This window comes from Accipiter gentilis, chromosome 28, assembly GCF_929443795.1.
Source record: "Accipiter gentilis chromosome 28, bAccGen1.1, whole genome shotgun sequence".
Taxonomy (NCBI): Eukaryota; Metazoa; Chordata; class Aves; order Accipitriformes; family Accipitridae; genus Astur; species Astur gentilis.
The window spans coordinates 17,720,277-17,962,568 of NC_064907.1; the positions used below are offsets into that span (position 1 = coordinate 17,720,277).

The following is a 242,292-nucleotide window of genomic DNA, read 5'->3' on the forward strand; positions in this document are numbered from 1 at the left end:
CGCATCGACCCGATTGGGGAAACCAGTATTTTCTCCCCCATAGCTAGAAGGGAGGTGGAAAAGCTTCCCCCATCCCTTGGATATCACCCTTGGAGGTTAGAAAAATGTCACGGAGCCAGGAGAGATGATACGAGACAGACCGTGCAAGGTGGCGGCAGAAAAGACACCGACAAAAAAAAACCATCTTTACATTCAAAGTGGCATCAATTCATTTCACTATCACTCACTGACATTGCTTCTTTTCTGCTTCGCTGTTTCTTCTAATATTGTTAAAGGTAATCAAAGGAGCCCGAGGGACCAGCGATGCTGGGGCCAGGCTGGTTGGTGCTACACCAAAGCCCCGCTGCTCCCCAACTTGGTTAGCATCACGCCAGCACCTTGGGCTGTCCCCGTGGGTGGATATTTCTACGCAAAACCACCTGGGAATGGAGAGCCTCCGGCAGAGCAGGGAAGCCCAAAGGGGTGCAGGGAAGATGCACAGGTAGGTGCAAAAATTCTGCAGAGGAAAGAGGTTAAAGAGCTCAGGCTGCTTAGTTTATCAAAAGGATAAAGGAGGTTACTTGATTGCCATGAGTAAGTACCTTCCTGGGAGAGAATACAGGCTACTGGAGTATCTTTAATCTAGTGAAGAAAGACATAACAAGAGGCGGGAGTTGATCGTGTCTAGCTTCAGCTTCCCACTGGAAAAATAAGGCACATGGTTTAACAGCAAGGCTGATTAACCACTGGAGCGGACACCAGCAAAAACGATGAATTCTGTGGGGTTTAATGTCTTTAAATCCAGGCCAGGTCCCTCTCTGGGCAGGGGTCAGCTCAGCACCCACCTCTGCTTGCTGTGCAAGGGTAACCGGGTGAAATAGGAAGGTGTAGGACACATAAAGCAGCCAAAGCAGATTATTCCCGGATAATTTCATGGTCCCTTCTGAGGCTTGAACTCCAACACAACGCACAATACAAACTGCCCCTCCAACGCTCACCCAGGAGTCCTAAAAATCAGCTTCATTTTGCACCGTGGACGGCAGAGCTGAAGGATTCACCCCTCCTCCTTTGGGCTCCGCAGGTTTGCTCGTGTCCTGCCGACCGGGAGCATCCAGCTCAGGGCCGTGTTAATTTTTGTGATCTCCGGGACAAAGAGATACAACCCATCCAGAGTCACCAGGGCTCGCCTAGATCTCCCACATAAATCCACCTCGAAAAGTTTAACGCGTTCCTGTCGCCGTACTCACGTGTCGCAGCACTGGCAGCGCTCCCTCGTCTGTAGTGTGATGCTGCTGGGTGACTCGTGACACCTCGTGGGGTTGGTTTGGTCTCCGGGATTCTCAGCGTTTTGGTTTTGTCTGCTGGGCCGATGGGTTTGCTCGTCACACGCACAGTGAGACCTTGGTGGCTGTGGGGAAGCTGAAACCTGGATTTCCCCTTTTTGCAGCATAGGTTTACCATTCAAAACTGGGGGAAAAAAAATTAAAAAAGCCAAATCCAAGCAAACAAGACAGACAATTCAGAAAGGGAGCAGGTCCGCTACACCTGGTGTGCTCTTATTTGAGGAGGACTGGGTTGAGGAGGCCTGGTGGGCACCTCGAGAAGGTCCCATCCAGGAGCCGAGACCTGCTTTAACGGTGCTCCAGCCTGCATCCCAGCTGATGCAAGCTGCCAGCTCAACCTTTGCAGAACCACTCATCTACCAGGGGTCCCCAACCCTCTCAAATCCCTGCCTAATCCCTAATTAGCATCATTAGCACCCGGTAACGACCTGAACTGCTGTTCAGGGACAGGTGCCCAGGGGAAGGCAATCACGCACTAGTGCAACCACGCGATCGTACAAGTAATGCAATAGCGCAATCGTGCAATGGTACAGTAAGGTAATCGTGCAAAAGTGCAACAACGCAAAGGCTTCCCCATGCTCAGGCTTTTCAGGGTGCAAGGCAGCTAAAGCAGAAGCTATAAATTGTTCAGCTAAAGGACAAGGAAGTGCTGTAGGAGCCATTACCTTCTTAGAAGTCAAGCAGCACGGATTAGAATGGAAATTACTTGGGAGTCTTGGCGGGGCCAGGCAAGGATTGTTCAGGGCTCAGCAATTCTCTCCGCTTCATCACCGGGTCATTGATTTACTCGCTGCTTTTCCATTTATATGGTGCACGGGTGCCCAGGCAGCCAGCCGGGCAGGGAGTGGCACTGGCCCCTGGGAAATTAGCGGGGCAGGAAAGGTCCTGCGTGTTTGGAAAAGCAAATTAGCGGTAGAGATGGGAAACGGAGGTGGGAACGGGGATGGAAGGAGCCTGACCCTCCTGTGTTCCCTCTTGCCCAGGTGCTCCCGGGCCACAGCAAGCCAGGATCGGCTTTAAATGGTGCCTCTGCTCCATCTTTTCTGAGATGTTAAAATCCACACGCATCATCAGGCAGCCCACTCCTCAATCCCTGGCCCCGCGTCACGTCTCTCATCAAAGTCCCATTTTTAAAGAACAAATCGCAGGCACTGCTTCTGCTGTTGTTCCTTGATTTCTGAGCATGTAGGTGGACAAATTTTCCCAGATTTTCCCCGCACCACGGCGGGTGGTGCCAGGGAAGATAAAAGGATAAATATATATAAATATATATACACAAGAGCCTGTGAAGTCACTTGGCTCTGGGAGCTCAGGCCTTAAATGCACCGCGCTGAAACATTGCCAGGTTTGGTGCCAGACCCAGAGAACTGGCAGGGATGCTCCGACGGACCCGGTGTCAGCTCTGACGTTTGCAGAGCTGGTTAGAATTTTTAGCAATGAAAAGAGGCAACTGAGGAGAGTCACTAATGTTTCAGAAAAGCAGAAACGGAGCCAGATTCGGCGGGGGGGATCCCGGTATCGCGTGGGTGCCATGGGGCTCAGGAGGAGCAGAGGGGGACGGGGATGGGGCGTACATCTCCCTCCTCTCCCCATGCAACACCGGCATCCCCACGAGCCCTGCTCCACAGCTCGAGGGTGTCCTTAATGCAAGCAGCACCCAGCTGAGCCAAAATTCTTAGGCAAGGAGCTGCTCTGAGCACATCCATCCAGGCATGTGGCTTTCCAGGCATCTGGAAAAGAGAGCCTGGCTCTGAGCGTGTGTTTGGGAGCTGAGTGCTTGGAAAATCCCAAGCCCAAGGGGGAAGAGGAGGGATGTGACCCTCTGGCTACTGAGCAGCTCTCCTGTGCTCATGTCCCATCCCTGGAGGGGACACCCCGAGACCACGGCGGCTGTCCGGCATCCCGCATCCCCGGCAGCACTGGCTGAGGAGCAGGGGACACACGCCGAGCCCCTCGTCCCGCTCTGCAACCTCCTAAACACTCTGCCAAAACCAACATCTTTATTCCTAACCCCCTGCAATCTGTGTAGGGACAAGCAAGTCAGCCTAAGCTGTGCACCGAGCACACTTTTCGCTTTATATTACCCAAAGGAATGAACTGCTATTATGAAATCATTAAATTAATAACTTGGTAATATAGGCAGATATATAAAACAATCTGTTCCTAGAACAAAAGAAATTACTACGTTCCAAACATTCATAATTTAATTTAACAGTGAATTAAAGCGGCATACATAATTTCACCCTCAAAATGTCAATAGCATTATGTAAATAGAGCCTGGTGTGCTGGTGCTGACGGCGTGTGCCGGCAGTGCACACGCGCGGGAGAAGGTGCCCATACACAGGGGAACGTCCTTTAGCACCATCCGCCAATTGACAGGAATAGATTAGCCACTCGCCTTTTAATTAAGAATGTAATAAACATTCAAAGCACTCGGCAGGACAAAAAGAAAAAAAAAAAGGAGAGGAGAAGAGAGAGGCGGCTTGGTTTGTGCTCAAGCGGAAAGGGCAAACGAGGGACCGTGGTTTGGAGGTGGGATGCTCGCAGGGATGCGGATGCAGCCAGCCGGCGAGGATGCTGCGGCTCCCGACGGCTGCAGGGATGGGGACGGTGTCGCAGCCCTGATCCGGCACGTACCCGCTCACACCAGCATGGAGGTGCAATAAAACACTGCGACTCCCAGCCTGCGTCGAGCTGGCACGGCCCTTGGTATTTTTTGGCTGTGCCAACAGGGCTCTTCGGGGGGGAACCGAAGCCCTCGGTGCCACCGAGCCCCTCAGACCTCATTTCTGCACCTTTTCTATTCCTGGTCCAGAGGAAAGAAAAACCTGTAAACAAACACAGTATTTAAATTAGCCTGACTCCTATCTCACTTATTCTTTTTTAATTTTCTTTCCATTTGTGCTACCTAATATTTTTCCCTTTTGTTTGAAATTAATTTGCTATAATTTATGGGAGCGTATTTTGATTGCTTTTGATTGAGTTTAACAAGCAGAAAAAAAACCTCTGCTGCATTAGACATCAAAGCAAACAAATCCGTTTTCTAGCCCCGCTTGTGCATAATTAATAAATGCTGTCACTCCTCGTACAGTAAATATATCTATTATGTTACAATAAAATATGTGTTGTAGTGATTAATACACACAACCAAAATATGTTCTGGGTAAGCCCACAAAAAGTCTGGGAGTAGAAATCGCTTGTTTGCATAATATCTGGGATTCGGGGCAACTGTCAGGACGTCAGAAAATGGGAGAAGTTTTCCTTTGGAGAGGAAAGGCAAAGCAACGCACAGCTTCTGCTGCGATCTTAGCAGCTGAAATTACAGCTTTGACAGAAATTCCAGGTTATTCCTCTTAACTGCAATAACTATTAATATTTTTTTTTTTTTTTTTAAACTTTGTAAGTAGGGCAGGGCAGACTTTCAGGCTGAGTTCTGCTCTAACCACCCCCTCCTACGCTCAGCCACAGCCCCTATTAGGAGGCAGAAATCCTGGTGTGCAATCACCTTTTTCTAACAAAACCTCCTGTAACCCAGGCTGGGAGCTCATGCCGGGGAACGGATCGTAACCCAGCTTCTCCCAGGAAGAGGCATGGGCGTGGAGGGCGGGAAGGCTCAGGGATGCTCGGGAAGCTGCTCCTCTTAATTGCCCTAGTTAGAGGAGAAGCTGCCCTAAATGCCGGTTTTGGTCCATCACTCCTAAAAAGATTTGGGGGTTGGAGCCTTTGCCAGCAGTTAGCTGTCTTTTACCACCGGATTTTACGGGTGGAGGAAGCGGAAAATAGTAAAGATGTGGGGGAATAAATATGCTAAAACAAAGGCCACTCCTGGAAAAGAAAAAACGCTCTGGACAGTTGGTGCCACTTCTAAACACATTAAATATTTATGGACCCTTGCTCATTGCTTCAAATGAGCTGTAAATTGAATGGAGGTTATTTTCTAGGTAATTAAAAATGGAGAGAGAGATGGAGGGGACTGTTTATGGGAAGCCGTAAAACCACAACTACCGAGAGTATTACCGCTGCATCCCCCTCTGCTGCAGCCCAGTTGGCTGCAGCCCCTTCACGCCCAGGGCTGACCAAAGCCAACATACCCACATTTCAAACCCCCAAATATTATCTGCCCACCACCACCCTTCCCCATCCCACACGTAAAGCACGGTGAGACGAGCCGACAAACTGCTTGGGACCACTGCTGTGATTTTCCAAGTGATGCCGGAGCATCCAGAGATCAAAATGCCGGCTTCATCCCACCGTAGGGTCACAGGGCTGGATCCTCTCCGGGGCGCTGGGGCAGCAGCAGCCCATGCCACAGCAGCTAGGCATGGGCTCACCTCCTCACAAACTCCTTCTAATTCCAGGGTTCAGTAAAATCCAGCAGCCCAGAGATCGTTTTCAATAACAGCCCCCTTCCATCCCTACACAGAGTCATTAACATCCCGCTCCGCAGCAGGGCTCTAACTCAGCCTGTTATTAATGTCAGTTCCGCTGCAAACCTATTCCTGTGCAAATTAATCCTTCAGGGAACAGAAACCTCCGGGGCCGTGGATGTCTGTGTACAAGATGCCCTCCCTGCACCCCGGCCATCGCAAACGCTCCCCGGTTTGCAATCCCAGCTCAGCCCCTTTGCAGAAAGTCACCCCAAAAGGACCGGGGAGGGGGGAGCCAGGCTGCACCCACCCGTACGGCGAGGCAGAGCCCGCATGGCCGAGGAAGAGGAGCCGGAGACCACGGACCTGGCTGGCAGCTGCTGGAATTCAGCGCGACAGCCCTGGCTTCAGGTCGTGCTGGTCGAGAGCCTGACCTTCCTCGCCCCTGAGCAATTCTTCCTCCAGGTCACCCCTTTCCCAGCACCTTCCCTCTGCCCGACCAGCCTCCACACACACCCCAGCCCATCTGCTGCTGCATCTAGAGGACCTGCGGATAACTGCCGTTTTCCTTTTTTCTGCTGCTTTCTGCCCCGGTTTGGCCAGCGTTGCATTTTTTCCCATCGTTTTGCTCTGATGCAAGAATACCAAGTCGCAGCCTTTCCGTCCCTCCCGAGAAACCCCAGAGCACAGCAGAAACAAAACCAAGTCCCCGGGCTGAGCAGAAGCAGCTTCATGTCACGTCAGGGTTTGGATGTGATGCTGGGGGAGGTGGGACAGCGTCCGACCCCAAGGCAGGAGCAGGGGAAGGGGCTTAAAGAAGGGATAAGGACCAGATATCCCGATCCTATGACTTCTCTCCCACCAGGGAAAAACCTGGTGGCACTAACTGATCCTTCTCAGCATCTGCCCAGAGCTGCCCCGGTCGCTGCTGAGCCACCCACCGAGCTGCCATGCGTTTCAGTGCAAAGGCAGAAACTGGCGGCAGCAGATCCCGGCTTCCAGCCCCTCACAGCACACAGACCCCCTTGGGGTGCTGGTGGGACCCCAAAACCCTGCCGAAAGCAGGAGGGACCTTTCCAGGCTTCCCATCTGCACATGCAGAAGCAGGGCTTTCCCTCTTGCGCTTTGCATTTACTTCTTTCTCCAAGTAGTTCAGCAGATGGTAAATCCCTTTAAAACAATCCAAGCAATCCCTCTGAGGTCCTGACAATACAGCCTTGCCTTCCAAGAGTTTATTCACGGTTTTCAACCCAGTGTCTGCAGGACAGCGTGGTGGGCGAAGGGGAAGCCATGCATCTCTTTGTGTTTCAGTAGCAGGACAGTAATTTGGGAAGGCAATGGCTTCACTCCCGCTGTTGCAATGGGATTGCTTGGGATAAGTCACGGCTGTCGCGTCCTGCCAGCTCGGAGGCTGCAGATGCCCTGCCAGGGGTCGAGGACCCACGCGATGACTTTCTGCCTCTTATTAATGCGGGGAAACAGAGGGGAAGCGAGTGCAATTAGAATGAAGGAATGAAAGAAGGAATGGGGGAAGAAAGGAGGGAAGGAAAGGAGATTAACAAACAAACAAAAATCCCCAAATCCATCAGAGCGGAGGCTACAAAACAAATTAAAGTTGTTATGGCAACTGGTGTGTGTGGGCAGCAACACACGTCTCCGAATGCACAGAATTAAAACAAGCGTCATGTTCAGCAGCTAATTAAATACCGCCGGCCAAGCCCGCTGCCTTGCAGTGCTGCCGGGGCCAGCGCGATGCAGCTGGGCTCTGGCTCACCCTTGGGTGTGTGTGATGGTTTCCAGACACCCATCCTGCCGGGGTGAGCTCTGGGTTTGCTTCCTAAAAACCTCAGCCGGTGGTTGGGTTAGGTAGGGTGAGTAACTTGCACGCACCGACATCTCCCTTGGTACCCGCACGCTACCCCCGCGGTCCTCCCAGCATCATCCAGGCACTGGGAGGCTTTGGGAGCCACAGCAGACCTGGGTGGGAAATGCCAAAGCTTACCACCCCCTGTGCCTCCCCCTTCCCCATACACTCGATTTTCTCCAAAACTGACCGTGCAAGGTCACCGAAAGGACCCCGAGGCTGCAGAGCCCAGAGGAAACAGTAAAGCCCTTGTTCCTCCCGTACCCCTTCGGGGGGATCGGCCCCCTCGCCCGCACAACAAGTCAGGGGGGGAGGGGGGGGATGCTCTGCAAAATGCTGCCTTTATGCCGTGAGGTCTGGGAATGGGGATTTCTGGGGCTGGAGCACCCGGCCCCATTTATCAGCACCCGAGCAAAACAGGGCTGTCACCAAGACACCTTAACCAGTTCGCTGCCAGCCTGAGGGTTTTCCCTTCTTGGGAGCACTGGAAAGCGGAGCAGCCCGTGTTCCTCCAAAGAGAGGTGATGGGGAACACGGATGATGTTTTTAGGGGCAGCCACTTTTTGCTCCGGCAAGGTCCAAGAGTTTCACCATGCACATAAGGAGGGTTTGCAATTTGTGCTGCAACCACCTGTGACTTCCCAGCTCTCTACTTAATCCTCCTTGACATCCCAGTTGCTGCTGCTTCTATAATGAATATACAGACAGGGAATTAGAAGAGCCTGCGCTCAGTTTTATTTTACCCACTGAGTCTAATTAACGCATGCAAAGATGCGGCACTGGAGCAGGCATCGAGGAATAATTCACGAGGACGTGGCCGGGCAGGAGGGAGCCCGGCGGGTGCTGAGTAGCACGGCTGCCGCACACGCCTTGCCCTGGCTTTGGCCATAACAGCAAAACCTTGCAGCTACTTACTGCAGAGGCTTTAAACAGTTTTTCCAAATTTTACAGCCCTTTAAAATATACCAGCTAAACCCAATGCTCCTGAAGGAGCATGCCAGTTGTCCCACCTAACACCCGAGGTAACAGACCGTATATCACAGCTGTCGGAGAATTATTACAAGGGCATTTCATAATTTGCTTTATATAACCCTATGTAAAGCCCAGGAGCTTCTTCTCATATCCATGCATTTTCTCCCAAAGCCAAAGGTTAAACAAAAGAGCTTTGGCGGTTGTAATTTTTCCTGGTAGAAGGCGAGGGGTTTGTTCTTTCAACAGTCACCAGAAGGGCAGTTTTACTGGGGATTAAATCTGCTTTTCTCCCACGGAAGGTTTGGTCTGTCCTGCAAAGTTACTGATCTTGGGAGAGGAGATGAAGCATCGGAGAAGTTTCCTCTTAAATCTCAAGTGGCTGGAAAGCCTTGCATCCCTCCTGCACCCATTTTTACTCCCGTTACCTGCTTTTGCAGGACTCGGAGCTGCCCAGGCGCTGACACGTGCTGCCCTCCTGGCAGGGACCCCCAGATCACCAAGACCTTGCTGGTGCTCCCGTAAACCACTCCAGTGAACGTAAACCACTCTTCACGGAAAGTTACTAAAACCAATTTTCTAGAAAGTGCTTCCCCCCCCCGCCCAGTTTGATGGTACCTTAGATTTGTACATTCGTATTTTTGGTACAAATGGAAGCTATTTTTAAAAATGTCTCTGAAAACACTTTTACTTCTTTTTTTTTTTTTTTCTTAACGCTCCCACCGGTTGGCATTTCCTGCAAGGAGCACAGGGAGTTTTTCACTGCTTAAAAAGCCTGTCTGCAGAAAGCCGCCTCGAACAGACCTCGTGTCAGCGCTGAGCTCAATTTATGGCAGCGAGCGACAGAGCATAGGTGAGTGCCTGAGGGAGGAAAAGAAAAAAAACCCAGCAAGCCAGGATGCTGAAGGTGAAACCATTAGCAGGCACAAGTTTCCCATCCCCTCTGCCCCTGCCCTGTCCCCACGTGTCCGGGGCACAGAGCAATTGGCTGCTCCTTTGATGGCCGGGAGCAAAGAACTTGGAAATTTATGCACAACATTAAGTAAGATGCTTCGGTCTCCAACTAGGTTAAATTGCTTTCTATATTTAAATTGCCTGCTAGCTGGTCGGATGCGAGGCACAGCTGCGAAATGGAGACTTCCATCCAGTAAACAGAGGAGGAAATCCTAATGGATTAATCTGTTATAATTAGACAATTTGTGGCAACTTTGACACTGCTCTCGCGGGAAGGCTGGGTGGGAGAGTTGGAGGAGCCGTTGCAAAGGGCGATGCATCGGGTGCTGGGTGCCGGCCCTGGGTGAAATGCAGGACCAGCCTTCCCACACCGATGCTCACAGATGCAAACTCTTCATTTAAGCTCACCCTGCTCCCCTGAAGTTGCCAACAAGCCAGCACAAACACCGCATTTCACAGTACAGCGTTTCTTGTGCTGCTATTCAGAGCAAACCCTGCTTTGCCAGGGCAGCGTTGCCTGCGGGCAATAGCCATGATGTTTGCACCCTGGCTCTGCCAGGTTTACTAAGAAACAGAGAGCACTATTTTTCCACCCCCTACCAAGATGCAATGCACAGGAGTGTAAGTGCCAAGCTGTACCCTGTAACTCTAGAGCAAGAATTAAATACAATTTGTTCCCTGGCTCCTTTATCTAAGGAAGGGGAGGCTCTCTCTGGGAAAGCTTTAGCGGTTTTCTTCAATTATTGTTTTATGCAACATCAAAAAAAAAAATAGTGTTTTCAGCACTTTCTCATATCAAGGAAGTAATTGAGTCAAAATGAAGAAGAAATTATCTATGAAGTTAATTATCTAGCAGACATGTTTTACACTCAGTCATTTTTCACTACTACGCAGTAACTGAAAGCACAGGCATTTTTCTTTCCTGTAATTAATATACTTGGAAAATGTTGGAGAAAGTACCAGGGGTTAGGTTTTGGTTAGAGGAGCACGCGTTGGAGGCGGGTTATTAACTACCCGAGTGGAGACGGGACAAGAACTCCAGGAAAGCAGAGGGAGCCCAGCCGGGCTATTTTCAAGCCTGGCTTGGACAAGTCCCGCACCCGGACAGAGGGATGAGATCGCCCCAAACCTGGGCTTGGTTTGGGAACTGCCTGCCAGCAAACGGAGCGAGTCCGCCCAAGGGGCCAGCACCGGGACCTCTGCTCCGACCGGGAGTTTCCCCGTGCCAGGAAAAAGGAATCCCAGAGCTCTTGCCAGCCTGATGCGGACCAGCGCTTAAATTTGCACAAGCCAAAGCAGCGGTTTGCTTGCTGGCAGCCTCTGTGCACATGGTAACTGGTCTGTGCTTCCAGCAAGCAGAAGTGGCCGCTGCCACCAGTCCAGAGTTTCCAAGCATTTTCCCCGAGGCAGGACACGAGCAGCCTCCTCGACGCCTTCCCTCCCCGTGGCCAGTTTCCACAGAGGAGATTTTTTTCTGGCGCTGACGAAAGGACCCTTTCAGCCCCATCCCTATGCAGGAGATACCCAAGCACGGGCATGACCCTCACCTCCCAGCCCCGAGCCCACCAGCGCAGGGCAGCCCGTCACCAAGCCGCTGCTGCCCCGATGCAGTGAGTGAAGCAGAATAAGCTGCAACTCCACCCAGAGCAGAACATACCTTAAAGTCCCCTTTCTCCAGCTTCACCCACCCCTTGACAGCAAAAGCAGAAGAGAATCCCCAAGGCAGAGCCTTGTCACATCCCACGCTCCGTGCCAGGCACGGAGACCCTCGGTAAATACAGAGTGCATCTGTTCAAAGCAGGAAAGCAAACGCAAGCAAGGATGCTAGCAAGCTTTGAAGGGGAAAGGGGACCACATTGCTTTTCCAAAGCTCCTTTGCTCTTGCAAAGCTGCAGCCAGCAGCCCAAGGGAAGGGAGCACTCCCCTCTTTTTGGCTCCGGCGGGGCTGTCTGGGTACCAGCATGTCAAAGGGGCTGGGATGGTGCTTTGCTGTGGGAGCACGTGGCTACGCGTGAAATCTGCTTTAAAATAACAATCACGTTCCACTTCCATAAGGTCTCACAGCAGAGGCATGACACGTCGCTCCATCCACCGCTGGCTCGGAGCCACCAGCTCTGCTCCTGCTCTCTGCCCTGTAGCAGGCAGCCTGGGAGGCTGTCGCTGTGCTGGGGTCTTGCTGGGGATTTTGTTTCTGATCATAACGCGTGTTTGGAAATCATCTCTGCGCACAGAGGTTGCTGCATCCCTCGAGCAGCTCTGTGGTCTCCGGAGGAGCTCGTGCTGTACCTGCGTGACAGCAGGGTGATGGTGCAGGGACCTACCTGGGTGCCTACCTGCACCTCTTCACGCTGGAGCTGGGAGTTTCCTCACCATCCCTGCTGACATCCCTTTCCCAAAGAAGATTCAAAAGAGAAGAAAAGCTTTGAGCGAGCCGGGAAGATTGCCTACCTCCAGGGAGACAGAGTGGTGACCCCTGGCAGCAACACACAACTGGTACCTCCCCCTACATTTCTCCTTGATTTAATTCATTGTTCATTTACTGCGGTAATTATATTAGGAAAGTGTAACGCAGGACACGGGAATCCCTCAGAGGTTGCTAATTGTTGCTGGAACGAGGCCATTCGGGCGGCAATTGAGAGAAAGTCGGCCGATCCTACAGCCTGGTTCCCCACGAGCAAATGCTGCAGCTGAGACCACTTGGGGCAAAACCCCACGCCACTGCTGCAGCCCTGGGCTCGTTAGCCACCTCCTTAATTGCCTGGCGAGATTGGGGGATGTCACTGCAATAAACTTCCTCTTTTTTTGCATAGGGGACCTGATAGAGCTCACTCGTGCCGATAAGAAAATCACATGTTCATGTGTATACATAAAGCAGGACCACTCCATGTTTTCAAGTCAGCCCCGCGAGTTTTGGGGATTTCTTGGTCACCCCCTGAGCCCCTCCTCTCCTCGGGGACGGCGGCTGCAGCTGGCCTGGGCAAGTCCAAACTCCGTTTTGCCTCCCTGGTGTCCCTGGCCCTGGCAGCACTGGGAGGTGGCTCGTGGGGCAGAGCCCCCCTGTGCCACCCCCCAAAGCACCTCTCCAGCTGCTCGCCTGCATTGAAGCTGAGAGTCCTGGTTTTCCTGCTGTGTAGCATCCCGCTCCCCCAAATCCTTTAAAGCTCACAGCATCATCCGAGGCCCCAGGACCTGTGAGAGTCTCCAGAGCTTCACTTACAATATTAAAGATAAGAAAATAAATCAGTTCTGCTTTCCTCTCCTTGTTAGAGACCTCGCCAAGCCTCCTGCCAGCTTCCTTCTCTGGTGAGGTTATCCCAGATAATGGTGATGGGTGATTTGAGGAGAAGTTTGGTGCCTCACTGGAATTGTTCCTATTTAACAAAAGGGACCCATTTCCTACATCCTTCTCTTTCTTTTTCTCTCCCTGCTGGAACAGCATCAAGTGAACTTCTGGGCTTGAGGATCAAGAGGTTTCTAAACTCACGTGTCCCAGCTCCACGCACATCCCCATCCATGACCTGCAGCTCCGCTCATCGCCACGTGGTCGGCAAGAAGTTATTTTTATGCCTTTAGAATTAAACGCAACACAATGGGGGGAAAAAAAAAGTATTTCTTGTGAAGTGAAGCAGCTCGGGAAAGTTAATGAGGCAAAAGCATCTGCTCGTGGGAAACCTGGAGGTCAGGAGTGCCCCAAGGTGATAACTTACTTAACAGAGGATTATGAAGAGGGAGGAGGAAGGCAACACCTGCCCGACCATGGTGGCCTGGGTGCTCATTAAAGCCTAAAGGAGAACATCAAATTAATTATAGAGGGCAAAGGTGCCATCCCATCTATTTTTAATCATGTTGGAAGAGTCTTTCTGTGTTGCTGCAGCTGCCCTTGTTGTGAGAGACAGGCCAAAAGCCAACGGGTTCTACCACGGGGGACCAAATCCCAAACCAGCGTGCCAGAAAACTTGCTCTTAGAGAAATGGGCTGCCCTTAATGCCTTTTCTTTTGCCTTCTGTAAGTGGATCAGAGCAAAGGGAGAGCTGTGGAGATGGGCATGGGTGAGGGGTAGGGAAGGGGTTAGTGCACACCGGCTACTCATCGGATGCGTGGCTTAGGGTGTTCCCCAGGATTTGGGAAGCCGTGGCAGACAGCTCCTTGGAACATCTTGCTTGAGTATCTGCGTTAGCAGAGGAAAAAGAGAAGGAAAATCCCTTGTTTGCAGGCAGGCCTGGTCCCATGCACTTTACAGCCCTCGGGTAGGTGCAAGTCCCGGAGCCGCTGGACCCCACACTCAGCTGGGACATCTGGAAGCCACCAATTCCATATTGTTTCTCAGGGCCGTGCCCACAGATGGATTTTGCAGGCTGCTTTCTGTTCCTCTGGTCACGCTGAAGCTGCAACTAGCCAAAAACCACCAGAGCATCTCTCCTGCCCGCACGCCCCTGTCCGGCACACAGGACCCATCCCTACTGCAACAATTTGCATGGATGAGGGTTGCAGCGGTTTGGAGCAGGACTGTCCGTGCTGCTGTTTGCAATGCAGCCCCAGGAGAGTCTGCACAAGGTCTCCAAACATCCCTCTGGCATATGGGGGTCTTTCCAAATCCAGACAGATGAGCCTTGGCTTCTGCTGGGAGGGGTTGGAGACCCCCAGACCCTCAAGGCTCCATTTGTGTTGCTCCTCGAAAAGGACTTTTCCCAAAACAACACATGCAAATGAAATCCTCGTATACATCACGTAGCTTCTGCCAGCAGGAAAGGCAGCGATTTAGCACGCTGCATTAGCTCTGCCGCATCCTCCAGAACAATTTCCCACAGCCTCCTTCCACCGCTTCACAAGGAGATAGCGTCTCGTCCCCTTGCCCTCCTTCCAGGAAAAGCTTTGTGTTTGGAGAGAAAGACTTAGCAAGGCTTTGGGAGGATAACTTGCCAGGATTTTGCATCTCAGACTCGGCGTCCCCAGCCCCAGGATCAGCACTTCTACCTTAAAGAGCTTTGCTTTCAGCAGCTCGAGGTACAAGGCACCTGGATGAAGGCAGCTTGCTTATCAGCACGGCTAATGCCTTCATCCCGAACATATGAATATTCAGCAGCTCCAGCACAATCCCTGTGCCTAGGTTCCAGCCGGAGGGGGGAAGGTACAGCTGGGATCCAGGATGCTCCACGCACGGCAGCTCCCCATCCCTCCTGCAGCGGGCAGCTCCGGGCACTGCCCTGGTTCTCGCCCCGCCAGCATGGCCATGGGTACTCGGGGAGGGCACGGCACTGCCAAAACACCCGCGAGAGCGAAGGGGCAACTCTTAACTCAGGGTCATTCGAAGCTTTTTGCTTTCTGTTGATGCCTCCTTAGCTGGAAGACGTGAGGAGCTCCAGGGAGCGGGCTGGACATCTCCTGCGGATGGGGTGCAGGTACCCGGTGGGCATCAGGTACTGGATGGAGACATTCTTCCCTGACCTTTCCCGGCAAAGGAGTTCATATTCCTTTCAGAAACGCCTTGAGTGTTTCTAGCCTTCTCAGGGAAGAAGAAAACCAAACCACCACCAATAAGAGCGATTTGCAGTGTATTTCACAGCCCCTTTCCTAAAGAAACACGGTGCCGGTGCTCAGGGGGTCCATGTGCCTTTGCCACATCTTTGAACCCATGGCTGAAGCAGAAGGATGGCTGGGAGCACCCAGGTCAGGGCAGCCGGGATTTTGGCTCACCCCACACATGAGGGACCCCAAAGTTGGCTGGAGAGCCCCTTGAACGCCACCCTCCAGGCCCAGGTGCTTTTTGTCGGTGCCAAACTGCTCAGCACATCTGGTTCTCTAGTTCAGAGCTGTCGTTTTCCTGGCTGTTAGAGGAGAGAATATGGTAAAGAGCAGCCTGGGTTTGCAACGCGACTCCTGCGAGAGACGTGACATGTTTATTTTCCCCGCGCCAACTTCCACATCAAACGTGTTTTCTTTTTCCATGCTGCAAAAGGGAATATTCATCCCTCCCTCCCCTATCTACCAGTGCCCAACTCCCTGCAAACAGCCCAGCTGGTTCTTCAGCTCAGATTTTGGCATCCCCAGGTCCCCAAGATGCCCCTGACGTCCTGTTTTCCACAGGCAGAGCTGGATGGGGGTTGATGTTTCTGCTCCCTGGCACGAGCAGTAAAGTGGGAAAAAAAAAATAAAAAATTTAAGAAACTTGATGTTTTGTGTGACCCAAATCTCAGTGTTTCATTTCGGTTTTAAGTACTGTCAGGTTGCTTGGGGAAAAAAAAAAAAAAAAAAGACATTAAGGAAAGGGGATGGTATTTTCAAAAACAAACCCTGCCACACGGGAAGGTGTCAGCTCCTTTGAAATGTTTGCTTGTTTGCTTGTCTCCTGGAGCAAAACAGTCAGGGAATTGTTCGCGGCATTGCAAGATATTTAGACTGACCCAAATCCCTGCGTTTCTGCAGCTGAAGGGCTCCCGTTCCCCCCCGGGCTCGGGATGCTTGGCCGGACACAAACCCCGGCACAGGTGGATGCTCGGCGGAGCTCGGCTTTCGGTGCTGCTTCGTTCCTTGGTTGGTTGTTCTTGGTTTATTTTTTTTTTTTTCCATTATAGACATTATTAAAAAAAATAAACTTTACAATAATACATTTTTAAGTTGTTGTTGCCATTTGAGCATTTTTTCTAAAAATAAAGGAAAAAAGGAAATTAAAAAAGCCACACTGTAGATGTATATGGTTGTGTATATACATACATATATGTAGGTATAGGTGGACAGTATATACATACACTATATATGTATATATAAAAGAAAGAAAACAGAGAGGAACATACAGAGGTTTCCGACCACCGATGGGTCGGATCCCATCCCAACCCAAATTCGACTGGACAAAGATTAAAAAAAAAAAAAAAAAGAAAAAGAAAAAACTCCCCCTCGAAGTGACAGATTGAAAACATCAGGACAACCTCACAACGTTTGAACAGTAGTTTCTTTTCTCTTCCATTTTAAAACTCTCGCCGACCACGGGAAAGGAGAAAAAAAACCCAAAACCCCAATAACAATGTCAAAAGCTCGAGCGAGTCCCTTCGGAGGATGCAGAAGAGCCTCCCGACGGCATGTCCATCCTCCAGGCTGCTCTGATGCGGAAACCTTGCTGTCCCCGCGACCACCCCAGTGCACTCGGGCTGATGGGTCCTGCAAATAACCTTCACCAAAGCTCTGCTCGATGCTTATTTTCCCTCCCCAGCGCCGCTCATCTCTCTGGATCGCCTGTTGCAGGGCTCACGGTGGGGTTTCACCACGAGCCGTGGGCTCCTGCTTTAGAAAAGAAACCCAACGCACCATAAAATACAAAAAAAAAAAAAAAAAAAAAAAAAAAGGGAAAAAAATGAAAATAGGAAGAAAACCACCAAAATTTCCCAGCATGGTGAGGGTCCTCCTGCCGCCCAGCGCGCCGGGGCTCGGCATCCCCGGCGTTTGTGAGCGTTTCAGTCTCCAGCACGAAGCGATCCTTCCCTTCCCCATCGCCGCAGCAGGAACCGAGGCGAGAGCGAGCGTGCCGGCGGGCGCTGCCGGTGCGCGCTTCGTGCGCGCTTTCCGCAAGCGTCCCCGTCCCGCCGGCCGCTGCCTTCCTCGCCCCTCTATAACGCCAGCATCAGCAGGAGGATGGGCACAAGGGGCAGGATCCGGCCCGCCCGGTGTCGGCTGCCGCCTGCCTTCTGGTCCACGAACGTCTTCTGGTCTGGCATGATGTCCGTGGTCAGCTGGGTCTGCGGGAGAGGGGGAGAGCAGGGTTTCATCAGAGCCTTTTTGCGGGGAAAAGCATCCCATCTTGGAAAACACCTATTTTTGCCCTCCGGTCGGCCAAGCCAGCGATCCCCGGCACGGCGCTTGCCTGGCACATCTTTCCTAGGCCATTTGCAGTGGGAAAGAGCTCCCGGGCCCTGGGGATCCCCATCCCTCTGCTCCCCCCTGCCCCAAACGTACCTCTGAGTAGCACAGGCTCTGCTCTTTGGACTTGTTTAGCTTCGATCCATGCTCCTGGAGAGGAGAGAGGAGAAAGGAGAAAGGGTTAGGGCGGGTATGTGCACCCAGAGCTGCTCCTGCCCGGGGTCGCACCCCAAGGTTTTGGGGTCCCCACATTTCCCTGGGAGCTGCAGAGGCGGCCTGCAAGGGCACGGGGCGATGCCTGCAGCCCTGTGCACGGGGCATTGGAAATCGTGGCTCAGAGCGCATGGCTGGTGTTGAAGCCTGAAGAGCTTTATGAAAAGCAAGAAGAAATGGGCTCGTCCCTTCTCCCCGGGGCAGCTCAGGGTCTTTGCTGGGCTCCTGTCTGAAGCAGGAGAGAGCACAGATAACAGAAGGCTGCAAGTACTCATGCGGATTCATCCCAGCCCCAGGTTTGCTCCCTCTGTGTTCCCTGCTGCAAATATTCCTGCCGAGGACCCTGCCTACACCCCTGTGACACCCACTGGCCACAGTCCCCATCCCGCTCCTCTCCCGGCAGCGCCTTCCCACCCGAGGAGCAAAGCATGAAGCCTCCAGCCCAGCGCAATGCAAGAAAATATGTATTTTTCAGCTTTCCCAAACCCACATGGAATTCAAGCTGGTTTCACCCCGAATGAGCTGGGGGCAGGAGAAGTTGGGCCCAGGGCAGCCACATCAGCTCACCTTGCCTCCGGCACAGCACCGTGCCAGGCAGGGAATGATGCCCCAAGTGAGGGAAGAAGATGGGCAGGGCACAGATCCCTCCCTTCTCCATGGCAGACCCCCCCCAGAAGTGCCCAGACCCCAATTACCAGGGATGGCCAGATCCTGCCGGGCACCAACGCTGCATCCAGACCGTTCTGGATGGTCCGAGCAGGACTTTTTGCTGCCCATGGGCTACAGCTTCTCTCCAGGTTGATGAACCCACCGAGGGTCCAGACCAGTGCCCCCAGTTTGCAGCAGCGACGGGGCTTAGGTCCTACCTGGACAGAGGTGCAGGTGGTGATGATGCTCGTGTCGTACATGGTGTTGCTGTCATTGATGTCATCTGGCAAGGCAGGGCTCTTCTCCGTTTTCGGTGGCAGGGTGACGGGGGGCGAGGGGTTCTTGGGGGAGAGGTTCACGTCGGTGCCGTTGCCGAAGGCTTGGATGGCGTTTCCTGGGGGGGGGGGGCAGGAGATGTTTAAGGGGGGCTGCACCCCGGTGGTGATGGGACAGGGTGAGGAGGGGGACAGGGAAGCGCCTTACGGAGACAGGGGTTTTCCGTGAAGTCTCGGAGGAACTTCTCGCACTCCTCCTCCATGTTACCGCTGCCTTTGCAGGAGCACCAGGGCGAGATGGTGATGCTGGTGGTGCTGGCGTCGACGTAGTTGGGCGTCATGTCGAAGCCTGCTCCCGGGCGAGGAGAAGGAAGAGGGATGAGGGGGCTGCGGTAGGAAAGACCCTTCCCCAGCCCGACCCGCCGGCACTCACCGATGAGCCCTGCGTAGGAGCCCAGGCACGCCTGGTAGTTGTCCCCAGGGCAACTGGTCAGGGACTGGAAGGAGGCTTGGCAGTTGGTGTGGAAATCGGCCAGCCGGGACCTGGGTGAAAAAAGCAAGAGGGAGAGGGATGGGATTTCACCGCCGCTCCCGGCACAGAGCGACTCAGGAGCAAGAAACAACATTTTTTAAAAAATAGAGGTGAGAGAAGAGGATAAGTGGGATAGAGAGAGGAGATCGAAATGAGATCTAGACTCAGAAGGTGCAACTTCTTGTCTCGCCTCCAGTCACCCCAGCCTGCCGGAGGGTCACAGGCAAGGGAGGGGAGCCTGCCTGCGGGTGGGTACCCCACTGGGGACGAGCCCCCGAGTGTGGGACCCTCATTCCTCCATCCGTTACTGGTCTCCACCTCCCCGGCTCTTTCCAAGCGCTGCCCGACTGGCAGAGCACACCGTAAACTTCACAACCTCATTTGGCCACGCTGCTCCCGGCATCATTACACGACTGTAAAATTTCACTGCTTGTTTTTATCTTCCCCCTGAAATGTTAAAGCTTAGAGTGCAATTAAAATGCCTGAGGTTGGGGTTTACATTTTGCTTTCTTCTTTCGCAGCTGAGAAGGGAAAAAACAAGAGGAAGCCTCGCAGAGACGCCGGGGGCTGAGTTGCTCGTGCCCTGCCTGCCCTCCTGCCAGACTCGGCTCTGCGGGCAGGGCAGAGGCAGAAAGAACAGAGATGGGGAGAACCAGCAGGACCAGGAGGAATAACGAAGGGACAAGAGGAGCAGAGGAGCTGATTTCCACTCCTAACCCGATTACTGGCTTGGTTACCCCTTCTCATCTTCTCTCACTGCTCGGCAGAACGCTCAGAAAAAGCGCAAGGAGCGATGGAAGCACAGTTATTTCCACGTGTATCGGTAATCTGGCTCTGCTGACACCAACTCGCGCTTTCCATGCGATGCTCTGGGGATTTTTCTTGGGATGAATCGAATCACCGAGGTGGAAGGTTAAAGAAATGGGAAGGATGTGGGAGAAGATGGGCAGATGGACCAGGTGGACAGACGGATGGGCTGCAGTTTTCCAAATTGACTCAGTCATTAAATGAATAGACTCGAGGCTGAATTGTGGCCCACACTGGATCTCAATCACAGGGAGGAATCGCTGTGAAGCAGCCAGGCTGCTGACACTGTAGATGAGACCTTGCATTTCACAACAGAAAATCTCCTCGGCTCTTTTTTTCCGCACTTCATATAGAAAGAAGAGGGCATACATTATTTTCTTCAGCTTCCTTTTCCTTCCTTCTTAATTAAATGTCATCTTTGTCCAACCAGTGATTGAATCATCCAACAGTACCTGCCTAAAGCCATAAGAACTGATGAAAATAAAGGGTAGAAATTGTGTTATTTTTTTTTTAAATAGGAATGATTTGTTTTCAGGAGGTTTTTAATCAAATTAAATGGAGGAACAAATGAAGCAGTGATTGAATGAAGTAGAAGGGATCTGCAGCCGTACCTTACCTCCACCCAGCACTTTTCATCCCATCAGATCTCAAGCGCACCAAGGGAGCGGGGGCCAGGTACCACCGAAACGCAGCCAGCGCCGGGGAGGAGCAGAGATGTTGCTGGCGAGCCCGCAGCCAGACCACTGCAGTTTCATGGGCTACGTACTGGGGAAAGGACGTAAGAGGAAATAAAGCCCAGCTGCTCAGAGCTGGACCAGAGCACTGGATGCTCCATGTGGGAATGCAGTGGTTTCCTGGAGACTTTTGTTGTTTCCAGCCATCCCTGACTGGGGCTTTTTCCAGGTCACGGCGGTTCACAGCCACCGACGCAAGTATCTTCTGTGGGCCAGCTGAGCATTTTCTGGAGACTCCCTGGTCCTTTGGGGACCTCAGCATCACCCCGCAGCGAGCTCCCCGGCCGAGCCGGGGGTTTGGCGAGAGCCACCCGTGCACTTTGTACCTTCTTTTTGCTCTTCCTGCGGTTGGGCGTGCAGGTCGCACTCAGTTTTTGCCTGCCGACGGGCTGCCGGCAGCATGAACTGGATTATTTTCCCACTTACACCAGCTGCCTGACCCACTTACAGCCTCCCAACAGGCTGCAAATTTCCAGGGCAAGGTCAGCCTCTTCATCTGGGTTATTCAAGCACTCCTGACGAGAAGACAGGACTCCTGGGCAGGGCTGCGCTCTTCTACACGTCGGATGCTAATAAATAGCAATAACGCAACTGGCATCGCCTCAGGGAGAGATGCAACTGGGAGGTGTGCGGGGCGGCCGCTCCACGACATGGGGAAGGAGGACGGGCTTGGGCTAAAGCACTGATTTCAGGAAAAAAGGGGATTCTGCAACTCTCCTGCGGCATGTGTGTGACAAGGAGCCAACTTTCTCCCTCTCCTTCTTCCTGGAATCAAACCTCACCCATCCCAGGAGCACATTATTTTCACCAGACCCACGTTTATTTTCCTCCCTAGCGATTTAGCTCATGGGGAAAGAAAAACTCCCCACGACAGCAGTGCAGAGAGGGGGGCCAGGGGCTCCCATCCTGCACCCATTCCTGGGGCTGTTGCTCAGCTCTCAGCACACGGTCTCCCTTGCTGGAGCTGTGCATGAAGCCCAGCACAGGCAGAAAAGCTTTGCCAGGGAATATCTGCAGTGCTCAGCCCTCCTTGCAGCCAAAACCAGGCTTGGGTCAAGGGTTTTTGCTCCCCACTTGCAAAGTGGGAGCAGAAGGAAGAGCCCAGGGTGTTGCAGAGCAGAAAAAGCTCCAACTCTGCTCCTTTCACACAATCCCCATGGCGGGGAGGTATTTGGACTCCCTCCTCCTCTCCTCCGCGGGAGATAAATAAAGTTTCCGACAGCATTTCCCCTCTCCCCAAATTAGAGGCGAAGGCACGTCAATTCTCTTAAAGAACTGTGGCAAGTTCATCACCGAGCGCCACGGAAATTTGTCACGCTGCTCCCCGGGGCCCTGCTCCTGGCTTGTAGCATCCTCGAAGGCAAATGTTATTCTTTTCATAATACATGACAAGCCAGCTGGTAACCTTTCCAGAATATCCAAGCCAGATGTCACTCTTTCCGCTGTATACAATGAGTTTGCAGTCGCTGGATGAGACTCTAACTGCCAGGAATAAACCTTACTGGAGCTGGCCCATAGCTTCTCAGATTTCTGCTTTTAAGTGCCCGGGCAAAAAAAAGGAGAGGGAGCCAAGTCCATCTTAGCAGAAACAGGAGGAATTGGTGCCAAATTGCTGGCTGGCAGCTCGAGGCAGCAGGTGGGTCTGGCCAGTCTCTGCCTGCAAAGGCCAGACCTGGGCTGGGAAGAGCTGGGCTGGCAGCTGGGTCAGGGACGGGGAAGGAGGATGGTGGCACGGGGAGCTGCAGAGCCCAGCCTCGGCCAGCACGTTATTTTCCTGAAAGGCCTCCAAGTCGAAAAAATAAGGAGTGAAAAAGGGATTAACAAAAATTAATTATGTATATACACACATATATCGTATCCCAAACCTGCTCCGAGTGGTGGATTTCAAAGTTAGGGGGTTACAAGCTGTTTCTCTTTGATGCATCTAGAAAATACATTCGATTTCTTGGGGGGAAAGAGCAGGACGATGCCAAGGGGAGGCAGGTCCAGTGTTCCAGGGGCTTTAATACTTCTCTTCCTCCCTGCCCACCTCCAGACACCTCCCAAGGACCTGGGTCCCTACAGTGCACCCACACGTATATCCCTGGCGCATATATCCCCCATATAGGGGACTTTGTGCATTGCTCCAGGGACCATCCCATCATCTCCTGGCTGCTAACTCATCTCCTAGCCTTCTTATCGTGCAGGAATTCAGAAGCAGCTTGCCAGCGCCAGCAAGACACCCTCGCTCTGACATTAAAAGTTACCTACACAGCAGAGGATTTTTGATTGTTTTTTTTCCGCTTGTTGGTGCATTGCAATTTTTTAAGCAGAAAAATCCCCAGAGCAGATGCAAGGTAGCCTAATTGGGTGCTAATTGTTCCCATCACCGCATGCGTATGAGAAGTCCAAGCCCGGCGCTGGTAATAACTCACCACCCATCAAAGCGAACAGTATCAGGCTCTTGAATATTTCATGCAGAAAATGTCCGAGATGCGGAGATTACTCGAGACGTGTTTTTCACAGGCAATTTACAGGGACCAAGGAAAAATGGCTTTAATAGACACGAGCATCGAGAGGCGGCTTGGAAACGCGCCTCTCCCCCCCTGCAGAGCAGTGGATGTTCAAGAAGCTGCGACAACATGCAAAAACTCAGCAAGACATGAAAAACCCGCGGGCCCGCTGGGCATCCTCCTCCCAACATTCGCTCTGCCTGCTCGTCCTGCTGGAGATGAACGCTTTCAAAGCCAGGAGATGCTGAGATAAAAAAAAATTAGCCTCAAACACCAAGAACAGTGGCCAGGTAATTCAAAGAGCCCTGGGGACGGGGATCAGCTAAAGAAATGAGGGAAGCTGGAGCGAAACTCCACTTTTCTGGATGACCCTCTACCAAAGCTAGTAAACGGTTCACGGGGCGGGGAAAGATCAATGGAATTATTTGTTTTATCCAGGAAAAGTTATCTGCCACTTCTGGAGGCTGGAGTGACCTGTTCTGGTATGAGCCAGGAGGGTTTTATTCCTGCTTTTAGTGACAACCATATCTCTGCGGTAGCATAGCATCTCTCTGTAGGATGAGAACTGGTCCCCCATCTCAAAGCTACCCCTTGCCCTGGGAGATGCGGGCAGCAGGAAAGAGGCAAAACCAGAATGAACCAGAGAGAAGCAAAGGAGAAATCCCCAAATTAGAGTAAGCAGAGCTAAGGCAGCGAGAAGGGAAAAAAATGAGGACAAACAGACAACAGACCAACTGCTAAGTTCGGAGCCGTTAATTAAGAAGTTTAGTTATCCATATGTATTTTTAGGACATCACATTTTGATTCATCACAGATAAGAGCAGCTGAAAGACTTTTTTTTTTTTTATCCTCTTGCCTATGCTCAAACCCTATCATTACCCGGTAAAAGAAGGGAAGAATTAAACGCACGCATCATTTGATTTTAATTGAAGGACTGTTCTATTTCATTGAACTGCTAACTAAGCCGAACAGGAGATTGTGTTTACATAAGCAAACCCTGAGTCAGTATAGACTTGCTGTCACATTAAGTCAATACTTATGAAGGCTCTCTATTTAATTATTCAGTGCGAATTGACTTATTATTGTGTTAAGAGTGTGGTTAGCCTTGAGCAAGGTGGCCCCGAGCTGAGAGATCTCTTCCAGCTGCCTTTGCACACGGGTGCCCACAGGGTGCCAGGGGAAGGTACCCAGGGGATGCTGCCCCACCGGCCCCCTCCCTCTGTCGCCCCCCCCATACCAGGGAGCCAAAGCCACCAACCCTTGCAGATTTCCTAATTTAAGGTTGGATTTGGAGGCTTCCCCCGGCAGGTTATTGCAGCCCCGGTTGTCCAGCCCTGGTGCAGCCACCCACCCTGGGGTGCCATCAGCCGTGCCCTGTGCCCCTCCAGACACGAGCATTGCTCCTCTCTGCCAGCTCCCAGAGCCGCTGTTAAATGCAGGAGCATTTTTCCCTCCTCCTTCTTCTTCCCAGACAGCTATGTGGACAGCCGAGCCGTACTTCTGAGCCGCTCTCATTACATGGTGTAATGAGAAAGTTGAGCTGCCGCTCCGCTGTTTATCAAGGAAACATCCATTATAGATGGCATTTTGTCTGTGCTAAACAAAGGGCGTGAAGACGAGGACGTGGGTTTAGAAAAAAAGCGTTTTGTTCCCATGTTTGGTGTTTAATCAATACCAAGCCGGCCTGGATCCGTTCCTTCCCTCGCACACACCCTGAGCCAAGCCTCCCTCATGGGTCCTCGGGCGATGAAGCAAAGCTTCCCCTCCCCGGGGGATCGCTCCTGAATTAGGATCCCAACCCCAGCCAAAGAGAGATGGTTTCTGCCATGAAGAAATGCGCCTCACCAGTGCAGGCAGACACAGGGGTCCTGTGAGGAGCTGGGCAGGATCCGTCCCCCTCCCAGCCACAGATACACCGAAAATGGGGAGAAAACTCAGGCAAAGGAAACATCACCCTGCTTTTGGATGCTGAGGAGCTACAGCCGGTGGAGGCTGGGAAATTCTTCAGCACCAGCATCACTGAAGCATATAAGACCAGATTATTTGTGTTCCTGACTTGCTGATGCAAGATGAAAAATACAGCAAACTGCAGCTGCTGAAATCAGCTCTTTTCTCCCCTTTCCTTCCCTTTCCCCTTAGCTGAGGTTAGTGTTTTGCAAAAGGTTTTTATATTCTGGGAGCTAAAACCTGTCCATTGCAATCAGACACAAAGCTCAGGGAGTTTGTCGGGCTCCTCCGTTGTGCTGGGAAAAGCTTCCTGACATGAAAAGCTTCCCAAATTGCAGCGATCTGAGCCTGATTGCTCCTGCTCTCGCAGCCAGGAGCTGGGCGAAGGTGCTTGGGGCTGGGGCATCTCACCGAGGATTTTTAGCAGCCTCACAGGTCAAGGCCATTTGAATTGCTTCATCTAGAGCAAAGCCCAGGATTTCAGCCCAGAATAACCCAGATCCCGAGCCCCATTCTTGGGAAAGGAAGGGCACAGGTCGAACGCTCGCCCTGACCCGAGCCCACGCAGGGATGCACGGGAACTCGGGGGCCACATCCTGGCTCCTTTGTGCCCTCAGAAGGGCAGTGCAGAATGGAGGGGCTGCACAGCACCCTCCTCCTAACCACGGGGACCCCCAGGTGATCCAGACCCCGCTCCATGCCAGGATGCTGCCAGCTCGTTAAAATACCCCGGTCCAAAGCATTCTGAAAACAGCCACCTGCAGACCCGTTCTCAGTCGTGATGGAAGAGCTGGTGGCTTTTATCTCTCCAGCTTTGTGACCACTGATAGGACAAGGGCTGGTGGTCAATGACCATTTAACCACCAGCCCTGCGCAGTTGGAAAGCAGCAGCAGAAAGCCATGAAAACCTCCAGAATTACTGTTTTCCATGCCGGACCATTAATTTTCCCTGTCCTCCAACTCCTCTGCTTTTTTGGGGAAGGAAGCAATGCGATCTCAGGGGTGGGTTGTGTCCTGCAGGAGCAGCAGCCCATGCGAGGGGCAGCCCCCTGCACCCAGCTCAGCACCACCCGCGGCGAGATGGCAGCAGAAATCTCCCTGCAGTGTCCGATCCCGGTGGAGAGGGCTTTGCTCTTCATTAGGCGTTCAGCCAGGAGGCTTAATTACACTCACAGCCCGTGCGGGAGCATTATCTCATCTCCTGTCACCGCTGGGTTTCAGAGCAGCTTGCCGATCTGCTTCTGAGTTCAATGCCCTTGCCAGTCCCATGTGCAGATAAGGAGGACAAGCATCGGTCTGCGATGCCGGCCTGATAAAAACAGGTATCGAGGGGAAATCCCATGGCAGACCCCGGCTTTGGGCAGGGGCTCGGGACGACGGGACACGGAGGGGTTTCATGCCTGGTTGCTCCTGGGTGGAAGCTGGTGGGTGCAGATGCCGTGGGAAGGAGGACAAAGCCTGCGCACTCTATTTATACACACTCCCGGCACCTGGTGATGATCTTGGCAGAGGATGCCTGCCAATGCTTTGTTATTTATAAATGCAGAGGGCTTTGGAGAGGCAGGAGAGAGAGGAGAGCCCCCCCAGCACCAGGCAGCCCTGCAGACCACCCTGCACCTGCAAAATAAGCCCAGAGCTGCTCAGCAAAGGGGACGCCAAACAACCAACCCCATCCTGCTCGCACAGGGATGCAAACCTTGCCAGGCTTTTGCAGAAGAGAAGCACAAGCTGCTCCCCTGAAGCTGGACCAGCAGCATCTCCAGGGGGCCTGGAGTGATGCACTAGAGTCTGTTAATGCTTGGCATCGGGTGCAGCACTGTCTGCACAGCGGCTCCAAGCACAGAGCCTGCAGCAAGACCCTCTGCATCACTGCTGAATGAGATTCCCTTGCTCCAAGCCAAATCCACCCTAAGTATGTAGCACCTCTGCATCGGTCAAAACCCTCCAACAAAGCACAGACAGCAGCTGCCAGAGGAGCTTGCGTTACCCACGGGGTGGCTAGACAGCCTAGATTTCATTCAGCTCCTATGCTTGGGCTTTCCAGGCTCACTGGGTGCTCTCAGCCCAGAGCAGCTGGGAAACGCCAGGAACACACATGGAGGAGGTGAGGCTGTGGGAGAAGGGGTTCAGCTGGCAGGTTAAGTCCATGCCCAGCTCTAAACTGGGAAACTGGACCCACGGCAATGGGAGCTGCAACTCCCTGATCACCTTTGGGGCAGCGCCGGGGCGGACGGACTCACGGCCGCTGCGTAGTCAGGCAGGTAACGTCAAGCAGAGAGAGCAGCAGGCTCTCACGCAAGGCTCTTGCTAATGATGGTTTTCCTTGACCAGCTCTCCTCCGCGTCCCTTCCCCACAGGCCAGGAGAAGTGATGCCTTTGTGTGCATCAGGCACAGCATGCAGGGCCATTCCTTCATCCCTGGGGAAGACGTGCTGATGGAGATGGAGGGGGGAAAACAGCAGCAAGGACCGTAAAATGCAGCCTGCGTGTGTGCCCACTCCCAGGGAAAGCGCAGTGCACGCACAGCTCTGCCAGAGCCATCTCCATCCCAAAAGCCAGGGAGAAAAAAAGCCAGATCCTTTCTCACTTGCAAGGCAACATCAATAGAGAAAAATTCTTTTTTTTTTCCCCCTCAGCTCAGGTGCTGGGCACAGCTCACCCCAGGTAGATCACCGCTTTGAAACACTTTCGCAGCTGCAAACACAAGGAGCTGCTGGAGCGTGGCAGCATCTCTGAGCATCCATCCCCCTGTGTGGGCTCCCCACTGCAGGCTCTTATCCCCTCTTGCACGCCAGTGCCACAGCCCGGTTAATGCGACCGCTTTTAACGGGAGGTTTGGAGCAAACCTGCCTGCCTGAGCCTTGGGGAATTCTGCCAGAGCCCCCCCGGGGGAGAACTGCGGGAGGGGAGCGGATGGGATGGGACCTTCTCTTGCAAACCCAGATCCAAGGAGTGCATCCACGCACGGCCCCGCACCATCCCATCGCGGGGAGAAAACAGTTGAAGTTAAGGCAAAACTCTGCAAACCAATGCCCAAAGCTGGAAGCGTAAATAAATGCCGTATTTGGGTGCTTTGCAGAGCTAGAACCCCCAGCCGGGCAGGATCCATGCTGCTGCCAGAAAAATGCATTTCCAACTTGGAGCAAACAGCCAAAGCAGCTGCCACACACTTTCCCCTTTGCTGCTTCACCTCTTTCTGGTGGAATTTCATTTCATGCAGGAACAGGCTTATAATTAATGCTCGACAGCTCCGTGGCCTCTCCGGTCCCCCCCAACGCGCTGCTAATGCAGGTTATTCCCCTCTGTAAGCAGATGCATCCACAGCATTTAATGTCTGCGCAAGCATCAGGCCTGCTGACGGAGAGGTGCTACCATTAATTTGGCCGCGACTCAGCGCAGCCCTGGTATCTTTTATTCATAGACATTGGCTTATTGTATTACTTTTTGATAAAAAGCCACATTCCCACGTTTCAAACACATTCGCTTGCAGCCAGAGGAAGACCTGAAGCTGCGTTATTTATTTATTTCGCCAACAGGCTCTGGGAAACTCCATCACCTTGATGGCAAAAAGACCCTCCTCCTTGTAGGAAACATGTTCTTTATGAGGCTGATCCAGCCCCCAGAGGGTGACAGGAGGTTTTTTGCCATATGAATAATGAGTTTCATAACTGAACAAAAGCCTGATCTCCTGACTTTGCTCTGCCACGGGGAAAACAGCGGATTTCACCAGCCATGAAGTTTCGCCGGGGATGCTGAAAGCACGCCGAGGGATTTTGCTGCTTGCAAGGCACGGGTGCCCCCGCTGGCGTGGTGCCTTTTGCACATCCATCCCCTCCACAGCGTGGGGAGACGGAGCAGTCCCAGGTTGGGAACAGACCCAGCACGGTCCCCAGGGGCTCAGCTCCACCGTTAAGCTCCATCCCCACCGCTCCGGTCCTGTCCCACATCTCTACCCCACCTGAGCGCTGCTGGAGGGCATCGCCCCGCTGCAGCATCCCAGGTCAAGCACGGGGAAGGGCAGAGCTGTGGATTTTCACTGGGGGTTTCGGAGTAAATCAGAGCTCAGGGTGCAGTGGGGGGGCTCGGTTGGCAGCCCCCATGTTTGCAAACCACGCGCAGCCCCGCACAAACCCATGGGTTCACTCCACAACAAGAGGGGACCAAACGCGAGGCCATGCCTCAGCCTCTTCATGAGCAGCCAAAAACCATTAACCGCCCCATTTGACGCACAGAACACAGCTGTTACTGGAGGAGACCCGGCCAGCAAGTGCCACACGGCATTGGGAAAATGCAACAAATAGACTCGGAATAGGGTCGTGCAACAAGAAAGCACTGCAAACCCAGCCACAGCCCCATAAAAAAACTTCTGCTACAGTCTCCAGGTCCCCCTCCGGCACCAGGAAGGACTGGGAGAAGCCCACACAGGGCCTGGCGCAGTCCTTACCGGCAAAGGTGATCCGTCCGGCACGTGTTGCGCAGGTCGAGGCAGTTGGGCTTCTCCTTGTCCTCGTAAGAGCAGGAGGGGACGATGGTTTGCCGCCGGCGCTCGGCGCAAGCCTGGTCCTTGCAGGAGCAGAAGAGTAGGCGGTAGGTGTACTCGCTGGGGACGCGGTCGAAGAACTGGCGCAGAGCCTTGTGGCATTTTCTCCGGCTGCAGTGCTCGGTAGCCGAGATCTCCTTGCTGCAGGTGGAGATGTAGCCCGAGCGCAGGCGCTTGCAGTTGTCGTTCAGGTTGCAGGCTTTGGCCGCGTCGAGGCAGTGGTTGCTTTTGGAGTTGGTGGCGGGGTCCATTCCTGCTCGGAGAGCAAAAGGGAGAAGGGGTGAGCATAGTACCGAGGGATGGGGAGATGCTATGGGGAAGGCGGGGGGCGGGGGCTGGCATTGGTGTGACCCCTGGTATCTCTGGCACAGCCTGTCCCTGCCCGGCTGGCCGTGGGGAGGGGGCTGGATGCACCCCTGTGGTTCCCCCCTCTTCATCCCCATCCCCTCTGCGTGATTTGGAGGTCCTCCTCCAGCACAGAAAGGGTTAATGCCCACCGATTGCATCGGGGGCGACCTGGTCAGTCTTCAGTGCATAATTCATGCCATGAACTTCCAATATTTTTTTTTCTTGTCAATTATTCAAAGAATTATTACTAATTATTCAGCCTGCTCCAAAGCAGAATAATCTGCCAAGCTGCACGGGCCCCCCCCCTGGTTCCCGTATCTTCTCCTGGGGGTCCCCAAAACTGGGTCACCCCCAGCCAACCCCCCCAGGGCTGAGCACTGCCCAGGCAGGGACGATGAGGACAAAGCTGCCACCGGAGCTGGGCACCATCCGGATCCCGCATCCGCCCTGGGAATCCCAGCCGTCAGCAAATAAATGGGGAGAGGATGGATGAAGCCAAACCACCGTGCAGGAACAAATGCTGAATTTTCTTTTTTTTTTTTTTTTTCCTCCTTTTTGTCAAAATGATGGATCGCCCTCGGCAGCCCAGGTGCTATTTTAAAAGCCACCTGACTGCACCAGCCATCTCGTCCCTAATTTCCTCCCCTCTGCAGCCCAGCCAAGTCTGTGGATTCCTCCATTGTCTCCCGGCTTCTGCTGGCAAAGACGAACGACAGCATCGAGGAGGGTTTCCTAACAGACTTATTTGGAGGGCCCTGCTAATCAGCAAATGGCAAGCAGCTGCCTGGGCCAGCATGGCCCCCCCCCCGCCTCCCCCAGCTGCCCATGGGGCCACCTTGCAGGCGAGCAGCGTTTTGGGGTGTCGTTTGCAGCACGGGACTCGACTTTGTCTCATTTTCCCAGTCTTATCCAACTTGGTGGGAGCCTCCGAGCCCGGAACCACCAGCACGGCACTGCCTACGTTAAAGGGTCCCAATTAAAAGCCGAAGCTGGAAGATCCCGCCGGTACCATCCCATGCAAATCCAACCCACGTGGTCCCCATGACCCCCTTCACCCAGGGCCAGGACCCCCCCCCACTGGGCTGCAATGCCATGAGACCTCAGGGCCGGGGAGGGTAAAGCTGTTCGGAGAGAGCCCTCAAAATTCCAAATGTGTTATTCCAGTGACGAACACCCCCCATGGAGATCTACTGGGGATGGGGGAGCTCGGTAGGACATGCGTAAAGTGAATACTCCTTATGAGATGTGATTTATCAGCAGATCTGCCTTGAAAAATAGTGCAAGAGGCGAGCAGGTCGCCTGAGCTAAGAGAGACATTTGAGCTGACGGATGGTCGGAGCATGAACCGGCGCTGCGCTGAGGGGGGAATCCTCCTCCCTGCAAATGGGCCGTAAGCTTTGTTAGGAATAAAGCCATGAAAGGAGGGAAAGGAGGTGAAGACAAGTCCTTTGAGGCTTCACACCCTCCCTGTAGAGCCAAGCCCCAAGGACAGGATGGGGCAGGGATTGCCATTTTGCAGCTGGGTCGCTCCAGCTGAGGGCTGAGGATGGACACAACTCATGACACTGATGTCAGAGGAGCAGAAGGGGGAAAAGACGCTTGCAGAGGATGGCGAACACATGGCTCTCTCTTCTCCTTGCCCAGACCAGCTCTGGAATTTGAGGGGGATTCACCGAGCATGCACGCAAGTGTGCTGGCGGCCGCCCCAGCTCCAAGCCCTGCGAGCGGTTAACAGCCAGCGCGGCGGCTCTCCGGCACAGGCGTGGGATCTGTGCAAAGTGCTGGCTTATTGTCTAATCCTCTGGAGCATCGCTCCTGCCCTGCCTGAGACCTGTAGGGACCTGGATGCATTTTAATAGAGCCGATGCTTGAAAGTGCAGGGTTTCTGGGGAGCTCATTAATAAAGTACAAGCATGAAAATTTCATGAGGCGAGAAGGAAACGGGGGCCAAGGAGCCGGGGAGGGGACCGCACTGGGAGACCTCGTGCCACCAGCCGTCCCCTCAGCAGGCTCTGCCTGGCCTCTCGGTGCAGGATCGGGGCAGAGGAGGAGGAGGAGGAGGATGGCGATGGGGAAGACAGCGCTGCTGCAAGCCCACGCTATGCCGTGCAACGTGGGCCGCGTCCACCCACCTCGTGGGCGCTGCTTCCCCGGGGTTGGTGCCTACATGGGCAGAAACACAGCGTGGGGCTGGTTTCCTAACCGGAGCCCTTTTCCTTCTTCCCTGCAGGCTGTGGTTTCCGCAGGGCTGGCTCTGGCACCCCTTGGCACTGCCAAGCATCCTCACCACCATCCCGGGATGCTCTGCTCCGTGGGTGAAGGCCAGGAGCAAAAAAACCCTGTGTGTGGGGAGGGTTGCAGTGCTTGCTCGTGCTGCTCGCTCTCGATGCTCGCTCGCGGTGCCACCGGCCCCCTTCCCCGGTGCCGGCAGGCTGCCCGTCGAGGGCGCGAGCAATGAGAGCGCAGCAGCGCGCATGGCCGCCCTCCTCGCTTACACAGCCCCTTCTTTCTAGAAGGATAAAGTAATCCTTCCGCTATCCCCACAGGCAATTAGCAGCGCTCTGCCTCAGCCTTGTTATCGAGAAACAACACTAACAGCTCATTTGCTTCAATCGCTTGAGCTCCAGGTCCGGGCTGGGGGTCCCGGGGGGCAGCCGCTCGCCGCTCCCACCGCTCCAGCCCCATGCGAGGGGGACGGAGAAGGGGTGGAAGCATTGAGGCCACCCCCGATGGTCACAGCACATTCTGGAGCATAACAGCAGCCAATTCCCCCTCCTTTTCCCAGCCCCAAAATTGCCAGACAGGCTTCCTTCTCCTCTCGCTTTGCTTTTATGAATAAATCAACCCATGAGCGTTTAATCCCCCACTCCAGACACTTTGCTTTTCATACTTTCCAGCAGCTAAAATATTTCCTTGACGCTAATGTAATCCAAAAAGGCGTACGGGAGACGGGAGGGGGTGGCATCGTCATCCCGAACTGGTGCTAAGCTCCCCAGAGGGAGCCTGGCAAATTCGCTTCGGGAGCTAAAACCCAACGGGTGACGGCAGCGAGGGGATGCGGCGTCACGGCCCTCCTCCGAGGTGTCCCCAAGTGAGCCGGGGTGGCTGCGGACAGGGGGACATGGCATCTCTGCGGGGTCCCCGAGGTGCCACCACCCTCTGCCCATGCACACCCCATGAGGTCTGGGGACCCCCAAAACCCCAGGGGGGTGGGCAGCTTTGAGGGATAGGGTTAAGAGGAGAAAGAGCAAGCAGAAGCCAAGGCATTGCTGACCTAATTTGAAAAGGGGGGGGGGGGGAGGTAGCAGCAGAGAGGGTTGTCATGGAAATAGATAGTGAAAAAGTTCCTGAGGATGGTGGCGGAATTTGGGTTCCCGAAAGGAGGACGTGGAGGCAGAGAGATGCTCCGAGGGGCTCAGCATCCTTCTCCCAGCAGCATCCCATAGCTCGGGTCGAGACTGGCTGCCCCGGGGAGGGACAGCAAACAGGGTCCCCCCCCCTCAGCTTCTCCGAATATGGGGCATCCTGCCAGTCCCAAATCTTCCAGAAGACAAAACGCTTTCGATCGAGCGATGGTCGAGGATGGTCTGGTCCCCCCCGGAGCCCTGGGCTGTGCCTCCTCCTCCTCCCCTGTCTAATGCTGTGACACATCAGCGAGACAAACAAGGGGATTACGGGCTCTCCAGCCCACCTCAGCTATTTGATATAAGCCCACCATTGGAGGCAGGTGAGTTCGAAAGGTAAAAACCTAAATCACAGCCTGGGGGGAAATAGGAAGCCCAAGGAGGAGGCTGCTGCTGCCCGTGGCTCTGCCGTCACTGCCGGGCAGGGGCTCAAAGCAAGCCCCCACCTCGGCCGGGGCTCACCCGCTCCCAGCAATATCCGATCCCACCAGGAAGGTCTGAAACAGAGAGGATCTATCCCAAAGTCCATCAAACCCCGGCAGCACTCGGGTACCAGCTCCTACATCGCTCTCCTCCGTCAGGCTTCAGCATCCCGGTCAGCTGGGGGGGGGGTGGGCCATGTGTTGCACCCAACTGATGCTCAAGGCATCAGATCTGGAACGGTGGGAGAAGAGACGGGCAGGAGAGTGGCCATAGGAACTGCAGGAGCAAAGGACCAAACCATGGGGGAAGGAGTTGTAGGTTTTCCTTGCCAGGGAACTCAGTAGCAGGTCTATGTTCACAGGCAAGAGAAGATAAAACAGCGGAAGCATGTGGCTTTTATTACCTGAGAAAATTGAAGCAAGTCTGAATATATCAGAGAGACGAGAGGTGACCGGCTCGTAGGGGGAAGCTTCATAAAATTCTTCTCCTAGAGTGGGAGGGAAGAAAGAAAAGGGGGATAAAAAGCAAATTAAAAATCACAGCGAATAACCTCAGCCACCACCGAGGCTGTGGCCGGGCATGGGCACCCCACAGCGTGGCAATTGCAATTTGGGGAGAGAAAACCGAAAAGCATTTAAATCACTGCCCTGCAATGACAGGAAAAGCCCATTTTGGACCAGCTCAGCTTAATTCTTGCTGGCTGAGAGCTTGCAGCCGGGCGGGCAGGTCTGCGCCGCTGCCTGCAGCTGCCTGACGGCTGGGTCCTGCCGCAAGCTCAGTTCCTTGTGCAAGTCAGGTTTGGCAGCGGCTGCGTCCAAACTGACCTCAAGAGTTGAGGGAATTTGGATTTGAAAGGTCAATGTTTTGTGACTACGTCCGCAGAGTCTGGGCCAGCTGCGAGCTGAAAGTTTTAGGGTCTATTCTCAACACTGGATTATTTTATTGTTGTTGCAAAAAAACCCCATTTGCCTAAAAAAACACTGTGAAGATTGTTTTCCACTCCGCTCTGCCTCTGATGCACTTTGGGAAAACTGAAATATGGGGGGGGGGGGGGGGATACAGATCCGACTGGAGAGCCTCCTCATTTGAGCACCAGAGCATCCCCACCACTGATCCACCCACGCTGTGCTCCAGGGGCTCGTCCATCCCAATCCACACTTTCCGGAGGGAATCTGAGCACAGTCCTTCTGTCCCCAGGCTGGGAGCAAAGCCCCGCTCTCCCATCTTTGATTTCAGTGCAAACCCACGTGCTTTTGCTGCCTGCCCTTCGTGTAACTCCAGAAAAGGCTGATTTCAGGAGAGCCGGCCACGGCTCTCAAGAGAGGAAATGCTCTCTTCAAACCCCAGCAGCCACAGGAAAAAAAAATATATATATATATTTAAAAAAAAATCAATGGCTGGACTTTGAAAGCCCCAGTCAGAGGCTGACCAGCAGCCCGGAGCATCGATCTCCGCACTGCCTGGCAGCCTTTTCGGCAGGATCCCTGCCCACACCGGGTGCCCTCGCTGTGGGTGAGCCTGGGCTGCCCCGGGGACGGATCCCGGCAGCCTGGACCGCTCCAGCCCACGCGTGCTCTACCGAGTTATTATTAGCCCAAGGCAGCAGCATTTATCCCATGTAATTAAGGAGCCACTTGAAACCCTGTGCTGGAAAACAAGCTCATTAAGAGGCGGGGAGCGATGCAGGAAGGCTTGCTCCAAGCCCAGCGACTCCTCAGCGCCATTCCTTGAGAATTTGGGAGAGCAGAGCCGGGTGGCTGGCCAGGGAGACCCCGGTGGGATGCCAAGTTGGGCCATCTCCAGCGACTGTGGGTTTTCAGCCCATCACCCTGCGCCTGGCCTTGCCACCACCCTCAGGGTGGTGCAAAGCCCCCGCCGGGGCCAAGGGCAGCTCCTGCTGCCGCTGCTCACCACGGCGAAGGAAACATGCTCCGGGCAGCCTGCAAAGTCCTCCCGCTTCAGGCCATCCCCCTTCTCCTCGCCGGGTTTCCTAATGCTCCGATGACAAATAGCACCTTTATTAAAGTGCATTTAGGAAACACTGTAACCTCCCGGTATATTGCTTTGCCAATGCAATAAATAATTAAATACTAGCTGAATCCTGCTGCTTGCTAGGAAAATTACTGAGCATTAAAAGGGCAGTGGACTTTTCTTGAGCTCACTGAGATGCAATTAACCTCCAGGAATGAGGCTGGAGTAAAAGCAGTCCTCCTTAATGGCAGGGACAGGTTAGCTCCCGCAGCCAAGGGGCTGGGCAGGAGGCCACCAGGCACAGCATCTTTGCTAAAAGGCAGAAGATCAGGGTCTGCCTTGGGCTCCTCATTGCTTTTACACTCACTGGTTTACGCACGTTAAAGCTACGAGCTGCTGGATATCCCCAAAGCTTCCACCTCTCCTTAAGACTTGGTATAATCACTTCTCTTCCCACCTCCTCCTCCTCCTCCTCCAGGTACAGGTCCTGGAGTACCCATCAAGCAGTAAAGCATCCTTCATTCATGTTTGCAAAGCCCTCTGAAATTACTGAATGAAGGCTGCTAATGAGGGGTAGAGAACAATTAAGCAGTAATTCCTGCTCTGGGCTGGTTTTCGGGCTCACTAGTCCCTGCACTGACCCAGATTTGTAGGCAATTTCACCCGCGGGGGCTGCATGCTCGGGTACAGCTCCCCACATCCTCGCCGCTGCCACCAAAGCCCTCCCAGTACCACCACCACCTCCTCTGGCTTCAATCCCAGCTCAAGAGGGAGATCAGAGACTTGCACCCACTGCCAGGGATGGGGGTTCCTCCGCCGGCTCCATCAAACGAACCCCTTTTAGCTCAAGCCGCTAAAGGAGGTGGCTTTCAGCTGGAGTAATGAAACAGCAGAGGAACGGGCATTTTTACAGGCCCAAATCGTTGGTGGAAGCGGGGCCAAGCTGCCAACCCACTTGATGTTGCGGGTGGCCGAGGGTCCGTCTCCTCGCAAGGTGCCCCCGGCCAGGCGGGCACGTGCCCTTGCGAGGACTGCGCCGAAACTCAAGGGCCCTGGTACAGGCGGTTTTGCACAAGCTGCAGCTGGATTTAAGAGCTTCCACGTGCGGAGCCAGTCGTAAGCCCATTTAAGGGATCTATGCTGTTAAACTGATGCTGGCTCTGCTCCTCTCCGGTCTGGGGCCAGGCGAGCGCTGGCAGAGCTGAGCGGGGGTGGCAGGAGAGGGGACAGCCCACGGGACAGCAAAGCAAACCCTACCAGCAACCAGCCCCAGCCCCAGCTGAGCCCCTCACAGCCGGTTCCTTCCTCTGAGCCCAGTAAATTTGCAGCCCTGGACCAGCAGCCCCAGCCCTGGTGATGCCCCTGCAAGAAGGGCGAGGGGCAGGGGGTGAAGCCCGCTACCTTCCCCTGCCTTCAGGCAGTAGATAATCCTGCCTTCAATGAACAAACCAGCCCCAGGCTAGCAAAATCCAATTTCAATTACCTGCACTGCTCCAGCCTCTGATTTACTCCTTCACCAGGCTGCAATTACAGCAGGTTCTGGTGCATCGCCTCTCCGCAAGGTGAGACCCCAGCGAGCCCTCCCTGCTGCTCCCCAGCCCACAAACCCCACCGGAGCAAGGGCTAACGGGGGGGGGGGGGGGGCAAGGAGGCAGCAACAACCTCTGCACCCCAGGAGATGCCCACAACTGGTATTGAGGTGCAAAGTCATGCCCCAGCTTTGCTTCCCTCTGCACCCCGCGGGCACATCTCCTCCTTTGGGACAGGCAGGAGGGAGGGAGCCCGGCTGGAGAGGAGCCCTGCCCAGGCTTGCAGGTGCCCGGGCACAACAGCTCTGCCATGGTAGCGATTAGCTTTTGCTGCAAACACGGCCCCCAGCCTGTTTCTCCCTTGCCCCATGCCCGCGTTGGGCAGAGCAGCTCTCAGCAAGACCCCCATCAGCATCCTCTGAGAAAGGGGGGACCGTCTCCTCTGCCCGGGGTACCCGTGCAGCCCAGGGCACCGCTCAGCCCATTTTTATTAGAGCAGTGAGATGCCCTCAGAGCTTCCCAACCTCAAGGTAGGTCAGGACCACCTCTTCCTCCAGCACCCTCCACCCCATCGCCACCCCAACGGAGCCCTACGCCGTACCTTCGGTCAGCCCGAGGTGTATACTCCAGTAGATCTGAAGGCACTGAAGCTCCTTCTTCATCCCTCGCTTGCAGCGGCAGTCGTAGAGAGGGCTCTCCTGCAACACCTCCAGAGCCGCCTGGCATTCCTTGTTGGCCAGCATGGTGTTTCTGTCGCGGCCGGCCAGGCACTGCCGCAGCGTGCGGTACCGGGAGCTGCAGCTGGGCTCTGCCGCGCACAGCTCGTTGGCTCGCACGCAGTCCACCGGCACTCGCCAGCCATGGGGGTCCTGCCCCGGCGGGGACGGGGGGCCAGCCAGCGAGCGGAGGATCTCATCTGGGCGAGGGGCAGGGGAAGGAGAGATGAGGGCAGAGAGAGGTGAGGGAGGGCGACCAGGTGGGGTGAATCCCTTGCATCCCCCCCTCCTTGACCCCACACATCAGCCCGCGCCCCAGCCACGGCCCTCGACTGGTCCCCGGCATTAGAGCCACCTTCGGGCTGCTCCAGAGAGGGACAACGTCCTTCCATCATGCTTAAACCGAGCCTGGATATGTCCCCAACCATAACGCCATTAGGGCTTGTCAAAGATGGCAAAATTCAGACAGTGGCCTGAAAAAGCAAGCGGGATGTCACAGGGCACCCCGGCAGCGGTGACGTACCCCAAGGCGTGGGACGGGGAAGGTGGAGGGTTAACCCAACGCCTTGGCTCCCGGAGCCACGTGATGCCACGGGACTCTGTTTCTTATTAAAACCAAACAGGCAAATAAACAAACACAGCATGTTTCCAGCCCCAGTGCTTGGGGACACGAACCTCCATGCATGACCTCTCAAGAATTAAGGGAAGCAGAAAGCCCATCCAAATTCTCTGCGCCCGTTGCTGTTTTTGGTTTTTATTTTGCGGCTCATCATTTTCAGGCCCGCCACGGGATGTTCAGGGCATCTGACTCATGGGTTTTTGAGCGCTTGGGCTTGGCAGGGCTGCAGCTCGGCTGCAGATCAGTACAAACTCTTCCCCACCGGGGACAACACCCTGCGTGCCCCTGTGCTAGCCACCCCTCGGGGTGGCAACCGTCCAGCTTGCCTGGCTCCTGCCCGTGCACAGCCGCTGCCTGCTCCTTGGACCCTGCCTCGGCAAACCCTTCCCTTCCCACCCGCCACTCCCTCAGCTCTCACGCTATTTCTACCATTTTCTCATTTTCTTTTGCTTTTTGAAATAGATTCTTGCCAAGTCAACCCCAGGCAAGGCCACTGGCCCATCTCGTCACGGGCGGATGGGGAAGGAGGACAGGCTGTGTTGGCGTGGCTGGTCCCCCGATGCCCGCACCAGCCGAGCGATGGGGATGGGGTGGGCAGGACCCCCCCTGCCACTCCTGACCCTCCCATCTGCCACCTTGCAACCACGGGCAGGGAAAGCCCTGGAGCAGGCAACGATGGGCACGACGGGACCTGGAGGGCATCCTCAGCCACCCCGCAGGGTGATGGAGAGGGAGACCCCATTTCGTGCAATGCCTTCACCCACTGCTGCCCCTGCACCCTGGGGAGCAGCCTCCCCTTTCCCCTCACTGCCACATGCCAGGGACCCCATGGGGACAGCAAACCTCAGCCTCCAGCTCCCAGCCCCTTTCCAACCCTTGGCCGCTCGTCTGGGTACGGCAGGGGGACAGTGACACCTACAGGCATGTGACAAGGGCCACCCGTGTCCCCACCCACCCACCAGGACACGCAGGCAGCTGCAGGCAGGCAGGGCTTGTCCCCTGCCACCACTCTGGGGTGGACACGCGTCCCCTGCCTCCTGCGTGCCACCGGAGCAAGCGGCCACCGGAGCAGGCGGCCACGCACACCTCTGCCCACCTCGCCGAGACGGGATGGGACACGACGCTCCTCGGACCGTGGGGAGAGAGGAGGAGAGGGGATGCTCGGAGCTCGGACGGCTCTGCAGGAGGGATGGGGCAATGGCAGGGGTGAATGAGCAGGACGGGCAGCAGCCTCGGGTGGAAACATGTCCGCTGCCTGCGGTCAGGCCAAGGAACAGATCCTGTCCTCCTGGTCTTCAGCCGATGCCCCCGAACAAACACCGTTGGGTTCAGAGAGGTCTGGAATGTGTCCGGGTAAGGAGGAGCAGGTGCAGAGCCCTTACACCCCCGTTAGATCCAATTTTGGGTGACAGATGCCCCGTGGGAAGGCCTTCCTTGGCCCTTCAGGATTATATTCCACATGGGAGGCAGGCAGGATCCATGAGCGGTGAAGGCACACTCCTGACACACAGCCTGGACGGCTGGCAGAGAAACGGGCATCCCCAAATGCTCCTCAGGGCAGAAATGCCAGCTCTTCGCCATGAGGTGGATGGTGCTTTGAGTAGAAAGGGGCCAGCTCTGCACCTTTCCACACCGGGAAACCCCAGCCCAAGGCACCCAGTGCAGCAGCTGGGACAACCTGCTCCTGCCGCAGCCGTCAGTTCCAGGGCAATCGGCTCCCAGACATCGAGAGCCATCCCACAGCTCCACCGTGTGCCATTCCTCCTCCGCCGCCCTCGCCCAGCTCAGCTGCAGATCCATCTGGTGCTCGCCCCGAGCCCTCTGCCCTGAGCAAGCCCAGGTCTCAGCTCCGACTCCATCTTCTCCAGCCGATGCCATGAAGCCTCTTCCCAAAACACCATCCAAAACCTCTCCTCCGGCCACACTCCTGTCTCCTCGCTGGCTCCATGGGCCTCCCAGGCAGGGACTGGAGGTGCTGGCAGGCAGGCAGGGAGGGGACACAGCCTTGCCCTGATGCAAAAGGCGCTGGACCGCATGGAGCATCCTTTCAAGGGGGCCCAGCACCCTCAGCAGCGCACCCCCATGCTCAGACGGGCACTCGGGAAAGCCAACAGTAAATCCACCCGCCGGGAAGCCAGCAGGGATGCATGACGGCGAGCTGGCCCCGGCCTCCCGGCTTTTGCCACCTTGCTTCCATGGCCTTGCAGAGAACAGGGTGCTGCGTGCCCCCCCGGCAGCCCCGGGAGGGTGCCTGCAGCATCCCACACCGCATCCAAGCCGGGAGCACCAGCAGACCCCAGAGCACGGCACAAAGCCATCCCACCGGAGGAAGAAAGGCAGAAGCAGCGCTTCCCTGCAGTTCAGAGCCCACACAGGACAGCTCGGTCCCCCCAAATCAAGCAGCACGCTCAGCCCTGGCTGCTAGGTCGATGGTTTTTTTCCTGGGACCCTCCTCTCCTTCAGCTCACAGCACTGCCAAGCCAGGTAAAGCTCCGCAGACCCCCGCCGAGGCACGAGGTGGGGAGTTTGGATGGAGGGGCAGGCTGAGGGGTTTTTTTTTTCTACCCAAAAGAAATTGCCTCACAGATACACACTCGCCGAACTCGTATCAATAAAACATCTGCAGAGAATTTAAACCTAATCCTCATCAGTCTCTGGGGTGTCAGAGCACAGCAAGGATTTGCAAGCAGATGCACAAGCCTCCGACAGTCAGCCAGCAAACAACACGATGGCCCGCTTTCCTCTCGCTCCCGCAGCTTCCCCCAGCAGCATCAGGCTGCGCTGCCTCTTTTCTAGCTGTAATACATGTTTCCTTTTACTGGTCCTGCCAGAGACCTTTGGACACAGGCAGCTTAGAGGTAAATATTTATCCTCACAACTCGACTAAAAAAAAAAAATAATAAATTGCTCAAGAACATGCAGCCTCCCAGCCTGGCTGTTGTGGCAGCGATCGCTTTCTCCCAACCGAAGGGCTTTTTTGGCTCATCAGAAAGAAGAGCCTAGACGTGAAGAGCTGGGCTTCCACTCTCCCGGGCTCCTCACGGCGAGGCCACGCCATGGGAGGGTGCTTTGGAAAACAGCAGGATGGGGTCCCCTGGTCACCCCATCCCCAGTGCTCAATCTGGGGGTACGGCTTTCCTGCAATCACCGCTCAGAGTGTTGCAGCTCCTCTGGCTGGCGGGGGGACAGCCTCCCTGTCCAGCCTCACCCCCCCACACCACCACCCCCCCCCCCCATGAAACCTTTGGGGCACCTTTGGGGCACTCGGGAAAGGGGGCAGAGGGTCTTGCTTTCATGCAACCTCCCTTGTGAGGGCGAACGGACCACTGTTCAGGTGCCTTAGGTGGGGCATCCTGGAGGACCCCGTCCTCCTGAATCTCGCTCGTGAGATGTCCAGCAGCGAGTCAGACATGCGTACAAACAGCCAGCAGCCAGCTGGCCCCCCAAGCCAACGCTGGGGAGCCCTTCCTCCCCCCTGCCTGGATGTCTTCCCACTTGTGCCCCCCACCTTGCCCCCCAGAGCATCACTCCTTTCTCTCTGGCTCAGAAGACAGGGCTCATCCCCCCCTGCCCCAAAAGTCCCCGGCACGCTCTGCCGCTGGTAGGTCACAAGGAAGGACACCCCAAATTGGGGTTCAGCCCCCCCACACACCACTCAGGCCTATGTCCCACCCCACACACAAAGGCACTTGAGCCACCAGCTTCACCCCACCGGCACAGCACCCCTTCCCCTCGCCAGCCGGGGACTGTGCTGGGGAGCAGGGGAGAGGAAGAGCCTGGCACCCCCATTTCATCCAGGGAACAGAGCCCTCCTCTGGGATGCCGAGCACCCCGCGTACGGTGGTCCCTCTGCCTTCACCCCCCAGCCCCGCAGCGCGGGATGCTCTGGAGGGAGGTTTGTTCTGCCAACCTTCAAGTCTCCCTCAGCATCTCCCCATCCCTTCTCCCTGTCCTCGCAGGCAGGGTGACGCTTCTCCAGCCCAGGCGAGCTCGGCAGAGTTTTTCTGGGCGCTCGCTGCTGCGGCGTGCCGGGGATCACACACACTCAGGCACCCATGGAAATGCAGCGGGGTGTGGGTGCTGCCGTAACGGCATCTGGAGCACGACACGGCACACGACCGAGTCACGGTCCTGCGTGCACCCAGCCTCGCAGGAGGAAAAAAACGGACCTTTCTCATGGGCTTCCTTTTCACCCCAGCCCCACCACAATCTCTGACTTGCCCCCCCCCCCCCCCCCCTCCAGCTTTTCGGCTGCACCTTCCCTGTCTCTGTAGGAGGCTGCCCTAGAAATGCTAAGCTTTCTTCCTGGCAGAGCCAGAGCTCCTAAATAACTCACACATGATCTAAAGCACCACGCACGAATTGCAACAAGAGGGGACAGCAATTCCCCACGCACACGCACATGCAATTAGCTCAACTTTCCGAACCGATTCTCCATGCCGACTTCCAAGCAAGGAACGGCGGGGAGGGCGAAGCGGGGGGGGGGACGGAACACACAGGCAGCCACGGCAGCAGCGGCTGGAGGGCGCTGGGAGACACTGGTGGGGGGGGGTTAGATATCCTCCGAAATACAAAATCCACGTAGGGCTGACAAGGAGAGAGGGAGATGAAAGAGGAACAGGGGTTTTGGTGCCGCTGATCCTGCCCGTTCCCTCGGATCGCGATCGCGACCGTGCGGTGCCAGAGGCGGGGCTGCCCCGATGGGGCGCTTGGGTTTGTGTCCTGTGTCGCGACTGTGTGTGTGTCCCCTCCTCCTCGTTTGAAGTTTGATAGAGGATAGGAAAATAAAGTTGCCCTTAGTTCAAATCCTCGTCTCGCCTCTTCCCTCTCCTGCTGCAGCCCGAGAGCCGGGCAGTGCCCATCTCGGAGAAGCGCCGGTCCCTCTCCCCAGCCCCCGCAGCCCCTCGCCCAGGGGAAGGACATGTCCCCTCTGCCCCCCCCCCCCCCCCCGGCCTGCGGGCATCCACTCACCTACAAAGAGGACGATGCAGAAGGCGTTTGCCAAGATCATGTTAGTAAATCCACGCGTTCCTCCACGTGTGTATAAAAAAAAAAAAAAAATACAAAAAAAAAAAAAAAAAAAAAACAACAAAAAGATGGGAATAAAAAAAAAAATATCAAATTAATTCCCAAGGCGGTCGGGTAGATTCCCAATCCGGGCGAGGACGGTGGGCTGTAAAAGAGAAACGGGGGTGGGATGGGGAAGGGGAGGGGGGGGGGTGGGATGCTCTCCGCTCCGCCCGGCGCGGAGCCGGGTTTTCCTCAGCCGCTGCGCCGGGCAGCGCGGTTCTCCTCCTCCTCCTCCTCCCGCATCCCCGCCCGGGTTCCGCGGCTCCGGGGTTCACGGCGGGCACCGCGCTCCGCCCGGCTTCTCCCGGCGGTTTGTGCCGAGGCTTTGGCTGCCGGGGCCGGTGGTTTGGGGATGGGTGGGTGGTGGTGGTGGTGGGAGGGGGGGGGGGGGTGGTAGGGCAAGGGGTGGGGGGGGGGTGTAGGGGGTGGGGGGGGTGGGGAAGGGAGGGGGGGGTGGGCAGGGAGGGAGGCGCGGCTGCGCTCCGCCGAGCCCCGGTGGCGGAGAAGGGGCAGAGCCGGCGGTGCTGCCCGTCCCCTCCCCGCCTCTGTGTCCGTCCCCCCCCACACCCCCACCCCCCGTGTCCCCCCTCCCCACGTTTTTCCCGGCCTCTCCGCCCCTCCGTCGGGCCCGGGAGCCGCGGAGGGCAGCGCAGCCGCGGACGCCCTTCTACCGCCCTTCTGCCGGGGTGGGAGGGGGGGACACGGGGGTCTGTGTGTGTGCAGACCCCCCCTCGGTTCCCCATCCAGCCTTGCTTTCCTCCGTGGATGCACCTGAGAGCAACGGGGGGGACCCCCGCTGCTGCAGAGCCAAAGGCGAGACACCCACCCCCCCCACCCCTCCCCCCCCAGCTTTTCACCCCTGACCGCCTGGGAGCACCCCCGGGCCCCCCACTCTGCTCCAAGCATGGGGATGGGAGAGGGGGGACCCGTCGGGTCACAGGGACACAGGGACGTGGTGGGTGTCTCGTCCCCGGGTGGGTGAAATGCCACCGGGGGGAGGTAGGGGAGCCCACCCAAAAGGGGGACCTACCGGCTGCTCCGCGCTCCCCACTGCCGGGGTGTGTGGGAGGAATTGCACACGCACATGTGCACACACACGCATCCAGCCGGGAGAATTATTCATTCACGTCCAAGGCTCCGCAGACGGCTCCGCTTCCCAGGCAGCAGCACTTTTGCTCAGCCCTTCCCAGCACCCAGCCCCTCTGTCCCCCCACCCCAGGGCTGGGAACAGGGGGTCACCAGCTGCCCCAACCCCTCTACAACTCCCTGGCCCTTGAGATCGGGCAGGGTCCTCACTGCAGAGGCATGGTGCAGCTCTCCCAGCCTCCTCCTTCCTCCTCCTCCTCTTCCTCACAGCCTCTCACCCCTCTCTCTGTCCCTGACTTGGGGTCAGGACCCTACAACAGCCAACGATGGGGGGTCCTGGCCCGGGACCCATGAAGGTCATGAGCAGCACGGGCGAGGATGCTCCGCTTTGTTCGCCTCAGTGCAATAAAGGGCCTCGGGAGCAGGAGGGGAGCTGGGGGGAGCAGCCCCGTTTTGCTAAGCCCCGTAGGCAGCGTGTGCTCTGCACCGTGGGGTCGGGGGGGGCACGGCACTGAGCCTCCTCTTGTTCATATAGCCTTCTCTCTGGAGCAAGGGGCTTCGAGAAGCTGGCTGGCACATTGCCTTGGCAAACAGCACGTAGGATCACGCTGCTTTTTGAGTAAAGATTCAGACAGAAAGAAAAGGGGGGGGACGACGACAAACAACAGATCAGGGCAATAAGCGTTAGTGAGGCTTCCCATTTAACAACATCCTTGCCTGTCCTATTCTTTTCCTGCTCTTTGCTCTCCCTGGCTTGCCTTCTCTTTAAAAAAAAAAACAACAAAACACATAGTCTGACTTAGCAGGATGTTACTGTGCTTTCACAGAGCCTAAATGGAGACAGCAGTGAAAAGTAGTGTCCTTAGCTGCCCGGCATCGCTTTAATTTTGTCGGGTCTTGGAATGGCTCCTTGCACGGGGTGTTACACTTGTCTTCCTGCAGTAAGATTACCCAAAAGTGCCAGTCCCGACACAAAGAAGCCGCCGCTCCCCTCTCCCCTTTGTGCCTGGGCTTATCCCCCACCTGCGCCGGAGATGGGATCCCAGCAGCAGGAACAGCAACAGCAGCTCCAGCCCTTCTCTGGGCACCTCTGTCTCTTCCTCAGGAAGGCAAATACCTGCTTTAACACCCGCTTTAATGCCAACTGAGAGCCGAGCAGAGGGAAAGGATTTCCTCGGCCAGAAGAGGGATCTGCTCTCCTCTCTTCTCTCCGCTCTTCGGCCTCACCGCTGTCTCCTTCTCTTGCCTTCCCAGGCTCAAGGCTGGGCAGTGTCGGAGGGGAAGGATTCCTCAGTCCCCACCGAAGGTGACATCTGAGGACTTTTGTCCCCACAGCTGCTCCCAGGAGAGAGAGGCACAGCTTCAAACCCCCATTTTCTCTGCCTTTTGTTTCCTTAATGTGCCCAGAGGCCATCAGAGACCCTCAGGGCCCCCCTCCCCACCCCAGAGGCTGCTGCTGCTTTTAGCAGAGGCAGCTTTGGGCTTCCCAGCCCGCTTTGGCCCCGGGTGGTGCAGGAGCCCTACGGGACAGGTCTCCCCGCCTGCACCCATGGGTGATGTCCAGCCAACTCCATCCCAAACCCTCCAGGACTCTGCATGCGTTGTCCCTGTCCCCAGGCAGGGCAGAAGGGCTCTGGGAACACATTAAGACACCCAGCCACAGCTCATCCTCAGGCTGAGCACCCAGCCAGTGCTGGGGACCATGGGATCTAATGGGAAAGCACCCACGTCTAATTACCTGAGCTAAAGCAGCACATTTATTAGCACAGCCACGACGGCCACCCGACAGAGGGACCAGGCAGGGGCCACGAGCATCGCATCCCGCGGGGTTAATCCCAGCACTGCTCCCACAGAAGACATTGATTTTGGCGCATCCCCGCTCCAGCGTTATCAGGAGCAGCCAGCTACCTGGCCTTTCGTTTAGAATTTATTCCAGGGGGATTTATAGCCCTTGTCACCGGGAGCTCCTTAAATCAGGGGCTCGGCATGGGAAGCATCACGCAGACCAGCCTCCCCCCTCAGCCTGTGTTTTGGGGGCAGGGGAGGTTGGACTCTCCTTTAGGAGAAGAGGAGATGGGTGGGATGGCGGAGGCGGCTCTTCCACCGGCAGCTTTGTGGGGGCACACGCGGGGCTTTGCCTTCCACAGCACTGGCAGCACAAAGAGGGCTCTGTCTGGAGCGAAGCTGTGAGGCCATTGATGAGCTGCTGGTCTTGGTCGGAGGGAGAAGGGAGGCATGGAGGGAGGAGGATGGGAGACAGAGGTCTTTGGCACCAAGGGAAACCTGCAAGGGACCATCGTGCCAGGGAAGACGAGTGAGCACCAATACAACCCTGCAAATATTTATGCTTGGGGAAAAAAAAAAAAAAAACCACCACACAACAAAACCAACAACTTTATTATGCCACAGCGCTGGGCAAATTCAGACCCTTTGTGAAATGACAACGCTAATCGCCAAAGCCGATTACAGAAACACAGCGGCTGGGCTGGTGCCGGCTGCCTGCGCTGCTGCCAGTTGCTCTGGTGTTTTCTGCTGCCTTCAGCGGGGCCGGGCACCTTTGGAGTGAGGGGCGGTGGATGGCAGACACGGGTTGCTGCTCCTCTTCCCAAATAGTCTTCCACTTCCAGGGCATCCCACTGCCGACGGCTCGAGCATCCCCTCGGCAGCGGCGGGGAGGAGACCTCTCTGCGGGGCCGGGTACAGCTTTCCTCCAGCTGGGCTTTGTTTCTGCACAGAAATTGATAAATGCGAGCAGAGGATTTCTCCCCTCCTTCCGTTTAAGTCCCATTAATATGAGTTGGATTTGCTTACCCTCCTGACTTTAGACTTTAATTCTGCAAAGCGTTATCACATTAATGGGAGTCAAGGTTGTTAAAGTGATGGATTATGCTTTAACAGTGTAATCCATGGGGGGCAGGACCAGCCTCAAGAACTCTCCCCAACACTCCTTGTCTTCTCCTAGTCCTGACAGCTATAAGAAGAGCATGAGCACCTCCCCGGGCAGCGAGAGGGTGACACAGGGCCTGTGGCTTCGTGTGGACTTTCTGCCCTTGGCTGGTGCACAGGCAGGGCAGGAGTCAGGCAGGGGGATGCCTAGCCGAGGGGACGAGGACACATCCCTGCCTGGATGTCCCAGGTTCTCAGAGGGATGCTGTTCCCCCCTCCGCTGGTACCCCGGCTCTGCTCTCCAAGAGATGCTGTATTTCAGGCACCTGCAGCAATCTGGGTCCCACATGGGCTTTTTTTGCACATCTGAGACTTGCAGGGTCCCAGGAATGGCTGGAAGGCAGAACCTCGCTTCTGCTCCCAGTCCTCCTGCAGGCCAGGGGCAGAGCTGGACCAGCACATCATGTCCCCGAGCTGCAACTCAAGTTTGTGGAGCTTTGGGGCTGCAAGTTCCCAGGTGAGGGCTTTGCCTTCCCAGGCCATGCAGCAAACCGAATTCCCTGCAGCGCAGCACCAACCACCCACCCCAGAGCTGCCCGCGACCCCCAGCCCATGCTCAGCAGCTCCCGTCGCACTCGCTGGAGGGTTTTCTGCAGGGGCTGTGAGGGATGGGAGCCAGGACCTGCGCTGAAGTGTCCCATAACTCAGCCGTGCTGCGAGAAGTGCTAAGTTACGGCAGGGTGGGCTGCACAGGTACTGCTGGCACATAACTTCCCAGGTGCCGCAGGTGTGCTCCATTTGTTCAGCGCCTTTTACCTCCAAGGCTCCGGGATTTTGCGCATTTGTTTTCCCCTCCTTGCAGATGGGCATCTATTTTATATTCTTTTTTAATAAGAGGAGAAGAAACTCACGCAAGGGGCTGCCCGAGCCCCAGCTGTGGAGGGAGCAGGGCTGATTCACTGTGGGCACGTTTTCTGCAAGCACAGATAATTTGCTTGTGCAAAACCATGCACAGGGCACCCACGGGGAAAGGCTGCATTGCTCCTCGCTGTGCAAAATGTTCATCTGCAGCCGGCTGCACGCTTGCTGCTGCTGGGGAAGCCCTGCATCTCCATCCTCCTTCAAATGCCGCGTCTGACCGTGGTTTTCCACTTCAGGGTGCCCTCAGAGAGCCGATCGCCAGGAGCTGAATCCGCTGATGCCGTCGGGGCTCACCCTGGCACAGACAGTCACACTTTCGCTCCCTCCGGGTGTCTCCTTGGGGATCACATTTGCAGGACTGCTGACAGCAGCCAGCTCGTAGCCACCGGCTACGGGAGTCCTTACAACACCCCGACACTGATGGACCCCGACAGCTACACGCAAAGCAAAGGCTATTTTTTCCCTCGCTGCTGTTTTCCGAACTAATTCTCCCTCTTTAACCTCCGCTGGGGAAACCAGCCCCTTCCCCTGCCTGCTTTGCCATCGCCTGATGTCTCGGGGGTCACGGGGGAAAGAAGTAGTACCTGCAGAGGCATTGAATGAAAGGAGCCCAACCGATACCAATCACACTTTGACCCCTCTGAATAAAACACGGGGCTGGTTGCCGGGTCCTGAACCTGCCAGACCAGAGAACATCACCGGCCAGCTCGGCCAGCAGCTCCTCCTCTACCACGTCCTCGACTCGTTTTGTGGCTCTCACTAACGAGAGTGCCTTGGTGACAGCCGTCAGCCTTATCGATCCCGTTCCCAGCTCTGTCCTGCCAGAAAGAAAGTGATAGTTCAGGGAGGACATGATTCTCCCTGCTAATTGAATGCTCCGGCACGGGGCCCCATCCGGCACGCTGACGGCACCGATCAATGCCGCGAGCTGCCGTGCAGGCAGCGGATCTGCCTACGCTTCCCACGCCGAGCGCACGGGTAGCGGGAAGGTGCAGGTTCGGCTCTGCCGGGTATTTCCAAGCCCGGAGATGGGTTATCCCTAAAATGCAACCTCTGCATCGGGGAGGCTGGGATGGCAGCGTGTCTGGGGACAGGGGACAAGTCCCACTGGTGCCTGAGGGTGTCCCAGGGTTGGGGAGCTGGAAGGTGCCGTCAGTGATGCTGGATCATCACGCCCCATGGTCTGCTCAGGGGATGCTGCAGCCATTCCGCTCCTTTTGAAGAGTTTTTCGGAGTTTGCAGCAACCCAAATGGGGATGGGCAATTCAGCTGGTGGCACTTGGGGGGGGATGATCAGCCCAGCCAGCTCCGTTTGGGATGCGTGGAGCCGAGCTGTCAGGTTTCATGCTCACACACTCGTCATCCTCCACAGCCCCAAATTACAGCTGACATTTAAATAAAACCCCACGGCACCTGAGTAAGACGCCGAGCTGAAAGGGAAGCGGTTGGGGATTTTTTGTGGAGGAACATATTTGTTTTACTCTGCTCTCTCCTTAGTGTCTGAGCTGAGGCTCCCACATCGGAGCCCCACAGGGTGAATTTACTGGACACATCAGCCCAGGGACACTCTGGATTTTAGCCCTGGACCCTCCTGGGACAGAGTGACAGACCCCTCCATGTGCAAGCAGCTCTTCATTTCCATCAGACGAAGGGCACAGGGGATGGAGGCAAAGGCAAAGAGGAGAAAAGGGGCTTTTCAGTTGCTCTGGGAATGACGTAGGGAAAAGCAGGGTAATGAGGGCTGGTTCCAGTGTCACGCACTCAGCCCTAATCAGGCAATGAAGCAAATCGAGTTTCACTAAAAGCTCAGGAGCCCAGGCTGGGCAGCCCCCTCCTGTCCCCGCGCTCCCTGGTCAGGGGAATGAGATTTCCATCCACTCCCTGGACATTAAATGAGTAATTGCTGTGGTCTGCACTGGGGCAGGGAGCGCTGGCGTGGGTACAGCATCCTTGACTGACGCTTCCCATGCCTTCGCTGCTCAAGTGGATTAGCAGGACTGGGGCCCCTGTCAGGAAACAGCATTAAATTCCTATATATCAGCGCGCTCGCACTGCAGGCAGCAGAAATGTGCTCTGGAGGGGGTCCTGGCTGCAGGCAGGGCGAGGGGTCCCTCCAGCACGTGCCCATGCATCCTTGGGGGATGCAGGGAGCTGCTGCCGGGCTGGGCTCAGCCTCGATGCATGGCACAGATCCCTTTGCCTCCTCTGCCCAGCACCGTGCTGGCAGCCGGCACGCTGGCAGCCCATCCTCTTGGCCGAGGGGCAGGCGGGCAGATGGTCCCGCATCGACCCGGGCACGAAGGGTGAACTAAGCAGGCGGTTGGCACGGGCAGCGACGGTGATGCACGGCTAAACCCATCCTCCCGTGCTGCAAGCAGCATCCCAGGAGGTGTCACATCCCCCCAACGTCCCCCCTTCCCCCTGGGGGGACCCTCTCCGTGCATCGTCCTCCAAAGATGCCAAGGCTTCAAGGCAAGATAGGTAGGAAAGGGAAGGGAAGGGGGCATGGGGAGCACTGCTGGTTTCTGCCAGAGGAGGGTCCGGCACACAGCGGCTGGGCTGGAGATGGAGCCTGGAGCTCAGGGTTGGCCACCGAAAACCCGGGTGAAGCTGCTGAGAACCACAACCTGGCAGCGCCGAGGGCAGGGGAGCAGAGCGGCTGGGTCAGGGTGCTCTGTGCTGTGAGCCATCTGAAATTTTGGGAATGTCAGCTCTTCCCTGTCCTGTCTCCTGATTTCTGGGGACAGAATGGCTTTGCTGAAGTGTAAGCAATGCTCAGTGCATCTCTGCAGGCCTAATCCCAGATTCTGGTGTCATTTAACAGGGTATTCTTCAATCTCTGTCCCCAAACACACCCTTTTCTAAAGCAGCATTGCCTGCTCCTCCCTCCACTCAAGGTGAACCTCTGCAAGGTTCAGCTGGGAACTGGAAGCTTGAAGTAGCAGTTGGGTGGCTTTATGAACTGTTAGGATAATTTAAATCTTGGGAAAGAAGCAGAGGTGGGGACAAAAGCAACGAAAGGGATGGCAAGGAGAAAACCAGAGACACAGCACACGGGATGTCTCCCTTTGTCTGCGGTACGAGGGAGGGCAGGGGAGCTGAAATGGTTTGTTTGAGGTGGGGGGAAGAGGTAACAGAGGGAAAAATCAAAGCAGCAGGTGGAAAGGGCAATGAAATCTCAGCAAGCCCACTGCCATCACCGGATATTTCTAACTGCCGGCGCAGCGCAACTCTGCTGCGATTCCCGCGGCAGGAAAGGAGAAATTGCTCCAATAGGAAAGCCGTGGCGGTGGGAGGCACGGGGCTGTCGAGGAGCTGCTGCTGTCTTCTTCAGGAGCGGCTTTGCCTTCTGTCTGCCCTGAGCGGTGCAGAGGTTGTGGGATGCTCCCCTTGTCACAGGGATGCAATTAGGGTGGGATGCAGGGTCCTTTGCTGACGATGCGGGGGGACTGGGAGGGCTGGGAGAGGACAGGCTTTGCTGCAGGTGTGTGCCAGATGTTTCTGCATCCTCTGCAGAGTGGTCCCTGGATGCCAGGTAAGGATCCCCATCCCAAGCTGACACGGATGCTCGCTCCCCACCAGAGTCTGGCAGCCCTCCCACCTTCCCGGCAGCCTGGCACCACATGGCAAACGCTGTCTCGGCTGTCAGGCTGGGAAAGATGGTGAAGAAACCCCACATGCTTTGTAAAACAGGCCAGGGGATAGGTGAGAGAGCTCAGATCGGTGTCCCGGCTGCCGGACAGGCTGCGGCAGAAAGCGCAACCCCGGTGTTAGATGTCAGAGCATGCACAGGGGGCAGATCCCTGGGAAAGCATCGCAGGAGATGTCCAAAGCCATCCCCTACTCTGCTGTCATGACTTGCCCCTCGGGTCCCTGGCAATATCCCGAAGTCCCTTGATCATTTTTATTGTCTCTCTCTTCCACTCCAAGCCCTGCTTGCTGTGTCAGCAGGCGTATTTATAGCATCGCTCTCCTCCCAGACTGATGTCAGGAGCATCCTTTCCCGGGCTGATCACTACCTGTCACTCCAGGCTTTTTCATGCCAGCCGAGGCACTTGCAGCCACTTTTTCTCTGCAGCTAGCTTTTGCTCCTCGTGAGCAAGATGTGTCACATGCAAACACCTTCCAGATGTCTGCAGGCGGCTTTCGGGTGACAGGGAACCCCACGGGACATTGCCGAGGGGCTCTCCGTGCCCGGGGGGGGGGGGGGGTCTGTGGCAGGGGTAGGGGTGAGCATCCGTGCTCCCAAGGCAGCGACCCTGAGCACGGCTCCAGCCCTCCTCCTGCCTGGGATTTACTGCTTTCATTTTCCTCAGCATTGGAAGCTGAGCTTAATTACGGATATTTTTATGTGCATTAATAACATTTGCAGAGCTGCAAGCCAGGACAGCGGGGTGAAGGAAATGAGGACCTCTGCTCCGAGTGGGAGCTGGGGGGGCTGCGGGGGGAAGGCAGCTCTCCCAGCCCCACGCAGCGCTCTCTTTCCTTGAAATACTGTTAGTGCTGGATGCTGCCCAGGCCGGCGCAGGATGGGTTATGGCTTTCCAGATCCTGGAGGGGTGAGCAGCATTTAATGAAGGTGATCCCTTCCTAAACACAGGCGGGAGAGATGCGTGCTGGCCCCAGGGAGCACCGGGGGCTATGGCTGGTCCCAGCCATCCCCTTCCTTGGTGGGACAAATCCCTCATGTTGCTGGTCGGCTGCTGGGAGCTGCTTCTCCTGGTCCTCCGGGTTGCTCTCAAGGGTGTTTGCTGGGGAAAATAATCCCTGTGTAATCCCTGGGGAGATCCAGCACAGCAAGGGAGAGCTCGGCCGAGCGCAGAGGAGCTCCAGCTGCAGGCTCCCACCCTGGGGAAGAGCCCGAGGAGCCCATTCCCATCTCCATCCCAGCAGGGCACCCTGGCCCAGCATCATCAGAGGTACTGGGCATGGGATCCCTTTTGGAGAAAGCCCCAGAGAAATGTTTTCCTTTTAGCAGAGCAATGCCTTTGCACCCCGGAGCTCATGTGCGTGGGCACGGACGCACGCGGCGTTTGCAAATCAGACCGAGTACAGGTTTCACTGTCATTTACTCCTTGGTTCCTCCGAGGAACGTCAAGCAGGATAAGAGGGTGCAAAGAACAATGATAATACTCCAAATAATCAAAACCCTCTCTCAGAAGTAGATCCTGCCAGCTCAAAGCGAGCCTCCCTTGGGAAAGCTGTTTCAAGCATCATCAAAAAAAAAAAAAAAAAGCCTCTCTCTTCCAGGAACCCCCATACCTCTCTGCAAAGGAGAGCATGCATTTTTTATTTATAAGCCAAATAGTAATAACAAAATACTAATAAGCTGTGAAGGCAGGGAAACGCAGCCGCCTCCAGCTGAGTGTCGCTGTCTGCCCCGGCAGATGCGCAGAGGAAAACCTTCGTGCTCGGTGCGGGGAGCGCTGGGGAGGGGAGGCAGATGCAAACTTGATGTTGAAACCAGAGCTTATGAAAATCACGTCCAGCAGCACTGGCACTGGTGTGCGGAGGGCTCGGCTACCTCTCTGGAGTGGGCAGGATTAACCTGGGGGAATTTTTGGGGTTGCGCTCCAGCCTCCGGGATAATGGGGCGTAGCAGGATGCCTGGCTCTTCAGGGGCTTGTCCTCCACTCGTGGGGGCTGGGAGAGTGAAACAAATCCCCCTGCCCGATGCCTGAGCATGGCACTGAGGAGCAAAACTGCCTCCATCACCCATCGGGCCCGTGTGGTGGGTAGAGCTGGCACCTCTCTGCCAAGGCAGCAGGAGGATCAGTCTCCGGGATGGATGGAGGCGCTCGAATGGCCATGACAGCTCCCTGGATGTGCTGAATTTCAAGACATCTAATGTGCTGCTGCTGTTCCTTTGGGGCTTGCAGACCCCGCGGCGTGGGCACGGGAGCTGGCTGAGCATCCCCAGGTTCGGCCTTGCATCCCGACCTCTCCGCAGAGGGCTGTGGAAGCGTGTCCATGTGAATGCGCTGGAGGGAAGCTTTGAGCTCAGCCACCTCGGGATGGGGAGCGGGGAGCTCCTGCATCCTTTTCTGCCTTGGGAAGGGGCTGGGGTGGCGTGCAGGAGGGTTGAAAACAGGGAGAGAGGCTGAGGGTCCCCGGAGCCACGGAACCGGGTATTTCAGGAGCCAGACAAACTCTCACACGGAGTTTGCCGGGATCAAACCGGCTCAGCAAAATGCTGAGCTGCCCTTGCTCCTCGGGGAGGCACCGGCCACGCTCCCGCGATGGCATCTCCATCCTGCTGCCGGAGCCAGTGCCCAGGCACGGCCCCGCTGCCCGTGCCCCCCTCCCAGCCCCGTGGGGAGACAGGAGTGGGTTTGATTAGAAAAGCCAGAGGCGGCTTAATTGAGCTTCCCAAGGCTGCAGCAGGCACAAATTGGATGCGCCCAGCTCCAAAACCAGGCCGATCCCCAGCTCCTCCTGCGCATACTGAATCTTCATTTAGGCAGCCGCTCCTGCCAATTAACTCAGGGCCTGGCATTGATTGCCCTGCCAGGGCTCCCCCCGGAGCTGCCATGGCTGAAACAAGCCTGGAAGCGGATTTGGCTCCTCCGGCTCCAAGCCGCGTCAAGGGACTTCAGCTGGGGAGGGCCAGCAGCTCCCATCTCCCATCCTCGCCGTGCTTCAGCCTCTTCTCTCCCCTTGGCTTGCCCTTGGTCCTCCTCACGTGGGCATCTGACCCTTTCCTGCCCCAAAAAACATTGCAATGGGCCAGTTGGGAGCAACTCTCTTTGCAGCAGCGTCACCTCCCCTCCTTGCAGCCCAGCTCCTGCTCAGCTCCAGGTCTTTGGTGCCCAAAACCTCCTGTTTGGCCTGAAATTAAAGCATCAGCATCCTCCAGAGAGAGACCTATGGGTGCCTGCACCTCAGGCACTGGCTGGCACCTCGCTGGAGGGTGGCTCTTGCAGGATCCCACAACTCGGAGCCGGTGGGTGCCTGGGCAAAGCCTGCTGATTATCTGCAAAACAGGTCGTTACACAAACGAGCTCTGTGTTTAGTGGGTAGGTAATGGACTCTGGGAAAGGCTGCGCTGATGGGCTGGGAGCAGCGAGGCTCTCCTCCCATGTTGCTGCATTTCCAGGCTCTGTTTCTGGACAGATGCAAGGGTAGAGGCAAGCACCCATGCAGTTATGGGGAGCCAAAGGTGGTGGCCAAAAAGCTCTTTTTCCCCTGTGTAGACCCAGGGTCAGGCTAGTCCTGCCCTGCCAGCCCCTGCCACCGACCAGGGCACTCCAAATGCCAACCCAGCTGCCGCTTCATCCAGCCCAAAATCCCAAGCACCAGGAGGGGACGAGTCCTGGGATGCAGCATGCTGGGAACGGCTTGGTTTGCAGTGAGATAGGGATGAAGGACAGAGGGCTGTGATGGGACGGACAGACAGGGGACAGGCAGGCCGTAATGTTTGGCCACAGAAAGTCCTTGCCCTTTGGACTGAACACAGCAGCGGTGGGGACGGGTCCTGGGGCCGTCCCCAGTGTCCCTGAGCAAGGGCGGGCGCAGAGCCCCGCGGGTGAGCCGGCTGGGGAGAGAAGCAGCTGGAAACGTGGATCCAGTTGACTTGCTCTGGGTAATATCTCCTGATTATTTCACTGCAGCATGCTGAGGCTGCAGAGTAATCGAATTAGGCAAATATTATGGGGAACAAAATGGGCAGATAAGTAGCTTAAAGTGATCGAAATGACCTGAAGGTGGCCATGCAAATGGTCTGTATAATATCCTGTAATAACCCTGTCCAGGCAGCTCGGAGGAGGCTGAATTCCAGTAACAGGGCGTCTGACCAGGCTCAGATGCAGCGGCAGGCGAGGGCTGGTTGCTGCGGGTGGCAAAAACTCACGAGTCCTGCTCCCCTGGGGGGGGGTCAGCCCTGGACCCCCCTCCTCCCCGGCACCCAGGCAAGGGGGAGCTTCCACCCAGCTCTGGGAGATGCCTTGGGGTACATGTGGTTTTGCTGCTGGGGGACGATACGCCCCCCCACGCATGCAGCCGTCGTGGTTGCGCACACCAGTTCCACTCTACGGAGCCTCCCCAAGGATGCTAAAGAGGGTCAGGCTCAGCGAGAGACACCACATTCCCATCTCCAAACCAGCCTGATAAATGACTGGGACAGAGAGACTCAGACAGGGGCAGGAGGGATCGATACGGGACGGCGCATGCCGAGAGCTGCAAAGCCCCGAGACATCCCCAGGCAAAACGGCCACAGCCCCCCGGCGTACACACGGGGCACGCAGACGGGATGGGGGCAAAACTGGGCGCAAGAATTCAAAACACATCTCGGGATCAGGATAAAAGCTCTGCTTAATACCCCTCCCATCCCTTCGCACAGGTGGGGAAGCCGGGAGCAGTGAAAGGAGATGATAAAAATAGTTCTTTTCCTGGCGTCGAGCAATGAAAGAAGACGGACCTGTCAATCCGGCTGCTTCTCCCCGGGGAGGCTGACACCGCCGGCGCTGGCTGGGGAGCAGAGCCCACCCCGCTGGGATGCCGGACTGGCAGGCAGACAGAAAGGAGACTTTTTTTTCCCCTCCTTTGCTGGATGCATTGAAGGAGATCAAGAGAAAACTCCCCTCCACCACTGGAATTGAGAGGGGAGCAAAAAATAGTCCTGGCTGGAGACGTGCGTACAACAAAGTCTCCTGTCACCCATCCGCTCCGCTCACGGCAGGTAACGAGACGCTGCCGCCAGTGCCAGCCCTTGCCATGATCAATTAAACCGACAGCATCCGACGGCCCATAGTTCTTTGTATCCCTGGAGCACCCAGAAGGCGAGCGAGAAGCTGGCAGGTCTCCCAGGTGGGAGCCTGTAGCTTTGCCTGCATCCCAAGCCGGCAATGCCAACATCCCTTTCGAGCAAGGTGCGGTGCAGACGCCGCCGGGCCAGCAGCATCCCTCCATACCCCTGTTTTCGGGATGTCCCACATTCCCAGCACAGCCCAGAGTTTCCCGGACTGTGTCCCCTTGCTTGCTAGCCAGCTGGCTCCCCAATTACCCAGGAAAGACCCCAGCGTCTTTGCTGCTTGTGTCTGCACCGCACCAAGTGCGAGGAAGCCCTGATCTTTGCTCCGGGTTTCTGTGCAGAGCAATAATGATAATTCATCAGAAATAGCTTTCATGAAATCGAATCGGTTTGTGCTACTGGGTTTCTTTCCTGTTAGGTGAAACAAAACAAGATGTAAACCAAAAAAAACCACCCAAAACAGAGTGCCCCAATAGAAAAGGCAGAAATGATACATAATCCAATGTGCTTGGGGAAGCAGCTCTTGAAAGAGATTGACTTTGACAGCCTAATAAATGTCAGCTTCTGACGGGCCCCAGCTCCGAGATGAATCCTCCAAACTTTAATTGGAGACATGATGCTCCCATTACCCAGAACAGAAAATCCCACCTCCCTGCCTCGGATTTCTCCATTGATAAAATTATCTTTTTTTTATGCCTCTAATTGATTGTAGTGTTGTCCTTCCCCTGGAGAATTTCCTCTTGCATCCTGGCAGGGCTGGAGAGGAGCCTCAGAGATGGCTGGAAGGGCCCTTGCACTGCACAGGGAGGGGATAGGGGGGTACAGGGAGACCCCCCAGGACCCACAGCATCGTCCATGAGCCCATCTGCTTCCTCAGAGGAGGAGGAGGAGGAGGAGGAGGAGGAGGAGGAGGCAGGGATGGAAAGTGAACTGGGAGGGAGGGAGAGGGAAGGGCATCGCAAAAATTAGCTGATATCCATCTCCCTACCTGATTTTAATTATCCTGTCGGATTTAGCAGGCAGATTTCAGCGCCGCTCGCCGGCAGCTGACAGAGCCTCGGCGGCGCTGACAAGCAGAGATTAGCGGGGCTAAGCCAGGGACGAGGCTGGAGGCTCCCACCTCGCCTCCATCTCTGCCCACCGGCAGGTCCGGGGCACAAGGAAAAGGGGGTTTTCCTTCTGAAATGGAGCGGGAAGAGGAGTTGCTGCCACCCTGAGTGGCACAGGGTGCCCGTGGCCACCTCCAGCTCCCCTGGGGGCACAGCAGGCACTGGGACACAGCGATTCAATGCAGCCCCTCTTCCCTGCTGTCTCCTTCCCAAGCAATGCAAGAGAAATCCTGATCAGCCACCAACTGGCTGTGCCAGGCATTAGGAGGGGAAAAACGGCCAGTGTTACTACAGGCTAATGGTCCATATTCTGTTTACACTTTCCACTTTCCCATCTAATAGCTGCTCCTGGGCTCACTGTCATTTTTCTCTCCTTGCTGCTACCATGAGCAATTACTCCCCAGTATTTGCATTTAATGATAAAGCCAAGGCCGGGTGTTTTGAATAGATGTCACACGATCGGTGCATTAATAGCGACTCTGCTCCCTGTGTTGGGGTGAGAGGAGCAGCAGGGGAAAGAGGGGCACAGAGGAAGGGTGAGCAGGGATTTGGGGTGGCAGGACCAGCGTGGATGCCCACGGAGCGTGCGTGGGACCTTTGCATGCAGCTAAACCAGGGCCATGTCCCTCCCCAGTGCTACCGGCGTAGAGCAAGGCAAGGGGAGTATTTGGAGAAGCCAACCTGGGCCTTACCCCTCCCCTTACCAGCAAGACAGGGCTCATCATTAATGATTTATTCTTAATTAGGCTGTTCTGTCCATTGCAACCATGCTTTGGCATTTTCCGCACCAAGGCTTCTGGGAACAATAACCGTATTGGCAAGAGAATGAATTCCTCACCTATCGCTTAGGTAGCGTGGAAATAATTACATAGCAACTAGGTGAGCTCAGATTTCATGAAGCTCTTTTGTTCACCGGGTGCCTGATCCCAAGTGTTGCCGGTAACGGATACGGCAAACACGTGGCTACACACTCATGGCTACGCAGAGAGGGATTAAGGGGGGAATAGAGAGACACGAGCCCCACTCGAGGTTTTTGCACACCCCGAACGGCTCCTCTGCGGGAATTGGACAGGTTCAGCGTGACCTGAGACAGAGCCGCCAGCAAAACATCGCCCAGCACATGGGCTGGGAACACGGGGGAAGGGTTTAAACTCGAAAGGTTTGAAAATGGGGGAAAAAAGACCCACGAGAGAAACCCAATTTTAATTGCCTGCCACTCTCAGCTCACCAGCTAACGCCTGGCAAAAGGAGCAGCAGAGGCGTTTCCCAGCTGATGAGCAGCGGTTGTCTTCATTTACAAATCGCTCCTCTGATTAATTGCAGGGAGGCGACGCTGTTTCTGCTGGCATCGCTGATGAGCCCTTTGGGGACCAGGGTCACATTGAGAGCTCTGCTCCTGCCTGGGGAAGGGCTGGGGCCGTGCAGGGGGAATTCTGCAGCCGTGATGTGGGAGTGGGACCCCTCGAGCCCCACGCCTGACGCCGGGTCACCAAGCACAGCCGTGATCGTCCTGGTCCCTGCTGGGGTCCGGGACCCCCACGCCAATGTGATGGGGTGCACGGAGACCTGAAAGTGGCTTTTGACTTTACAAGCGGGGGACATGGGGAGGGAATGCCAATAGCCTCACAGGGACGGCTTGTCACTCCGGTGTTTTTGCACGGCAGAAAGGCCCTGCAATTAGGCATACGTTACCGCGTTCAGCTTAAATCCCACGTGCAAGCCACCAGAGCTGGGGGCCAGGTCCTGCTCCGTGTGAGCACCCAGCGACAGCACTTGATCCTGCTCTCAAAGCCTCTGTGCCTTCGCCCCAGCCCCCAGGACGCTGCATCTGCAAAGTGAGGATGAGCAGGAACGAAGAGAGCTGGGAAAAACCCTCCCTAAAACCCTCCCTTTACAGCAGAAGGGTGGGGAGGGAGCTTTGCATCGCGAGCAGCCCGGTCCCCATGACGGGGTGCAAAGGCAGAGGTGCCACAGGTCCCCACGCAGGGCGAACCGAGCCGGAGCCGTGCGGCAGAGCTCGGGAGCCACCGTGCTGCTGGAGGCAGCAGCTCTCCGATGAGCCACGCACAAAAAACCCACCCCACCACCGGCAAACGGCGAGCTCCTGCCTGGTTGAGGCCATTAATGAACCCACGGCTCTTTCTGAGAGTCCCCGTGCTCACCGCAAAGCCCTGGCCCAGCTCCAGCCACGGTAATTACATTCTGCCTCCCAAGATTTCCCCTGCCTGTGCAATTAGGACGGGCGAGAACATTAATGTGCAGCTCAGCGTGCCCTGTCCCCGGCCCCGCTGGGGGTTGTTTTCGGAGCAGGTTGTGTTTTGCTGCAGAAGCCCCTCCATCCACAGCTCTCCAGCAAACCTGGGACGCTCCGGGTTTTTTTCACCCCTCCCAGCCCTGTGACATGCCCCTGGAAGATGTTCCCCTGCCAGTATAACCAGTCTACCATCCCAGAGCACCCAGTGTACGGTGCCTGGTGCAGGAACAGGCTGTTCTAGAAGAAGAAAAACCTCCTTGCAAGGACCTGAGCCGGCGCAGGGGGATGCTCAGCGGTGCAGGGATTGGGGTGGGGGGGGCCCGGTGGCCTTCATCCCCCCTTGGCCGCCCCTCATCAGCATGCACCGGGGCTGAGCGGCGGAGCAGCTCCCGCCGGTGACAGGTTTATGCAAGATGAGTTATATAAGCCGTGCAGAACCGGAGTCAGCGGTAATGAGACGCTTGTGAAATCTTGCACCGATCTGTGTCAGTGCCCTAATCGCAGGCGACAGCTGGGCTCTGCGGCTGGTTGGAGATGATAATATTAATGTCAGGAAGCATCAAGCGGAGGATGCGCCTTTCAAAGGGGGGATTACACTCCTCGCGGAAGAAAAGGAAACAGTCCTAATCTTTGCTGTTGGATCCCGGGTGCTGGCGGGGGACCAGGGAAGCATCTCGGAGTGACCCGGGCTGGGCTGGCTCTTGGGTGTGCCGTGGAGGCATGCGGCAACATATGTGCACGTACGGGCACGGGGTATAGCCAGGCCTTTTGCAGTGTGAAAGCCCTTATCGTGGTCCAAGTCCCATCATCTGCTTCTCTTTCATCCCGCTCCCTGCATCCCATCTCCTGCTTTCCCTGCCCATCCCCTGCCTCTGCCATGGGCTGCAGCGGCCGCAGGGCACGGCATCGCTGCCCCAAGAGAGGAACGTTGGGCTGAGAAGCAAATCCAGGTGCAGAAGCGAAGCTCCCTTTGTAATTCAAGCAGCTTTTCACTGTCTCCGGGTGCGGCTGCCAATCCAGAATTTATTAGCATGCAATCTGCTCTCATCTGGGATGCCGGTGGAAGGGGAGCTGACAGGCAAGTGCAAACAAACAAACAAACTACAAAAGCAAAGGGCCGGGGATGCTGCGGATCCTGACGGCTGCGACGCACCCGGGTACTGCGGCTGGGTGGAGATGGGCCGAGGTGCTGGCCGCAAAGGCTGGGCTGGGAAAAAGCCCTTAAGCATCACATTTTTCCTAGTTATTCACCGTGAGCAGTCTCCACAGCTCACAAGCCTCAAAAAGGCTGGCGATGCCTTTATGGTCAGCAAAGTCTTTCTCCTGTCCTAGAACTCCTTGCACTTATGAGAGGATGGCTACAAAAACCTGGAGTCATTAATATATATCCCTGCTGTAGGTACATCAGCTCAGAGCCGCTTTTGGGCTGGGTGCGCCCAGTAACAGCGGCCAAATCCCAGCTCTGGGGAAAGAGCTACTACCCCCCAGCTGGGATCAATGAGCTGGGGAGGCAATAAAAGCTCGGGGGCTTTGCTGGGGCATGGCAAGGGGGGTTGCAGGGTTTTTTTTTTCCTTTTTGGTAAGGGAAAAACACTTCTCGCTCTTCTCTCAGGACTGAGCTGAAGCAGGAGCTCCGAGCACTGCGCTGTACTGGTAAAATGCTGCTTGCTAAGTGCCCAAAAGCGCTTGTTTTTAAGCTGTCCCTCCTCGGCAGCTTTGCACTTTGCTTTTTGCTGTTCAGTTTGCTCTCGAAAGCCTGGTGTTCCCAAGCCTAGCCCCTTGTGCAATGCACGCTCCCGTGTTTGATGCAGCAGAGCTGGGGAGCAGCGTGGGATTGCTGGGGCACGGCGGGCTGCAGAGAAGCGGTAACAGAGCAGCTGGGGGAAAAAACCTGAAGCAATAAGAGAGCAGGTCCCCCATGGGGGAGAATTAGGGATCAATAACCCAGGAGGCAGAGAGTGCAGCAACCTTGAAACTCGCTGATGAGAGCCAACTGGGGGAGCATTAGCCCAAAGGAGCAAAGGTCGTAAAGTGCAGGCGGAGGGGCCCGGAGCTGACAGCTAAGGGGGCTTTGGGGGACGGTAAAGCGATGACGGCTGCAATAATGCACCATAGGTTAAAGCATATGCTGGAGGGGCTGCAGGGTGAGCTGCGGGGGGAACACTGCACTTACCGGGGGGGGAAAGGCAATCAGGTCCTCGGTAATGGGTCTGAAAGGGGCAAAGGGGGGTGCTGGCATTCAGATGCCGTGCACCGTTTCAGCGCCAGGATGGCAGATGTCTGGTCCCTGACACCGCGGAGCCTGAGGATGAGGATGTCGGGGCAGGAGGCAGCATCTCGGCTGCCTCCGTGCTCATGCAGGACTGCATGGTGCAGAAAAGTCCTGGCGTAAAGGGGACCAGCGTTTCATGATCCGGTAACTCAGCTCCCTTTCCTGGGCACTCCTTCTCCCCCGTGGAGCAAGAGGGGCTCTGTCCATGGGTTGTTCAAAGCCTCAGTCGTGGTATTTCACATTTTGCCTTAGCACGATGCTGCTGGGGGAGAGAAGCGAAGGGGCAGCTGCTCTCTGTGCTGGTACAGCCGGAGCAGGGCAAGTCCAGGGCAGGATCAGGTCCTACATATCAACTGGCATCTGCAGCCAGGTGTGAGTTTAGGGGATGGGATAAAGATGTGGTCTCAGCAAGCAGCTGAAAAAACAGATTATATTGGCAGCAGCGCCGGGAGAGCTGGGCTTATTCAAAGCAGAAGGGAGTCTGGGTTGCTCGCGAGCGCAGAACTCGTGGAAAAGTGGATCTGTGACTCAGTGATTGACTTTTTAACTCAATTACTCTCGAGGCTGTTGCACAAGCTGAACACTACCGCAGCTCTCTCCTGAGCAGATCCGGTGCTGCTCAGCAAAGATAAAGCTGGCGCTGCCCTGCCTGGCTGCCGGGTTCTTCCATCTCCCCGGGATCCTGGCTATGGGGATATGCCCTGGGTGGCACCTTCCCTGGCACAGCTGTGTGCCAGGGCTGGGAAGAGGTTAGTGCTGAGCCCTGTGGGATGGGGGGAGAGTCCGAAAGGTCAGGCGAGCCGGCTGCACTCCATAAATCCCACCGTGCGCTGGCGGAGAGGACAGTTTTTCTTCATCTCCATTAGTACTTATGCATAAATACACGGTATCGATGGGGCCATGAATCAAGCTCCCCAGCTGGGTCAGCAGGAATGGGAGCTGCCATTAACTCTGCCTGGGCTCAGGGATCTTGGGGCCCCACACCTTGGGAATTTGGTGCATTGGATTTCCTTCCTGGGCTTAGCCCAGCTCTGCAACAGGGCAAGGAGCAGAACCCCAGACCCCTAAGCCTCTGCCCGCTCCGAGCATCCCCACTGCTTCCCGGGATGCCTCTCTGGAGGGCAGGGAGGGGATGGGGGGCAGGGGAACGCTGCCGGGGAAAGGGCTCTGCCGCCGCCATCTCTTAACCAGCTGCAGCAGCTTCTGCTATCTTTTAATGCACCAATATTTCTTTGAGATTGTACTCAGTTGCTTCTCGCCCCATTATCACTCAAATGTATATTTTATGTGACTGCAACAAAGGCAGGTCATACCCATTAGGTACCGAGGCGGAGCGGCTTCGCAGGCACGATCCCAAGGTGAGGGGCAGGAGGCTGCCCCATCCTGCCCCACGGATCTACCCCTCTCGCCTGTCGTCTCTCTCTAGGCACCAGCCCCACACGCTGCCTCCTCCCAAGCCCTCTTCTCCCTCCTGCTGCTTTATTCCTGTCCTTGCTCCTTCTTCTTCTCCCCGTTTGGAGCAGCCCCAAGGGGAAAAGCCCAGGTCTTGGCACTCTCCAGGCTGCAGCAGGCAGCCTGCGCATCTCCGGGGCTAACCCGGGGAAGGTGCAGGAGGGGTGCGAAGGGCGTAGTGGGTACGAGAGCTGGCTTTTGTCAGGTGAAGATCCTCCCTAGCAGAGCCCTTGCCCACCATTGCCCATGCAGAAAGCTCAGGCAGCTATGGCCACAGGTTTTAATTAAAATTAACTGTTGCCCGCAGCTCCTGGACACAATTACTCAGTCACCAGGTATCAGCTTTGCTGACGGGGAATGTAATTAAGACGTGAGTGTTTCTCCTTCCCTGGCTACCACCTCCACCCCAGCACAAAGCAACCCTGCTCCCCCTGATGCTCCTGCCCTCCCGGCACTGCCGTGTCCACAGGGACATGCAGCGATGGCACCCCTTCATTCCCGGGGCTCCTTATGGCACCCCTTCGTTCCCGTAAGGCTTTGGCCCACAGTACAAATCTCTCCTCCACCCCATGCTGGGAAGCATCGTGCAATCACAACACCGGTGTCAGCCCAACCCCTCATTAAGTGCCATGCCCCCACTCGAGTAATTACTCCTATTTATAACCGAGCGTTCGCAGCCTGCCCTCAATAAAACCCCCGGCTGCTCCACCTCCCGTGCTCCTGTCGCTGACACAGAGCAGCAGCTATTTTTACCCCTCTCCCCTGGAGATGCTTCGCTCTCAATTCCAGTTGCGGGATTTAAAGAAACTCTGCTGCTCCTGCCACCCTCTTCCCAGGGTCCCTGGGGGCCGAAGTAGCGACACTGGCATCATCCTGCCAGGGCAAAGTCTCGGCGGGTCCCCCACGGGTGGGGGACTGAGAGTCTGAGTGTCATCTCTCGGTACCCATCTTCAGGCAGGAGATGTTCCACGCTGGTGGATGTGGGATCGTGTTAATCCAGCGGGATGTCCGGAGCCCTCCGAGGACCTTGATCTATTGATCTCGCTCAAGGGTGGAGAAAAGCATCATGCAGGGGCACCCGTGGGAGCAGCTTTGCAAACCAGCTCTTCCCAAGGACCAGGGTCTTGCTGGAAGCTGAGGCCAGACAGACACAAAGGAGAAACCCCTTTGGGGAGGATCTGTGTCCAAACGAGTCCCCACTGCTGTGAACGGCCCCTCTTTCCCTGAATATCTGTTCCGGTCCGTGCTCTCCAGGGGCAGGGCACTGGGCTGAGCCCACCCGGGATCAGCGGAGTCAAGCAGCAGCTTCGTGCAAAGGCAACCCATGGCACCGGGTCCCGCTGCCCGGTAAAAATAGAAACCATTCTTTATTTTCACACCAGCTATTTTGGATGCGATTGCTGCGTTTCAAAGAGAAAACGCTGCTCTGGACTCTGCATTAACACCTATCAGTGTGATTTCCCATGGCAAGTTAAGGAAGCAAAGCAGCACTTAATGTGCTCCCGTGCTCTGCAGTCCTGGGTGCCAAAGTGCTCACAGATGGCTCAGGCCTTTGCAAACCCTCGAGCCGAGCTGGAAAATGCCTTCCCACCCGTCTCCACATGCAGGCCAGGCCTGGGATAGAAAGGAAAATGATTCATCTTCTACTCCAACTTAAATCCAGTAAGGCAGTCTGCTTGCAGGGAGCTGAGAGCAGGCAGGGAGAGCATCCTTTACAGCAGCCTTTAGCATCCCACCGGGCTGAGCAGCAGGAGCCGCTGCACCTCCGTCTGTCGGGACAGCAGGTCTCTTGCCAGCCTGGGAACCAAACCTTCCTTAATATACTTATATTAGTACACTTATCCACATATATCTTCTCTGGAGGAGCTTGCTGCCAGACCCACGGCCCTCCGGCATTGCCAGCATCCCTGCTCCCTTGCCCTGCGCGCGGGGACACCGGGAGGACGTTAGCTCAAGTGCTCAGGGGTTTTCTTTGATTATAAGCAATGATAGATGCTGCTCGTGACCCCGGGACGGGCTCCTGCTGCCGGCTCACCTCGTGTCGGACACGGCGGGCACCGCAGCACGGCCCCTGCCCTCCGTCCCCGCACACCTCCCGGCAAGGCGGCAGAGCCGTGCATTAATCATTCCCGCTGCACGTTGAGCCATCTGGATGGTATTGGCCCTTCTGCCACACCATGGAGGATTGTTAACACAAAGCATATGCTTTGTTTGAAATTAATAATAATTTTAGGCTCTCACCAGCTGCTGGTAATTGGCTCCCCTTTCGCAGAGATAACTGAGAGCAGCAGGGTGGAAATTCAGCCGCTTCCCGGCTCCTTTTCTAATGAGATGAGTCCCTGGGAAAGGTAGCTGTTCTGCAGGGGACAGCATGACACCGGACAGGTAATGCCTTTTAAAAACTGGCTACACGTGCCCCGTGCCACGGCGATGGCAACACACCGAGCACCGGGGCTGCTCGGGGACCCCGAGGTCCCCTCGGCAAACCCTTGCAGCAGCCGCAAAGGGAGCAGACCCGTTCTGGGCACCGACCCGGCTGGGGAAGGACAAGTTTTGGCAGCCTCATTTGCTGCTTAATTGTTGCCATCAGCAGCAGATTAGCGCGGAGGGTGTATTTTTACATTTTCTTGCTTAAGCATCAGTCTGGGCAGGTGGGTGTTGGGAGGCTGGTGGGGATATTTATATTGCAGCCCTGACAAAATGTGCATGTGGAGGAGCTCTGTAAAATATACAGAGCATTATTTTTGTTCAAACAGTGCGTATTAAGGCAAAGGGAACGTACTAAACACATCCGCTGCAGCAGAGACATATGGGAGCTGAGGGCTTTTAAAAATCTCCAGATTCAATCTAGGCTTTTAAATGCAACCTGCCCCATGACGGTTCTGCGGTTGCAGGGGAGTGAGCAGGCAGGGACACGGCAGCAGCCGGCAGGACTCTGAAATTAGGACTCTGACCGCATCCCCCCCTTTGCCATCATTAGGGTCCAGCCAATACCTTTAATGGGATTCCCGTAATGAAAGTGTAGGAGTAGCGTGCAATATCCAAAGAGCTAAAACGCTCTCCTGGGCTCCATGCAGCGCTGCTGTAATACAGCTTATTAGTATTTTAGCCTTCGTCAAATATTCAGCACTGGAAAATGACATGGAGGGATTTGGGGGCTCACGGCGGGTGTGGGAATCCTTCCCCTGCTCCCGTTACCCTCCGCAGCCCAGCGAGACCACCAGCACTGCACAGATCGCCGTCCCATAAGAAGAGCGATCCCTTGGACCAAAACCAGCAGCAAATTGCCTTTCCAGAAGGCAATTCCCTTTCCACGCCCTTGGCCACCAGCCCTCCACATCTTCTCCAGACCCAAGCAGCAAATTCAGCTGCTCCTTTGGTCCAGGCTTTGCATGCACGCTCTCGCCGGAGCGTCAGCCTCTCCAGTCTCATGGGGCATCACGCTGGCCTCAGCGCATTCCGGTGGGAGAGGCCAGCCGTGCCCTCCTGCATCCCTCCATCCCGCAGAAGGACGCTCCCCAAACCCTGCCTCCATCCAGGCACCCCTCGGTGCCATGTCCCGGGGGCATTTCGGTGCTGGGAGTGTTGCTAATGTTGTGATGTGCCCCTTCCAGCTGCAGCTACGGGATTTATTTTATATTTTTTTCCCATGGCAGCCATCATTATAAATATTGCCTGATGGGTGGGAAGGAGAGGGAGGACAAGTGACACTGCTACAGGGTGGCACCAGTTTGGGAATTTGCACCCAGTGCTAGCAGGGGGGCAGTGATGATCCCAGCTGCACGGGGGTGCAGGCCAGCCAAGGTCCCCGGGATCGACGGGGATGGGTCTGCGGGGGCCAAGCACATCGCCCCGCAGCCGAGCCGTGGCCAGCAGAGGCCACGGGATCAATGCGGAGTGAAGGAAATACGGCTGCGGACACGCGGCTTTTACAGCTTCCTTCCCCAAGAAAGGCTGGTTTTTATGGACTTCTGGTAATTGCCAATTAATTTTGCTGAAGCCAAGGGCAGGAAGGCAGGCCAGCTCTTTAAGGGCACCCACGCAGGGGTGGGCAAACCGAAAAACAACCTCCTTTTTCCCACCTATTTTCCTGTACAGACCTCAGCAGAGTCTGGACTGATGCAATCCCTGCAAAATCCTAGTGATGACCAGTCCTGCATTTCTGGAGCCACTGAAAAAGAAAGAAAAAGCAGGCTGGATAGAGTTAGCACTTGGCTGTAGCTCCAACCCGTGGCCACAGTCGCCACCTCCCTGCTCCTCATCCTGCACCTTGTCATCAGCTTCATTTATTCCCCATCCCGCGAAGGCAGCCGGGAGCCCCAGAACTCCAGAAACAAGACAGGCGAAGAGAATCCAGACCCTCCCAATTAGGCAATTTTTTCTGAATGAAGGGCCCTGCTCCGCCCTGTGCAGGGAACGTGATTGACATAAATCCGGGGGCTGATTAGGGGCTTGTCATTTAGCACCTATAATGCCTCCCTCCTAATAGTATTAGGGCCTCCTTGGCGAGACGTTAATGCAGTTTGCAGCTGCACCGTGGCGCCTGGGATTCGGCCGCCGAGCGGCGAGCGTGCTGCAAAATGAGCACATCTCTAATCCGAGGAGACAGTAATGAAAAAAGGAGCTGCCTTGACAAGGTGCACAGAGCAGCGGGGGAAAAATGGTCCTGGTATGGCCGGCCCCAGGAGCATCGTCTCCCGGCCACGGGCAGCATCCCCACCAGGGTTGCTCGACGAGCTTGCTCCTTTCTTATTTCCCCATCCTCTCCACCCCGGAGATGCCCGTACCCCTTTTTCCTTGCTCTGCCCCTCCAAGCCTTGCCAGCCCATCCTTCCCCTGGGATCCTCCCTGTTTTCTCCACAGGGGCTGCATCCCTGGTCCGTGCCCCTCGCCCCGGGATGCAGCTCTGCCTCCGCTCCTGGAGGGAAGCGTGGGAGAGGGACAGGGGCGTTTGCCGGAGTAACGACCCTTAAAGCTCTGAACAAATTTCTGTTTTGATTAGCCGTGCTCCTAAATGATTTATAATCAGCATAATACAATAATGACAATAACTCCCTAATCAGATTAAAGCGTTCTCCATTTGTCTGGGGCTTTGTGCTGTAATCTCTTCCTCCCCTCTCTGCAATCGATTTTGTTTTCTCAGCCCAGCTCCTCGCTGAGCCCCGCCGAGGGCTTTCCCAGCCTTTACATCCTCCTTACCTGGACTTGATATTCCGGGACAGGTCCCCTTTTTCCACCCTAAAACCCTGTCCATGCAGACGGGGCAGGCAGGGGATGCCGTGAGCAATTTACTCCGGCAGCAAAACCCGTGGCACTTCGCTCGGCCCATGCTCTGTGAAATTTCATTAGTGCCATTCCCAGCGACTCCCTCGTTAGCCTGACTGGCACGGTACAAATCTCGATAGACCCGTAGGATCTTTAAGTGAAGTTGGGAAGGTGTTTCCATTTCTTTGGTTAATGAAGAAAAATAGAGGTGGAGGCGGCTGGAAGGAGCGGGGATCGCAGTGGGGAGCCGGGCTGGAGGACGGCGAGGAGAGAGGACTGTGTTAACACTGATTAATAATAAATAACCACCATAATGAGCACTAATTAATAATAGCACACGCTTAAGCAATTGATTCCCAGTGAATGGCAGTGTGCCATCAGGAGTCCCCATCGCTCCAACTAACCAAGCCGGTGGTGCTGCTGGATGCTCCTGGCCATGTCCGGGCTGCCCGGGATCTGGAGATGGGAACCAGCCCGGTCATGGACAGGGATCATCCCTCACTGCTGTAGGAACAGACCAGGGAAAGGCTGGGGACGGTTGGCTAAGGATCATCTCCCATCCCTCAGCACACCCTCCTGCCTCCTAAACTTGTGCCCATGTTGTCGGCAGGTCCCGGGGCACAGCACCATCTGCCTCGCTCCGTGCTCTTCCTCGGTCTGATGTTGACTCGCTGGAAAAACCTATTAGAAACTTGTTTTTTCTTTTTTCTTTTTTTTCTTTCTGACCTATTTTAGGTGTTTCTGCACAGGGAGCATCCCTGTGCCCTGTGTGATCCCGGGCAGGGCAGGCAGCAGAGCCCACTGCTGCCTGCACGAGGGGAGCACGGCTGCTGGGGACCTGTTTGTTTCCTGGCCCCTTCAATCCAGCGCGTGATAGATTGATACAGAGCTTTAATCAGTGTAATATATAAAGCACTTAATTTGCCTTATTAAAAGTCTACACTTTGGATTTTCAGGATCCAGGAAATTAACTCAAGCACCTAAGCATTTATTTGATTGAAAGAGACTATAAATAATTCATGCCTTTTCTTTGCCTTTGGTGGCAGACCTGCTGGGGTGGTGGGGGACCGGCAGCAGCTCCCACGGTCCCTCCGTCGCGGTGACAGAGCTGGTGTGCGCCAGAGATGGCCTGTGTGGGGTGATGGGCACCGACGGAGCCCGGGGCGGACCGGGGAGACCGTTCTGTGCCGGGGAACCATCGGCCGATGGGCAATTTGGGCTGGTGCCTCTCACCGTGCCCAGCGGAGGGGCTGGATGTGCCCTAGCAAGGGCTGTGCAGGGCTGGAGGTGGCTGGGAGGAGGAGGAGGAGGAGGAGGAGGAGGAGCAGGCTGACCCAGAGTGAGTCAGGCTGTGTCAGGCTGCATACTGGTCTCCTTGTACTGGGAGGAGAGGAGCCAGCCACGAAAATCACCATGACAATAAAGCTGAGTATTTCATCTATAATTCAGAGGAGCTGGAAAGTGGTTTTATAAAAAAAAAAAAAAAAAAAAAATTAAAAATAAAACCACGGCTGAGACAGTAGAAATTTATGCCACTGTTCTTGCTGAGCGAGGATGTGGCATGACCTTCGGACAGGCACGATGCCCAGCCCTGGCCACAGCGCTGGCGGGGACTGAGAACAGGGACGTGGCGGGGCAGGGGGGGCTGGGGGCTGCGTGCTGCCACGGTGCCAACTCGGCGAGGGCTGAGCGGGCCAAGAGAATTCTGCAGGTGGGGTGTGTTTGCCGTAGGAGCTGTGCGTCGTCCGCTTGCCTTCGAGGCGTGGGGTGTGCATCGCCAGCCGGCCCTTGCAGCGCGGGCTGAGCATCCCGGGGCTGAGCATCATCCGGCTGCAGTCACCGTATGGGCTGTGCATCCCTGGGGATGTGCATCGCCAGCAGCATGGGCTCGGCATCCCGGCGCTGTGCATTATCCAGCTGCCCTCACGGTGTGGGCTGGGCATCCCTAGGGATGTGGGGACGGGCATCCCTAGGGCTGCGCATCCCTAGGGATGCTCGTGAGGGTTCCGCAGCCTGCAAAGCTGAGGTTCCCCTAGTTTGACCGGGTGAGGAGCAGGGAGGAATTTGGGGGTCTGTTCCTCAGGAGCAGGCTGCAAGGTGCTGGCCCTGAGGCTGCGGGATGATACGAGCGGATGGAGGCTGCGGGGGGACGGACACACGGACACGACCCCTGCCCGACCGCTGCCTGCCGTGCCCTGCCCGTCCGGCGGGTCCACAGTGCCCTCCAGCGGGCGCATCCCCGCTGCCGGTGCCGCAGCTGGCCAGATGTTTTGCCCCACCGCTCCGGAGGGATGCCCGGCATGGAGGGGAGAGCTTCGCTCCAGTCCTCCAGCCATGGGTGCGCTGAGCTGGGGGGGGGTCTCAGCTCTGCTAGGGGAAGGGACTGGGGGGGGAGATCCACGGGCCGCGGGATGGGGAGGGAGGGGTTTCTCCTCTCCTTCCCCATCCCACTCACTGCAGGTTCCTCTTCTTGGCAAATTTGAGGGCCACGTTGTCGTACTCGGTGTCCCCCAGCCACTCCTTGCCCTGCAGGAGGAAAGGTTGCCGGAGAGGGACGGGTCTTTTGGGCACGGCGTAGTCATCCTGCTGCGGGTTGTAGAAGGGGTACTCGTGCCCGGTGGGCTCCTCCGGGGCCGCCTGCAGCCTCCACGCCTCCCCCTTCACCTCCTCGGGCTCGTCGTAGACGATGTGGGTGGACAGACCCTCGGGCTCGTCATAGATGTGGTCGGGTTTGGCGACGGTGGGGAGCCGCAGGGGCTGCTTGCCCACTTGCCCCCCTGCCTCCCCAATGCTGTCGTAGAAAGGGTCGGGGACCTCCCCGGGGCGAAGGACCAGCTTGCCGAACTTGCGAGCCGCAAAGGTCTTGGCGATGGTGTCAAAAGGGATGGCATACTCGGATTCGGGGGTCTCCTTGGCCGGAGCATCCTGCCTCCGGTTCTTCTCCGGCACCGGGGGGTTCCCCCGACGGACGGAGTTGCAGGGCTCGGCGTAGGAGCAGTCGGCACCGCGGGAGGGCAGGAAGGTACCCAACGGCTCCCCGGCCCCAGAGCAGCTGCCGGGGGACATCGCCGGCTTGGCTTTTGGCACCTTCCCCTCCCAGGTGGGCTCCAGCGAGGAGGACTTGGTGCCGCCGAGCTCCTCGTGCCCCTGCGCCCAGCTGGGCATCTTGGCGTGGCCGAGCGGCCGGATGGCATTGTCCCCGGGGCCGCCCCGCCGCGGCTCCTCGGCCCCCCGGCACCGATGCCTGTTGATGGCCGATTCGATCGCCTGGAAGATCTCGTTGCCTTGCCTGGTCTCAAACTCAAAGTTGCCTTCTCCGGATGCGCAGCGCCGGCCGGCCTCGAAGGAGAAGGTCACCTAGGGAGGGACAGGATCAGGACCCCGTGCCGCAGCCCTCCGCCAGCCCACCCTTGCCGGATCCCGCTTACCTTATCCCGTCCGAAGCGTCTCAGGAAATGGTAGGGCCAGCTGTAGAGGATCTCCAAGGTCTGGAAATGCTGCAGCTCCAGTGCCTCCTCACCGGCTCGCAGGATGCACCGGCCCCAGAGCCGGCAGCGCTCGGAGGACTCGGTGGCCCTCACCATCACCTCGAACGCCTGCTCCAAGCCGGCTGGGGATGGAGGAAGGTGGTATTTGACACATGCAAGGAGCAGAGTTCCTCGTTACCAGAGCAAAGCTGCATCTTTCACCCCAGGGAGGTGCCATGGGGTTCGTGAGCCCCTGCAGCCGGGGCGGCGGGGAAGCGGCGTCCGGCTGATAAGGGCTTGAGGGCTCTGGCTGCGCAGGAGCAAGCTGATAGCGCAGCAAAACCCAGCCCTGCCAAACCACAGAGCAGGAAGGAGTTATTTCAGGGGAAGACTTTCCACCACACCTCCTGCACGTAGCCGCGGCGGGGGCTGCTCTCTGGCGCAAAACTGGCCAAGGTGCCTTGGGAAAGGGGGGATGCTGAGGTGCTGCAGGACATGCATTGCTTCTTGTGCAAGCCAACCCAATCCCGCTGCACCTTCCCCACTTCTCGGAGCCTACCTTTGCCTCGGGAGCTGTAGAGGGAGTTTTCCTCCATGGAAAACTCGCTGTCGGTGCCCAGCGAGCTCTGCTGACCATCCTTGCCTGCTGCCTGCTCCTCCCTGCTCCTCTGCCCGGGAAAGAGCAGCGGGTGAGCGAGGGCAGCGCACAGCATCCCCCCAGCCTGCCCCATCCCAGTAGACCCCTGGAATTCCCCGGCAGGGATCCCGCTGTCCCCCTTGCCCCTGTAATCCATGTCCAGCGCATACCGGGAAGGCCAGCTCGCAGAGCTTCTGGATCCAGTCGGCCGCCTCGGTGCCGTCAGCAGCCAGGAGGTACCGCTTGTCGGTGGTCTCCAGCAGGAAAGGGACCGTCTCCTTGGGGCAGCCGGCATCGCCGCTCGCCTCCGCCACATGCACGCAGTCGCTCAGCTTGACCAGCCGCTTGCTGCCCTCGCCTTTCCGCAGCTTCTCGGCGGCCGGCGGTGCCGAGCCCTCGAAGAGCTCCAGGCGGGCGGTGGAACAGGAGCTTTCCCGGTATAAGACACCCCAGAACTTCCTCCATTTCTGCCGTGGGGAGAAGCAGTGAGAGGAGTGAATGGCCAGTATCGGCCAGCTCTGCTTTCACCCTTCCAGGAGTTTTCATCCCCTCGGGACCATGCCCAGGGCAGGACATCGGTGCAAACCCCTCCAGGGTCCGGGCAGGGTCTCGCACCCTCGCCCGGGCAGGCTGGCCAAAGCTGGGGAGTGAGATAAACTGGGCAGCGTGGGGAAAAGCATCCCTGACAGACAGTCGGCAGCCTGCGGCCAAGCATTCCCAGCCGGCAAAGGCACTGGCAGCACCCCAGCCTCAGCCGGCACTGGGATCCATCCCGACGCCCGTCCCTACCCTGCGGCACCCAAAAGCTGTGCCAGTGGCCCCCCATTGCTGAAGGATTTTCAGCTCCTCGTTTGCTCCGTCTTCCCGGAAAACACCAACTTTTAAACGATTCCCAACTCGCCCTCTGAGAAGGGAGCAGTTCACGGCACACCGTGCGTGGGAGGCACACCGGCTCCTGCAGCGGGGAAGCGGCAGGAGAGGAAGTCTTGCACCAAAATCAGAGCATCCTCCGCGGCGGCTCCCTGCGCCGGCGACCTGCCGAGCCCGGCAGGCTTTGCCGAAACGTGGGGGTGGCCTCTGCTCCATCCTCCGCCATCGTGGGCACCGCGCTCGGCGGCAGCTGCCTTGCCGTGGGAAGGCGATGCCCTGCCCGCTGCCCTTCCTTGCTCTGCCCTGCCTCGCACCCGCTCTGTCTCCGGCATTTGGAGCGAGACTGGGCTCCGTCTGCTGCCCGAGCGCGGTGCCGGATTCGCCCCGGGTGGCTCCTTCCCCTTCTTGCACAAGAGCGGTGTGGGTGGGAGCCATTGCTAAACCCTGGCCTTTATCAGTTGCTGAAGCAACGAGGCTCTGGGGGTTGCATCAGTTTATGCCACGGTTCTGGCCCATTTTGCAGAGCCTCTGCCCCGGGGCGGGGGTCCCGCTGGTGGGGGGGGGTTCTCTTTCCAATGTATCCCCAGCACCTTCCAACCCCCTGCCCTTCCCTACCAGCCCGACGTGCTGGCGGGGAGCCGGAGGATGGTTGGGGAGCCAACAGGTAGGAGCATCTCATTCCCTTCGGATGCAACCCCCCCGTTACCCCCATGTCCAGCCCAGCTGAGCCCCCCCCCCACCGGGGACCGAGCAGCCCCCCCCCCCAACCCTCTCACTTTCCCGAAGGTCTGCTGCAGCTGGAGGTAGAGCACACCCTGCTTCACCACCGCCTCCTCCATCTTCCAGCCACCAGCATCCTCCCGTGTTGCTCCTCCACCACCGTCCCCCGCCTTGCCCCGCAGATCCGGGGGGGTCCCGTCCCGGCTACACACCCCTGCCCCACCGCAGCGCTGCCGTCACACCGGGTCGTGTCGTCTCAGCATGTGACGTGCGGTCGAGTTCTTCTGTTTCCTACGCTCAACCCGACGCGGGCTTCGGCTTCCTGCGTCTGTGAACTTACCATAAAGGGCAGCTGGCGGCACAAACCCGGCAGAGCCGGCCGCACGCCCACCCTGACCCATGACGCCGGCTACCGCACGCCCGCAGCATCGCCAGATGCCGGGCAGCCCTGCCGCAGGCAGCCTCTAGCCGTGCCTCAGTTTCCCCATCTGTGAAATGGGTCTAGAAGCAGCTCTGAGGGCTGTCCCCTTGGGTTAATGACACCCCCCCCCCCCCCAAGCTCTGCCGAGACATCCCAGCCCAAACCAGTGCTCCCAGTAAAGGCGTTGCAACCCCCAGCCGCAAAACTGGCCGTGATGCTGGGAAGGTGGTTGAGGGGGTGAGCTGGGGAAGGCGACGGCACGATGCGGAGGAGGGAGGAAGAGGTTTGAGGCTGCAGGCAGCGCCGGGGCATTGTGTGGTGCCCAGACACACGGGGATGGGGATGGGGACGGGGGTGGCAGGGGCTGGACGGGGAGCTGGGCTGGTGGAGCACCGCAGGGTGCGGCCGGAGGGGGACCCGGAGCACCCCAGTCTTCGGTGCATGGGCACCTCACAGCGCCGGGCACCCACGGGCACCTCAAGCTTCATCCTCAGGCCAGGCCAGGCCCCCACACCCGCAGCCCCCCCAAAAAAAACCAGGGCTGTCCCCCTGCGAAGGAGCACCCAAGGGTGCTGGGGCTGGGTGACCAGTGGGGAACTGGGTGACCAGTGGGGAGCTGGGCTGACAGTGCTGGGGCTCAGCCGCCACCATGCAGCCCTGGCTGCCGCCTCGGCACCGGGCCAGGGCTGGAGGAGGCATGAGGCTGGGGTAACTGGGAGCACTGGTGCAGGAGCTGGGGTAACTGGGAGCACTGGTGCAGGGGCCGCTGGGGCACTGGTGCTGGGCTGGGGTAACTGGAGGGCATTGGTGCAAGGAACTGGGTGCAGGGATGTGGTTGCGGGACACTGGGTGCACTGGTGCGGGGTACTGGGAGCACTGGAAGCACCAGGAGCACTGGTCCAGGGGCTGGGGTAACTGGGAGGACTGGGGCAGGGGCTGCTGGGCCACCAGGCTTGTCTCTGGCTGGGCTAACTGGGAGCACTGGAGCAGGGAACTGGGGACACGGCTGCAGGACACTGGGAATGCTGTCGCCAGGCACTGGGTGCACTGCTGCTGGATACTGGGGGCACTGGGGGCACTGGTGCAGGGGCTGCTGGGGCACCAGGCTTGTCTCTGGCTGGGCGAACTGGGAGCACTGGAGCAGGGAACTGGGGACACGGCTGCAGGACACTGGGAATGCTGTCGCCGGGCTCTGGGTGCACTGGTGCTGGGTACACTGGGGGCGCTGGGAGCACTGGTGCAAGGGCTGCTGGGCTTCCAGGTTTGTCCCTGGCTGGGCGAACTGGGAGTACTGGAGCAGGGAACCGGGGACACGGCTGCAAGACACTGGGAACGCTGGTTCGAGACGCTGAGGGCCCTGAAAACAGGGAGAAAGCAGCGTCCCGCCGGCCCCGCGGCCCCTTTAAGAGCCATGTCAACAAAACCCGCCCCTCCCTCCTCTGCGTCGCTGCCGTCATGACGTCACCTGCGCCGCAGCGAGCGCGCCAGCGCCGCGCAGCGGGGCGGGGCAGGAGGAGGTGGGGAGGAGAGAGGTGGGGGCCGGGGCGGGGCCGGTGGGTCGGCGCATGCGCGGCGGGGGCCGTCGCGCGTGCGCGCGGGCGGCGCGGGGTTGGTTGGGGGGGGGGGGCGGGCGCGTGCCGGGCCCGGCGGAGGCGGAGGGAGCGGAGCATGAATGGAGCAAAATGGCGGATCATGTGCAGGTGAGGGGGGGGGGGGGGGGGGACGACGACAACACGACCGTCCGTAGGGCCGGGCGGGACGAACCTGTCCTCTCCTTCCCGGCCGGCCGGCTCTGCCGCGGGGTCGGACCTCGGCGGGGCCGTGGGTAGGCCCGGCCGGGCGCTGTGAGGCCAGGCCCGGCGAGGCGAGGCGGGGGTGGCAGCGGGCCCGCAGGCCCCGCGGTGGAGGTGCCGCCGCAGTGGCTCCCCGTTCTTCTCCCGCCCTGCGGTAGCGCGGCCCCGGTCCTCCGCCTCTTGTAGGCTGGGTGGCGGGGTGTGTATGGGGGGGGGGGGACGACGGGGACGCGGGCACTGGCATGGCGGGCGCGGGGGCGAGCGGCCTCGCTGGGCCGGCGGCGCGGCCTCCCCGGGCGGTGTTTGCCCGGCGAGCCCCGGACGGTTCCAGGCTTTGACATGTGTCACCGGCGAGGCCCGACCCGGGGCGGAGGGCCGCCGGGAGGGCGACTTCAACCGCGGGGAGGGCGGCTGCAGCCCGCCGGTGTTTACCGGCCTGAGCGGCCTTCGCCTCCTCCCGCCGCCGCTGTGGAGTTTTCTAGCAAGGCTGGTAGCAAACGTTTGGGGAAAGGAAACTCGGATCCCCCTCCCCGCCTTGGAAAGGAGCAGCCGGCTGGGCTCCGGCACCCACCCCCGCTGCCACAGCCCCCTCTGTACACACACACACACACACACCCCGCCATTCCCGGTGTCTTTGCGGGAGTCTGGCCCCTTGCAGCCGCCGTCCTTCTTCCCGGCTGTGGGATTCGCATCCTTGCTTTTCCCAGCCGTGTTTGTTTTATTTTCCAGCTGCGACGGAGTCTTGGCGTTTAGGTAAACTGTTTTGATTGGCGTTAAAAACAAAACCCTGCGTGGATAAGCGCGTGGTTGTCGTGGATGGGAGCCGGGAGGCAAATCAAAGGTGACAGTGGCTTTAACCGAGTCAGGCTTGCGTGGTGGGATGGAAAAGCCTCTGAAGAGTCAGTCCTGCCACTGACAGAAAAAGTAAAAATAGATGCAGCTGGGGGAAACGGTGAGGGTTTGTTGTTTTGGGGGTTTTTTTGCATAATATTTTAGTTGAACTTGCGCAGGATTTGCATGGTGTCCAAAAGACTGGCTAAACTGTAATGACACTGGTAGTTACATATTATCTATGCAACTTTTAAATAAATATATTCTTCACATGATACCCTTGTGAACCACAAGGGTGAGCAGTTTATTAACTCAGAATAGAGCCGTGCAGCTCTCAGGTTGTCTGGCAAGGTTGCTGGCAAATGTCTCTTGGGTAATCTCAGGGGAGGAGAGGAATTACTGCATTATTAAACAATTCTCAGGCTCTAAATTTACTGAAGAAACTCTGAATTCGTTTGCTGTGAGTCAAGCCCTACCTTTAAAACTTTGCGGGCGAGCCTGCCATTTGACACTGATGGCAGGTGAAACAGCTGCTCTTGTTGCTTTAAAATTGTGCTTCGTACCCTGCTTTTCTTTGTTAAATATTGAATTGAGCAAAGGGAAGTTTGAGCCGTAAGAAGAGGGTTGCAATTGCTGTGTTCAACTTGGTTAGTTAAAGTTTAACATCAGAGGCTTGGAAGATGTTCCACTTGGAGGAAAACTGATTTGCAAATACGGTTAAGGCACCTGCAGCTTGGTGCAGTTCCTGTACAGGACAAATATAGCTAACAAAATTGTTATGTGCTGCAACTGGATGGGGTTTGCTTGCTTTTTATTGTCTCTCTTTTCTCTCTGCTCCAGGTAAAGGCATTAAGCAGGAGCTCTGAGGAGCTTTCCCTCAGAAAGGAGAGCAAGAGGTTCCCTTCAAGACTGATTGTGGATTGTGGAGGAAGTAGTGTTTTTTATTAATAGATTAAATTTTTGGTGAGAGGTCTTGCCATAGCCCGAAACGTCAATCTTTCGGACATAAGATTTGAGCTAAGTTGCGGAGGCTCCCCTATCAGATGTCATGTTCCTTTAACAGAAAGGTTATTGAGTTATCCAGCATCGCCGGGAAATGTTGACTATCAGTGTGAATAATTGAGAGTTGTTTTTATGGCATATGCTGTGGGAGTTGGTCCTGTTTTAATGGGAACAGGGATTTGCAAATAAATACTGGCTGTCAAAAGCTATGCAGAGTTTAGCAGGTAGCGAGGTCTTGCTGCTGCTTCATGAGAGCTTTGGCTTGGGTGTTACCTGTTCACAGTGGAACTTCCTGGAGTTGTACCTGGTGTGCTAATAGGTGATTATTTATAGACTGCCTCTGCGCTGAAGTTATTTACTTTACAATATGGAGCAGCAGTAAGGATAAAGACAAACTTTTAAGGCCATAATGAAACAGAATCTTGTGTTCTCATCTTTAAAAAACAGACATGCAAATGGTGAACGAGCCCACCAGTTTTGTTGGTGGGAATCATGTAGTCAAAGCTGTCTGTGGTGCTTTCCTGTTGAACAGCTCTTCAAGAGGGGGACTGTTCAGCATCTGGAAACAAAGGATGCAGTGATACTGATACAGGAGCAGAGAGAATCAGATGATTTTGTGTAGCTGAAAAGAAGTCCTACGGTCTTAAAGCAAATTGCTGTCCACCAACTTTCTCACTTCTCAAAAAGTTCATATGACCTTGTTTTGAATTAATATTTCTGTCTGTTCCAAGTCTTGTAAGCATCACTTAAACTTGCCCGCAGTAGAGACAGAGGAAACCAGTGAGGATGTCATTGCCATTAGCTTTGTGGGCAAATACAAATACACTTCCCCCTATTTTTCCCCTTCTTGAAAACAGATTTATGTCATCTTTGTTTTTCTTCCACTTTCCTGGCCCCTTAGATGTTTCTCATGGTGCTGCCCTAAAATGGGATGCACTTTCTGAATGTGAATGTTCCTGCAGGAGAACATTTGTTGCAGGATGATGATGATGAATTCTGTGACTTCATGTATTGAATGTCTCATTTGTCTTGAATTTAAAAAATTCATTGCACTGATTAAAAGTTGTTGTCACTTCTGCGCTCTGTTCTCAGTAGCTTGACTCCAAGTTGAAATGAAAGATATTTGGGCCAGTGAGAGGTAACAAGACAGTTGCTGAGGTGTGGCTACTTGTAATAGAAAAATACGAAATCTGGCATCTAAAAAGGAAAATTTATCCCATTTTTTGCTTCCACTATCAGTTTTTAGGTTCAGGACTGGGTGTTTCAAATCCCAGAGACTGTTTTCCATCTTTTTAACTGTTAAATGAACTGACAGTGCTATGCTCCAAGCTGGAAAACTTGCGTCTTTGGAGCAGTTGAGTGTGCAGGTTCTGCTGGGGCCTCCAGATGCATTGGGTGGGCTGCAGACAGAAGTGACTTATTTCATCTTGATACCGTTGTGGAGGAAGCTCAATGGAAAAAAAACCCCAACATATAAAAGTGTGTTTGGGTAGGCAGTCTGGTGTCACGGCCACCACGTGTTTGTAATTCACAGAAATGGGTCGCACCGTGTGAGGAAGGACATGGGGATTTTCTCACTGGTGTTGGAGGCTCCTTTGTGCTGTACTTGTATCCCGAGGGGGACACAACTTGTTTTTTCAAGACTGTTTCCTAGGGCAATTCCTTCTCCATCCCTAATAGGACCCCAATTTTTTTTTTCTTGTGTGTTTCTGTATTCTAAAGGACGTTGTTTTGGCTCAAACACAAAATCTAATTTGGCTCTAGAAATCTATAACATTCAGCTTGCTCCAGAGGAAACCCTGGAGACTAAGATGCGTGTTTCCCATTTGATATCTCGGTAACCTTGCACCTGCTTGGTAAAAGAGTCACGATGTAGCCTGCTGCCCAACTACAAATTGCTTAGAATACTTTTTCATTTGTTCAAGCTTTTACCTTCCGTGTGTCATTGGACTCGCTGAAAGCTCTTATTAAGGAATTGTGTTTATCTCAGAATAGCCCAAGGGAATGCTCTGGACCTGGGGAGGTGGAAACACTGGTTTGACTAAAAATAGAGCTGGCAGCATTTCTTTTGTAAATTAAGCTTTTTCTTTTTCAGTTATGCGCTTTTTAACTATGCTGTTTGGATGCTCAGCACCAAAGTTGCAGAATACCAGTGGAAGGTGTTGAGAGTTGGATTTCAGCTGAAAGGTGGAGGTATACAGTTGCAGTTCAGTATCTCAAGATCTCTGTGGCCAGGCTTTGATAAACTTGATAAAAGTGGACACTCCTTTTCAGCTCTGGGGACTCCATGGCCAGCAGTTTATTCCTGGTCCCCCAGCCAACATCTGGAGCGTACTTTGGAGGTCCCTTAGGTAGCAGGTAAGGTGTCCAATACATAGGTCCTGGCAGCAGCCCCAGCCCGCTGTGCCTCTCCTACAGATGATGGTGTTTTGAAGCAGCCTAGATGGGAGAGGAGAACACCGTGGCTTCGTTGTGGGTTTTCACGCTCATTAGCAGACTGCCGAGAGGCGGGCTCAGCGTGAAATCCTGGCCTCATGGAAGCCTGTGGGAGATTTTGTCACTGAATTCAGTGGGCTGGAGCTACTCTGTATTTAAGTTATAATTCTATCCATGATAGTTCACCTGAAGATCTCAAAACTTATGTAGCACAAAGGGGGAAGGCAGAGCTCCGTTTGGCATGAGCTGGGTGCCTGCTATGACAGTAAAAGAAGGGCGGAGAGGAGTGGAGCAGCCAGGTTGGGGCTGTGAGCATGCTGTCAGATGGCTGGTCTCTCCCTGCTTTAGCGACTGAGCTATGTTCCCTCGGGTAGTCAACACTAATACAATTAAGGAGGATTTGTTCATTTTAATGATTTTAAGAGAACACTGAATGCTCTGTAGCTCAAGAACTTTATTACTGTTAATAATGTCTCATTGCCCTTGGTTTTGGGCAGTGCAGTTGTGTTTTATGAGTCTATAGGGCTCCGGCTTACTAAAGCAATGTTCAAGAAGCTACATTTTTACTATGTAAAATTGCCAGCAAAAGTGTAACTTTTGTCTTCGTGCTTCTAAGCTGTGGTTTCAAAAAGGCATTTATGAATAGTTTGTGATGCTTTTCTGGTGATACCGTTGTGTGGCTTAGCTGCAAGAATCTACTTTTTTTTACAAGAGTAACCAGTGCTGTCTGTGTCTGAGGTCACTCTCATTCTTCCCAATGTAATTATGCTTGTGCGTCTTTGGCCTTTTGTGCGATTGCAATGCTGGTACCACCTGGCCCCTGTGACGCTCTCTGCGCATCTTCAGCTTTGATTTGCAAGAAGGGTTTTGTTATTTCTTTGCTCATCTAACTTTGGCACAGTTGGCTTTTTCTCAATAGTGGGTTCGCAGTAGTGGAAAAGACCACGGTAAAAATTGTTTAGTTTTCCAGTCAAGCCTGGTTGGTGTAAATGTAAGAGTCAAACACACTGAGGTGTTAACATGATAAGGTGTTGCTCGCAGCCTCCCTATCTCTGATAGCCTTAAGTCAGAGCCCACTGATTGGGCAGTTAGTGGGCGGTAGGTCCTTTCTGCTTGTTTTGGGTTTTCCCTGTTCTTGATTGTGCAAGGAATATAGGACTTAGACCTACTCTAGGGGGAAGAGTTTTAATTAAATGCTTCTTACACCTTAAAAGTCAGGCCAGACCGTAAGGATCTGTCACTGAATTGATGGTTGGTGTGGCCTCATGCATGCAGTTGTTGACGACAGTGGTGCTCTTGTTGGTTATTTTTAGTATGTGTTAGTTATTACAAACTAATAAAAGGTACTGTTGGAGGATAGTTGCTAAACCACCCAGAAAATACCTCAGCAGAAGCTTGACATTTTTGCTTTTGTTTCTCATTAAGGACAAAATGTGAAGTTTATTCATGGTCCCTGCTAACTCCGGTAATTGTTTGCCAGGGGGAAGCTCGTTGCCTTGGTGTGGTCAGGGTAGAACATCAGCTTTACGCTCTGGTGCTTGACATCTGACTGGTAGCACACTTTGAATATTGGGTGATGCAAGATCTCCATTATAAATGTGCTTTGGTGGTCTGATCCTTCTCTTCCCTCTCCCCTTGCCTGTTGTCCTGCTCTGGAAATCACACGTAATTCTCCAGGCTGAAAAATATGCTGCACTTCAGAAAAATAACATGCCACAGTTGAGTACTGTGAACAAGAAGTATTTTTTTAGCAGGTCTTTGACAATTTAAACTATTTTTGGGTGCAATTGGCCAGTGATTGCACTGTGTAATGTGTTCTCCTGTTGTTTATAGCTGCTCTGAGCTGCGTCTTCTGCAATTTTGCCCATGCTGCAGGTGGGCAGAGGAGAGCGCCATGCCAGGACGTCCCAGCATGCCATGTCGTGTATCACGCTGCAGTACCTGGAGCAGGAGCGCTGGTTAAACATCACGCTGTGTGCTCACGGGGCTGTCTGGCTTACCAGGACTTACCTGGTACGAGTCTTGCATGTAAATCAACACCTAGCTTGAGACCAAAAAAGTTATGTTTTAGCACTAGAAGAGAAAAACATGTTTCATCTTTTAACTGACTGCCTTCTCCCCTCTTCCCTTATTTGAGATCATTCAAACTGCATATATAGTGTAAGGGCACTTCCTTCTGCTTGCAGCATTTTGGTAGTTTAAAGTGTAATTGTGGGTTTCTAGCTGAACTTTTTAAATTGAAGTTTACAGTTCTCCTTTTAACGTATTGTTCAGTATTGTATAATTTATTAGTAACACAAGAACAAGAAAATCAAACAAGAAGGTATTTACAAGAATCAGACAGGCAAATTGTGTCCTTACCTGCCTGTTTCAGCTGAGTACTTTGCTAGCTTGAATAGTATCTTAATTTGATTTGTTGTAATGGGGAACTTCTGGTTACTGGATGAATTCTGTAAAAGGAGATTTTTTTTTTCTTCTTTTTTTCCAAATGGGAATAGGGATGCTTTGAAGATTTCTTTCCCACATTGGCAGGTCAGAAAGCAAATCTATCGTGTATGTATCCATATAGCCAGGAGGCAGGAAGTGAAGGCAGGGTCAGTAGCAATTGCTTTCTTTTCTTTTATTTAGTTTGTATTGTTTTTATTTCATGCCTGGTTGGCACAGGGCCCATACTTGGATTGTGTTGACTGATCAGCACCATCACTGTTGCTGCTTTCCTTATGCTCGTGGCACGCAAGCGCGAGGTGACTTGGTATTTTGGCACCCTCACGGCCATTGGGCAGCCATGGAGAAATCTGGACTGTCTGGCACTAATAATTGCCTTTTTCCTCCTAACTGTAGGATTTAAAATAACGTGGGGTTAGGGATATTAAAATGATGTATACAGCACAAAGGTTGTGAAGCATTTAGTGGATGTTTCTGTGCTGCTCATTAACATCCTATCTCTGCTTATAGCTGAAATAGGCTCTGGCCTTGTAACTTGGCAGTGGAGAAGAGGCTTTAACCTGCTGTCATACGGGTTTGTTTGCAGCTCTGGAGTCATGTCTCTCGAGATGGGAGAATATATTGGGAGGGAGAGAGCAATCCTCAGCTATTTAACTTGAACTGAATCTGATGGGGCTGAGGAGTCAGATCCACAAAAGCAGGTGATCTAGAAATCTGAATGTTTTAACACCTTTTGGCCTTTGTGGTCTCAGCAGTGAGGACTCCTGCTATTGCAAGGAAAGGGTCAGAATTCCTGTCCCAGCTGACATACTATTTTCTGCAGCTCATGCAAGCCTTCTTGCTCCAGTCTTGTCTACTTAATGTCAAACAAATCTGATCACTGTTTAGGTAAGATCATCAGAAAGATTTTTTCTTAGTTGAGAAATGTATCATTCAGTCGCTTTACCTTGTGGCAGGATTACCAGCAGACTGTGTGTTTTCTTGTGTTGTAAGATCAGTTTATAAAAGAAATAGCCTCCATTTTTCTGCTAAATAGCTGCACTTCAGGATCATCTTTAAGTCCTTTCCATCCTTTTTATCTATTGCCAGTAAAATGAGCTCTGCATCCGTATACCCTGTGGACTCACAACTCTAGATCTACAAAGGATTTGTGTCTGTCCTGCAGTGGCATTTTCTGTAATGTATGGTTCTTGAATGCACCTTTTAGGTGGCTTATTCCACAGCCCATCATTCTGACTTAATTATTCTGTTTCCTATATTCCCATTGGACAGGGGTGTTATTGCTGTATCATCTAAGTGTTTTGGTTGAATTCCTGTTTGAAAACTCTGCCCTTGTTCAGAGTGTTTGTGAACACTGATTACAGGAGTTACAGTCCAAGGACGTGGTACTGGAAAATACTAATTCCGTTGTTTCTCTTCTAGCACTTGATAATGTCTGTAGCTGACACTAGTTTAACCAGTTGAGGGTGATTTGCAGTGCTTGGGTTATTTTGCTGTTTCTGGATGGTGAGTTTGAGCAGTCCTGTAGGAGCTTTAGTATTTCATATGATCGGAGGTGCCTCCAGAGTTTTCAGAGTATTTGGAAGGCTTCTGTTTTCTCCTGAACCATCATCTCGGAGCACAGCTTTCTGTCTGAAACAAATTCACATGCTGTATGCCTGGTGCAGACCCGTTGGTGTGGGGGGCTTGGTCTTGAGTTGTTGGGATTTTTTGGTAGTTGATTCCCATTTGGGTAAAACGCTTAGTGTTCACAGTGCCTTGATGTGTGGTATTGATTGTTGCACCTGAAGGTGGCTTGTTCTGCAAAGCGAGTACCCTGAAAGTTGTCTGTTACTGCTATTAGATAGGACGAGACCCAGAAATCTGAAAGCCAGCTTGCTTCACTGCAGCTTGCCCAGTAGTGCAGTTGCCTTAGTTTTTCTCCCTAGGCCCTGATATCTGCCATGAGAGTCCTTGCCTTCTGTTCCATGTCCTGAATGTGGTAGGATGAGGCAATGCTGAAGACTTTTTTTTCCTCTTCTTAAAGAAATGCAAAGCAAGCAGGGGGATCTGTGACCTCAAAAGCAATTTTCAGTTCATTCAGATCATTTTGTAAATGAGCTGTTCTTCCTAGAGTTCAAAGGAAAAAAATATTACTCAGCTAGAACTGTCAGAAGAGTAGAAGGTGTGTTACTGGTTTTTCTGTGGTGCTCCAAAGTGGCACCCTGCAGGGGTTATCCTGCTATCTAAACAAATAAAAAATAATCCCCCACATTGCTTATGGTACCATTTAGAGAAAAGGGTTGTTCCATAGTTGCAGCTCCTGCTCACATCAGTGCTTTGAATCTCTCTGAACCTTGCAGACCTGCACAGGCAAGGAACTGTGGTGCCTCTTGCCGGATTTTTCTGATTTTGAGGCACAAAACATAGGCTTTCTGTATCCTTCCAAAATAACCATCTAAGGTGTCAGAGGTGTCTTTCAGACTAAATACACAAAATCCAATTCTGTTTGTTCTCTAAAACTGTATTCACACCTAGAGGTATCTGGGTTGTACTGTTACTCCTAATAATAGGAAAAACATTTTTGTCTGCTGAGGGAAATGCAGCGACCTTGGTACCTGCCTCGACTATGTGACCACATTACTGAAATGGGGAATGCTGATTTGCATGGCAAGACTCCTTTATAATACATTGTTCTATAGTTGTTATCAACAGGTAGAAGGAATTTTGAGAGGTTTAGCTCATTCAAATGGTTGCAGCTTTCTCATCTCCATGTATCCAGCACTGTGATGGTTCTGTGTGTGTGTTGTGCTTGCTGTTTCCTAATTTCCTGGTTGCTGCTCATTAGGAAATGGTCAACCTCCGCCAAATGAAAAGCTCTCAGATGCACAAGGAATGTTCAGCTCTCAAAAAGAGAGGTTAGAAGTGTGCGATTGCTGAAGCAGTGTATTAGCTGTGGCATATAAATAAAAGGGTAAAGAAAAACAGGAGTGACTCATTCTCCTGTTGTTGTAGCAAAGGTGTTGGTGCTGTTCCAACCTTTCCTTTTTTTTATTCTCAAAAGTGGAGGAGCACCTGCTTGCTGCAGTTACCAGGCCAGTTGTGCTGCTGTCCTTGCCTAGGGCCCTGCTGAGTCGTTCCACTGGGAGAGAGGCCTTTCTTGGGGTAGAATTCAGTAATTCAGCCATTCCTAGGTATTAAATTGCCAGGGATCTCTCATTACTACTTCAGCAGCATCAGTGGGGATTGAACTCAGGAATGGTTGTCTTAAGTTTAGTAGAAATCTGTCATGGTATAGAGGCAATTTCTTCAAAATGGGACATGATTTATTGTTCCAGAAATTAGCTAACTTTCAAAGATTTAATTTTTTTTAATAAGACAAGTGGATTTTTTTCAACTTCACCTTTCCTCAAGTACGTTTGGCAGATTTCCCGTACAAGAAAAATTTGCCATAGTTTGCAGCCATGTGCATCTTCCTAGCCTGTCCACTTTTTCCTCCATTGATGGTCTTATCCCTGTTGACTCCAGAAGCTGGTGCCTTGGGCCATTGTATCTCTGTTGTTGTTTTACTTTTCCTGTTTGTTCTGTAACAAACCTTCTCTTCTAACTGAATTATGCATTCAGGTGAGTCACACTGCACAATCACATGTAGTGTTTGGAGAAGATAATAGATATGTGACCATTTTTCCATAGGAGTCAGACCTTCCAATTAGCAGTTTGAGTTGTGCATGATATCAGACTTGGTACTGCATGAAAAATGTGCAAACCCAGAACACGGTCAAGGTGAAATAAACACTTCCAGCTGGCCAGCACTGAAAGCAGGGATGATACGCATTTTCACTGCATCTGTTTCATTGTTTAAAAAAAATAAATCTGATGCATTGACAAACCTCTTTTTAATTTATTTCGTGGCTGTTGGTATATGCACACGGATTCTGCTAGCATCTGGAAGTCCTGACAACGCAGAAATGTAGAGGTTTGTCTTGGAGATTTTAGCCCTCGATCTGTTCTCGGTGCCACTGGCCTCCCTCTGAGGTACAGTTAGCTCCAGGACTGCTCACTTAGGACATGCCCTGTGTTAGAAAGCCAAACATTACCTTATCTTTTCTCTCATGTCTTAGCAGATAGCTAAACAAATGGCTGTCCTTATAGAGCTAAGCCTTGATAAAATTATGCACTAGTATTTGTTTGCACCCAACTAGAATATTGAAGAGTTTCTCAACAGTTTCACCACCCACTAAGGGTATCATGTTCCTCTTCTTTAAGCTCCTTGGGATGGAAACTGCTCTGTGTAACATACAAGGTTATATGTTGTCAGTGCTAAGTTATGGGAAGTGTTAAGTGTTAATTTGAAGTGTTTCTGTGGGGTGGTGTGCGGAGTTGCTCTAAAGTGTTGTGCAGTAAAATGACAGGGCTGAATCCTGAAGGCAGCCCTGTTCCATCTGCGCTTGAGCACCGTTCATATTGGAGAAAGAAATGAGAGCTCTTTATTGATTCCCCGAGAGATTCAGGGAGATGCCTGAAAATACTACCACAATAAATAATTTTGAGATGTGCTGGAAGGGTGTAGGTAGGTTTGCTTTCTCTGTTATTAGTAGGGTAAATGGAAATGGGCAATTTGTTGTTCAGATTCTCTTAACAAATGAGGGTGATGAGCCATGAGGCCTTGATTTTTACAGCTCTGAGTACTCACGAAGTGCATCATCCTGGTCCTTGGCAGTTAATAGTTGCATCGCTCAGCTTAAAAGCTTTTTTATTTTTGCTTGAAATACCTGACATTCATCAAGTGACCTGAGGCGTTCTCTGAGCCTTACTCACTTAAAACACCAGGGCCCTTTGACTGCTGCAATGCATCTTCATTGCACGGTTGCATTTGTTAAAACACAGTGTTTTGGAGCCCTGACTGCATGCTGCATCTTCTTCCTCCCTGTTTTGCTGTAAAGTCGGCAAGCAATTGAGGAAAGCTAGCTAATGTCTACAGCTTTGAAGAGCAGAAGCTGACACGGACTGTGCAGCTCATGCCCAGTGACAGCATAGGACTGAACGCGAAGATTCGGGCGCTGCGTTAAAGAAGCGTGCACTGCATCTCGTGTTACTTGCTTTAATGCCGCGTGTGCTAGGGGTGTGCGTGTTTACTGGCAAATACAGAAATCGATGTTCCTTAGACATATGATGTTCAGGGGAAAGGAAAAATGGATCATGGTCTCTTCCTACCACCGTGACGCCACATCCTGGAGGTACACAGGTAACTACTTCTGGGGCCTGTTGCATGCTTACAGCCAGCAGGGACATAAACATCTCATTGCCTGCCCTGCAGTTGCCCGGCACTTGCAAAGCCTGGCTTTGGTTATAACATATGGGGGAATCAGTTGGGGGATGTTAAAATGGATGAATGTGCTTGGGACAAAAATAACTGTATTAAACATGTTGCAGGATCTCTGGCTCGGGGAGTCAGTAACCATAAGGCAGGAAGAAGGAATGTCTTGGAAACAATGTGTGCCTGGAGGACTTACAGCAATGCACATCCTTCAGGATAAGAACCACCAGGCAGCAGAAAAGTTTGGACTGATCTTGTTAAGCCAAATACTCCATTTTAGATGTCTGAATCTGTGGGGTTATTGCTTGGCTGCTTCCCCGAAGCGATCGGGGCTGGCTGTGTATGCTCCTACTTACTTTCTGGCTCTGCCATCTTGAGTGCGCCGAGCACAGCGTGTGTTTCCTCAATTTTCTGAAATGGGAACTGTCAGCGTGGCAAAGTCAAACTCTGTTGAACTAAACCTGCCTAGAGCTTATTGCAGCCCTTGGATGTAAAGAGCGTTGCTTAAGCAACCGTGTAATACAAGATCAATTCCACAGCCATCCCCTGGGGACTCCTTTTAGGTAGCTGTTACTTTCCTTGTAGTATTTATCATTTTAAAGATGATCACACATTGTTTATCTTCACCATGGGGAAAACACTGAACAGTGACGAGTTTTATTTGTAGCTTGTAGTATAAATTAGATTGATAGGTTGGGGGGGGGTTTCCACATTTTGAGCTTCACAGCTACTCTCAGTGGACAAGCATCTGAGGCCAAGATTGTACAAAGGCAGTGCCATATATGGAGGAAAACTCACTTTTCCATGTTTGATATTATTAAAAAATAAGCTATAACATGATGCAAACTTCATATGAGGCTGATGGATTGGCAATTCCTGCTCAGGACTATGCAGCCTGCGGTGGAGAGAGCTTTACTCCATGCCGGGCTCTGGTAGAAAGGAGTCTCCCAACTCTCTGTAGGTTGTCGGTCTGTAGCAAAACTTCCCTTGGAGCTTGCTGCTCTTGAGGGGGAAGGGGAGTGGAAGTTTTGCTAATCATTTGTCGAGTTTGCTGGTTTCTGATAAATATTTACCTTCCCTTGTTGAAAAACACTTCTACTGCATACGAAACAATGGTGTTGGGAGTCAATTGTAGGATGTGTTGCATTATCCTCCAGTGCTTTGTAGTGTAGGAACTTCAGTTTGGGGAGATGGATCAAACATATGATATTGGTTTGGGGTTTTTTTTCCTGGGGACACAAACTTAATTCAACTTCTGTTTGCAAAAAAAAAATTGTCTAAGGCTTGTAGACAGTGACATAATAAGATGTCGTGCCTGGAAGCTGGATTTAGAAGAACACTGAGATGCAGATTTCCATTAATAGGCATTAATTGCCACACTTTATTGGAGGAAAAAGTGTAGGCATTGTTTGGGTCTTGGCTTCAAAGGAGAAAAAAATGTGTGCACACAGGAGAAAAAGTGAAGTGATCGTCATCTATGCCATGCTTGGAGTCAAGAGGTGGTTATGTGACAAATTCAGTGGCAGTTTAGGCTTTTCGGTATGCATTTAAGACACATCCTCCAAGCTGGGAGATAGCCAGTGTTTCGGGTTGTCATTTAGCCTTTGCAGTGCAATGTATGAGAGAAATTGGACCGGGGGGGGGGGGAGGTGTTGTTACTGCATAAAATACTTCGGGTGTACAAGTATGTGTTAATAGAATATGGTATGTGCAACTGTAGAAAAATCCTGGGATTTCAGTGCCGTTGTGTGAGGAGCAGATAAGAGCGATTCGGAAGGCTGGGAGCCAGTGCAGGCGGAGGTGTTTGACACTTGGGGCCGTATCCTGTGACTCAGCAGTTCTCCTAAAATGCCATCCCAGCCGCTGGGGTGCCCCCCTGGATGCAAAGTCCCCATCGGCTCCCCTGCTACCCTGAGCCCTCGTCAATGTCTCCTTGCCTTCCCTAGGTGCAAAGGATGGGTTTCTTCTTTTTACAAAGAGTTTCTGGAGCTGTTCATTCTCAAAGGAGCCATGAACACAAGTTTTGGTTAGTTGTAATTGTCTTATTTTCCTTCTCGACTCACTGGATGCATACCTTTCCATCCTGTAAGGCAGCCCATGCGTGCAGCACTAGTGGGATGCCAGAATGTCTCCCTGTTTCAACTACTCTGCTGTCTCATGCTTTAGTCCTTATCTAGAATATACAGAGGGCTTGCCCTCCATAATCGTTATACTAAATGGTATTTTATCTTGGTTAAAAGAGTAGGTATTGCCCGGTGTTTGTAGTGAAATTATCTGCACCTACTTGCTACCCCTAATGCCTGAACATCTCTGACTGTTGAAGCTGGGTGCTGGAGTAAGGCTAGCCTGATCTCTACCCCGTCAGCAGAGAGGAGGGGAGCTCTGTTGCCCTCATGGCAATATTAAAATGTGCTGAAAACTTAACGTTGCAAACCTGGAATGCAGTGTCAGGGCAGCTTAACTGCTCTGCCTGTCCGTATGAGAGATAATCGAGTTAGGGCACAAGAGGAGAAAAGAAATCTGTTGGTGAGACAACCCTAAAAATTATTCCTAAAGGTTTTTCATCAGAGAAATTTATTTGGTTGGATTACAGCTTATCATGAATGTTGTTTTCAGATATTTGAGCACATTAAATTAAATAATAAAATGACCATTTCATAATGGGTGAAAACTCCCAAGTTGGGACATCAGCTTTCCCTTTGAGGTGCCTTCGTGGGCTTTGCTGCTGTGCCCCAAAATACTCTCCATCCTGCAACCCACTCTGCAGCTGCGTATCTGGGTATACCGTGAGGAGGTATTATTGAGTGAACTTCAACTTGAGAATTGTCTGGTCAGGGACACTTGGGACAGCTGACACTGCACAGTAAGAGACAAGGTATTAAAAATATGTTTAAAACCTAGTGCAGACACTTGGCTTAATCTAACATGAATAGAGTGCACGTTTATTCCCTTTGATTTGCTGGATTCACACTCCTGGATAATTTGGACCAGCTTTTCCATGTGTGTGATTTATTTTTTTTTCCACAGGAAAACTGTGCTTTAATGACCACAGTGTCATTAATGGGGCATTTAACGGTGATCTTGTGTGCTGTATCTCTTGGGCAGCAGACGGGCTATTTGGTTGGCCTGATTGGCTTTTTGGAGTTGTCTTGTTTGAGTCCCAGAGGTCGTGTGTTTCCTCTGGCTCCGAGGGAGTTAACTGTAATCTGCAAGAAGGCTGGCACGGATCACACGCTGTGCACAAACAAGGGTGTTTGTCATGGTGAGTGTCGCACAAAAGCAGCCATGGTTATTGCCACCATGTGACTCACAAAAAGTCGCAGGGAATTGGCGTTTCTCAGAGGTGTGAAGAAAGCTGACTGTAGGGAAACCCCATTCCTGAGCTTCTTGAAGAATTAATGCATGGTGATGTAAAACTTGTAAAAAACAAGTACCTTTTTTTCCAAAATGGTAAACTACAATTATTTGTAGTGCAGTCAGCATTCTGGATCAGCGTTCAGTGCTTTGGTATGGGACCATGGACTGCAATGCATCGCTGTCCCACCAGCGTGGTGGAGCCAGGCTGAGCCGCTTCCTAAGGATTCGGTCCATCGTACACATGTGGACTGAGTGGTCGTGGTAGCTTTTCAAATTGATAAATGGTCGCAGGGATTTTGGAGGTTTGGGGGAAATGGTATTTTGTCCTTGGGCTGAAGATGATACACATAAACAGGCACCTTTCTGTATGTAGACTCTGCCAACTGATTTTAAGTAACTGAAAGTGGATTTGTTATAAGAAACGACAGGTGCTGACCAATGCTTAACTGGAGTCAGTATGGTTTATAATAGTTTATGGTTAATAATGGTTTATATTAATGTTAGATTTTTGAGGATTTTCTGTGCAGAGCTTAAGTCTTTGGATTTTGCTTTTCTCAAAACCAAAACTGTATGTTGAACGGCTGTCTGGCATTTGGCAAAGTTCTGTAATTACTCTGAAGTAATGAAGCTGTCAGGGCAACATTTCCCATGAAGTTACTATTTGGAAAAAAAAAATCAGAGCTCTGGAGTATGGTACAAGGTAAGATAATTTTTGCAGAGGGTACCCCTCTGTGTTTCTTCTAACAGTATTTTATCTGCTGATCATCTCAGCAACAGAGCATCAGAACCTTCTGTGTGCTTTTGGTGTGGAATTGCTGCGCTTGTGTATAAGAAAGCTTTCAGCTGTGTGCTGATGTGGTGCATGAATCTGTCGGCTGACCCTGTCGGTAACTCAGCTTTTGCATAACAATCTGTCCTCCAAAAATAAATTAGGTGACTGATGCTATCCTCTTTTTTACAAATGCACAAAAGCACAAAAGTTATGGTATGCTTGTAATGATTTACCTCTGGAAACTTAGAATGTAGCCCTAAAGCAGTTGAAAATACCTGCTTATTAATCTAGCAGTAAGAACCTGAGGGAGTATTTATATCCATCTGTGAAGCCACTTTTTAACTAGGACACCTAAGATTTCACTGGGGGAAACCATCTGCCTGGATCACAGTTTATGGCAAATATTTTCCAGTTGTTTGAGCACACAGAATCTGCCCGGTAGTTTTATTTCCCTTCAAACACGTTCACAGAGACACCGCTCAAAGGCATCCATCCTATTCTTCATTTTCTCTGTTCTCCTTTAGGTATTTTTAGCATGTGTAGTGTGGAAGATTTAATGTGAGATCCTTCCAGCATCCTGGGATGCTGAAGTCTGTTATGGTGCCCTGCAAAGGGAATATAAACTAAGTTTGTGAGGATTTGACACTGTGTGACATAAAAGCTAGACGTGAAGATGTTTTTTTGCCATTTCAAATGGGTGGGTTAGGATTATCGCCATTACAGCACAAGGTGTGTGAGGTTTTCCAAGACCTCATCAGCCACATGGTACAGTGCATTCAGGCTGGGTCAGCGCTGACCGTGGGAGTGGGTGCCTGAGTTTGGGTAAAAATTGGTGAAAGTGGGAAGACAATATGGTACTTTGTCAGGTGTAAGAGGTAGCTGTGAAATTTCTCTACAGGTAGTTTGGTAGGTTAAATGCATTTAGTTGATGGAAGAACAAACTACAAGTTGGAGCGTTTTCCTTCCTTTGCACAAACAGTAAAATTATCTATGTGTGTGTGTATACGTATATATAACCTGGGTAAAACTGCTGCATAAGTGAACTGTTAAACGTCTTGTTACTAATTGATTTGTTTTCCTGTATTCCAGAGCCTAGCCCAGCTAGAGAACCTGTGCAAGCAGCTGTATGAGACCACAGACACTGCGACACGGCTCCAGGCAGAGAAAGCCTTGGTTGAGTTCACCAACAGTCCAGACTGCCTGAGCAAGTGCCAGCTTCTTCTAGAAAGAGGGAGTGTATGTAAAACAATATAATTTTCCAAAATGTATGTTGGTATTTTGGGCATTGATAAGGGAAATAGCCCCAAGGTCTGGTATGCAGTCTTTATATTCCATATCCAGTATGATCTCACGTATCTCAATTTGTGGGCAGCCTGTGCCAAAAAAATCATTGGCTCTGATGGCTAATTATGCTGCTGCAGGGGTTACTACAAAGGGTTGTCAATTCTAATGTCTTGTGGGCCTCGCTGCATTCTTCACAGACTACCACCCTGACATGTCAAGCTTTAAGTTGAAAACATTATTATGGCAGTGGTATTTCATAGACTGTGGGAACCACTGCCTTCTCTATAGGCTTTGGGGAGAAAATGGTGTGTGCATAGAGGTTCATAGGGGATAAAACCAGCAGTGTTTCTTCTGGAATGTTTCCTTGGAAAATTGCCCCTGCTATAGTGTTGTCTTAATAATCCAGCAGTTTAAAACAGGGAAAATTAGATCATGTGCTTTAGAATTAGTGTTACAGAAAGGATGTAAAATACGCCAGCAGTAAGTCTTGCCTGACTTTTTTAGCATTCTTTTTAAGTGGCCATTTGGTTTTTACTTTCTATCAGCACAAATAATGTTTAAAATGGCTTTGCCACATGATCTTAGAAGATTTGACTTGTGGCAGAATGTGCATCCAGCTTTCGTATCTATCAGATTGGAGCCTTGTTCACAAAAATAGGAAACATTAGACAGGCTGTTTGTTGTAAAGAGTAACTCCTCCAGGAGGAGGAGGAGGTGGTGGTGAAGGGAGGGGGAGGAGAGTGACACTTAACAGGCTTAGCAAACTTACACAAAGCAAATTATTTAACTTTTTGTTAAATTTGAAGTCCAGTGAATTCAAAACAAACTGATTTGAAGCTCTTCTGATGGGAACTAGTAACTGGTTTACCTGAGGACAAATAATTATTTTTTTTTTAAAGGAAAGTTCCTAAAGCCTAGTTTCATTCGCTGTGTGTGATCCATTGCCTCTCTGACTCTTGCCAGAGGGTTTTTTGTTCAGTCCGGGATCTGACGCACTTTGTACCTGACTGTCCTTGGGAATGTTGGAATGAATAGGTTTCCTGCATCTTGGATACTAGGCTTTCTACAGTGCTATATGTTACAGAAATTAGCATGCAAAATGCTTGTCATCTCCCTGGCTGTAATTTATGGAATCGGGTGCAGCCAGGGGTTTTAGGTGGTTGAATGCCATAATTTGTGTCCCTGAATTAGATTACAGTTCAGTAGTCTGTGTGCTGTTCTGTAAGAAATAAATTTTAACCTGTATTTAGTAATCAAGCAGAAGTTCTAAGTACTTCTTAATGGATCGTAATGTACTCCTATAGCTCAGAGGACTAATTGTCTTCTTCAGGCATGGCGTTTAAGGTAACTTCATGCAGTTTGACTATGTTTGCAGTTTATTCCTGCCTTCAGTGGCAGTTCCATTGTCTTCCGCTCTTTAAAAGCTTTTCCTTTCTTTCTTAAACACTTTCTTCAAGTATTTGGTTTACTTTAGTGTCTATAAAAACATAGCGTAAATGCTATGTAGAGTATTTAGACTTACCAATTAAATTAATGCTTTAAACTTGAATTTCCAGAGAGCAATTACCTTAAAATCCAGCATTGCTGCTTGATCTTCTGAAGTGTGCAGTAAACTTCTGTTTGTGGTTTGTTGTGTTTTTTTGTTTTGTTTTTACAGTCGTCCTACTCCCAGTTATTGGCAGCTACATGCCTTACAAAACTCGTGTCACGCACAAACAACCCTTTACCATTGGAACAACGAATAGATATTCGTAAGTACAAGACTTAATTTTTTCTAACCAAACTAACGTGAATGCTTGTTGTATGGACTTTCATCCACAGGTGGGAGGTTTTCTGCAAGCTACTGTGCTTTACAGTTTGGGCATCCTAAGGTATAGGATGCCCAAAAGGCAAAGAAATGTTTCTCTTAGCTGGCATTTTCACCTATATCATTAGCTAACAGAGTTCAAGGCTAAATGTACAGAATTTTTCCAGATGGAAGGGAATGACAACTCGGTGGGCTTCTGAATAAACCAGTTGCATTTTATAAATTTCTTTTGGAGTATAAAATACACATGGTGCTTGCCTCTTCTGAGGATGTGGTTTCAAAACTGAAAATCCTTTATGGGTCTCTGAAATAGTGTTTAGAGTATTTCTTAAGGGAACAATCAGTCTGTCACAGTGCTTTTTCCTGGAGAATGGCTGATACTTCCTTTCCTTCGAGGAAGGAGTCTGAATGCCATTAAGATTGCTTTCTTTTCTACAAGTGATGTGGTAGATGATCATCCCCGAGGAAAGGTCTTGAAATATTTTCAGCTTTTCTGGCTATTTACATGTGCTTACAGAGGATTGGACTTAAATCTGATAATACAAAAAAAGTTAGGCTTGTGGGGAGGAACTCTCACCTGTCTCTAACCTCTTCCTAGATCTGTTCCACAGCTTTAGTACGTTAAAGGCACAAGTAAAAGGTCAACATTTGTATCTAAACCACTACTGTGCTGCTTTTTTTTTTTTTAACAGCTTTTGGAAAGATGCTTTTTTCCTATCAGTGTTTCCATCTCAGTTCCATCTGCCAAGTTTTTGTCTACAGATACCCCTCTTCTGTGTGTTTCAGGGAACTATGTGCTCAACTACCTTGCCACTAGGCCAAAGTTGGCAACGTTTGTCACACAAGCACTAATCCAGTTATATGCCAGGATCACAAAGTTGGGCTGGTTTGACTGTCAGAAGGATGAATATGTCTTCAGGAACGTGATCACAGATGTCACAAGGTTTTTACAGGTCAGATTTTTTGTAAGATGAATACACACCTTGTGGGATTTGAAAGTCCATGCATTTTCAGTTATTGTTTTGCACCTTGGTATCCTCTATCCAGTCTTTCACCTGTGAATAGTGACTGCCAAGGCTAAGCAGCTGCCAACTGGTAGGACAGGTCAGTTTTTATAATTAAAAGTTTGGTGGTGCAGGGATTTACCTCTGGAAACTGCCACCATTTGTATTCAGTGGTGAGACACATCTTTAGCATTCCAGTTGCACAATTCTTCTTTCAAGCTCTGAAGCTTAAATACACCATGCCAATTAGTGCAAAATGGTAAACATGGGCTTATTGTCTATGAGGGAAATATGTGCCATGCTTGACTTGCTTTCATTCACTGCAAGGGTGATATATCCATGGAAGTCAGGTTTGATATTTTGTGAAGTTATCATAGCAAAATGTACCTTAAAACTAGTGTGTTACACAAACGTTATTGTTAACCATTTTCTTTAGAAGTCCTGACTGTTGTTTCATAAATGTACATGCTGTCACCACAGTACAGGTTTCATTTCCAACCCAAAAGACTGTTTAGTAGAAAGGTTGCATTATTATCAACAGCTGTTACCAAACTGAAACTTCCTCCCAGAGAGATCAGTAAATCCTGTAACACTATGAATACTGATTTATTTGCTCTGAAATTTGTCACAAAATCAAGAGTTGGAGGAAGACAGTAGAAGAAATCAAAATGACCAGAAGCTCTTCCCAGTGTGGAAGAGGAGATGTAATGTGTACAGGGCTTTTAATGCTGGAGTGGTAGAGTGTGGGCATTCAGAAAACAGGCTAACTACTATTATTTTAGGCATTTACTGGTATCTGCAGTGAAGTAAGGTCTAGAAGGTGTTAAGTAATTTAAAGATTATGTTCCTTTCTGGGCTGGTAACTATGTCCCAAATAGTTTGCAGGTGCTCCTAGCTGAAATTATCGGAGCTAGAGTCCTTACTCTCCTGGCTTGTGACATAGGGAATGTGTGCTTTTTAATCAGGAACCTAATTAAATGGTGTGAATATCTACTTGCTGTGTTCAGTTTGAGACGGTCTGTTCCCATTTGCTCAAGTTACCTGTTCTGGCTGTTAAAGTGTACAGGAGGCTGCGCTTTTTTAAAGACATGGTTCAGCAAGGTTTTCCAGTGGCTTCTGTCTAGAGATTATCATGTAAATATTGAGACTGTCATCAAGAGATGGCTCCAGTAAAGAAGTGGCCAAGGTCCCAAGCCTGTATATGCTTGAATTCCTCTATTGCAGATGAGTTCATTCTTTGAAGCTGGAGATCAGGGCAATCTGTGCAGAAGGTGCAAAGCAAGGTGGAGCTAGGAAAGGGAAGTTACGGAACAGAAACTGGGGCAAAGGAACAATACAGGTTATTTCTCTTAAAGTATTTGATAAATGGATTACCATTTCTAGTGAAGAGGTATCTGTAACAGACTTAGTTCACAATTGGCCCCTTGTTGGCAGTCTCAAGTGCAGCCAGAGGCTGAACAGGCTGTGAAGAATGGACTCCCTTCATTGGGAGATAGGCCGTCCTTCTTGGCAGGACGGTTGTGGGGCGGGTGTGTGGAGAAACTTGGTCAGCTGCTACTCATGTTGTTCAAGGTCTGTAGTTTAAAAAGGGGAGGGGGGGAATGTTTATTTCCCAGAGTTTTCATCCGGCAACTTTAATACTCATCCTAGTATTGCAGAAATTTCTGCACATTTTACCACAGCCTCTGTTAGAATTAAACAAACTGATTAAAAAAAATTAATTCTAAATAAATCTTTTCAGAGTTAGGGCATAACACAAAGATGTTGATTAAACTATTAAATAAAAGGTGCCTACTTTTATCAGCTCATGTTACTGAACTCTTTAGAACCCTTTGCATTGCTAACAACAAGTACTTTAAAAACACGTTTTAATTTCTCTGCTTGGTATTGCTCATGGGCTTTTTTGCCAATCACAATACTACAAAGATAATGCATTTCTAGGCAAACATGTCAGAAGTCTTCAAGCAGAAAGGTCTTTGGATGATGGTGAAGCTTACTGAAAGCATCCTGGCACTGCTAACTGTGTTCCTTGTCCCGCTTTCCTTCCTCAGGATAGTGTAGAGCACTGCATCATAGGAGTGACAATCCTGTCCCAACTAACTAATGAAATTAATCAAGTAAGTGCTACAGCCTTCCTCAGTGAAGTAAGTGTCCAATTTTCTCATTCATATTGTTGTGTCCTGCTGTGTGTCTGTGCATTTTTTGGGGGTTTTTGTTTGGGGTTTTTTTTTTGGTGGGGAAGGGATGTTGTGTGGTTGGTGTTTTGGTTTTTTGTTTGGTTTTGGTTTGGGTTTTTCTATTATTATTTTTACGCAGTCACTTACTGTTGTGGTAAGATGCTGAAACCTCCTGTCCTGAGGAATTGTTTTGTTTCACTGGCATCTTTCATCTTCTCTCATATTTGGATGTAATCTTTTGAGATGAAAAAGGAAAATACAGTGCTAAGCAACTAGCCAAGCCTACCTAGTGAGGACAAAGCCCCGAGCATGAGGACATCCCTAGAACCTTCTGTTGTTGGTCCCTGTGCATTGTTTCAGCTTACAGCATTCTTGTGCCAAGGAGCGACTGGAGCATGCCCTCCTCCGTATTGACCAGGGAGATGAAACAAAGAGGATTTGTCAAATTGTGCAGACTTTTAAGGTGTCCTTTTCATTCACTATTAAATGTCATAGCGTTCTCAGCAGGTAGTTGTCAAATTCTGCTGGTTTATTGGGGCTGAGTGCTGAGTCCCTTGCACAGCTCTGGCCCTGGGTGACTGGCTGAAGAATGACTGGGCACGCCAAGTCTGTGGTGCTCTGGCATGGCACCCAGTTATGCCAGCTGCAGCAAGTCTTTCCAGGTTAGTTAGTTCAGTGGTTTGTAGAGCCCTCTAATGTTATGCCACATCTCAGTATTTATGTTGAAAGCTGGAACAAGTGGCTTTACATGGTGCTATCAAAGCTGACATCGTTTTCCTAATCAGTCAGGTAGACTTTGCTGTAGCACCATTGATGGCTACCACAGTCCTAAGACGGCGTGAGGGTTGCCATGTGTATAAATGTCTCTAATTTTGCAGAGAGTACCAGTAACTAAGTATTTGATTTTTAATATCTTACTAAGGAAACTAACCTTTCATTTTGCTGGTTATTGAGTAATCCAGGCATTGGAACGGATAGGTCCTTGAGTGGGATTTGAAGGATGATTACAAATTGTTTTCAGAAGTGGAAATGGAGGAGAAGATTTTGTCCTGGCCAGGGCAAAGCACCAGTTTCTTCTGCTGGACTTAATGAAGTTCAGCACCTCTGACCTTTCTGAGCCCTGTGCTGTAATCTGAATGGCTTCTGCATCCATTTCAGACCCCAAATTCACTTTCATTCCTCAAGCCTGGCCTGATCAGTAAATCCTAACCCATAGATCTCCTCCGAACTCTTAAGCCATGTCTTGTTACCATTACGATTTCCTTGCCCACGCTTTTGTACAATCCTTGCTCCATCTCCGCAGAGGTCTGATCCTTCACTTCTTCACATCAAGGGTGAAAGCAAGTCTGTTTAACTCTATAAATTAGTACCTCAGCATCTTTGTACAGGGCTACAGCTTCTGCTTGCAGGAGAATGGTCTGCACAGAAACTGTCACCTATCCCAGTTCCAGAATCTCTACAGGTTGATACGAAAATAAGCAATGAAGTTAAGGACTGATCAAAAATCTCTTCCTAGTACCTTGGATATTAAATCTGCCACAGTTTACTACTCATTCCTAAATGTGCTTTGTGCCAGCAATTGCACAGGGCTGGATTCAGTGACTCATCTTGGAAAGTCTAAAACTGCCATTACTTGCAAAATAATAAATCTGCCAACATGCCCACTCATCAGAGTGGGGTCATGTATGCATACATAGCAAAAAAACACCCAAAAACCCCTTCTGGGGCTTCTCTTCAGGCTTTTTTTGATAGCTATTTAAACTTCGAACTACATTGCATGAGAGCCACATTTTCTAGAGCTCTGTTTACTAAAACTTCTGTTCCAAAAGCTCACAGTACAAATAAAATAGAGTGCTAGTAACTGTTTTGAAGTATCAGTTTTCATCCTGTAAGTACTGCACAGACTTGCCCAGAGGTACTGTGTGTCCACTCTATTGTAGAAGTTCACTGATTTAAGCCTCATGATCTTGTGGTAAAGAAAAAGGAAATACTCATTTGCCACAAGACCAGAAATACATGAGATTTGTAATGGAGAAAGTAAATAATGCTTATTTTCTTAAAGACCCTGAAATCTAATAGCACGAGCTGAGGAATGATAATTCAGTCATTAGAGCACCTGACAAATTTAGGTCCAGTTCTGATCTGCCACCAGCTACTGGGTGATGGAGGGCTTCTCTTTCTCACCTATAATACAAGAGACAAGAGCATTTGCATCCTCCATGGGGTTGTTGTGAAGGTTAGTACGTTAAAGTGAGGTCTGCAGTGGTTAGAGCTGTACTGGTTCCTGCAATACTGGATGAGATGTGTGCCTATTTAAGTTAACAGAGGTGTAGTAACAAAAGCATAAAGAAAACAGAGATTCATGTTACGTGCATCTGCACTGGGCTGCGAGAAGGCTCCATCCCAGATGCACGACGGTAACTGACTGCCCATCAGATAACTCATCCTGGGCAAGTGGAGTTTTGCCAGCCTGTGTTCAAATAAATGGCAAAGATGTCAAGTATCACTTCACTTTTCTCCTCTTCCTAGAAAATAGTCTATGAAGTGACATGAGTTGAGCTGCTGTTAGCCTGTGCTGGCCCATGCTGGAATGCATTGGTTGAATCAGTTGGAGACTTTGTTATCCAGTATAAAGCAATATGTGTGTATTTGCCTCTTAGATCACGTCAGCTTTTTATTCTGATACGATGAGAGGTCCAGAACTGGAGTTTATAGTAGGTACAGCAAAGTCCAAACTGGCTGTCACTGGTTAACTGTCCTTCTAGTTTTCTTCTCATCTGTGCAGGTTCAGGAGGGGAATTATAATTGCTAGTAGTTGACCATGTGTCTGCCCAGCGGCTTCAGGTAGGATTTAACTCTTAGGAGTTTGGAGCTCTTAAGAAAGCGGTGTTCAAGTTTCTAAAATGACTTAACTGCTGTTGAAAATACTGCTGTTGATTCTGCTTTGGAAGAGATTTAAATTAACTTGAGAGTAAACCCAACCCTCCTTTCTGGCAGGGGTACAGTGAAACTGCGTTGTAAGTATTGTAGGTGTAAAGTCCTGTCATCCATCAGCCAGCAATACTATTTTATCCGTGGAAGAACCACTGTTCTGCAGTAGCAGCACATACACAGTGGCAGTGCATCCCCCTGGTTTAGCCAGCTGGTGTGACATCGCTCTGGGGAGGGAAACCTTGATGTCCTAGTGCTTAACAGGATTCCTATGGGTTCTGCTGGTCTTGTTCCACCTCTGCCTATTCTGTTCTAAGCACTGGTTTTCTCTCTGCTCAGGCGGATACTACTCATCCACTGACCAAGCACAGGAAAATAGCCTCTTCCTTCCGAGATTCATCCTTATTTGATATTTTCACACTGTCATGCAATTTACTGAAACAGGTAAGGAGACAGTCATTTGTCATCTCTCTTGGGTGCTGTATGTTGAGGCAACAGACTTTGGGCTGAAGTTCCATCTGATGTAACTCTCCGGGAATGAGCACTCTTGTTCTAAAAGCTATGTTCTGGACTTGTTTTTCAGCAAAGCTTTGACTTAGGTTTGTATTAACAAAACAAAAAATGAACACAACACAAATACAGAAATAAAACTCTTTTCAGCAATTTTGATTGAACATACATGCCTGGCTTGGGTTAAACTTTCCTGTCTTAAAGCATCAGGAAAGAGATGATATGTTTGTTTTACATTTTAAATATCTTTGATTTACAGTACTGGCAGAGAGGTTTCCTGTAAAATAAGTCTTTGTCTCGCTTTCTTTTTTTTACCCTCAATTTAAAACCCACATGGTGAGAGAAAAAATGCTAGCGAAGATAGATTTAGTAGATTGAGACTAAAGATTGTCCCTGATGTTTTAACTCATGATGAATACTAGACTGTCTTATGTTCCACAGGTTTTTATTTTGTGCTAATTATCACACGTGAGTTAACTTGCTTAAAAATACTTAACCTTGGGACAAGGTAGCAATGCTCTGCTAGTAGGGTTGGGTTTTACCCTGCAAAAAGCAGTTTTTCTTTCAGCTGAAGTAGCACGCGTGTATTTTTTGTAAGCAGGTAGATTATCTGAAGAAAATTCTTGATTCTGCTTTGTGTTTCTTTTCTAAAAAGCTAATCTGGAGTTCTAATGGTGCCTTCAAAAATAGCCCCGTATGAGAGTCTGTCCCAATAAACTGAGTGGCAGTAGCACAGATTTGATTAGTTTAACTTTTATCCTTCTAGCTGAGTGAAGTGTCAAAGTTGACAAATAGCACAAAGAGTGAAAAGGAAATTCTATTTTAAAGATATTTCAAAATGAGCAGCTCTGGTTCTGTCACTAATAAAGGTGGGTACGTGGGTGTAATTTGATCTTTTTTCTCCTTCTGGTTTCTAAAGGAAGCAAGGCTTGTACAATTATGCTAGTGATCCTTTCCCATGCACCCATCCTCCTGAACCATAACAGCTCTGGTAACTTTTGAATTCATTGGCTTATTTCAGGTACATTTGATGGTCAATTAGAGGTCTTGGAAATAAAAGGATTCCTCTAGTTCTGTGAAAAGCACCACCTGGGGAGGTACAGGCAGGACAGGGTCCTTATAACTGCCCAGACTTGGAGAAAATTCAGCAAGTGCTGGTACTCAGCCATGAGGCATAAACCAGACCTTGTTAACCTGGTGTCCCCTGAACTGCACTGTTGTCCTGTACGTGTAGCTCTGGCTGAGCTATTGCCCACACGACTGTTGCTGCATGACCATGGGGACTTGTCTCAGGAGGAAGCCCCTTAGTTTTCCACCTTAACTCTTAATCATCTTGCTTTTGTTTCTTGCGATGCTATGGTTTAAGACAAGTTGGAATGTTCTTTGTTGTCTCATGCAACATCCTTGTTTTCCTGTGATTAAACACCTGCTACACAGTTTGGGGGGGGGGGGGGGGGGGGGCTTTGTCTAATAGTAGCTGTCTCAAGCTTCTGTATATAAAGCAGAAGTTTCTAAGGTGATCCTTTCTATTGGGGAGGATTGGGCTGCAAGAAACCAAGGATCATGTCTGTATCTATCTCTGTAAAACAGGGTGCATTTAGGCAGCCCTAGAAGAGTAAGTCTTTGTGATACAGTGGAGAGAGTGAGGAAGACATTCCAGCGACCACTGGCAGTGTTGGCACAGTGCAGTGTGTTATTTGCAATAGACTTAAGCTGGAAAAAGTTAGTTTTGGTTAAAGTACGGAGTGATAATACAAAGGATAGAGGGGCTGGCCTGTCCCTGGAGTACAGACCTAAGTGCTATATTTAAACTGCAGTGAAATGACCTAGCATTTCGTGTCCATTGAGTTCTTTGTGTTACTTGAGTGTCCATGTTTTCCCTGCCCATAGCAGAGTGTTGTAACCGGAGCAGAGCTTATACAGATCATCTGTGCAACAAAAGTGAATGCACTCATTTCCATATGAGGATTAGGTGGAGCAACAGGATTCCCTGCTGCTAGGTGCTTGTCAGGCAGAAAATGTGTTCTTGTGTTTAACCTTAATAAGAACTTCCTTATCTCCTAAATCTCACAGTTTAATTGCAGGCTGGCAAGCCTGGCTGCTTTTCTCCTGTGCAGTACAAGCCGAATGAAAAAGAAAGCACTGTCTGTTTATCCATCTTGTGTAAAGACTAAGCATGTAAATACACATGCTGTCTGTAAAAGTATGCGATAGCTGGGGTTGGTGCTTGTGGCATATGATCCTTATGATTGCCACATCCTGTTTAAAGTTGAATACCTGCCTCAAACTCAGCAGTCACCTTGATTTTTTTTTTTTTTTCTTTTTACTTTTTTTAATCTGATGTATTTTATAGGCTTCTGGGAAGAACCTGAATCTAAATGATGAAAGCCAGCATGGTCTGCTCATGCAGCTGCTTAAGCTCACACATAATTGCCTGAACTTTGATTTCATTGGCACATCAACAGACGAGTCCTCAGATGATCTTTGCACTGTGCAGATCCCAACCAGTTGGAGATCAGGTAATCTTGCTGGAGGAAGAGGGCTAATCTACAGCATACCAGCTGAAAGCATGGGTGTCTTGCTAAAGCCCTCTCTATACTTAACAACTAAACTTTTGCATACGATGCCAGATGTATAATCCAGCCTTTTCTTAGTGTGATTACAAATGCAGTTCAGTTTGGGTTGGCCATCTTGAGCTATAAAAACACTGCTCTACCCTTCCAGTCTTACACCTGCCAATTCAAGAAACAGTAAGCTTTTTTTTAAAATGTAAATAACAAATAAGTCGGTACCTGTTCTTAATATCCTTGCTGTTCTCACCAGTCATTTTGCAGTTTCACAGATTGTGTTTTTAAAATATTTTCCTGTAATTTTGTCTTAGTACCAAGTACCAGTGGGTTTACTTTATTTCTAGGAAGGGCAATTGTGTAAAAATGTAAAATCCTTTGGAAATTTTCTTAAAGCATGGTACATCATGTGACAGGTACGCATGCCATAGTTGCCAAGATAAGCATTAGACCTATGGAAAGCAGTAAATAGAGGTGTTCTCAGTAAAATGCTCCGTTCTGTTTCAGCATTCTTGGATTCTTCGACCCTTCAGTTGTTTTTTGATCTTTATCATTCCATCCCTCCTTCGTTTTCTCCCCTGGTAAGTTAAGTGTTTATTTTCCTTACAGACTTCACTACCAGAAAATGTTTGTAGGACTCATCTGGGAGACTTGCTGTTGGTTAAAATGCCATAGGCTGACTTCAGACCTTTACTTTGAAGGCACTGCCTTGTGCTACAGCGACAACAGGGAGGCTGGTCTGGTGCTGCTGCTGCTAATAGTTTTGATGCATCTGCAGGCTTTGGATTTGACCTAAGAGCAGCTTGTTTTGCTGGAAGTCCAACCTACTTCTTTGTCCTTGTGTAGCCTAGAGTCTGCCTGCTCACTCTGCCAGTAAGCCCTTTTCGAGGGATGTAGCTTATGTTCTTTCCACTGTGCTGCTAAGTTGATCCTAAAACCATTCTGTGAGTAGGTAGCAAGTCTGGGAGCACAACTTAAAAATGTAGTTTCTCCTTCCACACTTTAAAACTAGGCCGTGTCCCAGTTGGATGAAATGGCCAATAGCACAACTGAACTAAAAGTTGGATTATTTCCTCTTGAAAAAATTGCCTGCCAGGCATTTATCTATCGGATAAATATTTTTCATAATTAATGCTACAATGAAAACATGCCCTTTGGCTAGGGAGAGAAGGGTCCTTCAGAAGTATTTTTTCCGCTGAGACTCTCAGTACTGTTCATTATGTTGAAGGGTTACTCGCTAATTCTGAATTTAAAGCCTCAAATATTCATAAGAGATTTTAACAGTGTGAGACTCTTTTTTTTTTTGTTGGGTTTTTTTTTTTTTTTGTTACTGAATAGAAATCTGAAGCAATTATGCCTCTAATTGTCCTGTCTCTTTGATCAGGAAATGTAAGAACCAGCAAGAATGAGAGGCTTAGCAGTTGAGCAGGTAGTCCTTACACCGACCGGCTTTGCCTCTGGATAAGGATTGCAGGGTGCTAGTCATAACTGACTGCCGCTGCTCTTCAAAATCCTGCTCACCAGCCTGTTACTCACTACTGCAGCTGCACCCTGGGAATTTGCTCTTGATTTAAATTTCAGAGGTTTGGGTTGAGAACAATTTAATATTTTTTTCTTGCCAGTCTTCTATCTTCTGCGATACTTTTCCAAGTCTGTGTTAAGTTTCCCAGCTTTCCCGGCCAATCCTAGTCTGTTTTCAGTCTTATGCGATCTGTGTTCTTCATCTGAAGAAATCCCAGCATTTTTGGGACCAGAGTTTGGACACACCTTTGACTGTCAGGATAGAGATGTTCCTTTGGGTGATGTGGTTTTTTCTCTCTGCTGTAATTTGTTTCTACACTCTTACATAGACTACACAGGATTGCAAAGATGAAGGAGCTGTCATGTAGCATGCAAAAGAGCATCAGACTTAAATGATTTGTTGTGTCATGAAGAGGAAACGTGCTGTTCATTTTACTGTTCTAATCCCTCCCTTTCTATTTTATTCTCTTTGCATCTTTTAGGTTTTATCCTGCCTAGTGCAGATAGCCTCTGTACGCAGATCCCTCTTCAACAATGCGGAAAGAGCAAAGTTTTTATCTCATCTAGTTGATGGAGTTAAACGAATACTGGAAAACCCCCAGGTGAGTATTTCAGATGCAGTCAGTGGAATTGTGTCTCTGTTTCCTCTGCATTGAGTTTCTTCACCAAAAATACTTTCTAATGTACATGTCCTACTTGTGGCACTGGGGAGAAGGGAGTAACACCTTGCTGCTCTTTGCCTTTTCCTGCTGTTTCACCATAAATCTGCGCCTCTTGTAGCTGACTGCCATATGTTGCGAAGTAGTGCTGTTTCTCAGTTCTTCTCTTTTTCTCCTCTCAGAGTTTGTCAGACCCAAATAACTACCATGAGTTCTGCCGATTGCTGGCCCGATTGAAAAGCAATTACCAGTTGGGAGAGCTGGTGAAGGTGGAGAACTACCCCGAGGTCATCCGACTCATTGCCAACTTCACCGTGACCAGCCTGCAGGTACAAAGTGGTTTTACTTACCCTCAATGGGTCTTTATGCCCCTTGTCTTCTGAAACAAAATTATAACCCTCTTGTCTGTTCTTTGCCCCTTAATTCACTGTATGTTATTTTTACCAAAAAACCCTGCAGACTCTGTGACAGAATCCTGTGGTGTAGCATTGATTATTCTGTGAATTCCTGCTGAATGGAACAGGAGCAGTATGTGCGGGAAGGCAGGGTTGCTATGCCTCCAGAGTCTTTCCATGTCCTAGCAGAGGGGGGGAAAAAAAAAAAAAAAAAAAAAAAAAAACCCAAACCCTGTTAAATAAGGCTTATTTTTAGAATTATGTATCACTTCACTATTAAAATGCAGTTGCAGGGATTGCTAGTAATATGAATATCATGCCATATTCCCACTGAGTTTTCCACTGGTATACAGCTTGTAATTATACCCCTGCACAGAATATGGTTTTAAAAAAATTGTATAGCTTACATAATACCTTTGTTTGTTAAATTTTAATATTTATCTGGAAAACAGCTTTAAACTGTACATACTGTTTGGGGAGCTGTCTGCAGAGTGCTACAGTATGAGCTCAGTAGTAGTTTGGGACCAAAGGCTTTGGCTCAGTTACACAGCCTAGGAACTCGGGTTTATCTTTCAGTCTTTACTGAATGCTGATAATACCCACTGAATCCAGGTGTGAACTGAATTTCATTGTTAAAATTGGCAACCAGATCATTAAAGCTTTTAAATATTGCTATATCTAGTGCTTCATGAGTCAAAATAGTATGGGTAAAACAATCAAGGCCATAACTCACTAGTTTCCTTTCCTTTTTTCTCTCTTGGCTCCTGGTAGCACTGGGAGTTTGCGCCAAACAGCGTTCACTATCTCCTAAGCTTGTGGCAGCGGCTGGCTGCATCAGTGCCCTATGTTAAAGCCACAGAGCCTCACATGCTTGAAACATACACACCAGAAGTCACAAAAGCTTACATCACATCCAGACTGGAATCTGTGCACATCATATTGAGGTAAGAAAAGCAGAGAGGTGGCAGCACTGCTGCTTGTCGGCACCAGGGTCTAACGCAGAAGGCTCTAATGTGTTTCTTTTCTGAGTTTTGTTTTAAAAATGGGCATGACTGCAGGAAGTTTTGTGACTCACCAAAAGATTTCTAAGGGAGGCTTACCTAAATCGCATATTCTGTTGCTTATAAAAAAGAGATTTTTTAAAGTTTTTTAAGCTGTTTTTTTTCAGACCTTGCTCAATCTCAAATGGCTGAGATTGATCTGAGCAATCTTCCACATGTTGTGGGTAAAATTCATCTTATCTAGCATCATACCTCCACAGCATACCGTTTACACTCTGAATTGCCTTTGTAGCAGAGAGGAATAAGTATGCAAAGTGTGATTTGCTTAATTTTTGGATCTCTGCTGTAGGATGGCGCAAATTTATACCTGAAAGTTGGGGGGTTTGTTTTGGGTTTTGGGTTGGTTTTTTTTCTTGCTTTGAGTGTCGGGGCAGCCTTCAGGACTTTGTTGCAGTGCCTGAATTTGTGTGGGATGAATTCTACCTTGTGTGTGTGTGTTTGATGAAAACAGATGGTCAAGTATAGAAAAATAATGCCTCCCTTAAGGAAGACTGATCGGCTTATACCTTTTTAGCTATCTAGCAATGCAAGGGAGGAGCAGCAGGTTTAGCTAGTTCTGGAGTTCGCAATAAACTTATAGTTGAGGTTAGCGTATTTAGAGGAAAAGGCAGCTAAAACATTGAAAAAGATGGAAGACTTTGTTATACAAAGACAACCAGACAGAGACCTTGTTCTTGGCTCTGCACATTCTGTTCAAAGACCTGGATAAATGTTAAAGACGTAAGAAGAGCTTACTCATCCCAGTTCCTGATGGCCTTTCCACCTGAACCGCTACTGTTTGTCTGATTTATGGCCGCAGTTAATGATCAGATGGTTATGTCGGTCTGTGTAGCTCTCCATAGTGACAAATAGTAGAGGCAGAGACTTCAGTCATTGGAATTGCTGTATGCCTGGGAAAGCATTCTCTTTCTGATTGAAATAAGCCTATGTTATGGGTTAAGCTATCTCTGCATTTTAAGTCCTTTCCTGTTGTGCTTTCTTGCTGCTTAGGGATGGTTTGGAGGATCCGCTGGATGATACTGGCCTTGTGCAACAGCAGCTAGATCAGCTATCCACCATTGGCCGGTGCGAGTATGAGAAGACCTGTGCTCTGCTTGTGCAGCTCTTCGACCAGTCAGCCCAGTCCTACCAGGAGCTGCTGCAGAGTGCTACCGCTAGCCCTATGGACGTTGCTGTACAAGAAGGTGAGCGTGTTTGGAGGACTGCGGCCTGTAAGCTTGCAGTAGGTTGCCTGTTCTCAAAAGTACATTTCAGAAGCCTGCATTCCTGGTGAAATCCGTAAATGGGGAGGCAGATCTCACAAACATTACCTTGGGGAGGTGCCCGTATGGTGTAGAATATTTTTGGCTGTGGACAGACACTCCCAATGCGCACAGCATTGCTGGCTGAACATATTGCTGTCCTACAACTGACTCCGTTCCTTTTTGGCAGGAATGAAGTGCATCTCCTTGCCCAGTCTTTCAGAGACAAGTTCCAAGGATGTTCCCCCATCCACAGGTGGTCAGCACTGCCTGCCCCATCCCTATTTTGTCTGAGGCAGGATATGGAGTGCTCATTTGAACCTCCCCACTGGCTGTGGCAGAAACCTCAGCGGTTTGTTGGTAATGAGTAACTGGGAGTGGGGTTTTCAGCCAGTGCCACTGTCTGAAGGAGGGTGTCTGTCCACAGCATTGGGTGGGTGCAGCGTGGAGGTTTTGTACTTGCACAGCTGGTTGGTTTAGGAGTTGCTTAACACTGGCCATAAAGAAACAGTTCCTTTGGAGGTTCAGGTATAGCTGTGTTATGCCCCCTTTCTAATAATGTAGCTGGCTTCCCCTTTTGTGGGGGACTTGGGGACATCAGCACAAGTATGGAAACTGTTCCTCTTCCTTCTGAAACAGTATTGTCTGATCTAATGCAGTACATGGGGTTTTTTGGGGGGGGGCAAAACTCCATATGATGTTGACTTCTCCACCAACCACATGTATTTTGAAAGAATAAATGCTGCCTGCTGGTATCTGCACATATTTAAATACATAGAATACAGTTTTACAAGGAAGTAGCTTTCTGTAGTGGAATAGCTTTAAATAATGAAAATCTTCCAGGCAGACCTGGCATTCTTGTTTCTTTACTAGAAAAGTTGTGCCTGTTCTCCACCAAGTGGAAAATTGAGTAATTTTGGTATAGATGGGGACTAGAGCAGAGATACTCATTGTGAATCTTGTCTTTGCCAAAATAAAATGCAAATCTCCTCAGCTTCCTCCGTGTAATGTGTGACGTCTTGGTTCTGATGTCCTCTGTTGGTTTCAGGGCGCCTGACGTGGCTCGTCTATATTATCGGGGCAGTGATTGGTGGTAGGGTCTCGTTCGCCAGCACGGATGAGCAGGATGCGATGGATGGCGAGTTGGTTTGTCGGTAGGGATGCTGACTGTTTTCTAGCTGCACCACTATTGAAGTCAACAACAGAATTGCTATCACGAAGCTGCCACCGTGTTCTTCCCCTCTTCACTGAACAGTGTGGAATTGGCTGTCCTGAAAGATGAGATTGGCAGCACTGGCTAGAGTCAGTCAGCAAACTTCTGCTGTGGCTTGGCTAAATTGGGAGATCTTGGGTTGTAAGAAAGAGAATGAGAGGGGAAGAGCATGTAAGAGGGGAATTCATACCAAGCTTAAATGCATGCACTGGAGTAGAATTAAATGCATGATAGTTCTTTGCTGGGGTGGAGGGGGAAAGTCTTTTTCCTAGTTAAGAAGCCAATGTGGGTTTTGTCCATAAATACACTGTGAATGTTGCAGTTCTTCTATAACTGTTAAAACTTTATACTGTCTTCTGACACACGCTGGATTTTCAGGATTGTAAATCCTCTCCAGTGCAAGCTTTATTTGATGGATGTGAGAACATGTAGCTTACAACTCAGAAACAACCTTGAATCACGCTGAAAGCTTTGTGGTCCAGAGCCTACTTGCTCTGCTTGGAAGCTAGGGCAGTAAAGGAGTTAAACTGTGAATGTATAAAGTAATCTATAGTGGAAGCTGGCCTGTTGGTGAGCCAATAGATAACATCAAGCAGTGGCTTCCCATGTTGCTGATGAGTTACTTACTGAAGGGGGAATAGTGAGACCTTGTATGTATTTCAGTTACCTTTAGTGCCAAAGTATATGATACCTTTTCATAGAAGTCTGTTTACATTTTATCTTTTTTCCCCACTCTGTGTTTTGTGGCACTTGTGAAAAAGGTTGCTTTCGCCCCTCCCGTTCTGCTGCATGCATGTTACTACCCTACAATCCCTTCATCCCTCCCTTGCCAGCAAGGTCTACTCATTGAGCCTGTGCACAGGTCACAGCATTGTTTCTGCAGGGCTCACAACAAAAGCCACACTGAAGTGGGAGTGGTGTTTAGTATGGCTCTTGTGAGGGGAGCAGATAGTGGTTTCTCAGGTGGGTTTGAGAACATGATGGATCAGTCACTGGGTAAGTGACTCGAAACTCAATTCTCCAGCAAATTAAGACCAAGGCCTTGCATCCCTGTTAGAAGGGATATAAAAGCCTTATAATGGCCGTACACAGAAGAGGAATGTGCCCTAGTCAGTGTTTTGTTATCAGTTTTGTCAGTTCTTGACCCAAAATGGCAATGCCCACAGAAAGTGAAAAATACAGTGCACGCAGCCTGGAAACAACACCATGTGCCAGAAGTCCCTCGTTTCTCCCAGTGTCCATCAGCAAGGTGTGTTTTTCCCACCTCTCTCCAGAGTGCTCCAGCTGATGAACCTGACGGACTCTCGTCTGGCGCAAGCTGGGAATGAGAAGCTGGAGCTTGCCATGCTGAGCTTCTTTGAGCAATTTCGGAAGATCTATATTGGAGATCAGGTGCAGAAGTCTTCCAAGGTAATCAGTCCCTTTGGCTATGTCTCTTTGGTGATACATAGTCCAGTAATAGCTTCCCTTTTTAAATGAAAGCAAGTGGCTTTACTTGTTTTCTCTTCTTTATAGCTGAAAATATTTAAGAGACCTGTCTACTGTGTTTTCTAGATACGTGTCCAGTGTTAACATCACAAAGCCCGAGCTGTTGGCTGAAATACCGCGTTCTGTATGTGTCAGGAATGAGCCAGTGACTATGACAGCCTAGAACTTGAGACCTGGGTTCAGCTTTGTTACCTGCCAGGTTTCTGCTGTGACTTCAAATGAGTCCCTTAAGCCTATATACTTGTGAAAGTGTGCAAGTCACACCATTCCATACACCCATGAGAAGCCTGAGCTTAGCAGCTGTGCCTTGCTTCCTTGGCTCTGAAGTGAAGATAAATATCCAGTCTTTTCATCACAAGACAATTGTCGATGTACTGGACTTTGAATGTCTTGGTGCCTCTTTAGAGATGTAAAATATCTCTTTTTAAATTAAAAAAATATGTAAAGAGTGGGAATATCATTACACCAGAATTAGGTTCTCATCCTTTCCAGTAACTTGTGACCTTCCTTCCCCACCCCAGAGACTTTGGAGCAGTGGTGTGACAAGAGGCTTGGAGTTCCGGACAAATTCACTAAGATACTGCATGTAGCTGCAGGTGGAGGAGCACTGTTGTTATGTGCCCTTTCCCTAGGAAAAGCAAGTGCTTTGGCTTCTGTGTACAGTATCTGAACCCGCTATGACTAGCGATAGAAAAGTTAGCAGTCATTAGGGCAAGTATTGGTCTGGATACAAGCATCTCTGTACGTTGTTTGACTGATTTGGGAAAACCCAGAGCATACACCCTCCCAGGCATGTGTGCCACAAAGGGAGAACAAGTGAAAAACAAATAGTCTTTGGTGATGACTTATTTTCTTGACAGCTTTTAAATTGGTGTTATTTTTTCCCTCCAGCTGTACCGCCGTCTCTCAGAGGTCCTGGGGTTGAATGATGAGACCATGGTCCTGAGTGTCTTCATAGGAAAAATGTAAGTGTTCCTGCTTGCAGGCATCAGAGATTCCAGGGTTGATTTGAAGGTATAACCAGGAAAACTGGAATATGAGGGAGTGTCGTGCAGTCTAAAACTAGTAACATCTGGCTACTCACGCGAATTACAGGCTTTTATCAGGGCTTAAGTCACACACAATATCCAGGATTGAATTATCCACCGTGGAGACGCAAAAATAAGCTGTACACCAGGATAATGGATTCTCTTTCCAGTGCCTGCTTAGTAAAACCAAAGTCAGAGAGAGGACAGCCTCAAGCACTCATGCCCTATCACTTGACTATTGGCAATCACCAGCCACGAAAGCTCTATGGGGAGGGGACTGCTCCTTCAAAGGTTTTCCTTGCAAATTGTGCTGTTCAGTGCCAGAGTAGCGCAAGTCCTTTTTTTTAAAATTCTTCCACTCTGGTGAGCACCCTATTCGGCCTTTTCCTTGGCAGCTCTCCTCTGGACCGAACCTGTCGACTGGCTTTTTGTCATGTCTTTCGCAGCCTCTGCTAGCATTTTGAACCAATTCAGTAGCTCCGATGCTGACGCCCAGTGCCGTGTGCCTGGTGATGTGCAGCCCCTAGCTCCCGCTCAACTTCTTTAGCATTGCCCCCATCTTTATGTGCATGGGGCCTTGCCTACCCTCGCGCACCCTGGCTGCGCATCATCCCCAAGGGGTGAAATGGCTCTCCTGGAAGAAGCAAGGGCTACTAGAATTCTGCAGCTGACAGTGGATGGTGCAGGTGCAGAATTGCATACGTCTGCATGTAGTCACTGCCGCAGAATTCTCTTACCCTTGCTGCAGAAACCAGCCCTGGAGTGCCACAGAATTCCAAGGGCCTGGGTATGGGCCAGTGTAGCTTGGGACCCAAGTAGTGAAGATTATCTGAAGGATAATTTTCTAGTCAACCAAATGTAAGTACAGTAATTTTATACCAATATTTTGTGGCTTGTGATGTCTGTGGTTTCGGTGGAGGGTGGAGCTGATGATGTTGGGTGACTTTTGAACTGGAAGAATCCGCCGCACAGCAAAGGGGAAGCCGAGCAAGCCCCTCTGATCTGTCCTTGTTATCCTCTTCCCTAGCATCACCAACTTGAAGTACTGGGGTCGATGTGAGCCTATCACCTCCAAGACACTGCAGCTGCTCAATGATCTCTCCATTGGATATCCTTTTCAGAAGAGCTGTTGGGTGCACAGGGCACTTAAACCTCAGGATGGGGGAAGAGTGACCCAGATGCTCAGCTGGAACAGGAGTACTCTGCGTGTCACAGATTCCTGAACCACTTCGTCTTCTGGGTAGTGAGAAGAGCAGAGTGCGAGTGCTTGGTCAACATCTTATCTAGCTGTTGAATTGCAGTAGATGGCTATAATATTGTAGGGGAGGGGTGTATTATTTTGGATCATAATTGCTTTGTAGCTTACTGTCCACAGTTAACTTGTTTACAATCACAGTCTGTCTTAATGGTCTTCTACTTGTCCTTCCTGACAGAATAAATAAAAATGGTCACCGCAGGTCTCTACAGTAGAGACTTATGCAACTTGGTTGCTCTCAAAATAAGTGGAAGAGAGGCTAGAACATATTGAATAACATAGACGTAAGTCCTCTTCCAGTTTTGCCCTGGAAAGTGCTTTGCAAGCATGGCAAGAAGTTTTCTGCTGACTCTGCTGCTTCCTTAACACCCCCTTTACATACAGTAGTGTTAGAAAGCTGGTGAAACTGAGCGCCGTACAGTTCATGCTGAACAATCACACGGTAAGTCCTTTCACCTTCTGCTTCTTGTCTCACAGCAAACTCCTCCATCTGCCTTTGTGCATCTGAGACAATCACCTGATTTTAACACCTGGACATACTTTTGAAGTTTACCTGTCTCCCAGATGCTTCCATCATATTCAATGAGCCTCTAGAAGATGTGATCTGTGTTCAATCTCTCTTTGTTCAAAGCCTGCCCTTCAATTTTGAGGGGCTGTAATTATGTGGTACCCTTCATACCCAAAGGGTTAATATGGGGGTGTCTTTACTCTCCACTGAAAGACAGCCATCTCCAGAGTGAAATGTAGGAGACAGCTGATAACTGCTGCACATGCAGGCAGACAGCAGTGAGTGCTGCGTGTGCAATTTAATGCAAAATATAACAGCATTTCAGTGCGCCAGCTTTCATTCTGGAAGTGCTGATTTGGAAGAAGTGCCATCACTTGCAGTGGTCAGGATAGCAGCCTTGTTCCTTGGTTGCTACCAGTATGGTACTCCCTGTGCGGATCTGGGATGCTGACTTGAAATAAAAAATGTTAGAACAAGCAACTAGAAGCCAGCAAAGTATCAGATTCCTGACTTGCCTCTGGGAGCGTGTGGTCATCTGATGCTCCGATGCGGGAGTGATAGGACTCCCAGTACCGCATCCAGAAGTTTTGCATGGACTGGTTGAACGAGGGAGGCACTGTATTCCTTGAGCTAGGGGATATTTTGCAAGCAGTCCCACATCCTCTGTTTGGCCCAGAAGCTGCCTTGTCTGGGCTGCTGTTTCTGTGGAGAATGTGGGCAGAGTAACCGGGGATCTGTCTGCAGAGGGCTGGTTTTCAGCAACCTTAATGCCTAAAGGGTCCCCATGAGTAAGGGGGGCAGATTGCTTCTGGGCTGTGGTGGCAAAGCAAGACTTCCTTGTTCATCTGGTCCTGGGGAATTCCAGGATGAAAGATGATAGCTCTGGTATCTTTGCCAGCAGATAGGACACTGCTTCAGGGTGTGCAGGCACGGTGCCTGTTGCCCTCTGGTGGCCTGTTCTCCAAGATGACTGGCAGATGTGAAGCGGTTAGCAAGATAATCGTGCAGCTCGCTGCTGCTCATCCTTGCGCAGGCTGAGAATTAGACAGGGGGGTGAGGGATCCTCAGCCCCTGATACAGGAGCCCGTTCAAGGTGGTGGTTCCCCTTTAACCCATCTCTTCTCTTCCCTTTGCAGAGTGAGCACTTTTCCTTCCTGGGCATTAACAATCAGTCCAACCTGACTGACATGCGATGTCGGACTACGTTCTACACTGCACTTGGGCGTCTTCTCATGGTGGATTTAGGTACTCGGGGCTTTTCTTGAGAACCAGAGCAAAACAGTGACACTGTGGTTTGGATGCTGGGCTCTGTAGTAGGCTAGGTCTTGCTATTTGGGGAGCTGTAAGCTCCTGCAGGAAAGGATGCTGGAATGGGAGAAGCCAAATGGGATAAGAAAAAGGAGGGGAAAGAAGCTCAGGAGTGGTTTTGATGCCATGTTGCTAGGTACAGGTAGTCCAGAGGTACACACCACCAAGGCTGGGGCTAAATTTTTTCCTTCATAATATTCCAGTTGTTTTCCTGAGGTGGAAGAGTTTGTTCTAAGCCTTTTCTCTAAGTTAGATATTGGCAATGATAGATGACCTGTCTAGAAACCTGTAGCCTCTCTGCCTCTAGCTCCATCAGCAAGCAATGTCTGAATGTGTAGCACAGGCAGTACTGCAGGGTGCAGGGATGTGCAGTCTTATTTCCTCCTGATGTCTCTTTTTCTTTCAGGGGAAGATGAGGATCAGTATGAGCAGTTCATGCTTCCCCTCACAGCTGCCTTTGAGACTGTGGCACAGATGTTCAGCACAAACACTTTCAATGAACAAGAGGCAAAAGTAAGTTGAGCAGGACCTTCCCTGTTGTCCATGTTGTCCCTAGTCTTTCCCTTAGGAGCTTTGATATTTTCAGTTCAGACAGACAGGACAGAACAAGTAACTCCTGCAGAGAGAGAGCCATTCTGCCCTCTGAATAAGACGAGTAGAAGCTGGAGGGATAGGTGCTTTTCTTTCAGTATATGGGGAAGTAGCGGTGTGCCTTGCATTCCTTGGGGTCTAGGTGTAGTTCATGTGAGCCTCATCTGCTAGCTTTCCTTCTGTTGGGAATGAAATACCCTAGTACTGTCACTACACTGGCTCAAATTAAAGAGGGCTTCTGGCACTGAAGAGGATGAACTGCCTGACCTGGGACTGGCATCCAGCACAGAAAGGCTGTGTTGCAGTTAGAATAGGAGAAACAGAAGTGGCTCTGGGCTGGTGGAGCCAGGAAGGGAGAGATCCATACATGTGTTATGTTTTAACTTATCTTTTCTTTTGCAATACAGAGAACTTTGGTTGGTTTGGTGAGAGACTTGAGGGGAATAGCCTTTGCCTTCAATGCCAAGACCAGCTTCATGATGCTGTTTGAGTGGATGTATCCTTCTAATTGCCCTAAAACTTGAGTCATCCTGTGTGTCAGAGAGGAGAACTCTGGCGGACTGCAACCAAATGCCCTATTTTCCCTGCTAAATCCTGACGGGGGTTTCTCTGCACTTTTGTAGTACTCGGTGTCCTGTCTCTAAGCCCTGAAATAGATTTGACTTGGTCTGTCTGCAACCAAGTCAACCTAGAAATCTGCTCAAAGCTGAACTGTTGGGGTTTTTCCAATTGGACGTAAAGAGATTTGACCCGTAAAGCACAAAGGCCTTTAATGGGATGCTTGCGTCTCAGCAGCAACAAAAGCTTTCCTCTTGCTCACTAAAGGCAACAGCAGTTGGTATCTTTGTCCTCTTGGTGAGAGCATAGCTGCTCAAAGAGCACGGTATCTAGGCTCCAGATTTCTCTTTGGCTGGTGAAGGTCAGCTGTCTGTTGCAGTGACAGATCTTTGTATCTGTCTTCCCTTTCATTCAAAACATTTTTGTTTCTGGTTTGTCCTAGTATGAGAAGTGTGGATGCAACTCTTTCAACAGACTTTAATTATTATTTTTTTTTCCCTGTGATAAAGCAGACCCCAGGAAGCAGCATCTCTGTTTAACCATGTTAAGTAAGTTGCTTTGCAAGGCTTGGGTGCAGTACACAAAATAAGCCTTTTGTAGAAGTTGTGACCTTTTTTCTTCATGCAAAGTAACAAAGTTCCTTAGCTTTCACCTTGCAGCTACCCTTCCTACATGCCAATCCTACAGCGGGCAATTGAACTCTGGTACCATGACCCAGCCTGCACTACACCTGTCCTCAAACTGATGGCTGAGTTGGTACATAATAGGTATGAACCTCCAGCATCTGAAGGCTGGCAGGGATTTGTGTCTGTCTGCTGCTTCAGCCTTTGTGTGGGTGTTGGTGCCCAGTTGCATTTTCTCTACTTCGGTCTATTTATGCTGCAAAGGCTGCCAAGGGGACAAGGGGGAAACTGGCATTCTTTCAGTAGCGAAGAAAATCTAACGGTTCAGATATCAGTCGTGTCATGACTCAGACCAAGAGACACGATCAATAAGCACTGAATTTCTTCAGCATCTGCTTCCAAGGACAGCAGTATAAGATGGAGGCAGGCAACTCAGGTTAATATTTAAAACCTGTGTTTAAAATGAGCATTGTTCTGTCTGGCAGCCAGATGACCACTTTTGCTTTAGAGCATCAGCTCTTTTTGCCAGCAGAGAGGTACCTCTGACACTGTTCACATAATTCAGATGCTGTCTAATCTGGCAGTGAAAGGTTGCCAAGATGTTGCTCTGGCTTACAGCCAGCTGAACACAACCCTATAGGAAGGATCCATTGTTACAGCCGAGTGGAAGGGACACAAGGTTCAGACACAGTCGTTTGAGAGTTGACTTTCCGTACTGTCAGACTGTTTGCTACATCCGAGCGGCATCTTTGCAGTCGGACAATCCTTACTGGAATAAATCGATTCATTTATTTCAGAGGTGAACTGGACAACTCGCTTTGCTTCAATTGTAAGATCTATTCACTGTAGGGGAAGACATGCCAAGCTCTGAATTCTTGGTCGTGTTATGAATAGGAACTAGTCAGGCGGCCCTACAATGCTGCTTCCAAGATGTTCGCTGTGTTTGTGTACAGTAGCCTAGTGACTATTGCCAAGACAGGATTTCCAGCCTCAATCTTGTAATATTCCTAACGTCTGTGAAATACAGGCCCTTTCTTCTGCGACAGCAGAGCTTGTCTGTCCCTAAGTGGCTGTGTCCTGTCTGGCTTTGGTAATGAACAGCAGTATTTTCTACCAGACCAGGGCATTTTGTTGAACTCTTGGGAGCAGCCCTGGGAGCAGGGCACCCCAGTAGACAGCAGTGCATGGAGGTGCTGGAGTGTTAGCTTTGGTTTTACTCCCAGGTATGTCTGAGCTCCAATTTACTCCCTGTCTTTCCATTAGATCCCAACGGCTGCAGTTTGATGTGTCTTCACCGAATGGCATCCTGCTCTTCCGAGAAACGAGTAAAATGATAACTACATATGGTAAGTGTCCAGCAGGTGGGATCCAGGCAGCCTTGGTCTGCCCTTGACTCCTCCGCTCGCTTGAGGAGCGAGGGCTGGGGCACTTGCCAGCTCAGGGAGCGAGCCCAGGCTGGGAAGTAGTGCCAAATCGCTTGCTGAATGCATGCTTAGATATGGAGAGATGCTTCTGCTTGAAGTGTTGGGTGGGCAGGCAAGCAGAAGGGGCAGGGTGTTTGCCATGCAAATAAGGAGGAAAATGACAGCAACGAGCAGGAGCCCAGCTGAGCCCCTTGTGAGTGTGCAAGGTGACACAGGTAAACCTGTGAAGCAAGTGGAGAGCAATCCTGTCCTTATGCTGTCCTGTTTCCACAGCAAAATTACACGCAGTTGTGTTCTCATGGTTCCTAGTAGAGCCACACTTATAACTTGTAACAGGTTTCTTAACCTTTGACTGGGAAATAAGTCTTTGGTGCTCGTGGCTGACTTCTCAGTCGCTCTTTATGGCTCTACTTTTGTTTTTCCTGCACCCTGAGGGAGAAGGGGTTTGTATGTGGTTGCTGAAACACTGAGTCCGCTTCTGTGCTCATGCAGGAAATCGTATCCTAACACTTGGGGAGGTTCCAAAGGATCAAGTCTATGCCTTGAAGCTCAAGGGGATTTCCATCTGCTTCTCCATGCTGAAGGCTGCACTGAGTGGGAGCTATGTCAACTTTGGGGTCTTCCGTCTGTATGGGGATGATGCACTGGACAATGCCTTGCAAACTTTTATCAAGCTTCTGCTTTCCATCCCTCACAGTGACCTTCTGGTAAGCTGACACCTGTGATTAACAGTGTAAACACATGGCTAGGGAAGACAGGGTTGGAAGATTATACAGTAAAGGAATACTTTAATCAGAGAGACGAGTGAACTTGTACCACTTCCTGGAACCCCAGCTATAGGCACAGGCCAGCAGGAAATTACAGCTCCTGGAATGTGCAGTGGCAGGTCCTGCGTGAAGGCTGTAACCCCACCACCTAAGGTCCCGCTGGGCGGCCCCGCTGCTCAGCTCTCCAGTGGGGTATGCTCCAAGTCTCAGCAGAGCAATTACCAAAATTATTCCTTCTCTATCTGAAAAACACTTCCTGCGAGTGAAGGATTGTTCTTCCCTGTATCGCCTGTGGGCAGAGATCTCGATGCATCAGCAATTACAGTGCAACCTGCTTGCTGAAGACATCCACCTACGGAGTCTTGCTCCTATCCAGACCTTGTGTACAGAAATCCATTTTGCAGCAGAGCTCTGAGACTCTATCAGCACAGTCATACTTGGCAAAATATCAAGGAGAGAGGGCAGCATATATTCCTCCCAAGGCTTACCTGTCTTATTACCGTAGCAGGATCTGAAGGTTGTTGTTGGCATCTCTGTGACTGCATTCAGCACGTTCTTGATTTAATAGACTGGTGGCCAAACCATTGCTCTTGAGACATGCAGCTCAATTGCAGCTCTTGAGATGGGGCCACTTTGCAGGACTCCCAGGAGAGTCGTCCCCCGACAATCTGGAGGCTGCTGAGGGGTCCATGGCACTGACTGCAGTGCAGGCTGCTGAGCCCAGCACTGCGCGTGTTGATTTTTATGTGATCTGGCACTCTACACGGACACCTGGAGAGACAGTTCTATCTCTGCATCTCCAGCACTGGCATCAGTCAGCTAACACTCCCCATTTAGAAAAGAGAGATGCAGTGGGGAATGATGTTTTGATATAACAGTGTTGGGAACCTGCTGGACCATTGTTGCTAGAGCCTGTTTGGAAGGCTTTTGGTGGGGGAGAAGGGTGGAAAATATGTTGGCCCATAAGTTATGCTGTGAGAGAGGTTGGTTTGTTCTCTTTCCAGGAGATTCAGTAAGCAGTTTTCAGGTGATTAATGAATGGGTTGGGTCTAGCAGAAAGCCTTAACTGATGGTCACAGGCTAACCGTGAGGCCTTAAAAGTCTTTCTCTCTTCCTTTTTCTGCAGGATTATCCCAAGCTCAGCCAGTCATACTATTCCTTGCTGGAAGTTCTTACCCAGGACCACATGAACTTTATAGCCAGTCTGGAGCCTCATGTAATCATGTATATTCTCTCTTCCATTTCAGAAGGCCTCACTGCACTAGGTAACTACTACTGCTCTTTGTTGTGCTCTTTGGGCTTTGATTTGGAAGTGGGGAAAGATTTTGATTACTTGTATTTCAGGGTAACAGATGAGTTAAGACCTTATGAATGGGTGGAGGAGTTTCACCTCGGTTAAAGCTGGAGCATTAGAGATAGTGAATATGTCAGTGAGGAAGTTGCTGACCTCTTTAGGGTTGGGTGGTTCTTGATTGCAAAGTCCGTAAAAGGACCCAGATAAATGGTGATGTTTCCCTGGGAGCCTGCCCAAGTGCACCTGAGCAAGGGAAATGCTGGCAATGCCCCAATGTCTCCCCCTTTCCTGTTGTTGCAGACACCATGGTTTGCACAGGCTGCTGCTCCTGTTTGGACCACATTGTCACCTATCTCTTCAAGCAACTGTCTCGAAGCACCAAGAAGAGGACCACACCTCTGACCCAGGAGAGCGACCGGTTCCTGCACATTATGCAGCAGCACCCAGAGATGATTCAGCAGGTAAAGACCGAAGGCGTAGGGCCTTGTTGTGGCATGGCATGGTAAACTTCCTGATAAGCCCTGAATTTTTGTAGCATGATGTAATATGGGGGCTGCGTGCACCCTGCTCTAGAGCCCCAGGCTTTTCCGGAGCAAAAAGGTTTGTTTGCTAGTATTGCATTTCTCCTACACATTCATCATATGGTAGGTCTGATTCAAAGCCATGCTTCAGGGCCATGGTTCTCCCTGTGCAAGGAACACCATTTTAGCATTTTAGATATGTAAGAAAGTAGCCAAAAATGAGCTTTTGCCTTTTGTTTTTTTAAAGAGAAATACAGTTATGAGCGGTGCTGGCAGTTCGTAGAAATGAAGCCAGGAAACATACCTTCAACCAGAGAGTTGCTGCTGCTTTAAAAAAAAATCAGGGTTTGTTTAAATCCCTGGAACAATTCAGTGGTACATCTGCACTCGCAGCAGAGCAGGCCCTGTGGGGTCCCCATGCTTAACTGCATATACTTCAGCACACGGGAACAGTCTCTCTGCTGTGGCGCTTGCATTGGGGACCACGTGAACGTTGGGTTCACGGCCTGTTGGAGCACATGCTGCCATGGCTGCCTTCAAAACGGCCTCTGCAGGGTGAACTTGATATTTGAGTTTTACGTTCTGGTAGCACATCTGCCATCTGTCTTCTGCCTCCACCCGCAACACCTCTGATAGACACAGAACTTGCTGGGATTTGTCTTCTCTCTGGGTCACAGCATGTGCAGTGGCAGAGGATCAATAGTGAGCCGAGACGTTTTCCTGGCTTAGATCAGGCTTAGTTCAGCGTATACCTACACGTACCATGTAGTTGAGGTACCTCTGTGTCATTAAATGACAGATGATTCTGCTCACAGAGGTTTTGGTGCTCCAGAGGGCCCTGCGTTGGGATCTGGATATCTGTACCTTATAGCAAAACATTTTATATGCCTCTTGCCTGACCGTGCTGCTTTGAACAGCAGTGCTCGGTGCATTTCTGACAGTGTTATCCAACCTTGCTCGCTGGTACTTGTCAAAGTGTCAGCGTGACTCCCACATGAAAGGAGAGAATATTGTTCCACCCTTGCTGGTAGATGAAATGCGAAGAAAAGCAGGCTTTTTGGGGGCTAGTAGCTGTGTTTTCTGAGGATAAAAAGAGAAACTGCATCTTCCATACCAGCTAGGTTAGATACTGGCTTGAGCCTAAGGAGGCTTTGGAAGGGAATGCGGACACCCTTAGTGTGGACTAGAGGAAGCTCCCCAGGGCACCACAGCATGTGCTCTCTGCATTTAAGCACTTACTATTACCCTGTTTAAGTGAAGATGAGACAATCTTTCCCCTGGCTGCCTTGGGGCAGGATGGAGTGTGTCAGGAGTAAAAATTCTAACAGCTTTCAGCACCTCCTCCATTTGCCTTCGGTGAAGTTCTCCACCAGTTCATGGGGGCTGCAGGTCCTCCTCTTGTCCCATGGTGCTGAGAGCTCCAACACTGGAAGCGTCAAAGGTGAATTGTTGGTCCTGAGCCCGCACGGTGCTGTGGTGAGGAGAGAGCTGGGACGGGAGGGCTGGTTTTAAACCTCCCTTTCCCTCTTCCAGATGCTGTCGACAGTGCTGAATATCATCATCTTTGAGGACTGCAGGAACCAGTGGTCAATGTCGCGGCCTCTGCTTGGCTTGATACTGCTCAATGAAAAGGTAAACGTCCCATCTTCCCGTCGCAGCTTGAGGAGCTGTCTGGGCTTGAGTGATGTGGGAGCCTTCGGCCTGAAGGGAGCAGAACAGTGTCAGAGCAGGTGGTTGGGAAGTCGGGACTTGGAGAGATCGTATGTCGAGGGAAGGGTGTCCAGCCCTCCCCTGCCGCAGCCTTGGCGCTCAGGAATCCTATTAACTTTCATTCAGAAGGGCACTAGAAGTCACCTGAAAAACCATAACGCGTTTCCTCCCTCTTCCCGAGAGCCTGTTGTGCATGCCCTGTCTCAAAGCCAAGGTGGCTATTCATCTGACAATTAACCCATCCTTCTCTTGTCTTCCCCAGTATTTCTCTGACTTGAGGAACAGTATAGTGAACAGCCAGCCTCCGGAGAAACAGCAGGCAATGCACCTCTGCTTTGAGAACCTCATGGAAGGCATCGAACGCAACCTCCTAACCAAGAACAGGGACAGGTCAGTGTGGGCCAAAGACCTGCGCCCGTCCTGTGGTGTGCTGAGCCCGTAGCTTAATGCAGAGTCACAGCCTAGAGAGTCCGTGGTCCTCAAAACAGGAGGAACGGGCAACCTCCTGCTCTAACGCGCTGCTCTGCCTTTTCCTTAGGTTTACACAAAACCTGTCAGCGTTCAGGCGAGAGGTAAACGACTCCATGAAGAACTCCACCTACGGTGTGAACAGCAACGACATGATGAGCTGACGTCTCCCAACTCCGCCTGTACAGAGCAGCATCTCTTTGGCCTGGCCCAGAGGGGTTACCGTTTCCGATGGAAAGAAAAGAGGGCGTTTCTAATCCCTGCTCTTCCCCAGGGCTGGATTGCGGCGCTCGCTTTGGGCCGTACTCCATGTCCCGAGGGAGGAGGGAACAGGAGGGGTTGCTGAGCTCACCGGGGCAGGGTGCTTCTGTTTCCGTGGGAGGGGGTGGAAGGGCATAAGCCAGGTGCAAGAATCCAGCGTCTCCCTACCCGAATGTCTGCGTGGAACGCCAGCGCTCTGCTGCAGCCTGCCTTGTATAAACATGTACATTTTTTCATAACATTTTGAACAAGGTTTATATTGACTCAGTTTAAAAAAAAAAAAAAGTGTGATTGAAATTTTTACAGAGTCCTGGTGCACCGGTGCTGGCGTGAGGGTTGTGTATGCGAGTGAGGAAAGCGTGTCCTGCAGGCCTGAAGCTTTACTGGGCGAGGGGTGGGTGTGTGAAAGTGCAGAGATATATTTAGTGACAAGTGTAGAGAGAAGCAAAAAAAAAAAAAAAAAACCCCAAAAAAAAACACAAAAAAAAAAACGACAAAAAAAAAGGCATTGTAAAATTCCAAATGTATATTTTTTCTTATTAAGCCCCTTGAAATCACAACTTCCTGTTACCGTCTTGCCCTTGTTATTAGGAACTCTAAGCCATGCCGCGTGATCTTTCATTCGTGCTTGCTCGTGGGTGTCTCTCCTATCCCCCGGTGTAGCAGTAGGCGCTGTCCCCTCGTCAACCCGCTTCTTGCAGGGCCCTCGCCTTCCTCCCTCCGGACCGACGCTGTGCCGGGTGCCTGCCCAGCGCCAATCTCATTCTGCCTTCTCCTTTGTTATTCCCCCCCCCCCCCCCCTTCCCCATCTCAGTCGAGCAGGTGGCACGTGTGGTGCCGGCGAGCTTGCCGCGCTCTCGGGAGCTCGCAGCAGCGAGCGTGGCCAGCCTCTGCAGCAGCACACGCCTGCGCTCGGACTGAGCCGGCAGCGCGGGGCTGCTGCAGCCAACCTGCCGCCTCGGAGGGTTCTTAATAACAAGGTTTGCCTAGCATGAAGTATTTAACGCCCCCTTTAAAATGATTCCATTTTTTTCTAAGTCACCATAATAAATGTTTTGGATATTAAAATTGACTTACAGAGGAAAGCTGATGGGGGAGGGAACCCATTTGCCTTGTACTTTTTCCACTATTGTTGCTGCTAGTCGTGTGCATCCTCTTGCTCAGCTCTACCCACAGACACTCAGTCCTTAGGGCTTCAGTTTCTCTTCCCAGACACCACCTACTCTTTATTTTATTTTATTCCCCCCCCCCCCCCCCTTTTTTTTTTTTGTTTTCTTTCCTCTGGCGATTGTGTGTTGGGTCCTTTTTCGCGTGAGCAGATTGCTGGTTGACTTGTAAGGGTGTTTGCTGCATACAGTGTAAGCATTGTGACTGCAAATAAAACTTCAATGGTTTCTACTGAGACGTGTCTGCCTGGGCATCGCCTGCGCCCCGAGCTCTCCCCTGCGCACCCCGCAGGCAGGAGCTGGCCCCTGCCTGCTGCAGGACAAGTTTTCCACACGAAGCGGGTTAAAAAATTGTATTTGATTTGTGTGGGTGGATCATACTCTGGCATGGGGGGCTTCAAGTGGTGCAGGCAAAGGTCTAGCCAAAATCAGTGGATTCAGCAATAACTTCCTTAGCAGTTTTGGTCCCATCTAGGGAACAACCCTTTGACCACCTGCAGCACAAGGAATTTTTTTTTATTTTTTTTTAAACATTTATTTACAGTCTGCGAATGGAGTCTGAACTCAGAGGAGCAGGGAAGGCAGGTACAGCCCTGCTTCTCCCCCTGCCCAGGCAGGGACCAGCAGCGGGGCAGGGGCCTTTCTGCCCCCTCCTCGGCTCAGTGCCGGGTGAGCTCATCCCATCCTCACCCCGATGCCGCTTCTTCTGCCGTGGCAGCCGCTGGCTCCCTGGCACTGCTGTAGACAACGCTGTTACAGCCCTCTCTGTTCCGAGCGATTTCAATGGCGAAAAACTGGATTCTGGTAGCTAAAAGAGGGGAGAGGAAAAACTTAAAAGAGCAGCTCCATGGGTTCAGCCCTCCTGTAGCCTCATGTACCCCTTTTCTAGCTGGGAGGGCGCTGACTCCGGCCTGCGTTGCAGCTTTCCGAGCCCAGCCGTGCCGTGTCGGCCCTCACTCACCGAAGATGGTGTTCTCCTCGGTGTAGTCTTTGCGGCAGTCCAGGCGGAGCAGGGTGCCGTAGTTGAAGTCCTCCACCACCCCCTCGAACCGCAGGCAGAACGGGCGCCATTTCTGGGGAGAAAAAAGCAGGGGTATCCCTGGAGTCCCGGGAGAGGGGGAATGGTTGTGTGTGTCCCCCCCCGCCTTGCTCCCCACCGACCTCCTTGGCAGACTCTGATTTGAGCTCTTCGGGGTCGAGCACGTCGATTTTAAGATCCTTGAAGCTTTTCCTGAACTCGCTGTAGATCTGGTCGTCGACTTTGGTGAGGTTCAGAAACTTGGGGTCCACGGAGGAGATGAGCTACACCAAAACACTAAATAATTAACCGTGACCCCCCCCCCTCCCCACAAGCCCCCACACACTGCTCTAAGCCCCCCACCACTACTCTGACCCCCCCCCAGGACTTACATTGAAGTAGACCTCGGCGTGCTGGTGTGCCTTCATGGCCCAGGCCAGCTCCACGCGGGGCTGTGGAGGCAGGAGTGGGGTCAGGCAGGGCTGCACTTCTGGGGGGGGGGGTGTCCTCTCTTTCCCGTGGGGGGGGGGGGGGGGGGAAGCGAGTGGGGGCAAGGGGGGCAGTGGGGAAAGCTTAAGGGTGATGGGGTGGGGGTCTGGGGGATGCTGTGGACCTACAAACCCCACAGCAGCCCATCCCTGCGGGACACCCCCCCTCCGGGGGCTGAGACACCCCCCCCCCCCCTCCAGGACCGGGACCCTCCTCCTGAGGCCAAGACACCCCCCTTCGCCATTATAGGGACCCCCCCTAAACTAGGACCCTCTCCCTAAGCTGGGACTCCCCCCCTAGGGCTGGGACCGCCCCCCCCCCGGGAAAGGGCCTTCCCCCCCCCCCCCCCGCGCAGTTACTCACATCGTTCCCGAAGGCCTCGGCCGGCAGCGACAAGGCGTGAGCGGCCGCGGCGGCTTCGCCGGGTCCCTGCGTGGGGAGAAGCTGCTGAGGGACCGGGGAGGAAGGGGGGGGCCCCGCCGTGTCCCCCCCCTCGGCCCCACCGGCCCCACCAGCCCCGCCATCGCCATGGTGGGCCCGCGCTGCCGGAAGCGGCGCCGCGGCCCCGCCCACGCGCGCGTGCGCCCGTGGGGACACGGGGCGGGGGGGGGGGACGGGACAGAGGGACACGGGGCGGGGGGGGGGGGGGGCGGCAGGGCAAGGGCTGCCGTGGCACGCCGAGGTGGCCCACGGCAGAGGTTGTGGGGCAAGGTGGCACGCAGAAGGGCAAAGTGGCCAGTGAGATTACAGGGTGGCACACAGAAAGGGAAGGTGACCAGTGGCACGGCAAGGTGGCCCACGGCAGGGCACGGTGGCCAGTAGCACACCAAGGTGGCACACAGAAGGGCAAGGTGACTAGTGACGCTACAGAGTGGCACGCAGCAGGACATGGTGACCAGTGGCACGCCAAGATGGCCCACAGCAGAGGTTGTGGGGCAAGGTGGCACGCAGAAGGGCAAGGTGGCCCATGGGACTACAAGGTGGCACACAGAAGGGCAAAGTGGCCCGTGACATTACAAGGTGGCACACAGAAAGGCATGGTGACCAGTGGCACGCCAAGGTGGCCCACGGCAGAGGTTGTGGGGCAAGGTGGCCCGTGAGACTACAAGGTGGCACACAGAAAGGCATGGTGACCAGTGGCACGCCAAGGTGGCCCACGGCAGAAGTTGCAGGGCAAGGTGGCACACAGAAGGGCAAAGTGGCCCATGGGACTACAAGGTGGCACGCAGAAGGGCAAAGTAGCCCATGGGACTACAAGGTGGCACGCAGAAGGGCAAGGTGGCCCATGGGACTACAAGGTGGCACACAGAAGGGCAAGGTGGCCCATGACATTACAAGGTGGCACACAGAAAGGCATGGTGACCAGTGGCACGCCAAGGTGGCCCACAGCAGAGGTTGCAGGGCAAGGTGGCACAGAAGGGCAAAGTGGCCCATGGGACTACAAGGTGGCACGCAGAAGGGCAAAGTAGCCCATGGGACTACAAGGTGGCACGCAGAAGGGCAAGGTGGCCCATGGGACTACAAGGTGCCACACAGAAGGGCAAGGTGGCCCATGGGACTACAAGGTGGCCCATGGCAGAGGTTGTGGGGCAAGGTGGCACATAGAAAGGGAAGGCAACCCGTGTCAATCCAAGGTGGCCCATGGCAGGGCAAGGTGACCAGTGGCACACCAAGGTGGCCCACAGCAGAAGTTGCAGGGCAAGGTGGCACACAGAAGGGCAAAGCGGCCCATGGGACTACAAGGTGGCACACAGAAAGTCATGGTGACCAGTGGCACGCCAAAGTGGCCCACGGCAGAGGTTGCGGGGCAAGGTGGCACGCAGAAGGGCAAAGTGGCCCATGGGACTACAAGGTGGCACGCAGAAGGGCAAAGTAGCCCATGGGACTACAAGGTGGCACGCAGAAGGGCAAGGTGGCCCATGGGACTACAAGGTGGCACACAGAAGGGCAAGGTGGCCCATGGGACTACAAGGTGGCCCATGGCAGAGGTTGTGGGGCAAGGTGGCACATAGAAAGGGAAGGCAACCCGTGTCAATCCAAGGTGGCCTATGGCAGGGCAAGGTGACCAGTGGCACACCAAGGTGGCCCACAGCAGAAGTTGCAGGGCAAGGTGGCACACAGAAGGGCAAAGCGGCCCATGGGACTACAAGGTGGCACACAGAAAGGCATGGTGACCAGTGGCACGCCAAAGTGGCCCACGGCAGAGGTTGCGGGGCAAGGTGGCACGCAGAAGGGCAAAGTGGCCCATGGGACTACAAGGTGGCACACAGAAGGACAAAGTGGCCCATGACATTACAAGGTGGCACACAGAAAGGCATGGTGACCAGTGGCACGCCAAGGTGGCCCACGGCAGACGTTGCGGGGCAAGGTGCCCCGTGGCACACCAAGGTGGCCCATGGCAGAGCTTTAAGGGCAAGGTGGCACACAGAAGGGCAAGGTGCCCCGTGGCACACCGAGGTGGCCCGCAGCAGGGCACAGTGGCCCATGACACTACAAGGTGGCCCACGGCAGGGCACGGTGCCCCGTGGCACACCGAACGGCAGACGGCAGGACCCCAGCGCCCGGCGGGGCAGGCAGCGGTGCCGGGGGCTGGCACTGCAGACCCCCGAGGTGGGGGCTGTGCCCTCCAACAGCCTCTTCCCAGAGAGCTGGGGCAGTGGGGGGGACACACACACACACACCAGCCCCCCCATCACCACCCCCCCACTGTGAACTGGGACTCTGGGGTCACTTCACAGGCTTCTCCCGCTGCAGCTTTTGGGGTGGTGGGTCCCCCCCACCCAGTGCTGCAGCACCAGGGTGCTATGGGACCGGGGCAGGGGGGGGGGGGGCTCAGCAGGGACACCCACCTCCCAGGGTGGGATCGAGGGGCTCTTCTGCTCATTAGCCGTGATGCAGGACAGAGCTCAGGGCTCACCCACACCTGGGGGGTCTAATTGCCCCTCAGGTGCTATTTAAGACAGAAAGGGCCAGGGGTGCTGATTAATTGATTGATTGGGTGGGGGGCGGGGGGGGTCCTCTGCCTCTATAAACTGCCTGGGTGGGGGGGGCTTGCTGGTGTGTTTGGAGGCTGCTCTTGGGCTGCTCATTAAATTGAGTGTCTGGGGGTGAGTTTTTGGGTTAGTAGTTGGTTGTGTCGCTTCTGGGGTCGAGGTGTTGGGGGAGTACGAGGGGTGATGTGCTCTGGTGTAGGGCTGGGGGGGGGGGGGGGGTCCTGCGGTCTTGGGGGGGGGGGGTGGAATTCCTGCAGAGCAGTGCTGTGTGCTTCCCCTAGGCTGAGGGATCCTGGAGCTGTATCCCTTATGGAGAGCATCGACAGCAAATCTGAGAAGCCTGTGTCTGTGATCTGGGGTAAGCAGTGGGGCACCCCAGCAGCATCCTGGTGGGGCTGGGGGCTGCACTGGGCTGCTCCCCCCCAAACCTTGAGCAGCCCCACTCTGACACCAGTTTGCCCGCAGGGTGCGAGTTGAGCAGCGAGCAGGACTCCTACACCTTCCAGGTACCGGAGGAATGGCAGTGTGAGCAGCAGCTGGCCCTGCGGACGGTAGGTGGTCCTTGTGTCCCCCCCCCAAAAAACCCCCAGGAGTCCCAGGCAAGGGATGCCTGGGTGCTATGGGGGGTCACGGGTGGGGGGGTGGGAATGTTCTTCTCGTTCCCCAAAGATCTGCCTGGGAGAGATGGCTCGGGATGAGTTCCACGTGGTGGAGATCGTGCTGGCTGAGGGGGGTCCCCGCTCCCCAATACCCTTGGCCACGCTGAAGCCTTCTGTGCTGCCCATGGTGAGTGCCCAGGGGTGGGGGTTGCCCCGGGAAGGGGGTGGGGGGGGTGCTGCTACCGGTGGGTGCTACCACCTTCCTCTTTTCCAGGCCACCCTGATGGGAGTGGAGCTGACACCTCCAGTCACCTTCCACCTGAGAGCCGGCTCCGGCCCCGTCTACATCAGCGGGCAGCACGTCTCCAGTAAGTATTGGGGTACCACCGCCCCGTGCCCACTTCTTGGGAGTGGGGGCTCAGCCAGCTGCTCCCACAGTGATGTCCAACCTGTCCTGGGATGAGGAGGAGGAAGAGGAAGAAGAGGATGCTGAGGAAGAGGAACCAGCAGAGGAGTCCCCCAAGAAGCCCCCCAAGGGCCAAGTTGACAAGAAGGGCAATGCTGCCAAGGTAAGCACCCCCTTGGCTGGGGACGCGGTGTGCGGAGGGGTCCCCGTGCCACGGTGGGGGGGGTGGGCAGCCTCCTCTGCTGGGACCTTCCCATGCCCTGATCCCCAGGGATGGGCTGCTCTGCACTCCCACCGAACCCCAGCCCCAAACCCCTCTCTGTGAAGGGGATGAGCTGTAATCTTCATCCCTTGGGGAGGGAGGAAGAGTCACGGGCTCTGTAGCGTAGTCCCCATCCTGCCTGCCTTCTACATCTTCCTCTCTCTCCCCTAGAAGAGGAGGCTGGAGAAGGAGGATGAGCTGTGAGTACGATGGAGGGAAAAGTATCCACCAGCCCTACTCTGGAGCAGGGGATCACCCCACGCTGCTGGGACCTCACACCCCTAATCCCAGCCCTCCCCTTTTTCTCCCAAGCAGGAACAACATCTCCCCCGAGGATCCCCTTCCCAGCAAGGTAGGAGCCGGCCGGGGTGTCCCTCTGCATCTCTCGCTTTCCCCATCCCAGCCAGGCATGTGGGTTAACACTCATTGACCAGGACTTGGGAGTTCCTGGGGAGAGCAAGGGGCTGATGTGTGATGGTAATCGGTTGCTGAACTCAAAAAATTGGGGGGGAAAACACAGGGCCAGGCTGTCCTGACCAGCTCTGCCTGGGGCTGGGGGCTCCCCAAGTCCGGAGCTTCTCCGGTACTCAGCCACGGTCCCATCCCTGCAGGGACGAGGAGTTGAGCGGGGCAGGGACGCAGCAGTGAAGAAGTAGCAGGAGCTGTGGCAGAACCCAGCCAGGTACGGGGTGGTGGGATGGGGTGGCTGGGTATGAGGGAGGGACCCGTGCGTGCCCCCCCCCCCCCCCATCTTATGGCTGCGTGGGGCTGGGACAGACCCAAAGCAGGGTCAGTTGGGGCTGCCTGTGTTGTAAGACCCTTTTTCCTTCCCTTCCAGGTGTAGAAGAGCCTGGAAAACTGCTGTTTTGGTGGTGTCCTTCCCCAATAAAGGGTGTTTTGCACTCCTGGCTCTCTATGCTGGGAATGGGGGGGGGGGGGGGGGGCTATGGGAGCATCCTCCATCCTGACCAGGGGCTATTCCTGCCTCCCCCCAGGGCTGCGAGGAGCCCTGTGCCCGCTGCCCTGGCTCTGGCGTGTTGCCTGCCTTGACAGCATCCTTCCCTTCAGGCTGGGGGGGGGGGCCAGCAGCAGCCCCCCTACCCCCTGTCCTGCGCAGGGTAACAAGTGTTGCTTGTGAATAGGAGACAAAGGGGGATTACTGAGCAGCAGGGAGATGATTATAACCCATTGACCTGGCCTTGGTCTGGAGGCAGCAGGTATTTGTGGAGGGTCCGGTACCCCTCGGGAGCGTGCGGGGGGGACTGCTGTGTCTCAGATTGGCTCCGAGAGGGGAGCTGAGCCCACCACAAAGGCAGGCTTTAGTCTGCTCCAGGTGTGGGGCAGGAGGGCTGAGCCTCTGGGGATTGTGTGCGTGGGAGGGGGGATGCCAAGGCTTGGGAGGCGGGGGGGGGGGGACTCTGGGGCCAGGTCAGTCCCCAGCTGTGGGGATCAGGGTGCCCCATTTGGGCTGCCAGGGGGAGGCTGGGGGAGCTGCCGTGCTGGGGATTTGGATGGTGGGGGGGAGGATGGATGGACAGGGGCTACCCTTGCGGGGCACGGTCCCCAGACGCTCTCGCCTGCAAGGGCCACACGCAGAAGGTTTTGACAGGCAGCCCTGTCCCTTCAGCCTTTCCTCACCCTGCAGGGGCTGCTTGCACAAGCCAGCCCCCCCACCGGTGCATTGACAGCTCCCCGGGACCCTCTGCCCCAAACCGGGGAGCGGAGAGATGGGATGGGATACACCAGGAGTGATGATGGCTCTAGAGCCATCAATCATGCCCTGTGGCTCCTGGGGATGGGGGGGGGGGGGGGGGGGGCTTGTCCCCATGGGTACTGGGCTGGAAGGGGACCCCCTGAGCTGGGGGATGCCACACTTGTGGTTACTGGGGGCTGCAAACCCTGTTTCAGGCTGAATTCCTGGCCCAGGGGGTGAGAAGGCATCAGGGGAGGTCTAATTTGGGTCATTAGCACTGAATCAGGCCCCCCACCCTCCTGCAGATGGGGGGGTGTGGGTACCCTGCTGATCTCCATCATGCCTTTCCCAAGGGTCCTGATACCCCCCCCACCCCTTGCACTGATGGGGAAACTGAGGCATAAGCATGGAGGCAAGCTGTTTCTATCCTAAACTCCTGATCCCAGCTGCCGGGATGTTTTTACCCCCCCTGAGGCATTACCCCAGCTCCCTGCCGGGGTATTTATAAGACACTTAGCACCTCCCTGGCTGAGCAAATGGAGCATGGAGGGGTGCACAGCCTCCATCTCCCGATGGGGAGGTGAGACCCGGTGGGGCTGGGAGCGGGCAGGAGAAAGAGGGGAGCTGTTGGTGGGTGCATGGGGGGCTGTAACTAGGTCCCCGCACACACACACACACCCCCCGCCAGCATTAAACTAGCTGGTTAAAAACTGCTACGGTGCTTTTCTGTGCATGATGCAAGGACTAGGGCTGTGCCTGGTACCTTGGTGAAAGGAGGGTGACAAAAAGCATCCTCCGTGCCTCCGCATCCCTCCCTGAGGCCTGATGCGGCTCTCCCCGCAGCGGGGGCTTTTCCCATCCGTGGTCCCATCGCCATGTCCCACAGCATCACACACACACACACACACACCCCCATCTCCCCTGCCCCGGCATCTTCCCTTCCATGGGGTGAGATGGGGGGCTTTGCCACCCCCTGCAATGGGGACACCCCAAGCGGCTGAGCCTCCCCCCCCGCCTCCACGCCTCCCCCGTCCCCTCCTCCTGCCCTGGCCCCTGCTAGGTCCGATCCTCCTTCTCTCCTCAGTGCCGACTGCCTCCCGGGAGAGGTCCAGCCCCTCTTTACATGGGCTCTCCCCACCTTTAAAGGCTGCTGCTTCGTGCATCTCCCACCATCGCCAGGGCAGGACTGGGAGGGTGCTGGCGGCTCGATGGAACGGGGGGCTGCGGGTGCTGCCCTTGACGGTGGGCGACCCTGCTTTGCCCGTTAGCTGCTGCCGGAGGGAGATGCAAACCGGGGATTAACCCAAAGACGGGAGGCTGATGGGGTGGGGACGCGGGGGACAGGATGGATCTGGATGCCCCCAAAGTTTAGGACGCGCAGACCCCAGGGCCGGAGGAGGAGGAGGAGAGGACTCAACCCCGGCTGCCTTCCCCATGCTCCGTCGTCGCTGCTGCTCCGGAGACGTTGGCATCGCACGTGGGCTCGCCGGTGTGGCGACAGCCCGGGTTTCACCCGGTTTTTCCCTCGTCCGCCCCGAGCGTGGGGATCACCCGAGGAAGGAGGGGACAGGCTGCTCCTCGGCTTTCCCTGCCCCGGCGGGGATGTGCCGGCGGTGAGGGAGGGCAGGTTTGCAGAGAGCCCGCGGCCGTGCCTTCGTTTCATGCCGGTGCGTGGGGGCCTTCGACGAGCGCCATGCAACCCATCAGCCTGCAGAACCTCTCCATGTAAGCCCCGCGCGCCGTTCGTTGCAATTCTTTGCAACCCGGGTTTATCAGTAGTTTATTCTCGGTGCCGTTAGACACGGCTATTCCTTGTGGGGCGTGCGGCGGGGAGGGGGGGGGAGAGAGAAAACAACTAACCCCGAACAAAACACCCTGTTTCTCCCCCTTTTTCTTTTGTCTCCCGCTGCAGATGTTTCCAGCTCCTCATGTTCTCCTGTCAGACCCAGGTACGTGGATATGTTTTACTAACCCCGCGGCACGTCTGGCTGTGCCGCAGAGCCGGGCTGGGCAAAGGCACCCGCTCTGCCATCCGCCGAGTTTTGGGGATGTCCTATGCTCTGGCGAGGGGCTTTCCCTGGGACCGAGGGGGTCAGTGCCCACTCACCCCAAGCGGTACCCAGCTCCGGGCAGGGGAAGGATGCCGCGAAGGTGCCCGTGGGGTTGCGTGCCCATCAGCAGCGGCTTCGGGGCTGCAACATCTGGTACTGGGGTATCTGCGATGGGGAGGCACAACCTCCCCGGACTCCACCAGTTTCCCATCTCCTGGGGCTGCTGGGCCCGGGCAAGATCAGTGGAGAAGCCCTTTCCAGGGCAGACGATATGTTTCTTGGAGCCTTGTTCGGGGAGAGATGTGCCAAGTCCATCAGCCTTGAGCTCTCGGGGCCGGACTCTGGCCTCGCTCACGCCAAGGTCGGCTGCTGAGGGGGTTAACGGGGCAGAGCAGGTTCTGGTCGCCCCAGCAGTGGGGTGGTGTGAGGTTTGACACCCCCCTCCCCTCTCCCCCCAACCCTCTCAGGCTGCACCATCCCTTTTTGTGCGCTTTAGAAAGGCGGCAACTATTAAAATGCACTGTTCCATATCAGCACCCTCTGCTCCAGAGCCCGAACAAAACCCCCGTAGCTGCCGGCCCCAGCAGCCTTAATATGTGCTCGGGACCTTTTTTCTTTTTTTTCCTTTTTTTTTTTTTTTTTTTTTTCCCCAAGGTAAATGCTTTTATTTCTTTGAAAATGAGAGGGGAAGGGAACTGCCTTTGATGGAGAGGGGCCACTACCCCCCCAGCCCACCTCCTTGGCCAGCCCCAAAGGCTTTAAAGTGGATCCTGGCAGGAAATGAGTCCCCAGTCGCACACAAAGGTGGTGGGGAACTGGGGGGGGCACGGGGGGGGCAGGCAGTGCCCCCCCCATCCTGCTGCTCCCCCCTCCCACACCCCGCAAGAACAACAGACAGGACCTGGTCCCCTTGTGCCGGGCTTCACGCCCAGCAAGGCGATGCTGCAGCATCCCGAGGGATGCGGGACAGCAGGTCCCGTGCAGCAGGGTGATGCTGCGCACCCCAAACTGGGCAGCCAGCTCCCCAAAAGCTCCCCAGGTGTTCCCAGGGGATGAGCTCCCCGGGGGAGCAGCAGGAGATGTGTCTATCCTTCTCCGGAGCTCATCCCCTGCCCACAGCACTTTCGGAGCTGGTTTTTGGGTCAGCATCCCACAGCCCCTGAGCCCCAGCTTCCCGCTTGCACCAGAATTAACCCAGGTCTTCTCTTAAGATGTATGTTAAGAGGTGCTGGTTGGAACCTAGTGTGGGGATGGGGACTTGACCGCCAGCACTAATTCTCCCCCTCCCCAGCTCATCTGCAGTAATTAGCTGCTGTTTACCCTAAAATAACCTTCATGTGTTTGAGCTGCATAAGCCGTGGAGCTGTTTTGGGTCCACGAGGTGTTTTATTCCTCCGGCCCCAGCGCCGGTGCATGCTCAGGGTGGACTGGGAAGGGACGGCTCTGCACCTGGGACACCCAGCCCGGCTTTAGGTGGGTCTCGCCCACCGTGAGGGACCCAGTGGGTCAGCCCTCGCATCCCAGCCTGTCCTCAGCACCTGCCTGGAGGCAAAGGGTGCTGCCCGAGCAGGAGATGCTGCTGAGCATCCGTCTGACCGGCAACAGCAGCTTGACCACGTTCCCGAGGGACCAGTCGGCTGTGCCCGGAGGAGAGCATCCTTCCCTGCGTCCTCCTCACGCACAGGATACAAAGCAACATCTCTACCTCTCCCTGCCTGCCGTGCCGATCGCTCTCAGGTCCAAAGCATCTGCTCGGTGCCTTCATCCCTGCTCAAAAGGGACCATCGCTTGGCTGGCGATGGCTGGGAGCTCTCCCTCACCCGCAGACGGGGGGTAGCGGGTGGATCTCCGTGTCCCCCAGGGGCCAACCCCAGCCCTCGCACCCCGCCGGGCTCCCCGCTCCATCCCCTTGCCGTCGGCTGTCCAAAACAAATTGATTTTATTTTTCCCTTTGTAAACAAAGGGGGAGAATCAACCGTCTCCTAATTTTAACCAGTACGTGAGGGACCAGGGTGCCATGACCGACCAGCTGAGCCGACGGCAGATCAGGGAGTACCAGCTCTACAGCCGGACCAGCGGCAAGCACGTCCAGGTGAACGGCAAAAGAATCACCGCCACCGCCGAGGACGGCAACAAGTTCGGTAAGGGGCCGGTGGCTCCGTGGAGGGATTTATCTGCGGCCTGGGATGGACGTGCTCGTGCAAGGGCTGGAAAAAGTCAGGGAAATGTCTCTTCCCAGAGGAATTTTTGCAGGGGGAATGGGGGGTGTGGGGAGGTTTTGATTGCCCCAGCTGGCTGCTTTTATACCCCAAAATTCCCCAAGTAACTCCTGTGAGAGCATGTCTCCCAACCAGCCAGCCTTGACCTCAAAACTTCCAAAATCATGCATTTCTTTAGTACTATGCAGCATTTATAAGCCCTATATTTAGGGCTTTTGCTTTCTAATCTCTTTTCGGCGTGAGACAACTTTTCCTGGAGGAGAATCGCCTGATCCCAGCATCAGCCTCTTAAATATCCATACATGGTGGGCAGCACGGGCAGCCCACCCAGGGCAGAGCCCACCCGAACACATCACCTTTCCCCACAGGGTTTTCTGGGGAGCTCCAGCCCTGACGCCCCGCTGACGGGCATCGCAGCCCCGCAAAGGCCAGGCTGGCATCCCTAGTATCTAAAAGCTTCGGGAAAGGCTTTTCAAAGCTGGGTGAGCGGCGAGGCTGATTCACCACCTTTCCAGGTCTCCCTGCCTGCTCAGGCACAGGCTGGCAGGAGCACAGGACCCGCCGGGGTCATTGGTTTCAGTGTCGGCTCCCAACCTTTGCAGCCACCGCTGTGTTGTAGAGAAACAATGAGGACGAGGATAATTAACCCGCCGGGTGCTGGACTCGGTCTAGCCCTGGAGAACCCATTGAATCGCCGACAATGCGGATGTGCCGGGGGTGGGTGGGGGGAAGGAAGGGGCCGTTGCTTTCCCCGGTGCCTTCATCAAACGCCCGGTTTGACTCTGCTGGGTTTTAACAAAGGCCCTTTAGCATCATGGCTGGGGAGCATCCTCCGGCAAGGGCCGCTCTGCCCCGGCTGCGGGGGCTCGTCGTCCTCCCAGTCCCACCGGTGATGAGTAGAAAGGGCAGGGAGGGATGCTGGGGGGTGAGAGGGAGAAGGGGACGGGGGTGGTTTGGGTGTCAGTAGCTCATGGGGGGGCTGCCACAGCCCCCGTGGAACACTTTCCCCTTGCTCCCTTCCTCGCAGCCAAGCTCATCGTGGAGACGGACACCTTCGGGAGCCGCGTCCGCATCAAGGGGGCTGAGAGCGAGAAGTACATCTGCATGAGCAAGCGGGGCAAGCTCATCGGGAAAGTGAGTCCAGGCCCCCCCATGCCTACCCTTCACGTGTCCCCGGTCCCCAGAGCTCAGCCCGGGCACCTCGACGAGCAGCTGGAGCCAGGATGCTCGGCCAGGCTGGTCCCCGTGTCCCCAGTCGTAGGGGCTGTGTTGGTGCAATGGGGGGATCTCCCTGCCCCCCCCCTAGAAGCTACCAGTCCCCCTTCTCCTCCATCAGCACCGTGCTGCTCAGCCCGGCTCCTGCGAGGAGAAGCCCTTGGGGAGCTGGTCCTGGTGCATCGGGGTTGGCGCCATGGCAAATGTGGCAGGGATGGGTGTGTTGGGGGGTGGCAGCACCTCTTGGGTCCCATCCGCAAGCCCCCAGCCCCATCCCTGCGGGTCCTAAGCGTCCTTCTCCTCCTCCCGCAGCCCAACGGCAAGAGCAAGGACTGCATCTTCACAGAGATCGTGCTGGAGAACAACTACACGGCTTTCCAAAACGCCCGCTACGAGGGCTGGTACATGGCCTTTACCCGCAAAGGTCGGCCCCGCAAAGCCTCCCGCAGCCGCCAGAACCAGCGAGAAGCCCACTTCATCAAGCGCCTGTACCGCGGGCAGCTGCCCTTCCCCAACAACGCCGAGCGGCAGAAGCAGTTCGAGTTCGTCGGCTCGTCCTCTCCCACCCGCCGGACCCGTCGCACCCGTGCCCCTCGCCCACGCACGTAACGCCCGGCGGCCCCTGGACCGGCCCCCCCCGCCGGGCCCTGCCCTCCTCATCCTCGTGGCCTTTGGCCTCGCCAGACTCTGCCCCTTCTCCTGGCACCCTCCAGCACTGTTTCTTCCCCGTTTCTTTTTTGAAAGATGCTCTATTTTTATACTTCTCTTGGGCACCACGAATAGGTTGGGGAGCACACGCTTTGGGTACGGTCACTGGTGTTTATAGCCCCACGCAGGGGTCCCTTCATCCCTGGAGCATCCCGTGGTACCCGCATTCACCACCCAGTGCCTTTACCTGCTCCCCTTGGCAGCCTCTCGGAGACTTGTCCCCATGCCACCGAGGGCTAGGACCCCCGGACACATTCCCGTCCCCAACAGACCTGGCTCTCGGTGCCAGGGATGGATGGGACCGGCCACGAGACTGTGGGATATCCCCTCCAGAGCGGGATGGAGAGCCTGTCCCCAGCCCTGGGGTCAGCGGGATGCTGTGCCTGTCCCTGTGAGGGATGGCAGGGCACTACGGGCGGCCAGGTGATGGGGAATGTGGGGTGCCGGTCTGTCTGTCAGTCTGTCTGTGGAGCTCTGGAGGGGAGGCAGGGGGTGCCTGGGCATGCAGACCCCAGGGCCAGCACTTGTATCCCCGCAGCCATGGGGTCTCTGCGTTATTTATTGGAGAGGAAGGTCTGTGCCCTCTCCCGGTGGCACCACGGTGCTGGCAGTGTGGGGACACATGTGGGTGCCCGTGAGGCTCTGCTGGCCAAAGAGAAACCACCTTTAGGTTATTTTTATTTTTCGATTGGTTATGTGTGTGTTTTTACAAGTTCTGCTGTTTCCTTTACCAGTCAGTTTTAGGCCTAAACGGTTAGACTTTGGACTTTATTTGTGTAAAGGAGGAAACCCCAAGGCAAATAAAAGCGAGTGTCTAGACTGATGGGGCCTGGGGGAGTTTTCGTTCCTGTGCTAAGGCTTTGCCACGGGCTTCATGCCTGTTGGAATAGGGAGGCACCCAGCTCCACCTTGGCACAGGGTGTCCTCACCAACCCAGGGTGCAAGCACCCGATGCTTGGCGAGAGATGGCAGGAGGATGAAGGTGACCATTGCAGATGAGTCCCTGTGTCCCCATCCCTGTCTGTGTCCCGGGGGTCTCCGTAGCATCCTGGTGAACAGGGCATCACCCTCGGGGTGGTACCCAGCGTGGTACCCACTGCTCCCCCAGCCCAGGGCCACCGGCTCGCCCACCCCATGGTGGCCATCGGTCGGGCTGTCCCCCCAGGCCCTGAGCTCGGTGCCCCCAGCCCGTGCCGTCCCACCTTTCCCATAATTGCTTTCCCCTCTGACAATGCCCTGGGAGGTGGCAGCCGGACTGTGGGGAGGATGTAATCCCTTAACCGGGGCTCACCCAGCCCCTACAAAGCCCCGCTAGCATAATGCGGGGGGGGAGCACGGCTGGGGGGGCAGCAGGGAGAAAATTATAACAGTTTGAGTTAAATGAAGCTTTAAAGCAGGAGAGAAATGCAACACCCAGCAATTACGGCCGAACAATGCGCCCGGCGCTGCCTGCCCAGGTGTGGCAGGCGGGAATTAGCCGAGCGGCCAGGGTAATTTTTTTCTTTTTTCCCCTCCCGTTTCCTTCGGCCCCACAACCCCAGCTCCTTGTTTCCACAGGAATTCGAGACATTCTTGAAAGGAGAGGGCTTTGAGAAAGGGGCCGACTGGGTCTGGACCCTCCCTGCCCCCGCCGTCCCCTCCCCAATTTAGCCAAAGCTTCAAAGGTAGAGGAGTTCCCTTTGTGTAATCTCCGCTTTAATTTTTTCCCCATCCCTTTCCCCCCCTCCACCGCCTTCTCTTTTCCTTCCCAAGCCCTTCCTCTCTTTTCTTTCACGGTTTTCCCCTTCCTCCCCTCTCTTTCTTCTCGACCTCCCGGGATAGAAAGGGCTCGGAAGGGTGAGTCCTTTTTAATTATGGCCAGGGAAGAGAAAAAAAGAAAAAAAACTCACACTGCTTCTTTCTTGTTTTTTGAGGTGAGACCTGGGGCGGGGGGCGGAGGTGGGGACAGGAATGTCCTCTGTGCAGAAAGTGCACTGGAGGGTGTCTCGCCCCGCAGCAGCGTGCCCAGCCTTTCCCAAGCCTTTGCTCTCCTGCGGGATAGGGATGCTCAGGGGCCTTGGGATGCTGAGGGGGGGGGCTTAGGATGCTTGGGTGGGGGGTTGCAGCCAGCAAGGGCAGCTCCCCACAGCCATGACCCCAGAGGTGATGGGTGCCAGCCCCCCCACCCCGCTGCCATCCCCAGTCCCGTGGTCCTCGTACCCCACAGTGTCCCAGTCCTGACAGAGTCTCCCGTGATCTGGACTTGGGGCACCACTGGGGTGGCAGGGGCCAGTGTCCCCTGGGACACGGGTCGTATCCAGATCAGCTCTTGTAGGGCTGCCGTCACCGGGGTCCTCCGGGGCGATGCCCTCTGCAACCCCAGCAGCCCTGCGGTGGGGCAGGGGGGGCAATTTTGGGTCAGGCAGCTGCCTCGCAGAGGGGCGCAGGGGCTGCATCCCCCCCACCCAGGGCTGTGGGAAGGCTCCTCGCCCCCATCCCTCAAGGGCGGTGAGGCCGAAGGATCCTTCTGCACATCCTCCATCGCTCGGTGAGGCCGAAGGAGGCACCTGCACACCCTCCATCGCTCGGTGAAGCCCAAAGAGGGTCTGGCACACCCTCCATCACTCGGTGAAGCCTAAAGAGGCTCCGGCACATCTTCCATCGCTCAGCGAGGCCGAAGGATCCTCCTGCACATCCTTCATCGCTCAGCACCAGCCGGTTGCGGCGGGAGGCGGTCGCTGTAGCAACGTGCCGTGCGGCGCAGGGGAGGGGATGCTCGGCGCAGGCATGGCTCCCGGCGGACAAGCAGACCTGCCTGCAGCGGGCCATGGGCTCCCTTGAAGGTAGGGCCCTGCTACCCTCTGCCCCCATGCCCTAGCCCCCCAGCAGCCCCCCCCTGGCAAGGGACCGGCAGCTGCCTGTCTTGGGCCTGGCTTTGAAGGGCATCGCCGGGATGAGGGGTGACCCTGCGGGGCCGGTGGGCACACGGGGGGGGGAGGCTCCGGCGAGCGTGGCCAGGTTTGGATTTCGGTGGATGCACGCGAAGGTATAAGAACTGATGCGTGGTGCCCGGCTGGTGCGGGATACGTGCGTTTCCAAACTCCTCCCTCCCTCCGGGCACCCCTGGATGCTGTGGTGCGGGGGGCTGAGCCCACGGCAGGTACCACGGCAGGTTCGGGTACCCGAGCGGCCCCGGGCGCAGGTGGTGGCCGCCGAGCAGCCGCTGCGGTCGTCTTCATGCTTGAGAAACTGGGTTAGCATGGGGGAGGCAGCCGCAGCCTCGATTATTCATAGGCACGGCCCCGGGGTGGGGGCTCCCAGCGGGGCTGGGGCTGGAGAAGCTCCTTCCATGTGGGGCCACGGCGGCATCTCGGGGCTGAGGCCGTGATGCTCTTGGTCCAACGATCCAGGCTGGTCCTGGCACCAAAAGGCGTGTGCATGCATCCCCTGGGCACGCATCCCCCCAGATGTGCATCCCTAGGTGTGTACGACCTCTCCCAGATGTGCATCCAGGGGGTCCTCGCTTGAACCAGGAGGGAAACTGAGGCAGCAACCAGCACGGAGCGCAGCGCCGGGGAGAGGACCCAGAAACGGAGCTGCTGTCACCAAGCAGCTCTCTCCCACACAGAGCCGGGAATAGACGCTGGCTCCTGGCGCTGCGGCACCAACGCAGCCTCGCCACCCCCGGGGAGGGGGGGGGGGGTGTCCGGCTGTGGCACCGGTCCTATGCCGGCCGCCTGGGTTTTCAGCCAGGCTCGTGTGCCGAGGGGCTCTGGGGGGGAACGGGGAGCGGCCGCAGCCTCCCAGTCCAGCCCTAGGTGCCCGGCCAGCCCCACCACCAAATCCCCGGGGGGTCTGTCCAAAGGCAGGGGCTGGACCGTGACCCCCAGGACCTGGGGGGCTCGGGATGTGAGGGGCACCGGTTCTCCCCACTGCCCGGCTCTGGGCTCTCCCTGGCAGCACCGAGGGGCAGGGCAGTATCTGCAGAGGTCAGGGCTGGATTTTTAGCAGATGCTCAGCACCTCCCAGTCACTCACTGGGCTCTGTTGGCCCCAGAGATGGAAATTCCTGCTGTATTTCCCTTCCCAGGGCAGGGAGGTGTAGGTGCCACCCTCAGAGAACCCCCAAACCCAGGCTGGGGATCAGGCCGGACAGAGAGGGGGTGCCATCCTCACCCACCACCCACCGTGCCGCAGCCCAGCCCACACGCCGTGGGGTGCTCAGCCCCTCTTTCACAGCACTGAGGGGCTCGGGGGGGGGTCAAAAGCCCAGCCAGGGGAGGGGCAGGGGATGCTGTCCCCAACTGCATCCCCTATATGTGGCAGGGGCTGGAGGAGGGGGGTGCAGGGGACCCCCAGCACCGTCCGGGTTGTTTCTGGCAGCCGGACAGCACTGGGTTTATTTATGTTTTCCTCCCTCTTTGTGCCGGGAAAGCGGTAGGAGCGGGAGCGAGCAGCGGCGGGAGCGAATACTGCTTCGTCATGATGCCGGCTAATTCTTCTCTTGTTCGGAAAGGGACTGAGCCAGCAGTAGAGGTGGAGAGAGGCGAGCGGCACCCACCCACCCACTCACCCACCCACCCACCCACTCACCCACGCACGCCCGCCCTAGCCGGCACCCCACCATCGGTTATCGGTACGGCGGGCGGCACAGCCGCGGTGCTGGGGCTGGGAGATAGGCTCGCCCACCCGCACGCTCGCACACCCGTGCCCGGCCGTCACGCTCTCGGATGCGCGCCGCAGCGCGCCGGCGGTGGCTTGGCCGCAGCCGGGGCAGCCGGCCCAGCAGCCCACGGGGTAATTTGGTGGCCAGGCAAGAGAAGGAGGTCGAGGGAGTCCCCCCGCAGCTCCCCACGGCTGGAGGTATGCGGTGTCCCCGTCCCTAGGTGAGTGGCCGTACCCCGCGTGGTTCGGTGGGGAGAGGGAAGGGAGGTGGCCATGGTTGGGGGGGACGCACAGCTTGAGGTGGGGGGGGGGTTGTCTGGTGGGGAGGGTGGTTCATCAGGGTCGATATCGGCCGACTTTTGCTTTCCCGTTGCTTTTCGGTGCCGCCGATCCCCCTCCCCTGGGTCTGGATTAGTCCCTGTTCCCGGGAGGCTGGGAGGAGATGGGGGGGGGGGGGGGGAGTTGGGAACAGCCCCACATCTTGTCACCCATCTTTTCCGGGGGCTGCAGCCGTGCCCCCTCCCTAAACCCAGCACTGCAAAAACCGGCTGTCCTTGCCGGGGGGCCGCGGGGACGGGAAGGGCGGTGACCCGAGGCGGGGACACGGACTCCATTGCTGATGGGGGTCCCCCCTCCCCTGGACTCCCACCCGTGTCCCCTCCGCAGCAGCACAATGCTCCCAGCACCCCACTTCACCCCCCCACCCACCCTCCGAGAGACCCCCCCAGTGGGGCTCGGCCGCTGCCAGCACAGCAGGGCCATCCCCTGTCCTTCTTCCCTGGGGATATTGCCACCATGCGTCCCAAGGGAGGAGGCTGGAGCAGCCCAGCCATTCCCAGCCCCACTTGTGGAGTGAGTTTGTGGGGTCTCAGCGGTGTTGCTGGAGGCGGGGGGGGTACCCCTATCCCACTCCCCCACCCCAGGCGCAGGCTGTGACGGGGGTTTGACCCTCCCTGCGTGCGGCGTGGCGGGGCTGTGGCGGTCGGGGTCTTGCCACGGGCACGGGATTTTGGAGCCCCCCCGTCCCCTGCTCCTCCTGGCCCCATCCAGCTCCGCTGGCAAGGCACCGAGGGGCCAAACTCCCATCACCCCGCCGCCACGGAGCATCGGCGGGCTCCCTGAGGTGGGGAGGGGGAAACTAGGTTGCAAAGCCTAGCCCCCCAGTTCTTGGCCACGGCTGGAGCCGTCTCCCGGGGAGGGGTCAGCTCCTGGCTGTGGGCGTGCGGGGCCGGTGATCAGGCAGGGCTAAACCCAACCTCTCCTGGGAAGACCCTGGGCCACCAGCTGTCACCTCAGCCCTGGGGACCCCCCGGCCGCATCCCACCACCCGGCGTCCTGCCAGGTGGGTGCCTCGCCGCGGTGGCCCCGTGTGCGGCATCGGGGTACCCGGGGAACCGCCACCCCAAGGTTCTCGACGCAGGGCATCCCGCGGGGTGGTGTCCGGGGTCGGTAGAGCTTTGGGGGGGGGGGGGGGGGGTTGTCCTTGGGGATCGTGGCCATCACCAGCCCCACGCCGGGAGCCCCGGAGGGACGCGGCCTCCACGCACACCCCTGGTGGGTCCCTCCCGGCGCCTCCGCGTGCGGGATGAGCAGGCTAATCCCATTTTAATCCCAGATTACGTGCCACGTGAACCGCTAACCAAAGCGGGCTGCGGCGTGGCCATCGGGGCAGGGGGGCCTGGGATGGATTCCCCCCCATCTGGGAGTTTAAGGGTGAGCGCCAGGCATCCCCGCTCGAAACTTGTTGGGGGGCTCAGAGCCTCCTGGCAGGGCTGGGGGCCAGGAGAGCAGCTGGGTTGGCCCAGATTCCTCGGATGGGAGGAAGCGAGCAGCCGGAGGAGGTGGAAATGCCCCCTTCAGCCGCTCCTGGATGGAGAGGGCTGATTGCTGCTATTCCCTGCCTCGCCCCAGCTAGGGAAACTGAGGCACAGAGCAGCCCTGCGTCCATAGGAGGGGGGGGTGGACAGGGTGCACCCTCCACTTCAGGGGATGGAAAAATCCCAGGGGCCAGGCGCTGGCAGCTGGTGGCTTTTAAGGCCACCGAGGCGTCCCTCGGCAGGGCCGTGCCGGGAAGGGTGCAATGGCACGGAAGCAATGGGCTGTCAATAGCCGAAGGGTCGTTCCCCTCTGCCGGGCGATGCTCCGGCAGGGAGGGAAAGGACGAGAAACAGGACAAAGGAGGAACCGGACACCGGTGAGACGTGGGTTGGGGACCCACGTGCTCCCTGCCGGCTTGGCTCCGCCGCGATCGTGTTGCCGGTGGGGCCCCCGTGTGCGGCGATGCCTCGGTTTCCCCCGGCGAGGCAGGGAGGATGCGATGCTGGGCGCCTCTCCCGTGTTGTGTTTGTTTGGGGGTTGCGGTGGGAAGAGGAGGAGGAGGCCGGGGCTGGGCTGGGAAGCACCGGACACCGTTCCCAGGACTGTCGGGAACCGTCTGTTCAGGGAACTTGTGACCCCGCCGTGTCCCCCCCCCCTCTCTGCTGCTGGCGGGGAGCCGGGGCAGCTGCGGGAGCAGCAGGATGCCCGTGCCCAGCACCAAGGCAAGGGCAAGGCAGGCAGTGAGGAGGAAGAGGAGGGAGAGGGGAGGAAGGCTGGGGGTCCCTGCCTACTCCCACCCCCCACCCCGGGCGAGGGGGTTCGTTGCAACCTGGCCCTTGGCCCGAGGGCCGGGCTCTGATGGCTTTGGTGGCTGCGAAAAGTCAAATCCGGATTTCCTCAGGGTGGAGAGGAGGGAACTGGCCTCTTCCCGCTGCAGCGGCAGCCCTCCCCACGGCCCCCCCACCCCCCCGGGATGTGCTGTGCAGCTGGGGGGTGACACCCCTGCAGCCTGGCGAGCCCCCTCCGGCACGTGGTCCGTCTGTCTGTCCATCCTTCCCCCCGTCGCTCTTCCTCTTCCCGTGCATCCCTGCCCAGCACCTTTCTCTCCCCGCTCCGGCAAAGCACCGTGGGTACCCGCAGCATCGCCCCGGGAGGGGGACCACGGTGTTTCCCCCCCCCCCCCCCCGCCCCCCTTCACCCTGCTCCCCCCTTGCCCTCCTGGCCCAGAAAATCCCAAACACGTGCTACATCGGCCTTATCTTGGCCGAGCAAGGGAGCGTGCAGGGAACCTGCCAGCGAGGGCTGCCGGGGAGGTTGCCATGGGGAAAGAGCCTGCCATTGGGGCGGTGGCTCCCTGCTCGCAAAAGATAAGATGTCCCCACGTCCCCTGGACTGGGGGGGGGGGGGGTCAGCACCGGAGCTGGCTGTCCAGCCCCGGCACCCCTCACCAGCCCTTCGGCTCCGTCGCGGCATCTCTCCGCACCCCTGGCTCAGGCTTGTTTTCCTTCCCCGCCGGCATCCGCATCCACCCGTCCCCGCACCCACCCTCCCGCCGGCCTCTGCCGCTTCCACTGCCTCCTGCCATTTGCTATCTCATCCATCTGCTCGCTGCCACCACCGCCACGTGCCACCGCGTCCCCGCCGCCTGTCCCCTCCCCTCCCCAAGCCCACCCGTGTCCCCCGGCGCCGTGGGGTGCCAGCCGGAGGCGGGGGGCTACCCCGGCTCTGCCGCTGGAAAAGCGTGAGCTCACGGGTGCGCGGATAATGCCGCCTTGTACCGCGTTCGATGCCAATCCGGGGGTGCCCGTTCCACCGGCACCGGCTCCTGCAGATCCTTGGGAGAGCTGGAAGGTGCTGAGCATGGGTGTGAGAGGGTCAGGACCCCCGCCAAGTACCAAAGCCGGGGGTTATTTGTGGTAGGGTGGTCTCAAAGGAGGGGTGATGCCTGCATGGAGAGGCTCAAGCCCGGAGCTGCCGGCAGAGCCCGCTCATCCCGGCTCAACCCTCGGAAGAGCGAGCCCAGGGTGGTACCTCGTGCCGGGCTGGTTGCCGGTAGCCGGAGGATGCTCCGGGCTTTGTCAGATCTGGTCCTTCTCCATCTCTACATCCCACAGGGATGGGCTCTGCGCCCGTGCTGGGAGCCGTGGGGCTGGGGGACAGCGGGGTTGGGGGTCCCCAGAGGCGATGGCATCTCCCCAGCCCCACGCACAGGCTGCTGGCATGGGGATGGGGGGGGGCTTCAAGGCTGGAGGGCTCTGCCCTGCCGTTGCTGTTGTCGCCTGGATTGCACGAGGTTTTTCCCAGCGCCCTCCCCTCTGAAAGGAGAAGTTTTGAGGAGAATGGAGAATTTTCCCCTTTGTCTGTGGCATTGTGGGTTTAAAGCACAGGGAGGGCTCAGGCCCCGGGGGCTGTGGGGCAGGGGCTGAGCACAGCACGCCCGTCCCGCTGCTGCTGGAGCCTTCTCGAGGCTGCTCGCTGCCGGTTGACAAAGGGCTTCATTACCTCTGCTCCGCTTGCCAACGCTCGTCAGCAGCCACCGCCGGGCAGCGGGGCCGGCAGCCGGCACGGGCAGGAGCGGCACGCAGCAGGGCAGGGTGTTGCGGGCACCCAGGGGGGTTTTGCAGGGAAGCTGGGAGGACGAGGTTGTACTTCACACCGTTGTCATCCCGCAAGCCACTCTCACCTTTCTCGTCTCCTTTGCAGAGGCAGCACCCGAGCCCCAGCCCGGCGTTAGCACCCAGAGGGATGTGGAGCCACAGAGGCGGCGGTGAGTGGGGGTCCGGCATGCCCCAGCACCTTTCCCCTGCCCCGGGGCATAGACCCGGAGCCATTCGGCCACCCCGGGGCCGGTGGCATCCCCCTGGCAAGCCTGTCCTGCTGCCAGCGCGTGAATATTTGACAGCGGCACCATGCTGGCCTCGTGCCACGTTAGGGTCCGGTGCGCGGGGGGCTGCCGGGCTCGGCCCCGTGGCGGGAGGGTGGTGGGATGCTGGGCTCTGCCCCCCACCTCACCCTAGGACCAACCTCAGGGTGCTCCCTGCCCACCCTGGCAGTGCCCCGAAGCCCCTGGTCTCCCCATGCAGGACCCTGTGACTGACACAGCCCCTCCAGCCCGCAGCTGAATGGAAAGACTGCAGAAGGTAATGGGGGGGGGGAAGGGGGGCCCATGGGCAGGGTGCTGGGGGTTGGCAGGGTGCTGGGGGTATAGGGCAGGGTGCTGGGGGCATGCGGGTAGTGGGGAGCCCTGTACCTAGGGAAGACACGCAGGGGCTGGTGGCCAAGGACATCGGCAGAGTCACTCTGGGATGCTGCTAGCAGAGCCCTGCCTTCCTCCTCCTCCTCCTCCTCCTTCTCCCAGCCCAGCCTGGCAGCACCATCTAGTGGCAACGTGTCCTGGCCAAGCCACTGTCACCTCCCGGGTTGTCCCCTGCCCCGAACCACAACGCTGAAGCAAAGGAGACCCCAGAGCCCACCCAGAAATACCCCATCCCCAAGGACGTTTTGCCCCGGTGCGCTGAGGTCCATGGGGCACAGGGGTGTCCCCGGGCCCCCCTGCCATGCCCCGGGGTCCTCACCGTGACCCTGAGCCCCTTCCTGGGCTGGCAGCGTTGAGGGTGAGCTTTGCTAAAATCTCCCCTTTTCCTTCCAGCAACCTCTGACCTCCCCTGGGAGCGTCTGTTCCTCCCGTGGGTCCAGCGTCCCCGGATCGCCCTCCAGCATCGTGGTAAGAGGTCACTTATGTCTCCCCACCACATCCCTCCATCCGTGGGGTCGGGATGTTCCTCCCCAAACCCTCTCCATCACCCTGGTGGAGCCCACGGAGGATGCCAGCCCCAGGGAAGCCCTCGCCGTTCCTCATTGTTTCCTTTCTGCACCCAAAAACGAAGGTGCTTTTCCTTCCTTCCAGGCTAAAATGGACAATGAGGTTCTAGGCTACAAGGACCTGGCCGCCATCCCCAAGGATAAAGCGATCCTGGACATCGAGCGCCCCGACTTGATGATCTACGAACCCCATTTCACCTACTCACTCATGGAGCACGTGGAGCTACCCCGGAGCCGAGAGGTGAGGGTGCCCCGGGGCCACCTGCATCCCCTGGTTGTTTTGGGGGAGGTCAGTGGGGGAAAGCCCCCCCATAGAGAGAGGGGTCCCAGAGGGCAGATGTGGGGCTGCCAGAATAAACTGCTTCTTGCCTTCTGCAGCGCTCCCTGTCTCCCAAATCCATCTCTCCTCCTCCATCTCCGGAGGTGAGTACCGACACCGCTTACCCCAGCTCTGGGATGCACGCAGGGGCTCCGAGGAGGAGGAGGGGGGGGACGATGCCGAATTGCCGGGGTCTCGCTGCTCACCGGCTCCGCTTGCCCGCAGGTCATCCGGGAATGGCTGGAGAGCCGGACCCCCGGCAGTGCCCCGCAGCCCACCTCTCGCCAGGGCAGCAGCTCGGCCCGCAGCAGTGTACAGCACTTCCACCGACCCGGTACGGTCCCCCAGTATCGTGACACCCCCCCCAGTGTCGCCTGAGCCCCAGTGCAGACCAGGGTGTCTGGGCAAGCACCCTTCCAGAGCCATGAGCTCCCTATTTCCGTCCCCCAACCCCCTTTTTCCTTGCAGAAACCGACACGACGGAGCTCAACATATACAAGAAGCCTCCGATCTATAGGCAGAAAGGTGAGCGGGGTGGGGGGGGGGGGTCTGTCCCATGGGATGGGGCACCCCAGGGCGCTGCCTCACCCCCCCTGTGCCCCGCAGAGCACCATCCCGGCGCCCACCACGGGAAGCATCTCATAGAGGATTTGATCATCGAATCCTCCAAGTTCCCAGCAGCGCAGCCCCCAGACCCCAACCAGCCTGCCAAGATCGAGACTGACTACTGGCCGTGCCCCCCGTCCCTGGCCGTCGTGGGTAGGTGGGGAATGGGGGCAGACGAGGGGGTGGGCTGCACCAGGGGGTTTATCCCCCCTCCAAGACCCCACGGGGGTGCTGGGAATGGATATAACGTCCCCCCTTTCTCCCCCAGAGACGGAGTGGAGGAAGCGGATGGCCTCCAAGAGAGGGGAGGAAGAGGAGGAGGACCTGACGGAGGAGATGAAGAACCTGCGGGAGCTCCAGAGGCAGGAGCTGAGCAAGGTGAGGGGCAGAGCAGGCGGGTGGGCACCCTGGGAGGGGCTGGGGACATGCTGACACTGACCCCCACCCACGTCCCTTCAACCCCCAGGTCACCTCCAACCTCGGGAAGCTGATCCTGAAGGAGGAGATGGAGAAATCTCTCCCTATCCGGAGAAAAACCCGCTCGCTGCCGGACCGGACACCTTTCCACACGTGTACGTGGGATGCTCTTCCCGTATCCCATGCCTTCCCTTCCCCACTCGGTGGCTCCGGCTGCCTGCACCCCTGCCAGCTCCCACAGCCCTGCCTGCACCTCTGACGGTCTCTTGCTCTCTTGCAGCTCTGCACATGGGGAGCTACAAGAGCTCCTCGCTGCCCGCCTCTGGCAGGAGCACCCTCACCCGGGTGAGTGGGCAGGCAGCTGCCCCCACGCTGCCAGGGCCACACGGCTTCGGGGGGGTGGGGGGCTCTGGGGGTGGCACTGCTCTCATGCTGTCCCCTGTCCCTTTGCAGCTGCAGTCGGCAGAGTTCAGCTCGGCGGGCAGCGAGAAGGGAAGTCCGGGTGAGCATCAGCCGGTGGCTTGGGGATGACCCTGGGAATGAGGGATGCGGGGATCTCCCCAGGGATGCGGGGTCTCCCCAGGGATGCGGGGATCTCCCCAGGGATGGAGGATGTTCCCAGGGATGCGGGATGTCCCCAGGGATGCGGGATGTCCCCAGGGATGCGGGATGTCCCCAGGGGTGAGGGATCTCCCCAGGGATGCGGGATCTCCCCAGGGATGGAGGATGTTCCCAGGGATGTGGGGATCTCCCCAGGGATGCGGGATCTCCCCAGGGATGGAGGATGTTCCCAGGGATGCGGGATGTTCCCAGGGATGCGGGATCTCCCCAGGGATGGAGGATGTTCCCAGGGATGGAGGATGTTCCCAGGGATGGGGGATCTCCCCAGGGCTGCGGGGATCTCCTCAGGGCTGCGGGGATGTTCCCAGTGATGTGGGGATGTTCCCAGGGTTGGGGGATGTTCCCAGGGATGGAGGATCTCCCCAGGGATACGGGGATGTTCCCAGGGATGGGGGATGCCAGGGCAAGCCTGGGCTCAGCAGAGGGTGGAAAACCACCTCTCGGGGCTTGTCGTCACCCAGGGGAGGATAGTGGGGACACACAGCAGAGGGTCCCTGAGGCTGAGCCCTGCTCCTCTCTGTTTTCCAGGCCTGCAGGTAAGCACTCGTCTGGCGACCGGTGTGGAGACCCAGCGAGAGGGTGACGTATGTTGGGGGGACAGATGGACACCAGGGCCACCGCCGTGATGGGTCCCATTGGGGAGAGGGGAGAGTGGGGAGGGTGGGTGCGCCTGTCCCTGGGCTGGAGCCCACCTTGGCTTCATTTTGGGTGGGAGAGGGCAGCCCTTTGGGGAGATGGGGGTCACGGCTGATGTCAGGTTTTGCCCCCTCAGAACGGCCAGCGTGGGCGCATGGACAGAGGCAATTCGCTGCCCAGCATGCTGGAGCAAAAGGTGAGCGGGGCTGGGGGCTGCGGGGGCTTAGGGCTTAGGCTGTGGAGAGGGTCTTACAGCCTTCCCCCCCCCCTCCAACCCTTGCAGATCTACCCCTACGAAATGCTGATGGTGACAAACCGAGGCCGTGTGAAGCTGCCGCCCGGCGTGGACAGGACCAGGCTGGAGGTAAGGAGCCGAACTGGGGTCGGGGGTGGCACAGAGAGGGGGGACCCATCACCCCCATCACCCTCCTCTTCCCCCCCCCACCCCCTGCAGCGGCACCTCTCCCCCGAGGATTTCCTACGGGTCTTCGAGATGCCCCCCGAGGAGTTCAGCAAGCTGGCCCTCTGGAAGCGCAACGAGCTGAAGAAGAAAGCCTTCCTCTTCTGAGCCCACCTCGGCCCCGAGCTCAGTCCGTGTCGCGCCGTGTAACCGCTTTAGGGCTCTCAGCCGGTTTTTACTAGGATCCCCCCTTCCCCTCTCCCCCGGACCCCCCGGCTCTGCCCCCGTCCTCACTCCTTCTGCGGGAAAAGGGCTTGGAGTGGAGGGGGGGGGGGCTCAAAATTGCCTCTGCCGCTCGGCTCGCAGCGGGGTGATGGGGCTGGGGGCAGACTCTGGTCCGGAGCAGGCACGGTTCAGCCAGGAGGGGAGGTGGGGTGGGGGGCATCTCTGTGCTTCGTGCCCCCCTCTTCCCCCCGGGCACGCTGGCAGGAGCAGTGCCTGGCTCTGCTTTTGGCCGGCTGGCAGCGTACCGACTCCGGCACATGGGCAGCGGGGTGGCTTCCCTCCTCCGGGGGGGTCAGCCGCCTCCAGACCCCGCACCCGGGGTGCCCCTCTGTCCCCCCCACACGTTCACCCCGAGACTTGGGAAGAGCCTGGGGGCCGACTCACTGCCAGGCCGATGTGCTCCTGGCAAAGCCAGGCCGGTATCCCACCTTGCCCCCCCCTCTCCAGCCCCCCTTTTAACACACACACACACACACCCCCCCCCGGTCCCTCCTGTGCCAGCTGCTGCAGCGAGGACCGCAAGGACACGTACACTGCCAAAACCTGCCCGGCGCTGGGCTGGCAGAGGGTATGGCTGGGATGAGGTGGAACACCATGGGATGGGGCAGGGGGTGGCAGAGCGGGGGTCTCTGAGGCAGCTCCTGCTGCATTTCTAACAGCAGATATGCCCGCAGCGGGCTGATGCAGCAGAGCGATGAACTGGGGCGATGCAGCAGGGCAAAAAAGAAGCAGGGCACGGCTCGATGGGCACCGCGGCCACCGGCGTCTGGGCAGCGCTGCCTGGCCCCCCCCCCCCCCCCCCCCCAGCCGTGCAGGCAGGGCTTGGCACCGGGCAGCACCTTCCCTTCTCGCACCTTCCCTTCTCGCACCTCTCCCATCCTCTCTTTGGGCACATGTTTCGGGCAGGACCCCTCTGCCCCTGCACCCCTGGCCTCTCCCCCCACCCCCGCCACGCTCCCCGGTTTCTGTTTCCAGCCACTTTCCAGCCGCTAGACCTTGTTGGGATGTAAAGAATGTAATTTATCGGGAAATCACTGGCCCATACTTGCCTTTCACTGCTACTCTACAAACGACATATCTATAAATATATATATAAATATGGGTTTGTTTTCTGACTGGACTACAGTGATTCACTTTCTCTGTTTTGTTAGAGTTTATTTTATTTGCTGGTGTCGGAGAATCCGCGTGAGAGTGATTTTTTGCTTACAATTAAAGGTGAAATGGCTTTATCCAGCCCGGCTCCGCTCCTTTGCTTCCCCCCCCCCCCCCCGCCACCTTCCCCACCAACCTTCCCCCCCCCCCCCCCCGGCCCCTGGTCCCTGCAGATGGCGGTGGTGCTCCGAGGAGGATGCGGAGCCCTTCCCCGCCTCTCCCCCCGCCCCGGTCGGGTTGTGTTGTGCTGGGGGCCCGCAGGGCGTGTGAGAGCCGAGCCGGGCCGGGCCAACATTGCCCCGGTCCCGGTTCAGGTCCCGGTCCCGGTCCCGGTCCAGCCGCGATGTGAGCGCACCCGCACCATGGCCCGGCAGAGAGGTATGGAGGGGGGGGGGGGTGTGCAAAGGGGTGCAAGGCTGCAGGGTGGGGGGGGGTGCAAGCCTGCAAAAGGGTGAAAGAGAGGGTAGAGAGTGTGCTTGAGGCAGCGGGGGGGGACAGAAGCGTGTAAAAGGGGGGTGGAAGGGGAAAGGGGGTGCGTGGGAAAGAGGAGAGCGTGCAAAAGAGCGTGCGAAAGGGGGAGAGTGGGGGTCGGGGGCTGTGGGAAGGTGCGTGGGGCTGTGGGCTGGGTGCTGGGGAGGGAAGGGGGTGCAAGGGATAAGGTGGGGGTGGCAGGGCTGGGGGTGGTAGAGCAGGGCTGGGGTGCTCGGGTGCCCTCCCCCAAACACGGTGGGGTGCCAGTGCACTGTGCCGTGGCGGGGTGTGGGATGCCAGGGCTTCTGCCAGTACCCTCCCTGGGGTAATTTGGGGGTGCAGCGGCTGGGGGGGGGGGGGGGGGGGGAAACGCCTCCACCCTCGAGCCGTGGCCCAGAGCCTCCCGCAGTGCCGGGTCACGCTGCGGCCAGGAGCAGCCTCCAGCCTCCTGCTCTGAGTCATCCCATGCTGGGCGAGAGCCACCCCGAGCTCCAGAGCGGGGCCCTCGGGTGACCCCGAGCCCCTGCTCCCCCTTGCACCCCACGGGGGTCCAGGGCTGAGCCCGGGCACCTCTTCCTCATCGTTACACGAAGAAAAATGCAGACGGCCACGGGGCAGAGGTGCCAGCCCCAAATCCCCCGGGTGCTGGCATCACCGGGGATCGTGCGCTCCCGTGGCATCTCTTGGGCAGCCCTCTCCTTCCTCCTCCTCTGAGGATGAGGATGCCATCGGGCTGGGCCACGTCCCACGGGAGCAGGGCACTTTGCCTGGAGACGGTTGTGTGTTTGGGGGGCGTTTTCCTCCCGCCCTGGAGACCGAGGCAGCTGTTTTTCATCTCGGCTCCTTTCCCTTGGCCCAGGCAGCAGGCAGTTGGCGTGGCCTCATGGGTGAAGGCAACTCCTGCCTGCTCCGAACCGGGCTGCGGGCACGGCCGGGCACTGCCGGACACGGTTCTCCTGCCCCACCGAGGGCATCGAGAGCCGGCTGGTGTGGGGGGGGGGAACACAGGGGCAGGGTGCAGGGAGGTCTGAGGGGGGGGGTGAGTGGACGGAGATGTCATTGCCGAGGAATTTGGCCTGGGTGGAGGAGAGGAGAAAGGGAGGGAGAGGAAGAGCCAGGCACACTGGGCATGAGGGACAGTCCCCACACACACCCCCCCACGCTCCCAGTCTGCCCACAGGACCCCTCAGCCAGCCCCTGTCCCCCCCCCCCCCCCCGCCAGTCCCCCCAGGGATTTGGTCCCCCCTTTCCCTTCCCCAGTTTCCAGGGAAATCCAGATGTTTGGGCCCAGCTCCGGCATTGCTCAGCCTCGCTGCCCTGCCAGATGTTTCCTCTCCCCCCCCCCTCCCCGGGCAGGGGTGTGTGCTCCCCGGCTGGGGACACTGGGGAGGGGGACGGTGCTCCCCCCGTGCCAACACCTCCACAGGGCCTTCTCCCGTGTCCCCTGTAACACACGTGGGATCGCGGGCTCCTTCCCCCTGCCTGCCCTTGCCTCCCCCGGAGCCTGCTGCTGTCTTTAGGGATGAGTTGCATCCCTGCCAGCCCGGAGCGATGCGGGATGCAGGGATATGGCAGGGCATGAGGATGCTGGGGTCAGCCGGGGCTTTGCGGGGAGTCGCCAGGGCAGCATTCCCAGCTGGCTGTGGCTTCGCTGGGGTTGTCCCTCTTCCAGTTGGGAAATGGCAGGGGGATAGCGAGGAGGGAGGCTGGGAGCAGAGCGGGACGGCGTGGGGGGAGCCGGCACAGCTAGGCTCCGTGCCAGGAGGCAGTGGGTTTCGACAGCGGGTCTGCAACATTTTATCCCAGCTGGGAGCAGGGAGCAGAGCCCGGAGCGGCCGGAGCAGAGTGAGGCAAACCACTTCCAGATGCATAGCAGCAAGGAGCCAGGGGAAGGCAGGCAGGGACCCGGGGGGCGGGTGGTGGTGGGGGGCCGGGGGACATCTGACCGCTCCTGCGGTGGCAGCCGGAGGTGCCCAGGGCGAGGGGGCTCTGCGGGAAGGGGGTGAGGGGCCAGGCTGGGGCTGTGCATGGTCCTGCTCTGCCACGTGCTTCTCCATCGCAGGAAACACTTGCATGGACCCAGAGCTGAGGGGACCACCATCATTCGGGACCCCCTCCCCGTGCCCGTGGCTCTCCAGGTCTCCTCCACTTCGAGGGGGCTGCGGGACGGAGGCAGTGCTGTCCCATCCCACTGCGCAGAGTGCGGGATTCCCGTCTTCCCCGGCCGGGGCGAGGAAGCACAAAGCTGTTCCTTGTCCCGCTCCGTTCCTCCTTCCTGGCACGGCAGGGTCGGGGTCCCCGGCTGGTGCCGAGCCCTGACCCTGCTCCCTGCCCTTGGAGCGGGCAGCGGGTGAATGCTCAGCATTTTCGGCATGCCTGGAGAAGCCTTCGTCAGCCGCTCCCATGTGCCATGCCTCCTCCTCCTCCTCCTCCTCCTCCTCCTCCGCATGGAGGAGCAGCACGTTGGGCTGCCCGGCGTGGCCCACGGCCACGGCTCCCCTCGCCTAACCGGGAACAAACCCGCTCTGTGAGCGCACACAGAGGAGCCTTCAGCGGCGTGGGTCCTCGTCCCCCCCTCCTCATCCTCCCCCGGAACCCCAGGCCCATCAATAGCGGGATTGTACGGAGCCGGGGCAGGTGCCGGGAGCGGGGGCACGGCCGGCGGCACGGGGCACGTAAATCCCCACGTCTGTTTGCTCGGCACCGGAGAGCCCCTGCCAGCCCTGCCCGGTGTGGTGGGCGGGGGACAGGCACCCCTGCCTGCACCCTCCTCTGGCGGGGTACGATGGCACGTCCCTGTCCCCCGCAGACCTGGACAAACTGCTGTCGGACCTGCGGTCCTTCCTGCTCATCCTGGACCGGGAAAACCTCAGCACCGCGGCTCGGGCCAAGAAGAAGTCGGTGGCCGATCTCCTCTCCCGGCTGCAGAGCCCCCCGTGTGAGCGTGGGTCTGCGGGTAGGGGGGGAAACGGGGCGGCCCCCCCGCTTAGTGCCCGGTGGGCAGCAGGGAAGGGGCTGGGAGCGGGGCTGTGACCGGGCGCTCCCCCCGCAGCAGAGGACGCAGAGTACATGATCATGCGTTGCCTCTCGCCTTCCCCGGGAACCCCGCAGGGCCGGGCCAGCCCGGGTGAGTTGCATGTTCTGAGCCGTACCCCATCTCTGCCAGCGGCTCATCACGTGCGGCCGGGGATGCCCGGCTCCTCGCCGACCCGGCACGTGGCTGCCAGTCCCGCTTTTCTCCCCAGGAACCAGGATGGTGGATGGAACAGGAGGGAGAGGTTGTGAGTGCCTCCCGGTCAGCACCCTGAGCCTGCATGGAGGGGTAAAGCGGGGGTGGTGGAGAGGTTGGGGGGCTGTGGGTGCACAAGAGGGGCTTGTGCTGGGACAGGGGATGGGAGAGGGGCACCCGGTGACCATCCCTGCACTGCAACCTTGCTCGTACGGGCATCCGACCAGGCCGGGAAGGTTCCCATGCTGGCTGCCAGGTCTGGGCAGAGCCCCCCGGCAGTCCCTTGGGGACCCCGTGAGGTTCACCCTGGGGGGGGCGGGCAGCACCTTCAGAGCATCCCTTCTCTCCCCAGAGCAAGGTGCCGGGCATCTCGCCATTCCCACCAGCCGATGACTCCTATGAAGATGCCGAACCCCTCGGCCCCGGCAGATGCACCGGCTCCGGTGAGCACCCCACCGCACCCCCTCCCCAGCACCCACATACGCCAAGCACCCTGACACCCTCCCGGCTCTCAGGCGGTGCCGACACCGACAGCAGCCACTACGAGTCATACGGGGAGGATGAGGATGGCGTGACGGACCGTGCCCACTACCTGCGGCGGCCGCCGGCTGCCGGCCCCGATGCCGAGCCCCTCGGCCGCCCCGAAGCACAGCTCTGCGGCTTTCTCTGGAGGAAGCGCTGGCTGGGGCAGTGGGCAAAGCAGCTTTTCATCGTCCGGGAGCATGTGCTGCTGGTGAGAAGGCTGGAGGAAGATGGATGGAGGGTAGGAGCGGGTCCCCGAGCTCTGCCGACCCCGCCGTGCTTCCGTAGTGCTTCAGGTGTGCCGCCGACCCGCAGCCGGTGCTGGAGCTGGACCTACGGGGCTGCCGCGTCGCCTACAAAGCCAAGCGTGGTAAGAAGATGCCGCACAGCCTGAAGGTGACGGGGACGGCTGGCGAGGCGCTGGTCATCGGCTTCCAGAGCCGGCAGCAGGCTGAGGACTGGAGGAAGGTTTGGAGGTGTTGCAGCCTAGCAGAGCTCTGCATGGGCAGGAGGGAGGGGTGGGCAGGGAGAAAAACGGGGATGCAGCCCTGCTGGGGTGCTCCCGAAGCGGCTGGGGATGACCCTGTCTGTCCCCAGGTCCTCTCCCATCTGGGGAGTATCTGGAACCCTGTTAGACGGGGGAGCGGGAGCCCGGGGCTGCAGCGCTCCCCCTCTCCCTCGGCAGGTGATCGAAGAGGTCAGCAGCGATGCCCCGAGCGGGCTGGCAGCCATCAGCATCCCGGCATCACCTTCCTCGAGGCTCGGCAGGGTGAGCCGCTTGTCCTTCCCCCAGGAAACCCAGGCACGGGAAAGGGGCTGCCAGGGGTCTCGAGAGAACGCCCCGAATTCCCTGCCCTGCTGTCCCCGTTGGGTGATGCTGGGGAGGGCTGCATTGCCGTAGGGTGGGGGTCAAGCAGGGGGCTTAGAACCCGCTGGGGACGGGGCTCTCTGGATCTCCATTCTTAGGCTGCCGGCTCCCAGCTCAGCAAGGAGGAGAAGGAGGAGGAGGATTGCTCCCAGCAGAGCCCTGCCCGCAGCCCCCGGCCCGGCGAGGATGCTAAAGGAGGTGCTGTGTGCGGGGACCTGGGTGAGGGGGTGTCCCCGCACCCCGTGCCACCGCTGATGGGGCATGCACCCACAGGTTTCCTGGCGGTGCGGCTGCGCGGGCGGTGGCAGCGGCTGTGGTGTGCAGTGCGGCAGGGAGCCCTGCGCATGTTCCCGGAGCCCGGCGGTGCCCAGCGCCCCGTCTGCGCCCTGCGGCTGGAGGGCTGCGAGGTCTCCCCGGGGGCGGCCGCCGGGTCTCCCCAGCGCCTCCGCATCCGCATCGCCCAGCGGGGCCGGGAGCTCGCCCTGCTGCAGGTGAGCAACCGCCGTGGCACCCCAGCACCCATCGTGTCCCTCGCCGGGGCGGTGGGGGGGAGACCCGCTGAGCCTGGACCCTCTGCCCCGTGCCAGACCTGTTCGGATGAGGAGAGGGAAGCCTGGTTGAAGACCCTGCGGGCCAGGGGAGGAGGGGAGCCAGCCGGCGACAGGGCCCCCACCGAGACCCCCAGGCTGGGCGATGCCAGCAGCTGCCCTGCTGCAGGGTAAGGAGATGCTGGCCGGGGCACGGCCAGCCCCAGCCCTCCTGCTCTGCTGTGGGGCCGCAGGCAGTAATGGGACCCCCCTCCTTCTTGCAGCGGGCTGCTGCTGCGCCGTGTCCCGACCCCCAACGCCTACATGGATGACCCCTTCGGGCAGCTCCCACCGACCGAGGTCCCCAAGCACCTCTACTCCAATGTGGAGCGCCTGCAGCAGCTGGTAACCTCCGCTGATGCACCTTGGCCTCCCCTACGCAAGCCCCAGGGTGAGGGCGACGGGCTCCCACCATTCGCTTGCCCATGGGCTTCTCCCGGGCTTCTTTCCGCAGCAGCAGAGCTTGGACCGAGCAGTGCCGGGGCAGCGCAAGAGACCCGTGTCTGCGCTGCCCGCCGGTGCCTGCAGCAATGCCCTGGGCAGCGCAGGTGAGTGGGGGCTGGATGCTCCATCCAGGGGAGCAGTGGGGTCCCCCCGTGCACCCCAGCCCTGGGATGGAGGTTGCGGTGCCCACGAGCACGGTGGTGTGCCGCGATTCCTCTGCCCTTCCTCCTGAGCATCCTTCCTCTGCCCTTCCACCCCAGCACCGGCGGCAGCTCTCCGGGACAGGGCTGCCAGCCCGCAGCGGGCGAAGGTGAGCCCCGAGCTCCGGAGCAGGGATCTCCCCCAGTCCCAGCGCACCCTGACGCTTCCCGAGAGGAAAGGGGCTCGGGATGGGCTGGATATCCTCATCGGTAGGAGCGCAGAGGGGATCTGCCCCTTTGCCGGGGGGTGCCTGGCCTTTGCCCGAGCAGCCAGCGGGGTCGGGGGGTACCCGGGCTTGGCAGTGCCCCTGCTGTCCTTGCAGGGAAGAGAGCCTTCCCCAAACTGGAGGAGAAGGTGGGGCAGCTGGAGAGGGCCTGCCGCATGAAGGGCAGGCTGAAAGCCGGCTCCGAGATGAACCTGCTGGCCATCGGCAAGTCGCTGAAGGGTCACATCGCCGCTACCGCCAGCTCGGCCGGCTCCGAGGTTGGGGGGACACTGGGGATGGGCAGAGGCTGTGGGAAGCATGAAGGGTTCAGGAGGGCGGGCATCGCCCTCTCTCTGCTTCGTTTTTCCGGCAGGGTTCATTCCTCGCGCCGCTGTTGAAGCGCACCGCATCGGCAAAGAGTGCCCTGAAGCCATCTCCCTCCCCGGTCCTCGTCGAAAAGGGAAAAGTGCTGCAGAAGAGAAAGGTACCGGCGGGGACCCGCGTGGGGTGGGCAGAGTTAAGGTGAGCCGGGTACCACACGTGGCGGTGGGATGCAGGGGGGTTGACCACCCATCTCGGCCGCTCTCCAGGAGTGGGAGATGAAGTCTGCGATGTGACCAGTGCTGCAGCGGCCCCGGGGCAGCCCCCGACACGCAAACGTACCTGCCGGACCGGGCGTCTCTCAGCAGAACGTAGGGCTGCACGTGGATCGTGCAGGACCAGCCTGGTATCTGTTTTTTTAACCATCAGTATCAATGCTACAACTACGCACATCTATTTTTTATATATATATATACATACATATAAACTCTCCGTCTGCGGGTTTCTAGTTTCTCTGGCATGAGGGCTGGAGGGTGGCGAGCCCCTCGCAGGCTCGCTGCCTTCTCGCCCATCCCAGCACCTTGGTTTTGGGACACGGATTTTGTGGTTGCAACCTCGCGAGCTGCTGGCTCTGACCCTGATGCGGGTCTGGTCAAAACGGTGCACCGGCAGCACCCCAGTCGTCCGTCCCCCCCCACTCGGGGACACCCACTCACAGGGTTGGGTGCGGATACACCCTGGACCAGGCAAGCTGGGGGGGACACACACGCAGCTGGGGGCTGCTTGGGGCACTTAATTGCACCTTCCCTGGAGTTGGCGGGACCCGGGCTGGGCCCTGGGCTGCTTTCCAGCAGCTGTGTTTGTCATGGCTTGTTTTTAATTGTAGAAACATGTTGGGTTTTTTTTAAGGATTAAAAAAAAAAAAAAATTAAAAAAAAATGGTAAGACTTGGCTTCTACCCGGTTGTGCTGTGGGAAGAGGTGAGCTGGGGAGGGGGCTGTTCTTGTCCTGGGGGGGGGGGGGGGGGGCCTGTCCCCATCCCAGTGCGAGGTGTGCAGGGGGGGCTCTCCCCGTCCCGGTGCACGGGGGGGTCCGTGTGTCCCCGCAAGGGCTTCCCCCCGGAGCAATTTTAGGTCTAAGGGACCTTTCCAAACCCCCCACCCCAAATCCTCCTCCAACCCCCCCCCCCCAGCCCCAACACCTCCAACCGCCCCCCCTCCCTCCCCGCAATCCCCCCCGCTCCCCCACCCCCATCCCCATCCCCCCTCCTCCATCCCTCGCTTCCCAAACCCACCCGAAGCCGGAATCCCGGAGTTACCGGGGGGAGGTACCGCAACCGAGCCGTCCTCCCCGCCCGGCGCCGGGCGGAGCCACCGCAGCGGAGCCGCTCCGGGGCGCAGCGGAGCGGGACCGGTACCGGGACCGGCCCCGGCCCCCGGGGTCGGTGCCCGGTGGGTGCAACCATGCTGAGCCGGTTGGGTGCACTGCTGCAGCAAGCGGTGGAGACGGTGAGTGGGGAGGAGGGGGGGGGGGGGGGGGGCACGGTGGGACCGGGAACGAGGAGAGGAGCTGGGGGGGGGTGGGTTTCTGTGCACCCCCTGACCCTGGCTTCGGTGTGTGCAGCGGGAACCCAGCGTGGACCTGCTGGAAGCCTTCACCGAGCACTGGAAGGGTATCACCGGCTACTATCTGGAGGCCACGGGTGAGTGGGGTGCGGGGAGAGGGTCCCCGTGCCCTAGGATGGGGTCCCTGTGGTGGGGGAACAGGGTCCTCGTCTCCTGGGAGAGGGCTCCCGTGCCCTAAGGTAGGGTCCTATCACCTGGGAATAAGGTCCCCGTGCCCTGGGATGGGACCCTGTGCCCTGGGAATAAGGTCCCCGTGCCCTGGAATGGGACCCCGTGCCCTGGAACGGGACCCCGTGCCCTGGGATGGGACCCCCTGCCCTGGGACGGGACCCCCTGCCCTGGGACGGGACCCCCTGCCCTGGGACGGGACCCCATGCATTAGCAGGGCACCGAGCCGACCGCAGCGCAGCTGACCCGGCATGCGGGGCTTTGGCATGGGACACCCTTTCCCGTAACCCAGGAGGAATTATCCAGCTGGGTGCTTGGCCCTGCCTGGCCCTGAACCCCCCCACACACACACACCGGTGGGGTCAGCACAGGGGGGTTTGAGTGGGTGCGGATGCTCATGGGAGCGTCTGCAGGCTGGGGCACGTCCCTCTCCGGGAACACGCTGCTCTCCGGGAACACTAAAAACAGGGCCTGGAGAGCTTCAGCCCTTTCCCCGGCAGGATCTCGGTCCTTCCCGCTTGACCCCCACCGCCCCTTCCCCTCCTGGGCCGTGCCGGAGGGTCTTTAGGGCTGGCAGTGCCAGGCAGCACCCCACAGCCCGGCGGCACAGCCGGCATCTCCGACCACAGCTCCGGCCCCGGCGGGGACGGCGGCAGCTTGCTAGGCCATGAGCGGAAGGAGAAGCCTCGAGTGCTGCTGGGACTCCACCATCACATTGCCATCTAGCGTCGTCCCCGCTAGCGACGCTGGAGAGGGATTCTGGGCCAGCACGGCTCGGGGTGCTGCTGGCGAGCACCCCGCAATTTCCACCCGAGCACCCCACCGTGAATCGCATCCCTTGCCGAGCCCGGTGGCACGCTGCCGGTGCCTTGGGTGGGGGGGGACACACATGCCGGAGCTCCCGATTCCCGTGTCCGCAGATGAGAGCATCCCTGCCAGACAGACGGACATCCCCTGGCGCCTCAAACAGATGCTGGACATCCTGGTGTACGAGGAGAAGCAGCACCCGGTGGGAGAAGCCGGCCCGTGCCTCGAGTACCTGCTGCAGCACAAAGTCCTGGAGACCCTCAGCACGCTGGGCAAGGCGGAGGTGGGTGTACAGGCACCGTTTGGGGGGGGGGGGGGGGCTGAGCCCCCCTGCGCTGCAGCACCCGCAGCCTTTTCCAGCTGCTTTGCGTGGTGCTGCTCAGTAATGTTAATTTTGAAGCTCTTCTAGCTGGGCAGCGGGAGTTTGTGGAGTGCGAGCTGGTCAGGGTGCTTGGCTTTTTTTGGGGGGGGGGGGGCTGGATTGCTCGGTGGAAGATCCCCATTGGGATCCTTTTTTTGCTGCTCCTCCGAACGGCTTTTGCACCCCATCGCACGCCGGCGTGCGCGGGAAGGGTGTTTTTTACATCAGCAGCCTGTTTGCACAACTGGCACGTGGCTGCTTGGGTTCGCAGGACAAAGTGTTTTTAGACAGCCCCCTCTCGAAGTAAATATTGCCCAAATGTAACGCTCTGCTGTTCCTTTGTTGTTAATAATAGGGAAGCTCCCTATAAATAGCCTTTTATTCAAACATAAGCGAACGCTAGCGCAGGTTGGGCTTCGGAAACGTGCGCTGGCCCTTCTGTGGCCATGAGGATTTGGTTTTTTGGGGTGCTGGGCTTTAAGTCCTCGTCGCTAGCATTGTAGCAGCGGGAAAAGGGGAAATAATCCCCCTGTTTTTTTTCTCTGCAAGAAAGTTCAATCCCTAATTGCTAAAGGGAGAAGAGCCTGGGGCAGGTGGGAGGACTGGGGGGTCCATGGGCCCATTTCCATCATTTCGGGGGAGCAAACCTGGGGTCTCTGCTGAGAGTGTTCTTGTAAGCCACCCACACTGACTGCTGGGTGACCCAGCAGGCAATTTGGGGCAATTACAGGGTAATCAGGTACAGAAACAGGTAACTGGGCTCTCACCGTTGCCTCTCCCCATCTCCCTCCCAGTATCCCCCCGGGATGAGGCAGCAGGTCCTCCTCTTCTTCAGCCGGGTGCTGAGCCAGGTGCAGCACCCACTCCTGCACTACCTCAACGTGCACAGACCGGTGCAGGTGAGACCCGCGCTGGGGGGCTTGTCGGGGGGGCCGGCGGTGCCACCGGCGATGCCGTGTGCTGGGGTTGGCCACCATCCCTGCCAAACGCTACCGGGAACGGTAGCGGAACGCCCGCGGTAATGGGGCGGCACTGCTGCACCCGGGCAGGGTGGGAGAGCAGCCAGCAGCCCAGCAGCCCTCTCCTTGCCCTGCCAGAAGCTGCTCCAGCTCAGCGGTGACCGCCTGGGCTCCGGCGTGGAGAAGGAAGAGGTGCAGTTCGTGGCCGTCCTCTGCACGAAGATCAAGCAGGATCCCACCCTGCTGGCATACATCCTGGAGGTGAGCAGCCCTCGGCCATCCCTGTGCCGGTGGGACGTGTATGGGGTCAGCTGTGGGGTTTGGCTCATTTAATCGAGCTTTTTCACGTGCTTTGCGGCTCCATCGCCACCGCAAAGCAAATCGGGGTTAGTGGGAGAAAGATGGTGGCTACGATGCTTTGCTGCTCCTCTTCCTCTCCAGGGCAAGAACATTCTGAATGGGAGGAGAGCCCAGGAGCTGCCAGCCAGCCCCGTGGAAGAGGGTGCCGAGCATCCCTCGGGCACCGCCGCCGCTGCCAGCCCCCGCCAAGCCGAGCCTTCCCCGTCACGGAGGGACAGCAACCTCATCACGTCTTTGATGGGGCTGTGCAAGAGCAAGGTAGGTGGAAAGGGCTGGCAAGGAGGGGACGGTGGGCACCGCAGTCGTGTGACGCTGCCTCTCTCCTCCTCCTCCTCCTCCTCGCAGAAGAGCAGGGTCGCGCTGAAGGCTCGGGAAAACCTGCTTTTGCTCGTCGGGCTCGCCCAGGAGGCGGCTGCTGCCTGCCTGGTGCGGAGCAGCACCCTGTGCCAGCTGCTGACGGAGCATCTCTGTGACCTCTACAGCGCCGTGCCCACCTCCACCGACCCCGCCGACGTCCTCGCCCTGGAGAGGGTCAGCTGGAGGTAAGGTGGGCGCTGGGCAGGGTCATCCCTGGGCACCGCCGAGGCTTTGCCGCAGCCACACGTCCTCTACCCCGTGCAGGTCGCAGGGTGATGCTGCCGGCGACGGGGTTTTCCCAGGGAAGGAGAACCTGGCTGCCTTCTTCAGCTGGCTGGACTACCTCGATGAGCTGGTGATAGGCGCCCACCCGGTAAGGAGCACCCGGCCGACTTTGCAGAGCACGGGTAGCCCCCTGCCTGCACCGCGGCTCAGCCTCTACCGTCACCCACAGGTCGTGGCGGATGCCATCGCTGAGGCCGTGGAGGAAAAGTTTTTCCGGGGCATCCTGCAGCCGCAGCTCCTGCAGATGTGAGTGTCTGAGGCACGAGACAGCAGCTGGGGGGAGAGTTTGTCTATCAGGGACCCCCTTTGGGGTTTCCCTCGCCTGCGCCTCCTTTTTCCCTGCTGTGAGACGCTGTGGTGCCTGCAGCATCCCACCCCTCGCAGCATCCCACCCTGTCCCCGGCAGGTCCGAGCTCGACGTCCTCAGCGCCACGGCCGTGCTGACGGGGACGGTGCGGCAGATCCGCTCGCCTCCCCTTCTCCACTGCCTCGTGCTTTTCCTGCTGGGATCAGACCGGCGCCCCGAGACCCCCGAGGATACCCCCCACCCTCTGCGCACCCAACTCATCGACCGCTGCAACCACCTTTCCGACGAGGTGAGCCCCATCCTGACACGGTGGGTCCGGGACACGGGTGATGCCGAGGGGCAGCGCCGGTGGTCTCACCCCACTCGCCGTGCCGCAGATCAGCCTGGCCAGCCTGCGGCTTTTCGAGGAGCTCCTGCGGAAACCCCACGAGCACGTGGCGCACAGCTTGGCGCTGAGGAACCTACAGGCGAGGGGCTACCTGCAGCGCAGTCCCCCTGTACCCGACGAGCGCGGACCCCCCGAGCCGGACCCCGACGAGGATGGGCTGTGAGCGAGAGGGACCGGGGCAGGGCGAGGAGGGGGGCAGCCCCTTGGTGCCCACCCGGCTAACAAACACCCCTGCGCTGGGCCCACAGGGACCTGGAGGAGGATCCGTATTTCACCGATGGCTTCCCAGATGCCGGCTTTGGATCGGCAAAAAAACCTCTGCTGGGATCAGCCCCGTCGGGGAAGGGGCAAGTGAGCGAGGTGGTCAGCAGGTAGGGATTTGCAGGGGCTGCTCCAGCATGGGGTGGGGGGGTGGGGGGGCGTATCCCCCTCCCCATCGCTCTCCCCTCTCTTCCAGCTTCCTCTGCCTGGTCCCCGAGGAGGCGAAGACCTCCTCGTGCATGGAGGAAGGTGGCTACGACACCTACGTGCACGATGCCCTGGGCATGGTGAGCGGCTACGGGGTCGGGGTGGGGGGGGGGGGGTCCCCATCCCTGGTGGTGATGGCCCCCTGCTCTGGCTCTCACCCACCATCACCCCCCCTGCCAGGTCCAGGCGTGCCGTGCCAACGCGGCCCCGTGGGGGTGGCCCCCGGCCCCCCGACCCCTTGATGCCTGCTACCCCGAAACGGCTTTTTACGAGGGCCATTTCCTCAAGGTTCTGTTTGACAGGATGACCCGGATCCTGGACCAGGTACGGGGGTGGTCGGTCAGGATGCTGAGGACGATGCTCTGCCCCTCGCCTTGGCACGGCTGGGGGGGCTTTTGCCCCAAAGGCTCTCCAGGGGGGCACAGCCTTTCTCTTGGCTGGGGGGGGGGGGGGCGGTTTGAATCGAGGATGCTTTGGCTTCCCATGGTTATTACCAGCACCGGGGGTAAAGTGGCCGAGAGCATCGGCAGCATTTGCAGCCACCAAGCTCCCGTTGGTAGGGACGGGCTCAGATCCCTGTCAGGGGATGCCGTGGCGGGGGGGGGGGGGGGGGATCAGCCATGCCGGCTCCTGCTGAGGATTCCCCCTGTGCTGCCCCAGCCCTACAGCCTGAACCTGCAGGTGACCTCGGTGCTATCCCGCCTGGCTGCCTTCCCCCATCCCCACCTCCACGAGTACCTGCTGGACCCCTACCTCAACCTGGCACCCGGCTGCCGCTCGCTTTTCTCCGTCCTCGTCAGGGTAATGTCACCTGCTGGGGCTGGGGGGGGGAACGACAAACGGGACAGGGACACCCCCTCAAAATGGGACCTGACTCTTCCCCCCATCTCCCACGCAGGTAATTGGGGACCTGATGCAGCGACTCCAGCGTGTGCCCCATTTTAGGGCCAAGCTGCTCCTGGTGCGCCGGCAGCTCATGGGACTGGTGCCCGGAGAGCAGTAAGTGGGGGGGGGGGGGGAACGGGATGATAAGGGATGGGGGCAATGCATGCCCTTTGAGGGGGAGTGTACCCCATTGCTCATCTCCCCGCAGAATGGACCACACGATGCTCTTCAAGGGAGTGGTGGTGCTGGAGGAGTTCTGCAAGGAGCTGGCTGCCATCGCCCTGGTCAAGGGACCGCCGGAGGGGCCCCCCTGAGCTGCTGCTCCGCAGCTCCCCCGCTGAGCACCCCCTCTTTGGCTGGGCTACGGTGGCCACTGGGGATGGCCCAACCCATATGCTGGTAGCCACCAGTGGACCACTCGGACCAGTACGTCCCCAGTAGCCGGGCATGGTGGTGGCACCCTGAGAAGGACACCAGCCTCGCGGAGGAAGAGGAGGCGCAGAATCCTTTGCCACCGCCTTGGCCAACCCGGAGGTGATGCCACCTCCCCGGTGCAGGATGCGGCCCCTCTGGGTGCAATGATGTGAACCATGCTGCGTTTCCTCCTGGGTGGTGGGTTCCTGCTCCCCCTGCCCCATGTCGGAGGTGCCCCGAGGCCCCACCAACCTCAAGCAGGATTTTTTTGGGCAATAATAGGATGTGCAGGCACGGTGCTGTCCTCTGCCTGCGTGGGGCAATGCCACCCCCTCGGCTGCAAGAACTCAATCATCTCCCCCAGCTCTGAGGTACAGGGGGGGTGTCTGTGTGTGTGTGTGTTTGTGGCTCCTGTCTCGTGGGGATGGTGCATCCCAAACCCCACACGGCCAGGTACCGTGTCCCCTGGGTGATGGGACTCTACTACAATAAAGCCGTGAGCTCAGCACCACATACTGTGCCCCTGCCATCTATACTGCGCCAGTCCCCCTTCCCAAGCATCCCCCAAAACCGAGCTCCCCATTCCCACCACTCCCGCCCCGCTTTCAGCCACGGCCAGGTGGATGCAAGAAGCAGCAGCCAAATTTATTTCTGCTCTGGCTGGCTCTCAGCCCCACCTCAGCCAGGACACAGCACCATGTCCTGCCCCAAAACATCGTCCCAGCCATGGGGGGGGGCCCTCTCGCGTTTGGCACTGCAAGCAGGACCCCCGGGTACACATCCCAGCTGGGCCCCCCCCCTCCCCGTGCCCAAAGCCAGGCTGCCAGGGCTTACCGGGCACTAGCTGCGGATGGGCACCGTGCCCACGGTGCGGAGCCGCTGCAGGATCCGGCCCCTCAAGCTCTCCTCCTCCACGTGCCACCAACGGAAAGCGGGGCCGCACGGCTCAGGGGGGACAGCCCCAGGGCTGCCGGGAGGGATGCTCAGCAGCACATTGAAACAGATGCCGTCAGCCCCGCCGGGACCCCCAGCCCGGTGCTGCAGCCCCAGCAACCCCAGGGGTCCCGGGCAGAGGTCCGACGGCCCGCAGTCGCGCAGCAGCCGCAGGACGGGCAGGCGGAGACCCCCGCGGACCTCAGCCGGGGTCATGCCGCAGGCCACCACGGGCAGGTGGGGGGTCCCAGCGGTGCCCAGCAGAACCCAAAGGTCCCCGGCGTCGTTGGCGAAGGCCACCAGAAGCCGCAAGCAGAGCAGGGCGCAGGGCAGCTCCTGCGGCAGCGTGGGGGGATGCGGGGGGCTGCGGCGGTAGCGGGCGGCGAGGTCCAGCAAGGGCAGGATGTCCAGGGCTCGCAGCGGCAGGGCGCAGGGGTCTCCGGCCCACCACGCCGCTTGCAGAGACTCGGCGTCAGCCTCCTTCAGGGTCTTCAGGGTCCCACCTGCGGGCAGAGAGACAGCGATGCCCTGGCACAGGGGTGGTAGGGGACAGCAGGACCCCGGCACTGGGCTGGCAGGGGGTGCCGATGCCCGGTCACGGGTCTGGTGGGGGGTACCGAGACCCCATCACGGGGCTGATAGGTGACACCGATACCCCAGCACGGGGTTTGTGGGGGGATGGCCGTACCGGTGGCGGTGCCGGCAGGGAACGGCGATGCCCTGGCATAAAGGTGGCAGGGGACACTGATGCCCATCATGGAGCTGGCAGGGAACACGGATGCCCCGGCACAGGGCTGGCAGGGAATGCGTCAAGCGAGCCGCATCCTTCCCACGCCCCTTCAGAGCACCAAACGGGCCCAGGCACGCACCGGTGGGGCGCGCGAGGAAAGCGAAGCGGATCCACGCCGGCCCCCTCTCCTCCAACGCCAGCAAAGTGAGGGGTTCGCACTCCAGCCCCGTCTCCTCCTTCACCTCCCTCCGCATGGCAGCCACGATGCTCTCGCCGGGCTCCATCCTCCCGGCCGGCAGGTACCACCTCCCGCGGCACTCGGGCTTGGCCTCCTGCACCAGCAGCACCTTGTCCTGCGGGGAGGAGGGAGAAGGGTCGGGTGGGCACCGGGGGGCACCGGGGTGGGGTGTGGGGGGGTGTCCCGCGGGGGGCTGCCTCACCTCCTCGTTGAAGAGCACGGCCAAGACGACGTAGCAGGCGTTCCTCCCCAGGCGGATGGGGACGGTGGGGGGGGGGACACCCTCGAAGCTCGCCCCCACGTCCCAACCGCCGCCACCCAGCACCGCATCCAGCTCCGGCACTGGAGCTTCCCCCATGGGAGCGGGGTCGGGGGTGGGGGGGGAGCCCCTCAGGCTGGATGGGGAATTGGGGGGGGAGCAGAGCCCTCAGGCACCCACTCAGGGGGTAGCGGGGTTTTGGGGTGGGGAGGGCACCCCCCAGACGTGCAGGCGGGGGGACAGGGAGCCCCGGCGCTGGGTGGGCTGGAGGAGGCGGTGAGGGAGGGGGTCCGGCGATTGCGGGGTGCACGGGGAGGTGCAATGAGGGAAGGGGTCTCCCAGTGCCGGCAGGGTGCTGGAGGGGAAGGGCTTGCTGGACTGGGGGACGTGGAGCGGGGTGTAACTGGGGAAGGATCTGCTGGGCTGGGGGGGCACGTAGCAAGGGAAGAGCTCGGTGGCCTTCGCGATGCAGGGGGGGGTGCAGTAGGGAAAGGGTCTGCTCGACTGGGGGACGCCCAGGGGGGCGCAGGAGGGGAAGGGCTGGCTGGACTGCAGCGTGTAGGAAGGGAAATAGTAAGGGAAGGGGTCACTGGGCTTGGGGAGGCGGGGGGGGCTGCGGTAGTGGAAAGGCTTGCTGGACTGGGGGAGGCATGGGGGGGCACAGTAGGGAAAGGGCCGGCTCGACTGCAGGCCGTACAGGGGGCTGTAGGGGAAAAGCTCGCTGGATTTGGGGATGCGGGGGGGGCTGCGGTAGGGGAAGGGCTGGCTCGACTGGAGGATACAGGGAAAGCTGAAATAGGTGAAGGGTTTGCTGGACTGGAGGAGGTAGGGGGGAAAGGGTTTGCTGGATTGGGGAACGCTGGGGGGAAAGGGGCGGCTAGACTGGGGAACGCTGGGAAGAACGGGCCTGCTCGACTGGGGGATGATGCCCGGGGTGGGGTAGAAGGGTTCGCTGGGCAACGGGGTGCACGGGGGGCTGGACCAGGGGGAGAAATCGGCGGGCTGAGGGGGCCAGGGTGTGCTGGACTGCAGGGGGCTATCGGGGAAGGGGAACGGGGGGGAACGGGGGCTGCAGGGGGGGGAGCTGGGCTGCAGGGCGCAAGAGGGGAAAGGCGAGGCGGGCTGCAGGGTGCGAGGCCGGGGTGCTGGGCTGCAGGGTGAGAGGGGGGGTGCTGGGCTGGGAAGGGGGGTGCAGGGCTGCGGGGGGCAGCGGGAGAAGGGGCTGCGGGACTGCAGGGTGGGCTGAGAGGCTCAGCAGCAGAGGAGGGCCTCGGGTCTAGGCCGGGGGTTTGCGGGGTGCAACAGGGGAAGGGGTTTGGGTTTGGGTTTGGGGAGGGGGGGGGCTGCCGGGGTGCAACGGGGGGAAGGGCTTTTGGGGTGCAGGGAGGGTTTGGGGGGCTGCGGGGTGCAGTAAGGGGAAAGGCTGGGGTGTGCAGGGTGCAGCGGGGGAAGGGGTTGGGGGGAGCTTTGGGGTGCAAGGGGGGGGTTTGGGGGGGTGCAGGAGGGAAGGGGCGCAGGGCGCCTGCAGCCCCCCCCTCCCGCTCGCCCGCCCGCCCCGCCTGCCTGCGCGCATGCGCCACGGCACTCACCGCGTCCCCGGGCCTCCGCCGCGCTGTCCCCGCCCACCCCGCTCGCCGTCCATTGGTCACCCCGCCAGGCCAGCTCGCTTTCCATTGGTTAGCCCTGCCGCCAACTTCCCCGCAGGGTTGGGGAGGCGGGGTTTAGGCTTAAAGGGGCCGGGAGGGGCGTGGAAAAGTGCGTGGCGCGCCCTGCGCTGGCGGCGTTAATTGGGCGGTGTTAATTAATTGCAAGTGCTGATTGCGCGGAGCCGATTGCACGGTGGCGATTGCACGGTGGCCGTTGCACGGTGGCCGTTGCACGGTGTTCGTTGCACGGTCCCCATTGCACGGTGCAAATTGCACGGTGTTAATTGCACGGTGTTAATTGCACGGTGTTAATTGCGCATCTCCCGCAGTGCATGTGGCCCTGTGCAGTGCAGGGTGGGGATTGCACGGTGCGGCTGGCACAGGGTGCAGCGTGCAAGGGCTGAGGCCCTGGGCACTGTCCGGGGGGGGGGGGGGCAGGCCATTTTTCCCCCATTATCATTAGGGCAGCTCCAGGCCATGATCCTGCGTGGTGCAGAGCGATTCCCCTGCACCCCGGCACTGGGAGCACCGTGCTCCATGGCTGGGGTTGGTTCTGTCCTCGGGATAGGGCTTTGGGGCGGTTGCTTTCCCAGGGCAGGGCAGGATGGAGCTGTACCCTGGAACCCCGAACCTCTGGACAGCGACGAGATGCGACATCCAGATGTTTTCCAGTTCTCTCCGAGGCTGCCAGCACAGAGACCGCGCCAAACTCATCTCACCAGTGGCCCTCAACCACTCACCAAGGGCTGGGAGCACCCCGTGCCATCAGGGCACGCTGCCAGACCCCGGCTTTGCCACCCCACCCGAACATCCCTGACCACGGGTGGGGGCGAGGGGGGGTTGATGCCGCGCAGGAGGGAGACGCCGAGGCAGGTGCTGGTGGTGCCGGCAGCCCCGGCACGCTGCAGATGCTTTATTCCCCGGCTGCCCGGCTCCCACCCTGAGCATCTCCGGGTGATCGTGGAGCAAAGCACCAAGCGAGAGGTGCCCAGCTCCGGCTCCCCGCGGCATCTCGGCCGTGGCCGTGGCCGTGGCCGGCAGCGCTGGCTTTGTTCGAGCATCCGTGCCGCGGCCGTCTCACTTGCAGCCCCGCAGGACTCCCACGGCCTCCCGCACAGCGGAGAAGATGATGCCGTCCAACTGCAAGGGTGGAAAGAGTGGGGGGTCAGCACCGTGCACCCCCAAACCGGGACTCCCTCTACAGCCCCCAGATCGCCACCCACTCACCTGGGCACGAAGTTGGGGCGCAGCGGTGCTGTGGTCCCAGAGGTGGGTGGCATTCTCCGGCGAAAGGAACCGCTGCTCCACGCTGATGGTAGCGGTGAGGGTCTGCACCTGCCCCGGGGCACGGCGGCATCAGGGGCCGGGGCTCAGCCGTGCCTCAGTTTCCCCAGGGGGCTTTGGCACAGCTGCACCCCAAAGAGGTGGGGGGGGTGGGGGGTTGCAGAGCTGCCTACCTGGTGGGGAGCTCCAGCAGGGACCAGCACCGCGTCCCCCAGGAACTGGAGGAGGGTCCAGCAGTTCACCCCGCACTCCTCGCGCAGCCGCCTCCGCAGCGAGAGGTCCAGGTAGCGGGTGGGGGGCTCCGCCGTGGCCGCCCCCTCCTGCCCTTGGTCCTCGCACGTCTGTGGAGAGCCGGGGGTGAGCAGAGCTGGGGGTCAGGGGGGGCTGGGGCTGCTCTGGGGGGGGGATGGCACCCACCTTCTTCAAGAAATCCTGGATGCGGTCAGCATCCTCGGCACGGAAGATGTGCCACAGGGCACCGGGCCGGCTGCTGGCATCCCAAAGCCGCTCCTTCAGCAGCGCATCCATGCCATCGTCGTCGGCTTGCAGGAGCAGGTCTGTGGGTAAAGGATTGCTCAGGGGGGGGTCAGGGTGGGGGGACCCCCTCCGCGCTCCCACCTTACCCTGCCGTGCCGTCAGCCGCTCGGGCAGCCACGCCGCGGCGTGCACCAGGATGCTGATGGAGTCGGTCGCCTCCACCGTCAGGTTTTTGGTCCCAATGGTCCGATCCTGGGGATGCACGCCTGGAAGCGGGAGCGGGGGGGTGGGCGAGAGGCGAGCATCGTCATGGGTGGGGGGAACCCAGCTCACTCCCCCACCCCGGGCACCACGGTCCTGCCGGGTGGCACTCACCGTAAGCCACGCAGACACGCGGGCGCAACCAGCGCCGGCCTCGCTGGCCCCGCAGGTAGGCAGCCAGGTTGAGGTGGCCGGTGGGCCCGCAGTACTCCGGCAGCGGCAGGCTGGCACTCAGGTTGGTGGCCCTGCGGCACAGGCGCGGTGTTTGAGGCCGGCACACCGGCTACCGGTGCTGGCAAAGCTGCCACGGTGCCCCCAGCCCTGATCACTGCATCCCACACCGGGACGCATCCCGCGGCTGCGGGGGGCTGGCACCCAACCGGGCAAGAGGAGGGGGTACCAGGCTGCCAGGGAGGGGGGAACCCACCCTGGTGAAGCTTCTGCTGTCACCTACCGGCACACCTCCATGTCCCCAAAGCCACTCTCCAGCTTCAGCAGGTCCCCACGGCCCTGCTCCGGTTCCGAGGATGCTGCGGGAGGGAGCACGGCATCGCACACGGGGATGTGGGCGTCATGCCGTCGGACACCACCCGGGGAGAGAAGGATGCTCTGGCTGGCTCACCCCCCCCACCCCAAAATCACACTTGAGACCCCACAAGCTCATAGCACGCTTACCCGCACTGGCGGCGAAGCCGTCCCAAAACTCCTGGCTGCTCATCTTGACGCGGTCCGGTGGTACCCGCAGGTTCACCGCCTCCACCGCCTGCTCCCCCCGAGCTGTACGGAAGGATTCCGGCCCCCACAGCCGCCCCTCCAGCCTCTTCTGTAGCCCTGAAACAAGAACGGGCTGCCGGGGCAGCTGGGGCTCAGCAGGGCCGGGGTTGGGGGGGGGGGGGGGGGGGGGGGGGGGGGGTCCGCGGTGCCACCGTGCATCCCCAGGGAAGGATGGGGGGTCCTCACCTGGCCCCTCCGCCAGTGCTCCTGGAAGAGTTTGTAGTTGCTGGCGTGGCCAGGGTCGTGCAGCCAGAGCAGCCCGCTGGGTGCCAGGATGCAGTGGGAGACGGGGGGGCCGGGAGGACCAGGGGGGCTTGGGGGGCTCAACTCGCCCCCCGCTTGCCTCTCCTGGATCTTTCTCTCCACCACACGGGCGATGATGCTGTCCAGGATGCTGGTCAGGCGGTTGTCCTGGGAACGGGGAGGGGATGCAAGATGCAGGGGGGGGATCCCCATCAGCCCACCCTGGCCACCCCACAGCCCTATCAAAGGGGGGGGGGGGGTGGGTGTCAGCCCACCCCAGGACTCACGCTGGGCAAGGCGGGCGAGACGGGGGCGAAGGCCATGCGGACCCCATCCTGCCCCAGGCACAGCTTGACGGCGGTGGAGGCGAGGAGGTCGCAGAGGGTGGAGGTCTGCACGGCCCCCCGGGGGGGTGGCTGCCCTGGTGATGGTGGGCCCCCCTCGGGACTCTCTGCTTTGGGGAGAAAGGGGTCAGGGCTGCCCGTGCCCTCGTTCACCTCTCCCCCCCCCCCCCCACCCAGCACCCCATAAGGGATGCGATGCAGCATCCCCGACCCCCCCGGAGAAGGGCTGTCCCCACAGCGGGGGGGGGGGGGGGGGGGCACCAGCCAGCCCTACCTTCCTTGATGGGTCGGGAGGTGTTGGTTTGGCCATCGCTGCTGGGTGGGGGGACGGGCACCGCAGCCCCCATCAGCTCCTGAAACACCCCAGTCCATGCAGACATCCTGGGGGGAGCCACATCCCCCCCCTCCCCAGGGTGGGTCCCCTCCCCAACAACATGCACAACCCCCCACCCCCACCCCACAGGCACCCTATTGCAGGGGTTGGGGTGCACCTGCACCCCCTTTTCCCCCCCCCATACCTGCCTGCTCCCCGGGGGCTCCGCCGGGCTCTGCTCCGCAGCCCCCTCCCCGCAGGGACAACGTGACTCGATGCCAAACTTGACCCGAACTTCGTGCAGCTGTGTCCAGAGCCGGGTCAGGACTGGGGACAAATGGGGACATGCGGGTCAGTCCCGGGCAGCAGACGGCACGGGGGGGGGGGGGGGGGGGCGTCCCAAGCTTGGGGGGACACTCACCACGAGTGGGGACGAACTGCGTGGCGACGAGGGATGCGACGTGGTGGTCTTGCCCAGGGATGCACTCAGGTGGCCGTGCCGGACCCTCTGCATCGGAGAGAGGGTGGGTTTGTCCCCGCCAAGTCCCCATGGGGCTGACACCCCCTTTGCAAGTCCCCCCCCCCACCCGCCACCCATCCCCGTACCGTGGCCGTCAGCCTCCCGCCTGCTGCGGTGGCAGTCGGGGCACAGCTGGAAGCCACATCTGGCGCAGCTCCAGTGGGAGTTGAAGAAGCCACGCTGGCAGGCGTCGCAGAGCTGGGGGGCTCCTTCTCCCCGCTTCCAGGCTGTCACCCCTGCGGGAAACACGGCTCTCAGCCTCCCCTGTGCCCCCAGTGTCACCCCCCCCCAACACCCCGGCCCCCACTTACCCTCAGGCCTGCCGGGGGCTCCCAGCCACGCGTCCCTGTCCCTGCGGACGGCCTCGCAGAAGGGGTCCCCCAGGACCCCCAGCAAGTATTTGGCCAGGCAGAGGCTGCTGCCTGCGCTCCTGTTCCCTCGCTCGGGGCCGGGTGCCTCCAGCTGCAGCGTGTCCCCCTCCGCCTCCCCCAAGGTGCAGAAGCCATCGACACTCAGCTCTCCGCCGTCCCCGAAAGCAAACCTGGGGGAGAGAAGGGACTGGAGGGGATGCTCCAAAGCGGGGAGACAGGAGAGGATGCTCTAAACCAGGGAGACGGGAGAGGATGCTCCAAAGTGGGGTGACAGGAGAGGATGCTCCAAAGCAGGGTGATGGGAGAGGATGCTCTAAACTGGGGAGATGGGAGAGGATGCTCTAAAGTGGGGTGACGGGAAGGGATGCTCCAAGGCAGAGTGATGGGAGAGGATGCTCCAAAGCAGGGTGATAGGAGAGGATGCTCCAAGGCAGGGTGATGGGAGAGGATGCTCTAAACTGGGGTGATGGGGGAGAGAATGCTCTAAAGTGGGGTGATGGGAGAGGATGCTCTAAAGTAGCGTGACAGGAGAGGATGCTCCAAAGCAGGGTGATGGGAGAAGATGCTCCAAAGCAGGGTGATGGGAGAGGATGCTCTAAACTGGGGAGATGGGAGAGGATGCTCTAAAGTGGGGTGACGGGAAGGGATGCTCCAAAGCAGAGTGATGGGAGAGGATGCTCCAAAGCAGGGTGATGGGAGAGGATGCTCTAAACTGGGGTGATGGGGGAGAGAATGCTCTAAAGTGGGGTGATGGGAGAGGATGCTCTAAAGTGGGGTGACGGAAAGGGATGCTCCAAAGCAGAGTGATGGGAGAGGATGCTCCATGCATCTCGACATGGGCTGCTGGGAGCCCCCCACCCTGGCCAGGTCTGCGAGCTCCCCAGGAGCCCCAGGCTCACCTACGGAAATGCAGCAGTCTGCAGGTGCTCTCGGGGGAATCCTCCTCCTCCTCCTCCTCGCCCTTGGGGTGCCCCGTGGCCCGGGCGGCACAGGCACAGCACCGGGGGATGCGCTCGGGCAGGTCGGTGCAGGGCACAGTCTGCAGGCACCACGGCTCCCGCAGCTCCGGGCCAGCATGGCTCGGCGAGTCTGGGGGAGACGGGAGGTGCTTTGGGACACCGTGCATGGGGACACACCAGCCGGGAGGGACTGGCACGCCATGGCAGGGGCTGGAAACTGGGCCAGAAAGTAGGGCTGGAAAGTAGGGCTGGAGATCTGCAGAGGTCAGGGCTGAGACACCGGCACCTCGCCAAGGAAGGCTCTGACCCAGCGATGACGCTTGCCACCCACCCCGGGCATCACACCCGAGGGTGCCACGCTGCCCCAGAGGGGCATTTCTATACACCCCTGCCCTGGGAGTCACTGCCAGCCCCAGCCGTACTGGGAAAAAGCCAAGCACAGCAGGTTTCCCAGCCTTCACGTGTTCCCACCTCGTGTTGCGGGCGCTGGGAACCGGGATGCCAAACTTCCCCAGGGATCTGGTGCTGCCACCGCCCTCTCCCCTGCCCCACGGTGCACCCCCCCAACACCTTACCTCCCTCTCCCAGCTCCATCCTCTTCTCCTCCGGGTCCCCTCCGCTTTCCGTGCCATCACCCAGACATGCCGCGGCCACGTGCTCGGTGGCCTTGGCGCCCCGTTTGGCTGCCCCGGCACCCTCGCCGGCAGCCCGGGGTCCGTCGGCTATGCCGTGCGGGCGCTTGGCCGAGCGTTTGCCCTCACCGGCCGGCTCCGGGCCACCATCCCGCCGGGGAGCCTTGCAGCGCGGCAGCAACTGCTCCGAGTGCCGTGTCAGCCAGGTCTTCTTTAGCTTGGTGTGGTTGGTGGGTGGGCATGGAAAACGGCCCCCAGAGTTGCCCAGGGTGGGCTCGAAAGGACCGAGCACCCCGCAGCCCACCCCCGGGCACCCATCGCAGCCCGGCGTGGTGCAGAGGCAAGCCGGGGGCGGCTCCGGCTTGGCAAGGGCCATCGGGTATTGCCTGTCCGTAAGCGGAGGCGATGGGTCGGGCTCCTCTGGTCCCAGCGGCGAGCCGGGCTGGAGGCTTTGGTATGCCAGGCGCTCATCTTTGGGTTCAGAGGGCCGTCCTGGCCCCGGTTCTGGGGGGAAATCAGCGGCGTGGGGCCGCGTGCCCACCCAGGGACCCCCGCAGCCCCCCGCTGCGCCGGGCTGCAGGAGGAAGAGGGGGTGGCTGGTGCTGGGGGGAGGCGTGCGGGCATGGGGAGCGGGCATCACCGAGCTGGCCCCTGCTCGGCCATCCCTCCACGGGGCTCCCGGCAGCTCCGGCACCACCGGTTCCCCTTCCCCGTCTCTGTCCTGCCCCTTGCCCAGCAGCTGTGGTGGCGCTTGGTCCTTGGCCGGGGGATGGAAGCCAGGCTCCTTCTTCGGGTAAAACTCCTGGAGGGGAGCAGAGGGGTTGTCAAGGCTGGTGTCACCCCAGATGTGGGTGCCCGTCCCTGCCTCCATCACCCACATCATTGGGAGGTGGTGATGGGGAGCATCCCCTGGCCCTGCCTCAGTTTCCCACCGCCACCCTCCCAAGCTGGGCAGCTGCCCGGTGCTTTCCAGTCCCAGATAGCCAAGTCCGTGGGGTGCCCGTGTCACCCCTGCCCGCGTGGGAAAGGAATGGGGAGCCGCAGCGGCACGGGGTGCGACGGGCGCACCCACGAGCTGGCAGCTCTGCCTCTCGCCGCCTCCGTGCCACGGCTCCCGCCGCCGTGACTCAGCCCGGGGGCTTGCATCACGCCACGGGGCTGCCCCGGCCAGGAGAGCATCATCCCCCCTCAAGGGTTGCATTGCCCCATCCTTCGGGGGGGCTGGGACCCCTCCGCCAAGCTGCAGGAGCGAGTTGGGGGGCTACAGCCCGCTCGGGGACCGCCGACGCCGGGTGCAGCCCAGCCCTGCCCTGGGTGCGGGTGCCAGCATCGCCTTTCGCAACCCGCCGCTCCCAGCCGGGTTCAGCTGAGGCTGGAGCCCATCGTCACCCAGGGGAGCCTGGGCACACCGGAGAGCTGAGCTCCAAGCATCCCCGTTCCGGAGCCAGGCCGTGGGAACCAGAGCTGTGCCGCCATCGGAGCCGGGAACCGGCACGGCCGTCCAGGGTTACCTACCTTGTTCCCTGAGCCGGAGCAGTCGTCGAAGGGGGTCGGAGCCGCCTTGCACCTTGGCGGGAGCCCCAGGTAGAGCGGCTGGCCCCAGGCGGGCACGTAGGAGCCCAGGCGCCAGTCCACGCCGGCGAAGCGCCCGTCTCCCATCGCCCCTGGTCCCTCCGGCCCCCCGCCACCAAACGGGGGGTCGGCTGGGGGTCCGGTGGGCAGCAGCGAGGACAAGAGGAAGGGGCAGTGGCGGAAAGCTGGGGGGTCACCGGCCCCATCTCCTACAGTGGCACGGGGTTTGCCGGTGGTGCCGGGGTGCTGGGTCTCCGGTCCCGGGAAGGGCAAGGGGTAGCGGTGGTAAGCGTGGCTGTAGAGGGCCAGGGGGGCCAGCACGGCTTCAGCCCACCGTGGCCCCGGGTGCTCCTTGCAGGGCTCGGCCCAGCCCGCCTTGGGCTGCCCGTTCCTGGGGGGCAGCAGCGGCGGGAGCTCAGCTCCATCCTTGGGGCGGCACAAGGCGTCCCGCAGGCACGGTGGGGCCGGCGGGTAGGGGCAGCCCAGCTGGCCACCGGCAAGCTCCCGACCTGGCCCCAAGCATCCCTCGGAGCCCCTCCAGGAACACCCCTTCTCCGTTCCATAGCTCAGCTTGCCGGGTTCCGGGCAGCCTGGAAGTCCCAGTTCAGCAGCGGCACTTCGGGGCAAGACCATCCCGCTGCTCTCCATTCCCCGGGCGTCCTGCGCTGCCTCCTGGGCTCTCCTCCACCTCGGCGGGGTCTCCCCCATCCTCGCTTCGCTGGCCATCCTGCTCTGCCACTCATGTGGTGCTCAGCGGCGTCCCGGGCTGGCCGGACCCTGCGGGCAGGGAGCGGGGCATCAGCGGGGCATGCCACACCGCACCGAACCCTGCCAGGGCAGCCGTGCAGGGGTTGCAGTGGGGGGAAATTGAGGCACGGGGACGGTGGGGGTCGGTGCTTGGGGCGTGGGTGTTTTCAACCCCCCCAGTTCCATCCACCCGTGCTAGATAGGAGGTTCCCTGGCATGGCGAGGGGATCCCGGTCTCCCATGCCCCGCGGCATCCGGAGGGATGCACGATCCGGGAGGGCACGTGGCTGGAGCGTGGGTCCCCACCCCGTCCCGTCCCTCCTGCACCCAGCCCGGCGGGGTTGGCGGCCGGGACGCACCTCGTGCCCACCCCGTCCCTCCGCACCCAGCCTGGCCCCGTGCCCGGCCGCTGGCACCCAGCGTGGGGAGACCTTGCCCTGCGCAGGTATTCGCCTCCGGTCAGGGCTGGGTTGCGCTTCCCAGGAGGGCTTGCAGCAAGGGGGGAGCTCCCAGCTCCCAGAGGCCCCTCCTGGTAGAAATGCCTGGGGGGATTTGCTGGATTAACGCTCCTCCAGGACCCAGGCCACACACAGGCGCGGGGTTCAGAGCCAGTCCTTGCAGCAGCCCGCGACTGCATCCCTTCCCGGCGGAGCAAACGCCACCCCTTGCCCTCCTGCCCTCCCCGCCCGACAGCCAGAGAAGCCGAGGGGGACAGGCATGGGTCCCTGCAAAATTGCAGCCCTGCTCCGGGATGGGACCGAGCCACCTCGATGGCCGGGCAGGCAGCCAGGATGGGGACGGGGACCGGAGCATGGGACAGGAGGAGCCTGCATCCCCAGAGCTGCCTCACCCCGTCACATCATCTGCCCAGGGAGGCTCAAAGTCCTCTGCCCAAGCAGGGGCACCCCAAGCACACCCACCCTGTCCCTCCACAGCATGGGACTCTGCCGGGCTCTCCCATCCAGCCCCGTACTGGGAAGATGCTCCCAGAGCATCTCCCTCCCAGTGCCCCAAGGCTGCCCCACCACATGCCATCCCCCCCCAGCTCCCCCAGGCTCGCCGGTGCAACGTTGTTCCCTGCCCTTTATCCCATCCAGAGCACAAAAAGCCGGTCCGGCAGCTTGGCGAGCATCCCCGCCGTCCCACAGCACAGCCAGCTACCTGAAGAGTCCATCGGGGACCCCACCGCCTTCCCTACGGTGGCGAGGACGAGCCGGTGTCTCCGCCGGCTGCACCGGGTCCCGGAGAGGCGAAGCCGGACAGATTGGAATACCTAGACCCACAGGCTGAAGGGGTCTGGCTCCGGGATCTGGAGGAGGCAGAAAGCCACCCGGGCAGCCCTGGGGACGTTCTTCTCCGAATGCTGGAGCTGAAGTTTTTGATCCATTGGCCTGGGAGGCTCTGTGCTCCTCCTGCCTATCGTCCTACGAGCGGAGGCTCCCGGTGTGCCAGGGAGGAGGGATAGCGGGGAGGGGGGCGGAATCGGGGCACCCAAGGGAGCGACGGCAGCGGCGAGCGGGACCTTCCCCCCGGCTCTAGGCAGCCTTGAGCATCTTGGGGCGATGGACGGCAAGACGAGGCGGCGGTGGCGGCTCTGCTCCTTGCGAACGTGCAGCCTCCGCCGGCTCCCACAGCGACTGGGCAGGCGGGAGGGCTGCCGGGGCTGCTGACGCCCAGGAACCGGCACGGTGCTGGCAGTGCCACCCAGCCCCGGGGGCACCGGCGCAGGCAGCGGGCGGCCGTGCCAAGGCGGGCAGGTGTGTTCTGCCCCGTACGAAGAAAGCGCCCTTTGTTCGGCAACGCGGCCGAGCCGCCCCGTCACCGATGAAAGACGCCGGCCGCCCGCTCCGGGCGAAACTGGAATGGGAGAAATACCGGGATGGGCCAAACGCCCCAGCCCCAATGCCGGGGAGGGCTGGCGGTGGCATGCCTGGCACGGAGCACGCGGCCACCCCGCAGGCTGGGGAGGTCCCAGGAGCTCACGACCCCTTCGGTTTTGCCCAAATGGTAAGGATCTGGCCTCAACCCACGCTGCCACTTCGCCCGTGCTACAGTCCAAGGTCGTCCCGCCTCGCGGCTGAGCCTTGTCCCGCTGCCGCCATCCTTCCTCCGGCTGCCTGGGATGAAGGCAGAGCTCCTCTGCCTCCCCACCTGGCTGCAGAGCCCGCCACAGCCGGGCAGGATGCGATCCAAGGGGTGCCGAGGGGCTAACACGGAACACGAGGCTGCTGTGATAGCATCCCCACGGTGCCGAGGGCTGAGGACTACCTGGGGACCCTCAAACCCCTGCCCTGCAGCCCACCGGGCTTGCACACCCCCCCAGCCGAGCCCCCCCCGGCCCACTGCGCGAAAGCCGGGACCCATCACCCTGCCGGTGCCCACACAGCATCCCCCCCCACGTACATGCACCCCCCCCCCCCCCCAGCACCAGTACCTCCCAGCAGCAAGACACACCACCCCCAAACCCACCAGCTCCCAGCACCCCATTGCCCATTCCCATGGCAGGGGTCGATGCTCCAGCCGGGTGCACGGGGCAGCGTTCCCAGGGGAGGGGGTCAAGCGTGTCCCCCAGGTGGGTGCCCCATTTCTGGGCACCCAGTGAGGTACTGGGGTGCTGGCAGGGAAGGGGGGGGGGGTGGGAGAACTGGTGCCAGCAGCACCAGGCGGATTTATGTAACGTACAAGCGCTTGTGTCCCAGGGACACCCCGCACGCCTTACATAAACCGCAGCCGCTCCGCACAGCCTCCCCCGGCACGGCTCGGCACGGTTCCGGCACAGCATGGCACTTGGGGGTTGACGGGGTTGGGGGGCGATGGGGTGAAGGCAGGCCACGGCCCGCGTGAGCCGAACAGCGTGATTAACATCAGACCACGGGCTTCTTCGTTACAGCTCAGCAGCTGCCGTGTGGTCTGGCCCCGCTGGGAGCGAGGAGCCACGGTTAACCCTTGCCGGCCGGGGCACGGGGTGCTGGGTGCCACCAGGGTCCCTTTGCGATGCCGGCGGGCATCCGTCTGTCCCCATCCAGCCTGCAGCGTAGGGGAACCCATAGCGGGATCCCCTCGAGCCCCGCCTGCCACGGAGGGGAGGGTTTGGAGGGGTGGGGGGGCCGTGGCACCCGGTTGCTGCTCGCTGCACCCACTGGGTGCCAGGGAACAGGGAGGGGACCCAGACAGAGCTCGGGGCGTGGGTGAGCCCATGCCTTCCTGCGATGAGAAGGTGCTGAAAGACAAACTCTCTTCCCATTCCCTCCCTCCGCTCCCTGCGGATGATGGCTCCGGCAGGGCTAGGTGGGGGAAAGCTGGCAGCCGGGAGGGAGCCCGGGGAAGGGTCTGCAGCATCCTGGCACGGCCGGATGGGTCAGCGGGTGCCCACGGCCATCGGGACCGTCGCGGCAGTGCCGAGGGAGCAACCGAGGAGGGGAGAGGGATGGACGTGCCACCCCGATGCTAGCAAGCCCCGAGGAGAGGGTGACCAGCAGCCCTTGCTGAGGCAGGGAAAAAAGCAGGGAGCGGGGGGGGAGGGGGATGCCAGAGGGACAGGAGGGAATTTCCCACCCTGCACTGGGGCAGCATCTCTGGGTGCTGCGCCCTCCCCACGCCCCGCTCACCCGGCTGCCCTTGGCTCCCGGCCATGGCGGGGCTGTTCCTCCCGTGCCGGGGAGCCCAAAGACCTCACAAAGCCTCCCCGGGGGGCCAGCGCAGCCCTCGCAGGGTAGCCACACGGCTGGCAAGTTTTTCTGGGGCTTGGCCACCATCCCACCCCGTTCCCAGGAGCGGGCTCCGTGCCTGCCTCCCACGGCTCAGCGGCTCCGGCCGGAGTCCCCCTGCTCTCTGCCTGTCCCAGCACGACCCGTGGAGGGTCCCCCAGGGCAATCCAGGGGGGTCCGGGCTGGGTTTGAGATTTGCCAGCTCAGGCTTTGCTGGGAGAGAACCCCCCCCAGCCCCGAGGGGGGGCTCTGCCTTGGTGGCTTGGCACAGCCGGCCCCAGAGCTCCAATCTCCCTGGTTTTTCCCCTTAAATCAGAGGGCGAGCAGAGGGACTGCGAACACCCACGAGCCAAGCGCTGGCCAGAAAGACGCGGCGGGAGGCCGGAAGCGCCCGAATTAGAAAACTTGGCATCCCTGTCCCGCTCGATGCCGGAGAACCGGGAGAGACACTGCAAGGACGTGGGCTGGAGGGACCACTGTCCCCGCCGTGTCCCCTGGCACCACGGGGGGATGCGTGGCCGTGCGGGGCAGGGGGCTCCCGGGATGCTCCGGTAGTGGGGAGGGGGACGGACGGGGGTCCCGGTGAAAAAGGCTCAGTGGTACCCCAACAGCCCCTCTCTGCGCTGATGCTCTGGGCGAGGAGCCTGCCAGCCCTGCGCCGGTGCCCATGTCCCCTGCCCTGCCTGGGCTGGTTCCAGGGACCCCGGGGAAGGGCTCCGCAGCCCCCAGACCCACAAGCCACCTCTGGCTGGGAAAGCAGCCTGAAATCCAGCCTTTTTTTCATGCAACATGGACTCGACATGCCCCCTCTCCGGCTTGCCCAGAGCCCCCTTCCACATCCACACAGCCTTTCTTCCTCCTCCTCCTCCTCCTCCTCCATCCTCCTCCTCCCAGCCCCAGCACCGAGCCCAGCACGCACCTACCTGCCTCCACTGTGGCGCAGGTGAGGAAGATGAGGGCGCAGGCAGTGGAAGGCAGCCCAGTTTCCACCCACCCCCCCCTTGCCCAGCACCGGGTGCGATGGCCGCGAGAGCTTTCGCTAATCTGCACCCGGTGCTTAAAAAAAAAAAAAAAAAAAAAAAATTTCAAAAAAAAAAAAAAAGCAAAAAAACCCCCACGTCAAACCTTCAGGAGTCTGGAGGCTGCGGCGGAGCGGAGGGCACGGGAGGACACTCACTCCCACACGAGCAGCTTTCTGGGAATTAGGGCCACAGCCCAACTGCTCTGGCAGCCTGCGCTCCCCTCCAGCCCTGGCTGCCGGTACGGCGTGGCCTGGGCAGCCGCCCCACCGGTACGGTCCCGCTGCCGCAGGGTCGGACGCTGCTCTCGGCCCTAATCTCCCGCTTTCCCTCCGGGGAGGTGAGTAAGCATCGCTAATCCCGCTTGCTTCGCTGCTGGAGAGAGACGAGCTGCTTCTCCCAGGCTGGGGGGCTGCATCCCGACACCCCCTGCCCTTCCTACCCACCCACTCCCCCGCCAAGGGGAGGGCAGCACGGGTCACCCCTTCCCCGGGGTGGCTTTCGGGTACTGCGCACCCTCAACTTGAAGGCTGGGATGGGGCAAGGAGATGGAGGCGGGTTGTCTTCGTCGGAAGGGACCGGGGGACATCGTAGCTGCCCGCAGCCAACCCACCTTCGCCGGCGTCCCCAGTGCCAGCGGCTTCGTGCCAGCCCCGCACGCGGTGGGGGGGACGCTCAGCGGGGCTGCGGGGCTCGGCGACGGACGACGGACCACGACGGATGCTCCTTTTCCCTCATCCCTTCTTCCCATCCCTGGGGTAGGCAGGACGAGGCGTCCCGGCGAGCCCCAACGCGGTGGCGGGGGGGGGGGGGGGGAACGGTGCCCGTCGTGTGCCACCCCCTCGGCTCCCCCTCACCCACTCGGGACTCCTGTTTAGCCAGCCCAGTGCCAGCAACCAGCTCCAAATACCTTGATGTAATTAAAAGCTCGCCCCCGGGGCCAAAGGCTTAGGACGGCAGCCAGGGACACGGGCAGCCCTCTGCCACCTGCACGCAGAACAGGCAGGGCAGGCAGCTGCCTGCTGCCCAGCTCAACACGGGGTCCCAACAGCACCTACCTGGGAACAACCGGGGTCTCCTGCCCTCAGCCCGGACCCCTCTTCTGTCCCCGCCGTGCTCCCGGGATGCCCCACCACCGGCCAGCCATGGTGATGGGTAGACTGGTACCGGGCAGGCGATGGGGTATCAAGGCTCCCGGTGCGGGGAAAAGTCACGAACGACGGACGATCCCCTGCCCAGCTTCTCCTGCCGGAGCAAGGCGGTGCCTCAGTTTCCCCTCGGTGTCGCTGCGGGGTCCCCAAAATCCTCAGGGAAAAACCTCTGGTGTCACGGCAGGGACGCGGTTCCAGCCCTTGGGAGACGGAGCTGGAATCGTCCTCGGTGCCAGCGCGGGCAGGGCCAGGCTGCAAACAGGGCTGGCTGGGGACAGACGGGTCCCCGGGGGGACAGGCAGCTGCAGGGGGGGCGGGGGGGAGTGGGGATGCAGCATTCCTTCAGCCGTGTCCTCCCACACTCCCGTCACCTCGAACGCCCCTTCCCCGGCCCCTCCTGCCACCGCTCTTCCCACCCGCCATCATCTTCCTTGCCATCTTCTTCCTCACCAGTGGGGTGATGGGCAGCCCCCGGCGGGGGCAGGTATGTGTTTTGAGGACGTGATGGAGGGGGGGGGGATGCTGTGGGTTATGGGGGTGTGGGGGTAAGATCTTACCTGCCCAGCGGTGATGGGGGGGGGGGGGGGGCTTTTTTTAGCCCCTGCCTGGCCGAGCCCCCTGCCCGCGGGCAGCACGCTGCCTGCAGCTCCGCATCACGCCTCCTTGCCCTCTGCGGCGGGAGGCAGCTGAAAGCTCCCGGGGGCTGCCAGAAAAAGAGACTGCATTTAAACAACAGACATAATTATGCTTTTGATACCGTCTGCTAAAAATACAACGCGGTGCCGCACGGGGAGCCATGTGTGTGCGGCCTCACATGGCTCCTGCTTGGAACAGCTGACTCAGGCTGGGAGCCCAGCGGGGACCAGGGGCTGGGGGCACCCGGACCCCCGTTGTGGAGGTGCCAACCTGCGGGTGGGTGCTGCTCTGGCAGGGACCTCCCAAAACAGCTGGCTTGGCAGCAAGGGGGTGGGGGGCGAGGGCAGCCCCAGCATCCCCTCCCCACCTTCCAGAAGGGCAGCAGCCCCCAGGTTGGCTGCAGTAAAGGTAAAATGAGGTGGGAAAGGGGCAGGGAGAGAGGGGGGGGGGAGGGGCTGTGCGAGTGTGGCCGGGTCGTTCGGTGGCACCAACACGGGTTTCGGGGGGCTCAGCCGGTACCCGGCCCCGGCAGCAGCACGGGGGGGATGCATGAGGATACGGAGGGGTGGGAACGCTTGGGCACCGGGGTCGGCACCCAAAGCAACCAGCGGATCCCCAGAGAGGTCCGGCGGGCAGATCCTGTTAATGAGTAACGGCCCCCGCCACCCTGTGACCCAGCGCTCCCCGGGGAGGGAGGAAAACCAGCCACCCCCCCGCCACCGCAGCAGCCCCTGGGCACTGACCTTTGGCGGTGCCAAGGCACCGGCTCATGCCGTCTCCGGGCTGCTGCCCTCCAGGAACGGGCAGTGCCTGTCCCAGGGGCACCAGCTGCCCAGGGTTTAGTGTCCTGCTTCCCTGGAGCATCAGATGTTGGCCTGTGTCATTGGGAGAGGGGACAACCCTGCATCACCTGGTGTGTCCCCCCCCCCCGCCACCAGCTCTCACCAGAGCGGAGCGAAGGGACAGAACCGCTTCCCTCGACCTGCTGGCCACGTTTCTTTGGATTCAGCCCAGGATACGGTTGGTTTTCTGGGCTACTTACGGGGGAACACGAGCCACACGGCTTACGTGACGTCCTGCGAGCCCCGTGCGCCGCAGGGATACGCTTCGTCCCGCTCCGGTGGGGACCCCGCAGCGGTGCCAGCCGAGATTCAGCCCCCCCACCCGGTGCCAGCACAACCTGGCACCCCCTCCCCAGAGAGGACCATCGCGGCGGCCGGGCGAGCTCAGGTCAGCCACTTAATTGCTGGGCTGGGGAGCTGCCAGGCGAGGGAGATTACGGCTTTGCTGACTGCAGCCTGGCACAAGCCCGCGAGCTGACACAGCTGGGATCAGCGCTGGCACCGGAGGGGGCCGACTCGGCCCCGAGGGGACAGGTTGCACCACCCCGGGGGCAGCTTTTGTGTCCCCTCCTTGGGTTTCTCTCCCTGGGGAATACGCAGGACGCTTGCCAAAACAAGGGTCGGGCACCAGGACTTCTGGTTCCCTTCCCAGCTCTATCTTAGAAGTCGGCGGTGCTTGTGCCTCAGTTTCCCCAAGCTGGGAAACAGAGCAGTCCCCACTGACCTCCCACCCCGGGGAAAGACGATGCTCAGGCTCCAACGCTGCTGCCGTCTCACTCACAGCACAGCCCTAGCCCCTTCCCAGCCAGCCCTGGGGCCATCGTGGAGGAACCCCGCTACCCAGCTCGGCACCCCAGCGCCAGTATCCAGGGCAGGCAGGCAGCCCCAGCAGCCTCCCTGGGCTGTATCCTTGGAGGAACCGCGCTCCCTAAGCGGCTTTAGGGGGATTACGGGCAGCCCCCTGGCCCTTGCGCTGTCCCCACCCAGCCTTCCTTCTCCGCCGCTTTAAGTAATCGTCTCTGAGACAGTTTTACATCGCTAATCCAGCCACCTCCACCTAATCTGCCCCAACACCCCTGCCCGCCCCGGGCTGCCCCCCTGCCCAGTTCTGCATTGGGACGGATGCCGCCCCTGGGGCAAGCAGGGGGGGGGGGGGGGGGTTGCAGGCAGGGGCAGACGCTCTCCCTGCCCTGAGAAGACCCCCAAAGGCAGAAAGCAGCCGGGGGCTAAAAATAAAACTGGCCTGAGGGGTGAGGGCAGGAAGGATTGGGAGCGAGGGGATTGATGCCAGAGAGCAGGGCACCAGGGGACAGGAGGGCTCCCGGGGGCAGGAGAGGCAACACGAGCAGCGTTGTCACCTCGTGCCACCCTGCCTGCCCCAGAGAAGCTTTGTGCCCCACGTCCTCCGCTTGGGCAGGGGACAAGTCCCCAGGGGAAGGAGCAAAGGCAGCTGAGACCCCCCGGGGTGAGATGGGGGAGTCCCGGGTAGGGAGAAGGCAGCTGGCCACCGCCAGGGCCATCAGGACAAAGCCAGGGCTGTCGGCCAGGATGGGGAACGTCTGCCTGCAGCCCTGGCTGCGTGCCGGGGTCCCGGGTGTCCCAGCGGGGCCACGGCTGCTGCTGCCGCACCGCGAGGGACACGGCTACTGCAAGGAAGGGCTGAAATGCATCCCTGCACCCCAGCACCCACCTCCCTGCACCCTCAGTCCTGCTCTGGCCCGTGGAGACCGAGCACGACACCTTCCCACAGCCCCACGCACCCCAGAGTCCCACACAGCCCCAGCTCCTGGGGAAGGGGACAGCATTTAGCCAAAGGGGACAACTCCCGTTTCTGAAAGTCTGAAATAACATTTATTTTTCCACGTACAAAACCCCCGTCTGCGAGGGGAGAACGTTAAAAGCCGTGTGGTTTCAAGCAGGGTATGGTCGGGCACCGGTGCCCTGGTTTCAAGTATAGGGGTGTCAGCCTGCAGCTGTGGGGGGGGTCCCTGGTCAGAGGCTGGGTCTTTGGCTTCAGAGGACAGATGGGACAAAGGCACGTCCCCTCGCTGGATCCCAGGCGAGAGGGGAATGTGGGGAGTAAGGCAGTGTAGCAGCAGGAGAAGGGGGGCCCCAGCAGAGCCCATAGTGTTCATGAGGTGGGAGGAGGGGAGGGGAGAGCCGGACCCCATGCGAGAGGCGCCGGCGCCGACCCGCACCAGCGGGGTCTGGGAGGAGGGCACGACTGGGACCAGCATGGGGGTGTCGAGCTGCCCTCCCCTCCGTGAGGCAGCCGGGAGGTGTGCAGTGCAGCCGGGCAGGCGTAGAGGTCAGAGAAAGTATTTATAATGTAATGCAGGGGGGAGCCCCCCTCCCCGGAGCCGGGGAGGCACAAACCGTGGCTCCCTCCTGGTGTTGGCAGCAGCAAACTCGTGTTAAGACTCCTGACAAGAGAGCTTCCCTGGGGACCATTAGCTGTCCTGCTCCGACGGAGCCGCTTTCTTCCTGGTCCGGCTGCGCAAGGGCCGGGAAGAGCCCTGGGCAGGAGGAGGGATGGATTAGGTCCCCCTCGCCCCAGCCCCACGCCACCGCGTTCCCTGCCACGGTACCTCTTTTCCCGGTATTTTCTTCTTTGCTGCACGCAGGCTCTGGCTGCGGGATAAGGGCTTGGGATCTCGGCCACGGGGTGAAGGCTGGGGCGAGACCTGAGAGTCCGACCAGACCTCCTCATCCTCCATCTCGCTCTCATACTGCCGGCCGGCCAAGGGCATGCTGTAGGCTGGGGACAGGGGGGGGCACACGACAGCTTCCAGCACGGGCCTCGCTCGAGCCCCCCACCACTGCGATTCCCCCCCAACCCAGCTCACCCAGCAGCTGGCTGCGGTTCTCCTGTTCCTCCAGGTACAGGGGGTCCTGGTAGTGGACGGGGGTCTCGTCAGGGACGGAGCGCAGGTCCTGCATGCTGAAGCTGCGGAGCCGCCCGGCCAGCGCGCCCTGGCTCTGCAGGGTTGGCGGAGGGGGGGGAGGACACAACACAGAAAGGATGGAAGTGAGCCCCACAGGGCAAACCCCAAAGCACCGTGGCACCTGAACGTGGGGCCAGGCACCAAGAGAGCAATTAATCCCACCGGGCAAGGCTCTGCACCCAAAGACCCCTCTCCTGACACCCGCACCACCGAGGCCACCCATGCTGGGGTGGCAATTTCCTCCCGGGATCCCTGGGAACGAAGCGTCCTCAGGGAAGTGGAGCAGCCCACCCCATTCCCAGTACCTTGGCAGCCGCCTGGACCGCAGCCGTGGCTGCCAGGTTGAGGCCCCTCTTGCCGAAACGCACCACCGTCTCGTAGCTGCGCTCCTTGGCCTGGATGATGTACGTGTCGATCTCCTACCGAGACAACAGCGGCGGTGCTGGGTGGGCACAGCACCAGGGTCCCAGGGCATCGCCAGCCCAGTGCCGGGAGCCCAGGGTCCTTCTCAGTGGGCTGAGCCCCCCCCAGGGCGCATGGGAACCACCCCCCCACCCCCCCCCAGAACCAAGCAGCTTTTACCTTCTCCTTGCGGGACAGCGTGGGGTGCACAAATTTGCGGTAGAGCAGGCTGGCCCCCCGGGTGTAGGGGGAGAGGAGCCAGATGACGAAGGCCATCTTAATCTCATAGTAGAAGGGAAACCTGCCGGAGAGGGGGAGAAAATGGGGTCCCCACGGCACAGGGAACCCAACAAACCCACTCCCGCTCACCCCGCAGCGGTGCCCGCACACCAGCCTCACCAGGAGATGAGCAGGTCGGTGAAGGTCTCCGTGGCCATGAAGAGCGCAAAGACGATCCAGTACATCATCCAGCGGACCTGCGGGGAGCGGGCGAGCCTGTCAGTCCAGGGCTAGAGCCTGGGAAAGAGCTGCCCAGGCACCCTACTCACATATTCCCGGATGTTTTTGGTCTTCACAGCCTTGTAGGAAGCGTAGGCAGGGTACAGCATCCCGAAGACCAGCCTGTAACGCAGAGGGGGGGTGAGGCATGCGGGCCACCTCACATAGAGCAGCAGCAGCAGGGAGCAGCAGAGCCGCCTGCCCCAACGCCGCAGCTTGGCCTTAAGCCCTTCCAGCACCATGCCGGCCCCAGAGCCGCTGGGAAAAGGGGACGGCACCGGCTCAGAGAGCCGGCTGTGAGCACGACGTTGCTCCCACGAACTCATCCACCTCTGTGGGGACCGGCCCGACCTGTCGAGGCGGTGGCAGGAGGCACGGCGCAGGTTTGGTGCAGGTGACAGCCAGCCGAGCCCGACCAGGAGAAGCTCAGCTCCTTCTGAAGGCAGGATCAGCCCTACCGGAGCGTGATGCTCGATGCCGGTGCCAACCTCCCTCCCGGCACGCAGGACCTCGTCGTCCCCGCAGCACGTGGGCGAGGTGCCGTCCCCAAACACGTACCTCCTGGCCCGGTGACTCAGCCGATGCCGGCCCGGTTGCGGGGTACGGGCAGGGAAATCGCCTGCCTGCAGCGTGGCATCACGCCTTGCCTTCGGTCAGGCTCCCCCCACGACCACCTCCTACATTAACCCAACCTGGGGAAACGGGGCCGTGGGTGCCCCCACCCCTCCTTGCTGCCCACCCCCGCACTCCAGGGCCTCCTTCTCCCCACGAAGGGCACGCTTGGCCACCGGCCACCAAGCCCAGCTGGCCACGGTGTGCGAGCCAAGGGAGCAAGAGGGCCTGGGGGGGGGGGGGTCAGTGCTGGACACAGGGACCCTCCAGGTGCCACAGGGACCCCAGGCCACCCTCGCCCTCCCCCGGGCCGGGTTGGGGGGGGGGTGTCATCAGCTCGGGGACCAGGACACTGACCCATCTCCAGGGGGGCCCTGGTTGCCCCCATACAAGCACATCCCAGCTCACCCACCACCGGCCCCCCCTCCCCAATTCCTGCCTGGGGCAACTCCTCTAAACACCCCACGGCACCCTGGGGTGGGTGGGGGGGCTGCCCGTTAAACAGGGACCCCAGGGTGGGGGGGGGGGGCTCAGCGCAACTCCCACAGGCACCCCCCGTTTGCCAACCCCCTCCCCACGGGGGCACTCCCGCCCTGCAGCCCCCCCCCCCCTCCTTCCACCGAGCACCCTCGGGGTGCACCGGGACCCCCCCCCCCCAACCTTGGCCCCCAACTCACACGATCACCCGGCTGAGCATCCAGGACACCATGATGCCAGTGGGCCTGCAACCCAAGGCCGTGCCGGCCAGCCTCGGGTGGGTGGGTTCGTGCTGTCGTGTGGGGGGTGTGTGTCCCCCAGATCCCCCCCAAAAAATCCCCGGACCCCCCCCTCCGGACCCCCCGCGGGGGCGGCAGGAAACGAATGGAACAACTTGAATGGTGCAGCCGGCGGCTCTGCGCATGCGCCGGCACAACCCCGCGGATCCCACCAACCGTCCGGCCGCTCTTAAAAGGGAAGCGACGGGTCTTAAAAGGGCAATGGCGGGTCTTAAAAGGGCAATGACTGTTCTTAAAAGGGCGACGGCGGGTCTTAAAAGGGCAACGGCGGGTCTTAAAAGGGCAATGACTGTTCTTAAAAGGGCAACGGCGGATCTTAAAAGGGTCACGCCACACAAGGGTCGTGGTGAGGTCCGGAGCTTGCTTTTTTTTTTTTTTTTTGCCCCTGCCCACCAAAATAGTTGTTTTTGAAGCAGCAAGGGATGGGAGGGAAAGACCCTTTGCGTCACGCTTCGGATCTTCTCTTTGGTTTTGGAGGGGGTGGTTTTGAGGTGCTCAGGTGGGGTATGAGCGCAGCGTGGGGAACGCAGAGTACCCCACCACAATATTGGGGTGCGAGAGGGCAGGGAGGGCAGGGCTGCAGGAGCTGGGGGTTTGGGTGGAGGTGAGAGCACTGTTGGGTCATGCCAAGGCAGTCAGATATGTTGGCACCACCCTGACGTGTTGATTCAGCGGGGTTTAGCCTCAGCCGCTGCAAAATCCCCTCCCCGGCACACCTCACCTGGGTTTACATGTGCGCTTAACTTCAAGCACCCGCTCAGGCGTGTTGCTGAACCAGGGCCAGGGCTCTGCGGCGGGCGTGGATCCCTGCAAGATGTTCGGGAGAAAATAGAAGCTGCTTCCTCTTCCCAGAACAAGAGCGGAGCTCCGAGTCCTCTCCGGCAGACCTGGCATCGCCTCCCTGGGCCACCTTCCCCTTGGCCGTGCATCCCCAACAGTGGTCCAGGGCACCCCGGCCCCCCCATCCCGGTCACGGCCGTTGTCGGGGTGCCAGCACCCCTCTGCAGCTCCTCCCTGTGCTTCCCACCTGCCTTTAAAAATCTGCCCTTTCCTGGTGGGGAAACTGAGGCACGGAAGTGTGGCGATGCCACTGCTGCGGCACCAGTTAGGGCTGGGCTCCAAGGCTGGGCGCTCTGCCCTGCCTTGCACCCAGGGCAGGTCTGGATCCGGCTGCGGGGGCTGCACCGGGGAAGGGACCAGCTTCAGGCCCTGCAGACACCAAGGTCAAACCCGGCTCCCAAAAGCCGGCTGTGCCCCGGGGTGCCTGTTACCTTTGAGAGGATCTTTATTTGTGAGCTTAATTGGTGGTTTTTCACATATGTATTTATATACCTGGGGGACAGGGAAATGCTCCCCTGGAAAACCAGCCGGGCGGCTGCGTGGATGCTGGCGCAGCTCGGGGTGCAGCAGGCTCCCGCTGGGATTCCCCTCCCTGGGGAAAAACCTCTTGCTTCCCTCCCTGCCTCACCATGGGCCGAGGCATCTGCAGCAAAAAAGACCAGGCAAGCCATGTGCAGGGCCTGGAAGACCCTAAAATAAGGGGTTCCCCCTTCCTGACCTCACTGGGGTTTGTGCAAGGAAAGGGGGGCTGCGGGATGCTGGCCGGAGCGGGACCCCCGGGCGGAGGACACCAGCCACAGCTGGACGGACGGCGGCTGCGGGCAGACGCAAGCAGGGCCGGGAGTCACAGTGTGTTTATTGTGGGGAGCGTTTCGGCGGGCACGTACACCTCGGGTACGGCTGGCACGCTGGATCCTGCCCGGCTTCGGGGCCGGAGGGGGCTGTGGGCAGAGGGAACTGCCGGACATGCACGGAGGGGGACGGGAACAGGCCAGCCTTGCTTCTGCGGGTGGTGGCACGACCTCGGCAGCATCCAGCCAGCCTGGAGCATCCCGTTGGCCTCGAGCATCCCATCCGCATCCACCTCGGAGCATCCTGCTGGCCTCGAGCATCCCAGCCACATCTGCCTCGAGCATCCTGCTGGCCTCGAGCATCCCATCCGCGTTCACCTTGGAGCATCCCGCTGGCCTTGGAGCATCCCATCCCGCTCGAGCATCCCACCCACCTCAGACACCCCATCCACTTTGAATCATCCCATCAGCCTGGGAGCACCCCAGTGTCCTGGGAGCATCCCACCCAGCCCTGGCAACCTGGCTCTGCCTGTGCACATCCCTGCCGGCCACCCCGCTCCCGTACCCCCAGACATCCCTGCCACAAGCCTCCAGCCCACTGCCCGAGCGGGCAGAGGCACCCGTACCCCCCCCGCATCCCCGCCAGCCCACCCAGCATCGCAGAGCAGGCACCCGAGGGCATCGGTTTGCAGGGCGAGGGGTGTCCCCCCCCCCCTCCTGTCCGCATCCCTTGGGATGCTGGAAGGGAGGCTGTGAGTGCTGCCCATGGGAAAACCAGGAGGACCAGAGGGAAACCGAGGCCCGTGGCTTCCCCTGGCAGCGGTGTCGTGGGGCTGGGTGCTGTCCCGGGGGGCAATTCCAGGGGTAGATGAACGTGGGGGACCGGGAAGGGGGCTGGCAGGGGGCTGTGACCATGGGGCAGAGATGGCTGCAGGCATGAGGAAGGGGCTGGCGGGCGCATGCGTGTCCTCGGGCAGGAGCAGGCAGCTCTCCGGGGAGGAGAGAGCCGCGTCGGGCAGCCCGGGCTCTGCCTCTCTGCTAGAGGCTGAGGTCCACCACCACGTGCCGGTAGACCAGCGTGTTGGCCTTGAAGCTGGGAGCCAAGAGAAGCTGCACGTCGGCAGCCGGCACGTAGCGGAAAGCCCGCGGCGCCTGCACCGACAGCTCCTGAAACTTGACGAATTTCTGCTTCTCCTCTTCCCACAGGTAGACGTGGGTGAAGGAGAAGTCACTGCCCAGAGCCAGGTACTGCCGTTGCTCCACCGAGAAGGGCTGCATCACCATGGAGCCGCGGGACGGCAGCGTCTGGAGCTCGACGAAGCGCTGCCCTTCCCATCGCACCACCTTGGAGTCGCCGATGTAGCGGCTGAGGCAGAGGAATTGGTCCCGCTTCACCCTGAAGTACTTCACCATCTGCACGTCCAGCATCTCCCCCACCTCCCCTTGGGGCGCGAATTGCTTCTGCGCCCGGCTCCACTGGTAGATGACGGGGGCTTGGGAGCTGCTGGAGATGATCAGCCGGGGTTTGCCGTCGTTCTCCACGTATTCCACGTCGGTGTCGCGGTGCCAGGCGTGGAGGGCTTGGTGGGAGTAGAAGCCGTTCTGGTTGAGGCGGTAGAGGCTGGTGGAACCCGCCTTGGAGCTGTCGGCGATGACGAAGTACCAGTCACCGTCGATCTGGAAGGCCTCGATGTCGTTGGGCTTGCGGGTCTTCTGGCTGTCGATGTCCTGGATCTTGATGAACTTGTCCACGGCGGTGTCCCAGCGGTAGATGTAGGAGCCGCCGAAGAGCTGGGCCACCACCACGTACAGCTGGTTCTGCGCCACGATGGGCTTGCAGTGCACCGCGGAGTGAGCTGCCAGGCAGGACCACGTCACGCCGGGGCCTTGCCCTTCCCAAATCACCCTAAACGGGGGTCACAACCCAGGAGGGGACCCCCACCCAGATGCCTTACCGGGGATGCGGTCGAAGTCACGCAGCTTGCGCTCCACGTAGTCCCACTTGAGGATGGCACAGCTGCTGGCACCGGGCTGTGCCAGGGCGATGTACAGGTCGCTGGCGTAGGTGAAGGGCTCAGCCGACACCGACTGGAAGGGCAGGACCTGGTGCACCACGAAGTCTGGGGGCAAGGAAAGTCGGCGGTGAGGGTCTGGGCGTTTGGGAGTGGGATGACGGGCGGCCGCGGTCCCTTACCCGTGGTGATGCACTGGAAGTCACCGAGCGCCAGGTCCCGGATCCGCTGACCTTCGAACTGCCCGGGGCTGCTGCAGAAGACGGCGGGGACCGTGGTGTTGGTGCTCTCCAGCCACTCCACCAGCCACTTGATCTTGCAGTCGCAGGCCAGCGTGTTGCCCCGGAGGTCGCTGCCGAGGATGGCACCCAGTCACCCCAGCACCCGGCTCGGAACGAGCAGAGCACCCTGCCCGAACCCCAAACGCCAGGATGACACCCTCTCCCCAGCCCGGTGTCCCGGGGGTCCCCAGTGCCGTGGCAGCCTTACAGGTCACTCAGGATGTCCAGTGGCTTGAAGAGGTCCCGGGGCAGCGTCTGTAGGTTGTTGTTGGCCAAGGACCTGGGAGAACAAGAGGGGTTGTGGAGGTGACACAGCCCTGGCCACAGGGAAGGGGCAAGAGCCATGCCCCGTGTCCCTGGGGAATGTGGGACCCCTCCCCCCCGGGTACTCACAGGTGGGTCAGGGACTTGAGCCCACGGAAAGTGCCCTTCGAGAGCGCCTGGATGTCGTTGTTCTCAATGAACCTGGGGCGGGAGGAGATGGTGGCACGGCTGCCCCAAGGGGATCGGTCCCTGCCGATACCCCCACCCTCCCCGTGCCCTCCCCAGGGTCATCCCCGTGTCCCCGTCCCCATCCCACGCACAGGTACTGGAGATGCGAGAGGCCGGTGAAGGCATTGTCCCCGATCAACGTGAACTTGTTGGAGTTCAGCAGGCTGCAAAAGAGAGGGAGGAGGCGTCAGCACCGGGGTCGGGCAGGATGGGCACGGGAGGCATCGAGATGCCCGTCCGCCGGCGCGGGAGACGTACAGGAACTGCAGCGAGGGGATGTGGGCGAAGGCTGCCTCTCGGATCTCCGTGAAGGCCGCGTTCACCATCGTCCTGCGGGCGAGACAAAGCTTCAGGGCTATGTGGGAGAGGGGATGGCAGCTGGGGGGGCTCTGCCACTCCCGGACCCCTCAGCACCATCCCTGCTGTCACCCGGTGTGTGCCAGTGTGGCCACCCTGCCGCAGCCCCGGGATGCTGGGCAGGGAGCAACCCATGGGAGAGCGGTCCCAGCAGCAATCCTGCCTGCTGGGGGCGAGACGGAGGGGATGGGGTGCTGGGACCCACAGCAGGGGCTGGCACCCACCCCGCTCGTGCCCACGCCCTGCGGTACCCCCTGGCCCGAGTACGTATGCACACACAGACGTACAGCTCCACGCACACCCGCATTCCTGTCCAAGGCTCCGGTGTCCCCCAGGGACTGTGCATCAGGACCCGCCAGCCGTGTCCCCTTGGGGCTCTGGTCCCCAAGGTCACGGCAGACGGGGAGCGCGGCGGGGACGGGCTGCAGCCCTGCTCCATCCGTCACTGATGGATGGCTGCCTGGGCAAGGAGACCTGCTGCTGCCGCAGGACACGGGGACCGGTCCCCAGGGTGTCCCCAGCCCGCTCCTTCCCCCGAGAGACCCCCACACCGCCTGTACCCCACACCGCCACGCGTTTGCCCCCGATGCAGCACAAAGAAAGAGGCTGTCCCTTCCACCCCAGGGCAACCAGAAGCCCCTGCCAGCCCTGTACCCCTGAGCTGCTCCCCATCTCCATCCCTGTATCCCTGAGTTGGTCCCCATCTCCATCCCTGTATCCCTGAGCTGCTCCCCATCTCCATCCCTGTATCCCTGAGCAGCTCCCCATCCCCATCCCTGTCCCCGTCCCCACCCTGCTGCCTGGGTACTCACAGCGAGATGACCTCGGGAGGCAAGTTCCTGGGCACGGCCTTGGAGTCCACACAGAAAGCTGTGTCCCGGGTGCAGGAGCAGCTCGGGGGGCAAGGGGGTGGCCGGGGTGGCCGGCGACCCCCCGCCGGCAGCCAGAGCCAGGCCAAGGCGAGGAGGAGGAGGAGAGCAGAGAGCTGGCCCCTCGGCATCCTCCTCCCGCGCCGCATCTCCATCACGCCCTGGCCTAGCCCTTCTCTCTCCCCCAGAGCTGGTTTCTCTCCTCCTGCTGTGCCCGGGAGCTGTGGCGAAGCCTTTTCTTCTTCTCCTTCCCCGGAGATTTCAGTGTGGAGGGGAAGCGACGGTGGCGGTGGAGGCTGCCGGTACCCGACTCGCTGCTCTGCAGCGCACCATGCTCCTGTGCTGCGGGAAGGAGGGAGGGAGGGAGGGATGCAGCTGAGTGACGGCACGAGCATCCCCGTGGACGCATGTCCTCACCAGCGTGCGGGCGTGCAAACACGGGGGTGCACGACAGGGAAGGGGTGGGGGGGACTACTGGGAGGTGGGTGCTCTCAGGGTGCAGCGAGATATGGGATGGGAGGGTACCCACAGGGATTTGTAGGGGTGATGCTCTCCCACCCCGTTGTTTCGTGCTGCAGTGCTGCCCGCGCCAGCTCCCTGCCTGGCCTGGCAGCAAGCGCTGCCGGGTGGCGGGAGGCACCGGGCACCCGTCCGTCCCGTCCCAGGCACGGTGTTCCCGGCCAACAATGAGCCCAGCCAGTTCCTTCCCCATGCTGGGAGAAGGCGGGGGGGCACAGCTGCCCGTGCGTGGGGCTACAGAAACCAGGGGTGCAGCACCCCCAGGGGATGCATACTAAGGGTGCTGGGTGCTCAGCCAGAGCCCAGGGCTGGGTGTGGAGGTCAGGCAGGCTCTGCCTGCCCGCTGTTTGCCTTGGCCCCCCCCATGCTGCCGGCTAAATGCCGGGAAGGGGCCCTCGGAGGTTTCATATCCCCTCCCCAGCTCTTCTCCGGGCTCGGCAAACAGAACACAAGTGGCACCTTGGCAGCTGGGGCGGCCCCAGCCTCCTCCCATCCACCCCGGGACCCTATAAATCCCCCCAGCTCCGGCTGGCAAAGGGACAGGAGCCGCACGGTGAAGGAAAGCGAGATGGACGACAGCTCCAAAGAGGCACTGATGGAGGAGGCACCTCCGGTAAGGAGCACCCATCACCCAGCCCGGGGGGGCCGGCATGGGGCTGAGCACCTTCCCCGGCCCCACGCCGGCAGCTCAGCCGGGTGCTCCCCTGTGTCCCCAGAGGTACACGGCCTCCCCCCGCCTGCCCTGCATCCCCCATCAGCTCAAGTGCCTCCTGATCGTGGTGGTGGTGGTGGTCATCCTCGTGGTGGTCATCGTCGCCTTCCTCCTCCTGGGGCTGCACATCACCGAGACGCACGCCGAAACGGTGAGGCAGCACCGGGGAGGAAGCCACGGTGCCGCCGGCTCCGGTGACGGGTTTGGGAACGTCACGGGTTGCCGGCGCTTTGCAGGGATGGGGTTTCAACCCCACAAAGCTCCCTAACCCCCCCCCCCCCCCCTCCTCCGCCTGGCAGGTCTTGCGAATGACCATCCATGGCCTGGATGGTGAAGGGACCCCCCAGCACCTCTCCATGAGCAAGAAGGAAAGGACCGGGACATTTGCCGTACGGGACGGGCTCAACGCCTCCGCCGTGGTGGTGTATGACTACAGCAAGGTGTGCGGGCAGCCCCGGGGACAAGGGCACACCGGGGCGGGTGGTGGCAGCGGGGACGGAGCTGAGCTTGACTCGGGTCTATCTGCAAATAGCTGCTGGTCAGCTACAGGTCCTGGCGTCACCGCGCCTGCTACATCACCCGCCTGGACGAGGACAACATCCCAGGGCTGGATGCCGTCACCGAGACCTTCCAGCGCCGGCAGGTGAGCGGTGGCCATCCCGTTCCGATGAGGCTGCTGGGCTTGCGGCAAGCGTCTGCTGGTGGGGAGGCTGCCGGCAGCCAAAAGCGGCAGCCCCCCCGTGTTCTCTCACCTGCAGGCTGAGATGAAGGAGGCTGGGGACAACGCCATGCCCCTGGCCGACCGCTCCATCCTGGGCACCACCATTAACATCCTCTGCAGCACCGTCCCTGTATACTGGGCGTAGCGCTGGCTGGGGTCGGCTCCCCAGGGGCACAGGACAGCGAGATGGGGATGTCACCGTCCCCAGGTTCTCTGTCTTGCCTTCCAGATGGGATGCCCGGGCATCTCTCCTCCTCCCTGGCCCCATCCTGCATGCAGCCCCCGGGGCAGCCGCCCCACCATCGGGTTGCTCCATCCACAGCCCCTCGGCACCGTGGCTTTCCCACAGCACTTGCAATAAACAAGTGGGATTTGCTTTGGGATTGACGCTTCTGTCTGCAAACTAAAACCCGTGCCCTCGCCTCCGCGTGTGGCTCTCGGCGTTCTCCCCATCCCGGCCAAACGGCTCTTCCCGGGGTGCCGGGGAGAGGTGGCACGGTGCTCCAGGGATGTCTCCCTGTGGGATCCAGCATGAGTAGGCGCATCCTTCGTGTCGGCGTGCTCAGTCCAACCCCAGGCGGGAGCACGGGAGGGCTCAGACACCCCCTCCCTGTGGCAGCGGCACCCCCCCCCATGTTGCACACCACGCTCCCAGGCTGTGTGGCCAGCGTCCCCGCTTGTGCCCTCCCAGTTTGCACAGAGGGAAGGTGAGATGGCAGGGGCGACCTCTGCACCTCCAGCCCATGGGCACTGGCAGCGCACCCAGCCAGCCCCGGCAGCCCTGCGGGGTCTGGGCCACCCCTCCGTGAAAGATCCCCGTCCCTGTCCCCTCCTTGTGCAGACAGAGGCAGAGGGACTGTGCCACATCCCCGGTGAAAGCCAAGCCCTGGGATGAGCAGGGCATCCACAGACACCATGATCTACTTGCTCCAGCTCCGCTCCGTTCCCCATCCCCAGCAGCTCCAGCTCCTCTGCCCCAAAGCAGCCAGGAGCATCTTTTGCGGGGGGGGCAGCTCCAAGTGCTGCACCGGACAACAGGGGCTCAACAGGGCTGGGAGGGAGAAAAGAGACCCTGGGAGGACCCAAGCCAGCCCCCCCAAGGTTCACGGCAGTGCTGGGCACCGTGATTTAACCTCCCAGCAGGCACTAACCCCGGATCGTCCCTGCAGCCACCGCCATGGGCTGTGAGGAGGGTCGCAGGTCCTGGGGGCTGACACTTTGCTGGGAACAGGAGGAAAACTGTCCATTGCCACATGTCGAAGCAGGGCTGGCAGCTCTGCTCCCTGAAATCCCCGGCCTGGCCCTGACCCTGTGTCACCCCAGAAAAGAGCAAGGCCAAGAAGGGTACGTGATAAGGGCTCCCACAGCCTCTCCTGCACGAAGTGTTGGAGAGCAAACAGCCAGGAGCCACTCGAGGGTCTCCCGTGCTCCTCGACACCCTGGGACAGGAGGCAGCTTGCAACACGGGGTGCACACCCTCACCCCCACAACCTGGCTGCAAGGAGCTGGGTTCCCGAGGGACTGAGGGGGCTTGGGGGGGGCCGGAGAGGTCCCAGCCTGAGCCCAACCACAGGAGACTCATGTGCAGGCAAGACCAAGGCACAGCGGTGTCACCCTGCCCTGCCAATTGCACCACCCAGGGTGACACACCAGAGCTGGGACCCTCCTCACCCAAAGCAAATCCGCACCGTGGGCAGCCCCGAAAGCCCCAGTGCCGGCAACATGAGCTCCCGTGCTGCCTGAGCATCCTCAGGACCGAGGTTACGGAGCACCCAGCCTGGCCACGGTCCGGGAACATGTCCCCACTCCGTGGTGACCCCACTTGCCATTTGTGGGAAAGCTTTAATGTCCCGTTTGCACTTTGTCCACCTCGAGCAGCTCCGGGTGCCCGAGCTGGCGAAGGGTCACGGGCACCGAGCCGGGTCTCGCCTTGTCCGCGGCCATCGCCGGATGCTCAACCCTGGAGAGCATCTCTAACCCACTCAGGAGGGTTTGTTTTGGCCCCAACACCTCGCTCCAAGGGCAGCAAAGACCCCTCGTGCTCAGGGACAAGTGCCCTCAGAGGCTCTTGACCAGCGGGTTCCCAGGGGAACCCAGCCCCGGGAAGGCGGTCAGCAAACACAAGTGAAGTGGGTGGCATGCCAAAGCCCGATTGCACACCGGGGCCATAAGCCCCTTCACGGGGGGCCACCCCGTTCCCCACCCCTGTGCCCTGGTATAAAACCCTCTGCCCTGGCTGCTGCGGGGCAGCCTGGGCTGGGAGGAGGAGGAGGAGGAGGAGGAGGAGGAGGAGGCGGCAGCCATGGAGAGCAGCATGAAGCAAGTGGTGGTTGAAGAGCCACTGGTGAGTCTCTGCAACCAGCAGCAGGGTGGCACGGTCACGCTGGGAGCATCCCTGTGCCCAGCAGAGATGCTCGGCACAGGGCTTTGCCCGGTTTATCCCAGCGAGGCACCGGTGCACGTTGGATGGAGGAAGAGCCTGCGGGATGCTGCATCCCCAGAGCCCAGGGGCAGCGGGATGGGAGCTGCTCCCTGCGGCAAACCCATCCCCACCCCGCCTGCATCCCCCAGCTCTCATCTCCTTCCCCCTCATCCCAGATTTCCACCTTTCCCACGCCTATAGGACCCGGAGAAATGTTGCTCCCAGGGATGCTGCAAGCCGGGCTGCTGCTGCTGGCCCTGCGCCGTTTGCTGCTCTAAATGCGCCCGATGCTGCATGCCCCGGTGCTGCAAATGCCCCAAATGTCCCGGCTGCCCCGGCTGGGCCTGCATCAAGCGGTCCCTCTGCTTCGTACCTCGCCTGCTCTGTTACCTGCCCCGCAAGCTCCTCAGCTGCCACCACCTCAAGTGCCTCCTCATCGTGGTGGTGGTGGTGGTCCTGCTGGTGGTCATCATCGCCGGCGCCCTCCTGATGTGGCTGCACGTGGACCAGCAGCACGCCGACGCCGTAAGTAGGGACCCCCATCACCCCCGGGAAGGAGCTGGGGCAGGAGGTGAGCTCCCCCCATTCCCCCCTCCCCAGATCCTGCGGATGGGGCTGTGGAGAGAACCAGCCTGGGAAGAGGATGCGGCCACTTTCTACCTGGACGGTGGAGATGGAAACTGGGCCACGGTCATTTATGATTACAAGAACGTAAGCGGGGAGCCCTGCGCAGCCAGGGGGACGGGGAAGGGGTGATGGGACTGAGCTGATGTGGGTCTATTTGCAAACAGCTGCTGGTGACCTACAGATCCCGGCTCGACCATGCCTGCTATGTCACCCGCGTGGACAAGGACAACATCCCGGGGCTGGACACCATCGCCAAGACCTTCCAGCACCAGCAGGTGAGCACCGGCCACCCCACTCAGCACCGGCTGGGGCAGGATGGGGCATGGGGGGCACATGGCAATGCCCCAGGCACCGTGCGGCGTGCACACACCCCTGATGAAGAATTGGGGTGCAGCATCATGCTGCTCCTGCCTCATTTTTTTTTCTTCTCTCCCCTCGCCAGGCTGAGAAAAGGCTCACCATGCCCCTGGCTGATCGCTTCCTCCTGGGCACCACAGCCAGCATCCTCTGCAGCATCGTCCCCGTCTACTGGGCTTAGCCTTGCCGGGTGAGTGCAAAGGGTCCCGCTGCCCACACGAGCGGGCAGGGGGCTGGCAGGGAGGACTGGGGGACCCCCACCCACCCAGCAGCACCCTCACAGTGCCACGTTTGCCTTGCAGCATCCCCAACGGACACGGCGTCGCCGCAGCCCCTCCGTCCCTCCAGGAGCATCGCCGACACCTCTGCAGTTGCCCCCGCCGGCAACCCCTCACCCACCCCAATTTCGGGAGGTGCCGGGGCCCACGCGATGCCACGGGGCTGAGCAGGAGGTTGTGGGGTCAGGGGGTTGGCGTTGGAGGGACGCGGGGGGCTCCGCTTTGCCGTGCAGCACCGCATCCCTGCTGCAACTGCGGTGCTGGGCGGGGGGCCGGAGGCGGTGGGTGGGTGGCTGCTTGGGCGAGCGCCGCGCTGTGCCGAGGGACAGCTGGTTTGTCACTTAAGTCTTCCCAGCTTCGCCAAACCCAAGTGCAAAAATGAGCTTAAAAAAACATGACATTTAAAGAAACAAAATTCTCCGTTCCAGTTCTTCGCTCCCTGCTCGCCCGGCTACTGGCAGCTCCCGGCTTCCTTTGCCTTACAAATGAATTTAGGGGCTTTGAGCAGAATTTAGGTGAATTTCTGATGTGGCCACAGCCTGAGGGCTCATAGGGGGGGCACCCCCCGAGCATCGCTCGGCACCGAGGCACGGGACTGACCTGAGCTGCCTGCTCCTCCTGCCAGCCCTGCCAGAGGCAAGGCTGTCCTGAAAAATGTATCTGTCCTCTCCTGCTCTGCAGAACTGAATAAAGGATAAGGGGAAGAATCAGGACTCGGAGCTATTCCTGGCAACAGCCCATGTCGAAGGCAGCCACGGCCACCAGACACTGCCTGAGGACTGGGATTATTAGGACTGGGATGCTGGTGTTATTAGGATCAGGCGTTATTAGGACCGGGATGCTGGTGTTATTAGGATCAGGCGTTATTAGGACCGGGATGCTGGTGTTATTAGGATCAGGCGTTATTAGGACCGGGATGCTGGCCCCAGGGCCAAGCATCCAGTGCAGAGTGGGGGGAGCGTGGAGCAGCGCAGCCGCAGCCCCCCCCCCGGGGACAGGAGCCCACCAGCAGCACAGCTGCCTCCCACCAGCACTGCGGCCATCCCGGGGTGGGGGCCACGAGCACCCCACCACCCCCACGCCTGGATCTGGCCCCCGCTCCCCACTCTTGGCAGCCAGGGAAGCTTCTCCCCGCAGGGAGAGCGCAGCTGCGGCTGGCTGGGATACGGGGCTCCCGTCCAGGGCCTCTTGTGGCTCTGGGGCACCCCCCCCCCCGCTCCCCAAAACCCTCGCCCACCCCCAGCTCAGCTGCACCGGCGAGCACAAACCGTGGTATGGTTTTTATTTGAAAGGTTCCCAGGCTGACCAGCCAGTCCTGGGCACCAGCATTGACCCGGAGCAGCGGATGGCAAAGGGTGTGCGGAGTTTTGCAAGGGCTCAGCACCCCCGCCACCGGCTCAGCCTCCCCCCCCCCCCCCCCCCCCAGTGATGGAGCAGCTGAAGATGAGCTGTCAGAAACTTGGCAGGACCTCGAGGTCCTTGTGCAATAATTCAAGTGTCCTCGTTTCTCCAGCCTGCGCAGGCAGGGGCAGGCGAGGTTTGCAGAGGACGAGCGCTGCACCTCCGGGTGCTGCATCCCGGAGAGGGGGGCTACCGGAGGCACCCCAAACCCCGATAAGGGGGGTGTCAGCCCTAGCAGCCGGGCGCAGAGGTGCAGGCAGAGGCGTTGATGGGGTGGGGGGCCGGGGGGTTCACCCTGCCCGGGGACAGGCAGGCGGCTTCGCACTGCTCCCGGCTCTCGAAGCGATTGCGGCTGCCGCCGCAGCCCCCGTACCAGAAGAGCGAGCAGCGGCCGGGTTGGTGACCCTCGAAGAACCACTTGGGCGAGAAGGAGTGGCAGGGTCCTGGGTCCCTCGCATCCAAACAGGCAGCTGCAAGGCGGGTGGCACAGCACCCTTACGGCAGGGCCAGAGCACGCGGCGCGGTTGCGTGCCGGGAAATGCACCCCAGGAGCCAGCCGGTGCGTGAGCCGGCAGCCCTGCCTGCTTCCCTGCCTGTTTTCTGCTCACGAGTCACCCACCACAAGGACACCCCCTTTAACCCCCCCGCCTCGCACGCTCCTCACCCTGCGTCACGTTGCTCTCACCCACGCCAGCTTCGTCAAGACCTGCCCGGGACGGTCACGGCATCAGCTGAGCGATGGCACCGAAACCTCAACCTTGCCCCCAGCTCGTTTTGGGGGCACCCCCATGGTCTCCCCCCCCCAGTTCCTTGCACACCCTCGCCTACCCGGGTCCACGCAGGCGCGGATGCAGTCCTGCTCGCTGCTGAAGCGGTTGGCATTGCCCCCGCAGCCCCCGTACCAGAAGCGCTCGCAGGACCCCGTCTCCCACCGGTGGTACCACATCACGGAGAATTGGGTGCAGGCGCTGCCGGGGTCCTTGTCCAGGTTACACGGTCCGGGAACGGCCGCAGCCCTCCGGCCCTTACCGGGGCCGGTGGGTGCTGTGGGCATCCCAGTGGGGACCTCAGGGGTCCTGGGAAGGGAAATCAGAGCAAACACCCCCCCAGTATGTGCTGGGGGACGGAGAACCCCCTCTCTGGGAAGAGGAGGTGCAACCCCCCCCCCCCCCAGCCCCCCAACTCGTATCACAGGGCACCGAGGGATGCACAAGCAGGGGATGGTCCCGGTGCCGCTCACTCACTGCGCAGGGGTCCCTGGGGGGGGCTTGCCGGTCCTGGTGCTGGCGGGGGGCATCTCCTGGGGGCATCCCGGAGCGCTGGGGTGCTGGCTGCTCTCCGCTGCGGAGCAGAAGCGATAGCGGAGGAGTGACAGAGGTGCAGGCAAGGAGGTTTTGGGGGGATTGAAGCCGCCTGCTCCCAGAGCAGCCGGGAACAGCACCCAAAGATGCTCCAGCCCCCCAAGACCTCCCCACCCTGCTCACCCCGCAGCCTCCGGAGGAAGCCCAGCGCCGTCCTCTCCGCGTATCCCATCTCGGGTGGGTGAACTGAGCCCAGGCGCAGGGAATGGTACCGCCATGCCGGCAGTGCCTCCGGCACGGCCGCCTCCGGCTGCTCTGTCCCGGCTCGCCCCAGGGAGAGCACCAAGATGCCAAAATCCTCACACTGGGCAAAGGGGGCCAGCGCCTGCCGTGCCTCCCCGTCCCACAACAACGCGGCCCCCGTCCCCACCACGAAGAGGACGCGGAGCCGGTCTCCGGAGCTCTGTGGGAAGACGTGCCGGAGGGTCCACACCACCGCGCCGCTGGTGGATGCCGCAGCCGGCCTGGGCACCAAGGCAAGGTGGAGACGCTCCCGGAGCTGCTCCCCGGAGCCGGGCAGCCCAAAGGGGACCTCGGCCAGATCCTGCCCGGGAGTGGAGGGTCCCGTCAGCACCAGGGCGATGCGGGTGCCACGCTGCACCAGATCTGGCCCCGTGAGCTGCAGGTGCCCCAGGAGATGGTGGAAGAGCTCGCCGACAGCCTCCAGCCTCTCCGCCAGCATCCCTGGGGCTGCGTTGTCCACCACCAAGGCCAAGTCCACATTCAGCGGGTCAGGGGACGGCACGGCTGCGGTGCAGCTCTCGGGGTGGCAGAGATCTGCGATGGGAAGAGATGGAGGCTGAGCCCCGGAGCCGGCTGGCACCCATCCCCGGTGCAGCCCTGGGGCTGCCTACCGAAGCAGAGGATGCAGGGCAGCACCGCATCCCGCAGCACCGCTGCATCGCCAGCCGGCTCCGTCGCCGAGAGCTGGACCACTCGGAAGAGGCTGTTAACCTGGGGGCGAGGCAGAGCCGGGGTGAAGGGTGAAGGCTGGGGGGGGGGGGGAGACAAGGGACCGGGGGGAGCAGCCACCAGCCCCGAGGCTCACCTGGAAAGCCCGCACCACCTCGGGCAGCGGGCTGAAGGTGAGCACTGCCGGCACGATGCCCAGGGCTTCGTACTGCAGAGCAACCTCCCCGATGCCCTCCAGGTTCTGGTTTCGGCCGCTGGTGACGAAGAGGACCACTTTCCTGCCCAGGGTGGCCGGCCGGACCCTTTTGAGCACGTGGTGCCCCACGAAACGCATGGCGGTGGCCAGGCGGCCGCGGCGGGAGGAACGGGTGGGCGAGAGGCGGCGGAGGCGGTCCAGCAGCGCGGTCCTGCTCCCCATCTCCCCGGCACGCAGCAGGTAGGTAGGGGTGGCCGCATAGGCCAGCATGGCCACCCTGGCCCCCGCCGGGCAGCCCAACGGGGAGATCTGCAGGTCCCGCAGCAGCAGGGCCAGCAGCTCCTTCATGCGGGAGAAGAGGGCTGGCGATACAGTGGATGAGGTTTCCAGCACCAGAACCAGCTCGGTGGGGAAAAGCGGGCAGGAGGGCGAGGTGGTGACTGCGAGGGGATGGTGGCATCTCAGGGGCTGCTGGAAAAGCCCCCCCCCCCCCCCCCGGGACACCCTGTCCTCGTGGGACCCGTGCCCACCCGTCCACTGCTGCCTTCCTCCAGGCACACATCCATCGGCTGTGCCTCCATCATCCAGCCGTCCCTCTGTCCCCTCTGCCCCGGTCCCCCCCACCGAGCCGGTCCCCATCCCCTCCTTGCCATCCCCGCCGCTATCCCAGGCTCTCACCGCAGCTCCGGCGGATGAAAGCCTTGAGCTCGCAAGGCTGGAGGGATGCATAAAGCGGCGTCAGTCCCGGCTCTCCCACCCAGCTCTTCCCAGCAAACCCAGCAAGGCTTGCTGGGGCCAGGCGGCCACCGAGCTTCTCTCTGTCCCCCGAGGACACCCCTCGAGGCCGGGTCCCCATCCCCAGCCGGCCCTACGCCAGCATCCCATACCGTGGAGGGGGGAGTGCCTGGCGAGCCCTTTGGGCCCTGGAGCAGCGGGAGAGGAGAGAAATAAAGAGGAAATATGAACAGGGAACACATCCCCGAGCACCGGGGCTTCCCCGCTCTTTGCACAACACGGGATGGTTGCAGAAATGTGGTAGGAAAAAGGGAATTTGCAGGGAGTCACCATCTCTCCCGGAGGTCCCACACTGCCGCGGCCGCCTGCTTCTCCTCTGCTCCCCGGATCGCCCTGGAAAACCCCGAGGAGTTGAGAGGGTGGGCACGGCAGGGGGGGAATGGGGAGGGGGCTGCACCATACTCACCCTGCGCCCGGGCAGCCCTCGTGCACCCTTGTCCCCTGGGGATCCTCTCTCACCCCCATCACCCTGGGGGGGGACACTCGGAGGAAGCTGACCGTGTCCTTACCAGCAGCCCACAGCGTGACCAGGCCGGACCTGGTCAGGTCCCCATGCCCCCTTCTGGCCCCCCACGCACTCACCTGAGCCCCAGGGTATCCCAACAGACCCCGAGCACCCTGGGGGAAGCATCACACACGAGCAGGGTCAGGACCCCCGGCAGCCCCACGGGCAGGGACGGAGCTCTGCCCCACGCTCATCCCACCCGCCTCCATCCCTGCTCCGCGCTGCCGGTACCTTGTCACCCTTCCTCCCTGGAGCGCCTCTCCGGTCACACCCGTTCTCACCCTGGGAGGGGAGAAAAATCCCAAAGCAGATTATTGTAGGACCTACGAAAACACCCCTCTTCCCAAAGCTTCTTTGGCCACGGCTTTTCCATGCCTTCCACTGCCGCAGTGCCCCTGGGGAGGATGCCACGGCCCCAAGGGACACAGCCTTACCAGGCTGCCTTTGGGTCCCCGCGGTCCCACACTCCCCTTCTTGCCCTTTTCTCCTGCCTGCCCCTGGAAGAGAAAGCAGGGCTGCAGGCTGGGGGTGTACAGGGGCCGCGGTGAAATGCCGTGCTGTGGTATCCCTCACCTTGTCCCCTTTGGGACCAGCTGGTCCGGCTGCTCCCTGGGATCCCTCAGCTCCGGGCAGACCCTAGGTGAAAGGCAAAGATGGATCGAGGATGCTGGGGAGCACCTGTGGACTGGGCACCCACTGGCACGGCCACCAGCTTGGGGTGGCCACCAGCACCCACCAAGGACCCCAGCACTGGGAGGGGGATGGCACCTGAAGTCCTCTGCGCCCTGGGTGACCGGTGACACCGTTCACCCCCCGCAGGCCCGGCAGCCCCTGTAAAGGGAGAATGGAGGGGGCAGCGGCGATGCCCACCTGGGGGTCCCGGTGCCAGCGGGGTCTGCCCTGGCCTTACCTGGGCACCACTGTAGCCCTTCTGTCCCTCGGGACCGGGGCTGCCACGGTTCCCCTTCTTGCCCTGCAGGGAGAAAGGATGGCTCAGGCTCCGGTGGGGAGATGTCCCCGGTCCCCAGGGCAGACGGACCCCCGTATCCCTGGGCTCTGCCAGCCCTACCTGCACTCCCTGCTGCCCTTTCTGGCATGAGGTCTGTGGAGGAAAATGCCATCAGCCACCGTGTCCCCAAGACAGGGGCACGTGGCACTGGGGCACCCGGCGTGGACCTCATTGCCCCCCTGCCCGCAGCACCTACCGGGTGAGCAGGGGGACCCGGGGGCCCCGGGGGCCCCGGGGGACCCTCCTGGCCGGGGTCTCCCTGGAAATCATGGGCGTTGAGAGGGAAGCAGAGCTCCTGGCTCTCCTATCTGCACATCTCATCCCCAAAAGGGTCCTGCCGCCCGCCTGCTCCACTGCTGCCACCCGGCATCACCGAGCATGGTCCTGGCCCCTGCCAGACCTTACCTGGGGACCCCCATCTCCTCTCCACCCTGGGGTGCCGGGCTCGGGGCTTGTCCTCCCGGGTGGCCCCTGGGGAGCAGAGATGGGTGCTGAGCGAGCCTCCCAGCACCCCATGGAGCCGCGGGGCTGCGAGCCCATTACTTACCACCTCGCCGCAAGGGCCTGGGGGACCCTTCTCCCCCCGGGCACCCCGGGAACCTTTCCGCCCCTAAGTGAAGGCAGGAGGAAGGGATTTAGCAACCAAGCGGTGGGCGAAGGAGGCAGCGCTTCGCCGAGGCTCAGCCGTGCAGTGCCGTACCTGCCTCCCCCGGGACCCCTTCTCTCCGGGGTGGCCGGGGGTCCCCGCTTCACCCTGGGGAGGAGAGAGGAGGCTGTGGCCGTGCCTGGTCCCACTTGGGTGTCTGTGCCGGGATGGAGGGGTGGTCGCACCGGCTGGCTGGTGCAATGTGCCACTGCACAGCTCACCTGCTCCCCGTCCACACCGTCATAGCCGGCTTCTCCAGGAGGTCCCTGCAAGGAGGTGACACGGTCTGGTGCCAGGTTATGTGTCATGGGGTGCAATAGCCAGGTCCTGGCTTTGCCCCATTTCCCGCAACACCCCAGGCCATCCCACCCCTCCATCATGACCACATCCCATTCCCCTCCCCGCATCCCTCTCTTCCCTGCCCGTCCTCGAGGTCTCCCTGCCACTGCCAGCTGTCCATGGCCTTGGCCACCATCGGTGCCCGCAGGAGCCACAGGATAAACCACGAGGCAGGGACGTACCTGCTCCCCAGGGTGACCCATGAAGCCCTGCAAAGAGACAAAGAAGAGCAGCCGGGGAATGCTGGGCACCCGCGCTGCGGGACAGAGCCACACCGGGCTGGGACAGCCCCTCACCTTCGGTCCATACTGTCCTGGGCATCCCTGCATCCCTCGGCTGCCGTGGAGACCTCGCGGTCCCTGCTCCCCCTGCACTCGGGAGGGGAGGGGGGGGCCATCAGAGGCAACACGGTGACGGGGGTCCCCTTACCCACGGGGCCACCGTCTCCTACCCCTGGGGGTCCCACGGCCAACTCACGCTGTGTCCATGCTCGCCCTCGTCTCCAGCACGCCCCTTGCTGCCTGTCACCCCCTAGAACAGAGAGACCCTGGAAGCAGCAGCCGTGACCCCCCAGCCCGAGGATGGACCCTGGGCTGGGAGCCAGCGCGGCTGGGCTCCCTTCCCAGCTTGGGGAGGAAGGGCTTGAGCTGAGCCGAGCTCCCAGGGCTCTTCTTGGCCCTGGGAAAGGGATCCGGGGCTGTGCATGCAGCACAGGGGTGCAATTCTCCTGGGGGAGTGGGGGGAGACCCCCTCATCTCCTGGGCCTCAGTTTCCCCCTGCTTCGCTCAGCGCTTTGGCACCGTGGCAGCAGCATCAAGGCGGGCACGGCCCAGAGCCCACCCATCTGTCCCAGCAGAGAGGGATGGGAACGGTGGGACTGCTCTCCTACGGGCATGGTGGGGGGCCTGGGGAAACATCCCCTCTGATGGGGAAGGAAAAGGTCTAAGCCCTGCTCCGGGCTGTCTGCGGCACTGGGCATCCCTCCCGCATCCCCCCACTCCCCCGGCCCCTTACCTTCTCCCCGTGGGGGCCACTAGGGCCTCGTGGACCGGGCAGCCCCACGCAGGTGCAGGGACACATCTGGCAGCACGTCCGTTCTGCCAGGGCCAGCTGTGGGGAGAGGGTGGCAACCCCGCTCAGAGCCCACGGGACCCCCACCACCCTCCCCACCATAACCCATCCTCACCAGCTCCTGCGCCACGTGCCCGCCGACCTCCGGCATGTCCACGGTGAGGTGCTGCCCGCTCGCCAGCCATCTCCCAAACTCCATCTGCTGCAGGTCCCCCAGCCCCGTGACGTTGTTCACCGCCACCGTCACCAACAGGTCAGCCTGGTCTGGAGGGGACGGGGTGTTGTGGGGTGTCACACTGTGCCGGGTGGCCCCCCCCCAGTCCCCGCCAGCTTTCCCCACTCACAGGGCTCACCCATCCGAGCCCCACGCAGCCGTCGCCGTCCCACCTTGCAGCCAAGCCGACGTTGCCGCCTCCTTCATCTTCCCCGCATCATCGTCCAGCCCATCCGTGAACACCAGCAGCACCTGGGCAAGGAGAGAGGGGGGTGGTCCAGTGCTCTACAGCAGCCCCCAAAAGTGGGAGCGCATGGGGAGCGACGGGCACGCCTGTGCCGGTGCTATACCTTGGCGTCAGCCGCCTGCCGTGCCAGGGTGCCGAGGAAGCTCTGCAGGGCGAGCTGGTTGAGGTAGGAGCGCTGGAAAGCGTGCGCCCGCGCCAGGCGTTGCAGCACGTCCATCCAGGGCTCCCGCAGCCGCTCCTGGAAAAGGGTTTCCCCTTCCCGCTGCGTGCTCTGCAGGCTGAGGCTCAGGTTGAGCGGGCTGCAGGTGAGGTGGTCCAGCGCGGTCAGGTCCCGCAGGACCCGCTCCAGGTAGGGCTGCAGGTTGGATTGCTGGTAGTCGGTGACATCCAGGGCCACCAGCACGTGGAGGGTGCACGGTCCTGCGGGGCAGAGCACGGAGACCCAACCGGGCTACGTGGGATCCCGGCTGAGCGGGCTGGAGCGCGGCATCTCCCACGGGGACGCGCGCGCCCCACGGTGGGACATCTCCCCGGACACAGGGATGTCCTCACTCACCCGCCTGCCGGCTCCAGACCCCTGCGGCTGCGAGGATGAGAAGAGCCGCAGGGAAGCAGACCCCACGCAGCCTCATTTCCCTGGCGTGGCACGGCTCGGTGGGACGCCGCGGTCACCGGCGGGGAATCAGCTCCTCCCGTGCCCGGCAGCTGCGAGGCGTGAAGGCAGGGCTGCGGCCAAGCGGCAACCGGCAGCGGCGAAAGCAGAGCACCTGCCTTAGGGAGACGGCGGGCCCAGAGCTGTCTCCAGCCCTCCATCCATCACTACTTGACAGGTCATCCATGGAGCGCAGCCCAGCCCCGGGGCCACTGTGGCCGTCTGAGCCGAGCCAGCTCTGGCCTCATCCTGCCCACCTGCTTGGCCGCTTGCAGACAGCGCTGGGTGTGTTTTGTTGGGGTGTTTTGCACCCCCGGGGCTGCAAGCGCTCACTCCTTGGTGAGCTGCGGGGTAACTGGGGAGGACGCGGGGGCAACACGGGGCAGGACACGGGGGTCCCGAGCTCCTTGACGGAGCTGAACCGCTTCTGGCAGGCTTTTGGGACGGGCTTTGCCCCCAGCGCTGCAAGGACGCCCGCGCAGCCTGCTGCCCTCCCAGCTCAGCCTTCAGGGCTGCGCTTCGGGCAGCACGCAGCGGAGATGCAGCTTTTCCAAGGGTTTTGGGGATGCCCTTGGGAGCTGGCGTGGCAGCCATCCCCCTGTCGCTCCACAGGCAGGGAGCGGAGGGACGGAGCGATGCGCTGAGGTCAGCACCGGGAGCCCTGCCTGCCCGTGCCGCCACAGGGGGTGACCCCCCTGCTTTGCCGATGAGTGGGACGCAACCCACCCCACGGCCCGACCGCGTGGCCGGAGCAAGAGGGGAGAAGGCGGCCGGAGCCCAGACCTTCGGGAATGAGCAAAGCGAGGGACCGAAGACCGCGGTAGGAGCCGAACTTGCGGCATCGCCACAACCCCACAGTGACTGCTTGGGGACAGAGGAAACCCCCTTACCTCTCTTGCGCCTTCGCCGGTGCGGGGGATCCACGGCACGCAGAGTCGGGCAGTGCCGGAGGGTGCAGCTGACCGCGGGCTGCAGGAGCTGGCCGCCTGCGTGGGAGGATGTGCGTTTGGGGGGTTATTTATTCCAGGGCTCGAGAAAACATCATATGTCCAACACGTCAGGGGGAGCTGCCTTGCAGCCAGGGAAGAGGCTCCCGGGCTCCACGGGGCTGGCCCTGCCAGAGCAGGCAGCTGCCCGCCGTGGAGCACGGACCACAGCACCCCACGACCACCCATCGCCTCCTGGGAAGGTGGAAGAAGAAAATTACGGGGCAGACCATCGACAGTCGAGGGAGATTGTGGTGCTTGGAAAACTGCGTCTGCAAGGGAGTTGGGTCCCAGGGAACGAACGCCAGCGTGGGAAACCCAGACTGGTCCAGGGAGGGATGTGGGGAAAAACCTCCACCGAGAGCCCCAGGTCCCCAGAGCGCTCCATGAGAAAGGGGCAATATCAGGGTGGAAACCAGCGGCCAGATCCTGACATAATGGATTTACATCATCCAGGGACTCAGCCCTCAAACATCCTTCCCAGCATAAGCAAAACAGAGGGATGGAAACGGAAAGTATTTCAAAGCCCGGCTTGTTTTTCATGGGGGATCTGTTTGTTTTCTCGGGAGACCAGCTAGAGGTTGGAGATGAATTAGGCACTCGCTCCCCGCGTTCCCATCCCCAGGCTGCACCGTGCAATGTGTGGGCTGGGGACGGTGTAGGGAAGCAGAGCGAGACCAGTTTTCAGGGGTTTATTTATTCGCTTGAAGGGGAAAAGTTTACTGCATGTAGGTTTTGCAATGCCGGACTAATGAGTGAAAACACATCCCGAGATGATCTGCTGCTGGGGGAGGAAAATAAGAGATATCCTTATCCCGAGATAAGGCACGAAGGAGATTTCCCCACGATCTGCTGTGCCTGGTGGGAACAAGTCAGGCCCTGAATGCGGGAGGTCCCTGAAAGCAAAGGGAAAGAGGATTTGGGGGGGGGGGGGGTGAGATTAGTGGGCAGGGGAGGGAGTAGAGCCTGGATGCCTGTGTGCATCCAGCGTGTCCCCGAGGCAGTAATTGTATGCAGTAACACTGAACACTTGAAAACTTAAAAAATAACATTAACGCGAGTTATGAGAATATCCTAAGTAAGACGATAGGACTGGGTTTGTGCGGGAGCAGCACGAGCAGGCTACGCTGCACGGGACGATGAGCCAGGAGCCGGAGGGGGCCCCGCTCAGCCCCTCGTCCCCACTGCGGCACGTCCCAGATTGGGACGTGCGGGAGGGACAGTGCAAGGGGACGGGGGACATGCAAGGGGGTGCCCCCCCCCCCCCTGCACGGGCAAAACAAGGCTGAACTCGGAGCTCTATCTAGTGGCGAGTGGGTGGCTGGACCCCATTTTCCCTCCCCAGGCTGGGGGTACCCTCACCCCTGACTTGGGGGGGGGACGCAGCCACCCTGACCCCCTGCACCAGCTCCCCAGGGTGGGTGGCTGGGAGCTGGCAGAGGGCAGCGAGCGAGGTGGCACCTCTGGAATCACCGTGGGCTCATCCTGCCCCGTGTCCGTCACCTCCCCGGCGTGGCCCCCACCTGCCCCTGGGTGCCCGGGCATGACCCACTGGTGGAGCTGGGTTGCCCGTGGGGACCTCGCCGTGACGGGCTTTGCTGAAGTGGCAAAGCTTTGACGGCAGGTGTCACTCACAGACCTCGGCGCACACACGCGTGCACACGTGTGCACACACGCTTGCACACGCGGCCACGCGGCCCAGCCAGGGTTGCCAGCCGCCTCTCCCATGCCTTGCTGTCTGGGCACCCTCTGGTCAGCCTGGGGTGCTCCCCCCGCTCTTGGGGGGCTCGCCCTGCCCTCCCTGGGGGGCTCACCCAGCTCTTGGGGTGCTCGCCCACCCTCCCCAGGGTGCTCGCCCAGCTCCTGGCAGGCCTGTGACCAGTGCGGGTTGGGTGTCTCTGGGTGCAGGGCTGCCCTTGGTGTCGGGGGGGAAAAGCAGATGGAGCACCGGCTTTATGCTCCCATGGCATCCCGGGGTGGGGGGCTCCGGGCTGAGCCCCCCCCCAGGAGGAGGCAGGGTCCATGATGCTGCCCTGGGGGTTTCTGGGGTGCAGGCGGCTTCTCGGTGCCTGCTCCAGGGCCCGGAGGTCACCTATGTTTGGGAAGAGTGCGTGGGCTAGGGATGCTGCCTCCTCCTCCTCCTGCTCCAGGAAGGTTTGGGAGGATGTGGGATGCGGGGTGACCAGGGCCGTGGGACTGGGGGGGTCCAGGACCAGGAGATATGGGGTGCAGGGCTGGAGAATGTGGGGAGTGCGGGAGCAGGGCTGAGGGATGTGGGGTGCAAGACCAGGACATGGGGGTGTGGGAAGGGGTGCAGGACTGAGGGGGGCTGCAGGTTGGGGATGTGGGGTGCAGGAACAGGGCCACGGGGTGTAGACTGGGGTGCAGGAGCAGAGGTTGCGGGGTGCAGGACCGGGGGGTGGGGGGGGCTCAGGAGAGGGTGCAGGACCGGGGTTGGGGGATACAGCGGCAGGATCGGTGCTGGGGGATACAGGATGGGACCGGGGGTGGGGGGTACAGGACGGGACAAGCACGACCGGGACTTAGGGGGGTACAGGACGGGGTCCGGGGGTGCAGGACCGGGTCTGGGGGCTGCAGACCGGAGGCTTCGGGGGGGACAGAAGCGGGGGCTGAGGACCGGGTCCCCGGCAGCAGCGCGGCCCCGCCGCCCCCCCGCCCCCCCCCCGGCGCTGGCCCCGCTCCCAGCCCTGCGCCCGGGGCTGCAGGGGCCGAGCTCCGCGCTTGAACCCGCCCCCGCCAGATCTCATTTCCCTAAAAAAAAAAAAAAAAAAAAAAAAAAAAAAGGGAGAGGGAGGGAGAGAGAGAGAGAGAGAGGGGGAAAAAAAAAAAAAGGGAGCGAAGAAGGGAAGGAAAGAAGGGGAAAAAAAAAAAAAAAAAAAAAAGCCGCCCGCCTCCCCCTGCCCGCCCGCTGCCCGCGGAGCCATGGCCGGGCTACGGACCTGCGGGCTGCTCCTCTGCCTGCTCCTGGCCCGGGCCATGCACTTCCCCGACTACTCCTACGTGCTGGAGGAGGAAGAGGAGGAGGACGCGGAGCCCCTGGACTACAAGGACCCCTGCAAAGCCGGTAGGACCCGGGGAGGGGGGCGGCCGGGCCGGCAGACAAAGGGGAGCCCGGTGGGATGGGGGGGGGGGGGGTGTTGGTGTGAGTTTGTGTAAGTGAGGGGGAGCGTGTGCCCCCCACGGCTCCCAACTTCGGGAAAACTTGGCTTCACACTCCCCCCCCCCCCCCCCCCGCTCCGTGCTGGCTCCGGGGCTGGGGGCTCCCCGCTGCCGGGGTTGGGGGGGGGACAGGGAAAGGGGGGGGCAGCGGCCGGCCCCGGTTGGGGATGCATCTGGTTGTACTTAGGGTGTGTTTGGGGGGGGGGGGGTTGGAACGGCGCCCCGCTTTCTCTCCCCAGCTTTGGCCGCACCGGCAGCTGTCAAAGGCGGTGGGCAGCCCCCACCCCAGCCCACCCCCGCACCCAGCCCAGCCCAAAGCCGGACCCACGCTCCGTGCCCCTTGGCTTTCTCCTTCTCTCCCAAACCGCAACCGGAGAAAGCTCCTCGTCGTCCCCGTCCCCCCCCCCTCCAGGGGTCCGGTCGGGCTGTAGCGTCCCGGGACGCCCGGGCCAGGCTTAGCCCGGGAGGTATTTGTCGTGCCCCCCCCCCCCCCCCTCCCCGGGCCGGGGTCCCTCCGTGTTGGGTCAGGAGATTGCCGCTGAGCTGTTCTTTAGATTTTGGAAGGGCTGGGAGCAGGCTGGGTGCCACGGGGGGGACAGTCCTTGTCTCCCAGAGCGAGATAAAGGGGATGGGAGGATATTTTTTTTTGGGGGGGGGGAAACTGAGGCACAGGAGGGATAGGCAGGGCTGAACACAGAGGCGAGGGCTTGGGTCTGGCGGGTCCTGGCTGGAGGATCACGTTTCTCTTTAATGGCATTGTCTGCACTGGAAGGCGTCTGTTGATATAACTCTGTCTACATGAGGGCTTTTTCTGGCCAAAAATCCTTCCCTTCCTGCCCTCCCGGGCTGAAACAGCTAGGCTTGCAAAACTGTCCGGGCAGAGCCGGCTGGAGCCTCCGCTCCGCTCCCGCTTCATCCAGCTGCACGGGAGAGAGAAGGCTTTGCCCGCTGATAAGCCAAACTAATTAGGAGTGGGTTTTGCTAGTGGGCGAGGGCCCCCTCCTCACCCCGCTCCCGCGCACCCCGAGACCCCCATCGCCTCTCGGGGCCGGCGAGGTGGCTGTTCCCCCCCCCCCCTCCGCCTTCCCGGCGTGCCTTTACGAGATCCTTATGTGACTAATTTAATTACTGCAGCTCTTCCCTGGGGGCCCGGGGGGGGGGGGGTTCAGGCCCTGCCACGCACCCCACGAGCCGGGTATTTACCCCCAGTTGATGTCCACAGGACTGGGACGGGGAGGTCCACCAGTGGGGGCTGCTCGGCAGCTACCAACACCCCCCCCCCCCTCCAGCATTCCCCTGACCCATGTGGGGGCTTGTTTTTGTTTTGGGGTGGCGAGTCCCCCCCCCCAAGGCTTCAGGCAGCGCTGGAAAAAGCTGAGCAGCGAGGCCTCGCCGCTGCCGCGGCTCCCGGCGAGGCTACGGGGAAGGGAAGTGCCGGGAGAGGAATTTGGGTTCCTCGGCACAACTCATGCCAGAGGTATCCTGAGGCCGCCCGCCCTGGCAGGATGGTTGCCCGCGGCTCACCGGCCGCCCCGGTGATGCCACCCGTCTGCACCGGTGCCAGCGGGCCAGCCCTGCCACAGCAGGGGAAGAGAGCCGCCCGTGCCGCCGCTTCTTTGCCAGGGATGCCAAAATGGGACCGCTGGGAGATCCGGCCCTTGGACCAGCCCCCGGGCAGCCAGGGAGGGAGGAATTAGCCGTGGCCCCGGTTTCCCTTCACCCGGTCAGCAGGATATCCAGGTCTCGGTGCCCAGCGGTGAAGAGAGCAGCCGCTGGGTTGGATCCTGGTCGAGTCTCCGGCCGGGAAAGGCGACCGGCATCGCTCCCACCACACCCCGCCACGCCGGGGGAGAAGCTCGGCCGTGGCTCCCTGTGTTTGCAGAGCCTGCCCGAGCACTGACCAAACGTGTCCGGCCCGAGTGTTGTTCTTGGCTCATCCTGGGGGGGTTGCTGAGCAATTCGGCCACGGGAACGGGGACCCCTTGGGTGTCCCCAGCACCTGGGGAGGGATGCAGCCCGCCTCGCTCCCGGCGGCGTGCGGCTCCACGGTCACATTTGGAGGTGCCAGGCTAAACTGGGGGGGGGGGCTGGTGTGCTTCTGCTACCCACGGCCGTGCTGTCACCCTGCTCCCCCCACTCGTGGGGAGGGGGATATGTGGGGTGCGCAGCTCTGCAGGGCTCACACAGCCCTCCAAGGCAGCTGCTCAGGGGGAATCTGCTCTCCCACGCTGTCCACGGGGGGCTCAGCATCTCCTGCCCGCCGGGTGATGGCAGAGCGATGGACACGGGGAGCATCACGTGCGTGGATGGGGCTGGGGGCCTGAGCCCCCCTCTCCGAGTGTACGAGCTTCCCAGCCGTGCCTGGAGCGCTCTGGCTCCGGCCGCCTGGGTTTCACCTAGATTACACTTTCCAGGCGTAGTCAGCGAAGGCTACTGGTTGCAGTCACACTTGTCAAGCTGCCCAAAAATATTTTCCAGCCGTTATATGTCGCTTATTCATGCAGGGTAAAAATCCACCCGCGGAGCCGGGGCCGGCGGGAGGCCTGCGGTTCGGAGCTCAGGATGGCACAGAGACCTTGGAAATCTCAGGCCGATCCCGGGATCTGCTTTATCTTTGTGTAATCACCCGTTCGGCGCGGCGGCGTGCTCCGGCGGGGGCCGGGTGTGCGATGGCGAGGCCGGGGGGCTCGCTCGCCCACCCGCCCTCGCTGCCCTCCCTTCCCGGCTCCTGGGAAACACTCCGGCTGCTGATTCACGCCGGCGGGTCGTGGCGAGGGGGGAGATGGCGTTTCCTGAGGCTTTATCCGCCGCCGTGCCGGGGCTGGGAAACACATGGCCGGCGGGATGGGGCGGCCTTGGGGAACCGTGGCCGGACCCGGGGAGAACAAAGCAGCCGGGAGGGATACGGGGAAAGGAGGGAGGATGGCTCACGGGTGCTTTTCCCCAAATTTTTCATCTTGACTGTGCCGCGGAGGGTGTTTTCTGGGTGAGAACGTGCCCTCCTGGTTGTCCATGGCTTTGCCGAGGCTTCACGGGGGTCTCCGGCGTCGCGGCGGGGAGAGAAAACAGCATCCCGGCCACCATCCCGCCGAGCTGCGGAGAGCGAGTGTCCCGCTTATAACCTGGCCAAGGGCTGCAGGAGGGCTATCGGTCACCGCTGTCCCGTCTACCCCGGGAGGGGCTTTGCGTGGCAAACCCCCTCCATACACGTACAAAAGGCAATGAGAAAATCCCCCCTTCTCTCAAGCTGCAGGCAGGTTTAAGCAGCCCGGCCAGGGAGCTGCAAGCAAACTTTGGAAGGAGTTAATCGGTGCGTGGGGAGGGCTGGTGGGGACAGGGTTGAGCAATAAAAGCACGAGGGGGGGGGGTATATGTTTGCAGCCAGAGCCCTGGGGCAGATACACAGAGGTCTCGGAGCCCTTGGGAGCCGGTGCCCCTTGGCAGGGCCGGTGCCGAGCGGCAGGGACAGGCACAGTGCCGCTACCAGGGGCCAATCCTGCCGGGGCAGCCGCCCCGAGCCGTGAGAGCCCGGGTTACCCCCACATGCGCTGAGCCGGGTGTCGGGGAGCATTCCCATCCCCGATGGGCTCCGGTCCCCGCTCTCACCCTGCCACCGCTGGGCTCCCCTCCTCGCAGGGGAATGCAACAACAACCCCCCCCCCCCCCCAATCCCCTTGGCAGAGCAATTTGCAAATATTTTCCTTTCCAGCAGCTCTCCCTTTCACAAGTGACCGATGCCGCTGGCCCAGGCTGTGTTTTCCTCGGTGACCTGGCTTTGCAGAGGGGAGGCAGGGAGAGCCCGTTCCCCACACACGGCTCTGCAGCACTCTCCCCCGCTTCTTCCCAGGGGCTCGGACATGCCTTGGGTTTGGCATCCTCCACGCTGAGCCCCGGAGGAGGCTTTCTCCTCCGTTTGCTGTCACGGAAGAGAAACAGAAGGAAAATCCTCCCCCGGAGTGATCAAACCATCCCTCCTTCTCCTGACCTGCCCCCGGACATTCATTAGCTGGAAGATGTTTGCTGCTGCGGGGCCGTGTTTATTACAGGCCAGGCTTCACGGTGCTTATTCCATGCTATGCCGCAGCATCGCCCGGCACGGAGCAGGCAAAGGGCTCGGAGCCTGCACCCCGATGCCCAGGGCTGGGCAGGTGAATTGGCCACGGATGCCCGGGGAAGCGGTGGCGGAGACGGGTGCTGCCTCGGGGCGAGATGTGCCTTGAACCGCAGAGGGATGCACAGAGGAGACGGAAGGGGAATTGGGGAGAGGGATCATCCCTCCGCCTTGGACGCTGTACTTTAGCATCTCTGCCTTCCCCGGCTGCCTGGATGCTGTTTTCTGCCTGTACCCTGGAGAAAGGAGGGCAGGGCTGCTGGCAGGAGGGTGCCCGGTGCTGGTACAGCTGCCGGTCTCACAAAGGGACCGGCTGGGATAAGGATGTGCCTGGGATAAGGATGTGCCGGCAAGAAAACAGCAGGCAGGGGGTCCCAGCTGCCTGCAGGGACAGTGACCGATAGCAGAGCGGCTGTGTGCCAGGACTGGCTCTTCGGGGGGTTGCCCCTTGGTGCTGACCGTCTCCGTCCCCCCGTGCCTCAGTTTCCCCATTGCTTGCGGAGGGGCCGTGATCTGGCCTGGCTCCCAGCCTGGCCGCCGAGGCTTGAATTCCTGCTTTGTGCCTGCTGCGCTCGTCGGAAGGTGCTCTGGGAAAGCAAATATTCCTCGCCCCGGCATTTACAGGCTGGCTGCTCCCTCTCTCCGGCTGCCGGCGAGGGGCACCGGGAGAGGGGCTGCGCTGCTGCCGGGGGAGAGGAGAGGGCCTGGCTCACCTCTGCTTCCTATCTCCGTCCTGTCCCCACTGTCCTCGGGGTCTCTGCGGGGCCACCGCAGAGGTGGCAGGGGGAGAGCTGGCACTCGGCGGGGACCTCGGCAGGAGGCAGCAGCAATGGGGGGCTTCCCCCCCCCCACCCCGACAGCCCCTGGGATGCTCTGCATCCCTCCGCCTTTACACCTATGCCTCTGTCCCAGGGGTCTCCGGGCAGGGCAGACCCCCAAAGAATGGGGGGACCTCCCCAGGCCCGGCCAAGCGGGGTGCCCGCTCCTCTCGCCGTGGCCCCGGCGTGTTTTGCCGGGAGCGGAGCTCGCAGCGGGTGCAGCTGGGCTGGCGTGCGGGGGCGAGGGGGCGGCGCGAGGAGCATTCCTCACATATTTAACGGCTCTGCCGAGCCAGTGGGATGCTGCCCCGGTGACTCCACGGCTTTACGACCCGGCAGCTCGGCCGAGGCCGGGATGCACCTATTAAACCGCTTTCCTCCATCCCACCCCAGCGATGGCTCCGTCCTTGGTGGGGGCAGAGCGGCTCACTCCCTGCCTCCTCTCACGCTCCGAACCTTTCCCTCTGCTCCCCGCTTCGCACCGGGAGCGATGCTCGTGGCTCGGCATCGCACGAGGGCTCGCAGTGGCTGGGCCGGAGCTGCTAAACCAGCGAGAGAAGGCTGGGCTGAGCTTTTGCTCCCGGGCAGGGGATGCTGCCCATCCTGCCGGAGCCACGGGAGCCCGTCCTGCCCTGTGCCGCTTCGAGGGCTGGTGAAAGCCGTGCAGGGACGAGGGTCTTTCCCGTCCGGCACCGCGGACGGAGGCTCGTTTGCCCCAGACTGACCTGGAACATGATACCGTCCTGTTTATCTGCCGCCCTCCCCTGCCAAGGCTTCCCCGCCGCTCTGTTTGCTTTTGCCTGCTCACCAGAACATCGCGTTCGCGCCCCGGCCTCTTCCCGCGGGTTATTTTATATTTTTTTTTCCCTGCGACACGGTCCCCAGCCTTGGTGGAGTCTGAGGTCAGGCTCATCCCAACATCCTGGTGATGCCGCAGAGGTCAGGCCCACGGGTACCCCTCTCCCCTGCTTGCCTTGCCCAGGAGCATAAAGGATGCTGAGCAGCTCCTCCATCCCTGGTGTGCCATGGCAGGGAGGACAGAGGGACCGCGCAGGGACAGCCACCGAGCCGTGCACGGGCAGGACATGCCCGTAGCATCGGGATGGGGTGCTGCAGGGGTTGGCCCCAGCTCTGAATGAAAAACCTTGTTTGTCTAAAACTTCAGCCCCGGGGGTTACGTCACCGTTCCAAGAACCTGAAAAAAAATACATAGCACAAAAAGTCAAACAACAGCGGAGGGCTGAGTTATCTCCTGGCTTTGGGGTGAGGAAGAGCTCGGTGGGAGCCTCGCCAGCGGGTCCCAAACAGCTGGTTGTTTTCTGGGTGGCGGGAGGGATGCGCGTGGCCAGAGCCCAGATGCTCCCCCTCGTCCCTTCCCCACTCCCGTCCCCATTCCTCTCTGGCCGGTGGGGACGAGGATGGGGCCACCGTGACCCCGTGGCCGGTGCCTGCCCTTGAAGCTGGTGCCCTGCTGGCACCGCATCCCGCCCGATGGCATCATATCTGCCCCGCTGGCACCGCATCCAGCCCGCTGGCACCTCTGTGGCTCGGACCTTGGCCCCGGTGCCTCCATGGCCAGCGCCGGGCTGAGCAGAGGGCAGAGCCCACGGGCTGGGAACAGCTCAGGGGCACTGGGTCCCTTCCAGGGATGGCTGGGGAGCTGTGCCCCGTGTCCTGGGCTTTCTCGGGCACCCTAGCGGCATCGTGCCCCGGCAGGGTGAGGGTGCAGGTTGCTGAGAGCATGGGTGCTGAGAGGTGCAACACCTTGATGGGTGCTGTCTGCTCCCCAGCGAGCACGAAGCCAAGCTGGCATCTCCCTGCTGCGCCCCAACCTGGCTCCCCCATGAGTTTCCCCCTCCTCTGACCCGGGCTCGGCCAAACCTCGGCAGCTCCTCGCTGCCCGCAGCAGTGGGCTGGGACCTCTCCTGCCCATGGCACCTTCACCCCATGAGCCCCCGGCTTGCAGGGGGTCCGCTTTGCTTGCAGGGGGTCCCTTCTTCTTGCAAGGGGTCTCTTTTGCTTGCAGGAGGTCCCCTTTGCTTGCAGGGGGTCCCTTCTTCTTGCAAGGGGTCTCCTTTGCTTGCATGGGGTCCCTTCCACCTTGGAGGGAGGATGCTCGCTTGGCGAGCTGCTGAGGCACGAATCGGGAAGGGAAAAGTGGCAGCAGCATGGCAGCGTCTCCGACAAAGCCCCTTGGGGAGGTTAACAGCATCTGGGGGATTTTGGTGAGCAGAGACCCCCTCCCCACCCCCAAACCAGCCCACGTGTCGCCGGGGCCAGGGTGCACAGGGAGTGAATGGGAGGAGAACGCGACCAGAGCCCAAACCAACGTGGAAGTTTCTCAGTCCAACACTTTGGGTTTGTCCCCAACGTGTCCTTGCAGGGATCGCTGCCGGGACACCCCCTCGTCTCCGCCCCACGGCTCCGATGTCCCCTCCGGGAGCAGCGAGCTGCCTTCCCCCCGCCCCGGGCTGGGGATTTTTGGGGGAGTCGAGCTGCCTCGCAACCGCCTGGGAAACCAGCCCCACGTCCCCGCGCTCGCCTGCCCGGTTCTCTCACGTATCCCAAATCCCTCACATATGGTTTCTATATCACTTGGCTCTGCCGGCGCTTGCTCGGCTGTAAGCGAGCTTACTTTCCCTTGTCTTTCCATGCAGCTCTTGGCACGGGATGCTCGTCCTTCTCCCAGGCCCTGGTCCTCCCCCGCGCTGCCCGTTCGGACACGTCTCTCCCGGCCCCGGGGAGGGTGCGGGGAGGCCGGGGCCGGCTCCTGCCTCTGCTCTGCCCTCAAATTGCAGCCTGGCCGTGCCAGCGGCAGGTTGGTGCCAGGGGAGGTGCCGGCCCCGGCTTGTTTGCTCTTCCCTTGGCTCTGCCAGCAGGTCTGCTCTCCGCCCTGGGGCTTCCTCCGCTGGGATGGGCCCACCGGCCGGATGGTGCCGGGGACAGCCCCAAAACATGGCTCTTTCACCCCAAAATGCTCCGTGCCACCACCGGGTTTGGGCTGGGTGCCACAGAAAGCCACGGGGTCCGGTTGAGCTAGGGTGCCCGGGCTGTTCCTCTCACCCCGTGCCGGTTGTTTTGGACCCGTCAGGCTTATCCTAAATGTCCCGCCTTGCTTTCGTAATTAGTGGCTCTTTTGGGATCCACTCGTTAATTGCTCGGAGCGCGCGAACTTGGCGCCGCTCCCCATCAGCCCTTAAGCTGCTCCAGCCACCCCACTGCCCACCGCTGCCGTTCCCCTGCCCTTCCCCAGGGGACGGCGAGGGCAGGGGATGCCCGGGACCACCCATTCACCCCAGATGCCCACAAACCCGGCGAGAAACCCAGCTCCACCCCACGCCGGCCACATCCAGAGCCTCTGTGCCGGCGCTGGCGCAACGGCACGGCATGACCTCAGCCAGCCCTCGTGCTCAGGCCGCCGTGTTTCCGCAAAAGCCGGGTCCCCGGGGCTCGGCGCCGGCCAAATGCCGAAGCCGGGAGCCGCGTCCTGCAAGCGTTGACTCATGGCGAAGCCGTGGCACGCGGGAGGGCAGGAGGAAGAGGAGGAGGAAGAGGAGGAGGAAGGGCCGTGCAGGGTTATGTCCTCCAGCCCTGTAATGTCGAAGCATCTCTGCACCGCGGGAACCGTGGCAGAGCGGTGCCGGAGGGGCTCCTGGCCCTGGCAGACGGACGGACAGACGGACGCTCCTCGGCCAGCTCCGTTCCTGCGGGTGCTGGGCGCAGCGGGAGCTTCCCAGGCCATATGGCTTTGCTTCGTGGTGGCAGATGACTCAGAGGTCACTGGAGCATCTCAGGGCTGCCGGAGCTCGAATCGGGCTGGGGGGGCAGGAGCCGGGCAGGAAGGGGGTCCCAAGCCCAGCGTTGGGTTTTGAACGGTGAAAAAAAAAAAAAAAAAAAAAAAGCAAGCAGTTTTGCAACACAAATAATAACAGAAACCCTAAAAAGTGATGGACCGGGCTTTATGCAAACCAGATGTCAGCACAGGGCTGGCTCTGGCTGCTGGGAGAGCCGACACGGTGGCGGGTTGGGGAGCGGGGGGAGCCCGGCCAACACCACGCTCGCTTTCCTTCCCGACCCCCAGTTGAAGGAAAGGGGGACGAGGAGGAGGAGGAGGAGGAGGAAGGGCTTGCCTTCCTCTTCAGGGTCATGCCGGGTGCGGAGGGGCTGGGGAGAGGCTGGGTGCGGGGAGCCCAGCCCCGATGGGGTTTGGGGTCTCTCAGCGGTGGCATGAGGGGGGGGCTGACACCTTGTCCCCCCCTCGCAGCTGCCTTCCTGGGAGACATCGCTCTGGACGAGGAAGACCTGCAGCTTTTCCAGGTGGACCGGGTGGTGGACCTGGCACGCCACACCATCACACGCCTGCCCACCAACTCCTCAGGTACCACCGCGGTCCCAGCCCTCCCGGCCGCCTCCATCCCCGGGGGGCTGCCCGCATTCACCCCCCAACCCCGCTCCCCGCAGGCAGCAACTCCACCAACGCCAGCCCACGGCCGGGCCACCAACCGCGCAGCCGGGGCCGGCAACGGACACGGAGCCGCCGTGCCGCCACATCCCGGCCGGAGAGAGTGTGGCCGGACGGGGTCATCCCCTACGTCATCAGCGGCAACTTCAGCGGTGAGTGCAGGTGAGCCGGGGGCGGATGCTCCGTCCCCGGCGTGCCTCAGTTTCCCCATGCCGGGCTGACGGCCCCCGCCGCCCCCTCCCGCAGGCAGCCAGCGAGCCATCTTCCGGCAGGCGATGCGGCACTGGGAGAAGCACACTTGCGTCACCTTCTTGGAGCGCAACGATGAGGACAGCTACATCGTCTTCACCTACCGCCCTTGCGGGTACGTGGATGGGGGGGTCCCAGGCATGTACCGGGACCACCCCGCCCCTTGGCTCTTGCGCTGCAAGGAGGGAGCGTGGTGGCTATTAGGATGCTCGGCTGACGCGCCTTGGCACCAAAAGGCCCACGTCGGTGTGTGCGTGGTGCTAAAGGGTTGGCCCGGACCCGCTCGGTTTCGTGGAGGGCTGGGGTGCAACGGGGACCCGTCCCCGGGGTCTGGTCCCTGCGGGTGGTTGAGGCACAGGGGGTCTCGGAGCCACCGACCGGTGACACTGGCCGCTGCGGGCCGGGGGCTGAGGTCGGTGGCGCGGCACCAGCCCGGGCTTGCAGTAGGGCTGACGCCAAAGGAAACAGGGGTTTGGAAGAGCTCAGCGTCTTCACGCGTCAGGGCACAGCCCCAGCCAAGCAGATGGTGGTTAGGAGGAGGCTTTCCCCTGGAACGGGCTGTGAACGGCGGTGGGGGGTGCCGGTCTGCGCCCCCGCACGGGCGCAAACCCTGAGCCTGGGGCTGGCGTGCAGAGTTGGACCAGCCGAGCTGGCGGGCGCGAGCGAGAGCCCATCGCCGGTGCAGGATGGGCACCCGTGGGAGCAGTGCCCCGGGATGCCAGGGCTGCCCGCAGCCGTACCGTGCTGTGCCGTGCTGTGCCGTGCCAGGCGGCCTGGGGGCAGGAGCAGAGGTCTCCCAGTTTCCAGGCGGAGCTGAGGTTGGAGGCACGGCTCAAGCTCCCTGCGTGGGCAGGACGGCTGAAGCTTCCAGCCAGCCGAGGCAGCAGGGATGCTTCCCAGATGCTCCACGCCGAGCGGGACCAGGAGGGTTGATGCTTCCAGCCTGACTCATGTCTTTACCCAGGGAAGCACCGGGATGCCCACACCGCAGGGGCATCCCCTGGGAGAGCCGGGGCTGACCCGGTGCCACCCACCTCCCCGCCCAGGTGCTGTTCCTATGTGGGCCGCCGAGGAGGGGGACCCCAGGCCATCTCCATCGGCAAAAACTGTGACAAATTCGGCATCGTGGTGCACGAGCTGGGCCACGTCATCGGGTTTTGGCACGAGCACACGCGCCCCGACCGGGATGACCACGTCTCCATCATCCGGGAGAACATCCAGCCAGGTAAGGACCAGCCTCCCTCCTCCTCTTCTTCTTCCTCCTCTTCCTCCCTGCCATGGGGTGCTGCCAAAGCCGGGGTTCCCCCTGACGGCATCCCCATCCCGCCTGCCTCCGCAGGGCAGGAGTACAACTTCTTGAAGATGGAGCCGGAGGAGGTGGAGTCGCTGGGCGAGACGTACGATTTCGACAGCATCATGCACTACGCCAGGAACACCTTCTCCAGGTATGCAGCCGGGGTGGCTCGCCCACGGGTCTCCATCCTTCCCACAGCACTGGAGACAGTGGCGTGGGGTCCCCAGCCCTGGGAGGGGGGGAGACGGTGGCACATTAGCAGCTTTGCATGAGGTTAATGCACTTTGTGCAGGGCTCCCATCTCCAGCAGAGCCGTGCCACGGCATGCCGGGCAGGATGAAGCCCTATGGCATCCCATTTCAGGGCAGGGATGGTGCTTGTCCCCGCGGTCACCTCCGGCGGGGATGCGTCCCCGCTGACTCACCGGCCCGCAGGCTTTAATTAGCCAGGCTGTTTTTAGCATCCTTCCCCCAGCAGCGGGGAGCAGCCGCAGACCCGGCGCTTTCCAGCCGCCGCTCAGCCTCTGCCTGCTCTCGCCCCAGGGGCATCTTCCTCGACACCATCCTGCCCAAATATGACGTGAACGGGGTCCGGCCCGCCATCGGCCAGCGGACGCGTCTGAGCAAAGGGGACATCGCCCAGGCCCGCAAGCTCTACCGCTGCCCGGGTGAGTGCCACCGGGACGGCTCTGCTGAGCCCCGGGCCGGGGCGGTGTGTCACTGCCGGGGGGCCGGAGCGGCCACCGGGCTGATCGGACTGGGGTGAGCACGCACGGGGCCATATTTGCCGGGGAACGGCTCTGCTTTCACCCCGAGACTTGACAAAAGGAAGCATCGCCCTGGCTGCATCCCCCGTTTCCAGTGGCGAAACGTTCTTTGGGGTCCTCCTCGCCATCGGACCCCCCGTGAGGACCACGCAAGTTGCCTTCCTCCATCCACGGCACTTTTCTGGGGTGTTTGTGAGCAGAAGCTAAATGCGAGACCTCGGTGAGCCACGGGGCTCTGCCGGTGTGAGCAAGGGCATCCTCAGCTGCCCTCTTCTCCCAGTCCTCTGAGAAAAGAGCATCCCCCGAAGAGCATCCTCCAAGAGCATCCTTGAAGAGCACAGCATCCCCTGAGAGCATCTTCTGACAGCAGAGCATCCTCCGAGAGCAAAGCATCCTCGGAGACCATCCTCCGAGAGCATCCTCCAACCCACCCCAACAGCAAGAGGGTTTTTGGATGAGGCACGGCTGGGCGTTACGCGGGGCTGTTACCGGTGGAGTGGGACAGCACGGTCCCACTGCAGACCGCGGTCCTCCCCGGGGCCGGTGCAGAGCAAGGGATGCTCGGCATGACCGGCGCACGTGTCGGCACCTTGAACGGCACTGGGGACCGTGGCCCATGAGCGGTGGCATTGCCCCGGGCACTGGGGAGGCTGGCACGAGTCCCCCGGCTGCAGGCACGTGCTCTGGGACTTTACCAGCAACATCTGCAAGGAGTTTGGCTCCCGCACGCTCCCGCTTAATTCCAGCAACTAATTAGCAGCCTGGAAGAGGGACGCCTTTGTGAGGGGCCCCAGCAGCCAGCCGTGCCACGTTCGGGGGCTGCAGGGGAACGGAGCTGCGAGTGCGAGCAGGAAAAGTGATTAGTTTGGAGGGGGGAATAAAAAAAAAGCCCCCAAAAAGCAGCCCCCCCAAAAAAATCCCCTCTGCAGCCCAGCTTTCCCTTCCCTTTGTTTCCACTATGAAGCAAGGAGGGAAAAAAGGCAGCGAGCCCAGGTTTTAAGCTGCCTTTTTTTCACGTTTCACCTTTCATCTCGCAGCCCCCCCCCCCCCCCCGCCCCGAGCGGGAGGTGGGGGGCGGCCGCCTTGGCCCCACGACAGCCGGAGCGAAGCGCCGTGTGCCGTGGCCGCGGCATCATGTGGCTTCCAGATGGCAGTTCTGGGCCAGATCCAGCCGCGGCTGCGTAAACCTGCCCAAAGCCCGGGCGGCGAGCCGGGCCCCCGCAGCGTGGCAGGGCACGGGGGGGGGGGGGGGGGGGGGCCATGGGATGGCTCCTGCATCCGGGGCTCGGTGGCTTGGGAAGGGGGGGCACGATGCTTGTGAGGGGGTGCTGGGAAACTGGGAGCATCACCAGCCTCTCCAGTGAGGTTTGGGGGTTTTGGGGGTTGCTGCAGTAAGGTGGCGGGGGGGGTGGTTTGCAGAGCTGTCCTGGGGGCTGGGAATTTGGGTGCAGGGAGGCTGGAGGCAGGAGCTGGTCTGAACCCAATGCCACCCATCTCAATGCTGGGGGCTTTTGGGGGGGTCTGAGCCCTGCTTTTCCCCCTTTGCAGCTTGTGGGGAGACGCTCCAGGACAGCCAGGGCAACTTCTCCTCCCCCGAATTCCCCAACGGATACTCTGCCCACATGCACTGCGTCTGGAGGATCTCCGTCACCCCCGGAGAGAAGGTACCAGCCGCCGGCACAGCACCGAAGGCACCCCACCTCCTCCCAGCCCTCCTCTCCCTCCTTGCCCCAACTTCTACCCTTTTTTCGGGATGCTCCTAACCCCAGCATCCCCCACTGCCCGGTGCCTCGCTACGGTCCGGGATGCTGCCGAGCATCACCACCGAGCGGGTCCCGGTGCCATCTGGACCGCTGGCACCCGGCACGGCCGAGCACGGCAGACAAAGACCCCCTTGGGTTGCTGGGGGGGGGGCTCACCCCACTCTCTTCCCCCCCACACCCTGTCCCCAACCTTAGATCATCCTGAACTTCACCACCCTGGACCTCTACCGAAGCCGGCTGTGCTGGTACGACTACGTGGAGGTGAGAGACGGGTTCTGGAGAAAGGCCACGCTGCGAGGTAACCAACCGGGAGCTCTTAGCCTGGCCGGCCGGCGCTGCCCGCCCCGCTGCCTGCCTTGCTGCCCTCACCTCCTGCCCCACGGGGATGCTCCGGGTGCAGGCAGCGGGGTGAGGGACTCCCCTCTGCCTGAATCCCTGCCCGACTGTGACCCGCCAAAGCCCTGGGGCGGGGGGAAGCTGGCCCCGGAGGGGTTTTTGGGGGTGACCCATACCAGTGAAACCAGTACGGCTGACCCAGCTGGCCGGCACATCTCTCCCTAGGGAGATGCCGGTATCTCGGTCCTATGGCCGTAAACTGGATGTTCCCCAAATCCCAGTTGACCCCACGCTCTGAAATAACCAGTTTCTGTGAAACAGCCAGAAAAGCCGGAGGGGAGCAGGGGGAGAAGCAGCGCTTTCCCTTTAGGATGCTGCCAAGGGGTGCGGGGCCGGGAGGGACGGGACCGGGATGTGGTAGTGAGGAAGAAGAGGGTGCCCGGCCAGCGGCAGCCCAGCACACCTTCATCCCCAGGCAGGTTCTGCGGGAACAAGCTGCCCGAGCCCATCATCTCCACCGACAGCCGCCTCTGGGTCGAGTTTCGGAGCAGCAGCAACTGGGTGGGCAAAGGTTTCTTCGCCGTCTACGAAGGTAGGGGAGGGCAGGGAGGGGGCACGGGGCCGGCGGTGGGGCAAGGTGTGTGTGTGTGGGGGGGGGCTCAGGCAGCTTCTCCTCCCTTCCAGCCATCTGCGGGGGGGACGTGAAGAAGGACAACGGGCACATCCAGTCCCCCAACTACCCCGATGACTACCGACCCAGCAAGGTGTGCATCTGGAAGATCACCGTCTCCGAGGGCTTCCACGTGGGCTTGACCTTCCAGTCCTTCGAGGTGGGTGAGCATCCCCCCCGTGCTGTGCCGGTCCCCCCCTTCCCTGGGGTGGGAAGGGGAAATCTCCCCAGCGGCAACTCCCCGACCCGATGCACCCCACGGGGCAGGCTTGGGGCTGCAGCGGGGCTGTTACTGCCCTGCCTGGCTACCCGCATCCCTCTGCGCTGCCTCCGTGCCTCGGTTTCCCCATGCAGCAGACCAGCTCCCTTGGCTGGTGGGTGCGTGGGTCTGGAAGCGTGGGCATAAGGAAAGCAGCAGGCAGGGTTTTGGGGATGCTGAAGCCAAGACGGTGTGTGTGTGTGTGTCCCCGTTAACATGCCCCGCCAGATCGAGCGGCACGATAGCTGTGCCTACGACTACCTGGAGATCCGGGACGGCAGCAGCGAGTCGAGCAGCCTCATCGGGCGCTACTGCGGCTACGACAAACCAGACGACATCAAGAGCACCTCCAACAAGCTCTGGATGAAATTTGTCTCCGACGGCTCCATCAACAAGGCGGGCTTTGCCGTCAACTTCTTCAAAGGTAGGAGATGTGCCGGGGGAGTGGGATGGGGGGCTGGGGGGGTGCCCTGCCTGCCCCCTCAACCCCACTGCCCCTGCCCAGAGGTGGACGAGTGCTCGCGTCCCAATAACGGCGGCTGCGAGCAGCGCTGCGTCAACACCCTGGGCAGCTACAAGTGTGCCTGCGACCCCGGCTACGAGCTGGCCTCCGACAAGCGCCGCTGCGAGGGTGAGTGATCCCCGCCCCCCCCCCCCTTCCCCGGCCTCGCCGTCCCCCCACCCGCTCCGTGCAGCATCCCTAATCCCAGGGAGCCTGGGGACGTGACGGGCGCTGGGTGCCTCCCACCCTGCAGCCGCCTGCGGAGGTTTCCTCACCAAGCTCAACGGCTCCATCACCAGCCCGGGGTGGCCAAAGGAGTACCCCCCCAACAAGAACTGCATCTGGCAGCTGGTGGCCCCCACCCAGTACCGCATCTCCCTGCAATTCGACTTCTTCGAGACCGAAGGCAATGACGTGAGTCAGCCGGGGAGCAGCCCCTCTCCATCGTGTGTGTCTCCCCAGTACTGCCGGTGGCTGGCAGGGTGGCACAGCCGTGCCACCAGCCCCCCTGTCGTGTCGTGTGTGTCCCCCCCCCCCTTCCTTGCACCCTGCAGGTCTGCAAATACGACTTCGTGGAGGTGCGCAGCGGGCTGACCGCCGACTCCAAGCTGCACGGCAAGTTCTGCGGCGCCGAGAAGCCGGACGTCATCACCTCCCAGTACAACAACATGAGGATCGAGTTCAAGTCCGACAACACCGTCTCCAAAAAGGGCTTCAAAGCCCATTTCTTCTCAGGTAGAGCTGCCCGGCCCTGGCAACGGGCATCCCCTGCCCTCCCTCGCCGAGCCCACCCTCCCCGCACCCCCAAACCGCTGCTAACGCCTGTCCTTGCCCGCGCCGGGGGTGCAGCCCCCGGTCCCAGCCCGGCGGCAGGGTGATCCTTGGGTCTCTGCCTCGTGGGGTCTGAACCCCCTCCGGCAGCATATTTTGCTGCCTCTTGAGGCTTCTGTCCTCTTTTGGGGGACAATTGGGTCCTACTTCAGATGCTGGGGTGCTCCCGGGGGGGGTGTCCCCAAATGGCCAGCGGGCGCTGGGCTCCAGCTGTATCCGCAGAGGCAGAGGGAAATGTTTTGGGGACAGGGATGTGCTTAGCCTTGGAGGGGCCAGCGCCGGCCAGGGGGGGAGCAGATCTCCCCCCACCCGCCCCCCAGCCCCGTCGCAGGCCGGGCACTGCACCCCTCGGGCGATGCTACCGCGGGGAGGGCAGCGATGCTCCGCTCTGCTGCCTGCTGTGCTGTTCCACCCCGCTACGCTGCACGGCCACGGGCTTGCTCCGCTTCCCGGGCAGGGTGTCCCGCATCCCGGCTAACGCCGTAGCGGGAATATCAGTATCCGGCCACCACCATGTCTTAGGTCTCCGGAGTGGTTCCCTCCTCCCAAAAACCATTACCTGCTTATCCCTGTCTGTTCTGTGGTCCTCTCTCCTCTCCTGGGCCACCCGGCCGGGAGATGGTGTCACCTTCGGCTGGGTCTTGGGGAGGTAGGGATGGGGACACGGAGCAAAACGCACCGCCGGCCACCGCCAAGCATCACCCGGGGCCGGTCCCCGGGCTGGGGGCTGCCACGGGACCCTCGTGCAAGAGAGGGTCTCCCTCGGCACGGCGCGATGCCCTGGACATCAGCCCGGCCGCGAGCGACCGACCGACGGCACCTCCTGGATAGGCTGGGCTGGGCTGGACCGGACCACTGATGCCTTGCACCTCCCGCTGCTTTTTGGCCCCGTCGAGGCTGTTTGTGAGGGGCAGCGTGGCCGGTCGGCTGCGGAGAGCGGTGGGAGCCGGCATCCCCAGGAGCCCTCGGGGTTCCCCGAGGCAGCCCGGCAGCTGGCCGGAGCGGCAGAGACCCGCGGGCCAGGGGTAGAGTATCTTTGCTTTATTTTTTTAATTAAAACCAAGGCAAGTAAGGTGGCCCAGCGGGGCCCAGCCATCGGGAGCCGGCACCCTCCAGCAAAGCGAGACCTCGGGAAAGCCCGGCGGCCGAGCGGCAGCGGGACCACGGGGTAGCCGGGTGAGTGTCCCCTCGCCGCGCTTCGGGTTCCTTCCCTCTCCCCTTTGCCCTCCTCCTCTTCCTCCCACCGGGATGTGCGGCGGTCCCGTGGGCGCTGCCCCTATCCCGGACCACCAAACCCTCTCCTCCACCTCTCGCCGGTCAGGTCTCGGGCTTTCCCGGCAGCAGGACCACGCTGGAGGACTCGGCCACACCAGGGTCCCTCCTCCGGTCCCCCCGCCAGGGTCGCTCCCGGCCAGCCTTGGGCAAAGCATCTCCCGTGCGGCTCCTTTTTAGCCGCGGAGGGTCTCTGCGCTCCTTCCCCACCGCTCCGGACGCAGCCAGCCACCGAGCTCTGCCCCTCGGTGCCATGGGCAGCCTGGCCGCCCGGGCACCCATTTTCCCCCGGCGAAGATGTGGCCCCTTCCTCTTCTTCCTCCTCTTCCTCCTCCTCCTCCTCCTCGCGGGCCGGGGCGACGGGAGGCAACAGCCGGCTCCGTCGGCTCGCGCGTAAGGATGCGTTCGCCCGGGAATCCGCCACGGTGTCGGCACCCAGGTACGTCCCCCTGGCTCTCCGCCGAGCCCCGGTGCACGGGGGGTCCGTAGCGGGGTGATAGGTGCAGGCGGGGGCTGCGGGGCGGTGAGCAGCCCGGAGCCATCGGATGCACGCCGGGATAACGGTGAGCGCACGGCAATGCCGGGTTGCGGCGAGCAAGCTGGTTAGAATAAAGGATTGCTAAAGACACCGACCCGGTGGGCTTCTTTCCTCTGCCAACTCTCTCCGCTCTTGTCTCGCCCGCCCAGGCTCCCTCCGTCCTGCCGGCGGGGCGATGCCACGCACGCTCCCCCGGTGCTGGAGCTGCTCTGAGCCCACCCGGCCCATCCGAAACCCCTTCCCATCCCCAAACGAGCCTTTCCGCCTCGCTTCCTCTCTCAAACCTAGGAGACGTCAGGTTACAGCCTCCGGTTGAGAGGCGGCCGTGGGGCTTGGGGCTGCCCCGAGGGGTTGGGGGGGAGCTGGGACAGGACACCCCCTCCCCCTACTCTCTACCCTCGCTGCTGCTGCTGGCTCCAGGAGGGATGCTCTTCTCCAGCATCGCTATGAGCTCGGAGAGGGATGCTGGGGTAGCTGGTGCCCGCTTGCTGCTGGCTTCCCCCCACCGCTGCCCGCTCCCCAAACCATCGCCCCGTGGGGAGGGGGAGCAAGGAGGGCTGGTAAGCCACGGAGCATCCCGGCCCGGCCCCAAAGCGGGGGGCTCTAGGGGGGGGTTGACCGGCCCTGAGACACCGGCGACAGGGACATGGGGCAGGTGGTGGGCGCTGGGAGGTAAGTATGGCCAGCCCGGGGCGGGGGGAACGCCTTGCTCCGGGCGAGCCCGAATCCCTCCGCTTCCATTCCCATGCCTCCCCCAGCCCAGACACCTCCAGGAACCCACTCGAAGCCCATCCTCATCCTCCCAGAGCCAGCCACACCACCTCCTCCTCTTCCTCCTCTTCTTCCTCCCCGCAGAGCCGCTCGCCGCCGAGCCCCGGCTGCACGAGGGGCTCGCGGGGGTCCCCTCCGCTGCCTGCTTCCCCGGCTGCCGCTCTGCATGCCCCGCCGTCCCCGCCGCCCCCCGGCACCCCCCGCTCCCCCATCGCTCCCCCCTTTTTTTTTTTTTTTTTCCCTCTCTCTTTACAGAGAAGAAGCAGCAGCTGCAGCCCCCGAAATCTCGCCCGCCCGGCCTGAAGTTTCGCCTGCAGAAGCGGCCGAGGGGCCCCTCCTGAGCCACGCCGTCCTCTCCGTCTTTCTCAGGAACGCTGCGGCCCCGGCCGCCGCGCGGGAGCATGCCGGGGCTGAGCCGAGCCGAGCCGTGCCACTGGCCCTGGCAGCCCCTTGCTTGACAGAACTGGTTGTTGGCCTTATTTTGAATTTTTTTTAAAAAAAAAAAATTTTTATTTTTATTTTTTTTTTTGGTTTTAAGCACCCTCCTGCCCCATCCCCGTTGTTTTTGTCATTGGCCAGCTGATCTTGGTTTTGTTTTTGTTTTTTTTTTCCCGATTTTTACCGTGTCTGTGACATTTCCCTATCGATGAGTAAAGAGGGACTCCCGCGTCCTGGTCTTTCTTGTGCATCTTTGGTTGTCACTGTGTGTTTTTCTGCCTTCCCCGTCCGTACCGTAAGCAGGTAATGGTTGTGCCCATGGGTGAACCCAGGGAGAGGAGGACCCATCCCGTCCACTCGCGGGGGCTGCCCCGGCTCGGGCAAGGGACGGCGGATCTGCTTGCTGCTGGCCGTAGGCGCTTGCTTGGCTGGTCGCTCCCCGGAGGGCAGCGGTTTGGGGCTGGGGACCGGCACGCACCGGGCAGGGCTGTGCCGTGCCGGAATGCCGTACCGGGATGCCGGCCGCCGGGCTTTCCCATCCCGCTCAGCCGCGCTCCCTCTGCTCTCTCGGCAGACAAAGACGAGTGTTCCAAGAACAACGGGGGCTGCCAGCACGAGTGCCTCAACTCCTTCGGCAGCTACGAGTGCCAGTGCCGCAGCGGTTTCGTCTTGCACGACAACAAGCACGACTGCAAGGAAGGTGGGTCTGCGCCCCACACGTCGCCCCCCAATCCCTGGCAGGACCCCCCCACCCATGCACCCATGACCGCCTCCTTGTCCCCGCAGCCGGCTGCGACCATAAGGTGACGTCCATCTCGGGGACCATCACCAGCCCCAACTGGCCCGATAAATACCCCAGCAAGAAGGAGTGCACCTGGGCCATCACCACCACGCCGGGGCACCGCGTCAAGCTGGTAGGGATGGGGTGGGGGGGGGGGACTGGGAGGGTGGGCAGCATCGGGGGGGGGTGTCCCCTCCGCTGAGCCCTGTTGAATGCCGGCGGCTCGGCCGTCACCTCCGCAGACCTTCTCGGAGCTGGACGTGGAGGCGCAGCAGGAATGTGCCTACGACCACCTGGAGATCTACGACGGCAAGGATGCCAAAGCCCCCGCTCTCGGCCGCTTCTGTGGAGCCAAAGAGCCCGAACCCCTCCTCTCCTCGGGCAACAAGATGTTCCTCAAGTTCGTCTCCGATAACTCCGTCCAGAAGAAGGGCTTCGAGGCCGCCCACACCACAGGTACCACCGCGGGGCTGGGGGAACCTGGTTATGGGGTGGGGGGAGAGCATGGACCCTCCTAAACTCCCCCCGCTGTCGGCTTCTCCCCCCAGTGTGCGGGGGCCAGGTCCGTGCCGAGGTGAAGACCAAGGACTTGTATTCGCACGCGCAATTTGGGGATAACAACTACCCGGGGGGCTCGGACTGCGAGTGGGTGATCATGGCCGAGGAGGGCTACGGCGTGGAGCTCATCTTCCAGACCTTTGAGATCGAGGAGGAAGCCGACTGCGGCTACGACTACATGGAGCTCTTCGACGGCTACGACGGGACGGCCCCGCGCCTCGGTCGCTTCTGCGGGTCCGGGGTGAGCTGGGGATGGGGGGGAGCGACGGGGTGGGTCGGGGCAGGGAGAGATGCGAGGCTGCAGGGGCGATGGGTAAAGCTGAGCCAAGCCGGAGCGGTGCAGAGAAATTCCCGGGGGGGATTTGGGGTTGTACACGGGCGTGCGATGATTTTGCACCCTCCCCGTTGCAAATTTCGGCCCCCTCCCGCCATGCTCGCGCATCCCGGAGATGCTCGTGGTCCTGAGCACCCCTCTCCCTCACCCCGGCAGCCCCCCGAGGAGGTCTACTCGGCCGGAGATTCGGTGATGATCCGCTTCCACTCGGACGACACCATCAACAAGAAGGGTTTCCACCTTCGCTATACCAGCACCAAGTTCCAGGACACGCTGCACACGAGAAAATGAGGGCTGGGGGTCCCGGCCCCCCCCCACCCCGCAGGCAGGGGAGGAGGAGGAGGAGGAGGAGGAGGAGGAGGAGGAGGGCAGGGATGAAGGAAGCGGGGAGCGCAGCCCCGCACAGACTGCACGGAGGAGCACACAGCCAACCTCAGCACTCAAGACACGCTCGCACGGGGCCCCGGGGCTCGGGCGCCCGCGGGCACAAAAGGCAGAGGAGGAGGGGGGGGTCCTCTCTGCCAACAGCCACCCCCCTGGCGCTTGGGGGGGGGGCTGAGCGGGACCCGCTCCCCCTCCTCGCCCCGGCCGAGCCGGCCACAGCTCTCTGAATGTACAAACCAGTAACCGGGAAGAGCCCAACACACAGAAGGTGCTGTCTCTGTCTTGTACCGATGAAATAAATACCCTTGTACTTGGAGGGGGGCAGCCCCAGCCTCTTTGCTTCCAACCCAGCCTCCCCCGAGGAAAACGGGGAGGGGAGAGCACCCCAACACCCTGCAGCAGCCCCCCCACCTCCATCCTCAGGGCTTCCCGAGCTGCAGCTGAAGGAGCAGAGCAATCAGCTAATTGCAAAACGCTTCCGTCCTGATGAGCGAGCAGGTGGCAGGGCTCAGCGGCAGGTCGCTCGCTGGGTGCTGGGTGCTGGGTGCTGGGGTCTGTTGCTGCAGGGAGCTGCCTGCTCCCCCCCAAACAAAGATTCTGCTTTGGGTAGCTCTTGCAGGTAGGTGCTCACCCCATACCTTTTCTTTTGCACCGTTATCTCATCCAGAAGAACATCCCAGCCCAGCCGGTGAAATCGCCCCGCATCAAGTCACCTTCCCCGGCACGGGGCGGATGGGTGCCACGTGCTCCAGCCACCGCGTGCCGCAGCCACCGCCGCGTTCCCCACGCCGTGCCGTCCGCCCGCGCCCGCTAGCAAACCGGTGCCAGATGGTTGGTGGGCTGCGGCACAAGGCCCCCCGCGCCCGCCTCGCGTTCCCGCGTGCCTCGGCACCTTCGCGTCCCCCTCCCCTCCTTCCTCTCGTGTTTTGATGCTGGCGGCCCCGATCGGGGATGCTCCTCGCCCCGTTTGCAGCGGGACGCTGGGGGAGTTGCGAGGGTGTCGGAGTGGAAAGCGGCTGCCTGGGCAAGGAATGCCCTGGGGTGGGTTGCGCCCAGACGAGACGGTGATGGGCGCCAGGGCTTTTCATCCAGAAGGGCTTGCGGCCTCGGTGATGGGGGAAGATGTGCCGAACCCAGGGCCGGGTGGCTGTCCCAGGGCTGGCGAGGGCAGGAGGGTGCCCGTGGCTGTGCCCTCGCTGCCGCAGCATCCCTCTGTGCCACCCTGTTCCCCCCCCCCCCTCAACCCTGTGTCCCCCCCCCACCTCCCTGAGCTGAACCGGGGTCTGGAGCCGCTTCCCCGCATCCCAGCGAGGGACAGAAGCGCGTGACACGGCCGGTGGCGACCGCACACAGTTTATTGATACACCGCCAGCACAGCACAGGGATGCTCGGGGTGGGAGGGGGGGGAACGGACGGGTGGGGGGGGGTTTGTTCTCTTCTACCGTTACAGCGTGCATCGGATACACAGAAATGGGAAGCGGGCAGCCCACGGGGGCTGGCACGCAAGCGCCATGCTGCCGACGGCTCATGCGGGGGGCGGCGGAGGGGGGAGATGGGGTTGGGGGGGGTTCTCAGGTCCGCTCCCCCACCCCGGCTCCTCCGGCTGCCTCCTGGGGCCGGGGATTCGGGCGGCACAGCGACGGCTAGAGCAGAGAGCGAACACGGCACAGCGCTGCACGACACGGGGGGGACGCCACGGCGTCCCCCACACCACTGCGGACACGCGCACCACGACTGCAGCCCCGAAGCGGCGCCGGCGGGAGCGGGGGTCCCTGCCCGAGCACCCCTCCATCCCTGGGAGCAGTTCAAAACTGGGGGGGGGGTGTTTCCAGCCTCTCCGCCAAACCCCCTCGGGGTGGCCGGGGAGCCCCAGTCCCGGTTGGCAGGGCCGGGGC

The 242,292-nt window shown here is 58.5% G+C and overlaps 17 protein-coding genes across 40 annotated transcripts; 9 read left to right on the forward strand and 8 right to left on the reverse strand.

Annotated features, from left to right (window-relative positions):
• Positions 1-16,777: 16,777 nt before the first annotated feature.
• Positions 16,778-43,548, reverse strand: GFRA2 (GDNF family receptor alpha 2). The gene is made up of 9 exons (XM_049830647.1): positions 43,494-43,548; positions 37,789-38,103; positions 34,091-34,174; positions 29,417-29,765; positions 18,894-19,003; positions 18,669-18,809; positions 18,404-18,579; positions 17,421-17,474; positions 16,778-17,203 (listed from the first exon to the last, which is right to left on the reverse strand). The coding sequence occupies exons 1-9, from the start codon at positions 43,531-43,533 to the stop codon at positions 17,075-17,077; spliced, it is 1,398 nt and encodes a 465-aa protein (XP_049686604.1). The 5' UTR covers positions 43,534-43,548; the 3' UTR covers positions 16,778-17,074.
• A 22,122-nt stretch (positions 43,549-65,670) lies between these two features.
• DOK2 (docking protein 2) lies at positions 65,671-75,534 on the reverse strand. 3 transcript variants are annotated; one of them, XR_007509822.1, is made up of 6 exons: positions 75,337-75,534; positions 73,861-74,157; positions 73,613-73,721; positions 73,015-73,196; positions 69,521-72,943; positions 65,671-68,492 (listed from the first exon to the last, which is right to left on the reverse strand). XR_007509822.1 is itself a non-coding variant. In XM_049830636.1 (5 exons), exons 1-5 carry the CDS (start codon positions 75,397-75,399, stop codon positions 72,038-72,040), a joined length of 1,557 nt encoding a protein of 518 aa, XP_049686593.1. In that variant the 5' UTR covers positions 75,400-75,534; the 3' UTR covers positions 65,671-72,037. The 3 variants fall into 3 exon arrangements, 1 of the variants encoding a protein (XP_049686593.1); XR_007509821.1 differs by having other exon boundaries at positions 65,671-66,118; positions 68,422-72,943; XM_049830636.1 differs by having other exon boundaries at positions 65,671-72,943.
• Positions 75,535-77,323: 1,789 nt separating this feature from the next.
• Positions 77,324-127,209, forward strand: XPO7 (exportin 7). 3 transcript variants are annotated; one of them, XM_049830610.1, is made up of 28 exons: positions 77,324-77,401; positions 94,723-94,869; positions 96,575-96,668; positions 97,511-97,677; positions 99,780-99,872; positions 103,176-103,280; positions 105,700-105,865; positions 106,421-106,494; positions 107,917-108,036; positions 108,276-108,422; positions 109,260-109,432; positions 110,540-110,733; positions 111,839-111,944; positions 113,278-113,413; positions 114,383-114,456; positions 115,547-115,627; positions 116,153-116,216; positions 117,419-117,527; positions 117,997-118,103; positions 118,589-118,677; positions 119,399-119,506; positions 120,626-120,708; positions 121,279-121,493; positions 122,680-122,818; positions 123,148-123,308; positions 124,902-125,000; positions 125,341-125,468; positions 125,617-127,209. In XM_049830610.1, the coding sequence occupies exons 1-28, from the start codon at positions 77,384-77,386 to the stop codon at positions 125,708-125,710; spliced, it is 3,291 nt and encodes a 1,096-aa protein (XP_049686567.1). In that variant the 5' UTR covers positions 77,324-77,383; the 3' UTR covers positions 125,711-127,209. The 3 variants fall into 3 exon arrangements, with proteins under 3 accessions (XP_049686567.1, XP_049686568.1, XP_049686569.1); XM_049830611.1 differs by having other exon boundaries at positions 99,780-99,845; XM_049830612.1 differs by lacking the exons at positions 77,324-77,401; positions 94,723-94,869; positions 96,575-96,668; positions 97,511-97,677; positions 99,780-99,872 and adding an exon at positions 99,885-102,749.
• Positions 127,054-129,038, reverse strand: PBDC1 (polysaccharide biosynthesis domain containing 1). The gene is made up of 6 exons (XM_049830671.1): positions 128,993-129,038; positions 128,844-128,909; positions 128,384-128,443; positions 128,135-128,275; positions 127,935-128,046; positions 127,054-127,781 (listed from the first exon to the last, which is right to left on the reverse strand). Exons 1-6 carry the CDS (start codon positions 129,008-129,010, stop codon positions 127,660-127,662), a joined length of 519 nt encoding a protein of 172 aa, XP_049686628.1. The 5' UTR covers positions 129,011-129,038; the 3' UTR covers positions 127,054-127,659.
• Positions 129,039-131,779: 2,741 nt separating this feature from the next.
• Positions 131,780-133,396, forward strand: NPM2 (nucleophosmin/nucleoplasmin 2). The gene is made up of 8 exons (XM_049830672.1): positions 131,780-131,831; positions 131,939-132,024; positions 132,143-132,259; positions 132,347-132,440; positions 132,511-132,641; positions 132,912-132,940; positions 133,053-133,092; positions 133,352-133,396. Exons 1-8 carry the CDS (start codon positions 131,783-131,785, stop codon positions 133,394-133,396), a joined length of 591 nt encoding a protein of 196 aa, XP_049686629.1. The 5' UTR covers positions 131,780-131,782.
• A 1,342-nt stretch (positions 133,397-134,738) lies between these two features.
• On the forward strand, positions 134,739-140,527 carry FGF17 (fibroblast growth factor 17). The gene is given in 5 exon segments (XM_049831583.1): positions 134,739-134,845; positions 136,346-136,382; positions 138,448-138,625; positions 139,731-139,837; positions 140,231-140,527. Coding segments are annotated over 5 exon segments (726 nt in total).
• Positions 140,528-143,326: 2,799 nt separating this feature from the next.
• On the forward strand, positions 143,327-155,422 carry DMTN (dematin actin binding protein). 6 transcript variants are annotated; one of them, XM_049830651.1, is made up of 17 exons: positions 143,327-143,448; positions 149,791-149,854; positions 150,117-150,227; positions 150,737-150,811; positions 150,995-151,150; positions 151,288-151,332; positions 151,454-151,562; positions 151,697-151,753; positions 151,835-151,987; positions 152,103-152,212; positions 152,301-152,406; positions 152,532-152,596; positions 152,705-152,753; positions 153,401-153,456; positions 153,645-153,704; positions 153,792-153,872; positions 153,963-155,422. In XM_049830651.1, exons 3-17 carry the CDS (start codon positions 150,210-150,212, stop codon positions 154,074-154,076), a joined length of 1,254 nt encoding a protein of 417 aa, XP_049686608.1. In that variant the 5' UTR covers positions 143,327-143,448; positions 149,791-149,854; positions 150,117-150,209; the 3' UTR covers positions 154,077-155,422. The 6 variants fall into 6 exon arrangements, with proteins under 6 accessions (XP_049686608.1, XP_049686606.1, XP_049686609.1 ...); XM_049830649.1 differs by having other exon boundaries at positions 150,171-150,227; XM_049830650.1 differs by lacking the exon at positions 143,327-143,448 and adding an exon at positions 145,274-145,490.
• A 177-nt stretch (positions 155,423-155,599) lies between these two features.
• LOC126051416 (actin filament-associated protein 1-like) lies at positions 155,600-163,170 on the forward strand. Of its 7 annotated transcripts, none has more exons than XM_049830621.1 (17): positions 155,600-155,723; positions 158,626-158,772; positions 158,869-158,943; positions 159,044-159,138; positions 159,398-159,488; positions 159,561-159,778; positions 159,856-160,035; positions 160,253-160,336; positions 160,534-160,633; positions 160,709-160,926; positions 161,023-161,153; positions 161,247-161,367; positions 161,477-161,570; positions 161,727-161,876; positions 161,990-162,150; positions 162,246-162,356; positions 162,463-163,170. In XM_049830621.1, the coding sequence occupies exons 1-17, from the start codon at positions 155,708-155,710 to the stop codon at positions 162,487-162,489; spliced, it is 2,019 nt and encodes a 672-aa protein (XP_049686578.1). In that variant the 5' UTR covers positions 155,600-155,707; the 3' UTR covers positions 162,490-163,170. The 7 variants fall into 7 exon arrangements, with proteins under 7 accessions (XP_049686578.1, XP_049686580.1, XP_049686579.1 ...); XM_049830623.1 differs by having other exon boundaries at positions 159,062-159,138; XM_049830622.1 differs by having other exon boundaries at positions 158,872-158,943.
• A 348-nt stretch (positions 163,171-163,518) lies between these two features.
• Positions 163,519-170,090, forward strand: FHIP2B (FHF complex subunit HOOK interacting protein 2B). The gene is made up of 17 exons (XM_049830620.1): positions 163,519-163,701; positions 163,817-163,895; positions 164,907-165,076; positions 165,949-166,053; positions 166,252-166,374; positions 166,555-166,731; positions 166,819-167,015; positions 167,095-167,203; positions 167,285-167,361; positions 167,522-167,711; positions 167,800-167,969; positions 168,059-168,181; positions 168,268-168,358; positions 168,459-168,602; positions 168,939-169,079; positions 169,177-169,277; positions 169,372-170,090. The coding sequence occupies exons 1-17, from the start codon at positions 163,657-163,659 to the stop codon at positions 169,475-169,477; spliced, it is 2,148 nt and encodes a 715-aa protein (XP_049686577.1). The 5' UTR covers positions 163,519-163,656; the 3' UTR covers positions 169,478-170,090.
• A 126-nt stretch (positions 170,091-170,216) lies between these two features.
• Positions 170,217-171,855, reverse strand: NUDT18 (nudix hydrolase 18). The gene is made up of 3 exons (XM_049830661.1): positions 171,681-171,855; positions 171,380-171,593; positions 170,217-171,013 (listed from the first exon to the last, which is right to left on the reverse strand). Exons 1-3 carry the CDS (start codon positions 171,834-171,836, stop codon positions 170,418-170,420), a joined length of 966 nt encoding a protein of 321 aa, XP_049686618.1. The 5' UTR covers positions 171,837-171,855; the 3' UTR covers positions 170,217-170,417.
• Positions 171,856-171,917: 62 nt separating this feature from the next.
• Positions 171,918-173,379, reverse strand: LOC126051839 (uncharacterized). Its single transcript, XM_049831584.1, has 2 exons — positions 173,327-173,379; positions 171,918-172,773 (listed from the first exon to the last, which is right to left on the reverse strand). Exons 1-2 carry the CDS (start codon positions 173,377-173,379, stop codon positions 171,918-171,920), a joined length of 909 nt encoding a protein of 302 aa, XP_049687541.1.
• Positions 173,380-174,279: 900 nt separating this feature from the next.
• Positions 174,280-188,007, reverse strand: HR (HR lysine demethylase and nuclear receptor corepressor). Of its 7 annotated transcripts, XM_049830604.1 has the most exons (20): positions 187,665-188,007; positions 187,220-187,359; positions 181,077-181,910; positions 179,505-180,363; positions 178,870-179,059; positions 177,911-178,140; positions 177,686-177,835; positions 177,501-177,587; positions 177,285-177,406; positions 177,041-177,119; positions 176,710-176,876; positions 176,366-176,590; positions 176,081-176,252; positions 175,860-175,935; positions 175,520-175,650; positions 175,291-175,410; positions 175,085-175,224; positions 174,841-175,008; positions 174,611-174,718; positions 174,280-174,523 (listed from the first exon to the last, which is right to left on the reverse strand). In XM_049830604.1, exons 3-20 carry the CDS (start codon positions 181,857-181,859, stop codon positions 174,461-174,463), a joined length of 3,870 nt encoding a protein of 1,289 aa, XP_049686561.1. In that variant the 5' UTR covers positions 181,860-181,910; positions 187,220-187,359; positions 187,665-188,007; the 3' UTR covers positions 174,280-174,460. The 7 variants fall into 7 exon arrangements, with proteins under 7 accessions (XP_049686561.1, XP_049686566.1, XP_049686560.1 ...); XM_049830609.1 differs by lacking the exon at positions 187,220-187,359 and having other exon boundaries at positions 176,710-176,873; XM_049830603.1 differs by lacking the exon at positions 187,220-187,359.
• A 3,056-nt stretch (positions 188,008-191,063) lies between these two features.
• REEP4 (receptor accessory protein 4) lies at positions 191,064-194,484 on the reverse strand. The gene is made up of 8 exons (XM_049830663.1): positions 194,370-194,484; positions 193,131-193,203; positions 192,982-193,058; positions 192,763-192,883; positions 192,486-192,599; positions 192,082-192,214; positions 191,824-191,993; positions 191,064-191,751 (listed from the first exon to the last, which is right to left on the reverse strand). The coding sequence occupies exons 1-8, from the start codon at positions 194,399-194,401 to the stop codon at positions 191,686-191,688; spliced, it is 786 nt and encodes a 261-aa protein (XP_049686620.1). The 5' UTR covers positions 194,402-194,484; the 3' UTR covers positions 191,064-191,685.
• Positions 194,485-196,144: 1,660 nt separating this feature from the next.
• On the reverse strand, positions 196,145-201,011 carry LGI3 (leucine rich repeat LGI family member 3). Of its 2 annotated transcripts, XM_049830629.1 has the most exons (9): positions 200,640-201,011; positions 200,054-200,452; positions 199,143-199,214; positions 198,977-199,048; positions 198,786-198,857; positions 198,601-198,672; positions 198,294-198,463; positions 198,055-198,219; positions 196,145-197,955 (listed from the first exon to the last, which is right to left on the reverse strand). In XM_049830629.1, the coding sequence occupies exons 2-9, from the start codon at positions 200,263-200,265 to the stop codon at positions 197,138-197,140; spliced, it is 1,653 nt and encodes a 550-aa protein (XP_049686586.1). In that variant the 5' UTR covers positions 200,266-200,452; positions 200,640-201,011; the 3' UTR covers positions 196,145-197,137. The 2 variants fall into 2 exon arrangements, with proteins under 2 accessions (XP_049686586.1, XP_049686585.1); XM_049830628.1 differs by lacking the exon at positions 200,640-201,011 and having other exon boundaries at positions 200,054-200,578.
• SFTPC (surfactant protein C) lies at positions 200,332-202,406 on the forward strand. The gene is made up of 6 exons (XM_049830670.1): positions 200,332-200,412; positions 201,051-201,242; positions 201,346-201,492; positions 201,641-201,781; positions 201,874-201,984; positions 202,100-202,406. Exons 2-6 carry the CDS (start codon positions 201,198-201,200, stop codon positions 202,205-202,207), a joined length of 552 nt encoding a protein of 183 aa, XP_049686627.1. The 5' UTR covers positions 200,332-200,412; positions 201,051-201,197; the 3' UTR covers positions 202,208-202,406.
• Positions 202,407-204,364: 1,958 nt separating this feature from the next.
• Positions 204,365-205,649, forward strand: LOC126051441 (pulmonary surfactant-associated protein C-like). The gene is made up of 5 exons (XM_049830669.1): positions 204,365-204,406; positions 204,686-205,009; positions 205,085-205,195; positions 205,276-205,386; positions 205,554-205,649. Exons 1-5 carry the CDS (start codon positions 204,365-204,367, stop codon positions 205,647-205,649), a joined length of 684 nt encoding a protein of 227 aa, XP_049686626.1.
• A 13,338-nt stretch (positions 205,650-218,987) lies between these two features.
• BMP1 (bone morphogenetic protein 1) lies at positions 218,988-240,713 on the forward strand. Of its 2 annotated transcripts, XM_049830613.1 has the most exons (20): positions 218,988-219,165; positions 228,454-228,567; positions 228,651-228,803; positions 228,898-229,015; positions 229,947-230,125; positions 230,240-230,345; positions 230,737-230,861; positions 232,509-232,624; positions 232,919-233,021; positions 233,535-233,651; positions 233,744-233,889; positions 234,217-234,412; positions 234,494-234,619; positions 234,744-234,904; positions 235,045-235,225; positions 238,915-239,040; positions 239,127-239,254; positions 239,364-239,577; positions 239,670-239,920; positions 240,170-240,713. In XM_049830613.1, exons 1-20 carry the CDS (start codon positions 219,024-219,026, stop codon positions 240,302-240,304), a joined length of 2,937 nt encoding a protein of 978 aa, XP_049686570.1. In that variant the 5' UTR covers positions 218,988-219,023; the 3' UTR covers positions 240,305-240,713. The 2 variants fall into 2 exon arrangements, with proteins under 2 accessions (XP_049686570.1, XP_049686571.1); XM_049830614.1 differs by lacking the exons at positions 238,915-239,040; positions 239,127-239,254; positions 239,364-239,577; positions 239,670-239,920; positions 240,170-240,713 and adding an exon at positions 238,158-238,590.
• Positions 240,714-242,292: the final 1,579 nt, after the last annotated feature.

Coding starts and splice junctions, on each gene's coding strand:
- GFRA2 (XM_049830647.1), bottom strand. CDS start 43,533: ATGATCTTGGCAAACGCCTTCTGCATCGTCCTCTTTGTAG. Junction 34,175..37,788: donor ACACCTCGGGCTGACCGAAG/GTACGGCGTAGG, acceptor CTCCCACTCTAG/GAGAAGAATTTTATGAAGCT. Junction 19,004..29,416: donor CGGACGGATCACCTTTGCCG/GTAAGGACTGCG, acceptor TTTTTCACCCAG/GTCCCGGCTGGCCGATTTCC.
- DOK2 (XM_049830636.1), bottom strand. CDS start 75,399: ATGGAGGAGGCGGTGGTGAAGCAGGGTGTGCTCTACCTCCAGCTGCAG. Junction 74,158..75,336: donor TGCAGCAGACCTTCGGGAAA/GTGAGAGGGTTG, acceptor TCCCCACGGCAG/AAATGGAGGAAGTTCTGGGG. Junction 72,944..73,014: donor GACGCTTCGGACGGGATAAG/GTAAGCGGGATC, acceptor GTCCCTCCCTAG/GTGACCTTCTCCTTCGAGGC.
- XPO7 (XM_049830610.1), top strand. Junction 103,281..105,699: donor CATGCAATTTACTGAAACAG/GTAAGGAGACAG, acceptor TGTATTTTATAG/GCTTCTGGGAAGAACCTGAA. Junction 125,469..125,616: donor CTAACCAAGAACAGGGACAG/GTCAGTGTGGGC, acceptor CCTTTTCCTTAG/GTTTACACAAAACCTGTCAG.
- PBDC1 (XM_049830671.1), bottom strand. Junction 128,276..128,383: donor ACGCCGAGGTCTACTTCAAT/GTAAGTCCTGGG, acceptor GTTTTGGTGTAG/CTCATCTCCTCCGTGGACCC. Junction 128,047..128,134: donor AATCAGAGTCTGCCAAGGAG/GTCGGTGGGGAG, acceptor TTTTCTCCCCAG/AAATGGCGCCCGTTCTGCCT.
- NPM2 (XM_049830672.1), top strand. CDS start 131,783: ATGGAGAGCATCGACAGCAAATCTGAGAAGCCTGTGTCTGTGATCTGG. Junction 132,941..133,052: donor CTGGAGAAGGAGGATGAGCT/GTGAGTACGATG, acceptor TTTTCTCCCAAG/CAGGAACAACATCTCCCCCG. Junction 133,093..133,351: donor AGGATCCCCTTCCCAGCAAG/GTAGGAGCCGGC, acceptor CCATCCCTGCAG/GGACGAGGAGTTGAGCGGGG.
- DMTN (XM_049830651.1), top strand. Junction 152,754..153,400: donor CAGCGAGAAGGGAAGTCCGG/GTGAGCATCAGC, acceptor TCTGTTTTCCAG/GCCTGCAGGTAAGCACTCGT. Junction 153,705..153,791: donor CCAGCATGCTGGAGCAAAAG/GTGAGCGGGGCT, acceptor CAACCCTTGCAG/ATCTACCCCTACGAAATGCT.
- LOC126051416 (XM_049830621.1), top strand. Junction 161,368..161,476: donor TGGAGCGCCTGCAGCAGCTG/GTAACCTCCGCT, acceptor TTCTTTCCGCAG/CAGCAGAGCTTGGACCGAGC. Junction 161,571..161,726: donor CAATGCCCTGGGCAGCGCAG/GTGAGTGGGGGC, acceptor CTTCCACCCCAG/CACCGGCGGCAGCTCTCCGG.
- FHIP2B (XM_049830620.1), top strand. CDS start 163,657: ATGCTGAGCCGGTTGGGTGCACTGCTGCAGCAAGCGGTGGAGACG. Junction 168,182..168,267: donor GTGAGCGAGGTGGTCAGCAG/GTAGGGATTTGC, acceptor CCTCTCTTCCAG/CTTCCTCTGCCTGGTCCCCG. Junction 169,080..169,176: donor TTTTCTCCGTCCTCGTCAGG/GTAATGTCACCT, acceptor TCTCCCACGCAG/GTAATTGGGGACCTGATGCA.
- NUDT18 (XM_049830661.1), bottom strand. CDS start 171,836: ATGGGGGAAGCTCCAGTGCCGGAGCTGGATGCGGTGCTGGGTGGCGGC. Junction 171,594..171,680: donor CCGTGCTCTTCAACGAGGAG/GTGAGGCAGCCC, acceptor TCCTCCCCGCAG/GACAAGGTGCTGCTGGTGCA. Junction 171,014..171,379: donor TTTCCTCGCGCGCCCCACCG/GTGCGTGCCTGG, acceptor CTCTGCCCGCAG/GTGGGACCCTGAAGACCCTG.
- LOC126051839 (XM_049831584.1), bottom strand. CDS start 173,379: ATGGACGGCGAGCGGGGTGGGCGGGGACAGCGCGGCGGAGGCCCGGGG. Junction 172,774..173,326: donor GGCGGAGGCCCGGGGACGCG/GTGAGTGCCGTG, acceptor CTTCCCCGATAG/CCCCCTGCAGTCCAGCACAC.
- HR (XM_049830603.1), bottom strand. CDS start 181,859: ATGGCCAGCGAAGCGAGGATGGGGGAGACCCCGCCGAGGTGGAGGAGA. Junction 175,936..176,080: donor CGGCTTCGCCGCCAGTGCGG/GTAAGCGTGCTA, acceptor TCCCTCCCGCAG/CATCCTCGGAACCGGAGCAG. Junction 174,719..174,840: donor CTGCTGGAGCTCCCCACCAG/GTAGGCAGCTCT, acceptor GCCCCGGGGCAG/GTGCAGACCCTCACCGCTAC.
- REEP4 (XM_049830663.1), bottom strand. CDS start 194,401: ATGGTGTCCTGGATGCTCAGCCGGGTGATCGT. Junction 193,059..193,130: donor CCAAAAACATCCGGGAATAT/GTGAGTAGGGTG, acceptor CGCTCCCCGCAG/GTCCGCTGGATGATGTACTG. Junction 192,215..192,485: donor CGGTCCAGGCGGCTGCCAAG/GTACTGGGAATG, acceptor CCAACCCTGCAG/AGCCAGGGCGCGCTGGCCGG.
- LGI3 (XM_049830628.1), bottom strand. CDS start 200,505: ATGCTCGTGCCGTCACTCAGCTGCATCCCTCCCTCCCTCCCTCCTTCC. Junction 199,215..200,053: donor CCTCCCGAGGTCATCTCGCT/GTGAGTACCCAG, acceptor TCTCGCCCGCAG/GACGATGGTGAACGCGGCCT. Junction 198,858..198,976: donor CTCTCGCATCTCCAGTACCT/GTGCGTGGGATG, acceptor CTCCCGCCCCAG/GTTCATTGAGAACAACGACA.
- SFTPC (XM_049830670.1), top strand. CDS start 201,198: ATGGACGACAGCTCCAAAGAGGCACTGATGGAGGAGGCACCTCCG. Junction 201,243..201,345: donor TGATGGAGGAGGCACCTCCG/GTAAGGAGCACC, acceptor CTGTGTCCCCAG/AGGTACACGGCCTCCCCCCG. Junction 201,985..202,099: donor AGACCTTCCAGCGCCGGCAG/GTGAGCGGTGGC, acceptor TCTCACCTGCAG/GCTGAGATGAAGGAGGCTGG.
- LOC126051441 (XM_049830669.1), top strand. CDS start 204,365: ATGGAGAGCAGCATGAAGCAAGTGGTGGTTGAAGAGCCACTG. Junction 204,407..204,685: donor TGGTGGTTGAAGAGCCACTG/GTGAGTCTCTGC, acceptor CCACGCCTATAG/GACCCGGAGAAATGTTGCTC. Junction 205,387..205,553: donor AGACCTTCCAGCACCAGCAG/GTGAGCACCGGC, acceptor TCCCCTCGCCAG/GCTGAGAAAAGGCTCACCAT.
- BMP1 (XM_049830613.1), top strand. CDS start 219,024: ATGGCCGGGCTACGGACCTGCGGGCTGCTCCTCTGCCTGCTCCTGGCC. Junction 232,625..232,918: donor CCGTCACCCCCGGAGAGAAG/GTACCAGCCGCC, acceptor CCCCAACCTTAG/ATCATCCTGAACTTCACCAC. Junction 233,890..234,216: donor TGACCTTCCAGTCCTTCGAG/GTGGGTGAGCAT, acceptor ATGCCCCGCCAG/ATCGAGCGGCACGATAGCTG.